Below are 217,190 nucleotides of genomic sequence, written 5' to 3' on the forward strand. Positions count from 1 at the left end.
TGTCAAATTCTAATGTACGATCATTTCTTGTAGTCATTTCAATGAATGAATGAATGAATGAATGAATGAATGAAAAAAGTAATAGTTTAAAGTATACATTGATTAAGTTATTTATTAAAGTAATAATTTTGAAGAGAGAAAGTAATACTTTAAAATACATATATATATATATTGTTAGCACTCATTTATTTATTAAAATGCATTTTTTTTAAAAGGTACTACTTTAAACTATCATTCGACCATTTCAATTTGTTAATAAATATCGAACGGATAACAATGCTATTAAGCTAATATTATTTATTTTCTTAAGAAATAATTTTAAATTAATAAATCAATTAAAAATTTTTTGAAACATAAAATAATGAAAGAAATGAAGAATGAAATTCATTTACTATTACTGAAACATTCCTGAAAACAAACAATGTAAATTGAATGAAATTAATTTAATTTTTTTTTTGCCTTTTAAAAAATTTAAATAAAATAAATAAGTACACCTGTCGTTATATAAAAAAAAATATTAAAATTTCTTTTTAATAACAAAAAAAAAAAAAAAAAAAAAAAGGGAAAAAGTGAATAAAAATAAAAAAGGTAAAAGCATACTAAAAAATTGCTTACAAAAGAAAAATAAAATACTATAATTTAGTGATAAAATATGATAAGAACTGATAATATCACAAAATAAAAAATATTTTGTTGTATGAAATGAATGAAATAAACATGCATGTCAAGATTGCTGTGTAAATAATGAAAAGTTCGCTTTTAGTCAACAAATCATACATATATGTATGTATGTATGTATGTGCATATGTGATTGCATGCATGCATGCATGCATTAATATGTTTGCATTCAATTCAGCAATTCAGCTCATCCTAAACTGCCCAATAAAATGATTTTATCTTACTAATGCTCGTTTAAATTTGAAAATAATAAAAAGAAATGTCTCTTTTTTTTTCTTGAAAAAAAAAAAAATGATTTTGTGATAGTAAACAAAAAATTTGAGTTGAAATAAACAAAAAAAAAAAAAAAAAAAACAAAAACAAAAATATTTGCTATTTTATTAATTTAGCTGAAATTTAAATTTAAATTTAAGTTGATTCTTAGCTAAAAGTATGATTTCAACCATACTTTTCAAATTATTTATTCTACAAATTCTCGTAAATAATTTGATTTGAAATAATTCGAATTGATTTTGAAAAATATTACTATTTAATCATTTAATTTAATTTTCTGATAAAAGAAAATTATTTTAGCTATTCTATTTTAATTATAAAATAAAATAGTATATTTGCTTGTATTAAAATTTGTTAAAATTTTTACTGTCAAGAGAAAGAGAGAGAGAGAGAGAGAGGGAAAGAAGAAAAGAAAACAAAAACAAATAAAACGATGAACAGTTAACAACAATTTTTTATTTCTTTTTTTTTTTTTTTTAAATTCAAAATTATTCTAATCTATGCTAATATATTTGTTTCTATTTATTTTACTGAAAATAACAATTTTTTTGTTCCTTTTTTCTTCAATTTTCTAAATTTTCTATAAACGAAAATACATAATCAATGAATAAAAATGAAAAATTAAAAATAAAAAAAAAAAAAAAAGAAAAGCATTTTTTATTATTAATTTAATTTCTGTTTGACTTTTTAAAATTTTTCTTCATAAATTGACATTTTTTTTTTCTATTTTTTCCTTTCTTTCTTTTAAAAAAAAGCAAATACATTAAGTCATTAAATGACTGTAAACAATTTACACAAATAAATTTTATTATTATTAACAAATTTGCAACCATCATTTGAAACAAATTTAAATCTTTTAAATTTATTTTAAAAACTATTTTCTACTAATTGGTACTAAACGATAATTTCATATATTTACAAAATTTATTAGAAATTACCATTCTATGCATTCCACAGTAAAATTCATTTTTATTTTTCTTTGCTTTTCTTTTTATCAACCAATTAATGCTTATTTTAAATAACTTTATAAACAGCCATCAAATTCAATGGGCGCACTTTTCATCAAATGCAATTTGCGCACTTTTCAAAGTGGTATAAACGGGTTAAAGTAGCTCAGAGACAAGGATGATTTAATATTTACTCCTAATGATTAGCATTAATTATTTAATTAATTCATGGCATTAATTACAGGTGAAAGAGTAATGTAATAAATTATAAGTGAAAAATTTTAAGAATTTAAGAAATATACCTGAGATTACTATTTTTTTTTTTTTTTTGTTTTTTGCAATATTTTCTTTTTCTTTTTTCTTTTTTTTATTTTCTGTTTGCTTTAGAATTAAAAAAATAAGTGTCATTTACATATTACATTAATTAATTTACTTTTTGAATTTTTCTTTAATTTTAGTTTTAGCTTTATTAGTTCATCAAAGTTTAATTTTGCCGAGAATTTTTTTTGTTGTTGTTGTTGCAATTGATACTAAAAGCAAAATTACATTGAAATATTACTGGTACAACAAAAATTATTATATGTATGTCATATCATAAATAATTTATTAATTTAAATTAAACAAGTAAATCAGTATTTAAGTATTGTTTTTTTTTTTTGATCATTTTAGGATCATTGAAGTTGTGATTAAATGTTATTTTTAATTAGTGCAAGAAATATTTTCATATTCATTTGATATTCTTTGATCATTGTCATTCATTTATTTTAATTTCATTTCTCTTATTCATATTTTTAATTTAAATGTGGTAAATGATTATTTGTTGTAATTTTATTACTATAAAGCAATGAAATGAAAAATTAATAAATCATAAATGAATTTTAAATAAAATTAAACAGAAATATATTTTAATTGAATAAAAATATATATATATATGTGATCAGCGTCAATTAATAATATTAATAATTTCCATTTTTTTTTTCTGCATCTTCTATGGTAACATTAAAATTTGAAATTTGCATTAAATCGTAGACGAATTTAAATTAAACAAGTAAAATTTAAATTAATTGACAACAGTTACTCATCATTATTGAAAAGTATTGAAATTGCAATAATTCATAAATAAATTTAAATTAAACAAAGATGTGTTTTTTATTATTTTGAAAATATTAATTAATATTTCTGCTGCTAGTAATCAGTTCAATTTTTTGATTTCTACATTATTCATATAAATACTAAAATTATGCTAAATTATAAATGAATTAAAATTAAGCAAACATTTTTGAAATTTAATGATTTTAATTATAATTATTGACAATTTCAATCAGTTATTTCCATTTTAACATTCACAATTTGAAGTAATAACAATTGCGATGAAATGAAAATAGAACGAACAAAATTTTTGAACAAATAGTAAATGAAGAAATGAAATATTAGACATTGCATTGTCATACGAAATGACCTCGAAATCATTTATTTCTAAAATCATTTTCCACCGCTCATCTTTTCTTATTATTTCTTTGTAATTTCATTTCATTGCAAATTACATTTCAACAAATATAAATCATTCTTCACCATTTTAATTATTATTACTATTATTATTATTATTAAATAATTACTTTTAAATATAATTTAACTGTCATGATTATTAAATTTAATTTAAATTAATTTTAAAAAAATTTTAATTAATTATTATTATGAATTTAATTATGCTTCAATCATTCATTGTAATACACTTTATTTCATTAAATTGCTTCCTTTTTTCTTTTTTTTTTTTTTTTTTTTTAAATTACATTTTGAAAAAGTTTATTAAAAAATGTTTAAATTATTCATTTAATCGATATATTATCATTTTTGTTTAATATTTCTACTTTTTATAATATTAGTTACAATATAAAATTATGCATCGCCTTTTTTCGTTTTGTTTTATTTTGGGATTATTTTACAAATTCAAATTTAAATTAGAATTTAATTTATTCACATATCCTTTTTGTCGAACTCATTTTAGAAAACTAAAACTGACAAACTTTTAAACTGTAAAATTTACTAATCAATATATTAGTTTTTTTCCCATTTTTCTTGTTCAAAAAATATATTATTAAATTGAAGAAAAAGCATTCTAAAAACTGTTTACAACTTTTAAAATTAAATTTACAAATGAAAGAAATACTGAAATTTTTCTATTCTTATTTGAAATTAGATAATTTGATAATTCAAAATAAATGTTTGTAATATTTTATTAATAGTAATACAATGAATTGTTTCAACTATTGTCAATCAATGCTTTTATACGTTCAAAATTTTTAGATGACCTATTTATTAAGTATTGGATTAGGCGTCCTATTTGCGCTTCTTTACTATTGGATGACAAAGCCGCTCAATCGAATTAGACGCTTTGGTGATATTGGCGTATTTGTAGGCAAAATGAAGGTATTGCATTTCTGATCAAATTAAAAATTAATTATTCAATAATATTACAATCATTTTTTGTTTTTTTTTTTTTTTTTTTCATACAGAAATTTTCATACAAAATTTAAAAACTAATAAATTTGATCAAATCTAAAATTGAAAAATATTTAGCTTTTAATCATATAATAGTTTAAATAAAAAAAGAAGAAAAAGAATAATTTGAATGGTCCTCGAATAATTTTCAAAAAAAAATTGAAAAAAAAAAAAAAAAAAAAAAAAATTTGAATTCAGATAAAAAAGCCGTACAGGCAAGCATTTTTGGAACAATTGAAAAAAATGCGCTTTATTGGTAAAATACCGCCCGTATATCCAAATGGATGGTTCTGCATTGCTGAATCGAAGCAAATTAAACTTAAAGAAGTATTACCAATCATTTTTCTAGGTTCTTTTTCCTTCAATTAAACTTATCTTATCATTATCATTTTTACTATATTAAAATCGTTGTTATCGTATTTATAGCCATAATCAATGATAATTTTAAATATGATTATAATTTGTAATATTTATTTATTTAATTATGTAATTTAATTATCCTCATAATAATTTTGTATTCATCATTTCAACGATTAATATTGTTCTACAAGACAATTAAATTAATAATTAACTATTAAAATTAATTTTTTAAAAAAGAAAAATGTTGAAATCATTGAAAATATTTGTGATCAAAATTCTTATAACACAAAATTTAATTATTATTTGAAATATAGCAATTTTAGTCGTTGTTAGCACTGCAAATAATGTCATCAAATAATTGAATGAGATTTAAAATATTATTAAATCTTTATTATATTATAAAAGATTGGTGTTTTTTTTTTATTTATTATTACAATAATAACTGTAGAAATTTATGTGTTACTGAAAAAATAAGCTGTTAAAACAGTAACTTCATATGAATTAATGAAGCAGCAATTTATTGAGTTATTGAAACAGTAAATTGGTATGAATTACTGAAACAATAAGTTAGTAAGCATTGCTAGAATAATAAGGTTATTGGAATGTGTTATTTTTGTTATATATTAAAACTGACTGACACAATAATTTTTTTTTTTTTTTTAATTTTTTGTTCCATTCAGTATAAATAATTTTTCCTTTTCAGGACAACAACTGACATTACTTCGTTCCGAAACCGGAAAAGTATACTTAATTAATTCATACTGTCCACATTTGGGTGCAAATTTCAGTATTGGAGGTCGTGTTGTGAACAATAATTGTATTCAGGTTAATTATTAAAGTAAAGTGATGATGCATACTCATTAATATGAATATAATTAATCTAAAATTATTTTCTTTTTTTTTTTTTTTTGCAAAAAAAGTAGAAATAATAAATAAATAAATAAAATATTTTCATTTAGCAATGAAATTTATACCAAAAATGTTACATACTTAAAATTTTTGAAATATGATAAAATTAATTAATTCATATATCAGATTAATATTTCATTTTAATTGATATTAGTTAGTTAATTTCAACGAAACTGAAATTTATATGTTTTGAATATCTAAATTCGTTTTGTGCAAAATTTATATATTTGCAAACAGTAATGAAGTGAAATATACAGCTAATAAAATTTGCTTTTTTATCAAAAATGTTAATTTTTAAATTTTCATGAAAACAAAAAGATGGGATAATTTCAAATTAATGTTAAAATTAGAAAAAATTTGAAAAAAAAAAAGACTTTTTTTGGGTGCTATCAGATATAAATTAAAAATTCTAATTTGAACCAACAATTTAACATTATATAATATTATTTAAATAATTAGTTTTTGTTATTTTTCATTTCAAATTTCATTTATAAGTGTAAATTTTATATTATTTCATATGGACATACAATTGATATTAATTATAATTAATTAATTAATTAATTTAGTGTCCATTTCACGGATGGATTTTTAATGCTGAAACAGGCAACTGCATGCGTATTCCATACGAAACAAGTAATACAATTCCGGAACAGGCCAAAGTAGTCACTTGGCCAGTGGTAGAGAAGAATATGCATATTTATGCCTGGTAGGCTAATTTATCAATTAATTTATATAATCATTTTTCTTTCTTTTGTATTTAATTTTTTGTTCTTTTCTTTGCTTAGGTATCACTGCGATGGGAAAGATCCGGAATGGCAAATTCCGGATGTAGATGAAATTATCAATGGTGAATGGAAGTATAAAGGACGAACGGAACATGAAATTAATTGTCATATTCAGGAAATACCGGAAAATGGTGCTGATATTGCACATTTGAATTATTTACATTTGGCTGGTATTAATAACGGTTCGTTTATTTTTTTTTATTTTTTACTTTTTAACTATTTACTGCTATTAATATTTTTTCATACTGTTACTAGTTATTATTATTATTATTATCATTATTATTATTATTATTATTATTATTATTATTATTATCATTATTATTATTATTATTATTATTCATTCATTCACATAACTTATAATTAAAAATTATTACTTTTTATTTTATAATGCGGGAAAAAAGGTTTTTTGCAAATGTGTTAATTTATAATATTTTTAAGCTATGATTAACAAAATTGGAGAAATTTTATAAATCGATGTTAGGTAATGATATCACTAAAATTAAAATGGAAAATTTGGAGCCAAGAATACGGCATGTATGGAATGGCCGTTGGGAACAGCAACCGGAACCGGAAAAACATATCGGTGTAATGTATCTGAAGCAAGTTATGACTGTCATGAAAATACCAATACCGTTGACATACAGCGATTTGCAAGCACGACAGGTTATTGCCGAACTAAAGACTTTTCGGTACTTGAGTTCGTGGAGATTTCTTGATATCGTTAGATAATTGCTTGAAAGTAGTATTTCTTGTTTCTTATTGGAAATAAAATGAAATTAATTATTTGAAAGTATGAAAGAAAAAACGAGAAAATAAGTATTATTTTTATTTTCTTGATAAAATTTAAATTTTAAAATATTTGTTTTAAAATTTGTCTTTTAAAAGTAATATTTAACATTATTACCGCATTAAAAGTTTGAAAAATAAAAAAAAGAAGAAATAGTAATTTTCTTATTTTGCAATAAAATTTAAAACTTCAACATTTATTTTAAAACTTAATCTTTATTGAAATTTTTCTAAAAAAAAAAAAAAAGAAATTTTCGATTTTCAAAATCTAATCAAATTATCCATTATTTAAAAAATTTAATAATTTGAATGATTTGTCATTTTTTTTTTTTTAAAGAAAAATATTATTTAAATCAATGCGAAGTGATTTTTTTTTAAGATAAGAAAATAAATTGTTTAATTTTAAGTTACTAAAAAGTACTTTTTTTTTTTAAATTAAATAAGAAGTTTGATTATCAATAAAATATATGAAATTCTTTGGATAATATTAACGTCACAAAATTCAAACGATTTATTTTCTTTCAAAAAATTTGTCATAAATTTTAATAAATTTAAATTTAACAAAAAACTAATATTTAAGACTTAGTCTTGCGAGTAATTACGAATATTTTATAATTATTACTTATTTTTTATAAAGTAAACTTTATAAAAAATATTATAGATAGGTCCAGGTATCGTTTATATGATGTTTGATTTTGGTTTGCTCGGACGTGGAATCGTATTACAACACGTTACGCCTGAAGAACCATTGCTGCAACGTGCACGTTTCGTGATGTATTCAAATCTTCCAAAATTATACGCTAATTTTTTCTTGCTTTGTGAAGCAGTTCACGTAAGTTAGTTTGTTTACTTTACTTTCCTTTTTTTTTTTTTCTTCAAAAAATTAAAATTAGAAGGAATTTTTTTTCATTGAAAAAATGAATAAAATTAATTTAAAGAAAAATAAAAATGATAAATTTAGTAATTAATCAAAATTAATAAATAAGCAAATCATTTTTAAATAACAATTTAATGAAGCTAAAAAATATTTAAACAAAAAAAGGAAAAAAGATATGCAAATAAAGTAACAAAGTGATTAATTAGAAATAACAATTTTCAATTTTTCATTTATTTATTTATTTTTTCTTTTAAATTTTAGTTTGAAAGAGACATTTACATTTGGAATCATAAATGTTACATCAAACGACCACTGCTAACCAAAAGTGATGGCCCAATTTTGAAGCATCGACGTTGGTATAATCAATTTTACGCTGAAAATAGTCCACGTTTGGAGTTAGATGGTACGCTTAGCAATGAAGTTAAATCAATTTTTGATTGGTAATTTGAAATATTTTAATAATAATAAATTTTTTTTTTTGCATTTGAAATGTTACATTAATTTTACACTGTGAAAATTTGTATTTTTAATTAATTAGTAACGATTAACAATGAAGTAAAATGCTTTAAAAATGTTTCACACCTTGAAATTAAAAAGTTTTATTATTACATTCAATTTTTTTTTTTTTTTTGAATAAATATATTAAAATATTATAAAATGTCAACATACTGCCTGAGAAAATTGTCATATCTCACAGGCAAAAAAAAAAAAAAAAAAGGAATTTAAGGGAAAATGAATTACATTTAATATTTTTATGAAATTTTTGCTTTTTTTTTTTTATTTTATAATAATTTAATATGTTCAAATTTCATGTTTTCTTCACTTTCCATGTACTTTCTTTTCAATTCAAATAAATTTGAAAAATTTTTTTGAGTTCAAATCTTATCATTTTACCATTTCGTATTTTAAGTAAATGAGTAACTGATATAAAAATATTTCATAATTTCAAATGTTTAATACATGAAAAATGATTGTAAAAAACTTATGAAAAATAATTTAAAAAAAAAAAAAACATTTTGTTACGGAAAATATTTGCATCATAGTTTAGTTAAATAATTAATATTTGAAAAATGACAATAAAATACTCATACTGTAAGTTAAAAGAGATTCAGAGAAGTGAAAAAAAGTAGAAAAAGTTTTGTGATTCTGAAAAGATTTGTAAAAAAAGAAATAAAAAAGAGGAGAAGATGAAGAGAAAGAATAAAAGAAGTGGAGAAAATGATGTGATTTAATTACTTACATTTGTGTGATAATTATGATAAGGAAAGTAAAAGTGATAATACACTGTGATTTGTGATAAATTCAGAATGAAAGAAGGAATTAAAAGTATATTATAAGTTTAATTAAATCAAAAAAACTTCTATGATTATATGATTGTTAATAAAATATATAAAACTTTGATTACATTTTATGATAATTATGTTTGGTTCAGAGCGATTAAATTATGCAGTTATCAGATTCATCACTGATATCATTCAGCTATCATACTTATCACTGATATCATTCAGCTATCATACTTATCACTGATATCATTCAGCTATCATACTTATCACTGATATCATTCAGCTATCATACTTATCACTGATATCATTCAGCTATCATACTTATCACTGATATCATTCAGCTATCATACTTATCACTGATATCATTCAGCTATCATACTTATCACTGATATCATTCAGCTATCATACTTATCACTGATATCATTCAGCTATCATACTTATCACTGATATCATTCAGCTATCATACTTATCACTGATATCATTCAGCTATCATACTTATCACTGATATCATTCAGCTATCATACTTATCACTGATATCATTCAGCTATCATACTTATCACTGATATCATTCAGCTATCATACTTATCACTGATATCATTCAGCTATCATACTTATCACTGATATCATTCAGCTATCATACTTATCACTGATATCATTCAGCTATCATACTTATCACTGATATCATATCATTCAGCTATCATACTTATCACTGATATCATTCAGCTATCATACTTATCACTGATATCATTCAGCTATCATACTTATCACTGATATCATTCAGCTATCATACTTATCAATACTCATCACTGATATCATTCAGCTATCATACTTATCACTGATATCATTCAGCTATCATTCTATCACTGATATCATTCAGCTATCATACTTATCACTGATATCATTCAGCTATTATCATATACTTATCACTGATATCATTCAGCTATCATACTTATCACTGATATCATTCAGCTATCATACTCATCACTGATATCATTCAGCTATCATACTTATCACTGATATCATTCAGCTATCATACTTATCACTGATATCATTCAGCTATCATACTTATCACTGATATCATTCAGCTATCATACTTATCACTGATATCATTCAGCTATCATACTTATCACTGATATCATTCAGCTATCATACTCATCACTGATATCATTCAGCTATCATACTCATCACTGATATCATTCAGCTATCATACTATCACTGATATCATTCATACTGATATCATTCAGCTATCATACTTATCACTGATATCATTCAGCTATCATACTCATCACTGATATCATTCAGCTATCATACTTATCACTGATATCATTCAGCTATCATACTTATCACTGATATCATTCAGCTATCATACTCATCACTGATATCATTCAGCTATCATACTTATCACTGATATCATTCAGCTATCATACTTATCACTGATATCATTCAGCTATCATACTTATCACTGATATCATTCAGCTATCATACTTATCACTGATATCATTCAGCTATCATACTTATCACTGATATCATTCAGCTATCATACTTATCACTGATATCATTCAGCTATCATACTATGATATCATTCAGCTATCATACTTATCACTGATATCATTCAGCTATCATACTTATCACTGATATCATTCAGCTATCATACTTATCACTGATATCATTCAGCTATCATACTTATCACTGATATCATTCAGCTATCATACTTATCACTGATATCATTCAGCTATCATACTTATCACTGATATCATTCAGCTATCATACTTATCACTGATATCATTCAGCTATCATACTCATCACTGATATCATTCAGCTATCATACTTATCACTGATATCATTCAGCTATCATACTTATCACTGATATCATTCAGCTATCATACTTATCACTGATATCATTCAGCTATCATACTTATCACTGATATCATTCAGCTATCATACTTATCACTGATATCATTCAGCTATCATACTTATCACTGATATCATTCAGCTATCATACTTATCACTGATATCATTCAGCTATCATACTTATCACTGATATCATTCAGCTATCATACTCATCACTGATATCATTCAGCTATCATACTTATCACTGATATCATTCAGCTATCATACTTATCACTGATATCATTCAGCTATCATACTCATCACTGATATCATTCAGCTATCATACTCATCACTGATATCATTCAGCTATCATACTTATCACTGATATCATTCAGCTATCATACTCATCACTGATATCATTCAGCTATCATACTTATCACTGATATCATTCAGCTATCATACTCATCACTGATATCATTCAGCTATCATACTTATCACTGATATCATTCAGCTATCATACTTATCACTGATATCATTCAGCTATCATACTCATCACTGATATCATTCAGCTATCATACTTATCACTGATATCATTCAGCTATCATACTTATCACTGATATCATTCAGCTATCATACTTATCACTGATACTTCTCCCTTTCCTCGTTCCTTACAATTTCTAAATCGAAAGACTTGCGCTATGTGCTGCACCCTTCAGTCCTTCTCGAGCAAACATTCCACGCATACCAGCGGAGGACGACGACTGATTGACACCAACAATTACACTGGCAGATGACGACGGCACTATCAGCTATCACAGCTACTATCTTTTCAATATTTTATCTCTTTTCTTTCCTTCTTTTTCTCTCTCTCTCTCTCTCTCTCTCCCTCTCATTCCTTTAACTTTTTAATTTTCTTTATAGTTGTTTATATTTTCTAATTTGTTCTCTTCCTCCTTCTCAATTTTCTTTCTCTTTCTCTCTCTCTGCTATATACATTCATAGAAAGAGAGAGAGAGAGAGACGGAATTTTAGCAAAATTTGATCTCAATAAAAATGAAAAAAAGAAATTTAAACAAGAAAAATTACGACACACACATACATAACATACATTTTAGCAATAAAAACTTTCATTGTTTGAAACGTAGTATGGTTAACGTAACGTAACGTACCGTAAAATGTTTTGTGAGTAAGTTACGTACGTGAATAACTTGTGCATTAATACTTACTTTATAACAAATTGATAATATTTATATGCATAATTCTTTGTTATTTCTTTATTATTTGTTATATTTTACATTTATATTTCTTATTCGTAACTATAAGTAATAAAATAAAATAAAATGAAATTTTCATATTCAAAAAAAAAAAAAAAAAAATTGGCGTAGCATAGCGTTGTTATAAGTGAAAAATTATTTTGAAGGAATGAATGCATTGAAAGATTTAATTGTAAAATAAGTTGAAAAATTTGATTTGAGCCATTTTGCGAAAAAAAAAAAAAAATTCTTTTTTTCTCCACTTTTTCTCATTCTTTTAAATATTTTCATAAACAAAAATTTACTATTTTTATTGTTTTTGAAAATAAAATATACAGTATATTCAGTGTGAACAAATTAAATTAATTAAAGGTTTTTTTTTTTTTTTAAAAAAAAAAAACTTATTTTAAAGCAAAAAATTAGAAAAAGATATATTATTGATTGATTGAAATTAGTTCGAAAAGAATTTATTTGTGGTAAGCAAAATTTTTGAAAATAAAATTTCCATCAATGTTATTACAAAATATATCATAGTTATGTGAAACGATCAGTAATATTTAATTTATTAGATTGTATGTTGGCAAAGTTTAAAATTACACTGAAAGTAATTATAAAAGATGAAAGTACGGTGCGTTGGATAATAAATTATAATTCAATTTTTCATAAATTAAATAATAAAAATTGAATTTTACATGCGTGAAGCAAAATATTTTAGTCAAAAAACTATTCTTTTTATCACATAAATAAAATCGTAAATATTTTTTATTTTTTTTTTTTTATTTTCATAAAATGCATATTATAATTTCCTTTTTCTTTGCAAAAATTTTGTAAGTAATTATAATTACTTTTATCAATATTTATTTTATTAATCGATTATTATCATTATTATCAATTATTATTATCAAATAATAAATAAAAAATCCTGATATTTTCCATTTTCCTTTTAAAAATAATTTTTTTCTTATATTTCAACTTTTGTAAACACATTAAAAAATAAATAAATTATAATATTTATTAAGAAAACAAGAACTAATCAAATTTTTGATAAAATTTCATTTGCACAGTTTATTATTAACTTTATTATTTCTCTAATTCTTCTAACTTTAATAAATTAAAATTTTGATTAATGAAGAAACTTACTTATTTCATTCTTTCATTTCAAAATAGTTTTGTTCTTAAATTTATTCATCGAACAAGAAATAATTTTAATTTTATTGAAGTTAAGTACACAAATCAAATTACAGTATTATTCTTATAATAAACATTAATTTTCTGTCAAATGTTATTAACTATCCAAGTAAATTCATATCTTTAATCTATCTGTAAATGAATTAATTAGTAGTCGTTGTGATTGAAATTAAATTTTAAATTAATTTGTTGCTTTTTTCTCTCTCTCTCTCTCTCTTGATAACGATCTCTTCCTGTTAATTAATTCGAACTTAAATTCTAACCGTAAATTATTTATTTCAAACATTGGCATCAATTTAACTTAATTTAGCTTTACGTTTTCGTCGTGATCGACACGTAACGTTTTTGATCGACACGTGATAACAATTTTTAGATACCAAATTAAATTAACTAATTCATAAGTGGAAGGGAACAATTTTCAAATGTATATTTCACTTTAATATATTTATTTTACGTTGTTATTATTAACGTGAAACGTGAAACGTGAAATGTTATACGTTCAAAAGTTTGTTTGTTAGTAAATAAATAATGTAAACAAATGATTGAAAGAATATTTCAGGTCATTATCAGTCCATTCATTTACATATTAAATTCTTTCATTTCTTGAATGGTGCAGAAGAGAAATGAAACTTAATTGATAGTAGGAGAGGGAGAGAGAGAGGGAGGGAGAGAGGGAGAGAGGGGAGAGAGAAATTATTGTTGAGAAAAGAACGCTTTAATAAGATCATCTCTTCAGACGAGGAATGGAATGCTTGTAGAGAGAGAGAGAGGGAGAGAGATATAGGATACAGGGAATAGAAGGTACAATATAAATGAGATAAGATGTAAAAGAAAATGGAAAGAATACGAGTAATGGAGAGGTATAGATTTCACTGGTGGAATTGAAGTTCTTTAATGAATTAGTATTATTGCTAGAAGAGAAATGGGAGAAATGAAGGGGAAGAGGGAGAAAGGAAGAAGAAGAGAGTGTGAGTGAGAAAGGAAAGAGATTGCTTTCTTGTCACCTTTACATATTTGCAAAAGTGCCATTAAGATTTGTTTCTATGATAGTTCGAAATTCTCTTCGTTCCTCCATTTCCTCTCGTTGTCTTCCTCTCCTATCTACTCTCCCTCTCTCTCTCTCTCTTCTTAAATATTGTCAATAAAGCGTTGGCGAACTTTTGTCTTCGTTGTGTTCAAAACTTCCACACACGCACAGACACGCTCACACAAATATACACACGTATAGGAGGCATACACACATACATACACGGACATGCACACGTGCACACACGTACGCAGACGCACGCACGAATACAATAGACGTACACGCACACACGTATGCACACATAGACGTACAATATAAATGTACCCTTTCTAAACCTTTTACCATTTCTCTTTTTAACTTGGCGTAACTATCTGTATACACATACATACTTAATGCGTGTACTGTATGTCCTACCGTACGTGCATTAAGTACACCGTGCACGTACACGTGTGCGTACACGTGTGCGGTGTACTTAATGCACGTACGCATGCGCTGTTTTCTGTTGCATAAATTTTGGTGCAAAATTGTTTGTAATAGTGAATGAATTAGAGTTCTTTTGCATTTGTGTTATGTGTAAATGATTGAAATGTTTATTTTGCGTTTGTCTTTTTTGTTTCTTTTAATTTTAAGTTTAAATTAGAGTAATTAGTTAGAAAGAAAGAAAAGAAGAGAAAATAATAATAAAAATGGAAAGAAAATAAAATATAAAAATTTTAATTTTTCTTAAAAAAAAAGAGCGAAATAAATGATAATTAATAATATTTTTTTTTTCTTTCACTGTCTCTTCCTCTTCTCTCTCTCTCTTTCTTTTTTCTTTTATTCTTTGTATAATATTTATTTTATTAATGATAGAATTATTTTATAGCAAAAAGAAGAGGGAAAAAATAAATAAAAAAGTAAAAAATTGTTTATTCTCATTTGGGTTTCTTTTTTCTCTCTTTTTTTTTTTTGGTACCAAAGAAAGAGGACGGTAACAGGGAGAGAGAGAGAGAGAGAGAGAGAGAGAGAGAGAGAGAGAGAGAGAGAGAGAGAAGGAGGAAGCACGAGAACCATTTTTCTCGATTATGTTTGGCATTGGTACATTGATGTGGCGGTAATGGTATGACGATGATACGATGATTGCAAAGACTGCGGGACGAAGAACTGATGATGAAAAGGGGACGATAGTTTAATGGGTTAATGTATCTATGTACATGCATGTCTGTATGTGTGTGTGTGTGTGTGTACGCATGTTTGTATGTGTGTATGTGTGTATGTATATATATATGTATGTGTATGTGTGTGTGTGTGCGTGTGTGTGTGTGTGTGTGTGTGTGTGTGTGTGTGTGTGTGTGTGTGTGTGTGTGTGTGTGTGTGTGTGTGTGTGTGTGTGTGTGTGTGCGCACATTGTTAGCAACTATTTCTGCCCGCCTTTTCAATTGCTTCTTCGTGCATCAATATGATGCCAAACTTTTATTTCGATCGAAATAAATGCAAAATTTTCATTTTAAAATTGGTACAAAAACTTCCAAAAATTCATCATTGTTTTTTCTTTTTTTGTCAGAATTATTGTTTAAATTTATTTGATGGATTGATTGATCAGTTATTGATTTTATTTATTGTAATATATTTGTATGATACATAGTGAAGAAAATAGAATCGAATTCAGTGGTATGGTACCTACCAGTTATTGATATATGATATTTCTCTTTCTTCAGCGCTTATCATCTTCTTCTGATAATAATTTCATTTAATTAATTTGTTATCAAATTAAACTTTTATTTTTTAATTCCATTCTGATTCATTCACCATTATTATTATCATTAAGTTATTGGGATGATTTCAGTTTTTTATCGCTTTTTATCTTTTACTTCACTCATTGATACAATGTAAGACAGAAAAAGGAAGAAAGTTTTGAAATTTAAATTCTGAAATTGGCATACTTTTGCGCTTAACTGGGGACATTTAGGTATTTGTTGAAAGAAAATGATGGAAATAATCAAATACTCAACCAAATATTTACACATTTCTGCGAGACAAAAAAAAAAAAATTAGTATGGTTGTTAAATTTTGTTTTTAATTGAATATTCTGGTTGTAATACTAAAAAAAAAAATAAGACAGAATGTATTGTATGCTTAATTTCAGATGATTTGAAGAAAAAGTTATTTTACTATTATCTTACTAAATTGTTCTTTTTTCTGGTTTATTATCCCATTATTATTCCAATATTAATTTTCATTTCTTTTTTTTTTTTTTGCGCCATATTTTTAACAAATTTCTACGAGTCGGAAAGTTAGAAAAAAAATAGTATAAATTCTTTTTTTTTTTTTCTTCTAAATTAATACAGTATTTCTTTGCTTTGTAATAAATATTTTTTAATATAATTATTTTATCAGGCCAAAAAAAAAAAAAAAAAGATCACATATCATTATCATACAAACATATGTAACAGTTATTTTTGAGTTGTTTATTTTCTTTTCTTTTTTTTTTTTTTTCTCTCTCATAAAATTCTCATTTTTGCTATGTTTAAAATTAATTAATTGATATCATTTTTATCTTTTGCAAAAAAATTTTTTTTTTCTTTTTTCTCTCTTCTCTTTCTTTTTTTCCTTTCCTTTTTTTTTTTTTTTTTTTTTTTGTAAAATTCTCGAGATGAAAGCAAAAATTTTTGAACTGACAGAGCAAATAGTCGTCAAAAATGAATGAAGAGAGAATGCATTTCAAACAATGAAAACAGCACAATTTTTCTTTTCTTTCTTTTTTTTTTTTTTCTCAAAATTCCTTTTCTGCGATTTAAAGAAAAGAACTAACAATGTGATAAAATTGATTGTTAGGTAAATAAACACATACTTTGCTAATTATTATTATTTTTTTTACATTTATATGAATATTAAAAGAGCTCTAAAATATTATTTATCTTTATTTTATTTTTTTTTTTCAAATTATTTTCATCACATACCTCTCTCTCTCTCTCTCTCTCTCTGGCTCTCTCTATCTTTCCTTCATTACACTGATTTCATTTTTTTTTAATCAAAAAATTTTTGATTACATTTTTAGAAAACCGTTGCCAACAAAAAGTTCGAGTAATAATAAAAAAAGGAATAAGTAATCAATAAATGAAATAAGTAATTAATGAATGGAATAAGTATTTGTTGAAAGAAATCAAATTAAAAAATTTGATTCATTTGTAAATTAAATTCGAATGAATATGATAATTTACATTAATAAAATTTCACTTGCAATTAATATCGTTTTGCAAATATCACTGATCTGTGATAAGTTTTTTTTTTTTTTTTTTTTTTTTTTAAATACTATTTAATTCCTAGCCTTTTATTTATCGATTTAATTTTTAATTTGAAACTAAAAAAAAAAAATTTTGTTTCTGAAATTTTTGCAAATAACTTGCTTAATTTGCAATAATCGATGGGTAACTGTGCTGAAATGATTAATTATTTTCTTTTAGAAATGATTTTTGAAATTATTTTTTATTAGTTTAAAATTATTAATGTATGTTATTCCTAAAATAAATAAAATTGTAATTTATTTATGATTTTTTTCTAATATTACCGTTTTATTATTACCATTTTTTTTTTTTTTTTTTTGGGATTATAAACAATTAAAATCATCTGTTTTAATTAGTTTTTGTAGTGATTTTTTGATTAAAATTATTTATTATTATTATTTTATTCTTTGAGCTTATGTAAAATTATGTATTATTACAAATTTTCTATTAATTATAATAAAGTTTTACTATTATTTTTCTTACTGTTAACATCTTTTATATTACTAAATTGCAAAGTTATTTTTTAGAATCGTTTTTTGTGAAAGTTTATTTATGAATGCAATTTAATTTAGTATTTGTAATTCGATAATCTCCGAGGTTTATTCATTTCTGATAATTTATTTAAAAAAAAAAAAAAAAAAAAAACGAAAGAAGATACTCTATCAGTATGAAATTAGAATGGTATTATCAATTCTTTTTTTTTTATTCTCAAATATTTTAAAAACTTTCATTTCTTTTTCTTTTTCTTCTCATTTAAAATGACAATTTTAAAATGAATTCTGCAAAAAGGTTATTTTAGAAACTGTTTTGATAACGTAACAGCAAAAAAAGAAAAGAAGAAGTGAATTTACTAATGAATCATATTATTTTTGATACATAATGATGTATATTTAAAGTTTTTTTTTTGTTATTGTTAATTTGCCATTAACAAATTTCTTTTTTTCACTTTTTTTATTTTTGAAAAAATAGAAAATTTATTCTGGAGTTTTTTTTTTTTTTTTTTCTATCAGTCAAATTATTATTAGTTATTAAAAAATACAATTAAAATAATGACGACACTATTTTTTTCTTTCTTCAAATATTAATTTTTAATTTTTTTTTTTTTTTTTTTTAAAATGAAGATTTGTAGTAAATGAAAAAAGTGAAAAGAAAAGAATAAGGAGAATTCTTGTTGTTAAAATTTGAAATTTTATTTTTTCCTAAATTCTTTGCCGAATTAATTATCAGTTTCATTCATTCTAATTAACTATTGGAATAAAAAGAAAGAAAATGAAATAAATTGAATGACAGTGTCGAATTGTCATCATCATTTTGCATTTATGAAATTGCATAGTTGCTGACAAATCGGTCATTGTATTTCTTCATTTCTTCTTCTTATCATTTGCTATCATTAAACTATTTATACTCCATTTTAATCCTAAATTCTAGTTTTGGAATTTCCGTCATATGATATGGACGATAAATTGAACGATGTTTCATCTTTTGATAATTTTGAAAGTTTATCTTGATAAGAATTTATCTCTTTTATATATTGATTGTTTCAAATAGTTATTTCATCTTGGAGTCCGATAGGTACCAGTGTTTCTGGGAGAAATTTATTACCCGCTGTACATAGCTGATTATCCTGGAGTCCGACAGGTACCAGTGTTTCTGGGAGAAATTTATTACCCGCTGTACATAGCTGATTATCCTGGAGTCCGACAGGTACCAGTGTTTCTGGGAGGAATTTTTAATTTATTAGTTGATCATTCATCGTCGAATTATTTCATTTTATCAATTCATCCGATCTTTTTTTTTTATCAAAAAATTTTTGCATTTTACACATTCTTATGCAAAAAAAAATAAATAAATAAATAAATAAAAAAAAAAAAAAAATGAAAAAACCAAGAAAGTAGGCAAATGATGGAAAGATTTTCATTGATGATATATATTTAATGTGTGTTATTGGATGATTGATGGTATGTTTCGATAAAATAAACCATCCAATCAGCCAACTAACCAATCAAACGGAACCAAATCAACCAAACTAAACCAAAGCAACCAATGAAACCAAAACAATCAACTAATCCAAATGAAAACAAACAATTAATTGCTAATTATTATTTTTGCAAACTTTTTTAATTCTTTCTCATCATTTTTTTCTTCCCATTTTAGTTTAAAAAAAAAAAAAAAAAAAGGTAAACGATTATAAAACTGTGATAAAAATTTTCAAAAATAATTCCAATTCTAAAATAAAAATTTGACTTTTGTACTATTAGTAATGCAAAATGGATAAAAAGTAAGAAAAAGATAAAAATTGATGACCTTCATTTTGTTTTGTTTTTTCTTTTCTTTTCCTTTCTTCTTGTTCTTCCGTTCCTTATTAAATTACATCTCTTATTTTTCATCGTTTTTCGTCTGCTTCATTTCATTTCATTTATTTTATATGACTAATTTTTAATTTCAATTCTGTTACTTTATTTGAAATTTCGATATTTAAAAAAAAAAAAAAAGTTTGATAAGAAATTATTACTTTTTTAACCAAATAATCATTTCATACCATTGTCGGTATTTCAATATAATTTCCAATTTTGTAATTGATACTTATGTTAAAATAGCAAAATCTATTTAATAAGTTTATTTATTTGTTTTTTTTTTTTTTTTTTTACATTTGGAATTCAATTAGCTCTTTGCTTTTCTTCGTTGAATCATTCATTAATTTTCTCCAGTTTTTCATTCTAAATTACCAGAAGAGATATACTCAAATATAGTTTAATTTCATCTATAATTCTTATTATTTTCTCTTTATTTATTTATTTATATATTTATTTTCTGAAATCAATACTCCTTTATTTATTGCTTTTCATTAAGCTTTTTAAAACAAAAAGAAAAAAAAAAAAATTAAAAAATATTTTTACAGTAATTATCTTTGTTGCTTTTTTGGAGTATTTTTCGTATTGATTTATTGAAATGATTCAAGTAAATCATTATTCTTCATTTTAATCCGTACGATAAAACTTTAATTTTTAATTAAAATTTTCTTAACTTTGCCATTTATTTTTGTTAACTTTCTTTTACCAATAAAGAAAGCCATAGTGATAATAATTTGTGATAAGATAAGATAACAGTGATGATTCAAACTTTGATATCTTATATATTTATTTGATATATTGGAAGTAAATTAACCAAAATTACTGGTAAGCAAGTATCGCATATTTGAATATTTCTTCTGCGTCCCTGTTTTTTTCATTTCTTTTTTCCATTTACTGACATATATTAAGAGCTTGTCGTAATTCCGGATAAGTAAATTGCCAAACAGTTTATCCTGGTTCCGGATTAATGATTGTATCCGAACTAATTGATATCAGTGATGATTTGATCGATATTTCTATTTATAAACTCTAAATGCTCATTTGAGCGGAATATATCCATCATAAATTATTTATTTTAAAATTTTTGATAGAAATAACTATTTCGAAATGTTAAGAAAATGATGATGAATCAAAAAAAAAAAAAAAAGTTTTTTTTTGATATTTAATTTTATTTTTAATTTTAGTTTTTTTCTATATTTATTGATTAATTGATAGTAATATTATATGTTTATTTATTTTTTTAAAGAGAACATCAATCTTTGGTTATCAATTTTCTTAATTTTTTGATTAATTTGTTGAATTTTTTGTTCTTTTTCTCTGCCTTCTAAACATTTTATCATTAATTTTATTAATTTCCGATTTCTTTGTTTTTTCTTTCCCATTTGATCATTTATTTATTATATTATTTAAAGGATTGATTATATTGAAACGATTTTGGATACATTGCTATTTGCTTCTTTTATCAATCAACGAATTATGGCGCTGTAAGCAAAGAAGAAAAAAAAGAAAAAATGCAACAATACTATTATTAAATTCAATGAAAGTAAAATAAATATTTACACTTTTCAAATTTGATTTTATAATTTTGGAATTTTTTTCTTTCATAAATTATTGAAAAAGAGAAGAAGAAAATTTTCAAATTGCATTAATTATTAACAAAATCAACAAGAAAGCGATGTTTCCACCACATCGACCTACACTAGCAAGTACTAGTAGTAATCCGGCACAAATTTCAACTACTGCTACTACCAGTAATTCTGGAAATGTTATTGGAATATCGATGAGAACACCGGAACCATCACCACGAATACGTAAAGATGCTACCACGGTATGTATTAAATTGTAATTTATTTCATTATTGTATGATTATACCAATGATTTAAAAAAAAAAAAAAAGCAATTTAAAATATATCATAGATAAATTTAGATAATTATATCACTATGATTGTTAAATTTTAAGTGTTTAAGTTAAAATAATATTGATTAATTGAAATATTCGAACAAGTCATTTTTTTTTTCCTTTCCTGCAAGTAATCCTTCCATAACACTGAAATTAATCGAGAATTAAATTTATTATATAATATTTAAATAATGATTAATTTTTCAGGATGTACGTATTGGCGTTGGTAGACATCGTGATAAATTGGAACAAATCCGGGATTCATTACGTCCGTTTGAACAAACCGGTAATATGGATGCATCAGTAGCAACAACGACAGCACTAGCATCATCATCATCATCATCATTGTCACCAAATAACAATAATAATAATAATTTTACAGTTGAGGATGAGACTCGACGACAAATTTTAATTAATACGTTGACACAAATTGGCTTTGAAGAGGTTACAGTTGTTTTATTTTGTATATCTTACATTATAAATTTAATTTCTTGAATAAAGATGTAAAATTTTTGAACCAAAATTAATTATTTATTTAAAAAATTGATTGAAATTAGAGGATTCAAATCTATTAAAGATTTCAAATGTTTATAAATAAATGAGGAATTTTATGACATATGTTTTTAAACAAAAGAAAGAAAAAAGTTTTCCAATGAAATTAAAAATTCATTAAGGGTTTTGCTATAATAAAAGAAAATAATTTATAGAAATATTTTTCTGTTTTATTTTTAATTCTGTTTTTTAATTTTTTCAGCAAGCAGCTCTTTTAGCTCTTGAACTTGTTCGTTATTCAAGTGTCGCAGCAGCAGCTGAAGTTTTATTAAATCTCAATAAAGAACATGTCTTTCGACAGGTATTGTTTTTCTTTCTTTATAACAGTAACAGTAAAATTTCTGTTTCATCCTAAATTTTAGAATTAAATAATAAGTATTATTCGTGCAATTCATGAATTTGTTAAAAATTTGAATTTTTTGTTTGAGATACAGAAATTCTTTTATTTTATAAATTATTTTCTTATTTAACAAAATTTGTTAATTTCTATTCCTGCAGATTCAAAATTTTACTTTAACTTTCATGTGCTTTTTTTTTTTTTCATCATTTACTTTTGTATTTCTAGGATTTACGTGACTGTGGCGGAACATTTCATGGGTCATTATCATCAGTTGTAACTACAGCTTCATCATCTTCATATAATAATACTACTACTAATACTACTCCTACTACTACTAATAATAATAACAATGGTATGATATCAAGCAACTCCAAAATGATGGTACCATCCGGTATAACCGGTCAGGTAATGGGAGCAGCACCACCGATTTCTGGAATAATGATAAATGCTCAAATACCGACAACATCAATTTTAGCAAATATCGATGATAGTTCATCAAGTCGATCAAATAGTCCTCTGGCAAGAATACCAAGTCCACCAGCATCAGCTGCTTCTTTTCAGTATGCATGTTCTTTTTTAATTACAAATATCGGGCTATTGCCATTGATAAATTAAAAAAAAACTTTTCACCACAAATAATCTTTTATTTATCACATCAGTAGCTGATTAGTTTGATGAATTAAATTAAAATATATTTTAAAATTCACTAATAATGTAATCATTTTCATTTATCAAGTTTTTTCACTAATTTCAGAGTACGTTCGACAAGTCCGTCACTGCAAATTATCACCAATCCTTATCATCAAGCAAATGATTATCATCGAATGCATGTTCATTTGCCAATGTTAATTCTAACTTTATTATCGCTTTGATTTTAATTTTTGAATTTCTACAGCCATACATTATTCAGTTAGATAAAATATATTTTGTTTAATAAGATTAAGCATAATGAAAAGCATATTAATATAATATTGGTAGCAGTTATTATGAATTTAATTATCGTACTCACTACTGTTTCTTTTTTCAAGAAAAAAAAAAAACTAATTTTTAACTCTTAATAAGTATTAGAAAAACTTAGTAAAGTAAATCTTGACTTCCTCAAACTCAAGTGTTTCTTATTCTAAATATATAAAATTTTATTCTGTTCCTTATTTCTTTACTTTATCCTCATTTCTATTTGTATTTTTGAAATTTATTTTCAGTGAATCATCAAAGTATTGCTATAATAATGCTGCCAAAACAGCGGTAAATAATTATGATTACGGATTAGCGGCATCATCATCACAGGTTACATCAACCGCAACATCATTCACGTCAGGTACACCGTTATCCGGAATTACTCGTAGTCGAAAAGTGGATCGACCATCAACGCAACAAGCATCAGCAATTATTAATATCGACGGATTGCAAGGATGCACTGATCGTGTGGCTAAGTAAATAAAATTTTCAATCATAAATAATTATTAAATGATTTAACTATTAAATTTTAGTTCAATTATTAAATATTAATATAAGATGCATGTCTAAATAATTGTTATTATTGCGATCAATGAGGAATATTTTTTTTTTAAGACCAACACGATCGCTAACTTCTCGATCTCATATGAACAATGCTAATGCTTTACGAAGATCTGATGCGGTACCAGTGATAAGAACACGATTAGAAAGACCGATTAATACAAGACATCCATTGAATACTTCTGGTTCGTTGCATAAAGTGGTAAGTTATCAAATTTTTTTTTTAAGCAAAAAGAAAAAAAGAATGAAGTGGGAAAAAACGAAAATGAAAAAAAAAATAATATTGGTAATTTTTAAAAAATTTTAACAACTTTTGAGTTAGAAAAGGGAATTATTTATTAATTAAATTTATTTTATTTGAAAATTTAGCATTCGAATAAACACATATCGTTATGTAGTTCAAAAATTATCACTGATAATTGAATTAAATGACTAGATTAAAATGATTTTATAAATACTTCTTTTGATACAATGAACATAAATTTAAATATTTCTAATTATTTATATTAATTTATTATCCAAAAAAAAAAAAAAAAAAGAAGTTAGTTGGATTAATTTAACAATTCATACTTATTTGCTTCTTTTTTCATTCTATTTTTTTTTCTCGAAATCTGATTCGGATCGATATAATAAATATGCAATGAATGAGGTTGATGAAGAAACAGTTGAAATAGCAACAACACATGGCAATTTATCGACAACAAACGGTATACAACGAATATTAGTTGATCCGGATAGACCATCTACTGCTTATGCTAATTATGCTGAACAGGTGACTTTATTCCATGATGAATAAAATTAAATTATTATAAACAAAAAATTTTTTAATGCTAAGAAATGTTTAAATTTTAAAAATTATATTATTGTAGTATTTTTTTGCGCTATTCAGAGTGATGATAATAAGTCTCATAAACTGCAGTATTATTTGATAAGACGCAGTATCTCTTACTTTGCTTTTTTTTCTTGCAGTTATGTCGGAGAACAAATCTTCTTGCTGTCAGTGAACATGATTCAACTCTATCAAGCGCGTATACTGAATTGAGCAATGGTTATCATCGAACTTCAGGCGTTACAGTGCCACGTCCTGTTTCACCTAATATTTGCGCAAAGACGTAAACCTTTATTTTTATGATAGTAGCTTATATATTTTAAAAGAAAATAGCAAAATTAGTAGCTTATATAATTAAAATTACTAAAATTAATAACTTATTTATTTGAAGAAAATATTGTTTGTTTTTCTCTTATAATTTCTCGTTTAAAATAATGATTTATGTTTGAGAAAGAATGAGAAAATGTTTTAAATGCTGAACAGCAAGCATTTTCAGTAGATTTGTCATGTCTGATTTTTTGCTAATCTTCATCATTTATCAGTAATCTATTTGAAAATTTAAACTTCATTCTAACTTTATTTCAACTAATATAATTTAATTCATCGTAATTTTCAATGCCAATTTTTATCTTGAATTGTTATCATACAATAACATTATTTATTCCTCACTTATACAACTTATTGATTTTTAAATATTCATAGTGATAGATATGTATGTTAATTTAATACTTTAAATTTATATGTAATATAGAAAATTTTCATTCACAATCTAATCTGTCAAAATTTAATGTTCATTTCTTTAGGCATTTTCTTTTACTCATTTTATACACAATTAGAAGAATCGTATCGAAATTTCATTACCACCTGTCTTTCCTCATTTCATGTTTCGAGAGGACAAATGATATCCATCCTATTTGCAAATATTGAAAAATGAAAAAGATTTCTCTCTGAAATGCTTTGCCCATGCAAACAATATTTTAAAAATATACCCCGCAGCATATGAAGGAAAAGTAAAATTAAAAAGTTAAATTTATTGCAAACAGTAGTTAAGCAATAGGTATAAATAATGGGTAACAGAAATGAATAGATAACTTTTATTTTTTATAATAACAATTTATTGTTTTTTGGATTGTTTTATTTAAAATATAAATATAAATTTACACTTTTTTTCTATGAATTCTAAATTTTGAACTCTCGTATTTTTACTATTTTGAGAAGTATTAGTGAAAAGAAAGTAATATTATTATAGGAAAATAATAATAATAATATTATTGCATAAAAGAAGAAAATAATATTATATAAGATGATAACTTGAAATAATTTTGAGGTGATGACTTAGATAATTTTGATATCGAAAATACAACTTCAAAAGTTTTATAATTATAATGATTAAGCACATTAATATGTATTAACCTTGTAAATAATATTATTTTCATATTTTATTTTATTGCTTCTAATATATATTTAAATTTATAGAAGTTGCGATATATAATTATTAAACATTGTATTTAATAATTAATAGTAATTTATTTGTCATAGATGAGAATGTAGAACAGGAAAAAAAAAATCGAATTATTTTATTAATGAAGATGATTTTAATAATTACTTTAAAATTTGAATTTATTACATTCTAAAATGTTTTATGATAGTATAAAAATATCCTTCTAGAGATGATGAATCATGCAATGGTGTAATATTTGTTAAAATGTTTCCGTCCAAAAATATTAAATTAGATGGGTTACATACGATGGTAATTAGGTAACAACTGATACAGTAATGAATTATTAAAGATAACTTCTTTGCATTCCTAAACTTTACACTGCTACTTTGTACTTCTACTTTTACAGTGTTATATCGATTAATCATTCATCGTTACGAAATTATTTCCGGAATTTCCTTTCTTTTTTTTTTTTTTTCTTTTTTCGCAAAAAAATTATACGTAATTAATAGAAGAAATATTGCCATAAAAAAAAAAAAGTCAAACATACTATTTGTATAACTTTTAAATCTGAAATATTTTAGGGATATTATTTTGGAATTTCAGAATATCTTTAGTATTAAGATAATTTAGTTAAGAGTAATTAAGATAGATAAATTTAATTAAGATAATTTAAAAATTTTTAGTAATCAGAATGACTAATACAAGTTAGCTTTGTGATATATAATCAATGCTTAATCAATTAAGCACTAAATTTAGCCTATTTGCAAGGCCAATACATATTAATGTGCTTAATCATTATGATTATTAAGCATTTTAAAGTTGTATTTTCGATATCAAAATTATCTAACTTATCATCTTCTATGACAATATTTTCTTGTTTTATTTTATTACTTCCAATATATATTTAAATTTATAGAAGTGGCGAAACGGATGAAGTTACGCGTTGCATATCTCCCTTACCAGGAAGTATTTTACGTAAATTACGTACAAATACGTATGAATCTGTTATTAAACCATGTAAGCCACGACTATTTTGCTTTTACATGGAACAACACGTGGAACGCTTAATACAGCAATACAAAGAGCGTCAACAACGTGCACGACAGGTTCCTTCATAAATCTTTTTTATTCTAAATAAACTGAATTTGACGTAGTGTGTATGCAACAATGTTCACGTGAAACATCTTCTTTATATTTTACCTTATGATGACATAATTATTAAATGATACTTTTAATTAAACGCTATGCTCACTTTACTTTTTACTACTAACAACTTTATTTTTTTGTCATTATTTTTTATTTTTTGTCATTATTTTTTATTGCTAATAGCAGTAAAGAATATTTATATTTTGGTTTTTTTTCTTTTTTTTTTTCATAAAAGAATTAAACGTAAAGTAATTTCGTCTTTTTTTAGCTTGCTAAAGAAATGGAATGTGCAGATTTACCAGAAAGTATGCGTGAACATATGATGATATTTTTAACGCAAAAAGAATCACGTTATTTACGATTAAAACGACAAAAAATGAATAAAAATATGTTTGAAGTGGTGAAACATATTGGTTTCGGTGCATTTGGTCGTGTATCACTGGTTAAAAAGGTTACAAATTTGAATTTTTTTGCACCCTATTTTTTAAATTAAAACAATTTTTTCTTGCTAAAAAAATCATTCAAGGCGGCTTCTTTATTCATTTATTTTAATAATAATTTTTTTTTTTTTTTCAAAATTTTATCATCAATATTTTTAGAAAGATACTGGTCAAGTGTATGCGATGAAAAAATTATTGAAAAAAGATGTAATCATGAAACAGCAGGCAGCACATGTAAAGGCTGAACGTGATATTCTTGCTGAAGCTGATAGCAACTGGATTGTCAAACTTTATTACTCATTTCAGGTGGCCATTTATTTATTACGTATTATTTTCATATATTAAATCTTTAGTACTGTTATGATTTAAGATCATATTTGTTTGTTTTATTTTAGTTAAATGAACTAAACATTTAATTTATGCTTCCCTGATTATTATGAAATATATATTATTTGATTTTGTTAGTTGATAAAATATTTGAATAAGATATGCGACAGTTTTGATTGGATGATTTACTTCAAAATAGAAATAATTATACGCAGATGCTACAGTATTGCTTTAATTACTATTTAGAATCACTAAATGGTCAATTCTGGTCTGTAAAACAAAATAACGAAACATTGAGAAGACAGAGCCTGGTTTCTTTTTTTCTGTGAATAAGAAATGAACTTAATTTTTAGGATGAACAATCTCTATATCTTATTATGGAATATGTTCCGGGTGGTGATATGATGCAACTTCTTATTAACAAGGGATTATTCGAGGAAAAACTTGCTAGGTAAAGTTAGCTTTATCCGGTAAATGTCTGCTAGGTTTAATAGTAGTGCACTTTATAATATAATATTAATATAACACTTTATAGTATTAATTTTTTTTCCTTCATTCGTAAAAGTACAAATTTCGAATATTTGAAATATTTTTCCTTTTTCTTTTACAAAAATTAATCATAAAAATTTTAGGTTCTACATTGCTGAATTAACATGTGCCATCGAATATGTTCACGGCCTTGGTTTCATTCATCGTGATATTAAACCAGATAATATATTGATTGATCAGAATGGCCATATCAAGTTGACCGATTTTGGTTTATGTACGGGTTTGAGATGGACGCATGATAAACGTTATTATGGACCTGATAATGATGAGGTTTTTTTCTTTTTTTTCTCTTTAATTTCTTATATCACTTACTTTTTGAAATAATTAAGTTATATTTAAAATTGCTAATTAAGTTATATTTAGTGCTGTAATTGCTGAGCAAAAAAATCATTTGTAAACCAAAAAATAGTGATATATTCAAATTTTTATGAGAGTAATTTTCTCAGTTTCAATTTTTACAACTAAATGATTACATAGAGTGAGCAATAATAAATATTCTAACAACAATTCCATAACAACAGACGAAAATCATTCTGTTTGAGTTATTTTTCATTTTCGTCTAACCGTTCATAACGAAATTTTCTTGGAACATTCGGACAAATTTTTTAGCAATTTTTTAGGATTTGTTTTTTCCGTCGGTGATTAATTCTAAGATTTTTATATATCGCATGCAAAATGGACTATTATTTACATTCCCTACAGGTAGAGAACACGGAAACACAGAAAAATTATTTGGCTTCACATCCAAATTTATCAGGAATAAATCGACCAAAAGTATTAGAAATCAGAAATCATTGCAAACGAAATCAATCACATTCATTAGTAGGAACTGACAACTATATGGCACCAGAAGTAATTCGAGGCACTGGTAAATCTTATAACAACTTTGAAAAGAAAAAAGTTTTTCTTTTCAAAATTTTTTATTGTTACCACTTAGTTGAGCATGAATTAATCTTTTAAAAATACATCGATTTCTTTCCAACTCCTTACATTTATTTCTATTATAGGTCATACACAACTTTGTGATTGGTGGTCTGTTGGTGTCATTTTGTATGAAATGGTTTTCGGTAGACCACCATTTCTCTCGGAAGATCGTTATGAGACACAGTATAAGGTATGTACTAAAATTGAAATTTCATGAATTACATAAAGAGAATTAGAGATTTTATTCTCGTGCTTTTTGTTTTTTATCCATATTTTTTTTCTTTTATTTTTTTCTTTTTTCTAATTTCATTTATTTTATTATAAAATGTTACAATGTTAATTATTGTGATTCTAAAAATATAGATTGTAAAATGGCGGCAATATCTTGATTTAAATAATCGTATTGGTGAAAAATTATCACTGGAATGTATTGATGTAATTCGGAAATTATGTTGCGAACAAGAAGATAGACTTGGTTGTAAAAATGGTGCAGAAGATCTTAAAATTCATCCATGGTTTAAGGTTTGTTGTTAAATATTTTCAGTTTCAAATAAAGATTTTCCTTTGAAGATTTCCGAGCTTTTTTTTTCTCTATTGTTCATTAAAACAAAATCTCATTGAGGAATTGTTAGTTTAACATTTTGCAAATTTAATTTAATACATTTTGTAGGGTATCGATTTTTCAACGTTGCGTTCTACACGTGCCGAATACATTCCACGTGTTGAACATGCTGAAGATACATCAAATTTCGACACATTTGAATTTGATTCCTCCGATCAGTCATTCGATACAGTGGCAAAACGTGCAAGCGCTTCTGCAGCATTCAATCCAGCATTCTATGAATTTACATTTCGCCATTTTTTCGACTTTGATGGACAAGTATCCAATTTTTACTTTTACTTTCAAAATCCAAAGTATTCTGAAACTACTCTAAAAGCACAAATAATCATGAAATGCATAGAATTACTGATCATATCATATCAGCAGCACTCTTTTTTGACAGTTTTTATATCACTTAAAACTGTTCGATTTCAATAATTATTTTTTAGTATCTCAAACAAAACTAGTAATAGGACAAAATTAATTGTTGTCATCTTCGCTAATTCGTCTTTTTGCTAATAATTTGTCTTTACTACTAAATATAATTGTTTTAAATTTCATTTTTGTTTTAAATTGCAACAAAATTCGATATGATTCATTCACATTATAATTTATCATTCATTTTTAAATGCAACATTATATTAATTTCCCATCTTAAATTTTAATTTAGCTATTAATTAATCAGTTTAATAAAATAGCAATTATTAGTAAATGAAAATTTACACATTATTATGTATATTTCCCTTTTTTTTTTTCAGGGTTGTCCCAGTTTTCGTAAACGTCGACCATCATTGGCACCTTTATTGGAAGCTACCGGTGCTACTGTTGCTACTACACATTCAGGCATTTCGAGTCATATTAACAAGGCCAAAGATTTTAAAAATAATAATGGCAGGACGAATAGTGGTAATATGAAGTTTCGATCGCCAGCAGTAGCACTGTCACCACAATCATTAGCAATGAAAGCAACAACGACGGTAGGAATTGTGCAAGGTGATGAATATGAAAGTGATGACTCATTAGTTGTATAAATTTTAAATTTTCATTTGAAAATATTGAAAAAAGTTGTGCAGGATTAAGTTTTTTTTTGGCCATTTGTTTTCTCCTTAATTTATCATGAAATTGCAATACTTTTCTTCATTTCTTTTGAATATCTATCTGTCTTTTTTAGATGTACACATGATTTTTTTTTTTTTTTTTTGCCTTGGTAGTCCATGAAATTTGTTTTTCCATTTTTCTTTTTTTTTGTTCTTTTTTGTTTTTGAAATTACATTATTCATTTCTAAACATTTCACTTCTATTTAAAAAAAATGAAAATGAAAAGCGGTTAATATGAACTTTTTTTTTCCAAAATAGGTCAAAAAATTCACAGTGATTTTATTTTCAATTCTTTTATGTTATAAAACTATGAACATTTTAAAAGTTTCTTGAATTAATTATGCATGAAATTTAATGCTACTAATCAACAAAGGATGGAAAATAGAGAACTGAAATAAGAAATGGAAAATATATAAAATGCATCGTACATGAAATGGGTTGGAAAAGATTGGACGGAGTTATATATTGCAAATTTTCTGATAATTCATAGAAAATTAAAAATGTTAAATTAATTCCAATTCAGTTTTTTTGAAATTCATTTCATTTTGTACATGAAAGTTGCTCCATGAGAGTTACATACTTTTACTGTTACATAACTTTTTTTCTCACAGTTATTTGTTACCACTTTTTGATGGGTAATTTAACTTCCAATTTTTTTTTTTTTTTAAAATCACTTGGAAAATAAGAAAAGTTAGAATTTTTTGTTCCTTTCTTTTTTATTTTTAATTAATAAGGCATATACAATTGTAATATGATTATCATTCTTACAGGATGAAAATTTATAATAATTAATTACAACGAGGAAATTTAACCTTTTGATTTTCATTTCATTTTAATTGCGGTTAAATTACTATGCCATATTTGCAAAGTATCTATCAATTAGTGTCAACGTGTATGTGTGTGTGTGTGTGTGTATGTATGTATTTGCATGTGTGTACGGAATTATTGATATTAATGACTGGTGACAATGAGATGTTTGTTTTTAATAATATTTCATTTTAATTTTGTTTATTTTTATGTTGTCTGTAATCTTTCTTATCGCTTTGTTGCGATGTATTATTGTTAATGCAAATGAATGCTCAAATAAATCAAATTTCTCATTATTTTGATTCCTTCTGTATTGTTTTTCTTTTGTAAATAATTTGACATTTAATTGAAAGAATTGATTTGACGAAACATTGAGAAATCTGTAAAACACGAAATAATAAACTTATCTATTCAGCGTGAAAAATGGGAAAACAAATTTAAGAATGAAATTTACAAAATTATAACTCAAAAAAAAGTTTCTCTGTTTTTTCTGTTGTTTCCTCTTTTTTTTTTTTTTTTTTTAGCAAATTTTCTATAAAATGTTAAACTTTCTTCATTTAGCTTACAAAATTTTTTAATAAATAAATTTATACAAAGTTAGAATTTATCTGAATGATATCATTCGAATTAATTTACTCTGAGCTAATTGATTAATTTCATTTCTTAAACAATTTTAGCGAAATTAAATTAGTCAAAAAAAGTATCGCATAAGATATTATTCATTTTAAGCCAAGAAAATGCCAAATATCTTTTTTTTTTTTTTTTTTTGGAATCCTAATAAGAAAATAGTTACCACACGTACTACACGTACGTAATTCTGAAAATATTAAGAAGTAAATGGATAAAGGAGTACAAAAAAAGAAATAACAAATGTCTGTCTAATTTTATTAAACAGATCAATATGACATATATAATTTACAAATGTTAGAAGAGTTAACTTTACGTAAAATTTGCATTTTTTTTTTTTTTTTTGATAACTAATTTTTGTTTTCAAACCATCTTTTTATCAAAATCATCTTTTCAGGTAATTTAAATGATTTATAAAATTTATAATCAAGTGAGCAGTTAAATACAATCAATATTGTTTAAGTAGTTATTAAGATGATTATTAACAATGTGTGCTAATTTCATGAAAAAAAAATGAGTAAAACATTTTTCGATGTTTGATGAAATTAATGAGATAATATATATAATTAGATTTAATTTTTCAAAATTTAACTTTTTTTTTCAGATTTGATTTAGCTTTTTTTTTCGTCTTTCCACCAATAAATTTTATTAAATTCATACATGATAAACTAATTGTTAATATCATCTTTTTCACTCAAATCTTTCTTGGAAAAAAGAATTTAAATAATTTATAACAACGATTTAAATCTTTTACATCTAATAAATAAAGTATTTTGTTTATTGCTATATGCTAATTACTGTGAATAATAATAACTAAACAGCGCTATTATCGCTACTTCAATAATTTTAACAAAAAAGTAAGTAAAATGAAAGAAAAAAAATATCAAACAAAATTTTCGATTCCATTTGTTTTACGATAATAATTTATTATTATATTTGTTGATAAACCAATTTAATATTTAAATTAAAGAGTATTAATTACTAATACTATTAGTCTCGAATAATTTATTTTAGCAAATATCTTTTCATTGAATATTTGATTGTAATTTACAAATGCATTTTAATAATGTGATAATATCTCAATCATTGGAAAGAAAAAGAGAAAAATTTATTAGTATGAATTAAGATAGAAAAATTTGTTAGTAATTTATTTATGCTATTTTGCAGCAATTTAAAATTCAATTTTATATCATAAAAAGAAAAAAAATACGTATACATATATATATATATATATAATATATATATATATATATATATATATATATTCAATTGAATACATTTTCAGGGAAATAAAATACTTTTTTAAAGTTCAAATATGCAATTTAATATAAATAACAATTTCAAAGAATTATTTATAAGCAGTACGAATAGAAAAAATATTAATATTATTTATTCAAACAGATGAATTAGCTAAAAATTCTGCACCATTCCTTTCTTCTTTTCCTTTATTCTTTATTTTATTATTTCTCTTTTAATATATAAAATTTAAATTTAAAAATTAATTAATTAGAAATATCGTTTTTGATGATAACACACTTTTTAACAAAAAGATTTAAAAAAGAAGGAAAAAAAAATTATAATAAAAGGATAAGCAATATAGATCACAAAAAATATTTCATAGTTGTGGGATTTTATAACCGAATTCTTGTTTGGTGACATTAGGATATGGTTTGCCGATTTTTTGCATCTGCAAATTATAATACAATTATTTTAATTGAAATTAAATAAATAAATTCTTGCATTAATTAATTAATAAAACAGTTAATTAATGTAAATTATTAATTATGTTAAAAACTTTAAATAAAATAATTATATTTTCTTCTATTGTTTAAATATTTTTGCTTGTTTGTTTCTTTTTTTATTTAATTAATTAATTTTTTTTTTTTTTTTTTTGTTCCTTTTTTTCTCATGAATTTAATGATTTGACCAATGAATAAGATTAAATTGAGTTGATGAATTGGAAGAATTCAACCGGAGAATGGATTCGACTTGCCAGCTTGCTGCAACTGAAAAATTAGTAGAAAGTAGTAATAATAAATGAATTAGTTTGGTTAATTTGACCTTTCTTCACCCTCTCTCTCTCTCTTTCTCTTTCTTTCTTTCTCTCTCCCTCTCTCTCTCTCTCTTTGACAATGATAAATTAAATAATAGTAATTTGGTGCAGAAAAAAATGAAATATTTAATAGTATTTGTTGATTTAAATTGTGGGAAAACATTAATTAGTTAAATTTTTTTTCTTATTTTCATTGCTACTACAACTATTATTATTGTAAATACAATTATTATTTTTACTTTAATTACTGCGTAAATTGTGAAATATTAGGCGTAGTATTAAGTTGAAGTGAGAAAAGTAATGTCGAACACGTGTCACATTCACGTAATAGTTACGTTTAGATAAATGTATAAATTTGCAGAGAAATATAAAGCATGCAAAAAAGTGCATTATAATATGTCACAAATGCTAAATGCAAATTGTTTAAGTGAATGAATGCTAAAATGAAAGTTAAAAAATTGAAATATATTTAATTTTATGAAGTTAATAATAATTCAATTAAAACAATTCATTCATTAAAAAAAAAAAAAAAAAAATATTGAAAAAATTCATTTTTAGAAAGGTAATCTTTTATATGTGTAAATGCAGTACGGCAAATTTGTAATAGACATTATTTTCAAATTTAAGATATTTTGAAAATTTTGCAAATTTCAATGACTAAAAAAATTTTTATTAGTATAACAAAGTTTTTATATTATTTATACATTATTTTATATATTAGTATAACTAAGTTTGAAAATTTTAATTCACTCAGTATATATTCAGTTCAGCCAGTAAAAAGAATCTGTTGAAAAAAAGTACGAACTTTTCGGCCAAGCGACAATAATGTGACACAAACGGAAAATAGATCGCGACCTTCGAAAAGGTCAACTGATTGAAAAGTTTCCTCAGTTGGAACACCCATCGTTTTAGCCCAAGCAACGAATGCATTAATATTTTCCATGCAAGCAAAATTTGAAATTGGTTTTTGAATCTTTTTTATAGCATTAGGCTCAATACCATTTGCTAATCTGAAATGAAAACACATCATGTTAATTAATGTTTATTATTTATGATTAAATTCGAAAATTTTAATTCAATCAGCGAGATTTATTCACTAAAAATTACCATTGCAACATTTGGAAAAGGTTAATTAAAATTTCATTTTTTTTATTGTCATGAGGAGGATTAACAATAATAATAATAATAATTGGATTACTGTGACTGATTTTTATTTATTAGTGATTTAAATTTTTTGCTTCTCTTTTGCAAAAAAGAAGAAATTTAAACGTAATTAAAATTACTTCTATCATTCAGTAAAAGAAACGAATTGTAAAAAAGTGTTCCGTTAAAATACAAAATGCAAAAAAAAAAAATTCTGAAATAAAATAAAAATTTCCCAATTATTTATAACATTTCAATCAAAATTACTTCAATATATAAATGCTATTAATCTAATAATAATGCAACCATAAACTTAAAAACCAAAAAAAAAAAAATATTTCTTTTCATTTAACTCATGTTGAATTATTATCATCCTGTCAATTGTTCAGATCCGGAATGGCATTTGTTCCGGAATAATATGCCTGTTTAAGTCATCAAAAGTATATCACTTATCACTTTGTTAGCAATAAGCAATATCTAATTTAAAATTATTCCTTTATTGTGGGAAATGCTTTTATGAATAAATTTCATCAAAGAAAGTTTAAAAGCAAAAATTATTTTTTTGAAAACAAATTAAAAAACAAAAAAAGAAACCTATGTAAATCTTTGTTTAATATTAGTTTTTTTTTTTTGCATGTGTCACTGAATAATTGAATTCTGTTATTAACATACAATTAATTAATTAAATAATTAATTAATGGCTGAAGTGATATTATATCAATGAAGAATAATGGCAAACATAAAAGAAATTATTGGAATTTATTAGAGATACGATGAATAATAAATACTAAAAGTTTAAGATAATTCTCAATCTGAAATAAGTCATCGATCATTCAATGAAATCAATAAGTTTGACTTTACAATTTCGAGATTAGCTATCTCACATTCAATCTTGCGGTAACTTTTCGATTTTTATGGCTTGTTGAAGTCATAATTGATAATAATAATTATTATTATCACTGTGATAAAAAGGAAATGACAATAACGAAAAGACAATATGATAACAGTAGAAATAATAGTAATAAAATAGCAGTAATGAAATTGACTGATATCAGAATTCGTATATATCAATGATATCAGAAATTTTATTGTCAGAAAAAGTATTTCATTTTTTTTTTACTGTTATTGCAGTTTAAATATAGAAAAGAAACAAAAAGAATTCTAAAAAATTCGACAAATATCTCTTTAATTTTATTCATTAAGTTAATAAGTTTTCATATTTCATTAAGTTAATAAGTTTTCGTATTTCATTAAGTTAATAAGTTTTCATATTTCATTAAGTTAATAAGTTTTCATATTTCATTAAGCTAATTTTACTAATGGTCAATTAGAAGAAAAAAGGAAATATTACTAATAGAATTTTTAAAAGAATTTTTTGATTTATTAATTTTTAACATTTCCATACACACGCATAAGCCAATTTTTCACTAATTATCAATTAATGTTTGACAGAATCTATGCAATAACTTTTTCTAAATTAAAGCAAATAAAATGAAATATAAATTTTCATCATTTTACAACTGTTAAAATTTAACTGATAAGATTTAAATATAATTGAAAATGAAATATATGAAATTAAATTTACTTGCAAAGAAGTGTTCCATCTTTTAATAATTTAGCAAAATTCTCAGGTGTTCCTTGAGTAGAAATATTTTCGCCGCTTATCTTCTTGATCCATTCCAATAAGCCCTCTGCTTCTTCAGCATTAAATTTTGATGCTTGCTATAAGCTATTCTTTATCATTTTACATACATATAACATCACAGTTAATGAATTATCAGTCTTATCACATTCTTATCACTAATATTTAAGATATACAACGATTGTTCTATTAATATTTTAAATTAATATTTGAGGAATAAATGAATAAAAATAGAAAGTTACCAAAAAATTTTTTTAATGTATAAAATTTTTTAATTTAAATCTCGGAATAGAATTTTTGTTTAATTTCCTTTTTTTTTTTTTTTTTTGCCTTTTTTCCCTTCTTCTACCTTGTTTTTCTTTTTTTTTTCGCCCAAATAGCTAATAATTAATTCTAATTCCAGAAAAAGTAAAAAAAGCAAAATGAAAAAACAAACAAACAATAGTAACAAAAAGGAAAAATACAATGACATATAGATAAACATATAATTTCAAGTTTAAAACTAATGATATTTTCTTGAAATTCCAATTTGATAGAATAAAAATAATTTTTCATTCATTTATTTTTCTTCAGTCTTACCTTTTGCATAACAGCAAAGCCAATACCGCCAGCAGTTGTACGAGTTGACATTTTTGGCGCTATTTGTTTTTAATGGAAAAAATAATTTGAACGAAATTCTTCACTGAGTGAAAAAAAATATATTTGCTTCAATGAATGCAGCTGTTTAGATAGATGGTTGAATGAATGAAGTGGAAATGGTGTAAAGTAAGATTTAAAGTTAAATGTTGCTAGTGAATGCTAGATTAGCTTAGCAGATCAGAATAGTCGGTCGGATAGACTGGGGATGAGTTTGAACACAATTCCGCCGCCAATAGGCGCAATTTAGACGAGTAGCGGTTTTACAATGGATATATACACCACACCCACTCATCCAGAATGATTGAAATATTTTTCTTCTTTTTCTTCTTCTTTCTCTTTATTTTATCGAAAAAAAAAGTAAGTAAAGAAGAAAAAAAGAGAGAAAAGTAACATAAATTTTTTAGTAAGAATGAAAGAAATCTGTAGAACCGGAAGAATAAAAATAGATTATGAAGAAAAGAAATCATAGATTTAATTAAGGAAAAAAAAAAACTTTTCTAAATTAATCATTTTACTTTATCAATCTTCTGATTCCATCATCCATTGTAACTTTTTGTTTAGCTTTCATATCATTTACATTAACTGCTTGAATCATTGTTGAGGTATGACTCATCATCCACTTATCACTAGTGTTAGCTGTCTGCTAGTGTAAGCATTTGCACTAATTGTTTATTATTAAGTATGACTCATCATCTTATCACTATACTTGCATCTATGCATAATCATTAATTTTATCCATCTATCGATTTTGTTATTCAAAAATTTTTATCACATTTCTTTTTCTTTCTTAGATAATCCATTATGCAAAATTCATAATTAGAATTTCTGTGCTTACTTAGCTATAAATCAGTTTGCTAATTTGTTAATAAAAAATTCCCATTTTGTTAACTATTATTAACAAAATTTAAGAATTTTTTGAAAAGAAATATTAACAAAAAAAAAAAAAAAGAAATTTGTTTGCTTCTTTCCAAATATAATGCAACCATTTAACGAATAAGTTTAGAGAGAAAAAAACCGAACAACTGTTTTTAATTTTTTAACGTTTAAAATTCTTTTATTTTTCCTAAAAACTTAATGTTGAATTTTTCACATTTAAAAATTTTCTTTTTAAAGTACATTTTTTTCTATTTTTTTGTCGTTAATTTTTTTTGCTCTGAGCAATACTTCAAGAAAAAAGAAGTAACTATTATTATTGCGAAAATTTTAGCTCTAAATTTTTGAACATAGGATAAAATTCATTTTGAATTATTGAAAAAAAAATAAATGCTTACTTTATTATTTATCAAAGTAATTGATTAATTAACAAAAAGCAGTTAGAATATTAGACTAATTAAGTATTTTTTTTAACATATGAAAGCTTAAATATGACTAATTTCTAATTCAGTTATTATTAAAATCAATAAACTGATTGATTTTTTTGTAAATAATTTTGATTTTTGCAAATAATTCAGTAAAAAAAGTTTCTTAAATTTTGAATAAAATTTCACTACGTCAAATATACTTCGTACCAGAAAACATTTGCAGAAGTATTCAATTTCCAAAATTAGATTTGATATTAGGAGTTGTCCGTTGGTAACTATCATGTCTGTCACAATTAAAGGTACCATGGTACCATGTATAACATATGTGGTGCTTTCTTAATTGATATGTATATAACAATGCAACATTACAATATACTAATTGTGGTACCTCTGGCAACTCATAATTCATGGTTTTTTTGGTAATTCATGGTACTTCTTGTAATAATTTTTAATCTATTAGCTATGATATTTATGAAGCATTTTAAATATTCTCTGCAATAATTATGAGTCTTTTTTTTTTTAAAAAAATACCAATTGATAACAATATTTATTATTGTAAATATATAAATGCTACTTTTTAGTTGATAATAATTATCTTATCATTAGCATTAACATATTAGTGACAAAGCCAGGAGTAAATATATATGCATTCTAACAAAGAATAATATTTAATGATATCAAAAATGAATTATGCTAAAATAAAATTGATTTACATCACAATGATTTTATATAATCCATAATCCAAAATATTTTAGCAGTTTATTTCATTGCAAAAATTCGTTTAAATTTGTAACTTCATTTTTTTTTTTTTTTATTTATGCAACATATTGAGCAAAACCTTTGGTAACAAATTAAAAAACGAATATATGAGTTTTAGTTACATTATTCTTATCACTACATTATCATTGTCTGATAAGAATGTAAAGTGAAGTACATTATATATTATGCAAATTGAACTGTTTTTTTTTTTTTTTTAATTTAATAATTTGCAGCTAAAATCATTCAGAGTTTCAAATGATAGTCATTTTTTTATTTTGTTTATCTAAACTTATCCTAAGTTACAAAAAAGTTATCAAAATAAATTTAAATATGAAATGAAATTTGTTGATTGCTATTATATCATACAAATCATATCGTTGATTATCGATCTAATCGACCTATTAAATCAGACAAATATATCTGTTGGATTAATAGGATAAGGCACTGTAGCAAATGATCATATCAATCAATGGCGATTAATATCACCGGTTGATTGATTGATTGATTGATTAGATTAGACATTATTTTGGAATTGATAAGTTATCACATAAAAAGCTCATATGATAAATTACTTTTTTATCACAAATTAATGAAATAGAATTGCAATTTAGGGAAAATTAAACGATGGCAAAATTTTTCCTTTCCTTTACTTTAATCAATCACTTATATAATTAACTTACATAATTAATTTGATAATATAATTAGTAATTAGTTCTTACCATATCAATGCGTCATTGATTATCATTTTGATAACACCTTTTTTCCAATAATTTAGTCTACAAGATAAGTAATCTGATAATAACTAGTAGCATCAGGCAATTTCTTCATCGAGCATAACATGCCGTCATTATCATTATCACTATCATTCTCGATATCATCATCACCTTTATTATCATCATCGTCATTAGCTTCATTACCATTTTTGATTTCATTGTTTACAATATCCGAATTTAGACAGTTGCAAAGATACGTCAAACTGTTTAATATATCTGTAAAAATTTACAGATAAATTTGAAAATTTGTAAAAGACTTCAAAATATTTTAAAAAGGAAAAATGTAAATAGAAAATTTGATAAAACAGAGGAGGGAAATAAAAATAGAAAAAAAAAATGGTATCAATTATATCAAATATAATATATCATAAAGATTCTCCAATAAAATTATGTTCAAAAGTAATAAAACTGTTTTTTTTCTTTTGAGTAGTCAAATAATTAGTAAACTTTAATTAGTCAAAAAAATTTTATTCCATTGTAGAGATTTAACTGATTAGACAAATCCAATCAAAAAGAAAAAAAAAAACATCATAGTATAAATTAATTAATTACTTAATTGCTTCCGATAATGAACTTAGCAATTAAACAATGAATATCATTTTTTTTTTTTTGCTCTTGCTTTTTTTTCAAAATTTGGCTGAAAAATTCTTTAATGAAATTTGAAATACTTGGACTTTTGTGTTTTGAAAAAAGCACGAGGCGGTAATTGCTTAATTAAATTAATTAAGATTACCATGAAAGAAATCGTCATCATTTGTACTGGCGCATATTGTAAGTGGAAGAAATGGGCGGAAAACAACGTCACATAAGTCAATTAAAATGAGTGATATTCGAGCTGCCCGTAAGAAACGATTAATTTCACGGACCGAATTTGGGAAAAGTGTTGGCGTGAATAATAGCAAAGCATCTGTAATCATTATTCTATGGTCAATTAAAGATTTTAATAAAAAATATTTTGAAAAAAAATATATTCCTTAAAAAAAAAAAAACAATTTATTGATTTTTCTAAAATTCAAAATGTTAGTATTATGAAATAAAACAAATGCCATAAATTCCGTTCAAATGTTATATATTTCATGAAAATAAGCAGAAAAAGGCAAAATAATCTTTAATTGCTATTTGTTTATAAAATAAAATAATTTCAACAAATTTAAAAATTTCATTTTATGACATTTGCAAAAAATTTTTATAACAGTAATATTCTGAGATTTAAAATTAAAAAAGAAAAAGTAATAATAATAGTAATTAAGTGATCAATAAATAAATATTTTAGACTATCAAACATTTTAAGTTGTTAAAATAGCAAAGAGATGGTGAAAAAAATGTTTTTTTGAAAAATAAATTTTTGTTCTGCTATTCTATTATTGTACTACCACTATTATAATTATAGTTATAATTATTATAAATGCAATAATAATAATAACTATTATTGCTATCTGTTATCATTATCATTTATCAAATAATTGGTTATTATTATTATTATTATTATTATTACCAATTATTGTCATTAATAATAATTTTCAATTATTGCCAATTGTTATCACTAACTATCATCAATTGTTGTTATCAGTTATTTTCAACTATAATTGTTGTTCATTATTTTATCACATGGCAAATCCATCTTTGAAGAAATACAAACAAAAGCCATATGATAAAATTATGATTGTAAGGCAAACATAGAAAGATACTGAAAAATTTTTAAAAATGAAAATTTTAAAAATAAAATAATTTCAAGAGAAATTTCAAAGTATATTTTATAACGTTTGTAAAAATTTTCACGTGGTTACACCATATGCTTCCGAATGAAATGATAAAAGAAAGGTTGATAATAATAAAGAAAATATTTGCTTTCTTTTATGAGAATTATTTTCAAAATATTTCAGTACTGTAAACATTTCAGAGAATATGACCTAATTTATGGTACTTTATTGTTGCAGAAAAACTTCATAATGTGATATGTATGAAATTAATGGCTGCTTTGCAATATAAAATTAAATTTTTCAAATCAACCTGAAATAAATTATTGTCTTTATCTCATTTCTTTTTCGATTTTTCAACTTTTATTTGTTTACTTTTATTAAGCCATTAAAATTTCAAGAAACTTTTGTATTTAATCTTACAATAAATTTCAAATATATGTTTTCAATTTTTTATTTTTACCTGTATATGCATCTGTTGTTGAGCCAGCTGATTGTTGGATCAAATTTTTGAGTGATCGGCAAATCAGATAAGTGAATTGACGTAGAAAATATGGCAATTGTAGGATTAAACTGAATATACAAAGCTTTTTTTTCAAAAAAAAAAAAAAAAAAAAAAACAAAATAATGAAAAAGTAAGATTAACTTTTTGACATTTTCAGTAACAATTATTATAAACAATAACAAAAAATAAAAATATCAAAGATATCAAAAAAAAAAAAAAATTAATATTAAGAATTGTGATAAATATGGAAAATGAACAGAACGAAATTAATATATAGTTAAAAGATAATTAAATAATTAGCTAATAAAGTTAATCGATATTTTAATTTATTGAAAAATTTGTGCTTCAATAATAATTTATTTACATACAAATTTTATCTAACTAATTTTTCTACTTGTTCGTTTTTAAATTTTACTTTCTCATATGATAAGACAACAGATTTTAATGCTATTAGCACTAACATTTAATTAATTATTTTTAATATTAAAAATTTTATTTTCTGATGATTTTTTTAATTAAAAATTTCTTTCTAAATCACTTAATTAACTAATCCGAGCATTCATTTAAAGAAATGAAAAGTATTAAACTGTCCAAAAATTTTGAAAAAAGAAAAAGAAAAAATAAAACATAAAATACTGAAGAATTTAAACAAATTTTCACATTAAAATACTAAAAAAAATTTTTTTTTTTTCTAGTATCTAATCGGAAAATTTAAATGATGAACTGGTTGAAAATATCTAATGATATCAATATCTAATGATCGAAAATTTAAAATCGAAAAAAAAATCCAATACCTAATAATCAAAAATTTAAAACGTTATAGTAATTTCAAATAATATAGCATTTTTTCAAAAAAAAAAAAAAAAAGAAACTTTTCTTAAATTTCGAAAAATTTCAATTAATTTATTTGTTTCGTCTTTTTTACATTTATTAATTTTGCATATTTGCTGTTGGAATTTTGCTTATTATTCACAAGCAATTATCAAAAATCCTTAATTGTCTTTTTTATTTTCAATAGTTCAAATTTTTTTTTTTACAATCAACAAAAAAAGCAAAAAAAAAAAAAAAAAAAAAAATTTGAATTTTGTTCGAAATTCAATGACACGTACCCATTTACGTATACAAGTGCTGTCTGAAGTGATGATCCAAGTGAAACAGATAAAAATTCCTCCCATCGATCATCAAATATACCACACGGAAAATTATTTAGTATCTCCTATAAAGACAATGAAATAGTAATAATAATTCAAAAATAATAATAAAAGAATTAAAAAGCAGAACGAAATATTAAAATGAACAATAAAATTTAATCGTAATTTTGAAATAATAAAAACTTGAAATAATTTTCAACAACATAATCGTTTCAATATCATTTTTAAAATAATTAATCTAATTTTATAACCCATTTATAGCAAATCATTATTTGAATAGGGGAAATACTTTATCTTTGTTTGGAAATAAAAAGTTTCGAATTCATTTACAAAATATGCATTTCAATTTCATATATTATATTTAATTATTAAGTAAAGATTTTCTAAGTTTTCTTTTTTTTTTTTTGGCATTTATGACGACAATAATTACAAAACAGCTAAAATAATCAATATATATAGTTGAATTCATTAATTCATTCATTAAATTAAGACATATCAAAACAAAAACTCATTTCCTTTTTTCTCACTCTATGAATATTGCATAATTTTTTAAAAAGAAATTAATATAAATTTAATTTAAAAAAAAAAAAAAAAAAAGAAAATTATTCACAAAAAAAGAAATAATAACCTTCAAAGTAGTAATAATTACGTTAGCATCAATGTATGCTAATTCATTCTTTACATATTGCTTTCGTTTTAATTTCATAAGTAATTTTTGCACTTCTGTAATTAATTAATTAAGTATTATATTGAAAAGAACAAATAGACAAAAATATAATATACAAAATTTTATAGTATATTTAACAAAAAAAAGTAATAATAATAATAATACAAAAACTATTATAGCTATAAAATAATTATAATTTCTAATTTCTTTCATTGAATCATTTCATTTCTAATCTAAAACAAATAATTGCTAATTATTTTGAAATACAAAAAAGAAAAAAAAAGTGGAAAATATTTTCAATGTTTAAAAACTGTAATGAAATTGAAACTAATTATGCCAATGTTTAATTCTAAAAAATTAATTTTTCATTTCTAACTTTCATTTTTTTCTTTTTCTTTTTTTTTTTGAAAGTCTTCATTTCTCGTCTTTTTTTTCAAATTTCAAAAATCAGAGATTATACCAGGTGTGTCGGTATATCGTAGTCCAAGACGTCGTCGCATTTTCGGATCAACTTTCAGGTCACAAATCATGGCCAAAAAATACTGAAATTTAAAACTATTTTTAAGAAAAGTTTTTAAGAGAAATTAAAACAGTACTAATATTATTTTATTCTTGAGCCAAACTAAATTCGGAATGTTTTATGTAACAAAATTTAAAGATATTTATTTTTTTTAATTAGCTTTAAATTTATTGTCATTTCTTATTGGTTTTTTTTAAAGAATTAATATTGCATCTAATACATTCTGCTCAATGTTACAATTTCTTAAATCTTTCAAAGTATGAAAAAAAGTATCTAAGTTTAATTTTTCAAATTTTTCAACAAACAAACAAACAAACAAACATGATAAAGTTAAGATCGGTAAATATCAAAATCAATGCAACATGCAGCCAAATCTCTCAGCAAAAGTTAATGCTATCGTAATAATAATTTTGATTATCATTTATAATTTAAATTGACTGTATCATAATTATCATGATTAATATTATTATCATGAACCAAACCTCGAGAGTTGATTGAGCAATAATTTTATTAGGCGACATTTTGTGACATATTTGTGATTTAGTTGTCGTACAATACTCTTGTTTGTCATATTCATTGTAATTATTATTGATTGTAGAATAATTTAGAAAAGTTGCATTAAGATCAAACATAAGTTGCATTGATGAAGTTAACTTTTCATTCTACAAAAATGAAATTTTATTGATTAATTGGAAAATTAAAATAAGACTTTCTCTGATATTTATCAAGAATTATAAAACTATTTTATGATTTCATTGATTTATTTCAATTTTTAATGAGTATTAAAATATGATTTTGAAAATTTTTATCAAATATTTTCGAAAATTCATCAATTTTAGGTCAAATATTATGATCATATATACATATCCTTCAAATAAAACGATAAAATTGGGTTTGTTTAAATGACATCTCTCTTATTTACAACATTAATCTTATCAATTTCAACTGATACAAAATGGGTTCACAATTTTGGATAATTTCCTAAAATTATATTAAACAAAGTAATTTCATTTTGATTGCATTTACATAATTTTTTATAAAATTTGATGAACATTTACTAAATTATTTCTAACAAAAATTCTACTATCCTAAAATTTGTTCTTTTATTTATTTCTTATTTCAATAGTCATTTAAATGTTTTAATTATATTTCAAAAAAAAAAAAAACCAAACAACAAGCGAACAAAAAAAGAAACATCCTGATAAGTTTTGATAAGTCAATCAAACAAAAAATAGTGTCATATCAGTGCATTTCTTGAATTTTAAAATTTCTAACCATAAATAATTATATATAAAAAAGAAAAAACAATGCGATTTATATTTCAATCTTTCGAAAAAAATTTTTTTTTTGATTAGAAATTTTTAGTATTCATAATAATAAACCAAGCAAATTTCAATATTTTAAAAATTTCATATTCAAATTTCAACATGTAATACAAATTTTACAATCTCAAAGTTTTAAAATATTCTTTAAATACAAAAAAAAAAAAGAATAAACTTTCTAAAGTAATAGTTTGAGTATTGAAAAAAAGAAATTCCTATAAATTTCAAAATTTTTTCCAGTTATTGCTTATAATGAAATATTAGAAATGAACTTAAATAATTTATTAAAGAATATTAGCACATTTGTCTTTCTTTTTGCTTTTTTATTTATTACTAAAATGAAATCATATTTGAAATTGGAATTTTTATTTGAAATGATTTATCAGAGTACAGAAATGAAATAATTTTCTTCGTTTCTTTTTTTTTTTTTTTTTGATTTCATTCCACTTTAATGAATAAAATATTTTGCAAAGGAAAAAATGTGAAAATGTTATTAGCAAGAAAAAAACAAAAAAAAAAAAGACAAATATAAATTTTAATTATTCATTTACTATTAATGTAATCTTTGTAATTGATTTACAGTAATAATAATAATAATAATAATAATAATAATAATAATAATAATAATAATAATAATAATAAACAATAGCTTTCATAATTAGTGATATTTATAATTGCAATACTGTATTTCTTCATGGATTTTCAAATGTTATTTGCAAAGAAAATAAAACGAAAAATTGACACATAATTATGCTAAAGTGGAAATTAAAAAAATAGAGAAAACAAAAGTTGAAATTTTAAGTTGAAAAATGGTGGTTTTACCTGCAAATTGTTGTGATTACAAAAAATTTGACATGAATTATGTTGCAAAAAGAAAAACAATAGTTAGCTACCTGTATTTTAGGTCGCATTCTTATTCTTTTATTACTCTTGAGAAAAATTTATTTCAGAAACAATTATTGATGTTTTTTATAGGTGATAAATTGTTTTTTCTTGCTATGCAATTTTCTAAAATATAAAATTTTTAATACAATTAAATTTTTAGTCAAAAAAAAAAAAAGTTGAAATGATTAAGAAAATGATAACGATAATCTTTTTTTTTTCTATTCAACAAATTTTAGTAAATTAATTCAACAGTAAAATTCATATGATAATGGTCATATGATTAAAATGATAATTATTGTTTGTGTTATTGAAATGGTATTGATAGTAACAATAATAATCATATTCATTTATATTATTGGAGTAGTAATAATGATAATAGCAATGATAACGATCATAATGTGTTATTAGACAGTGATAACAATGGTAATAATAAGTGCCTGTATTATTATTATTATTACTGATAATGATAATGAATGTTTGTATTATTGAAATAGTAAGAATGATAGTAATTATAAGGAATAAATGGAAGAAATATAAGGAGAAGAAATGGAAAATAAATTTTATCATTGGAATGAATGAGATAAGAAGAACAAGTTTTGTAAAATTAAGCTAATTATGAGAGAGAGGGAGAGAGAGGGAGAGGGAGAGAGAGAGAGAATTAACAAAAACTAACAAAATGAATAACCATTGTAGCACACACTTTCTTCCAATAAATATTCAATTAATGACTGATACCTGACCGATTACAATCACACTATCATCCACCGATCGGTGACGATAGTACCTGTAGCAATGATATTTGATACTGTGCGTAATAATGAGAACAATAATTATTACTACTACTACTACTGCTACTGCTGTTGCTGTTACAATTAATATTTCAACAATTATCAATCGTCTTAGCAACAATTATATTAGAATTGTTTATGAAAATCTTTATACGATTATTATCCATCAATAATAATTTCATTATTAATCTATAAAATTAATAAATTCCAGTTTAAGACAATCATATGATTTTCTGATTTGTAACATTAATGAATTCCGGTTTAAGAATAACTTTACAATTTATAATGCTGCTTTATAGAAAAAAAATATGATACCTTTTATTTTATTTTTTAACATTCGCTATTGAAATCCGACTTGAAATAATCATACATTCTCTGATAATAATAATCACTATAATTGAGTAATATGACATTACTATATCTTTATTTCATTTAATTTCAATACTGGAGAGCAAATTAATAAATGTTATATTATAAGCATAGTTGTAAGAATTTTTATAGTATTCATTTATAACAAATACATTCTTTATTATTCATTAAAGAAAAGAAAAAAAAAATGTTTTTTGTTTTCAAAATTTTAAAATATTTTAAATTTAGAATGGAAATAGTTTAGACTGCGAATGAAAAATGATTATTGATCATATTTATAAATGCTTATATGAAATAAATTTAATTTATGTTGCTAAATTGAAAAATTCTAATAACATGCATCAATACTGTAAGTGTAAACAGAAGAAAGGAAGAAAAATCGAAATGGCAGCAAATAGAAGAAAAAAATAAAATAAAATATTGAAACAATAGATCAGAACCATGCCAATCATCTTTTTCATTTTTTTGCTTATTTACTTCATAAAATAAAAGATTTATCCACTTCAGCATTTTTTTTTTTTCTTTTGAATTATTCACTTTATTATTCAAATCATTCATTTGCCATGGTCATAGATGATGCAACTATAAGTAAACATATTGTTTCCTTTACTTCTTGTTGATGCTTTTGTATAATTGATACTTAAGGATGAATATTTAGCTAAAGAAGAAAAGAGATAAAACCATTTATTATTATTTATGATTGACTGATTCTGATTACTTAAATTATTAATAAATGCAAATTAATGGCAATCATTTGGGAAATATGCGATTAATTGACTGTCTCATTCCGCTTCTTATCTTATCACACTATTCGATTACTCAAAATATTTGCACACCATAGGTGTACTACGTACATATCATAAAGCACCACCCGGTCAAATTTATCAAACAATTACGTTAGAAACTAGCTTCAACTTTTAATAAATCATCTTATCTCTTGTTTTCATATTCTTTATCATTTCTGTTAATTGTCCACTTTACTATTTATCGATAGCTTTCCATGTTGAGCAAATGGTAACATTCAGCTGAAAGGTTGAATTTAAATATTTTACAAATAGTCAATCAACACTTTGCCAAAACTATAACCTACAGAGGTGAAAATTTGAAAGATTTGTAATAATATACTATGCAATGAGCAGTATCGTTTATTTCAGTACCAAAAATTCAAATTAGGAGAAATAATAGGCAACATTTGTATCAGTGCATTAAATTTAATAATTCCTATTTCTTCTTTCATTTAACTAGGCTTTTTCCATGACTTGAAAGTTTTACAGATTTAAGGTAAATCATCCGTATGAATCAGTAATATTACGGAAATTAACTTCCAAAACTTCATTAAATATTCCAAGTTTCGGGATATCCAAATCAATAATAATAAAATTTTCTGACGCTTAACTGAAAAATCTGATCCTTGTATTTCAGGAGAAAATTCTGATAGTAAAATCAAAACAGTACCAATGAAAAAAATTACAGTAAAAGGGAAGGATAATGATTACATTCCGTAAACTAATCTCGTTCCCATGTAATCCATTTTCTGAAATGCGTATGCATGTATCTATGACAGTGTTGCAGTTGCAATCAAACTAATACCATTTGAAGTATGTCACAATGAAACAAATCATAATCCAGTACAATTATACCAATTATACATCAGTAAGAAAGTGACGAGTGTTACAATTATATCATTAATGTAAAAAGAAAAACACACATAAAATTAAATTTGCCCATGTGCATACAAATTTAAAAACCATGAATTTTGCAATTTTCCTCCTTGACAATTCCAACTCTGCAAAGAAAATCCTTAATATGTTGCCTTTGATCACCGGTAAGCTGGATTACTTCACCATATTCCGGATGATCAACTGTAGTTCCATTACAGTTATATTCCTGGAAATTCGCTAATTAAATCCTAGAAAATATAACTATGTATGCATATCAAGCTTTTCCATTTACACTGCATATCCATCAGCAGCAATCTGCTTGATCAAATTAGGATCTTTTTTTTTTTCAAATAACTAAAACTCTTAGTTCATCAAATAATTTAAATAATTTTACTAGTCAAAAACAACCATGATATCATCTTTGAATCCAACTTCACATTTATCGCAAAAGTTCCATAAAAAGTAAATTTAGGGAAAATTTTCCGAAGAAATTCATTAAAGAAAGTAATTATTAAATTTTTATTAACACTTATAAGCTGAAACATTAGCTTATACAATGTCTGGATCAATTATTAATCATCCCTCATATTCAGTACCACTCTAATAATTAATATTTACTTGGAAATTTAAAATATTGCCTCTGTGCAAATAAAAGCATAAGTTAAAAAAAGGAAGACAAAAAAAGGGAAAAAAATAACCGAAACTCCTATGTATTTTCTATTTTATAAAGAGCAGCATCTAATGTTCTGTGAAATATGAAATACTGCAAAAAAAGAAAGTAGAGGTGTAGTAAGTTGTGACATTTAGAAAAAAAATAAGGAAAAAAAGAACAAAAAATATTACCACATAGTATCCATAAAATGGTCATAAGTACTAAATTTCAATTTTAATTTAAATATCACATCAATTATTAGCTAACAGTTTGGATCAACAAACTTGCTGTTCGTTTAAAATATCAAATGTAGACTACTTTAGAATGACTTGCATTTAAATTTAAATGATTTTAAGAAGACGGAAATATCCAGAAAAATAATCATTTGAACTGGACATTGAAAATGGTGAAACAGAACAGTACTATCGACAAACAACCACAATGTAATGATCTTGACGAATAGAAGAAAGAAAATGAGCATGGAAAAAATGAGCACAGATTTTAAAACCTAACGAAGTGATTGAATACTGCACCTTCCGATAGATTTTGTCATAGAATATGAGATAATGAGCTTTTTTCACTAAATCAAGATTCGTATCAACCCATAACTTCGGATCATTATGAAAACGATCAGCCTGATCCACATGACCCATACGACGGGTAAAATCAGGTGAACAATCAAGTGCTGTCACTGTTACATTTAAACCATGAAAATAACTATATTGTGGTAAGGAGAAACAAGGCATTAAATGAACCAATTCAAAATGTTGTTCCTTTGGAAAACGTAATTTCGCATCCTCAATAATCCAATATGTTGCAGAAAAAGGACCAACTTGATGAAATAAACCGAAGTATAGTGCCAAAGATATATTAACGACAAGCAATAATGGAATCCAGAAAATATAATATTTTTTCATCCTATACGATACCCTGGTTTGGAAAAAAAAACCAGCGAAAAGACATAATAGCGGTATTATAGGTAACAAAAACCGATGTTCCTTATGAGCAATGAAACTATGAATTGTGATATATAGTGCAGGAACACAGAAGAAAACAAACGGGATGGAATGGTTTCGTATAGCAACAACCATACCCCATAATATAGGAACCAGGTGTACTGCTAGCACAGCAGGTAAGCCTTGCGATAGAAACCAGTGCCAAGGATGTGACCCAAAATGACTACTTCCACCTTCTAAAACATTGAAACGAATGAAATTCCATATTGTAAATGTCAACTTTCCATAAGCAACAGAATCCAAAATAGTGGCAAGAAATAGAACTGGAAGGCATGATGATAAGCAAGTATAAAATAATTCCATTGACGAATTCGTTCGCCAGAAATGCCATAGGCCAAAAGGAATCCAAATTAGGATAGCAGTGGGTCTGATTAAAATGGTTAGGAAACCAACAGAAATATAAGGCCAATAAGATTTCTTTAGATCATCTTCAGATAATGGATACCACTGAAGGGCGAATATTGTTAATATCGTTTCTAATGTATTTGAAAGAGTACGTGGAGCACAATACCATACAAACCAACATGATGAATAACTTAGAAGAGCATATTTTGCTCCATTAGATGATAGAATTCGTTTGGCAAGTTTATAGTAACAATAATCTGAAAGTGCGAATAATAACGCATGTAATACACGAGGACTTTGAATAATAAATAAATTTGAATCAATGACAAATTTATGACCCAAGAAATATAATAGAGAAATCATAAATGGATGCAAAACGGAACGAAGTGAAGCCATCCATTCCCAGGATAAATATCCGGTACCATACACAGCCCAATGAGCTATTTCCACACTTTGAAAAAGTTCATCCGGTACAAAATATGTCCGAACCAAAAAGACATTTATAATGCGAAACGCAATCAAAGCGTATAGGAGAATGGATTTTGCTGGCATGATATTTCGTTTCGGTATATGATTCTCAGTCACTGCAAAATTCCTTCTTTGGTCGATATTTCACGTCTGTTCATAGGAAATAATTTTAGGATTAATCAAATTTCAGAATTAACAATATTTAATCAGCCGATGCTGGCTGCATGTCTCTTGTATATATTTCAGGATAAATGCAAAGTAAAATTATACAGAGCAAAATTCAGGAAGAAACTAAATGATATATAAAAACATATAATGTAAAACAGAATTGAGATAAATATCCTCTGATAATCAAACAGTGATATAAGCCAAGATTCCGGAGCATTGAAAATATAACAATTAGTAACAGAAATGAGAATTATATAGGTCTCATAGTTTTGAAAAGAGTGACAGGATGATAAAATCTACTGGAAATATTAAAAGGATACTAAACCCAAATATATTCAGAATCTGAAACTAACAATCATCCAAATTTACTGGTACTATAGAAAACCCGCAATAGCTTAAATAGATGTCCAGATTGCTACATGACACAAGTGTCATATTCTGTCATATTTTTGTCAAGGAATATTTTTATGAAAGAGAAGAAAAAAAAAAAAAAAAACAAAACTACCTTCTTTAAATAGCGAACAATCTTCTTTAAATCATATTCAGGTGCAATTCCTTGAACAGTTGTGATCGTTTTACGTCCAGTTCGCTGCTGAATACGAATATGACAGAAACCTTGGCGGGTACCTTCTTCGTCTTCTAGCTGCTCAAAAGCATCTATAAAAATGCATTTAACGAAGCTACAGAGATTAGAAAGTAATGCAAGAAAGTGTTAGATTTACTTCTATCAAACGAAACGTCTAAATCATAAATTTGTTACATCAGAACACTTTATCCATTCATTTTTAACATGTTTATTAGCTCTTTATAGGAGGTTCATTAACAAAGTTACAAAAAACTTGATCTTTAATTATTTATTTATTTAATATTCGAACCAAAGAAATTAAATCAGGTCTCTAGAAAAAATCCATACCTTTAGGTTTATTCAGATTTTGAATTGATGAAGAAGCAGCCATTCGCTCTCTCCTAAATTCCTAAAAAGTTAATAATTTTTCACCAAATCTAAAAAAAAAATTTGAAAAAGTCAAAACAAGGTATTACATCCTGGGATCTAATTCCATGCAATTCATTATATCAAATAGGTATAATAGCGCCCTATTATATATACTGCAAAGTGGTTTCACACTCGCATATAATTTTGACGAAAATTTTCTCATGTGTACCTAAACTGATTATAAATTAAAGTTAAACTAACTTATACTGTAAGTGGTACTATTCTTCCGCTTCAAGTTGATACTTCGAGAATCTGGAATTAAATTCAAAACCTGAAAATCAAATCTACTTTATTTTCAATTTTATCAGATAGAGTAAATGATCGTTAATCAGTAGTGATTTTCAGTACAGATGTCTTAACAATCAGATTAAGTATCGTTACAAAACTCAAGAACAGATTATCTGGATTTTGTAGTAATTTATGATGCAGTATGATGATAAATTAACAGTGAAAACTACGAATTTGTAGGAAACATTCCCGAATTACTAAGAATACTAGGAAAGAAAAACCACACTATTCATCTATTTTCACTTGTCTACCACATCATAATCTTTCATCATTCTATCATTTCTCTACCGCTTCTTCAGCTCTCTCAATATTTTTCATCCATTCCTACACCACACCATGCTCTTTCATCAATTCCACCAAACACTATTCCTCCTTCACTATCACTATCTATAAACAATTATCTCATCTCCTTCTCAATCTTCAACCCTCATACTATCTCACTCCCACTCAGCGTTTGCAAACAGCCCATCGATTTACAAACACAAGAAAAAGAGTCGTCCATATTTTACGCCTTTATGTTTTAGTCCCAAATGTAACAAGTTTTGGATCATGAAATAAGGACGCGTGAAAATGAAGATTGTTGTTAAGGGAAAGGAAATTTAAGTAATATGAATGTCAATGAGATTCTAAAGTTAATAATTAATAATTTTAAAATACTAATATATTAGCAATAATAAATTATGCAAATCAAATTCCAATGAAATCAAAAATGCCAATAAATTTATGCGTAATTGTATTCCAAATTTAATTAACTGTTTGTTAAAAGTTTCGGTTTAATAAAAAATTCTCGTTCATTGCCTTTTCTTCCTCAAATTTTTTCTGTATTATAACAAAACAAAGTGCTATCTTTAGCATTTCTTTGTCTCAATTAATCAGCCATTCACAATAAAACTGTAAAATGTCTTGTGGAAATTAAAATTGGTGTGGAATAACTACAAGAAATATGAATAATCATAGTGTAATGCTGTATTGCAGTAGTTCTCGTCTATTTCCTTTTCTTCTAAATTGCAGTAATTTATCGTAATGTTAAGTGGTTTATTGTAATGAAATTTGAAATTTAAGGCTATTGAAAGCAAATTTAAATCTGATATTATTAATTATGAAATTTCAGTTTAATATTACTTTTGTTTCTTCTTAAATTTTAGCCTTCCATTTTCAGCCATTTAAGCTTCAATATGTCAAATAATTGAATAATTTCATTTCCAGTATAATTTTGGGTTTTTTCAAGTATTAGGAATATTTTATCAACACGAGTTATATCAGCCGATAATACATAGGTAATCGTGAAGTATTAGAAAAGTGCAAAATATTATGCTGTAAGTTTTATATTTTCTTAAAAAAGAAACAACAAATAATGTAAACAAAATTTTGAGAATTAAAAGAAAACAAAATGAGGAACAAAGTGAAATACAAGAAGCAAAAAAAAAAATCAGCAATATTGAGGTAAATAAACAACCTTTTCATATTTCAACCAAAAAATTTACAATAAAATATAAGATTTAGTTAAAATTTTGGACCAATAAATTCTCATCAAGTAGTTTGGCTTATTATAAGGATAAAGTAGATAAATAAAAGAATAAAACATTAATAATAATATGATTTTAAAACTTAATCATATATTAGTATTATTAAATAATGTGGAACAGAATTCGATACTTGAAATATTTTCAAAAAATAAAAATTGCTAGAAAAATGAATGATTTAATTTCTTTCTAATTTAAAGTAAAATATATCACTTGAAAATAATACACTGACTATTGCTGTCAACTATTATCCAATAATCAGCATCATTGGAATCATGACCATTATTATTATTATCGTTATCATTATCATTATGATTGTTATTATGATAATAATAATAATAATTATTATTATCATTATTATTATTATTGTTATTACTGTTATTGTGATTATTATTATTATTATTATGATTATTATTATGGACAAACCATCCACCAATATTGTCACTCATGATCATTATCAGTTATCACAGCTTTCATCACTATCACCATTCATTATCGACAGCATTGTTATCATTGATTGCTGATTACTATTAGTATTATTATTATTATTTATTATAAAACATAGAAAATATGATCGGCAGTGTTAATAGAAAGTTTTTTATTGCTGGAAAGTCGAATATAATTGAAACCATCCAATAGCCTACATCCAATAAAACGCATCATATCAATCCATGCTTCCATGCAAGCTGGATCGATGTCAACCTCTAAAAGGTCCGCCACCGCACACACCACTTGGCTACAAAATAATCGCACCGTCCCTTCATTAAAATATTCTGCCTATAAATTTTCTTTTAAGTTTTCTGTTAAAAAATTTTGATAAAATCAAAGAAAATTAAGTAGCAAAATATGGAAAAAAATTTTTTCCCAGCAATCAATTAGAACTGAAAGTTTTATAACTTTTTGTAAAAAATAATTGATTTGGAAAAGATGAAAGTTTTTTTTTTTAATGAACAAGTTGGTTTAATTGCAAAAAAAAAAAAAAAACTTAAAATAAATAATTTATGCAATAAAAGGAGTTAAACAGGTTTACAAGCATATAAAAATGAATTATTAAAATTCCTTAAGAAATTTTAAGTTTAGAAAAAAACTGTACTGCAAATTTATAATGCCGTTGTCCATAGCGAAAAACTGCTGGTGCAATTTCTGTTTCAAGTTCATTATCATGACGTACCTATTTTAATAATATATGAAAAATGTTATCCTAAAATATTCATTTAAAAGTTAATTTTTATTTCAAGTGAATTATTACGTCAATATGTTAAATACAAATTAAATATGTATTTCATTTTACTAATTAATCTTAATTTTTTGAAATCTAAGCTATAAAAATAATCTTGAAGAAAAATTATGCAAAATTTAACTGCAAGTGCTATTAAATTGGTGAACAATCGCATTTGTCGAAAAATGGAATGTTCCCTAGGTATTGAATCGAGCAAGTCGTACTCCTCCACATGAAAAGCACGTTTCAGTAATGGATTATGCTCAAAAACTCGTCGATAAACAAAAAATCCAAAATTTTGCTCATTAACTTCCAATTTTGCACTTATCGTTTGCCAAGATTGTCGAATTAATTCTTGCTGCTAAAAAATTTCTTAAATAAACAAAGATTTAAAAAAAAAAATGGTGATAAAACAAAAGTAATTGAACTATTGAAATGTTCCACTAATTTTTACACCTAAAATTTCTGTTAAAATTTTTAAAAGAAATTTTTTTTTAAAAACTTTACACAAGAAAGAAGTGTTATATAATGCATTTAATTTAATAGTTGTAATTATTGGAAAAAAAAAAGCATTAGTTTTTCTTTTTTTTTTTTTACGATTTATTATATTAAGTTAATTTTAATTAGGGAAAAGGAAGAAAAGCAAATTTTTATTGCAAAATTATATAAAATAATACGCTAAAAAGAAATGAAATCATTTAAAAACAAAAAAAAAGAAAAATGAAACATTTTTCTATTAGAGAATATAAAAAAAAGGAAAGAATTACTAACAATTTCTGAAAGTATACTTTCCTCTGAAGGCATTGAACGGAACGAATATGTTTTCAGTTGTTTTAGGGGTGACATTGATCGTGAAGGATCTTTAAATGGTTTCATTGTCACCTCAACATCCGATACTTGGCCAGTTTCAAAGCTTCGCATCGTTAAGCTGCCATGTGTACTGATAAATTTTAGTCGCTTTTCATTTTGTTCCATTGTTTTTGCTTTATTTCTCGACAAAAATTTAATCTTAAATTTTTAGTGCTATATAATTTTTCAAATTGTAATTTGTAATTGAAGTTATAACAAAGATTACATCTATACATATATTAACTAAGAAAATTTTGTAATAGATAATGCGTAATTAGAAGAGAAATTTGAAGTAATTAACCAAAAAAAAAAAAAAAAAATTCAAAAGAAAAAGAATTAGCTTTTTCGAGAAGTAATTTAAATTAAAAAATTAAAGAAATACTAAAGCAATCGAATAATGAAAAATTTCAATATTTGCTAATATTTGGCGCAGAAAAAAAAAATCGTCAATAATTTAAATTGAACTAAAAAAAAAAAAAACAAACTCTTCGTTCATTACTTGGTCCCGGTAAATCACGATGACGTTGAGCCATGCTTGTATTACTCAATTGTTGATATTTGATACTTCCAATATTATCACTTAATACTGCTGGTGGTGCAGTAGCATTTTCAATTGATATTACACTAAGCTTATCACCAACAAATGCTTTATGATTGTGATAACAATTCTGAAATATATATATAAGTAAGGAGAAAATTAAATGATATCTATGATAACACATTTATATATATATATATTTTAATTTAGAATCATTTAAGAATTAAATCTAAAGCTTTTTTTTTTTTTTAAAAGACATCTATTACATATTTTAAAATTTAATATTAACTAGGATTTTCAAAAAAGAAATTCCTTATTCTTCTTTTTTTCCCATTTTCCTTACTTTTGAAGCTTTTAATCACCAAGGCAACGTGATATATAGCTAAAAAGTATGTTTGAGAAAGATTTTTTAACGTAATGTAAATAAGTGAATCGTAAAAAATGTCATCAAACTTAATAAAATAATATCGATGAAATATTCTTATCAGATAAAATACACTTATTGCATCTTTTTCTGCATTCATCATTCATTAGTTTGATTGATATAATAGAAAAAAAGTAAGTTTAAATGAAGTTATCTCAGAGTTGCATTTTTCTTGATGTAATTCTCTAAAAAAAAGAAAAAAAAAAAACATATCACTACGATTGACCATGGATTGTTTAAATGAAATTATCTTCAAACAATCAATTAACATATATTAAAAAATAAATGTTCAAATTTAAAGTCTTTACATTTGGAATTGATAATTTGTTTTAAAAAAAAAAAGAACCATTATGATATCTCCAATGTTTTAGGCAAATGAAAATTATAATAATTTTAACGCCAGCAGATTCAATTATGATAATCTTGATATTACTGAGATAGTATTATCCTTTAATTAGCTACCGAAATAAATTCTAATTCTCAATTACTCTTACTTTTCATTTTACAAACTATGTATCCTTTATCTTGGCTTATTGACCTAACTAAATTTATTAATAATTGCACTATTAAAGAAAAAAAGAAAAAAAGAAAACGATTGGAATACTTCAAACGATTCATTTTATTGAAATACTTTTGGGAAATATTCCACTGTTATAGAATATTTCTCATCAATCAAATTTAATACTTCTAATTTAATGAAAAAAATAAATTCCACAATCAAATTTTATTAATAGAAAAGTTGTGTACATAATTAAATTGCATTGAATTTATGATAATTTGTGCTTATTATATGAAGTTAAGCATAAAAAAAGAATTTCCAAAACTATTTATTTTATTTTTATTTCAAATTATCCAACTTATCAATTTTTTTTTTCATTTCCTGAAAATGTAAATATTTTTTAACTCTTCAATTTTTTAAGAATTTAGAACATTTTCAATTTTAGGATGAAATTGAATTAAAAAAGAGTAATTCAATTTCCTACACTTTGACTGCAATACAAAGATAAATTTGATGCAAATCGCTTTTGATAATATTTCTGTTCAAACTGAAAACTTTTCATTGTAATAAAAAGATTAATATTCAATAAGTATGTTATATTTGCAGGAATAATTTCATTACTGATAACGAATTTGATAGGAAGAGGATTAGAATGATTACGATTAGTTGACACTTTATCAGAGGTTAGAAAGACTTTTGGTATTGATTGATTAGGATTGACAATTTCTCTTTTTTTTTTTAAAATAATTTTCGGAAATTTATTAGAATTACTTAAGTCTTTTTTTATATTAGCTAATATTCCATGAAAAAAAAAAAAAAAAAAAGAATAAAGGAAAATTAGTATGTGAACACGTGAATGAGTCATCAATTCGTTCTCTAATAAATTTGTTTCAAAAAATAATTTAATAATATTTACAACTGAAAAACATTTATTCAATTTTCTATGCAATCAAATATTTTAAAATTATTAAATTTATTATGATTTAAATAAAAAAAAAAAAAGAAACGGAAGGAATCATTCATCCCAACTGAATGCAAATTTGTTGTGATATTTCAAGAAAATTTTTATATTTAAAGAAAAAAATTAAACTATCAATTAAATAAAATTGAAACAAAAATTTATGCATGCAAATTAATTTCCTTTACATTTTATACTTTTTTCAAATGGAACTGAAATTTTTTGACAAACAAAATATTTGTTTTAAGATATTTCTAATATTTATGCATTTAATTTTTTTTAAAAAAAAAAAAAAAAAAAAATATTTATTTAGTATACGTCGAACATTTTTAAAAATATATCTAATGTCTAAAAAAAAAATATATAAATAATGTTTAAAGTTATGTTGTATTGTCATAAGAATAATGTAAATATTAAAAAATTGTTTCACTTATAAGATTTGATCATTTTTCAAGTAATTTATCTAAATCTTCTGTTTCTTTTTTTATTTTACAACAATTTTATAATTAATAAAAATGCTTGTAAATAATTTTATAAATATAACCAAATGAAATTTGCATATACTACTGCAAAAATTAGTACTTTTTATTAAAAAAAAAAAAATAAAAAATGAAAATTTGGAGCTATAATTTGAAGAAGAAAAACCACCGTGGAAAAAAAAAAAGATTACTAATGGATAAGTTGAATTAAGCGATTGTCCTTGTTGTCATCAGTAATTTGCTTTATTTCATTTCAAACTACACAAATTTAACTTTCGATTTTCACAAAGAAATTATTCCTTCGTTCTTTTATTTCCTTTTTCTTCTTTTCATTTTATCTTTCGTTCACTCTTTTGACTTTAACTCTCAAAACTTTATGTTTTCTTTTTAATTTGAAATTCTTAATAACTATTGAAGGAAGACAAAAAAAGAGATAACAGTAAGATATTTTAAGTTTGAAATTTAAAAATTAATTGAAATTTAAAGCTGGGAAAAAAGAGTTTAATATGAGAAGGATTAAAAGGATTATTTGTTTTAAGGTGTATTAGAAGTAGTATTTATTACATTTTAAAAGTTTGATCGATTGAAATGATAGAATGGAAAAATAAAGGAATAAAGTTATAATACTGATTTTAGATAAGATTAAAAATCAATCATTATTGAATGATTTTTATTTAAAATTTGTTAGTTAAGTTTTTCTCTGTTTTTATGTTCGTTTTTTTTTTTTTTTTTCAAAAATATTATTTATTCATTGCGTTATTGTTAAAACTGCTTGCGCCGATTTAAATGAAAAAAAAATTAATCGAATAATTCAATTACTTATTTAATTTGGGTAATTATTTAATTGTACTGATTTATTTTCAAAAATTTTTGTTGATTTAAAATGAAATTTTATTAGTATTTCTAATATATTTCTAATAATAACCATCTGATATTGAATTTTCCTAAAATTTCATTCGATTAATATTTTCTGACTGCTTTAATTATAGAATTTAGTTGATAAAGAAAAAAAGTACAATGGAAAAAGATTTTAACGGAAGATAAGAAATAAAAAATTAAAAATGCTATTTATTGAAGTATTGGAAAGTTAGAAATGAATGAAATTGAAGAAAAATTTAATGCAACAAATCCTAAAATAATTTCATCTTTTCGCCCATCTAATGGCAACTAAATTATTTATCTTATTTGTAGACTGATTAATTCAATGAATTAAGAAGGAATTAATATTTTTCAAATTAAATTATTAAAATATTTTGCAATCAACCAATACCATTAAATCTCGTTTATAATTAACTATTACTTGTATGTATATTTATAATCGAAGAATAAGTTATCAAATCTTATTTCGGAATGAGAAAAACACGATAGAGAGAGAGAGAGAGAGAGAGAGAGAGAGAGAGGGAGAGAGGGAATGAGAAAGAAAACATTTTTTGTTTTAACAAACAAGCAAATAAACTTACTTGCTGTAATTTTGATGGTGGTAATGATGATGATGATGATAAAGGAATTGATAAACGTTTTGTCTCGTTATCACTTGATTCAGCAATAGCCATATGATGATTATGGAATCCATGAGAATTGCCCATTTATGCGCTATTAACAATTTCAAATTTTAAATTTTTACAAACTTTAATAAACAAAATACAATAGCAATAAAGAATTCAATGAATAAAACAAACAAACAAAAAAGAAAAGAACAGAAATTATAATAAAGAAAAATCATAAATAAATTATCAAATGTAGAAAAAAATCAACAAATTAAGCAAAAATTAGATGCTTTATGAATAAAAAAAAAAAACAAATACTTAGCAAATAAGCATAAAAACTATTTGATAACTGGTTAACTAGCAAATAAGTATGAAAACTATTTGATAACTGGTTAACTAGCAAATAAGCATGAAAACTATTTGATAACTGGTTAACTAGCAAATAAGCATGAAAACTATTTGATAACTGGTTAACTAGCAAATAAGCATGAAAACTATTTGATAACTGGTTAACTAGCAAATAAGCATGAAAACTATTTGATAACTGGTTAACTAGCAAATAAGCATGAAAACTATTTGATAACTGGTTAACTAGCAAATAAGCATGAAAACTATTTGATAACTGGTTAACTAGCAAATAAGCATGAAAACTATTTGATAACTGGTTAACTAGCAAATAAGCATGAAAACTATTTGATAACTGGTTAACTAGCAAATAAGCATGAAAACTACTTGATAACTGGTTAACTAGCAAATAAGCATGAAAACTATTTGATAACTGGTTAACTAGCAAATAAGCATGAAAACTATTTGATAACTGGTTAACTAGCAAATAAGTATGAAAACTACTTGATAACTGGTTAACTAGCAAATAAGTATGAAAACTATTTGATAACTGGTTAACTAGCAAATAAGCATGAAAACTATTTGATAACTGGTTAACTAGCAAATAAGCATGAAAACTACTTGATAACTGGTTAACTAGCAAATAAGCATGAAAACTATTTGATAACTGGTTAACTAGCAAATAAGCATGAAAACTATTTGATAACTGGTTAACTAGCAAATAAGTATGAAAACTATTTGATAACTGGTTAACTAGCAAATAAGCATGAAAACTATTTGATAACTGGTTAACTAGCAAATAAGTATGAAAACTATTTGATAACTGGTTAACTAGCAAATAAGTATGAAAACTACTTGATAACTGGTTAACTAGCAAATAAGTATGAAAACTATTTGATAACTGGTTAACTAGCAAATAAGCATGAAAACTATTTGATAACTGGTTAACTAGCAAATAAGCATGAAAACTATTTGATAACTGGTTAACTAGCAAATAAGTATGAAAACTACTTGATAACTGGTTAACTAGCAAATAAGTATGAAAACTATTTGATAACTGGTTAACTAGCAAATAAGTATGAAAACTATTTGATAACTGGTTAACTAGCAAATAAGCATGAAAACTATTTGATAACTGGTTAACTAGCAAATAAGCATGAAAACTATTTGATAACTGGTTAACTAGCAAATAAGTATGAAAACTACTTGATAACTGGTTAACTAGCAAATAAGCATGAAAACTATTTGATAACTGGTTAACTAGCAAATAAGTATGAAAACTACTTGATAACTGGTTAACTAGCAAATAAGCATGAAAACTATTTGATAACTGGTTAACTAGCAAATAAGCATGAAAACTATTTGATAACTGGTTAACTAGCAAATAAGCATGAAAACTACTTGATAACTGGTTAACTAGCAAATAAGCATGAAAACTATTTGATAACTGGTTAACTAGCAAATAAGCATGAAAACTATTTGATAACTGGTTAACTAGCAAATAAGTATGAAAACTATTTGATAACTGGTTAACTAGCAAATAAGCATGAAAACTATTTGATAACTGGTTAACTAGCAAATAAGTATGAAAACTATTTGATAACTGGTTAACTAGCAAATAAGCATGAAAACTATTTGATAACTGGTTAACTAGCAAATAAGCATGAAAACTACTTGATAACTGGTTAACTAGCAAATAAGCATGAAAACTATTTGATAACTGGTTAACTAGCAAATAAGCATGAAAACTATTTGATAACTGGTTAACTAGCAAATAAGCATGAAAACTATTTGATAACTGGTTAACTAGCAAATAACTTTTTCTTTTTGCATTAAATCTCGAATTAATTTCCATCCAAATTATACTAACAAAATATATTCATTATCAATATCAGAAAAAAAAAAAAAAACGCAGAAATTGTTATTAGTTAATAAATGTTATTATTTTTGTCAACATTTATCATTATCAGTTTCTGATTTATGTCATTTCTTCATTTATATATTCTTTTTTCATCATTTTTCTATAAAACATTCCATTGCTTTCAATAAATTATAACATAAATTATAAATTTAGGATTTTAATTATTCCGGATTTGATTATTTTATAAAATCGTACCTTCACAAGTTCATAAATTTTATTTATGGACTTTTTTTTTACAAAAATTTATATGACTAACTTTACTTTACTTTTCTATAATGAATAGTGTTAAAAGCAAAAACAAAGAAACTTCAAATTTAAAGTTCAATATACCAGTTTATTTTATTTTTTTTTTCCAGCTGCAATTAATTTTCACATTTGGTTTATTTTATTTCTCAATAAATTTTATAAATGCATCAATATTATTTCATTTATTTAAAATTATTCATCCATTATACTCCTAGAGATTTCTGTTTATAGAAAAATTTTTAAAGATTACTAAAAAAATATTAACTTTTCCGATTAATATATAAATCTTCTTTTTTCTTTTTTTGCTTTTGTTTCTTTGCTAAAAATTTTTGCTAATAACATATTTTTTTTTAAAAAAAAAGCGTTAAATTAAATTAAAAAAAGTTTCATTCATAAGTGCAACTAATACTCAAACAAAAAGCAAAAAACGAAAAGTTTTTTCTTCAGATTTTCTCTTCAAGCAGCCCGAATAAAATGTTTAAAGTATTTAATACTTTCTTTATTGAATTACCAAAAAAAAAAAAAAAAAAAAAAAATTGTTTTAATAGGCTTTTAAAAGTATTTTTGATACATAGAAGTAGTAATTATTTGGTTATACTATTAGCTTTCATAGATTAAAAGTATAATTTACCAAATGTTTGTAAATCATTAATGAAAAAATTAATGAATTATAAATGTAATCAAATTGAAAAAGAAATAAATAAATAAATAAATAAATTTGATTTTATAATGAGAAGAGAAATAATATCAAAAATTTCTTTGCTTCTTTTATTTCATTTCATATTTTTTATTGTCAAAACAAAAGAAATTTTTTGAAAGTTTGTCTGTCTATTTTATGAATTTAATAAATCTTGGAATAGCAATGAATGAAGAATACGTATCTGACAGTCTGCGAGAAGAGAAATAAAATTTATTACATTTTCTGTCTCTTTCTTTTTTTCTCTCCCTCTCTCTCTCTCTCCCTCCGTTTTCAAACATTTTTATCCGGCATTGTTAATTTTTATAAGTCGATAAATAATAAAATATATTGATTATGAAATGATATTATGAGCTGATGAAATATAAAATCAATTTGAATTGAATTATTTTATCAAATTTGAAAAGAAAAAAATTGTTTTCTTGATTTATAAAATGTTTTAAATAAAACATTAAAGAAATTATAAACAATGTTAAAAGAAAGAAAAAAGCAATTATTATATTTTAGAGTTACAGTGTTATTATTTAATTATGTAATAATTATTTAATTTTAAAAAAGAAGAAAGAAAAGCAATAATAATAAATGATAATTATGCATGGTAGATGATAACTGATCAATAATTTAATTGATAAAGCTTAGAATTTAATATCAAAAAATTGAATAACTTTTTCTCCGTTATTAAAAATTTTGTTTCATTTATCATTTAGGTTTTTTTTTCTATTGGAAATTGCGCAATCTGATATATATCTGAAATGGTTAAGAAATACAGACAAATAAATTTAATCTGATAAACCACTGATAAATTTAATTTTATTGCATAAAAAAATCTTTCCAATTTTTTTTAAAAAGAAAAGAAAACGGAGGAAAAATATGCAAAATGAAATTTGTGACATCAGAAATGATATAACGCTAAATAGCAAATTGACAGAAAAATATTGAAGAAAGAACAAAAGAATAAAAATAAATATTTCAAAAAAACTTACAGTTAGCGTAATAAAATTTTATTACCATTGCATATAATGAAGAAAAACCATCGATGATTAAATTATTATTATTATTATTTTACTAATAGTGTTCCTAATTATCATTATTATTCCCTATTATCATTATATTGTTATCAATGATGACCGTAATATGAATCAGTCTTATTAAATATCCACGAATATTGTGAAAGAGAGAAAAGAAGATGAGAAAACGAGGAGAAGAGAGAAGAAAAAGGAATTAAACACTAAGTACCACTTCCGGACTGCAATATCTTTTGCCGAATGTACTACGAAGATTGTTTTATTTCTTCAGGAAATGCAATTTTATTTTAAATAATTGAGTGGAAAAATTCATTTCAATGAATTCTTATAAAATGTTAAATTGCAATGCTGGTGTAAGTTATAAAAAATAAATTACTGGTGAAGGTAAGTTAATTTACTCCTTCTGTTTTTCCTATCTTATATAACTTATAAAAGATTATTTCTTGATTTATTAAATAGAAGTCATATATTAATTATTCTTAATATTTATAAAGCTTGTACTAATTAATAATAATTTGTGCATAAATCAATACAAATAAATTTACTTTTTATCCTAGTTGTATAATTTCGATTCAAAAATAGTAGTTATGTCAATTTTGGTTTTCAAGGACTCTGCTACTTTTGCATTTTGTTTTTTTTTTTTTTTCAAAATATTTCAACAAGAAATTTTTCGGAATTATTTAAAACTTTTAGTATATTAAGAGAAGTGCCATAAGCATAGATTTCGTTGTTCCTTATGATATCAAAAAATTAAATAAAGAATTAATGAGCTAAAAATTGGCATCGATAAGCGGAAGTGATTATTTCTTGTCATTGCAACTACTAAGTAACAATTACATTATCAACTGATAGTAAGTCTCTTCAGATTATTTCCACTATGATAGAATGAAAACGAATGAAAAGGATGGATGTAAACATAAATGATCACTTTAAGTATTATATTTCAGTGATATAATTATCATTATCGTGTAGTATCAGTATTGATTATCACTACTATTGTAAACTGTCATCATCATTACTGATAGGAATCATCGTCATAAACACAAAAGTTTATTAATTATAATTATAATAATAATAATCAGAAAGACTGTAATCACTTAAACATCGATGACATTCCATAATAGAGCTATTACATAGTTTCGATTTTTTCTTCTTTCTTTTTTCTCTCTTTGCTAATATATGTAATAGTATATGATTGAAGTGAGAAGCGATTGCAAAGTACTTGTACCAAAATCAATCTTGCAACAGCATTATGGCATGCATCTTGCAACAACACTATGGCATGCATCTATTTAAATTGGCAAATATCTGTCTATCTTCCATTTCTTATCCATTCTAACCTCCTTCCTTCCTTCTTTTTTTTTTTTCTACTACTTTTCTTTTTCTAAAAAAGAAAAAAGAATAACGAAGAAAGAAAAATCTTATTATCTATCTTATTATCTTTAAATAGATACCTTTTTTCTTTTTTTTTTTCATGGCCATATTACATCATTATATGATTACTTTTAAGTAAGTATAATAAATTTCTAATAAAACTTTTCTCATCTTTTTATTACTTAACAAAATAATTTTTAATTATATAAAAATAACTTTTTTTTTTGATAGAATAGAAATACAACAAAAAATGAAATGAAATTGTCTTATTTGAAATTAATTGAAAAATTCTGCAATTGATAAAATAATTCACAGACACACACACATATATATACATACATGCATACACCTACACACAATGAAATAGGAATTGAGGTTTTGTAATTGTTTTCGGCAAAAGAGGGAAAAAGCGCTTTTTTCTTTTCTTAAGTCTTTAAATAATAACATTTTCTTCTTAACAAACTAAACAATCATTTAATCACTTATCATAATCATTGATATGCATTTCAACGAATAATCATTTAATCACTTATCATAATCATTGATATGCATTTCAACGAATAATCATTTAATCACTTATCATAATCATTGATATGCATTTCAACGAATAATCATTTAAACACTTATCATAATCATTGATATGCATTTCAATATTTTTCTTATCATAATCATTGATATGCATTTCAACGAATAATCATTTAATCACTTATCATAATCATTGATATGCATTTCAACGAATAATCATTTAATCACTTATCATAATCATTGATATGCATTTCAACGAATAATCATTTAAACACTTATCATAATCATTGATATGCATTTCAACGAATAATCGTTTCATTTAAATTTCTTATTTGATAAATTACAAGTAAACAAAAAAACAGCAAAAAAGGAAAAAAAGGAACGAACTAAATTGAAATTTTTTGTGCTAAAAACAGAACTCAAGTAAATAATAAAAAAAACTACAAATATTTGAATGGTTGAAATTTGTAAATCTTTCTTTTTTTTTAAAAAAAAAAAGAATAAAAATAACAAAAAAAAAGAAGAGAAAAAGAGAAAGATTCATTTGGATAGATTTTGAAGGAAGTATTCAAATGGAAAAGATAAATGAATGAATGAATGATAATAGAATAAATAGAACAAAATGAAAAGGACAAAAAAAGAAAAAAGAAGCAAAAAAGTTTGAACCAAATAAGAAATGTATAAATTTTGAATCATTGAGTTTACACGATTCAAATTTACAATTTAAATATTCAAATTTAAAATAGTTTATTTAAAAATTATAACAATTCATTTAGCTGCTTTATTTTTGCTGTTGAATAATAAATGAAATCATAGCAATTTCATGGAAAATTGACTAATTCACAAATTTCATTGAATGCAATTCCAAAATTGCTAGAATTGATTAAAAAAAAAAAAAAAAAACAAAAAGAAGAGTACCTTCATTATATAATTGATATAATAAACTTTTAACTGATTACTAATCATTTATTTGATTGATTCATTTTCATTCAGTTATTTAATACCATTTTCATTGTTTTTGATTAAATTCCTATTAGTTAAATTTATGCTAAGTTTAAATATATCCTGCCGACATCTATATTATGCATCGAGCATTATATTCCTCTAATGAAGCATAGATATTTTTAATTAAACGTTAAAATAACATAGCATTAAACGGATCAATGGTCAGCTGTTTATTCAAACGATACTGACTAATTATAGCTGACAGTTAAATTATTCTCGAAATAACACATATAAATTGTATTTACTAAGAAAAATGTTGCAAATGTATGAGGCTGATCTGAATTAAGCTCGAAACGATGAAACAGTAAAATAAATTTAATTAAAATTAAATTAATGACAAACAAATGAAAAGAAAAATGCACTTATTTTGCTTCGCTTTTTCCTATTTTTTTTTTATCTTTAAATATTGCACAATTATAATTTCAATTGTTTACGCATGAAATATTTCGCCATTTTTTGCATCTCTTAAAAATTGTTTCATAAAATAATTGCTAATTTGAAATTAAAAAAAAAAAAAAAAAAAAAAAAAAACACAAAAACACAAAATTATGTCTATCAAATAATTTTACCAATAAGATTACAGGCTTATATGTCTATCAAATAATTTTACCAGCAAGATAAAAGCATATTGCATCTTGACGTCATAACATAAGCATTTATCAGTAAACAGAATTGCTTTATGTTAAGCATAATTCAATTACAAGTAAGTGAATCAATAACTACTATTTGATGTAAAAACTTAATCAAAATGATATGTCGGAAACAATTTGCAAGCAGAAGCAAATAATTATGTAGAAAGCAAAATATTTTGCAATATTAAAATAGTGCCTAAAATTTTCTGTCTATTTCATCTATTGTTTAAAATTCCTTTGCATATGTTTACACGCAGATATGCGTACGTCTTTACACGCTTGCATATATATGTATATGTATGCATCAACACATATTTAGATTTAAATCAGTGCGAAATTATTTATATCTTATAATTTTATATATTACAAAAAATTTTAGTTAAATTCACAAAACGAATTGATAGAATTCAAAATGGTTTCTTTTATATAGTTGATAATCTTGAAAAAATTTTTTGAAATCGTGCAGGTGGTTTTTGAATTTATTAACATCTGCCAAATGATCGCCATATATTAAAGATTAATTTAATGTAAAATAATTTTTGCCGAATTGATACGGTATACCTATCAATTGATTTTTTGATTAACATTTTAGTATTTTTTTTTAAAGCTGGTGGATAATAAGACAACTAGTTTATAAAAATAGTTATAAATAACGAATGAAATATGAATAGTTTATTCTCTTAATGAATATCTGAAATAACAATTGTTAATTGATAATAGTAATAAATGATAATAGCTAATGGTTGAGCTTACATTTGTAACTTTTACTTCTTGTCGTACGACGATCAGTTGTCATCTAAAGCTATGATAATAAGTTCATGGTAAGCCATACTTTTTCATCCATAGCAACCGATGAAGCACTTAGCAAAGTAATTATTAAAAGAGAAAAAAAGGGAAGAAAAAAGAAAATTGAAATCTGTAAAAGTAAAATCAACAATTGTCTAAACTGAAAAAATATTCCTCATTAATTATAAAAATAAATAAAAGCATTATGTACTTTGGGAAAAAAAGAAATTGTTAAATAATATATTGAATAAATAATAATAAAATGTTTTTTATTACTTTTTTCCATCTTTTTCAAGTATAGCTAACGATCTTTGCTATCATTTACAAATTGAATTGAATCGAAATTGTATTTAAATTGAAATTAGTTACAATTTCAGTTATTCCAAAATAATAAGTTAAAATATCATTGAAATGATAAAATGAAGCAAAATAATTGTATTCTAATGAAGTAATATTTAATAAAAAATTAACAAAAAATGATGACAAAAAAATAAATTGATATTTCAAATTGATGGAATCAATTAAAAATGATATAAATAAATAAATATAAAATTTGAATGAATAATTTTAGAAAAAAAATTTATTGTCTTCAATTAAAAGAAAAAATTTCTTTTTCGCTGTTAAAAATAATTTACAAAATTGAGTAATATGCAAAAAATAAGTTGTTTAAATAAATAACTGATATTACCTTAGTTTTTTACTTTAATTTTTACTCAAATAAAGTAATGGGAAAAAAGAACAAAAATTTAATTAATTTTTATATTTTTCGTTTTATTCAAAAATCGTTAAAATTTTTTGAAAAATTTGTTTATTAATAAATACTGATCCAAAAGTAAGAAATATACTTGAAGTTTTTTTTTTTTCTTTTTGAGAAAAAAAGCAAGAATAAGAGTGAAAATTTAGAAATTTAATTTATAAATTAAAATTTTTTCTCTTTAAATAGATGATTAAATCTGTAAAGATAAATTTAACGAATCTGTAAGAATCAATTCAATCTTGTGGACAAATATAAAATGTGTTACTAGTTGCTTTGATAATTGAAAAATTGTAGATGGATTGAGATGATTGATGAAAATTAAAGAAAGAGAAAGGAAGAGGGAGAGAGAGAGAGAGAGGAGGGAAAAGGTTCTAATTAATTAGAAATAATATAATATAGATGTAAAAAAACTGAACTAATGAAGCGTAATAAAATCATTCATGCATGATGCGTCATTTATCTAAATTTTGCTGTATTATTGCAGCTAATTCATTTAATGCAACAGATAACAATGCTAAACATAAGCTAATTAGTAAATAACCGGATTGGAACCGGAATGTTAGCTTATTGCAATGCTAATCACTTTTATCCAGAACTTGTTTCATTTGATTCATCTCATCACGATGGATGGATGGCAGATTACACTATCCAGAAATGTTTTCATGCTATCGTAACAAAATACATACTATCCCTTAATGACTTACCCCTACATTCTTTAACTTTTTATACTTATGCCTTTCAAAATAAAGCATCGTATTACACGATAGTTTCTATTTTCACATATGTATTCAGCATCATTTATGCAAGTTTGATATCACCTTCAAAGATTGGCTTTAAAATCTGAAATTGTTTCAGCACCTTTCTAAAAGCAAAGGTTCGCTTTTTCACTTTTTTATCAACAATTACGAACAAAAATTAGAAATATTAGCAAAAAAAAAAAAAAAAAAAAAAGATTGAAATATAAAAAATAAAAGCAGAAACGAAATGAAAGGATTAAAAAGGATTAACAAATGTTTAAAACAATTCCAAGTCGAGAAAGTTACCAGCAAAATGAAAACATGAACCAAAAGAAAAAAATTAAGTGCTATCTTCTTATGCGATGTATAATTCAATAGTTTGAAAAATTATTATTAACAAAACATAAAGTCAATAAGGAAAATACAGGAAAAATTAAGTAAGGCAACCACCAGGCTTTTTAATCGTCCACCCTAATTCTACGCTGAACCCCAAGTTATAGAATATGGCTATAAGAAATACTGAACTAAACTATGAGCTCTTGCTTTACACGGATATGCTATTCAATTGTTAGCATCCAGTTGTGATGAGTAACTAACTAGCTTCAAGTTTGAGAAATGAATTGTTTCGGAAAAATATTAAATCTTTCAAACCGAATTCCAAATTCTTACGTATTAAGAAGTTACAGTCGCAGGCAGAAATACTTCTGAAGAAAAATCGATTCAGACTATTAGGTGGAGATTTAATTAAGTTTTTAAACTACTAAAAAATATAATTTAATTAGAAAAAAGACATAATTTGAACTTAATTGATTATTTTCTATGCTCTGTATGGGTACTGGTCACATTCGGTGTGGTCATTTTTCAACTTAAATAATAAATTAAACTTTAATAATTAAATCTATTTGTGTCACGAAATTAATAGTCACAGTTTTAAATCATTTTTGCAATTAAAATTAAATTTTATATCAAGTTTAAATATTGATATTAAGAAAATGCTGCAATTTGTACTAGTTTTTATATATAGAACTCAAAAATAAGTTCTGGTTTGATCAGATTTTATCAAAAATCAATTATTACAAATAATGCTTATTCTGGTATCTCAAATAGCTTTGATTACAACAACTTTGAACCATTATTTAGCTCAGAATTTCTGTCCGATCCTTCGCAGTTCATTGATTTCGATCAGTTGAGTGAAATTGAGGATATAAGCAGTAAAGCATCGAAACCGGAGATCACAAATGCTCCTCATCCTGGCTTTTCAGATAGCTATGATTTGTTGGGCCACATTAATTTGGACTCATCACTTGGTTCATATACAGATTCAAATAGGAATGTGTAGAGAGATGCTAATGGAGAATTAGAAACGAATGATGATATACTGCGATATAGAGGTGAGACTTTTGCTTCAAATATGTGAAAAGAAAAGTAAACAGCTTTTGTGATCTAAGTTATTTAGATGCTCAAAGTGAAACTTCTTCGGCACTTAATGTCAACACCGATGACATTATTACATGTATGTACTTACCTGGTTCACAACAAAATGCGGTTCCGATCTATTTTCACCAACTTACTCTTTCCTCAGACGACACATCCGGTCAACATGGAAATGCTGAACAGAACAACATGGACAATAAGCACTTCTCGGATAACTTGAATGTCTACGACTACAAGGGAAATACCAGTGAAGGATCAGTGAAGATGCATAACGATTTTTCGTTCTATCTTTTATAGTTCTTTATTTTCATCAGCAACATGAAATTGATGAAGCGATACTAAAAGTATGATTTTTGCTTTATTTATGTGAGAAGATAAATATTCTACCTAAATTATTCAAAATGGAATGTGATATTTCTTTTGTAATGACATTTTTGTGATTTATCACATTACTTAACTACAAAACGGTCTAATAAATTTACTAATTGCAAAAATACATGTTTTGACATGAATTTTTCAGATAACAGAAAGTATATTTGTTATTATCCCGGGTGTATTGTGATCACGGAAAATTACAAAGAATACGTAACACACAAGGGAACGCACAATCAAATTTTTATTTATGAATGCAGTATGCCTGGTTGTGGGAGGAGATGCTGCCATATATCATCATTTTGTTGTCACATGCAAACTCACCAACCTAAGCATCAATGCAGAGATTGCGGCAAACTCTTCAGTAGGAAGAATATATTTTTTAAATTCGAAAAAAAAAAAAAAAACTTTTTTTTTTGAAAAAACAATATTTAAAAACGTTCAATTTAAAATATAATGTATGCGGAAATATGTTTTAAAACATCGCTGACCATGGTACAGCAATATACAATTCAGAAAATGCTGCGACATTTTTCTAACCTCAGTTTCTTTTGTATATGACAAAAATCCTCTGGCAAGCAGTCAGCATACATTGACAACTGATGTTTTAATATCGCGACAGATTCTTTTTTTTTTTTTTTAAATAAATTACTTGTCCATTACTCGATTACTTGAAGTTGGGAGTACAAACAATGACGAAAACTAAACCTCATTCCGCCACAACAGAAAATTCACAATCATTTGTTGTGCAAGGTCTTTCCATTAGAAATATAGCATCAAAAGTAAAAAGTAATACCAAAAGTTTTGTTTCAAACATATGAGAAGATAAGTAAACAGATTGTTATGATTTAAGTAATTTGAAATGAAATGTGGTAAGATTATTTTATGCACTGATATTTTTATGACTATTTCTCACATGGATTAATAATTGAAAAGACCAATATCATAAGAGTTTTTTAGACGAACGAAGCTACGAATGTGTCTATTGCGGATGTACTATGGTTACAAAAGATTACGATGAATATATAGCACATAGAAAAGCACATGGTCAGCCCTTCATCTGTGAATGTAGAGTGCCCGGTTGTGAGCGATCATTCCATGAACCATCACTTTACAATCACAAGCAAACGCATGAATCTCATCGTCAGTGCGAGCGCTGTGGCAAATTCTTCAGCACCAGGAATGGGCTACAAGAACACAAGGAGCACTGCCCAACAAAATTTCGTTAGTTTGCAAATTTAGCAAATTTTTGAGCGCACATATTAGCCTGAAATAAAATTGAAATGTGTTATGAAACACCTGTGACCGTTGAGTGACAATACAAAATTCATTAGACACATTCATTAAGATGCTATATATATATTTTTTGCACTCAGTAATACCGCCCACGTGACCTAAGAACCAATTGCTTAAAGACAGTGGTGACAATAGCGCTTCAATATACATCAACAAACATTGAAAATATCAACAGAGGAAAAAATATCCTTTCACTCTTAATCAAATTGCTTTATTTTTCTAATTCGTGGAATGTATGCAGAAAAGCATACATTCCACGAATATTATTCTATCTGCGACAAACTGCAATTATTATTATTTTTTTTTTTGGCGTTATAAAACTAAAAATTTTCATTCTAGAAAACGGGACACAATTTGGGCATTCTTCCCAAGCATGAGAAAAGGACGTAACAATCGGACGTTTTCGAAGCATCAGACTGCAGCGACAGATTAATAATTTTGTTTTACCATTGGATTTTTTAAATATTTCTTCCCTATTTATTATTCCATGAATATCACAGAAATGCATAAATGTACTAATTGGCAGTAATATTCGGAGGCAAGCATTTATTTTTTAGTCAACAACTGAATAAGTTTCTGGCTTACCTTTAATTACTCTTATGATCTAAAAAATGGTGCCAATCGTAATTACGAAGTATTAAACAATGCTGAAGTAAGTAATCTTCCGATATCTTTAAGCCATATCTCGCGAAAATTACAATTCTATACATATTGGTGATTAAAGTAAGTAGGTAAAATTCATTTGCAATTAAAAATTAAAAGAAAAACTGAAGTGCATCAAAACTAATTGCGACCCAATTCATTTTTTTTATTATTATTTACAAAGTACTCAAATCACCAGAAGAGAAAAGAAGTGAATAATACAAAATATTAATTAGGTCATTTAAACAAATGCTGAAGTACTGATTGTTATACCCTATTTTAACTTACCTGGTATAATGAACAAATTAACCATTGTCACAACTCATACCCTTATATTTTTAACTGTTTGGTGACATAGTCTGGTGGCAAAAACAGAAAAAATTAGCATTTAATCATCACAATTAAATTGGGCGGTAGATTTGAAAATTCCTTTCGTAACAAATTTATTCGTAATTTTTTAACAAAAAAACAAATGTCACAATAAATAGGAGTTAACTTCATCACTTCAATCAGTAATGTATTATCAGTTAATTTTTTATTAAACAAACAAATATATTTTCAAATATTAATGGAATTACTGTTGCAAAAAAAAAAAAAGCCATATGTATGGAATATTATTAACTTAATTATTAGGTAAAGAAATTAATTTAGAAGAACAGATGAGAAGAAAGATCATGGAATTAGATATGATCAACTGAAATGCCATTAAGCTACCAGGCAGTACCTAAGAATAAATACTGGAAATAAGCCAACATATTTCCAATTGTCATTTAATTTACGTCACCAAAATTTAAAACTGAAACTTTTTTCAAAATGCAAATAATTCATTCAATATTTTACTTACCTTCAATATACTATATTTTATTAAACAAAGCAGACAGGATTATTTAATACTGCACAACTGATTAAATATTTCACCATACGATGACATTTAATCCCAGCTATTCATCAGTTCCCTTTATGCAAATGTTACTCCATTTTGTCAACCAAACTTCTAGAATTTGTTTCAAACATCAAACATTGTTTATGTTGAAATTCTTTCTGATAATAGCAGTGGATGTATGTCAAAAAGCAATAATTAGCAAATTTCAGGTGATGCTTCCATCCGATGAAGTTCCCATCGGTGATACTATCAATAGATGTGAAGATACAACTTTATTAAATGAACCCAATTAAATGCGTCGAAAATGATTAGAATCTTATTCCTCACGTCGTATTATTGAAATGATGGAACAATATCCTTCCTAAGTATCAGATTTACGTACGCGCTATTGTAACACTTCCTTCTGGATACAAAAGAGCATTCATAAACTATCAAACGAGGAGGTTAGAGAAAAAATATGACAAACAGCGGACAGAGCTCAGGTAAATAGCAGAAAACCTAGGACTTCCGAGGAAAATAAAAGAATTAGATTTGTCGCTAATCAATTAACCGTGGTATTCTTGAATCAATTATGAACATTCTCGATTCTATTCAAAAGGAAAGAAGAAATTTATATAGAAATGGTTCACTAAGAACAAGGTATAAAATAAGTCAATGAAGAGAAGTTAAAAAAAAAATTTGGAATTATACAGAAGTTACTATTAGCTTCGTCTATTAATTTGGAATTATACAAAAAATTAGCATTCGTCGCTAAATCCAGACTACAAAACTCGAGATATAATCCATTCACAATGAAGGACTTTTAATTAAGCTGTTGACTTCCCGATTCGTAGCATCAAATTTGTCATGGAAGTTTCTTGATTTGAGTAATTTGGTGTCTCACAAAGAATTATTGTAAAGGTTCGTTCTTTATGGAAGATGGATGGTAATATTATATGATAATTATTAGTCAATAGACGATCATTGATCGTTTGAAGAAACCGTTTCAAGGTTTGAATGGGATTTGCTAAGGAGTTGCTTGAGTTGTAGTTTAGGAGAGTTCTTAAGATGCCAAGGCAAAAGCTCTTCGAGAGTATGAAAAAAGTTATTGTGTAGAACTATAAATGAAGAAAGAACTGGATAACGAACTCTTCCTAATGGGTGATTTACAAAGATGTGCTGTAATACTTTGATTGTGAAGAGAGTTACCTGAACAAAAAAGGAAAACCTTAAATATTAGTTATTAGAGTGAAAATGTGTGAATTGGTTTTTGGTATTTAACCATTGATGATAAGCTGATAGTTAAAAACAAAGATGAAAATTAGATAAGTAGTTCATTACATCATAACACTCATTTGCATTCATTTTGAATCATTTGATGAAAAATATTTCTAGCACACAATTACAAATTATTTCGGTTTTTGTGGCACAATTGAAGTTATGAAATGAGCTGCTCTTAGACTGGATTACAACAGCTCTTTCTGGAGCCCGAAAATCAGGAAAAAAAAAAAAAACATGGAATTCCTGTTTTCTAAAAAATAGTTAAGATCCTAACTGACATTCGCTTCCATCTCCATTTGGCTTTACAAATAAGTGATTTAGTCAGATGTTAGAATGCTGTTTCAGCACTTCTATTGTACACAATTTCGTTCTTTTCAACATAACTTTGTCACTTTGATTTTGCTAATATTATGATTCGGTCGCTCAACTTAAATTTCTAATTGAACCCATTTCGACTGTTGCAATACGAATGTCCCAAGCACTACGGTTCACAGTAACCACCAATCCTATCAATTGTCACAAGCTGTTGCTCCCATAAGTGCTTTAGTCATCGATTGAGTGAGAGGATGGCAAGTCAGCTGCTTTCTGCGCCCATTATTATGCGTGGTATTACGATGTGATAACTATGGTCATATCTCTTTGAAATATAAGAGAAATTTAGAGAGTTCAGACGGTGAGGAAATCATACCCGTACATATTTTTTATGCAAATTATTTAAAATTAAAGTTTACAAAATATTTAGCTAGATGAAAGACAGGCTTAATAGAGTGAGAAGGAAAAATAACTCCATCTTTATTCTCTGTAGGGGCGCTTTGCGGTCGCTGAACTTTTTATTGTCGTGCGCTGAGGTGAGACTGCGCTTGATTTTCAAGTTTTTGCTTAAGTCTGAAAATGTCAAAAAGAAGATATAGGTGGAAGGAGAACATGAGGAGGAGAAATGAGAGGGATCTAAAATGGTGTTACAGCATATGAAATGAAGTGATAGTTGTCACTGTCGAGTATCATTAGCAAATACATCATGGAGCGACTGGCTACACTTGAACTGAAATTACAGCCAAATATTGTTTGGGGAGATAGTGAGATGTATTTTCAGGTTGAGAAATTGCTGATTCCTGTCACTTTTAATATAATGTTGACGCTAATTGTTTGAATTGGTATATATCATACCAAAAAGGATTCGAATTCTGTCTTCTATTATAAGTTCGATCCGGTCCATAATCATACAACCGAAAATGAAATCGTCGACGGGATGGCTAGAGCTCTCAAAGCTTGCAAGTAGTCAGAAAATTGGATTGCACAGCAATGGAACTTTATTGACTTCATTTGACCTTTACTTTCTTCTATTTGATGATTCGAACGAAACACCACAGCGAATGTTCTTCACTGTCATTGCATTAAGTGATAAGTTGGTTATCTTATATTTATGGGTAATGATTTAAAACAGAGAAAAATCTATTTAATAGTGAAAGACTTGTCGAATGCTGCGGAATAATTGCAATTGTAATTGAGATCACTGAGATTCGCCGGTCGAATTCTCTAGGGGGATTGATCTTGGTGAATGTCAAGCAAAAATGGAACTTGAGACTGCTTCTGGAACAATTTCCAATCAATATGCTTCTAGATCACAGTAGCTCGAATCGCTTTACGTAGTATGTTTAAATTCACAGATAAATGGAATCGGATGCGTGTTGATGCTAGCTATAATAAATTTTGCACTAAAAGCCGAATTACAAACATAAATCAGAATAACAACCGGTAAAGATTATCCAACCAAGAGTGACTGCAACTTGTATCTGAATCTGAAATCCGGAAGAGGCAAGCTGAATCAAATAGCATCAATTATTAATTAATTGCATCAGAACGATGTACAAAGTGGTGTCACTTTATAAAAAATACATTCGTGCAACAAACTGCGTTATTACCACAAGTGCTCATTATCATTGCCTTCAGAGAACGCTTTATAAAATATTTCTTGTCAGTGAACTTAACTCTTCAATTTACTGAAAAGCAAGAGATGTCGAAGTTTAGAAGCTAATGAGTTAAAAAGTTAAGGAATTCTTTTCAGTGAATTTCAGATGACATTAGCCCAATTATGTTATTAACTATCATTTATCATATTATCCTTAATCTATCCTTTATCATATTGATCATAAGAATAATAAGGTATTTCAGGGACTTATTCAAAGCAATTGGCTTCCAGACCGCTCCTCCTATACTCACAACACTTACTGTTATTACATATGGTACCATCGGTATCCTCGTATTCTTCACCAAAAAAACTCTTTATTTGCATCAATTCTTCGTCATTTGCAACTGTTCATTGGTTTCTGTATTTTACCTTCGAATGTTCTCTACACATACTGAGTGGTTTGTATTGGTATGCATTATTATTTGGGGTAAGTTGATGAGTTCGCTGTACCATCTAAGTAATATTTCTGTGAAACCCTCTCTGACTGTAAGCAGTGCATATGAGATTGTGGACAGTTGCAGAATCGTATGAATGCGATCATTGCAACAAATTAGATCGCCGATCAAAATGACCAGAAAAGGGGAAAGACTTGAGAAAAGAGATAAATTTTATCTTTTAGAGAAGATAAAACATTCTAATCTTAATTATTCCATAAAGAGATTGAATTGATTCCTAATCGAATACAAGAAAGCATTCAGATGCATTCGCAGTGCTTGCACCCATCGGTCCATTGCGACGTATCAGTGAAAAAGCTCACGAATACAGCGACCAAGTAAGTAAGGCAATTACTTCTCAATTGCTTGATATAATAAGCATTGCGACAACTGCTTTCTCCTTACAGGTATTGCGATCCTTAATGTTCACAGCTGAGGATAGAAATGATGAGCGGAGGGAAGAAATCGTAAGTTCTCTTAGGCAGTGAGCTTTCTGCTGTGGTAGTAAGTTCTATTTCTCTTGTTAGTTGGCTACCATCCGCTTCCCGAAAGAAACAAAAAAAAAGAAAAAAGGTCTTTGTAGATCAATTTTGATAAAATTCTTTATTTTCAAAGCAAATTTTAGCAATTCTGTCCTTGACTCCTACAAATCGTTCACATGAGATTTATAACATAACTGAAACATCAGACATGGAAAAAGGAACAAAAACAGCCTTTTCAAAGCTAATCATTCAGGCAATCAACAGATGTCTCGTCGAGCCAAAACAACAAAAAGTGAGGAGAAGCCATAAAACAAGCTCCAACAAGGCTGGATTCAGTATTTTTCATCGATTTAGCACATCATATTCTATCTTTCGATAGATCCATGTCTTGAGTCCTAAAAATTTTGAAGTGAACTTGTCTAAATTACAGGAAGCAAAGAGCAAACATATCCAACAGCGTAAAGCGTTAGGTCGCAAAAGTAATATATGTGATGAAACGATCCGGAAAATTTGCACAAAGCTTGGAACAACCGAGAATAAAAGAAAGAAACGAAATTTAAAATCTACGATGCTCTGAATGATGGATGTATTTGTGGAAATTTTTTCGTTGAACAGGTATCGGGAGATTGGCACTTACAAGATTAATTTTTGAATAGAAACAAAAAAATAAATTGAAAATCTCATTCTGATTACAAATCCTTCAGAACGCTTCATTCTTTTCACCGCTATCAATGTGATTAACATGTTTCTTTCTTTCAATAAGTATTTTTTTCAAATAAGAGCAATCAAATAAATATTACCTGCTCAGAACTTTATCTAATTAATTCCTTCAATTAATTTTCATAACGCGACAGAAAGATATGGGAAATCTAAGCTGTGAAATATTTATTTCTTTGGGAATTATTTTCTTGCCAAATCATCTTCTTGACCTACCAACTCGGTAACTGACCAGTCATCCCACAATTCATAATGCCTAATAATGCGTACTATATGATGCTAAATTTAAGCTAAAATTAGTAAATATGCAAATTTCAGCATCAGTTCGTCTTGGCATGGGCGACTTCATTTTCCATAGTTTGCTGGTAGATAAAGCCTCCGCGACACGTAGTACAATGTGCGTTGCTGACTCAATGGCTGGCTGGCTGGCATACTCACCCTGGCAGTACTGTCTAGCTACGATGAACCCACTACAGCACTGTCTGTTCCGATCGATTACCATCACTGTACTGCTACATTCCGGCATTTATCTGTTCGTCGAACCATTCCATAATCGCATAGTGATGAGCACAAAATTATTTACCTCTAGACAAAACAGAACTATCTCCACCATATGACTTCTCCAGTTGCAGGCAAGTTCATCAGTTCATAAATTTGATATATGCCAAAGATCATAAGGGATCATCTTAGTGACAGCATATTTTGCATTAAAAAACAATACAATGGAAGCAACGCTACATTATGAAAGAAATAACGAATAAATAAAAGAAAGTGAGAATGCAATCAACAATGCCAAATTTAAGAATAAACTTTAAAATACGAAAATGAAACGAAGGAGTCAAAAAGTAAACAATATAAAGTAATTAAAAATACAATACATTCTAGGTATAAATAAATGAAGCGACGAATACTATTATTATTATTATTACAAAAAATCTAACACTTTAAAAGTCAAAGAGTAAAACAGTTGAATTAAATCCTTGCTGAACACCCCGATGCTGAATTCATCAAAGTTGAAGTGATACAGCCAAACATTACGCCGAAACAATTAAGTTGCAATTCAAAGCAGCATAACAGCCAAAAAAATTCCACTAATCCTAGAAATTCAATCTGTATTAATATTAGATTCAAGACTGAATGTTTCGTAAAATGTGAGCCGAGAAAAGCTAAGCAGTGAATCATTAAATTTCATCTTATAAATGTTTCGTATAATATCAATTGATTCAGATAATGAAACTTAACTATTACATGCTTCTCTCAAAACTTTACTTCGCCGAAATAACTATTTATTACCGATTACCCTTCAACTTGAAATTACTATTTCACATGTTTTTTGAAAAAAGCTTTCAGAAAAAAATTATGCTTCAAAGTGCTAAGGAAAACGAAGATCAAATAATCTAACCTATTGTGAGAAAGTTTTCTAGAAAATTCCAAGAGAAGGAATATCGATTGCCAAAAACCAAATAAAAACAAAAAGAAAAAGAAAAAAAGAAAGAAACAAAAGAATGATTGATGATGATTTCGATAAGAATGAGACGTTGGTCATGATCGTTTAATAGAAATACATGTAGAAATAACATTAACATAGCTCACAGTAATATTTTTGTTTCCGAAACTGTACTTTCCTTTGTGTTATTCAAGTAAATGAGATTAAAGGTTGTCTTTATTTTAGTTCGAAGAAGTTTCGGTAGAATTTATACTTTCTAACTTAACTGCTCACGTCCGCTTACGCCGTCAACTCTGCTTTCCGATCAGTCTAATCATAGAGAGGATAGCAGTTTTCATAAAATTTAAAAGACGGAAATTCGCAAATGGTACATGAACCGTAAAACGTTATGGACGTAGCTAAAAAAATCATATTTGAAATTTTGAACTAGATATGAAGGGATTTTAACCACGGTAATTGCTATTCCTGCAATAGCTGCAACTGTTTTCAAAGTCCGACAGCCAGGGTTAGAGGCATGATAATGCTAGCAACAGAACTAAATCTGCTAACAATTTCGTCTTATCAGTGCCACTTACTCTGTCTGCAAGTACTGCACATGAGAGTGAAAAATCTATATCTAGTAAAAATACCGTAATGACAGCTTAGTCTTAAACATTTTTTACTTCTGATAAAATATAAAAAACCAACCATACTTTTGGATCCTCCCCGACTTCTTTTAATATAACAGTATGACACTCTCTGCACGTCCATAATGTGTTGACTATATCATCTAAACCTTTTAAGTCTATTCTCGCCACCACAGCATTAATCCCTTGTTTGACCAAAAAAAATCTAGTACTTGGATCTGTGTGCTTGATTATTATGTACTCGCGTTCAGTCAACATGAAAACATTCCGTTAGACACTAGTAGCTTTTAGATTTGACAAAAAAATCTGTGTTGATGTTTGCTGTACATTTATATTACTAATAGTACTTTTGCTTGCATCTTCAACGCTCTGAATAGCAAAAACCACAAAGGCATTTAATTTTCTCAGCACTTTCAAGCAGTCCTTTATCTTAGGTACAAAAAGAGGATTATATATTAATGTCCATACCTCATCAAGGACGATAATAGATGGAGTGCCATCAAGAGATATACTAATCCTGTGAAATAATAAGTCAAGATCAGCTCAAGAGCAACGGGTAGCCATTTCAAAGCTAGCCATTTCAAAGTAAGCTAGCCATTTCAAAGCCAAATACTCTTGCTTTTGAAAAATCTATCAAATCTTCTTTGTTATCAAATACTGCAGCATGACAGCTATTACCATGCTACATAGATATCACTCCAGTTAGAGTATCAGAATCTGCAAGTCCTAAAAATGGTACTAGGTTTCTGAAGGATCTATCTTCTTTTCATAATTTAAAATTTCTTTCAATTACTTATCATTATTTAACTATTATATGGTTAAATTTCTATTTTGTGTACTGTTATTGCTGCTAATAATAAATATATTAGAATCTAAAGCATAATGAAAATCTAAAAACCCTTGAGTATTTTCAGAACTTAGCTAAAATTTTTTTGACACCGCAATTTTGACACCTCCTGATTATTTCTTTTATCAGGAAGTGTCAAAATTGCGCCTCCAAAAGTTGTAGTCTCAAACTGCGGATGGCAATCTATTGCAAAACAGCCAAGAGGGACAAGAATTTTAAAAGAATATTCTAAAATTAAGAATGATAGAGAGTCGTTTTCAAAGCTAGAAAGTGATTATAACGATGCTATCAGTTTAATGAAATCCACTATTGATGAAAACGATGAAGAGTTTTTCTCTGAAATTGAAAATGAATTACTAAAATCAGAGAAATTAGTCAAGCGTAAAGAAACAAATTTCTTATTTACTGGTGGAACAGATAATACTGATTGCTTTTAGACATCCACTCAGGAGTTGGTGGAACAGAGAGCGATGATTAGACTGAAATGTTGATGTGCATTTGATAGATATTAATATCTATTCGATATTAACCAGGGTTTCTTTTGCCTTTTTCATTTAATTAAAAATTTAACTAATTTTATCATGATGCTTGTCTCCCATTCATTCATGTAGCGTAACAATTCACCAACGACAGATTTCAATCTTTCCTCTCAAAAAAAGAAAAAAAAAATGAGTTGGCTTTTTTGTCGTAATTCACGATAATTAAAACATTATTTAAAAAGGGATGACAATGGAATATGAACAATGGAAAGAAATATTAAGTGCAATCGATAAGGAAACAATTAAGTAAAGATAACGCAATTGCAAAAATAAAAGAGAATTTTAAAAAAATGGATTTAAGTACATATGGAAGGAAACTAATTTTGATGTAAATCACTTATTTGCAGTGAAAATGGACTATTGCATTTGCTGTTCACAATAATCTAAAAAGTGTGGTGAAAGCTTTATTTGGGTGGAAGGAATTGATATTAATTAATGCAGTGGACAAAGATACATTTGGCTGTTAAGAAGTCATATTGCTATAGTGAAAAATCCGTTAGAAGGAAATGTCAATGTAGATGATGATGAAGATAAATGCACTCCTTCACATTGTATCAAGGGTGCACAGGCAACGGAGACTCTAATAGAAGCAGGCGCAAATGTTAATGCAGACGATAAAGATAAATGCACTCCTCCACATATAGCTACTCAGTTCTGTCGTAAAGAGATTAGAAAAAGTCCTAATAGGAGCAGGAGGAGCAGATGTTCCTGCAGCAGATAAATATGGAATGATCCATTTACATTTTACTGACGATACAGAGACAGTAAAAACTTTAATAGCAGCGGGAGCAAATGCTAATGCAATAGATAAAGACAAACGCACTCCTTGTTTACATTGTATCAAGCAAACAAGGGTGCACAGATATTCGATATAGCTGCAAAGGAGTAATTAAGACTTTAATAGGTAAAAGAGTAAATGTTTTGTTAGAGAATAATGATGATAAAATCCCGAGCGATTTTAACAAAAGTCACTACATAATTAAGAGGTGAAATCTTTGGTCTGAAGAGAGAATGAAGCGATTTGACCAACAGAGTAAAATGTCTTTTGATTTAACAATAGTACTGCACAGCAACAGCACTTTTTGTAACTGAAATAGTCGCAAGTCGCATTCGGGCTATCCTATAATAGCAACAGTAGTTGTAGTTGCAGCAATAGCATGGGCGGTGTCTTGTGTTGCGACTAAAATATTAGAACTTAGTACTAAAATAGATGAAATGAAAGCAGTACAATAGAAAAAAATATGTAGAAAGCACCTTCTTAACTTAAGAATACAGTTATAAAGCTTCACTACTACAAAAATCTTTTAGAGTTATATATACTTTATCTTCGCTGTGTGTCACTGTGTTGCTCTATGGAATTTAGAATTTTGCTTACTAATCTACAAAATAAATTCTAGCAATATCAAAAACTAATCTTAATTAAATGTTAAAATATTGAAAATTATCAATTCATTAAAAAAATAAATATTTTGCACTTAATTGATTGAATTTTATGCGTTGCAAGGTACTGGTCACACACACCGTGGTCATTTGACTAGCAAAAATAATAAAATAAACTTTAGAAATTAATTAAATTTTTAATTTTTCACGATTTTAATTCATTCTTACAATTAAAATTAATTTATATTTCGAATTTAAATAATACATTTATAAAAATCCCATAATTTGTACGGGTATTTGCATACTAAACTAAGTAAGAAGTCCTACTATTATCAAAATTTAATTTCAAATGATGTTAAAAGTATTTAAAAAAAAATCATTTAATAAAAAAAAATTGATTATTGTATACGCATAGTGCGGGAACTGGTCACATACATTGTGGTCATTTGACATCATAAATAATAAAATAATGCTTAGGCTTAGGCTTAAGGTATACTTAGGCTTAGGCTTAAGCATTATTTCAAATGTAAAAATTGATTTTGGTGAAAATTTTATAATTTGCAACAGTTTTTGTATATTGAACGGGAAAATAATTTCTAGTTTTATCAATTTTGATTTTAATTAAACGTTAAAACTATTAAAATTTTCATTTTAATTAAACGTTAAAACTATCAAAAGTTTTGATTTTAATTAAACGTTAAAACTATTAAAAAATATCAATTCATTAAAAAAAAAATTAGTTATTTTGAACTCAATTGATTAATTTGTGTGCATTGCATAGGTACTGGTCGCATACATTGTGGTCATTTGACCAGCAAAAATAATAAAATCAAGTTTAGAAATTGAGTTCTGAATGATATTTTAGAAGCAAAATTAATTAAATTTTTAATTTGCCACTGTTCTAATTCATTCTTACAATTGAAATTACTTTTTATTTCAAATTTAAATATCAAATTTTATGAAAATTCAATAATTTATCAGGGTTTTGTATATTAAACTATAAAATAAATTCTAGCAATATCAAATACTCATTTTCATTAAATGTTAAAATATTTTAAAAAAATCAAATCATTAAAAAAATTAGATAATTTGAACTTGATTGATTAATTTATAAGCGTTGCATAGGTACTGGTCAGTCACGGTGTGGTCAATTGGTCAGCATAAAATATTAAAAAAAAAAAACTTTAAAAAATAACTTTTAATCAATATTTTATTAGCAAAATTAACTAAATTCTTTGTTTGTCACGGTTTTATTTCATTCTTACAATTGTAATTAATTTATTTTCCAAATTTAAATACCATAATTTAAGAAAATTGTGCAATTTGTAAAAGTTTTTGCATATTAAACTATGAAATAAATGCCGGTGTTGTCAAATTTCATTTTAATTAAAATGTTAAAACTATTAAAAAATATCAATTCGTAAAGAAAATTAGATATTTTGAGGTTAATTAATTTATAAGCGTTGAATAGTACTGGTCACATACATCGCGGTCATTTGACATTTTAAATAATAAAAAAATGCTTAGGCTTAGGCTTAGGGTGTACTTAGACTTAGGCTTAAACATTATTTAAAATCTAAAAATTGATTTTGGTGAAAATTTTATAATTTGCAAGAGTTTCTGTATATTGAACGGGAAAATAATCTCTAGTTTTATCAATTTTGATTTTAATTAAACATTAAAACTATTAAAATTTCGATTTTAATTAAACTTTAAAACTATTAAAAAATATCAATTCATTAAAAAAAATAGTTATTTTGAACTCAATTGATTAATTTGTGTGCATTGCATAGGTACTGGTCGCTTACATTGTGGTCATTTGACCAGCAAAAATAATAAAATCAAGTTTAGAAATTGAGTTCTGAATGATATTTTAGAAGCAAAATTAATTAAATTTTTAATTTGCCACTGCTCTAATTCATTCTTACAATTGAAATTAATTTTTATTTCAAATTTAAATATCAAATTTTATGAAAATTCAATAATTTATCAGGGTTTTGTATATTAAACTATAAAATAAATTCTAGCAATATCAAATACTCATTTTAATTAAATGTTAAAATATTTAAAAAAAAATCGAATCATTAAAAAAAATAGATAATTTGAACTTAATCGATTGATTTTTATGCATTGCATAGGAACTGGTCACTTGCGGTTGGTCATTTGATCAGTACAAATAATTAAACAAATTTTAATAATTAAATTCTGAACGACATTTCAGTAGCAAAAATAATTAAATTCTTTATTTGTCACTGTTCCAGTTCGTTCTAACAATTAAAATTAATTTTGATTTCAAATTTAGATATCGATTTTTTTTTGAAAATCCTGCAATTATTAGGAATATAAAATAAATCCCGGATTTGTCAAAATTTAATTTAATTAAATGCTAAAAAATTTAAAAATATCAATTCATAAAGAAAATTAGTTATTTTGAACTCAATTGATTAAATTTATACGTTGCATACGTAGCGGTCACTTACGGTGTGGTCAATCGACAACATAAATAAGAAAATAAACTTTAATAACTAAGTCTTTTTTAATATTCGAGAAGTGATATCAATAAAATTTTTAATTTGTCGTAGATTTAATTCATTTCTGCAGCTAAAAATAATTTTTATTTGAAATCTCAAGATCGAATTTTATGAAAATTTTATGATTTGCAATGAATCAAAACAATTTTTGTATATTAGACTACGAAACAATTTCTAGTAATAACAAATTTTCATTAAATGTTAAAACTGTTAAAAAATATATATTCATTAAAATAGTTAGATATTTTGAGCTTAAATGATTAATTTATATGCATTGCAAGGGTACTGGTCATTTACAGTTGGTCAATTGATCAGCATAAATAATTAAGTAAACTTTAAAAATTAAGTTTTAATCAATATTTGATTAGCAAAATTAATTAAATTTATAATTTATCACGGTTTCAACTCATTCTCACAATTAAAATCAATTTTTTTTTCAAATTTAAATATGAAACTTTATAAAAATCGTATAATTTTTAAAAGTTCTTGTACATTAAACTATGAAAAAAATTAATTTTGCTGACGAATTTTTGCGTAAAACTTAATTACAAAAGCGTATTTTAATATTTAAACTATAAAATGACCACACCATACTAATCCCGCTCTGCTGCAATGCATATAACATAATGAATTAACTTCAAAATATTGCTATTTTTAGCAGTTTTGGCACTTCATTAAATTAAAAAATGATAATTTAGAACCAATTTTCTTGTTAAATGTACGAAAACTATTACAAATTTTAAAATTTTTAAAAAATTCAAAATTTAAATTTGAAATTAAATTTAATTTTGAACCTTAAATTGAATTAAAACATGATTAAATGAAAGTTTTATTAATTTTGCTGACGAATTTTTGCGTAAAACTTAATTACAAAAGCGTATTTTAATATTTAAACTATAAAATGACCACCCCATACTTGTCCCGCTCTGCTGCAATGCATATAACATTATGAATTAACTTCAAAATATTGCTATTTTTAGCAGTTTTGGCACTTAATTAAAATAAAAAATGATAATTTAGAACCAATTTTCTTGTTAAATGTAAGAAAACTATTACAAATTTTAAAACTTTTAAAAAATTCAAAAATTTAATTTGAAATTAAATTTAATTTTGAACCTTAAATTGAATTAAAACCATGATTAAACTTGGGTAATTAAACCGTCGATCATACCTGCATCATTATCATATAGTCGGCAAACAGATCAAACTATGAACCATTTTTTTTATCACATTTAATGCATGGCTAAAAAACACCAAAAGTATGTCTACAACACCTGGGATTCCCAGGCCGTCTCCGATCCAAGTACTAACCAGGCCCAACGTTGCTTAACTTGACAGATCGGACGAGATGTCGTGCTTTCAACGTGGTATGGTCGTAGACTATCGTTACAAATATGTTGAAGCATAAATCACATCCAATCGATAATAGCACACATTTATTGTGGCGCATATTTCGTTAAAACTTTTACTTCAGATATTAATTGTTAACTGACGTTGTTATCAATGATTTGATACAGCATACAATGATCTCTTTTTCTGGTTTTTGGTAAATGTACCATTCAGTGACTTTATTTTAATTTGTTATTTTGTAACGTTTTTGTTAAAAGATATTGTTATCATTTGATGATTTTATTACAGTTTTTTTTTTTTGTAAATTTTCCAAAAAGACTTGTGTTTTTTGAGATTTGGATTTTGTTGATCACAGTTTTGCTCTGTCACTTAATATATCATTTAATTCAAATAATGAAGCAGAATTTTATTTGAGATTTTTTTCAGCTCCTTAATTTTACAACAAAATATGAGGAAACAAGAATGCTCGAAATAACGTGGACCTGCAAACTACCTGTATTTGAATCTTTTTTTTTTGATTTTTTGTCCCTTGCTTTTTCCGTTTCTCTTGGTCTTTTGGGACATTTTTCAAACTTTATTCATTCATTTATGTATTTGATGTATTTGAAAACGAAACAATTATGAGATAAACAAGTACGAATCGATATAATACTTTTCCTAAATAGCAAAACTCGTAGGTGTTAATTTTAGATGTTTTATTTTTACAAATTGCAGGATGAACATTAGGATAGGATAGATAAGAAAACGGTTGGAAGCTTAGAAACCAGAGGGCATTACCGAACAGAAATGTCACACTTCGTTTTCATTTTGATCTTATTGTGGTTATCTTTCCCTAAATTCCTTAATTCACGCCTGATTTTCCTTTATTCCTAAAACATTCTTCAATGTAATTTATTTTTGCGTCATAAAAAGTTAGTTACTATCCTTGGACAGTAGCTTTTTTCTTTATTCACGATATCTGAAAAGACTTACATTCATATTGCCATTTTTTATTTATTCGTTATACATTTTTCAAAATGAAATCTAGTTTCGTTTCACCCTTTTCCTTTATTCTCTTTTTTTTTTTTCAGAAATACTGTTTAAAACAAAATTTGAAGAAATGAACCGAAAATACGCTACATCATTGACGACGTCATTAGTAAAATCTGGCATTAAATTTTGCACATTAAAGTGATCTCATTTAAGTGGACCATCAATTATTTAGAGTTTAGGAACAGAAAGTAGGTGTTATATTTCAGTTCACAATTACAGGATAAAAGTAATACTCCGCCGTCATTTTATCGGCATAATGAATCGACATAAGAAAAATTATCTTAAATCATTGTTTACATATTCTTATATAGTGTACATATTTTTATTATTTTTGCCCCAAATTTTAGTTTTACTTGCTGCTATTTTTGAAAAGTAAAATTTCCTATTACAAATGCTTTAAGCTTGCAAGTTAGAGTCCTTAAAGCTTTGTAGGAATTTTAACTAATGACAAATCTTTTTCAACAATAACACGAAGTTGAAAGTCATAGTCGTTTACTGACTTATCTCCTTATGACTTAAGCCTAAAAATTTTCTGAAGTATCAAAAATTTATTAGTTTGGGATGACAATAAGCAAAAAAAGTCTCAAAAAGTTTTAAAATATTCAAATTTTGTTGAAAAATTTTGATTTTAGCAATGCTGCTAATATAAACATATTATAGGGTTATAGCAACTTCGATGAACAGCAATTAATTAACTTTTTGCATAAGACTATATCAGAGTGTAATCTGATCAAATTTGGCTTCATATTAATTTCTCATTTGTTTATTTTAGGACATTAAGTAATTAAAATTCAACTTTTCCAGTTTCCAAAAGATTAATACCACGAAAAGTAAGTAAATTTTTGCAGTTGAAACGTGCGTTTGCTACTGTGTTATGATTTTTTTATTAGCTTGTTTGTTTTCGAATTTTTATTTGTCATTTGAAAAGTTTTCTTGTATATTCTTTTTATACTCAAATAATTAAATACATCAAATACATCTGTTCACTTCATTAAATGTGTGAAATTGATATGAAAAAGAAAGATGCAGAATTCGAATGCAAATTATAATATTAACCGGCAGTAACAGTATTGATAGTGGTAATAATAACACTAAATGACAGCAAATAATAATAATAATAATAATAATAATAATAATAATAATAATAATAATTTTCCAAACCAATTCAGATATCATTATTAAACATATCCACTGCCAGTCATAACTGTTTTCAGCTAAATTCTCTTCACCTCAAGCGATTTCGTAGACAATAGCTTTCAATTTGTCAAAATCAAATATATTGTATTACTTTCATTCATGCCAGCACTAATAGACCGTGGGAACTACACCTTATGTGTTAGTTTGTTGTAAAATTTATGTAATGTTTTTTCAGGAAGAAAAAAGCTACTCTTTATTTATTTTTTAATTTTAAAAAATATCCCAGTGAAAAAAAAAAAATCCAAACTTTATTTTTATATTTTATAAAATTCTAGCTGCTGTTATCTTAACCACTAATATTTGCTTGAAGTACTTTGATATAATTTAATGAATCGAAGTATTGCTTCTTGTTGGCATAATTTTTGAAATATTATAAATGAATAACTATTATCTTTTACCTCTTAATTAACAATAGAATTTTCAAATACTAGTTTTCGAAAAAAAAAAAAAAAAAAACGATAATAATTGGGTGGATTGGATGTGCGAAATGGAGATGTCAAAATATTTCGCAGTGATTGCATAGAATGACTTCTTTTTTTCTTTTCTTATTTTCTTCTGTTTTTTTTTTTTTGTTAAGGTTTACAATAATTTCTATGCATCTTAACATTCTATTTGTTATACTAAAGTATTATTCAATTTTTTTTTTTTTTTTTTCATTCATGGATGATAATATATTCCAACAAATTTTGGTATTTAACATAGGTTGGCAAAAATACTTACTGATAATTATTATTTGGACAGATATGTTGTCACATTGATCACATTTATTAATTTCCTTTCACTTAAATATTCTTTCTACATCATTCTTTATTATTCTTTTCACATTTTCTTTTTTCCTCATATTTTTTAATTTCAGGTGATTGCACTACTATTTATAATGACCATTCAACCATCACTTGCATGCTTTGGTTGCTGTTGTGGTGGTTGTAGTAAGGCTCCAGTAAGGTAAATTTTTTTTTTTTAAATAGCTTATTTTAATTTATTTGCTTTTTTATTTCCCTATTTTTAACTCAAGAAAAAAATTGTTTTTGCTTTTAAATGAAAAGCAAATATAAAAATAATAATGGATTTTTACAAAAGGAGATTTGGTACGCCTTTTCTACTCATTGTTATTTTTTTTGTAGTTTTTATTTTTTGTTCTGTCATCAAAAATTTTTTTTCCGTTTCATTTTTACTAAGAGTATTTATTTCAGTGGTCCTCCACCTCCTAGTTTTGGTTACGGCATACCACCAGCACCATTGCCAGTATACGCAGCACCACCGCCGCAATATGCTCCGCCACGTCAAGTGATTCGGCCGCAGCAACCTGTATATGGAAAACCACAACCAATATATAAAAAACCACAATCTATTGGATCGGCTGCTTATGGTGTACAGCAGTATGACATGGGGTGGATAGGTGAGCAACCAAATAGAGGTGAAATTATCCAATATGCTGGATAAAATTCATGATGAATTATTATTAGCAGATTACAGCGATAGGCAAATCTTGTAGTGAATGATTTTTTAACTTTCGGAAAATTATGGAAAGAAAGTAAAGTCAATATTTTGTCAAAATATTTTTTTGTTTTATCTTTCATACTAATTAATTAATATTATTTCTTCTTATTTTGATGTTCGGCACAACAAAAATTTTCTATTAAATTAACTAATATGCAGCATTCTTTTACAAAATGGTTTGCGAAGAAAAAAAAAAAAAATTCTAACAAATATTTTAGTTTCAATACAATTTTTGTGAAAGAAAAGAAGAAAATTATGTTTGTTTTGGAATTAGAATTAATAATTAATTTCATTTGTATCAATTAAATTGAACACAATTACTGTGCAATAATATATATATATATATTTTTTTTTCAAATTAAAAACTTGTATTCATCATTAACATGTTTCATTTATTTAAAAAACTGAATAAAGATGTTACAACTAAATGATATGTAAGTGTTACGATAAAGAAATATGTATAAATAACACAGTGGTATTGCTCTTTGGTACATTTGAACAAGTTAAATTTTGTAATAACATCATTTGCTTATCTTTGAAATTGGACAGTTATTGAAATTTATAATACTATCTCTTTATCCCTCAAAAATAATCATATTACTAAAAAGAATATAAATTTATTATTATTCATGATAATAAAGTATCATTTCTTGAGAACAAAACAAAAAAGAAGAAACAATATCCTTAACAGATTGCTAACTGTAGAATCATTTATGCTTAATTAGAATAAAATGACAACATGTTAATTCAAATGTGATTAATTAACTAAAAATATCTAAATTTGGCTTGGTTAACAGCAGCTTCCGATGTGACACATTTTTTGCCTTTTGTTTTAGAAAAGGATATGATTAATTACTTATAATTTTATACTTAGATAATTCTTACCGTATTTGGGAAATTTGATAGAATAGAGCCTTTGCTTAAAAAAAATCCCGATTTAAAAATTTTTCTTTCATAAGTTTTTTTTTTTTTTTAATTTCAGGATATTTCACATTAATTTCATCAGGTTTCTGGTAGCATCAATTTTTTTTTCGTAAAATTTAATCTATCAGCGGAAGGATCAAGAACCATTTTATAGATTGTCTCAAAATGAATTATGGGTGAACTAAAATAACAGATGATTTAATGAATATATCATTTTGATACAAGTGAAGATAAATTTGTTTTCTCCTTTCAAATTCTTTTGTTTTTTTCAGTGTATATTCAATTAATGAAAAAAATGTTTAAAAAAAATAAATGATTCAAATCTTTTTATATTTTTTCCTGACAGAAAAAACTGTCCATTCTTTTGTTCTTTTGTAGCTATTAATTTTATTTACTTGTTTTTTTTACACTATTAAGTCTGATTTTTTGCATGCTGAAGTATTCTTCACATATGTATCATCTTTTTTTGTTGTAGCAAAATGTTTTAGACAGAAATTTGACACCAATTTTTATTTGAGTTTTTATTTTTCAATGATTTTTTGAATGAAACGTAAATTAGTATGAAAATCATATTAATTTACTCTAATTGAAGCAAATTTTTGCAAAAAATTTTACAAGTTCATTCATGCAAACGAATTTTTGTCATTTATTATGCAAGGTATACAAGGTAATGCTTTAAATTTCTCACCATAAAACAAAATTAAAAGAATTCATGATGACAATTTATTAATATAAAAAATGAAGTAATGCGAATTTAATGGAATATTAAATGAAAATGATACAAATGTTGATATCACAAGAATTGATAATTATATATCTATTTTTAGCTCAATTAATATTTCATGCCAAAAGTTCAAGCTTTTTATTGCATACATTATTTAACTAAATCTTGGAGTTAACGCTAATACTGAAAGAAAAAAAAAAAAAAAAAAAAAAAAAACAAACGTAAAGCAAAAAATGTAAATAACAAACGGAACTGAAAGTCCAGGCAACATTTAATCGTTCAAATCCTATAATTTGAAGTTATAACCAATAAATCAATATGCTAATATTCCTCATTTATTTATTTTGCATTTTTTATGCATAATTATAGCAAGTTAAACCAGTTTCAGTTTCGTTTTTTAAATAATTGATCACTGAATGATTGATGATAAGACTTGGTAATATTTCGCGCAGAATTGATGATGACTGTATAATAATTATATTTCAACAATAACTCGATATTTTTGAAATTATTTTAAGTATTGTTTGAGGAGCTTAAATTCAATTAAGTGGATTTTAATTCTTTTTTGAATTTTATGGTTATTTATTATGTGATTTGCTATTTTACTCAAGGCAATATTTTACGTCGACAATTTTCAATAATAATATTGGAATAAATGATTCCCCAACAATTGTAAATGCCAATTTTGAAACATACAAACAATCTTTTTTCTGTTCAAAAATAGAAATTTCGATCAAAATTAAATGACAAACAGTTTATCCACTTTGATGTTATTTTTAATAAAAATTATCACTAGTGATGGCATTGAATATGAATGAAACTTGATTAGTTAATTAAAATTAATAAAGACAGAGTTTTTTATCTTCTTGTTATCCTCATTTTACCCTCTTTGTTAAAAAACCATTAGCAACTTTAAACGTTATTTTTATTGTATGGAATTTTTTGCCTCAACAGTTTGCAAAAATTAAAATTTAATCTTATATTTAAAGTTTATGTCTCAACAATATTTGAAATAAAGAAAAATGATGGGACAATAACCTCATTTTTATTTTTCAAAAATAAAAAACTGAAGAAAAACGAAATGCCGAAAGTGATTACCATTTAATTTTTGTTCCGAAAAAATGATAAAATAGTTTGATTCATTTTTATTTATAGCAATAACGTGATGTTTTTCCAAGTTAAATATTTTTAGAATTAGGTCTTTTATTAACATTTATAAAATAGGTAAAATAAGTAAAAAAGGAAATATTGCCAAGATTAGCTTTAAAGATTTTAAAGTTAAGATTGTTTTAGTTCATTTTAAAAGTTTTAAGCTAAGATGATTTTAATTTTATTATGGATAATTTTAATGATGTTCTTAGAATTTATATGATGAATTTAATTTTTCCACAATTAACATCTCTTTCGGCTAATTATTCTTTGCTACTTTTTATATCTAACACTATTAATTAGCTGATAAATCGAATTCATTCTTTCTCAGTTTTAATATTTAGCTCAAATTTTTGATAAATATTCGTTTAATTTGCAAAATAGATTAAAAAAAATATTTTCTAATCATCAATTTACAAATGGTTTAATACCGATAACAAGTAACATTGTTTTGTTTCGATATAGAATTTCCTGTCTTTGTGTTACAAATACAATCATTATGATTGTAATTATAAATTTACTGATATTACATCAGCAATTAAAACAATACTACATTACTTTACTAAACTTACTTTTTTACACTAAATTTACTGTATTATAGAAGCGCAAGTATTCCTGTTATTATCAAATTTATTTTCATTATTATTATTTCCATTCTTAATAGCTTTGTCATCACAACTCAAAAATTACTATCATATGAACTGATCATTACTTACTACTATTATCAGTAGTAATAATTACTCGCTCATCTTTACAATATCCTAGAAATATTTCAATTTTTAATAATATATTATAAAAAATAAAAGAGAAGAAAAAAAATGGAAGCAAAAAAATTACTTTAAAAATCAGGTTTTGTTAAAATTTACATATCAACAATGTTGAAGTGTGAAAATGACAAATTGTGTGACATAAATAAACCATTTGTTTTTCCTTCGATACAAAATTTGAATGACAATATATATTTGCTATGATTTGATAAGTTCAAATTGCATATTTTCTTTTATTTTTTTTTTTTTTTTTTTTTTTCAAGATGAAGATAGAAAAGAAATTAGTAAAAAATCTTAATTAGTGTATATTTGTAATGGCATTATATTTTTTTTTATATTAAAAATAAATAAATAATTTCCAAGAAGTCATAATGATTGCATATTTTTAATGATTGATAATCATAAATTACACAGTTCCTTTCATTTCCTTTTTGTTACTTTATATATTTTTATATAATATAATAATTAAAAAAAAATGCATTCTCATCTTTATTTTTGCCTCATATTTTCATTGATAGCAAAAAAAGTGATGGAATATATTTACATAGGCAAAATATCTGTTCAAATCCATCTAGATAACGGAAAAAAAATTAGCAATTATTTTTAACAAAAAAAAAAATTAAATTAGAATAAATGAGAGAAAAATTCCAATGAACGAAAAAAAAACGAAATGAACAAACAAGAACGCAAAAAAAAAGGAAAATAATGTCATCATGCCAATATTGTGCGCTAACTAAACATTTTGTTACAATCTATTTAATTTGAAAGAAGGGAAGAAAAACAACTGAAAATCTGATTACCTGTTCTATCCATGAATGTCAATCCTTTCTCCTTTCGTTTTATATCACCAAAATTTGGTAATTGTCTATTACACCTATCAGTGCCTATTAATCCTTTTTACACACTATTATTTACTACTACTATCAATTTCATAATTACACTTCAAATGGCGCAAATAACAATACAATTTTTTTTCTTTCAAATGACAGGCAAAAAAGATAACAAAAGAAAAGAAAATAAACAAAAAGAAAAAGTAAGTGAGAAAACAAAAAAAAAAAAGAAAAAAAAAAAAAAGAAAAAATTAGGATAACATTTTTACAAGAAAGATTTTCATCATTATTGTAAAAAAAGAAAAAAATATTTAGGAGGTGGTGCTATAATTTTTGTGAAAATGGATATAAAAGCGCTCCTCATCTAATCATTTTACAATTCATCATCCATCAATAATAGCTAACCAACCATATATCTCATCTTATCTAAATTATTTTCTTCATTCTATTCATTCAATCAATTCCTATCCCATCAATTCATCTTTCAAACCAATTATTGCATTCGAAAGTTATTGCAAATTGTTTAGAGTGCCGTAATCAGTAATTGATACTATCACACAAAATCATTCAAATATGGTAATTTTCTTCATTTTTTTTATTGATCTGTTTAGTAGTTAGTAGTAATAGATAATAAGAAGTTGTAACATATATGATAATGGCAATGGTAATAATAATATTGGCATAATAATTTTGAGCATTACGTTCAATATTACTAGTTAATGATAAATGCAAATTTATCATTTGTAAATTTATCATTAAATTGTAACTCTGTACATGATGCGCAAAATTATTATATCATTATTACTGTTGCATCATATTTGGCATATTGTGTAAAAACATATTATGTACAATAAAAAATGTACATTAATAATAGTAGTACTACGGTATCTCATTATGATAGTTATGTGAAATAAAGTTATTAAAATAATCTAAAAATAAGGAAATCAAATATCTAAATATAAATCATCGATTAGTAATTTATAAGAAATTGACTATTCATCAGACTAAGATAATTTCGAAGCATTAAATAAGATTCAAATTGCTTTTCAATAAAACGTTTCCAATAATTTATGTGAAGGTTTAGGTCTCATTATCTGAAAAATTAGAAATAATAAATTTTCAGTAATAAAATAGCAATTATGGCAAATTTGATAAAATTATTACAAATTTTCAGTACTGCCTTTGCTGTTAAAATAATGTAATAGCAAATTTGTTTAATTAAGCAATTATTTTAAAAGATTCAGTTTTGATTTACTTCTTCCCACAATGAGTTAAAGCTAAATTTATTCGAAATTAAAACTAGGTGAAAGGTGTAAAATAACAATAAATTTAATTAGGAATTAAATTTAAAAAAATACTCATAAGAAAAACGAAAAAAAAAAAATTTCCATAGATAAATTAAGAAATAATTAATTGCAATACGAAATTCAAAATTTACTGTACCGAAAAAAAGGCACTACACAATGAATTAATAATGTAATTAATTAGAAATTGAATTGCTTCGAAAGAAAAAAGGACATTTCTTGAACAGTTGCAACCATATACAAAATATTACATTTGATGATACTCTATAAAAATATAATTTTAAAAAACAAATAAATTACGGCAAACTTTTTGCAAGTATCTATAAAAATATAAAGTACAATTTATAATTTTTTTTTTTCCTTTTTTGAAATTTAAAAATTTTCATTCATTTTTGATGTACATATTCATCAATCTTTTTCGTAATATAAAAGTTATTTTCATTTTCACTGAAGTAGAATTTATTTTAATTTCGATTAAAATAGAAACGAAATGATAGATTGAATTGAAAAATGAACGTAACGTTTTTTTTCTGCAAAATAGAAAGTATAAAATTGTGGGAAAAAAAAATGAAAAACTTGTTTAATACAATGACCACAAATGTAATTCGTACAACAATGGCATAAATATTATGGTTTGATTGGTCAAAATGATAAAATTTGTTAGATTTCCAACTTAATTTTCTCTTCCATTTTTTTAAAATTAAATTATATTATTCATCATCCTTCTTTTTTTTTTTTTTTTTTTTTTCAAATTACGACGATAAAATTCCAAACTTCCATTTCAAATACGTCGTTGTATCGAATATAAAAAAAGAAAAAAGAAACAAAAAGGAATAAAAAGATAGTTTTCAAAATATTAACTTAAATTTTAAAAATTCATTGAAAAAATATACAAAAAAAAAAATTTATTTTTTCCAATTATCGCATCTTGCATATCTAACTTTTTATAAATTTGATATAAAAAAAAAAAAAAAAAATGCTGCGATAAATATGTAAGTTTTCTTTTATTTATTTATCTTGTTGATCTGTTTTTAATTTCAAACTTATTTCCTACTCCTCTACAATTTTTTAAATGAAATTTATTTTTGTAGAATGAGTATAACATTTTTTATAACATTTTCAATAAATATAACATTTTTGAAATTTTTTTGTGTTTCAAATTTTTCGGAAAATATTGAAAAAAGAATTATTAAAATTTTACAGAAGCTTGCTTTACTCCTCGTCTTCGCTTTAATAGGACATGCAAGCGCTTGTTTTGGTGGTGGATGTGGAGGTCAGACACAATGTTGTTGCTTAAAATTGCCACCAATTTGTTTACCAATACTAAATCTAGGTGGTTGCTGTGGTGGTTGCTGTTGTCAAGGTCAAGGAGGTGGTATTGGTGGCGGGTATGCTCTATTGTTTTTATTTTATTCTAAATTATTTAAATCAAGTATCAGTTAAAAAGCAATGATTCATTACGATTATTTAATTAAACTTGTGATAATGGCTGTATGATGTTATAAGATTCGAATTTTTCAAAAAAGAAGATTTACAGCATAAATAATAAAGTTGAAGCAAACGTTCATCATTTCTGTCTCATTTATATTAGCTAATATCTTTATCAACTGAAATTTAGGAATAAATTTAAATTCTACAAGAACTTTTCTTGCTATAAATTATCTTGGAAACTTGACTTACATTTAATTTTATAACTTTTTTTGACTTGAATTTCATTTTATCTTAAATTGTAATGTCACATCTGACCTGGAAAGTGAAATTTATTAATAACTTGAAAACGACATTCTGTCAATTAGACCAATTAATTCGATTTAAATTTCGAAAGAAAATCAGTCATTCGGAACGTTTGATATATGATTATTTTCGGAATTATTTTAATGAAATAATTTGTTTAACAATTAATTGTTTGCTCATTTGCTATTTATATTGCAATTTGTGTTGCTCATAAAAATGAAAACAAACTCGAAAAGTAACTTGAATTCATTTTTTATTAATTAATTTTCACAAATACTCTTCACCACTCTTTTTTTGGTTATTTTAATTTTCATTTTCAAAATATTTTCATTTTAGGTATGCATTACCTCCAAGTGGAAAGTAAGTCATTTTTTTGTTTGCTTTTTATTGACAAATCAATTTTGAATTTAAATACTTTTACAACTATTAAAGGAAAAATTAATGTATACTTTGATATATGTTATTATGCGAATGACCATTGATAAATATATCCAGTACGGCGATAATTGATATCATATCATGATGCATCATATTTACTGATTAATAATTATTTTATACCATCATGATCATTGTCTAAATTAATCGTACCTTTTTCCTCAAATTTCAGATACGGTATACCAGGTGGTGGCTATTTGGCAGGTGGTGGCTATCCAGTTGGATAAAACTGATTTGTTTCATTTTAGTTCATTAATGTTATTTATTATTTGTTCGGTGTTATTTGTAAATAAGGTTCATATTAACTGCTACAATTTACTTCAATTTTTCATCAAAAATTTTAACTTTTGATGCTAACTATGAATTAACTTCAATTTTGTTATAAAAAGGAAAGTCCAAGTTTTTTTTTTTAAAAAAAAACTTTTTGTTAAAATTTTAAATAGGTGTAAAAAAAAAAATTTCTCTTGTTAAAGTAGAAAAAAAATTTAAGAAAAGAAAAAAAAAAAGCACACAAAAACCAACAAACATTTCGATTCCTCCCAGTGACATTAATGATAATTGTTATCACATGGCACAATTCTTCATTTATGTAATCTTATCTGTACAATTTCTTCATTATCGATCATTTCCGATTTACAATTTCATCTGTCATTAAATGTTAACTTTGCAATAAAAAAACGACAAAATATTTGTTGTTTGATCCAAGCTGATCTAACTATCATTAATATTTATGTATTATTATTAATTGGAAAAAAAAGTTTCAAAAATATGAAAACTTTCAATTTTTATTAAATAAAGCGGTATTATCACGAATTGATGGAGTTTTAAACAAATTGTTATTATATCAAATTTTAAAATTAAAAAGTGAAATTTTCTTTTAAATCTAAAGAAAGAAATAAAAGAAAAACAATTGCAATTATTATTTGTTTTTTTATGGACATTTCAAACAAATGAATGAGTTAATTCAGAAATTGATAGAATAAATAAAATGATCTTAAAATACACTTGGTATTTCAGAATTAACTTCAGAGATCAATTTTGAAAAAAAGGAACACAATTTTGAATTAGAAACTAATTCTATTGACTTAAAAATTATAACCATAGTTCATAATTTTTATGTCATAATTGCTGAAATTATAAAATTTAGAATTGCGAAAAATTTTGACAAGAGCGATTATCAAAGTTATAAAGTATTTGCGTTTACTTATAATTATACTAGTCATTAGCGCCAATTGATATCAATTTTGATAATTGTAAGGAATGTTATAACATTTGGGCCACACATATAAACAATGCTTATTGCATTCAATTATGACAAAAGTTTTGCAATTAAGTTTGATCGATGCAAAATTCAATTAAATATAGATTAGTAATGTACAATGGTTTCTCTTTAATAATAATAACCAATTATTAAACATAACGTTGTGTTAAGCATAAGAAACTGAGTTTTTCGTGAATTAATACTTTTTAATTATTATTATTTTTATTTTAACGTAAACTATAAGAAAATAATATGAAAATACATTGAAATAATTTGCTTTAAACTCTAAATTCAAATAAAATGAAATAATTCATTTCAAAGTTTAAATCCAGGCATTTCTTTTTTATTCCATTATCTTGTTGTGTTTAAATTTTTTCTTATTTTACACTTCAAAATTATGAAGTACTATATTTCATTTTTTAATGTTCACTTAACTTTCACTCTTATCAAAGTAATTAAGGTAAAGTGATAGCGAACAATGTGTAATTGTATGTGTTCAGAAGATAACAAATACTTCGTATTTATTATGCTGGAATTATTACTGAAACATTTTAATGAAATTCAAAGCTCTGCCAATTTTCTTTTCATATTTAACATTTAATTTTTCAAAACAAATCACTCGACAAAGAAGAAATAAATTTTATGGATTATCACTTTAAAATATTCTATATGCCGATTTTCTGTTACTTTATATCCAATTGAGTAAACAAAAAAAAAGATTAAATAATTAAAAAAAAATTTTTAAAAAAATTTTGTTAATTAATTTGTAAATTTTTAAAAAAATGCAATTTTTTGTCTTAAATGAACAAATGCAATCACTGAAAATGTTTAAATTATTACATTGCTTTTTTGCTACAAACAGAAATCCATGAATAGCAAATTTTTTTTAATTTTTGATAACATTAAAAAAATTTAATCAATAATGAAATAATCATTTTAAAATTATTTCGAGCATTGCTCTCTTCTTTCATCGATATGTGATATATTTTTTTTTAATAAGAAAAAATATTAGCAAATAATATTTTCCTTAAAATGCAAAACAAAACTTTTATGAAACATAGGGTTTAATGAAAATTTCTGGAATTAATTTATTGATTTTGCTAATTTCTTTTTAAAATCATTGCATGTGATGAGTGATAAATGTCATGCGTCAAATGATAAATGAATGATAGTAACAAGAGAAACTATTTGTAGAAATTAGTCAATCAACTGATAAGCAATCAATTAACTGATAAAATTTAATGAAAATATTATAGACAGAATTTGAAGAATAAGATTGTTGTTTTGTTAACTTGTTAACTGCCGTAGTGCAATTCACAGAAGTTTTTACTGTGCTCAAAGTTTAACTTTAATCTAACTGTTAATATTTGTTATACTTTTTGGATACTGGGATTAATGGATAAGTGAAAATGAAAGAAATGAAATGCTTTATAAATAAAAAATAATCTGTTTAAGGTTGCTAAATTCGAGTTTAATTGAGTGATGCATAGGAAATTTAAAGTTTAAAGTTTTAAACAAAATTTGCTAAAATTGCATTTTATATTTTCAAAAGCAATTACAGTAATACAGCAATTTTTTGCTTATGAAGTTAACAATTTACCAATCAAATCATTTTTTTTGTTTTTTATATTCTAGCTTTCCAGCTTTCAGCAAATTTTTCGATCCTGAATTTTTAAAAACTCCGATAGATTAACTTGTAGACCAAAATAAGTGTTTACTTTAAAAGAAGAAATTTCATCCTATTAAATTTGTGAATTATTCTTGTTTTAGCACATATAATGAATCTTAAAACGAAAAAATCTTATGATATTAAATCTTATCATTTTATTTAAATTTCATACTTTTTGATAGAATGATTGGTTTTAAAAATTCACAGTTGATGTTAACATACATCTTAAAGAGTTCAATTTAAAGTTAATAAATTTGAAGTTAAACAATTTAGAAAAATCGAATAACATTGAAAGCAAAATTTTGAGGTATAAAATGATAAGTGCTGTTAGGTAGAAAATATTGAACAAAAATTTGCATCAAACTTCAAGAAAATAATTTAACGAAATTTCATCTGATGAATTTTTAAGAATTCACCTCAATGAGCTATATGAAAAAGTGGTCAAAAAGAATTTTATGATTCAATTCTATAAGAAAATTTTATCATTCAATTCATGAAAACCATTATAAACTGACTGATAAATTTTGTGGATAAATTCTTAACTATATAATATAATAGTATAAAATTCGCTTTATTTGATTAACACCATTAACTTGCAATTCGACTATTGTTTTATCTAATATATATCTTAATTTTCCATAGTTTTCGCTGTCAACAACTCACTCTGAGAATATGTAATAGAATAATTGATAATATTCTTTTAATTACGTTAAGAGTTTGTTTTTTTTTTTCTACAAAACAATAATACTAGCAATAATTTCAAAAACTAATATTGGCTGATATCAGTTTTGAAATTTTATTTCTTGAATTATGGTCAAATTGTATAGGAAAATTCATAACGATTTTTTTTTTTTTCTGGCTCCATTCTATCCAATATACTTTCAAATGATTAGCTTGATTTAAATTTAGAAAAGAATTCTTGCACATACATTTTGTCATGATATCTATGTTACACTTTATAATATATATCATAATAATGCAAGGAAGGAATCCAAGATGTTAGTTTTGCTATTTTAGGCTTATTTATGCTATTAAAAATTATCTCTGATGTTTGGTTTAATTTTGTTCTGTTTTTTTTTTTTTTTTTTGTTGCTTTGAAATTTTGGAAACGTAAGTTAACTTAAAGCTCAATTTTTAATATTAGCATAAGGTTGAGGAGAAAGATTGGCTGTCAACAAGAAATTGCTACTGCATTTTCGACAAGATTACAATTCTCTTAAATCTTTCATATTCAAAACATTTCCAAAATTCATTTGCAAATTTTGTTCGGATTATAATGTTTTGTTGTTCTGATTGGTTTTATTTCATTCTTAGAATTTTCTAACAAATATTATCATTCTGAATTGTTATTATAATTCAACAAGTTACTATTATCATTCAACAAATAATCATTGTCATCCATAAGATTATTTAAGTTAAAACTACCAAATTACATCAGCAGTTCTTTTTGTTGTTAATTTCAGTGTAAAAAAAAATGTGTTAATTTTTTCATTGAAAAATAAAATAAATGAATTTAATTTTAGTTAGAAGAACGACGAAAAAAAAAAAAATGTAATTTTGATTAGTCATAGTAAGCTAATTTGTTTGACAAAAAAACATAAGTGAAAATTTTTAATAAAGTAAAAGATTCAAAAAAAAAAAAAAAAAAAAAATAATTTCTTACTATCAAACATTTGAATAAAAGAATCAAAAGAAAATCTTAATTTTTCTTTATTACAATATTTTTTTAAACAATATTACTACGAAGTATTTATCCCTGACTTATTCTAATTAACAAGAATTACTGTGATAATATCTTTCCAATAATAACTATTTATATGACAATGAAATGAAGAATCAAATCATAATCTTGAACTATAAATAAATAAGTGATATTACTACCATAGTAATGTTAGGTGAAATTAGTGTAGCGTTTGGTTTTTCAAAGTTTTATTTTGAAAAAATCAGTTAAATTTTTTAACAGTATTAGAAAGCTACAACAAAGTTGGTAGCCGGATGAAACCTTCTTCTTTTTCCATTCAGGAAATAATTCTGTAGAAATCTAAAATTAACTTCATTAAGTTTAAGATGGTTCATTATGATCTATCTCGTATATCTTCTTGCACACTGTTATTATCAGTATTTATAATGAATTTTTCTTTTATTACAGTTTCTGAATTTGCCATTCTTTCTGTTTAAAGCATCCTTTTATATTCGATTCATAAAAGAAACGGAATGATTTAAAGATTCGAACATTTGATTTGACCATTTTCCTAACAATTTTATTTAATTTGTAAATCTTAATGGTTCGATTGTCGAAGATATTTGAAATTGCTCATTCAATTTGATATAAATTTGTATAATTGTATCATATGTGTTTTACTACCATAATGCACAAGTTAACAGCTCCGAATCTTATCACAATTTTTAAAAATAAAGCAAAAAAAAAGAAACCCTTAGAAGGTGGTGGCGGCAGTTGATAACGACATAAAACAAAGTATTGTTGAAATTGCGCATTACAATCAACATCAAAAGTATAATATTTTCTATCGCCATCTAAAGACAAATACAACTCTGATTTATTTAAATATTTTTATTTTTAGATCAATGAGTTAAAATGGGAATCAGTTTTTTTTTTTAACTTATTTTAAAATCTTTTCAGCTTATCACATCATTTTATTCAGTTCTTTGAAATAATCAGTTAAAATTAAACAAATCAAAGTTCCAAAATATTTAATCACAATAAATCTTTTCTCAGCAATGAATTAATCAATCTATTCAGTGATGAATTCATCGCTGATACCAAGAAACATAACGATTCATGTATTTTAAGAAATATGATTTTTTTTTTTTTTGTTTTAAATATAATTTTATAAATCAGAAAAACGTACGTATTATTCGGCTATGAAGAAAAATTCGTCGACAATCACCTTTTTTGTACAGTGAAAAATGTGACTTATAACCAATACCCAAAAAATCAGTGTAGTTGAACGGTGACCTATCAAACCAATGAAAACGACCATTCTTGTATGTCAATCCGATCAGTAATGGTATAGGTCTCACCAATTGATGAAATGCTTAATGCTACCATAGAGTTTTAGAATAAGCAGTAATATTTGGACTGGAAGTAGGCTAATTTATCTTTTTAGTCAATTGAATATGATAGCTAGCTAATAAGTTTACTTTTAAAATAGCAAAAGATGAAATGAAATTAAATGGAACAATTTGTCAAATATTTTTCACTAGAGTTAATATTGTAGAATTTTGAAAAGGACGAAAAATAAAAAATGAAGTTTAAAAAAAAAAATTAAAATTAGAAATATAATAATACATCGATAAAGCATTTTAACAAATTCATATTCCTCTTTGTTACGAAGCGAAATGCTGGAAATTGTTGAAAAACGTGATGTTTTACGACAATGACTTTCATCAATGATTTTAATTGTATCCTTTAAAAGAAATTTATTAAATTTAAAAGACTATGCAACAGTAGCAGAATTTTTTTATAAAATTAAATTGCATTAGTTATATGTTTAATAGGAACATAGCTAATTGATAAGCTATTTTTAGCATAATTTTAACTAATTTTTAGTGCTAATAAATAATTGAATGCTAATAAATAAATAAATTATATTAATGATATGAACATCTAATTTGAAAAGACAAATGTGACAAATGGATTAATTAACTGATTTATCGATCACATGCATTCTGTAACAGTAAGTATATGCGCCAAATTGTTTCAATTGATAATGACGCTCACAGTCCTGTCCTGAAATTATGTACTGAAATATAGTTTTTTTTCCTGTTATTATTAAATTAAACATATTTTTATGACTTTTATCATCAAAAAAAAAAAAAAAGAAATCATTTAAGGAATGTTCATCAAACGCAACTTTCTTCGAAATTTATCGTTGAATGTGTAAAAAGTTAATGGATGTTTCTGAAATAGCATACTAGATTTGATAAAGGATCGACTGATATCATTGATATGATAAAGTGTTGTTTTCATTCATGCATGATATGTTAGCATAAGCTTTAAGAAAGCCAAAAAAAAAATAAAGAAATAAATATTTCATGAAAAAAAAATGAACTTTCTAAACAATGCGTTGCAGAAAGTACTAATGTAAGACAGGTGATGAAGACAACCGTATGAGTCATTGCTAAATTGTCAAATGATTAGGATTGTTGTAAAATTGGATTAAAATAGTAATTGGATGGTCTAAAGAAACAAGTGGATGAATTAAGCAGAAGCAAATAAGAGTAATGATGAATGAATTTAAATTCAAATTTAAGTAGTCATTAGTAGGAATATTATGAACTGAAAAATCCAACCTAATGATGAATGAATTTAAATTCAAATTTAACTAGTCATTAGTAGGAATGAACTGAAAAATCCAACCTAATGATGAATGAATTTAAATTCAAATTTAAGTAGTCATTAGTAGGAATATCATGAACTGAAAAATCCAACATATGAATATTTGTTTGAAAAATTTCTTGCAATGTTACAATTGAGTATTTTTATTATTTAATTATGATAATGATTAAATGTTACATATCATCAAACAATCACCGCAAATGGTATCAGGTCATCAAGAAATTATAGATTCGGTAAATTAAAATAGTTAAAAGATCAATTATGGAAAAACCAATATGAAAGAGTTCTTGTAAACTTGTGTGAGTGAAAAATTTGACTATCAAAATGGAAGATTTCAAAAAGTTCTGTTATTATTTCCAGTGTTATTTCTCATTTATACGATAATTAATAAGAAGCATTAACAAATATGCAAATGCCAATCCATATATTATGATGTGGTAGATATAAAATTACTTTAAAAAATAGAGCAAATATTGTGACAAAAGATATTTTTGTTAACAAAAACACAATTGCTTTAAACTTTATCCAAGGAAACATTTTAATCATAAGATTCTAATTGATATAAAGTTTTCACTTTGTATAAGTTCACAAATGTAACTAACATCAATAATGATTAATAAAAATATCATTATTAATTGATCAAATTGAACTCTTTTAGCACCATTTTCTAAAAAAAAAAAAAAAAAATAGAAAATAGAAAATTAATTAGAGAAATCTAAAATATTATATTAAAAAAAAAAAATAATCTAAAATATTATATTAAAAAAAAAAAATAATCTAAAATATTATATTAAAAAAAAACCATTAGATAATTTTTTTTTTGTATGTGTTAAATTCAATTTGTAATAAAGCATATCAAAATGTTTATTTTCATTTAAAAAAGAAGTGAGACTTAGTTTTAACTAATATTTTCAAGAAAACATTTATATATTTATTTAAATAATACTCATACACTTTTTTTTTTCGTTAGTTTAATTTTATTTTTTACATTTACAATCTTCCAGAAATTTATCACGAATGCACATACCAATAGCATTATTTTCTGGTTCGTGATCAATCAATATTTTGATTTCTTCTATCAGTTCATTTTTACCTATATGGTCAGGTTGTTTGTCAAGAATCTGTAATTATTATTTATGCGAAAATATCCCTGAAATGTATCCATGAGAAGGTTTCATTTCTGAAAATTGTAGATGGAATTTATGGTCATTAATTAAACTAATTTCATGTTAAATAAAATAAAATATGTTACTTCATGTTTAATTAAATAATTAAACTTTTTTTTCCCTTTTTTTCTTTTTTTTTTTGACATACATTCATATGATTGTAAAATTGTGATTGATTATTAAACGTTTAAAGATTGATTGAATAATTTTGCTAAATATTTAAAAAATACATATCATTGTGTACTTGGAATTTTCAAACAGTTAGGTTTAAAAAGCAAAACAAAACATTTTAACAAAATATATTAAGATTTATCAAAAATATATGTCATTTTATGCATTCATAAATTTAGCAGTGAATGATCAAAAAACTTTCGCCAATTTTTTCTCTAACCAATTAATTAATTAATTAATTAACCCAATTTCGATTTATTTATTTGATCAATTAATTAATTAATTAATCCGAACGCAACTGATCAGTTATTTGTTGACAGAAAAATGTAACGATAAAAAATAAATGGAAGTAATTTGATTTTTAAAGGAAAAACAAGAAATACCAACATATTTACAGAGTATATCATAAGTGATAACGTTATTATTGCATGGTACTGGTACCATATAATCAGGAACAGCTATAAATATGAATATTAAAATACTATTTTGTGCTTTAATAAAATCATTTATTCCTTATTTTCTTTATACATCTCTTATTTTGCTTTAGCATAACAATGTTTTGTTTACCATTATCATTTGATGATATGTGTTAGCAAGTGTATTACTACTCAGTGATAAGATAAATTTTATCTTATTATCCGTTTTATCTCGTTTTATTCTTCCTCTTCAATTTCACTTCACTTTTTTTTTAGATTTTAAAAACTAAAATATGCGAACTAATGAAAAGATTTCTAAACTGAATACTGTAGTAATAACTTATCGTAAATAAACAATAAGCAAAATTATGCAAATAAACCTTTGATGAATATTTATAAAATGAAATTTAAAAATTTTGTTTACATTGAAAAAGCATAAAACGATAACATTCGTTATCAGCAGCAGCTATCCCAGCAATTAAACTTTCCAATGATGGATGTATAATTGAAATACCATCCATCCAATGATATTGGTTGTGCATATAAATTAAGCCAATCATAAGTCCATGATTTCTTTTATCAAATTGACGATGAACTGAAATTTCAAAAATAGTTTATTAACAGAATGATTATACCATTACTTTAAATTTCTTAAGTTTTAATTTTTGTTCTTTATTTTGCTTACTTTCATAAAACAAAATATAAATGAGTACAAAATAGGAAAAATTTTTTTGAGCAATTTCAAAGTTAAAAAAAGATAAATAAAAGTTTTCAATGCATTTGTATGAAATGATCTTTTTAGCTTATCAAACGAAAGATTTTGTTTGCTCGAATAAATTACTGTTTATTTGCATAAAAATTGTAAGATTTGCTTGAGTTATTGACTTTTTATTTACTTTTTTTTATCTTATGTCTTTCAAAATAATCGATATTTCATTTAAATCTCTAACGATTATGAATACTTTGAAAGTATATCAAATATCAAACAATATTTCAATGTATAATCTAACCGGAATTATTGGAATTAATAAAAGATGTGCCTGATTGTTTTCCAATTATCAGAGCTAACAGCAGTAATATGTTTGATTGTATTTCAATTATTAGAACTAATAGGAACAGGAATGATGTATTATAGTTCAAATAAATTTCATTTCGTTTATCCGAAAAAAAATGGATGACAAAATGAAGTTTTTTTTTTCAACTTATCAATAATATCACATTGAAATCACTTTTTTTTTTTTTAAATTATAAAGTTATGATTATAATTGAACAGATTAACCGGATAAAATTTCTTTATGCAACAATCGTAGCAAATTTTTGTTCGGTATAGCAGCTGGTGAAAGAGAATTCCAATGTTCCGTTTCACGTTCATATTCATTTGAATATTCATGACATAAGTTAGTGTCAGCACTTGTTATATTGTTCATCTCAAATTCAAATTTAATAAAACAAAAAAAAAAAAAAAAAGAAAACAAGAAAAAGGAAGTGTGAATTATTAAATAAATTTTGAAGAATTAGAATGGAATGATTCAATCATATGCACGAACTAATCTTTTTAGATTTATTGAATACAAAGTTTAATAATTAAATAATTCATCGCTTAGCTGTTTTTAATTAATTAAAGATTAAACAAATTTCTTCCTTAATTATGAACCAAAATACTTTTTTTGTCTTTAAATTGTATCTGCGAAAAATTTATTTTTTTTTTTCCTGCTTTTTTCTTTTACACATATTAATTTAAATTGGTAAATAATTAATTATATTTATATCAAAATTAATATTACCAAGTAAGTTTTGATGATATGTACATAACACAAATACATATTATTGATTTTAACCGGTATTTCAGTCCTTAGACATTCTTTTTGCTTAGCTATAATTTGAAATGCTGAAAATACATCATTTCACTTTAAAGACTAAAGTTAGCTAATGAATTTCATTATAAATAAAATTGAAATTAAAAATGAAATAAAAAAATCAGAAAAAGAAATATACGTCTTTGAATCATTTTCTGAATTTCATTATCCTGAAATATTATAACAAATGGTCAAAGTTCTTTAATAAAAGAAATAATTACATTATCATGTCGAATAAATTCATCTTCTAAGTTCATAAAGTTTTTTTTATTTACATGCAATTATTAGTTGTAATTTTCTCTTTTACAAGTAATTATTTTTTTTCGAACTTTTAGATTTCTCGTTGCAATGTTTTATCTTATTAGTAATAATCGATTCTGGGCGATTATTTTTCCGGATTTTCAGTTTTCTTGATTCAATATTCTACCTTTTTAGTTATGTCAGAATATACCTGATCGATCTGTTAAATATACAATAATAGCAAATTTCTTACTTTACTATATGAGCAAAGTAAATAAAATAATTTTTTGGTGTAATTAATTGAATTCATTTCATCACATTTATACCATTTTGTTCCATAACCATCTTTCGAATTTTTATCTAAAATTGTTGAATTTTATATCATTTTGTTTTTGTTTAAATTCAATTTCATAGCATTGTCAGCAAAATTTCATCTTCGTTCGATGTCTCTTTTACTGCTGAAATATATTTATAGTGTAATTATAAATGTTTAAAGAAAAATTAGAAATGAAAAAATTTGTTAATCATAAAGGATAAAATGATATTATATTGTTTAATAAATTATTTGTTTTATATCTTATTCACTTACCAACAATAATTGAAAAATGAAAGCAGTAATTTTCAATCAGATTATCATCATCATTTAAATTATCGATTGGATTAAATTTCAAAAAACTCAAATCATATGGTACGGTATCATCCCTCCAACGAAAGCCATCGCCACGGCGATATGTTATACTAATTAGAACTTCCATCGAACCATTTGAGAAGGCAGGTTTTTCTGCAAAAAAACTGTTCTTTTATTGAATTTTTTTTCATTTTAACATAAAAATTATTGTTCGTAGTCTTTTTGATTTTAATTATTGTTCGTAGTCTTTTTGATTTTAACTATTATTAATTACTTTACTAGTAATTATTTAATCGAACTGATCTGAGATAATAAAAACTGTAATTACTTCAACAAATAAAGTACTTTTGAGATATTCTAAGATATACAAAAAGTTTGTGATAATACAGATTAACAAATTTTCCGAAATTAACTAGAAAAGATGATCTGAATAAGATAATATTTAGTTATATCATGTAAGGTAATTTTAAATTATTCGCTAGGAAATGAATTCATAAATTTATAATGTAAAAATACTACGATATTGGATACTATTTATTGTAAAGAAAATTAATTGATGTGAAATATATTAAGTTTAAAAATTGCAGCAATAACTTATACAAAGAGATAGACGGACAGGGAGAGATAAACAGAAAACATAAAACGAAATTAAAATATTTTATTTTCTCTTTTTTTAAATATTAAAATTTGAAAAACATTTCGCAAAATATCTTTGTATATTAGAAACCTTTTTGTAAAGTATCAAAAATACTGTAAAATTGTCTCTGATCAAGAATTTTTGCTTCATGAATGAAATGATTTGTTTTATCCATAGCTAAACATCGATCATTTGTCCAATTTGAAATCTACGATGTGTTATAAATATATTTGACAAGAAGTATGTATTATCTAATTAGATTACTAAATTAATCAATCAATTACAATCTTTTCATCGAATCAAATATTGATTTAATGAATTAAAAAAAAAAAGAACTTTGAAATATTCTAGGATTTTTTGATCATTTATGATTTTTATTTATCTTTTATGAACTACGATATAATCTATTTCATACACAAAGAGGAAGTGGACAGATAAATGACCTATGACATACCTGTGATAATTCTAACACTGTGTAACAAAGTTTGTAACTATTATCGTATAATGTGAAATTGCCTTCGCATCGATTATCTAAAATTTACCAAATGATTTGTTCACAAAGTTTAGTAATTTTTTTTTTTTTGAATTTTAACCCAATCAGTCAAATAAACAAATAAATTGCAAATATGTGTAAATTTCTTGGTTGTATTAAATAAGTATGGAAATTTTTAATTTCGTAAATAAATTCGAATTTAATTAAAAATTTATTTCATTAGATGAGGCAAATATTTCATACCAATAACTGTAAGAAAATTACTAACGATTATGATTAATGAATTTCCATATTTCATGATTGATTCCTTTATGCATTATCAAACAAATTATGCAAAAAATTGAAATGAACCATAACATTTCCAAATAATATATGCATGAAATTAACAATGAAACATTTCCATCAATTTATTTTATTTTATTTTTTAATATTGTAAAAATTTACAACAAAAATAACAAAATAATTCAAGGTAAAAATTTCTGAAAAGTTAAAACTTAAATATATGCAAAAAAAAAAAAAAAAAAATATCTCTTTATATCAATCAATTCATTTTTATTTCCATTCCTTTTTTTTCCCATATTTCTTTTTCATCTGCTTTTGTTTTTATTATTATTTTCTTTTCATTAATATTTCCTTCTTTTATTGTCTATGCTATGGCATTATTTATTGTTATAGCAATATGTGTCGCATAATTTCTTGCAATTTGTCAACATTCATTCATTCATGCACATATAAAATTTCTATTTTTTTATTTTTTTTTAAAATTTATTTAGATATGCAAAGAAATTTTAATGGTACAATAAAATTTATTGTAGTTTCCTCCATATCATTTAGGAATCTAAATTTTTTCTTTCTTTTTTTTTTTTTTTTTCAGTGTTTTTTTTTGTTGAATTTTTGTTTTATTTTGACATAAATGATGGGAAAAAATAGTAAAAATACATTGAATGTAGTGCAATTCACACAAGGCTTTAATAGATTTTTAATTTTTCCTAAATATTTGATTTCCTAAACAATCGTCTCTATCTCTCTTATTGCATTTGCTGCAATCGTTAATTAAGCAAAAATATTAATGATAAGATGATTATGTAATTTTTCTAAGTGGAAAAGAATACTCGATGATTAATTGAAATTTTTGTGCTTTAGGTTTTTTGAATTTTGGTATTATTAACAACAACAAAAAAAAAAAAAACAACAAAAAACTTTATTTATTGATTTATTTATTCACCTACATTTATATTTATATTCATATTTACATTTACATTTAAATATACATTTATGTATTTATATTTGTATTATTTAAGCGACGAAAGTATTAAAAGATATTTAGCTAAAAAAAAAAAAAAAATTCCGAATAATAATAAACAACAGACTCACTGTTATGTTTTTTTCATAGAAATGAGTGTTAATTGAATTAATCGGTAATTGGAGAACTAATAAAAGTACTTTTGCTTTTTGTTCAGTTAGAAAATAAAGCATTTCGTTCTTTAAATTTATGCTGAAAATTTCAAACAATATTTTTTTAACAAATTTATAAAAAAAAAATTTGTAAAAAGTTCAAAAAAAAAAAAAAAAAAAAAAAAAACTTCGAAAACTTATTAGAAAGTAATGTTCTGGTGTTATATCTTATTTAAAAATGATTGACTAATTAGATGATAATCGTTAATGATAATGAAACGACTAATTTCAATATTTAAGTATTTTGATTAGGTCTGCATTTCGTTGATAGTCTGATAACAATTCATTTTTGCATTCATTGTTTAGTGGGCAATGTTTTCTTTACTTACTTATAGTTGCATATTTCAAATGCCAATGAATTTATGTCTGAAATTGCTATTTTGCAAAAATAAATGTCTTTTTTTTTTTTTTTTATTTTATTCTTTTGTATAAAAAAAAAGTCATAACTTTGCAAATTATTTAAGAAGGAGTGTTTAAATAAATGATAAGTCAAAAAATTTTGATACCAATCGTTAATTTATTAACAGTTAATTGTGCAGTTCTTACCTTATCAGTTACTGATAACATGAACATTTTTAATGCAAAAAAAAAAAAAAAAAAAAAAAAGGAATACAAAAGCATAATAATTGATATTTATTCACAGAATATGTTGAATAATTTTTAAACAATGATAAGATATCATTCATTGTCAGTAAACAGTAAAAATTTTTATCCTTTTTTAAAAAAAAAAAAAAAAAAAAAATTGTCAAGCGAATAAATGATTTAATAATAATTTTGATACTTAGCAAATACGAACTGATCATTTTCTCACTTTTAATTTTTTTTTTTTGCATATCTAATTAAGGATAATTATTTTATTATTGCCATTTGAATTGTTCTTTCTTTTAGTAGATTTTAATCAAAATATAGTTTAATTTATCAGGAATAATATAATTGAAATACGAAAAGATTATTAAACATCAATTAAATTTGTAATGAATTTCAATCAATCATTAAAAGTTGATGCTAATGATTCATGAGATATTTGTTGTTCTTCCTCCGATACAAGCGTACGCACTCGCTTACCAATTGGCTTACCCGCACTATCACGAGCTTGTGCAAAGCCTATCTGAGAATTTCCTACATCGAATACCGTATAGTAACGACCGATGAATACATCACCAAGAATCCACAATTCTCCTACTCGTTTCGGCAAATCGATACCCATGAAACCAGAAAGGCAGATTGTTGCACCCTTTGATGTTACCTAAAAATGCTTTTAAATATCCATTTGACGATAAAAATTTAATAAAAGTAGCAAAATTCGGAACTAAATCATAAAATTTAAGCTAATTTCAATTTTAACTGAAAGTTTTGGCATAAAAGTTGAATTTTGTTTCATACATTTTTAATCGTTCATTTTATACAACTATTGATTGAGAAAATGTTAAACTTACATTTAAAACATAATCCGATCCTTTTAAAGTATAACTTTTACCAGCAATAACAAATGTAATTTCAGGTAAAGATGGCACTTTATAGCATGGTATAATATATTCACCAGCATAGACATGCTCTGCGCCAATATATTCCTGAATTTTATCGATCTGACTCTTTGGACCAGCAATTAAGCTTGTTCCTGTATCTGCGATAGCCTGAAATTAGCATTTTTTGATATCCTTTTAAGCTTCCTTTTATGCTATGAGTAAAATAATGTATGCAAATAATTAGTTTATCATAATTTATTACTGTATAGTTTAAGTAATTTGTGGATATATTTATGCCTGAAAACTGTGATACTTTTGCAGAGTATTGTACCAGAAAATAATTGTTATGTTATCTAAATTTAAATGCGTTGATAATTCCAATACAATAACATTAAAATGACTAGTAACTCTATCCTTTTTTTTTTTTTTCCATTTCATGGAACTAATTTTTTGAAATATTGAAAATATAACTAATTTTTCTAATATTCCCTGTAGACTTAACAGCTGGTAATTAATAAATAATTTATAATCCTGTTGACAACAAAAAGCAAATGAAAATTTAAGTATCAAACAAACCTGACATCCATTACCACAACCAATTGCTTTACCTCTGCCCAGCACTCTATCCATTTTAAATTGCCAGTACCCATGTCTTGACACGGGAGTGTATGTGATCGGTGATACAAATCTATTTGCATCAATGCCGCCGAATGTAATTTCACCACCAATTTTATCACTTGGATTTCTGCAACAAATATTTAGTATTAATATTAGCAATAACTATGAATGAAAACAACGATAACAATAAATAATAGTAAACAAAGAATAACAGGAAACAACAACAAAGCAATAGTAAACAATAACAACAATAAAAAGTAGAAATAATAATTAGCAACAACGAAAACAAATAACAATTGTGATTGTAACAAAACAAAGACAACAACAACAACAACAAGTAGGAATAATAATCATAAAGTATAATGCGAAAAATGAACAAAAAGTTTCTTTTTTCAATGCAGTAAAATATGGAAAGAGAGAAAAAAAAAAAACTATCCAAATTTTTCTAAAATCTGAATAATATCTAAATTTTTCCAAAATTTTCATAAAATTTCTAGAAAAATTTGCAAAAAAAAAAAAATCCAAACAACCTATCAAGCCAGAAAGCAAACACTGGTTGATGGACAACTTTCTGGCTAATCATTGTATGAAAAACTGGATTTAATCCAAGAACTGAAATTTCCGGGAATGCCATACCCAAAATACCATCAAACTTAGCCATAACAAATGTTGCACCAGGTTCTGAGGTTGCTTCAGCAAATGGTTGTCCCGTAACACAAATATTAGCAATCTAAAATATCGTTTCTTTTTTTCTTGCTTTAATTAAAATAAATTGAAAAATGTATGATGCAATAAAGGATTAAAAGTGTGTATTTGTGTTTGTAAAAATGTTTCTAAAAACAAGGAAAAAAAAATAAAATATTATAAATTAAATGAATAACAATTAAAATTCGATATTAAAAAATGATTAAAATTTTTGTACAAATTATTTTACATATACGCACACAAACGGTATCCAATGAAATGAATCCTTCCATTGAACCTGTTCCGTATTGAATCTGTATTTTTCTACCATCCGGCTTATAGGTTGTTGATTTTGTTCCTTTGTATTTATTATGGAATACTGTAAAAAAAAAAAAAAAAAAAAAAAAAACGGCTAAGCTGTTTTTGTCCTTCTTTTCTAATCAGTCAGTCTAACATACAAAATTCAAAATATTATAATGTGAATAATCATTTTTAAACTAAGACAAAATTAGGATATTATTAATTAAGTGTTATCTTTAAATATAATTAACCAAAATAATTAATCAAAATGAAATTTTTTGATTTTTTTTGCATTTTTATTAAGTAATTTATATTTTGTATAATAATCAAACTTACAACATGCAATATCTAAAAAGGGACATTTTACGGATGGTACCCAAAGATTTGATGAACCAGTATCAAAAACAACGCTAAAATTCTGAGGTGGTGTACCAATTGAAATTTCACCATAATATTGAGCCTATAAAATTAACTTTATTCTAGTCAAAAATTAATGAAAATCAGTTAATAAGTTTTTTATTAAATTATTACTCATTTGCTAACATTACATTTTAAAGTTCTAATTATACTTTTAAAAGATTTAAATTTGGATTAAAATTTGAGATGCTTTTATAAAAATTGCTAGTGTAATCATACAATATTCACAATATGCATTTTCTTTGCTCAAAAAGAAAAAAAAAAAAGAAAATTCATAAGAAATAAAGTTAAATTATTGTTAGATATAAAACTTTATATTAATAACACCTACATCCATATAATTTTTTAGCACTTCATCAGTCTCACTTATTGCATTTGGCTCTGAAGTGAAATGCAAATTTAATCCCATTTTTTGCTGAATTTTTTTTCGTTGAATTTGGAAATTAATTAATTTGCTGTATGCTTCCCATGAATCTGTTTCTATCAGATGTTTACGAAGTGAATTCTGCTTGCGTAATGGTATCCTGAAATACATCCCGATAACATTTTTTTTTTTTTTTTTTTTTTTAACAGGACATATAATTTAAAGAAGATAAATTCATAATAATGAAAATTTTTAATGTATTTTTAAACAAAGCGGAAAAAATTTAGGAAATTAAAAATTAAATAAAATTTTAGAGGGAAAAGAACATGAACTTGAAAAATGGAATATTGTTTATGATAGAATGAATGAAAGAATATAATTTGAAATTCGTTCAAGTTCCAAAATTTTTGGTCAGTTTTTTTCTTTAAACCTTTTTTTTTTTTTTTTTTTTGTTTATTTCTGACTTCTTTAAGGATACGTTTAACAATTTTTTCAGCAATTCTTGATGAAATCATTTATTATAAGTATTTGACAGACAAGTTATAGTGTAACTTACGATATTGCTGCAAAGTTGTTATTATGATAAGCTAAGATAAACTTATAATTAATGCATAATAAAATGTTTTAAAAATTTCATTAACATAAAAATATAGTTTTTTTTTTTGGAAAAAAAGAGAAAAAACTGATTGAAATTTTTAACAAATTTGGCAAAAAATCTTCTTTAAAGAAATGAAAAAAAATAAAATATTTTATCAAATTAAATAACAAAAAAAAAACGGCAAATTATTATGATAAATAAAAATAAAAATTCTCAATGTTTGTAATTTTTCAAATAATAAAATTATTATAACCTTGTGAAGTGATTCTGTTGAGTAGCAGTAACAGTTGATAAAGTAATAATTAAAAGATGGATGGATAGAAGTGCTGTTGCAAAAGCTGTAAGCATGTCATGACCCCGTCGGATAGTCACCATTTTCAAAAAGTTGAAGATGGAAGAATGATGATAAAATTGAGAACCTACCTCTCTGTCTCTGTCTCTCTGTCTCTCCCTCTCTCTTTCTTTCTAGAGGATCTCTTGAAACTGTTAGAAAAAGCAGGGTAAAAGGATAGAAGAAAAGAAAGAAAGAGAGAAGGAGGGAAAAAAGAAGAGGGAAAAAGGGGAGTGAGAAAACTGAAAAAAATCATTGGTCGATAATTTAATGATATTACAATTTGATAGCATTGATGTTGTTGATAATGCTGTTAATAATGATAATGATAATGATAATGATAAAAAGTACTTCAATTTTGCAACGACACATAATACATACTGAAATATTGAAATTTAAAAAAAGGAAATGGTGAAAAATTGTGTATTTGTTGCAAATAGTTTTGGATAAAAGTTATTAACATACTTATGTAAATGTTATTTATTATTAACTAAATAATTTTCAAAATCATTTTAATTAGTGACTAACAATTTTGAGCTAATTTTTAGAAGTATATAAGCAAAAAATAATTACAATCGATGTACGGGTCATTGCAATCATTAATCGGAATGTATAACAGGATCTTGAACAGCAATTTGCCCTGAACTAAAATTCTGAATTTCCTGATTTGAATTCATTCGGTGCAGCATTTAGATATTTGTCATTTTGAAAAGAGATGACAATACAATTATTTATCCAAAAATTTTCCAGAAGACTAATGAAGAAGTTTTAATATTGCTCATCCATTTATTGTGTCAATTAATTAATTCATAAATTTTAAATTATTTCCATCGGAAAAATTACTACTTAATAAACTATTAATAATTGAAGTAATTATTAGAAAAGAAATAAAATTTATGAAAAAATAATGTCTTTGTAAAGCAAAATTGAACCGATGATTCATGACTATTTGTTATGTGTACATTTCTTTGTATTATCAAATGAAGTGAGCTGAATTCATTCGTCTTAATTGTCTTGGTAAATAATCTGAACAAATTTAAGCCTTCAACTTTTTTTTTTTTTTTTTTGTGAAATAGAAAAAATTGCAAAAATTAATGACGTGAAAAGATTGGTTTCAAAAAAAAAAAGGAACGAAAAGTTTTAAAAAAAAAGTGAAAAAGATGAAGGCATCAAGAAGAAAAATTGTTGAAATTTTAAATTTCCATATTTAATTGACTTGCAAACTTCTTTTTTACTGCAAAAGTTTGAAATATTTTAATGAAGAGAAAATTCTTAACAAATATTCTATAAACATATAATGAATTGTAATAAAAAAATTTGCTCTATCAAATATATGCAACAATTAATTTTTCCCAATTTCATTAATTTGGTATATTATAATCATTAATATATTTAGTAGTTATTGTAGTCGTTAATTTAGCATTTAAATATTTTATAATTCAAATTGTTTGTTTTACTGAATGCTTATATTTTATCGTTTTGATCACTTATCAAATTATTATTGATTTTAGCGCATATTATCATTTAAATCAATTTTGCTATTTTCGTTCCATTGCTAAATGCAAATCCAAAAAACTGAATAATATGATGAGAAGATAACAAATGAAAATACTAATAATAATAATAATAAATTAATATTAAAATGAAATAATAAAAATATTGATAATGATTTCATCATTTATATTTATATTTCTATTACTGATAACAAAATAATGGAAGTGATAATAATAGCTATGTATTATCATAAAATAACTACAGTAGTAATAGGAAAATGGCAAAAGTGCGATCAGCATTAGTCGTAGAAATCTTAAATTATAAATGAGCTATTTATTATTACTAAAAGTCACAAAAACTCCTCGCGCCCTCTGTGGGACTCGAACCCACGACCCTCAGATTAAAAGTCTGATGCTCTACCAACTGAGCTAAGAAGGCCCCGTTTGTTCCAAAATGTTTTTTTATTTAAAAATGTATGCTAAATGCGTCCATCAATTTTATGATAAAATAAATTTAATTAAATAAAAATTTAACTCAAATAATTGAATTTATTAATTAAAAAATCTATGAAATCAAATCTTTTTTGAAAGATTTTTTTTTTAACACTTTTTTAAACATATTACACGTTTTACACGTAACACACGTTCATTTTTTATTTTCACACATATTATTTTCCTTAAAGTATATTTGTTGCATATAATATTTTATCATATATGCTTATATTTCATATTTTAATTATTTATACGTCTTTTTTCTTTTTTTTTTTTTTTTTTTGTTGATGATATTAAATTTAAATTTATGCTTTATTTTATTGAATCATTTTAATTAGTTTGTTTTTGTTTTTTTAACTTTCTTAAATTATTACTGTTAAAGTAAGATTATATGTTTGAACAAAAGATAGGGATGAATTGATAAATGAAAAGAATGGAATGAATAACAACTGTTAAGTATTAAGTTTACATTAATCTATCTATCCCATCTCAATTCATCTCTTTGTCCATCGATTGGTCGTCAGTCGATTAATGATAAGATTAAGCGATGCTTCAAACATTTGTTGCTGTAATATTGTTAGCATTAGCAATGTGAGAAAGGAGGGAACTAAAAACATTTATATACAATGAATTATTTTTTTTTTTTTAACGGATAATTCCATTTTGTTTTATTTTGTATTTTGTGTTTTACTCATAGAAATCACATAAATTGATCTTTTTATTAGCATTCATTTTAATTCATTTAAAATAAAAGATAAAACTAAGAATTTAATTGTTTAATCATAAAAGTTTAATATTATTCAAAAAGTAAACATTCATCTAATAATTTCAATCATTTAAGTAATTTATACAAAAATATAATACAATTTATTTTTAATTATTTGTTTAGTATAGCAATTTATTTTTTCTACCTGTTTGTTTAGCAATGATATGTTCAGCAATGTTAATATATTTTGTATATTTGATAATGTATCTACAGTGTATCAAATATATTTGCAACGTTTTAATGCTTTTTTTTTTTTTCTTCCTTTAAATTTTGCATTTAAAATAAATTAAATTTTGGTTTAAATTTTTTCAGTGTTACATAAATGTTCAATATTTATTTTCAGTTTTTTGTGGATAATTTTAAATTATTCAAAAATGTTAATAATGCAAACCGCTAATTGTTTCATTCTTTTCTGTGTCATCCTTATTGTTTTGCTTGTCAATTCTGGCAATCCGTTATTAGCAAATGACATTTCCGGTTAGTTTTATTTTTATAATGTGAAATTTAAAAAAAAAAAAAAAAGTTTACAATTAAAAAACTGTTGTTACCAAATTTTTGAACAAAATAAATTTAACATTTCAATTTTACATATGTTTCGGTGTATGCAAAATTCTAATCTTTTGAAAAATTAAAATTTTCTCATTAGCTTTTTAATTTTCATATATTTCTAAAATAATATATAAAAGTTCTAATTCTAGTGTTGCTTGAAACTGCACCAATAATTTAAATAATATTAAATAAAATATGAAATTTTGTAATGTTATATTGTATGAATTTTAATTGATACATTCATTTAAAAAAAACAAAAAAAAAATAAATTAGTTGAATATTTTTAAGTTATGAAAGATGATGGAAGTACATTAAATACAGATAGTGCAGTTTGTATGGCATGCAAAATGACGGTGATATTTTTCAGGTATCTCATATTTTTAATATTAATTTCACTTATCGAAAAAAGTTTTTTTTTTTTTTCAGATGAATAATATACGATTAACTTTTAATACTAAAAATTTTGTTTGCATTAAAAAAGAAAAAGAAAAAGACTGATTAAATAAATAAATGATAAGAATTTGAGAAAAAATAAATGTAATGCAAATAATTTTTCAAAAATATAACATTAATCGATTTGTATGGTAAAGTAATTTTAAAACAAAAATGTAGCATTAAGACATTGGATAATAAAATATAAATTATAGAAAAAAAAAAAAAATTTAATTGATTTAATTGAAAATTTCGTTACTCAAATTAATTCTATTAATTTATAGATCAATATATGAACAGAATCGAACTCGAGATTCATTAATTGATGTTGCAGCATTTATTTGTCAGTACTTTACACGTCGTGAATCATTAATATGCTATAGTTTAGCTAAACAATTTCGGGTATTTCTTTCCCTTCAAATTATTCTCATTAAAAATATTTACCCTTCGTAAGCTATTATATATATTTATGAGACTGATATATGATAGCCATTGGTTATCTTTACAATTAATTTGGAATTAATGTGAAAACGTAATCTTTATTTCCGATTTGCTTATATTTTAACTTTAATTACTAAAAAATAATGCTGTAAATTTTATACAGGTAAATTTTTTAACATATATTAAACATTTTTAAAAATATTAAGGAAAAATTTGCAAAAAATCATTAGAAAATTTAACTTTTTTAAAAAAAAATTTAGGAGGAACTTCTATATGTTGTCGAAAAGTTAATTCTACAACCGGATGCATTATGCTCAATGTTCCTGAATGATTGTTCAAATTCAGGAATGGATACATCAATATGGAATATTACATTACCACCAAAATGGCCAGGTTCAAATTAAAAAAAAAAAAACTCGAAAGTTAATAAATTAAATGTATAAATGATATTTTATATATAGCTTATACACATTTAATTAAAAGTAAACAACTTATTTCTATACGGTATATTGCTTGTTCTTTTTAAAGTTTTTCAAAAAATCTAAATTATTGTCAAAAAATTTTCACTTTCATTTTAACTGCTAATATTTTATAAGAAGTCATATTTACTTTTAATTATTTTGAGTAATTTAGATCCGAAATATCCGACTTATCCGGCTATGAGAGAGAATAATTTACGAGTCTTACACATCACCGATTTACATCTTGATCCAGAATATGCTCCAGGTTCAGAGGCTAATTGTAGCAGTGAACTTTGTTGTCATGCGCAATCCGAATCAAATGGTAATTTCTACATTAATTCTGCAGCTAAATAAATAAGTTTAAATTCAAACACTTAAAATGACATTTGATGAAGGGAAATTTAATTAGTTAATTAGTCAAATCATTCCGTCGAGAATGCAAAACAATGGTGCATTATTCGGATGGCAGCAAAAAAAAAGAAGTCAAAATTTTCAGTTAAAATTTTTTTTTAAAGAACTGGGCTATAATCTAGAATTTTTTTTTTTTCTTGTCATTACAAATTATTCGTTATTGCAGTTAAAAAAAAAAAAAAAAATCACTTCAGGATCAACAATAATGCAGAAATCCGGTTACTGGGGTACTCCTGCTGTATGTGATATACCGTATCGGACAGTGGAAAATATGCTGCAAAATATTCAAAAACTTGGAAAGGTTGTTAATTGGAATTTATTTACTATAATCAAGTGGTAATTATTCATTAGTTTACTGTGATTAGTTGAAGTTTATCATAATTTAACTTCTATTCTTTTTTTTTTCTCTCTTTTTTATTCTCAAACTCTTATTGAAATTTGCAAAAAAAAAAAAAAAACAAACAAAGATTTCATTCTTTATTATTTTATCAATTAATCGAATATCACTTCTTTCTTCTTAAATATGTATTTAACAAATATTCAATAATTAATATTTTTCCTTATCAAACATAATTAAACATAGCATTCATAAATATTAAATGCTTAATTGATGTTGTAATATTTAATGATAATGTTAATTTTTCATATTTTATCAACAATATAATACATAATAGAAATGAATCTGATCATTTTGCAACATTAGTTTCTTTCTATTATTGATATTATCATATCTCACATTGTCATATAGATATGCATAGTATATCATGTAATATTATCATATCAGTGATGATATTTTCATTTTATTATCAGTTTATTAAGAATTTTACGTAACAATATGATTGAATTATTTGCAAATTGTAGATTGATTATATATTGGTGGGTGGTGATTATGAATCACATATGGATTGGACATATACCAAAGAGGATCACTTGAAAACAATTCGAAATCTTTCAGCAGTTTTACATAAATATTTTGAGAATACACCGATCTATTGGACACTGGGTAATCATGAAGGTGTTCCCGTTAATAGGTTTCTTTCTTTTTTTTTGAAAAATAATTATCAAATCTCAATAGCTATGAAAATGGCTAATGCAAGTGTAAGTAATAGAAATATTTTTTCTCTAAAAAAAAAAGTCTTTAAATTGAGTTCATATTTCTATTGTATTTTATCAAAATTTTCTTCATTATTAATAACTGCAAATCATATTTGTGTCTAAATGAGGAAAAGAACAATGCTAAAATATTAAAAAATTAAAATTTTTATTAATTTAAAAAATTGTAAAATTATAAAATGCACAGTTTTGCACCACATTATATCCCGGAGAAGTATCGTCCACAATGGTTATATGACGAATTATTGCTGTTACAAAAACCGTTGCTGCCTGATTTAAAATCAATTGAAAGTGTTAAATAGTGAGTTTTTTGAATTTAAAAATTTATAATATATTAATAAAAAATTTTAAATTTTATTTTATTTTGTTTAAAAAAGAATAGGGAAGAAATAAAAAATTAAATTCTATTTCAAATTTTAGCCGCGGCTGTTACACAGCACAGCTTTATCCTGGATTACGGCTTATATCATTGAATAGTGGTTACTGCGAAACATCCAATTTGTAAGTATAATTTCCAATTTGTAAGTATAATTCATAATTCAACATCCAATTTGTAAGTATAATTCAATTCTCACAAATATATTAGGTATGATTAGTAACAATAATAGTGATAATAATAAAGTGATAATGCTAATTATCTTGATGAAAATACAAAAAATGGTTTTAGGTATGATTAATAACAATGATAGTGATAATAATAAAGTGATAATGTTAATTATCTTGATGAAAATACAAAAAATGGTTGTAATGAGATTGTAAAATTACGATAATAATTAATTGTACTTCTTATGACACAATCATTGTTTATATTTAAAGTTCATATGTTTGTAATATATTCAATGTAATCATAAACCAAATGATTTTATTATCTTAGTTGGTTACGTATCAATGAAACAGACCCGGATGGTACTTTAAGCTGGTTAGTTATGGAACTTAAGCAAGCTGAACATGATGGCCAATATGTTCATATTTTATCACATATACCACCTGGTGATAATGAATGTCTTGAAAGTTGGGCACGAAATTATTATAAGATTATAGCAAGGTTTTGTTTATTTCTGGCTAATTATTAATTTATTTACTTAAGATTGGTAAATTAGTCATCGCATACATTCATTTTTTTTCTTTTAAATAAAAAAATTACTTTTAATTACTGCATTTTATTTTATTCATTTTATAATTCGAAATAAAATTTTATTTCAATTCAATTTTTTTTTTTTGTATATTTTTAGATTTTCAAAAACGATTCAAGCGCAATTTTTTGGCCATATTCATGTGGATAGTTTTACAGTATTTTATGAAAATATGAATGATGATTCATCAAAACCAATTAACGTTCTTTATGCAGCACCGAGTGTGACAACATTCAAGCATCTTAATCCAGCTTTTCGAATTTATGAAATTGAACCTGGCATAAATTATGTTCGTTAATAAAGAAATTAAAAAAAAAAAAAAACCCATTTGAATTAAAATTTTTTGTTTTTTTTTTTATTAATCTTTAATTTTTATCATTTAATTCTTTCTATTGCAGCGTGTAGTCAACTTTCACACTTATTTTTTAAATCTTACAAAAATTGGAATGAATACTACTACTTCACCAGTATGGGAACTATTATATTCAGCAAAGGTAAATATTTACTGAGAGAAAAATTATTGTTAAATTATGATCACATAATTTCTTGATTAAAAATTAAAGTATATGAAAATTTTTAATCTTTTAATATTGATTATTTTTAAACATTAATTTCTAGGAAGAATATGGCTTAAATGATTTGAGTCCAGTAAGCTGGGATCTTTTAATCAACAAAATTATTTACGAAAAATCAATTTACAGTAGATTTGTCAGGTATGACTGGTTTCATTTATTAGATAAATTTTATTACAATAATATTATTGGTTTAATAAATAATTATTTCCAATGATTCACATAGTCACTATATGTAAGATAGAAAATTTTTTTTAGTCTTAAATCTATTTAATTTTAGTTTTAGCTTTACATAATTTCTTAAAAATTCATTTGAAAAAAAATTTTTTGAGAAAAAATCATTTCACTTCAAATTTATTTGTTTGACCTATTAAAGTATATTTATAATTAATGGGTTATTTCAAAATAAAATTTAATATTATAATAATTTCAATGTTCATTACACTACACGAATAAAAAAAAAAAGAAAAAAAAAATCACTTAATTTATCTTTCTTAATTTGTTAATTATAATTTCTTCACAATTTGCGATTTGTTATTTTTAATAATTTATTGATTTCAATGTTCGTTTGTTTTTTTTTTTATTTTCACAATTAAAATGATCGTAATGTAGTTAAATTTCAAATTTTTTTTTTGTTTTTTGTTTTAAATTTATATTTCAACTTTAATTTCAATTTATATCTTTTATTTTCAATTATAGGAATAGTATTCGTCGTGATAATTTTATTTGTGAGAGAAAGTGTCGCTATAATTTGTTGTGTAATTTGCGAAAAGGACATCATAATATGACATTGTGTAACCATTTGCCATTCCCGAGAAATTCGAGAAATTTCAAATCGTATCTGTCCTATAAATTACCCGGAACTGTTGACAATGTTGGTAAAACAACACTTACCATAACGAAACAACAACAACAACAACAATATGCTAATATTAATATGCTATTGAAGAAGAAATTACGATCATACATTTTGAAACGATTTTTTCAATTATTTCTACTTTCTCAAAATTAAATTTTATAGATGAAACATGTTGAAATTAATATCATTCGTATATTTAAATTCAAAATATTATTAGCAAATTAATTTCTATGCTTTTTTTGTGTATGTGTTTTAATTTTGCTTGATTTATTTATTTTTACAGTTTATATCTTTTGTTAAAGATGAGAAATTGATAAACTTCAGCGAACTGAAGTTTTAGTATTAATCGAAATTTATCATTATTTTTCTTTTCAAAATTATCATTTGTTTGTAATAGTTAAGATAACTGCTATAATCTAATATTTATTTCTTCATTATTAGTTGCACTTTTTTAAATTATCTGATTAGAATAAAAACTTTTTCTTATTGTTTACTTCAATGAAATAATACAAAAAGCAGGAATTGAACGATGGAAATAACTGCATAGGCAACATTATATTGCTTTTTTTTTTTTTTTTATCTGTAATTAATTAAAAACTTTATTGTAGTTCGATTTTTTTAGTATAAGCATTGCAAGATATTATACACGATATTTTTGAAGTAGTTAAAATTTTTAATTAGTACTTAAGATTTTGTTTTATACTAAAACTACATTCAATAATTAAACTGCAATTGATATTTTTTTTGTCTTCGTTTGCAAAAACTAAAATTTTATTGCTTAGTTTACTTTTCTAATTAGCCTTACATTCTTTTCTTTTATTTCATTATTCTAACTTTGAACATCAAAAAAGTTGTCTTTGAATTACCATCAAACTAATAAAATCATTTTAAAATTATCTTCAAAATAACAAAAACTATGGAAGTTATTGTTAATTGCAAATATCAACAAATTAAAAATAAATGTGAATTTAGTAAAGTGTGAATAAATATTTATTTCCAAATTAAGAAGAATAAATTATCAAGCCTTAAACAACTTAAAAATCATCATTAAATTATTAAAATTATAGTTTTAGAATAAATTAGTGAATAAGGAAATGTTAGTAGTTAACAAAGTGCTTGTTAAATAAAAATGATAAATAATAAATTTCTATGAGAAAAAATCGATAAATTAACAAAATTATGAATTTAAAAAATTATCTTTAAATTAATAAAATTTCCTAAAAATCCATCATAAAATTTAATATATAAAATTCATATTAATAAAATTTCCATCAAAAAACAATAATAAATAAAATTGATGAATTTATGCCATTTTTTACATATTAAGAATTTACTTTACTAAATAATTGTAATCCATCTCTAAATTATGTTTCTTTCCTAATTCCATTTTAAAATCAATGCAAATTAACGCTGTAATAATGAAGAATCAATTGGGAGAGAGAGAGAGAGAGAGAGAGAAAGGGAGAGAAAGAAAGAGACAAAGAAGAGAACGAAAATGAAGAAGAGGGAGAGAAAGAGAGAAAGAAGCCTTTTACATTCGTTTTAAAAATTTTTTAGCAATCATAGTTTTGGTTAAATTATCAACAACATTATGGAATTTTTCTCCTCTGTTCATTGTAAAGTATTACTATTTAATTACTAAGATATCTTATCAGTCTCTAGCATATCATAATTGCAGTGATAATCACAATAATAATGATAATAATGATTAGACGATAATAATTGCTACCTTGCATAATAATTCTTTCAAATCTTATCAGTCTCTAGCATATCATAATTGCAGTGATAATCACAATAATAATGATAATAATGATTAGACGATAATAATTGCTGTTTTACATAATAATTCTTTCCTTTTACTTTTTTTTTTTTCATCTTTTTTTAGTCGATTGTTTATGTGAATAATAAGAAATTCTTATTAATCTAAACAAGACAAATTTCAAAAATGCACAAAATTCTTTGACAAATAAGAAAGTTTTTGTCAAAAAAATTTTTTGACATTGATTGATATTTTTTTTAGCTGAAGTGAAAATTTTGGTTAATGAAAAATCAATTTAGTTCGAAAGAATGAAAAAGAAAGAAAATAAAACGAAAAAACTTTTAATTGATCATTTTTCAAATAAATACTTTTTTTTTTTTTTTAAATTTTAAGAAAAATCTTCCAAAACATTGCTTCCTCTCATTTCCTTTCATCTTTTCTTTACTCTAGCAATTGCCAGTGTATAGTAATTGCTATTGTTGCAGTAGAACGCTAATGCTAGTAGTAATAGTAATAGTAGTAGCAATAACAGTGACAATGGTATTAGTAATTGTTGTTGTAAGCAGTTGTTGTTGTATTAGTAATTGTTGTTATTGTTGCAATTATTATTATTAGTAGTAGTATTTGTTATTGTTATTTTTATTCTTAAACTTTAAATATATCCAAAAAAATTCTGCATAAATGGATCTAATCTAATTCTATTTTCTAACAAGTAAACTGATAAGGAAATAAGAAATTGATGAAAAAGTATGAAAAGAAAAATAAGAAAGAAATTAGAGTTTTTTAAACAGTAGTATTTAATGAAATTTATTTGCAAAGCTTGTGCAAAAACTTTATGCCAAACTTTATGGCTTGAAAATTTTCCAGCTATTGATATTTCGAATTAAAAAAAAAAATTGGTGTCGTAATATAAAAGTTTTACATCTTTATTATAGTTATTTATTATTATTATTATTTATTAGGTCTATTACTATCACTATTATTAATTTATTATTATTATCATTATTAATATCATCATTTTATTTTGAAATATTCTTGCTCTAAAAGTTTTATTCACTTTCAGTTTAGATATATCAATTTCTGATCTAATTAATTGTTGGTTTCACATGATGAAATAATTTTTTTTCACGTGCTAACATGTCCATTTGAAAATGGCAGCAGATGAAAGAAGTGACATCGTCATGCATCAGCACTTTATCACTTAATTAACTTTTGTATTTGACATTTGGGTTAAATACATAAATGTAATAATTTCTGTATCTATAACTCACATTAAAATGAGTTATTTAATCTAAATTATTTGCTTTTTTTTTTTCACTATTTTGGAATAATATTCAGTATGATTTCAATATGAGATATGTAAATGTTATTCCGTTGAAAAAATAATAAGCATTGCGGGAATATGAAATTATCACTAACAAATTCAAATTGAAAATACTGAAGAACATAATTGGTTAATTGATTAATGATATTGTTGTATTATAATTATAGGAGTGGTAATATTTATTTATTAGTTTAATTTTATTTCACAGCAATTTGAAAGTGCAAATTATTACTATTATCTGTTTAGTGGATTATAAATTTTTCAATTTTTTCTTTTTTATTGTCACTTCTTTTTACAAATTTTTATTCTTCAGTAGTATTATTTTTTCTTTCTTTCTTTCTTGTTTTGATCAAATTACATAAACTTCGAAAAATAATTTAAATCAAATTTTGAGTTAAAAACCAGCTTGATAAATTCTAAATTTTAAAATGAAAAAAGGCAGCAAGAATTTTTCTTCCATTTTTTAAATTTGAAATTGTTTTCGATAAAAAAAAAGAAAAAGAAAGTACCCGATATGTTGGTGTATTTTGAACATACTCAAATATATGTTTATATTATATGGATGGAAATAAATAATCCGTCAAAACATTATTTTGATTGCAATCATTCAGATCAAATAAATTAGGATAGAATTACATAACAATAACAGACTTTTTTGAGCAGTATTAATTGCCCAATTATTTTTGATAGTAATTTCAATTTTACAATTCGCAATTTCACACTACAATCATAATATTTTAAGGTTAGGAATGAAATCATAATGATTATTATATGGAATATTAAACATTTAACAAAAATATCAATAAATTTATTTATTTATGCTTTTCTTTTTCTGAATGTATAATAATTTGCAATCTCTAAAAAATATTATAATTCACTTATTCGAGTGTAATCAGAGTCCATTAGTACGTATATTTTTCATTTGCTAACATTAGTGAAACGTCTATTCGTATGGTTGTAATGCAAAACACAATGTTTTCAATCAGTCTATGATGTCAAATAAAAAGGTATCAGTAAACGTTAATTCTTCTATCAATCAATTTGGATCACTTCAAAATGCTGACCAAGTTTTGGCCGAATTTGGTAAATTTTAAAATTAATTTGTTTCTTAGAATATCTCAGAAAAATAGTGGATGAAAGTTAAAATTTTGCCAGATAAACTATTGATTCGTTTTCGTTCATTTCAGCAAATTTAGTGTTCATTAAGCACACACAAAAAAAAAAAAGTAGAAAGTAATGAAATACTTTAAATGACTAAAAAGTTGGTAAATTAAAATTTTATTCTTCGAGTGAAAATGATATTTGGAATGGAAATTTTATGATTTTTTTTTTTTATCTAATTTATAAAGCTTTAAAGAAATTTTAAAAATTCTCTTCTGTTTTTTTTACAATTATAATTTACAGGTAATTGTCAGCGATATATTTTATTCATCACAACTTTATTATCAATTAACTGGGCAATAGTAGCAATACCAGTAATGCATGGTACATTTATTATTGATGATGAATGCCTTCAAAATATTACTAATTCTGATAAGAATACAGATAATATAAGTATCTGTATGGAAAACTCTCGAACAATAACTCCAATTTCTGAGGTATTATTTGGCATTGAATAAGAGAGTAATCACATTACTGACATATAATCATTTGTGTTACTGCAAAAATTTCTTTTTTTTTTTGATATCATTTAATATATTCAGTTTAATTAATTATTTTACATTATATATTTAATCAAATATTGTTATGCAAAAATGAAATCTAATAGCAATTTGCACAAATGTCATTATATTATTCTGTGAAGAAATGATAGTGGATAATTTATAGTTTAATTTACGCGGTAATCAACGTTACCTAATAGAATGGACCAGTTCAGCATTTATGCTAGGAAATATGATCGGTGCTAGTACTCTTACATATTTATCAGATAAGTAGGTTATTTTTTCATTTATAAAAGTTAATTAAATTTAAAACTTAATTGTAGAAGTTAGAAGATTACTGAATATGAGAATATTACTGGAAAATTTTAATTTTAATCTCATCTTAATTATATAATAGTATATTACAAAATGAAAATTTGCATAAAGGGCATTCTTTTCTGTTTTATATGTTTAAAAATTTATTATCATTTTTCTTTTCCTAGAATTGGACGACGTCCAACTTTAATTTCTAGTCTATTATCGCTTGGAATTATTGGTACATTAATATCATTAGCTGAAAATATTCTTGCATTTATTATTGGACGTTTCATACAAGGTTTCTTCTCGCCGGTTTGCTTTTTAAAAATATTTTGGCCTATAATTTTTGCATGTAAAATACTGGAATGAAAATGATAAATTGTGTGATTGGAGTAATTAATTAGTTGAGTAAAATAATGCTTGAAAAGTAATAGGCCAAAGGAAAAACAAAATTACAATGGAAATATCAGAAAACTGAAGTAAATATCAAATTAATATTTATTTCTTTCTCTACCTATTCAAAAGCTTTTATGTTTTTTCTTTTTTTTTTCCAGGGTGTACTATTAGTTAGTTGGGTACTAAGCTATGAAAACGTGCCAATTGGATTACGTGGTTTTGTCACTTTGATCTATGGTGTAATGTGGGTGGTTGGTTTCTGTGCAGTAGCACCACTTGTTTATTTCATTGCTAATTGGCGATGGTTAATGACTGCATATTCGGTACCTTCTATAGTTTTCGCCGCTATATATTTTTTGTTAGTAATTTTTTTTTCTCTTAAACTTTGATTTAAAAATATGAATTTGGATTGTTTTGAAATATCTTGAGGGTGTTGCGAAAATGATTTAGTATTTAATAAAAATTTTTGAATAATATTAATTGTAGTACTATTCCGGAAAGTCTTCATTTCCTGATAGTCAATGGACGAAAGGAAAGAGCCGCAAAATGGATCCGGAATGCGGAAAAGTATGGAAAAGTTTTGCATAAAAGAAATGTTGATATGATGGTGGAACTACTAGAGAATACGTGTTTGGATGTGAAGGAGCATGAACATAAAACAGAAATGACAGAGAATTTAAGGTTCAATAATTGTTTTGCCTATTGACAAAAAACGAAACAAATTATGAGTAACTGAATGACGAGAAATTAAAAAGACATTTCTCTACCATTATTCTTTTTTTTAAAAAAAAAAAGTAAAAAATGTAATGAATTTATTCATGTAATTAGAATTAAATATTTTTAATCAATTTTTTGCTTGTGGATAAAACTATTAAAAGAAGTAAAGTAGTAAAACAATAAAAAAAAAGATGATTCAGAGATGTTTCTTTCCTTTTTTTTTTTTGTTCTCTTTGATATTTATAAGCTATTTGAAAATCAATAACACAACAATTATTAATTATGATAATAATCATAACTTCAGATCAAATAATTTGATAATAATAATAATTTTAGATCATCACTAATAGAACAGCTAATGGAGCATAAAATCTTTTGTGTTTATACATTCATCCTAATTTTTCTGTGGTAAGTATTTTCATTTTAAACATTCAAATGCTACTGGAACATTTATAAATTTTAAGAAACATTCAATATCGTAATAATTAATATAAATAGTGTCGTAATAAATAATAAATTCATAAGTTATGCTTATTTGGATTTTTCTCAATTTTTAGTGCATAAAACATTGTCTTATTTTAATGTTAATTTATACTGTTAAAAATATTTCAAAAATAATTTTCGAAAATAATAAAATCTTTAGGACTAGTGATACATTTCTCTACTATGGCTTATCGAATTATAGTATTCATTTGCCGGGAAATAAATACTGGAACTATGTATTATCAGGTTTAGCTGAATTACCAGCATATATTACTATACCATATGCTCTTGAAAAGTAATTTCTTGCTTTCCTTCTTTTCTTCCATTTTTACCTTTTAATAGTACAGTAAATGTAATTAATCTGTACAGCAAACTAATTGGATATTAGCAAAACAAAATAAAATTCACTTTTTAAAGAGAAATAATGCAAACTATCATTTTTCTTTTTTTTAAGAGACGGAGGTATTTGTTAGTCATATCATAATTTGACTTTGTTAATATTTGAAATTAAAAATATATAAATATTTGATTTAAATTAAAAAAAAATGATTGTGAAAAATATATACTATGATTTATAGTTTTGGACGTAAACGAATTGTAGCATGTATGCATTTTCTTGTTGGAATATCACATATAATTCTTATATTTTTACCTAACAGTGAGTTATTTCCATAATTGTTATAATTATTAATGAATAATTTTCTTTGTGCTGCAAACAATTTTATAAATAAACGAAACAATTCGTTCATTATTTTTGGTTAATCAATCATTTATAACAATAAAATGAATGAAAAAGTTCATTATTTATCAATAATTATTATAATTAATAAATATTGAATCAATGCATTAAATTGTTTTAGTTTAAAATTTTTTATTTCACTTTCATTATAAACGTTTTGACTATTTAAAAAGAAAGTTATGAAATGAAATAAAATCCTATGTTTTTTTCATTTTTCAGATTTTATTTGGTTATCAGCTTTATGTTGGTTAATATCAAAATTTGGAATTTCATCATCATTTATGTGTATTTATGTTTATGGAAGTGAAATATTTCCTACAACAATGCGCAATGTTTGTTTAGGTTTATGTGCTGTAATTGCAAGATTTGGTGGTGTTATTGCACCGTATGTTATCTTATTGGTTTGTATTCTTTTTTTTTCTCTCTCTCTCTCTCTTTTAAATATCATTTTGTTATTTTTAAGGTTTTTTTTTTAATTAAGTGTACTTAATAATTTCCACTCATTTTTTTTTTCTTTTTTAATTGTAATATACATTTCTGCAGAAAAAAAAAAAAAAAAACAAAAGAAATTTTCAATCTGAATCATTCATTAACAGTTTTATTTAGCTTTTATCACATATTGTTTATCAGTATGACCCATTAAATATTATACTTATGTTATATCCCATTTGTATTAACAAATTATTTATTTAAAAATTATTTTTGAAATTTTTATACTAAAATACTTTAATTTCCTGCAAACATATCATATCTTAACTATTACTATCTCTTTTCATTTATGAATCTTCCAGGGTTCAATGCATGCATTATTACCAACTATTCTTTTTGGACTAATAGCAATAATTACCGGAATTTTAACATGTATTCTACCGGAAACAAAAGAATGCATATTACCATCTTCATTGGATGAAACGGCACAAACAAAATATCATTCATCGAAATCTCCAATATGCCAGGAACAATCGAATCTACCAGCAACATCATCATCAATTAATCAATTTGATTGACAAAACTAATTAGTGAAATAATTGATTTCATGAAATCCAATTGGAAATGATTAGTGTATACTAAAAAATATTTTAATAAAATAATTACAAAAACATAAAAAAAGAATGGTAGAAAGAACTAATATAATTTATTCAATTATATTAGCATACGATATAGTGAAAGAAAAAAAAAAAAAAAAAAAAAAAAAACGAATTAAAATTTGAGCGTTTGCATCAAAAAGTATATTAGAATCAAAAATGATAATGAAATTATCTATGATAAAATCAAAAATAATGCATATTCGTAAAGCATTACCATTCCATTTTCTCTTTACATTTTAAAATAACCATGATTATTTTCAACATGATACTTAAAACAATTCATTACTAATTTTAATATTTCAGTTACCTGACGATAATTTATCATACTAGTGAACGAATTAATTAATCATAATGAATTTAAATATGTAAATAATCATATTTTTCATATCGCATTTAATAGTATTTGCCTGTTGTCTAAAATATAATTGTAGTTATCTAACACTGGTATATAATATATGGTAAGTTATATGTGTGAATGTAAACTTAATTATTATTATTTTTTAAAATGAAAAATTTCATTTCTTTTCCTTTTTTTTTTGGTATATAATTTCATGATTAACTGATATCATTAAAATAACAATTTGTAACTTACATACCTCACGTGAATTCTTCTTTCATCAATGCGTAATTATTGTAAAATTAATGAAGAATTATGGAAATTATTGTTAATAAATATCATACAATACAAAGAAATAGACAACGTGAAATAACAAATGTAATTTTAAGAAATGCAAATAATTTAAAGGTTACGTGATATATTGCAGTTACGTGAAAAAGCTATATCCATCGCAACCTGCCTCTCAACCTGTTCACTTGCTTGTTTGCGTGTGTTTGTTGTGACGGTTAGAGGTTAAAGATTAGAGATTAAAGGTTAGAAGTTAGAGGTTGAGGATTGTGTTAAATTCGAGTTCCTTTTTCATGTTAATCTGGTAATTGTGATGTTTTTTTTGCTAATCGTATCAATCTTTAACTCTCTCTATGAAATTTATAAAACTTTATAATTCTTTTTCACTTCTTGCATTACTGTAAAAAGCTTGTTTACTTTACTTATTGCTAAAAGTAATCAATAAAAGTATTATGTATATACGTTCAGATGTGAAATAAAAAACATCGATCTGTTAAATGATATAAATAACATTAACATAGCATTAACAGTAATAAGTGACAAACTAATTAAATGAATGATTAGCGAAACAATTTATAATTTGTTTTTCTTTTAAACTTCATCACTTTTCAACTTTTACAATTATATCATAGTTGTTGGAGGATTACTTTTTTTTTCTCTACTTAAAAACAAATTACTGTAATACATTAATCTATTAGAAATTAGATTTGCAAGAAAAAAAAAATTTTTTTTTACAGTTAAAAAATTGTACTAATTTATATCTCAACAACTTTTCATTCATTTTTAGGTTATTGTTGAAATTCTCCATAACTATATGATTTTGTTACAATTTTAAAAATAATATTTACTTTTTTAAAATGATATAGCATTTATGCTGTAAATTTCATTGCAACCCTGCAAGTAGTGTAGCATTTGGAGTTGTTGATACGATATACATTTGACATTTGCAATAAATCTGTATCGAAAAAATCTGTGCTGATTGTTAGTAAGATAGGATATTTCATAATAATAATGAACTTACTAACTGATTAATTGAGTTATGGCAAATCTCTAAAAATTAATTAATGAAAAATAAATATGTGATATTTTATATGACAAAGTTTACATAACATCATAATTATTCATCATTTCGAGCTCATTGTTTTATTAGAAAATATTTCAGACCGAATGAGTAATGTGGTACGATTTAACGAAGAGATGGGTTTTCTGGAAATATGGGATCGAATTCGTAAACGAATTACAAGTGATCAATGCGAAATACAAGAGTTTACAAATATGCTGGATAATTTGATATACTACTGGGAATTAGCTGTGGAAAATTGCAAGCCTAAGAATCGTGAGATATATAATGCACTTTGTTGTATCCTTCGTGAGGTATGTTAATTACAATTGGAAAAAAAATAGTAATGAATAATTTACATTAAAAGATCACAAAAAAATAGGATTCTAATTTATACTTTATTTTTGTCAGTTTTAAAAGAATATAGATAAATCATAAACTGTATGTTTTTATTAGCTAAGAGATAAATTATTTAAATTAAAATGGAAGAATTAGGCGAAGTGTATTTGATATAGATTTGGCAATGAATAAGTTTCGTTTTTAATAGTTTAATATTTTAATACTGATTTAGTGTAGCAGGAAAGACAGCGTAACTTATAAAGGTATCACATATCATTTTCCTATTTCTGGATTTTAATGAATAAGTTTCGTTTTTAATAGTTTTAATATTTTAATAGTAGCAGCCTGATTTAGTGTAGCAGGAAAGACAGCGTAACTTATAAAGGTATCACATATCATTTTCCTATTTCTGGATTTTATAATCGTTAAACTAACGTTACGTTTTCTTTTTTTCCTTCTTTAGTGAGAAAAGGTGCGACGAAATTTTAATTTTTTCAGGAAGTTATCAAAAAAAAGGAAAATTTTCCTGAAACATCAAAATATTTTGGTGAATCAATTGCAACTATCGATTCAGGGTTTGGCACATTCAATTCAGAATCACCTACAAAGTATAATTCGAAATTGATTACATTAAATGATACAGATGTTAATCAAAAGGTAATGTCTCACCGACCAAAATGTATCAAATCAAGATCACCAAAAATATTACTAAAAAATGTAACATATGATGCTACTGTCATCAGGAATACTTTTGATGGTAAATTAAGAAATGTAAAACAGTCTAGAAATACCTATCCATATATAGTAACAGCAATAATGTGTTGTTTTGCTTGTTTGATTGCTGTAATACCGCATCGTTTCTTTCCGTGGTTTTTCACGTTGATATCTTTTAATTCACCACCACCATTGTAAATGAAAAATATGTTCCGAAAATTATGTGCGTAATCATATGACTGAGTATGAGTGATTTTTTTCCTCTTCCTCCCGGTATCTGAACATAGGTCACTGCATTCATTGTTCTGTAATTTTACATGTAAAAAGCTAATGTGCTGTGCAGTTTCCTATAATCATTAGGACTATTATTATTATTATTAAATAAAAAACAATATTGTGAGAGAAGATTTGTAAAATACTTTAGGTTGATTTATTCACTTAATTGCACAAGTTTGTAGTTTTTTTCCTTGTAAATTATGTACATATAGTACCATTTTTAAGAAATGTTGAAAGATTTTTTCGAGTTTCATTTTTAATCTCAGATTGTTTTATCTTTCACTTTTCTTTTAATTGAATTAGGCTTTATGTGTTACCACTGTTTTGCTTTCTTCTTTGTCTAATTTTATAAATTATTTCAATTTCTAATCTTGTTTGTCACTTATTTGCTAAATGTACATCATTTTAAGTGCTTTAAGGTGTTAGGAATTTGTGTAAAATGTATCTTTATCAGTGCTATCTTTATTTATAAAATAATTTTTTCGCTTTGAAAGAATCTATTCAATAATATTAGTTAAATTTCTTTAATAAGATTTTGATATTTATTTAAACAAATAGCATTTTGAATTAAGCAAATTAAACTATTGAAAATACTACATAGTAAAAACAATTCAGTATAATTAGAATGAGTAAATATTCTCTTTAAATAATTTTGCAGTATATATTGATCACTTTACGACATGTCTATATTATTGTACTCACAGTGCTTTGTACGCGGAGTGCTAATATAATTCTATTTTCTATAATTTTGTATTTTCCTTTTTTTTTTTTTTTTTTTGTCAAGCTAATGAGATAAATGTAACGTAACGTATTTTTATCTAACAATGCAACATATGAGAAATAATATTCAACGTACGTTAATTACGTAATGAAACTTTGCAATATCTCATTGTTTGTTTATTTACATCATTGATGTTTTCCCTTTCTTTTCTCATACTACTACTAATAATAATAATAATAATCAATGGAAACAAGCCAACTTTTCTTCCCTCCAACTGGTGTTGCATAGTGCTGCAACAGAGATGGGATGCATAATTTTCGTATTGGGGTACGTCGTATGCGACGTAACGTTTTCTAGTGAGATTTAATTGGAACCAATGCTTCATTAGGAATGGGATGTGTATTTGTGTTCTACGTGAGTTGTGGTTTCTCGGGTTTCTCTGAGGATTAGGGCAAGTAAGGGTAGTTTGTGTAATCGGTTCATGTTCATTAAGGAATTAGGGTTTCTGGAACTGATTCTTAAAATTTATTTTACTGTTGGAGGAGAAAAGTGTCAATATCATTTTCTTTAATTTAAGAAAGGAAGTGCGTTTTATAATGCAAATTAAATTACTAACATGTCAAATATTTGCTTGTTTGTGTTTGTTATAGGGAATTTGAAGATAAAGAAGTCAAGGTGCTTTTTTGTTGAAGTTGGAGTCGAGCAAATATTACTAGCGAAATATGGTAAATTTTGTTAATTTTTTAAAAACTATAATCTGCATTTAAGGACTCATTTATAGACTCCATGTAGTCAAATGCCATAAGTTCATTTGAGGGTAAGAAATTAGAGCAGGCAGCATTATGTTAATTTATTTGGCAGGCATTTTCATGTAACATTACTGAAGTACTGCCAATTTTGAGCTGAAATGTGACATTTCTGTAACATGATTGAATTATTTAAATCACTGTAAGAATGTCGAGATATTCATCCTTGACCCCTTCTATAATAATAAAAGTTCTAGTGGTTTACACTTCAAATTTTTTATGGGTATCGGTCAAGTTTTTCAGTCTACTGCTTTTAGTATCATTTGTAATACGTTCGGACACTATCGAGAGGTGCTCACTGCTTCTTCGATTCTTCAATTAAGCAAAATTTACTTCTAGTTTGCATTTAAGTAAGTAACTATGGCTGGAACAGAAAACTTGACAGAAGCGATTATCAGCTCATGATAATCCTTGATAATCTCATGATTGATCTTTCTTGAATTTCTACCTATAGATGAATTGTCGCGATGTTAAGCTTTTATCCCTGGAAAAATTTACACAGGTGTTCTATAAAAGTTAACTCTTGAAACAGTACCTGGTGGAAACTTCGAATTTTTCTATGGAATTCAGGAAGTGTAGCATACACTTGAAAACTGAGGGTGACTTCTTGGACCTTTTCTATGTATTTATGACTGTATACAGTTTTTTAACATTTTATGGTTATTGTCGTTTTAGGAATTGATGAAATATAATAATATAGTAAAGTTCAAATATTCATTGTGTTTGAGACACATAATAGTTTTGCAAGACGATCACTTTTAGTCTTTCCGTTATATTTGACATTCCGTAGTTAAAATAAAGTAAGAGAGTGAAGTTATGATTAAACTTTATTCGATCGTTTTAGGGTGATTCTGTAGTAACAATTCGGACGAATAAAGTGATGACTAATCGCTTGTTGGCAAGACGGCAAATGGTGAGAATTTGTTTTGTATTTATCAGTCAGTCAAGTTTGTATTAGTTTAAGCCATTTTGCTGAGTTATTCATGGAGAAAACTGTCATTACTCATTGTAAGAAAAACGATCGTTTCCAATAATCTGACTTCAACCATTTGATGTTATATGCATTCGATGGCGCTCTCAATGTTTTGTACTTGTATTGTTGAGATGGATGACTTCGAAATATGCATCTTCTTATAATTCATTTTCCTATCTGTTAACTTTAGCTTTGGATTCAGGACAGTCTAATTTTGGTAAGCTTCTAATATTTTGATATCGTCCATCTTCAACATCTAGTATATTTAATATATTACAGATCTATTCTTCCTGTTTTGGTAATTCATGTTTTTATGGGAATGTCTTAATTTTTAGGTGGTCGAAATCCTTCATCCTAATCGAGCATCAGTTCCTAAAGTCGAGGTTCGTGAAAAGTTGGCTCAGATGTACAAGACCACTCCTGATTTGGTTTTTACCTATGGTTTCCAGTGTCACTTTGGTGGTGGAAGGAGTACTGGTTTTGCTCTAATCTATGATACAGCAGATTTCGCCAAAAAATTCGAACCAAAATATCGCTTGCTGAGAGTAAGTTTCTCATCCAGCTTTTCCGTCATCAACAATGCTTCAAGTTCAATTGCTATGTGACGTGCATTCCGAATACTTATGTCTCGTAGTGTTTCCATCAGTAAGCATGTGTTTCACGTAATATGAGCAGTTTCCGTTTATTTGATTTGTGCAGGGTAAGTTATTGTGCTACGTTTTGATTTAAAAATAATGAAGGAAATTGTTGGAATTACAGCAAACGGGCACGAAGGCTGAGAAATCAGGTCGTAAACAGCGCAAGGAGCGTAAGAATAGGCAGAAGAAAGTACGTGGAACAAAGAAGACTAAAGTTGCTGCAGGGAAGAAGTAATTTTGTAAGCGAATATTATGGTGTGACAAACCCATTGTTTTTGTTATTAAAATTTTTTATATTTAATCAAAAGCAATGTAACCATAGTAAACACTGATACTCCAGATCTTTTTATTTCTGAAGGCTGGAATTTCGAAGACATTGTCAGGCAATATAATTCAGAATCTGCATTTGTTTTAAAGAAAGCTTAGAAAATGTGGATTGTGGTTTCATTGTTTACGGAATGTCTGTTACTGTTTAGTGTAAGCATCGGAAAATGGCTTGAAAATGAAAATAACAAATTTCTGGTGGGAAAAGGCGCACGTTTAAAATTTTTGCTTTGGAAACCATCAAGCAAAGCCATTTCTTGCATCATCTTTACCTAAACTTTAAATTCCAGTTTCCAAGATGTTTTGGACACTAGTATGACCATGTTTGATTAGGGACTTGTGAGCTACTGAAATATCTCGAGACCTTTTAAATGGAAATGCCGTAATTTGAACATTTAGGTACGTGAATCTTTTTATATCAGGAATCTTTAGATATCAGGAATCCATTCTTATAATACTTGCATCATTTACTATTAACGTATACATGTAAACAAACGAATGAGGAAATAGCTTTACTGATTTGTTTGCATAAAAAGGCAAGAAAAGGTACATGGATAGCCTATTAAAGCAGCTTAAAATGTTTCTCAGAAACAGCAGTTTTGGAGGCAATTCACGGACCAATATATGGCAATCGTTACGACCGGTTACACCGGTAATGGAAAAGCAAGAAGGATATATACACATTATAATTTGGCAATATATATATAGTTGTCAAATTTATATAATTGGCAACTGTCGTAGAAAGTATAGTAGAGCCGGTATTTCTTAGAGAAGGAGTATAATGCAACTTCCGGAAATATGCTCGACTAAACTGATTGGGCTTTTCTTTTGCCAATCCAAAGTACGGATTTGTAATATTTAAGCGCAACCTTGCCCACTAATTTCATTAGTCATAAAAATTATCATGCGGTGAGGAAGTGATAAAGAACATGTTAGCTGAACGGAAATTTGTTTTAATTTACAGCAGTTTGAAAATTTTCTCCAGCAGAGCGGCTTTCGTTGTATCACTCAAATTTTTGTATTCCTCTGTCTGTTTGAGGGCTTTTATATCGGCTGGCTGTTTGAAGGTTCGCACACAAACATCCTAAAATATTAGTGAACCATACATTAGTTATAATTATTATTTGGGTGTTAAACGATATATTACTTTGAACTGCATGAAATCGCTAGAAAATTTTTTTTAAGTCAAATAGTAGAACTTGTGACGTCTTGAAGATGTGAGTTTTCTGCATCGTGTCACTGGGACGGAATAGCCCTAATGAATGAATTTATAAAAGAGGAGAGTAATAATCTGTTCAGTAATTTTTAAAACGCAAGTCGAATATGTAGTGGAAAACTCTTAGAAGAGATCTGGTGCGGTCAGATCTACTATTATGACTAAAAATCACGGGTTGTAGTAGTAATCGTTAGTGAGTCCCCTTATTACCCTTAAAAATTTAAGGGAATTGAGAAAAAAGTTCAAGTTTTAACAAACGCCAGTAGCAGTTGATTTGATAAAAATGACTAGTGACTTACGAATGTGCTAGCTATCCAGGTATTTATCATAAGAAATACTGCAATGAATGCTCAAAGACTTTGAGAATTCCAATTATTTGATTAAACAGATTATGGTTTAGTATGTAAGGAAACACCTGTAACTTGGCAAGACAGTACTGGTCAGCCCAAACAAGCTTCGTAACCACGGCAATATCATCGGATCGCATCAGAAATCTTTCACATTCATCAATCACGAATTGGATTTCGAATTTATCACCAAGTTCCAATAAAAATTCTACATTTTCAGCTGAAAAAAACAGCTTACAAATATCGAATGACAACCCATTCTCATTTTCTCAGTAATTCATGACATTTTGATGATTAAGTTTGACGTCCATCAGGATTTTTTATGCATATCTTTATCTGCTACCTTCACCCACTCCTTTTTTCCTACTTAATTATTCTCTACCCAAATTTAGCAAATATTTACCTGATACTGGTTTATGAGAGGGATATACAACGCTTAGTAATTCAATGAATTCATCCAGAATTACATCCTCAACAGTGATCTCTTTTTTATCTCTTTCACTAAACTTCGAGAAAAACATAGCATGGAAAACGGGTGAATACAATGCCAAATACTGCAATAAGTTTTAAACAGAAATAACAAACAAAACAATCACATATTAAATAATTCCAGGATCAATTTTTGATTTGTTACTATGGTCACTGTTGATGTATAAGAAACTTTATTTTCATTCTTATTGCCTAGTGGCATATATAAATATGGCGAAAATACCTATTTTTTTCTCTCCCTTCCCTCCTGATTTTTCTCACTTTATAACTTTTTAAATAGAAATAAAAACAAAGTAAGCGACAATACCGCTTTGCTAACATGCAAGCGAATACCATCAATGACAAGCACACCATCTGATGTATGTGGCTGTGGTATAGTGAAATCAAATGTCGGATTTTTCCTGAAAGCGTAAAAATTAAGTTGTAGACAGATTTTATTTTATTAGTATAAAGTTATAGAATTCAAGACTTTCAACTCTTAACTTGGTCCTTAAATTAAGATATTGATGATACAAGCTAGATAGCTCCTCACCCTTAAGTAAAGCAAACTAACGAAAAACATCAGACCAAACACAGTATTATTAAGAATTTAAATATAAAACTTCTTGAAAATCCAACCCAATTATTCATTTATTTCAAATTATCCACATACTAACATATTTATAGGGGAAAGACTTAATAAAACAAGAAGCTAATAATGTTAAGGCAATAAAAAAGAACCAAAAAACATAAGTTTTACCTCACACCAACAACTTTTTGTACAGTAATATGCGCTTCAACAACAACACGATCACCACGGATAAAACCTTTATCGACATTTAATATTTCGCTCCACTCCATAAATGATGGAAAGCCCCAGTTATTTGAATTATAATTAAACTTATTTGTGAACTGAAATAAATTATGAAAAGTTAAACTATGAGTCCAAATAACATCTTAAAAGTATATTAGTTATTCGAAATGACAAACCCACCAATAATGTAAGCAAATGACATGTTGCATCAGATATAAATCGTCAGACAACTGGTAACAGGAATTTAAATCACTTTTATAGATTACCTGACGACTAAAATTAGGAGTGTCAGCTTTTTGGGAAATCAATCGGAACTCAACGATGGCATCACAACTCCACAAAGTTGATTCACTTTCCGGGTTGCAATCTATGTATACACTAAAGAATTTTACATTGCTGGTTCGTTTTGTACATTCCGTCTTAGCTGCCAAACGCCTGCAATGCACAACTTATTTCATCTGGTAATGAATTTGATTCGGTAAGTTTATAATAGCAGTGAGGCATGCGAGAAAACTAGCTAATGCTTTACTCGAAAGGCAAATCTATTCTACGAAGGTTTACTTAGAATCATTTCATAGCTAGATAATCATTTGTTTTGAAACTATTCGTTTATCACTGCAAAAATCATTTGTTTCATTCTTTTGAACTGAGTGAAGGATCGCTCTGATTTTTCTTAAATTTTGGAAGGAAAAGCTCTGTCGTGCTTTACCACTGATTAATTCCTTCGATATCTGTACTGAGAACGACAAAGTTATATCCCTAAATTACAACCTTATATTTTGAATCATTTTCTGCAAGGAAACTTACCATGGTAGGTTCGCAATTGTATGGAATGATGTTGTTACTTTTTGTCTCAGTGCTCCCATATTCGATATATTAAGCTTTATTGAACCTTCGGTTTTCGAGTCTGTAATTATTTATGGTAAAATTCATCAAAACGACATCAACTTGAAACAAGCAAACTCCAGAATGTCTACGCTAGAATTTCTGGTTCAATATAACACAGTCATAATTTTTGATGAAAACTTCACCATGCCGTATAGCATCATCCGAAGAACGTGCAAATTCAGAACCACAAGCAGAAAGATCGACTGATGGACGATGAGTAACTCCCGTACAAGCTGAATTATTCGGTGAAAACAAACGTTTCTGAGGAATGATATTTGTACCACTTTGTCCGGGGTTTGCACTTGAAATCGAACTCGAACCAGCAACATTTAAGTTTGAATTCTGCAATCGCAAATGATTCCGTTTTCTCGTAGTTGATAGTTGTGCCTAAAAAACCTATGCTCTCCATCGTCTAACAAAACTCACTCACTTAATTATTTATATTTTCTTTCAAGGTATTCCTATGATTGTGTAAGGTAATGTATAGGTTCAACAAAAAGAAATATCAGTTTTATATTGAAACAAAAAATATTGTTTCATTTGGTCTTGTAATTCCCGAATGCTCGGTAATTCTTTGGAAATGCCACTTTGAAAGATTCAAAATTTTGATTGGAAAAGCAAAAACAGAAAAGAATGTCTTACACGCAAATATGAAGAAATTTTCGGGGTATGAAGTCTTGAAATATATATACCAGGAATGCGTTCATTACCTCGAGCAAAAATACTGAGTGCAGGGCAATCCTGACATTGCAAAACCCAAAGTCTTCGTATGTCAGGGATAGCAAATCGCTGAACTAACTTAGAGCTATATGACTATACGCATAATTATAACTACATATGTATAGTTGTATATACATTGTTAACATATGTATATTACCGAAACCTAATTCCATGGAAAGCCTTTAATCTGTTCCTTTAAACTTCGAATTAAAATCTGGATAGTTCATTTAATCAGAAAAAACTAACATTATTTGTAAGGAAAGCGCCGGATGATGAAGCTTCCGAAGCATTGTTACTAGGAGGATTAGGTAGTACTTCTCCCTGGAAAAAGAAAACCAATAAATTTTATGCCTTGATCATTAAAATTAGATCAGTGCTTCTATGGAGTGTTATGTTCTGTCACTTTAAATTAGATAGAAAACCTATATGTGCTCTTCATAATAAATATTTTCGGATAAGTTAATGGTAATAATGATATTACATAGCGCTTTCATGTAAGCACGGAGATAAAAAGTTTTGATTGATACATTAAATGACCATCATATTATTATCAAAGCATTGAGTACCAGCAGTAAATTCGAAAGTTACCTAACTAGCATGGAAATCACGAAATCGTAAAAATGCATCATATATGTGCAATACATGAAAGAAATTGTAGAGGACTAAAACACATTATGTAAGAGTGCGCTGTAGCCCACAACACATGTCAGGCGCACTTGCATCCAGAGTATGCGGATTTATTTCTGATTACGAAGTAGGTAAAGATTCTCAATATAGGTAATCTTATTCCTACTCGCCATGTTGTATACAAATATTTTAATGCAAACACATGTAAGACATTTCCTTGAAATCTAACCTGCTGCTGCATCGCTGCATCGTGTGGATCTGCTTCATGTGCGGGAGTCTTCGAATTACTATCATTTTCATCACCAACAAATAACTCTTCATCCGACATTGCCATTCACTTCAAATGAAATCGACATAATCAATTTGAAACTAATGTACTGCTTATATAACTGAAATTATTCCAGCTAGCGAAAACTTGCAAATTTTATTGAAAACATCAAAAATTAAATAAAGCTAGAATGATAATGATGTAAGGCAATCAACTCATAAAGTAATCAAAAATGACAACTGAGTAATAGTCAATGGAAAACAAAAGCAAACAAAAGTTATAACAGAGAAATTATTAAAGTAGTGGTAAAGTTGTAAAATAAAAGAAAATAAAGTATAATCAGAATAGATGCTAAGAAAAAAACGACAAATAATATCAATAACGACCCGTAACTAGCACAACTAGCTAAACAATAACAATGGCCGCTTCTCTGTGAGCATTTTATGTCAGTCAATAAATACTTTCGAACCAAACAGATTCGTTGTGTGACCGAGTCATGCAACATTGATTGTTTTTATGAGTGGACTGGATTTTGTTTCATTTTTTTTTTTTAAATTATGTTTTTGGCACTTTTTCTCTTAGAACTTATAGTTTTGTCTTTGTTTTATTCGTTTACTTATTTTGACATCAATTTTTTGATTAGAACAGTAAACAAACAAAAAGTTTTATTTAACATGAAAGCTTTTTTTTTTTTGTGTGAGATATAAGTATTATGCTTTAGATTATGTCTGCAGTGTAGGTTAGATTATCTATACAGATAGAGAAAGAAAAATAAGTTGGTTTCATTGTGCTAACTCTTTTTTTCTTTTTTTTTTTTTTTTAAATACTATATCATAAGGAGTTATTAATTTAGTATTTTGGCATCTATTTCACTCACACATCTATATATACATATATAACTCAACATTTGTAGCATCTTAAAATAAAGTCAAGTGAGGACATTACTAGACATTTTCTCATTTATATGTACATTTTTCACGTTGCATCTATCGTTAGTTACGTCTTAATCTTTCATTTAAATATTCTTGAAGTGTTGTTCCCTGTTACTTTAAATTTTTACTCTATGTACTTTTTGATGAAATTTTTACTATTTACTATTACTTGCTCATTTTTATGATATGTTTTTGTCGTTATACACACATTTTCATACAAATTTTATCTCTTTGATATTTTTTATTGCATTTATTTTTCGTGTGATTTTGCAATATTTGAAGAGATTCATATGATGCATGCGTTTTGTCTTTTTATTTGCATGTTCCTGCATGTTGTCTTTGTTTATTTTCATGTACTGTACTTTTGTGTTGCTATTTATTATTAGTCGACTTAGTTTTTGATTTGCTAAAAGTTTTATCTTTTTTATTTGCCAGTTATCGATTGGAACGATATCAAAATGTGCGCATGAAAATTGTCGAAGTATATGAAATGTAGAAGTGTGCAGTGTCAATATAAGTGAACTCGCAAATGCAAATTTGATACATATCACAAAAATTTTCTTTAACAATGGATAATCAGACAGAATTGTTGGTGGGCTTGGTTTGTAGCGATGAAGAATTGGTGGAGTACTACGTTCAGTTAATCACCGAAATTAAACGATTTACTTTAAAAGGTATCTTTTTAACACTATTTGAATTTTTAGTGGAATATTTCAAAAAGTTTTTCGAATTTGGCTTCTTATAATTGCAGTTGTCGTATTGTAAAATTTGTTTGACAGTTGAATATAGTAAATAAATATTGTTATATTTTATATATCATTTTTTATGCTTATTATATTTTCTTCCTCTTTTTTGCTAATGTTGTATTACTTGCTATTTATTTGATAGGAAGAACTGTCCTTAGTTTGCTTTTTATTTGAATTTGGAAGAAGTTACAAAGCTGTGTGGGCAACTGGAATTATCACGCATAAAACCATAATCCTAATTGATAGGAATTAGTTAAGAAGAATCACCTAGTGTTAGTCTTCAATTTCGTTACTATGGAATTTGCATCAACCATATTTTGGTTGATGCAAATTCGAGAAGAGGAAAAGAATGCGCAATAGGTGGAATATTAATACTCCAAAGCTCTCCAAAGATGGACTTGTATCGAAAAAACTGTGATCGTTATTTAATGCGATGATTATTTTCTGATTTTTTTAAGGTACTTTTCAAATTTTTTTAAGTAATTTTTTTTTAAGTACAAAGTTTTTTGTTGTTTCTGCAGCACAGATCTACGGATTATAGATTTCCAAATTACATGAATTCCTACTTTGTTTAATAATATATACTGTTTATAATGAATTCGTACTCAGTTTTCTTATTCTTTTCTTCACCATTATGCTTTAATAATTTCATTAAGTGTGTCTCTTACTTATTTTCCTGTACATTTTGTCTTTCGTTTTGAGTGTCACTATCCAGTCTCACTATTAATATTTCATTTCATTCCTTCCGAAGAATACGACATAAAGTTCCTTAATTACTCCATGATCTCAACGCATCATTTGCTATATTTTGAAAATATTTCATTTAAATTTGTTGCAAAAGAATTTTATATATTAAATATTTATAATCACATTACAGATTTATGATATTTGCTACAAAAGAATCCCAAAGTTTGCATACATCATTTGAAAATGGCACTAAACAATAGCACGATTAATAAAGAAAGCAAGAAAGTATTAACATAAAAGTTGTTATGTAGCACACAATATTAAACAGGAAAAGAGATTTAATAAAACTGTTCTATTAAAAATTATGGGAAGCTTAAATTATAGAATTTAGAAGAAATATTAATGTTAGTGGGTCACGTTTTATCAAAAATTTGAATTTTTGTTTTGCAAATTGGATGGTTTCTTTTTTTGGTAACAAAATTTTGTTGCAGTTCCTGCCTGCACATTTTCACAACCCACTGAATCACACTTATCAAAATTTTTTTTTCAGCGATTTGGTGTCCCGATACAGAGAGAAGTATAGATATTGCAGCCAATAATGATGTACCATCCGTGTCGCATACGGCATTTCAGCTAATTTCAAGGAATGATATTAACACGGTTGTCATCACTGGCCATGCTGCTCACAGTGCCTTATTTTGTATGCAAGCACAAGGTTTTTATTCTGCAATAACTTATTAATATGATGTGAAATTTTCCAAGAATAAAATTGCTTAATTTTGGTGGGAGTTATTTTTAAAAGTGCTTTATTTTAGCTTTGAAGAAGAAAGCAATATGTATCGGTGCAGCTGCACTTTCTGAGCAAACTGCTGAACTGTTGGTGGAATTTTCGGAGAAGAATAACACATTTCTCCAGATTATCTATCCATTGAAGTATTCAACGCCTGTAGAACTAATTAAGGCAAATATCGCGGAAATAGGTTCAATTCAAAGTATAAGTGTAGAAGCAACATTTGAACAACCTCACGATGCTAAGCATCGTTTGTACAATGAATGCAACACTGTTCTTCATCAAGTAAGCCATGAAATTGTCGATACTCTGAGTGCAATCTGCGGTTGCAATCCAATACCAATTGCAACTACATGTCATCAACGAAGCACTTTGGTGGAACATTTTCGGTTGCAAGAATTGCAATATATGCATATGCAGATTGCATTTAGTAATATAGTTGCAAGCATTCGATTTGCTGTAAACACAACCAAAACATTGGTTTTGCGGATTAATGGCGAGTTGGGATTCTTCCAGTTAGATCCTCGTATGCTTGTACTGGAAGGATGTAAAGATCAAGGAGTACTGTGGCGTGGTGATGGTACAATGGAAAGTATCATTCGAACTGGCACTTTGAAAGCCCTAGAAAACTGTGACTGCAATAAATTGTCAACGGATGTCAATGAACTGAGTCTGGTGCAGTGTGTTTCGATTTGTCGTTTCATATGAATCTATTAAATATCTAAAACCTTCAGTTGCATTATTTGTTGTTTTTTTAAGACTATACTTTCGTTTTGTTTCCAACTGATTTCTAGTCCTAGATTATCCAGAATTAGTCCTGTGAAAGGATGCAGCAAAACATCTGGTTGACAAATATTTCATGGTGACATTTTGTTTGAAATTTATGCACTCTTTGAAATGGTTATTTGTTAGAAAAGACGATTATTATTTCTTGAAGGGATAATTTATTAATTATCCATAAACAACACTTTGTCAGTTATGACTGACTATAACAATACAGTCGAAATTATATTTTTTTCGCAACTTATCAGACGAAATGTATAATATACATGTACACAAATGCTTGAAACTACTAATCAATAATTTTGTATTTTGAATTAAAAAAATATAACAGCTTTTTGAAGATGTGAAAACAAGCCATTTAAAAATTAGGAGTTCAATTTTTTTTTTTTTTTTTTTTTTTTGTTTGAAAAAAGTATTTTTTTAGGAGGAAGACTCTGATGAGGGTTCTTTTTTGTTCTTTTGGTCATAAGTCCAGAATTCAGGCACGAATTCTTTTTTTCGATATTTCATCGCGTCGATCATCAAACTAATTGCCATTGTACGATTGTTATTTAGGAAATTGTACAAATCTTCACTCAATCCACTTGATTTTACTCTTGTTACAGCTAGACTAACTGCTTTTTCCAATGTTTGTTGAGCATCTTTTTCACGTCCTGGAGGAATTTTGCCAGCAAAATACAACCGGATTAACTCATTTTCCGTTTCTGATGCTGCAGCATTTTTAAACAATTGTTTGTTCATTATGATCCCAAGAACTTGACATGCGGGTGTGGACAGAATGACCGGTTCAGCATCAAACATATCGTCCGGACAACTATCAGCTTTATGTGAACCACTGCTACTAATATTGCTTGTACCTGCCACTTCTGCTGCGACCAAGTAGGCAGATTCCTGATTTGAACTTATAAGTGGTACGATGTATTCTTGTGAGCCTTTAATAGTTGGCGTAGATTGCTGTATGAATTGAGAAGGTACTAGTGATGACTCGGAAGGTGTTTTAGAGCCAACTGACATACTACTAGCACCACTAGGTACTGATGTCACTTCTTTCTTCTTCCTATCAATCCTGTAAAGTCCATTTTTTTAAGTTGAGTTCAATAATTCTAATTAATACAAACGTGTTCATCAAATATACTTTACAAAAAATTTAAAGCATTCTGTTCTTTCTTCCTTTATTTACATTCATAGAGATACAATGCTTATTGTATTAGTAACTTGTTTTACCAATTATTTAAAAGTTTACTTCGTTTTTTTCTTATTCATTCATTTTTTTCTAAAGTTAGTTAATGAATTTATCTCCAAAAAAAAAAAAATTTTTTTTAAATATTGGAAGCACAACTGCGCTATATATTACATATATTACCTATCAAATGTTGCTTCGTATTCGGATTCCTCATCTTTAACTTCAGTGACAGTTTGTTCTTCTGTATCCATTTCAGTATCGGTATCCTCCTTTTCCACCGTTTTTGTTTCCTTTTCAGTTGTTTTTTGTTCCTTTTCAATTTCAGTTGGCGAAACAGCAGTAAGCGATTTTGATAATTTCAGCTTCTTTTTTTTTTCTTGTCGTTTCATTTTCTTAGGTCGATGTTTTCTCTGAAAGAATCTGTGAACGCTTTTATTCATTTTTATCTAATTCATTATTATTATTATTATTATTAAGTTGTTATCATTACCTATTATCATTGCTGTTATTGTTATCAATAACATCAATAAAACTAGTATTAATTACTTACTGAAGACCTTGCTATTAGATTACATAAAGCTGTTGATAAGATGATGCATGAAAAATGGAAAAGAAAATGAGAATAAAATAAAATGAAAAGGAAAGGAAAAACAATTGTTACTGATTATTCTTCAAAAATACCAAATTTTATTTTGATTATTACAGGATTATACGATGTCATTTGTTTATTGATAGTCATTAAAACTGAAAATTTAAATTATACTTTCTCTTTGCCTTCCTCAGAAGAGACAGAGTTTGGTTTTGTACCTTCCTTCCATTTCAGGACATTTTGTTTTTTCTTCTTACTTCGTGCTGGTCTCTGCTGTACAGCCACCTGAAAGAAGAATTTTTTTCAGACATTAGTTGTTGAAAATTTTCTGTACAATGCAAATATATACATATATATTTTTTCATGTAAATGGCTTAATTGTGTAATAATTTGTCAATTTATTATAAGAATGCATTGAAGTGTTAAAAAATTTTTAGATCACATGATTTGAAATAAATGAATTATTTAAATTCAAACTGGAATGTTGAGATTTTGGTGCCTTCAAAGTACACAATTTATTTTTTCCAATGATATAATTTAAATAAAATTTATTCTGCTCTTGGTGATAACATTTAATTACTCTAATATTATTTTAGAATGGCATACAAATTATGTGTGAGGAATAATTTTTCAAGTAATAATTTCTGAAAGAAAAAAAAAAAATATTGCTTGTATGTAAAACTTATCCAACTGCAATAGAGGAAATAATTTGAAATTTATTTACAAACATTAAAAATTAAATAACATTTTTAAATATTGGAAAAATCGCCATACTTTGCAACATTGGTGAAATTAATTTCTTCATTTATTTTATTAAGTTAATAATATATGCAACAGATTATTTTTATTTATTTATTTATTTTCAAATCATGAATATTGAATATTACATAATTATGGATAAGTGCTCTTAAGCTACTCTAAATTTAATAGTAAAATTCGCAAAGTATTATTGAAAATATTACCTTTAATTAATGAGTTAATAATATGTGAATTTCAAATTGATAGTTTTTTTTTTTTTTTTGAAATTTTTTCCCTACCTTTATTGCATATTCCATTGAACTTTTTAGGTATTTTTTTTTAATATAGTAAATTATTATATAAATAGAGTAAATTAGATTGCATTTACTAAATTTTTTATAAACATAATTAGCTGTTTATTTATTTATTTTCTTTTTTTTTTTTTGCTCATTTTAATTTTTCTTCATTAAAATAGTTCTAACTTCAATGAGTAAAAGAATAAAGAAATAAGTCAGTCAACAAACAAGAAATAATGTTATAGTACTTTAACATATAGCTAAATAAATAATATGATAATATATCTAAACAAATAACTAACCAACAAACCTTTTCAAATTCTGTATTTTCTTCTTTACTGTCAATCGTTTCTTTTTTATGTCGTAAAAATTTCATTCGCATTTTTCGAAAATTTGATGGTAAGCCAATAGTTTTTAATTTTTCTTTTGTTGCTTTCAACCTAAACAATTCACCTCCAACTGTACTTGCAGGTGGAGTTGCAGATGTACTTGCAGTTGAACTTGCAGTTGAACTTGTAGCAATACTACTACTACTACTACCACTACTATCCTGTATGGATGATGACTGCTGTTGCTCTTGTTGTTGTTGCTGTTGTTGTTGTTGTTGTTGTTGTTGTTGTTGTTGTTGTTGTTGATCAGATGATACTGTATCAGTAAGCAATTTTTTCCATTGATTTTTTAAACGACTAGCCATTACAATTGATAATATTAAAGAAGCAACAATTGTTAAACTTTCAATTAACCAATCCTTTTCCATATTATATAACAGAAATAAACATTTCACATCTGCTTTTATACTATTTATAACATTCATATATTTATGCAAATATTTAATAGAAATTTAAATAGTGCAATTTTAAAATGTTGAAAAAAAAAATTTTAATTTCTTTCTTTTTTTTTATAGTTAACGTTCATTTATCATATAGAAAATGAACCTTTTTTTTTTTAAAAAAAATTAATTCTTAAATATATTCTCGTATATTTTTCTACATTTAGTTAATTTGTGCTAACATAACTAATAATGCTAATTGTTTGCATAATGAAAAAAGAATGTTGCATGTAAGAATTGCTACTATCAGCAATTTTATATCGAATTGAAAATTTTTTGTGGCAACAATCTTTTTTCTAAAAAATTTCTAAAAGAGAAACTTAAATATATAGTTTATTAATTATTAATTGATTATATTAATAGTTGAGAAAATGCCAAATAGTCAGACAAATTTTACTAATTAAGTAATAGGAAAAAAAAAATGAATTGCTATTTTAGTTTATCATTGTTTTTCATTTTTTTCATCAAATTCTTCCCACTCAAATTTTCTATTTTTATTTAGCTTTTTCTTCAATTAATTTACTCATTTCAAATTTCGTTGAAATTTTTCTCTTTTTTTTTTTTTTTCAATTTTCATTACTCTTTTTAATTCAATTTTTTTTTTTTTTTTTGACTTAAAAGCAAAAAGTAAATCAGTTATTCAATTCGTTTTTTTTTTTTCTTTCCGATTTAATATTTAGCAATAAATTAAACTTATTTATATGACAACAAAAAAAAAAAAAAAAACAGAACGAAAGAAAGAAAATGAAATGAAATGAAATGAATAATCATCATCTTACAAAAAATGAAAACTTTGCAAATTCTTACAATTACTCTTTCATATGTGAAAGTAATTTTCGGATGAAAATTGATGACCTGAAATAGAAATTGAGCTTATGCAATTTTTGCCAACAGAAATTGCATTTTTTTTTTTCCATCAAAATTGCATACCTTTAATTGACAGGTAAAAGGATGGAATTGAGTGGATATTGAACAAGAAGAAAGATGAAATACTACTTATGATCGATCTACCTATGTGACAAGAAAAGGTTGGTAAGAATTGAAATCAATGGCAATCAAGGTTATGTAGCAACAAAAAGGAAAGAAAAAATGGAAGAGAGAAAAGTAAAAAAAAAAAAAAAAAAAAAAATGGATGAAGGTCATGAGTAATGATAATTTTCATGCATGCAAATTTATTCATAAAATTTATAACTTTTAATTGAAAATAATTTAATTTACTTAAATTTTTGCTTCCTTTTGCTTCTTCATATTTAATTCATTCGAAATATTTAAGAGGAATTACATGTATCGTTTATATGAATTTTACACAAAATTTTAATTTAATTATCATTTTAAATTTAGCAATTTCTCTTCTTTCTTAGTTTATCATTTATTCAAATTATTTAGTGATAAAATGTATATCTCATTCGTTGTAAGATTGTTTGTTAAATTTTTTTTTTTTTTTTAATTTTATTTAGCTTTGACTTTATTTTCTTTCTATATCATCCTCAAAATATTTTATTAGCTCATAATATGTGCTTCTTTCTTCATAGCCTAAAATATTTTATAATTTCAAATAAATTTTAAGATTAAATTTTTCTTTGCTATAAATTGATATTACTGTTTACTTCATAAACAATTTATATATGTAGTTTACACACTTTTTTTTTTTTTAATTTTACAAAAAATCTGGAATGTTTTATGAATTATAAATATTATTCTCTTAATATATGACTATTTTTTGATTTCATTATTCTATTATATTATTATTAAATTAATGATTACATCAAATTATAATAATAATATACTGCTGTTATTAATATGTTTGAAAATTAAATCTGCAATGCCACATCTGTTCAGGATGAAAGAAAGAAAGAATTACATTAATTATATCATGCAATTATCATATTTATCATCAAATATGAGTACTGACTACGATATTCGTTGTACCATTAAAATAATTGTTTATAAATTTTATCTGAAATTAAATTATTTTATTTGCTGTTTTCGATGTTTTACCTTATCTTATTCATATTTCTTATTGTCATGTATTTTAATATTTCCACAATTTCTCTTTTTTTTTTTAAAAAAAAAAAAATTTAAATTCAGCAATATTTTTGAAAAATGAAATTTTACAATTTTATATAATGTTATCATCATTATCATATCGTTTATCAACAAAAGGTATACTTATTTATCAGATTGACGTTTGAATTTTTTGAAATAAACAATAATATATTACTTCGAGTTGGTCATCTGAATTTTATCTTACGTATCATTGATTGCATTAATTATATTGAATATTATTTATCGATTAAACTAAAGTTTTATTAAGTCAATAAATGATTGCACATTAATAATTTTCTTATGTGATCCAATGTGATTATTAACAAATTCAATTCTTCCTAACAAAGATGAAAATAGGTATAATTTAAGTATGAAATTAATCGTAACACTTATTTACAGTTAATAATGTATATGTGAAAGAGGAAATGTCAGAGATTATATATATATATTATTTATTTATTTATTTAGTAGGTCAAATTCATAGCTGATGACACAATCATCTGTTGTATTGCTTGATGATTATTTGTGATCTTGAAAAGACGAATCATGGATAAGGTACTTGACCTTGAATGAATTGTAAGTGAAAAGTATCACTCTTTCATTTTGGTTTATACCTTTTCATCCGGTGATCCACCTCCTCCTTCTTCTCACTTCTTTCTTCCTTCTTTTATCAATCATACCTAACCAGATCAACCTTGTCCTTCCTTCATTTTCAATTTCTAACTCTTCTTCAATTCATCTCAATCTAAATTTTCATTAAATTTATACCATCCCTTTCAACCCAATCCTTTTCACCATTAATCTCTCTCTCTCTTTTTTTTTTTTTTTTTTGTCCCATCCTTCTTTTCTTCCTTTATCTAAGAAATCATTTGTATTAATTGTTACAATTGTTATTCGTCCTCAAATACCACAACAACAACAATCATCATCATCATCATCATCATCGTCATTGCTATTATCGTCATTTTCTTATAATTGACCATAAAACTGTCACTTTTTGGCACAGCAGTTGAATTTTCAATTCAAAATTTTCAAGACTATGCTCTTCTATTTGGATATTCTGATAATATTACCATTAAACTGTTTCGCTATTACCTACATCGAGAATTCTATCTTAGGTAATTGTTTATTTTCATTTTTTTTTAAATTTATTTTGAAATTACATATGTGATTTTAGTAACGAATCGTTTCACTTTCTTGCAAATGCATGATAATTTGTTACATTTTATCAAGAAATTTTTTCAAATTCTGAATTTTCTGATACACTCATCATTTTTTATTACATTCTTATTCAATTAGCATATAAGTGAATCATAATTTATGATAGTTACATGAGTTAGCAATATGCTTAAATGGTAGCTTCATAAATTGTTTATAAATGATAACATAGTTATGGAAATAAACTAATGATATCTATTACCTAATTTTATTCATTGATTTTATTAATAAACTTTCTTTTTTCGGAATTCAAATATTTATCATGTAGTTGATAAATAAACATATATATATATTTTTTCTTTTTGAAAATATTTATTGAATTGTAGCAGATAAGAATATTAAAGTGAATCAGTTTATTCGATGTAATTCCTAAAACTAAAACTTATTAGTGCAATTTTATACTTAAAATTTTATACTTTTATTGCTTAAAATTAGCAATGAAGTTAATTGACATTTTTCTATTTCATTTATCTTCAAAGCTGATTGAAGTTGAACATTTGAACAAGAAAAATATAAAATGGAAATTTTAAATGACTGAAACAAAGAGAATATAATTTACAAATTTGATGATGCAAAGAAACAAATAAATAGGTATAATAAATGTGATATTTTCAACTTTATAATTTTGATAGTAGCATAGATATAATATAATTTGACAAACAATTATTGCATAACTATTAACTAAGAATTGCTTAGCTATTTGAGATTTTATGATAATATTTTAATAATTCACTAAATTAAAAGTCAATGTGCAAAATTTTCCTCCAACTACAAGGTAACATAATTTTTATTCTTTAACTTCAGATTATTAACAAATTCAAAATTCCGGTTAACCTTAATAAAATTGTCAATTTTCGAAGAATTTGTTTTTAAAATTTATTCTTCAAACATATAATTTATAAGTCCAAACTTATTTCTTTGAAAGGGAAAAAAAAGTTAGGAAAGTCAAAAATCAAACAGTTATCCGACAAATAAATAAATTTTTTTTCTTATTAATGGATCAAATTTATTCGGATAAAAGATTTATGGAAGCCAAAAAAAAAAAAAAGTAGTAATGCGGAAGGACTTCTTTAACCTTGAACTAATTTAAACTTATTTTTTTTTTTTAAAAAAAAAAAAAAGGAAAATGGAAAGAATTGGAAAAAAATTGATTGTCTGCAGCTATTGCTATAAATTTTGGAATGTGCTCTTTGCTACTAAATTTAGATTATAGTTTACAAAAAGAAAAAAAAAAAAAACCTAAAAAAAAACTTTCAACACATATCTGATTGCGACACGAAATTTTTAAAATAATTTCATAAATTTTTGCAAAAAAAAAAGAAAAAAATTCTATACATCAATTATTAATTGTCATTATTATTAATTACATTAGTAAATAATTAATAATGATAATTTGTAAATCACATTGATATAACACAAATATTTAAGTTTGAAGTGAAATATGAAGTGAAAATATAATTAATGCAACTTGAAATTATTGAAATAAAAAATATGTTAGAATGAATGCAACCATATCATTGTTTAACAATTATTTACATGAATAAAAAAAAAAGAAAAAAAAAATATTAATAAATTTTCATCATCATTAATTTATTTACCTTTTTTAATTTTTTTCTTTTTTTTAAAATTTACTTACCTTTTGATTTTCATTTCTTATTTGTAATATATAAAATGTTAGCAAAAAAAAAAAAAAAAAAATGTACACATTGAAATATAAATTGTTCATTGTAATTTGTATATTTTATATTATACAAATAGGAGGAAGTGAATATTATTTGATATGAAATGAAAAGTCTTAAAAGTGGACAATTTATTGTATTACTAATTGTTGTAGCATTAAATGGGTTTCTATTATTAGTGAAAGATTTATTGCCATTCGTTATTGCTTTATTACTAAATGGCAAGGTTATGGGAATTATTGATACAATATGATCGTTATAGTTTTGTTGTAACAAATTTTACCATTTTGGCATTTATAACTTTCAAATTCATTTAAAAATATTTACAAAAGTTAATTGGTGAGAGAAAAAAAAAAAAAAAAACGAAACTAAATGGAAAAAATAAAAGAAAAAAGAAAATAAAATTAATAAATTAAATAACATTTTTGTTATCTGTTGATAAATTCATTTAGCATTTTCTTTTTTAATTAAATTTTATGAATTTATTATTGTTTATAATTAAACTAGTGAGATTATTTTGAGCAAAAAAAAAAAAAAAGAAAGAAAGCATCATTCTTCTTTAGTCAAATTTTAAATTTTAATATGATAGAAATTATAAAACAAATTCCGATTAAAAATTTAAATTCAAAGAATGATTGTAATTTTTTGTTTTTGCTATAAAAATGTTGAACATATTGTTGTAATATCAAAATGATATGCAAAAAAAAAAAAAAAAAGAAAAGAAAAAAAAAACGATGAATTAAAAATTTTTTATGAAGGGTATCCGTTTTTAATTTAATTTAATTTAATCTAAATTAATTTTAATTTCAAATATTTTTTCATTTCATTTAACTTAGGTGTACCAAAGGTATCATGCGAAGAAAGTGATTTATCATTGGATGTGATAACAGCGCAACCATTTCATGGTAATATATTTGTTAAAGGACGAGCAAAAGATTCCTCATGCAAGCAATCATATAATTATAATAGTTCTAATTCATATACATTATCACTTGGTGAATGTGGCATGCAACGTTTGCGCTCAGTTAGTTTTATCAATATCATTGCATCATTTTCATTTTTCATTTTTAATTTTTTTTTTTTTTTTTTTGCTAATATAACTTATTAATGAATATTAATTGAATTATTTGAATAATTTTTTTTTTTTTTGAAATAAAATAAATATATTTATATAAGAAATTTTTCAGTTTCAATTATCATCAGAAAATTTTACTTAGTAATTTAACAAATGTTAATATTTTTTTTTTTTTTTTTTTTTTTTTAAAATAAAACACTTAGAAACTACTTCAAATTTTGTATATGTGATGCTTTTTTAAATTAATAAAATTGAATATATATATATTTTGTAGTTTAAATAAATTTTAATTATCAAGTTATGCTGATAAATTTTTGAACTTGCTATATCTTATCATCATTCTTCATTTTAAAAATAGACCCAATGATTAATCATAATAAAATTGATCCATGTGGGATTAATTTTATTGCAACAATAACTATTATCAATAAGTGTCACAGTTTTAATAATCATTTTATATTGATGGTTTGAGAAGAAAAAAAAAAAAAAAAAACTTAAAAACTTCAATAACAAAATTATAATGATATGATTATTTCAGATTAATCCACGTGGGATTAATTTTATTGTAACAGTAATCGTTTCATTTCATCCAGCTGGTTTCATCACTAAAAATGATCGAGCATTTCATGTAAAATGCTTTTATCTGGAACCGGACACGATTGTTACATCAGCTCTTAACATCAGGTAAATTTTAAATTAAATTTTCACCACTGTTTTTTAATATCAAATTAATTTTGATATTATAAAATAATTGAAATTTTTTCAAACTAAAATTTATTTTAGATCTAAATTTTTCATGAATTATTTCTGTCATTGGCCAAATTTGAGTAAAACATTAAAAAAAAAAAAAAAATTGCAAATTATTGCAAAATTTGAACTATTAACTCTTCGCATTCAAATAAAATTTTGAAAATTTCATCAAGTGCACAAATATTTATGTAAATTTTACTGTAATCGTAATTTTTTGGTTTTGGATTCTCTTTCGATTTAATTTAACTGTATAAAATAATTTTCACATCATATTCTTTCAATTATTCTTGACATTACAAAAATATTTTTGAATCTTTGAATCAAAATAAAATTTTTGAATCAAAATCAAATCTTTGAATCAAAATAAAATTTGAAAAATTCCAAATGAAGTATGTTTATTTCAAGTTTATTCATACTTCATTTATTCCTAACCACAAATTTGATGTCATATAATTTTGTCACCATAGTTGTTGACAATTTGTTTCTGTTATTGATATCTACTGATCAAATATTTTAGTCCATTGGTGACTACAGAATTACGAGATAGTTTGAAGTTACCAACGTGTGAGTACACCGTACGACGTGATGGTATTAATGGGCCACAACTTACATTTGCAAATGTTGGTGAAACGGTACGTTTTATTAAAATTTCGAAAAGGATTGCAAAAAAAAAAAAAAAAAAAAAAGAAAAAGTTAATTTATTAAAGAATTCAATTTTTAAAAATCAAATTATAATTAGCTTAAACTGTAACAGATTTAGAAAAAAAAAATTTAATTTTATTTAATAAGTGAAAATAAATGCTGGTTTACCATCAGATTTTTTTTCTTTGTTTTTATTCAATAATTTATTAGTTCATTTATTAATGAAAATGTGAAACAAAAACTAAAAAAAAAACTAGGAGATATATTAAAAAGTGCACTTTATTTTAATCATAGTCATATTTAATAATCGATTATTTCTTAATTACATCTAACAAAGCAATATTATATTCTTATTTCATTTTAACTTTATTGTTTTTGATAGATTAGTTTATTTATCTATTATGCAAAAATATTCATTCAGGTTTTTGCTTGAAAATAAAGGAACAATGCTAATTATGTTTGCTAGCACAATACCATATCTAATATAATTAATTAGCAAATATCAAATATACTACTAAATAATGAATATTTTTAATATTTTTAAAGGTATTCCATGTTTGGGTATGTGATGGCGTTGGTATGGGAATGCTTGTTAAAAAATGTTTTGTAACGGATGGCGAAAGCACTGATCATTCTGTTTTAGATTCTGATGGGTATAGCTATGCTTAATTGAAAAATTAATAAATTATTCAAAAATAAACAGTTGAAATTTTACAAATCTTTACTGAAAATAAAATATTCATTAAATGGAAAATTGATTAATTTTTTTGTAAAATTAAATGTTGTAATTTTTAGCTGTTCATTAGATAATTTTTTGTTGGGTGAGCTAGTATATGATTCATCGCTAATGAAAGCATATGCTCAAAGTCAAGTATTCAAATATGCTGATAGTAATCGATTATTTTTCACCTGTCAAATTCAATTATGTCAAAAAGCGATGGGTTATTGTGATGGAATTTCGGTAAGTAAGCAATGATTATTAATACTCTATACAATATTAGAAATTATTCATCTTACAAAAAATAAATTATCTACAAGAAAAAAGAAATTATTTTAGATTAATTCATAAAAAACTTCAAAAAAATAAAATAAAATAAATTAATAAAAAGAGACTGTAAATGATACTAACATTTGATTAGTAATATTTGCTGATTAATGGATGTGTTTTATTTTTAGCCACCAAAATGTTCGGACGAAGCAGCTGCTACAGAAAAGCGCAATCGTCGTTCAATTTCTCACCCGAAACCGCCATCTAATACGGTTGGTCAATCAGATAGTGGCATTCTTGAAATGGATGTTACTTCGTCCGAAATGCTTATTGGTGGAATTGATGATATGCTAATTGAAACACCTTCTTCGTGCTATTCACCATTTCTTGTTGCGCTCTCCAATTTTGTTCTTTTCACTTTAGCTACAATTCTTTTGGCTATTGTTATAGCAATGAAAAAAGAATCGCGGAAAACATTCATTTGTACAATATATTTTTATTAGAAATGTCAAACTATTAATGTAAAAGATAGACTTATTCAGTCATTATGTAATTAGCATTAATTAATTACTTTAATGTTTATCTTATAATTTCATAGTAGTAACAGAGACATTTCGAAATATAAATTAATAATAATAATTAAATATATATAAGTAACAATAATAATTAATAATAATAATGGAAGAGCAATAATAATAATGATAATTAATAATGATAACAATGATATCATTAGTAATGAAAATAATAATAGCTGGTAATAATAATAATATTAACAGTAATAAGCAATAATAAATAATAATAATGATAATAATACTAATACTAATGCTAATTACAATAATTAATAATAATTAACAATAACGATAATAATTAACAATAATAATAATAATGATAATAATAATAAATAATGATAATAATAATAATAATTTATCACAAAGTGATGACAAAAAAAAAAAAAAATTAAATGTTATAAATAAGTTTACAATTTTTTTCACTTTTATGATACTTTCACCAAATATCACAATCACAAAATGTTCCTTTTTTCTTTATAATTTCATGAGAAATTGGTAATTTGAAGAAAAATAAAAGTATATCGAAAACATCATCCATATTTGTTTATCAGTGGTTTAATTAATTGATAATATCGGATAATAAGGCATCACTTCATGATAATTTATTAACATTGTAGAATTTCTACTATTTATTTTCAAATCCTTTTTCATACTAAAATATTTGTGACTTATTATTATTATTATTATTATTATTGTATGTTTTTATATGCAAACTTGGTAAAATATTAAAAAAACATTCCATTTGTTGTTTCATATTTTTCTATTTCATTCATTTTGTTACTGTAAAATATTTTTGATATAGAAATTAAATTTTTGTTTCATTCAAATTTTATTTTTCTTTGTCATAAATATTTTAAACAAATTTTTAAAAATATTGTTTGTTGGTATAAAATGTTAAACTGTTTATGAGTATTCATTTTTTTTTTTTTTTTTTTTCACTACAATTACACATAAAGGAGCGGTTGATTTAAAGTTTAATTATTATCCACATCAAGATAAAAAATTATTAAAGGGTGATAAATGTATTTAGTATAGATGGAATAAATTTTTGATTTGGAGGTTTTTTTTTTTTTCTTTTTTCTGGAAATCACTAATTAATATATATGAAAGTTTTTACAGAGCAAAAGTAAAGAATATTCCAACTTAAAACGAATAAATAATTTTTCTTTCCTTTTTTCTTCTTTTTTTTTTTTTTTTTGGTTCTGTTTCTCTCAGTAAATCAGTAGATTTTAAAAATTTGCTCTTAATTTTAAAATGTAGTAATAATTTATTTATTAAATCTAAAAATGGTCAACTGCCTGTTAGTAATTTGAAAAAAATACTAGTGTATTTTAAAATTAATTAGTCATGATAATTCAATAAACCATTATAATAAGAAAATTCCAAGTTAAATAATTTAGGTACAAGAAAGAAAGACTTTACAAAAAAAAAAAAAAAAGTCTTTCTTGAACTATTTCAAATCGAGTGAACTATTTTAATGTTAGACACACAAGATCAAATGTATACAAACAAAGTATGTTTAACAACTAACAGATCAGATTTTTTTTTTTTTTTTAAAATCAAAACATTATCATAACTTTTAAAAACAATATCTTTACACATTTTTATGTGATAAACAAATAACTTCGTAAAATTTTAAATTCAAAAATTCAATATTTTTCGCAAATTATCTGTTACTAGAATTTCAATTAAGTTCCAATTTTTGTTTCACAAACTCATCTTCAAATCGATCGAGACCAATAGAATTTTTGAACTTGTTTGTAAGCATACTTTCTTCTTTTTTTGTAAAGGAAAAGATAAGTGTTCAATTATAATATCTATTTCAGTTCATAAGCAAAAAATTGTTGAAAAAAAAATTGAAATACTTTGATAATGTTTTTAGCTAATTTATGTTTTATTCTCAAGGTTTGCTAAGAAAGAAGATGTTGGCCAAATATGCAAAACGGAAAGGATTGAATTTAGTTGAAAGTATAAATAAAATGAGTGAAATTTTTTGATAATTTAAAAAAATAAAAAAATCAATAAATCTTTTTGTTTCTTTTAATTAATGTTTAATGTCGATTCTACAGCCATCTGAAAATAACTCAATCATATTTGCATCATCATTTGGCGCTGGTGCATTTGCAGGAATGCTTGCTAAATCGTTTGTCGCACCTTTGGAAAGAGCAAAGATTCATTTTCAAGGTAAACAAACAAAAGTAACATTTAATAAACAAACAACAAAACTAAAACTTTTGTCTAACTACAAATATATGTATTAAATAAAATTGATAAAATTCGCATAAATTTATTCGAACTTTGTTATTTAGCCAATCATTATTAGATTTATATTTATGAATTAATTAATGTCTTCAAAAATCAAAAATGGGAAGCAATTTTAAAGTTTTAGACCGACAAACGTTGATTTTTACCTTCGAATAACAAACTTTTCTTTTTCCATTTATACAAATATAATTAAGAAAAGCATATCATCTTATTCATACAACTATCAAATTTTAAAGCAAATAAATTAAATGTATAAAAGAATAAAAATTCATACAACTATCAAATTTTAAAGCAAATAAATTAAATGTATAAAAGAATAAAAATATTCATACAACTATCAAATTTTAAAGCAAATAAATTAAATGTATAAAAATATCAAATTTTAAAGCAAATAAATTAAATGTATAAAAGAATAAAAATCATTTCCAAAAAAAAAAGGAATAAAAAATTTTTCAACGAATTTTTCATTTGGATTAACAGCAATAATTATTATCGTTCTAATGATATTAATTATAATAATCATTAAGTATTATTAGCAAAACTATTATTATGACTGTTGTAATCGTTACTACATTTACTACTACTACTACTACTACTATCACTATTAATAATACTTATTATCATTATAGTATCATCAACAACTCATTATTCATTATTTGAAGCAGCAAAATTCTTGAAATTATCATATCAGGAAAATGGATTATTTTCACTTTGGCGTGGTAATTCAGCAACATTATTCCGAGTGATACCATACGCTGCAATACAATTTGCATCGTATGAACAGTACAAATCAATACTTCGTGTTGATTATAATGGGTAAAATAAATGAATAAAAAAATTTGGAATAATTGAATACGTATTCAATGAGAATAATTTTAATAATTCATTTTAGTTTTTTTTTTTTTTTTTTTCTTAAATACTAAAATTTCATAGTTTTTTGTCGAATTTTTTTTTTTAGGAATTTTTTCTTTCTTCTTTGAAAGAATAGAAAATGATAATATTAATTATTAAATAGCATAAAAATAATTTTTTTTTTTTTTTTTAACAATTAATTTGAATTACTCTATTAACTTATATAGATAGAACATTAATTGAATTTTTGATTTAAAAGAAAAATTGTGCAACAATTCATTTGTTGCTGTCAATTTTAGAAAACGTACACCTGTACGACGATTATTAGCTGGTTCATTAGGTGGTATTACTGCTACCTTAATTGTTTATCCATTGGATACGGCAAGAACTCGACTAGCTTCATCAAAATATTCTGAATATACCAATCTGCGATCAGTTTTTTATAAAATGTATACCAGAGAAGGAATTCGGTATAAAATCGTAAACTTTCAATATAGAAATTTTCGAAGTTTTTTTTTTTTTTTTTTTTTTTGATTCATAATTTTATTTGATTGTTTGATTTATTCATTGCTCAATAAGACAAGCATTACATTAATATACACACATAAAATATATGACTATTTGATATTGTTTGAACCAAAAGTTATTCTTCATAATTTTTTTTTTTTTTTAGCAAACTAAGAATAAATCGTTTCATAACTTTTAAAGTTTATTGAATTAATTTCTAAATTCTAATGGTAGGGATGATTTTTAATTATTTTATTTCTACTAACTAATTGTCAATATAAGCTTAGGGATGCCCATGAAGTGTTAAATTATTGCAAATGGTAAATAATGTTGAAGGTCATTTTATTACGGAATAATACCATCTTTATTTGGTATCATGGTTTATGCTGGTGGTAGTTTCTATACATTTGGTACACTTAAACTTCTTCATCGAGGTATCATTGTTATTGAAACCATTAATGGAATTACAAATGAACCATTTTATTAGTGACAAATAAGTTTATAATAATATTAAGATATTGATCATAATTTCTATCTTTGGGACTTTTCGTATAAAAGAACGTATTTATTATAATATTAAAAGTTTTAATCTCTTTGCTAAAAATGATACAAAATTTGAAAGAAATAAAGAAAGATGAATGTTGTCCATTAATTCATTTGAATTGTTGTCACACTTCAAGAATCTTGAATTTTTACAAATATAACATTTCAATTCATAAGCTAGTTATAGAACGTTGGAATGAACCAGTACCACCTTATCATCGACTTATTTATGGTGCCATTTCGGGTGCAGTTGGTCAATTTATATCGTATCCTATAGATATTGTTCGTCGACGAATGCAAACGGGTCGAGTACCATTAAAACATTATGCATTTCATATACTTTACGATATTTACCGCAATGAGGGAATCTGGAATGGTTTATATAAGGGGATAAGCATGAATTGGATTAAGGTATGGGAGAAACACATGAAAAATCATTGGTACAACTTAACTTATACTTAACTTAACTTATTATCTTGAACTGAACAGCTTATATTATATTCATTTCATTCAATTATTTAAATAATTTTTAAAGATTCAATCTAACTTATATGTAGGATTAAAGACAGTTAGATAACTGATTAAGAATCATTATATAGTTATCGACAGTTCTTAACAACCAATAATCTGAGTAAACAAAAAAAGTATATACAGGTAGTATTATGATTCGCTCATCTTAATCAATGTCAAAAGTTTGATTTACCGAAATTTATATCGAAATAGGAATTGGATAGTAGTAACATATAATTGTAGTCATGTTAAGTTATAAGTAATTGTAACATAACCATAAGTAATTATAACTAGTTGTCTCTTATTAAAGTCAAGTAACAAATACAGCTATGACTTTGGAAGTTCTCAGCGTGAAAACGTTTTCAGGGACCTATAACAGTATCTATCAGTTTCACCGTTTATGACTATACCTTTTTGTATTTGCTGGATAAATTGCGGACGAAACCGTGAATTTTAATTATGACTTTATCAAATAAAAATTAAGTTTTAATAGTATTGTGCGAAAGAAATTGCAGTCCTCGGGTAACGAATAACTTCCAAAGTTAATAGAACAATGGGATATGGCAAAGATAAAAATGGGTAAAGTAGCAATTATTGATAAATGATATGTTCAGCAATTGAATTTCAGATAATCTTTCAGATAATCTAGATTAAACATCGGCGAAGTTATAGTTTTGACACATATGTACTGATAGTTTATAATCAAACAAGCTGCCAAATCTAAAACTAGTCTATGCAGACTGAACTAAATATGCAAACTAATAATCTACGAAAAGCTTGAATTGAATTAACTTGAGAAATATCTCAATTTATTACGAACACAATTTCTCGACAAGATCTTAGATTCTACAATGAAACTCAATTTTCGGTAAAAATAATAAAAAACTTTATATCATGTTATCACTGGGCTTGAGAGGAATACGATAATGATTAATAAAAGTTTTTTTATTTAAAAAAAACGTCCTTAAATTATGATCAAAAGACATATTATGTGGCACATACACCAGTTGTACAAGATAATGAACTGACTATATTATATTAGTATGGAAAGAATGAGCAAAATTTGAAGCAAAAAAAAATTGTTTGTTCAAAGAATCAAGCAAAGTATTAAAATTGAGAGATCGTTATAGATTATCAAAACATCACAGTTTTCTATGGCACACCAAACAGACTGAATTCATTTTTAAGGATAAAGAACTGATGACAAAATTTTCAGCTCCACAAAAAAAAAAAAAAAGAAAATGAGAGAAAAAGACATCATTACGCCTACTAAATGTTTCTGGCTAAGTCTCATTGTTTCAGAATTGAAGTACACGAAGTCTTTGCTTTCGTAACCATTTTCTGCGAGACATTAAACGAGAAATAGAAGTAACATTAGAGCTATATAAAACTACATATGAAAGTTAGTAAATCAAATTAACTACATTAACTACATGAAAAAATGAAATCAACTAGAATTTACATCAAACAGTAAGGAAATGAAAATGCTTTTACATTAACAATGATAACCTCGAAAATATGAAACCTATGCATTTCCATTATCTTTAAATATCACGCTACAAAAGGTGCTTATAGATCGGGTGAATTGGAAGATAACTATGAGCAGATAAAGCATACAAGAAACAAAATGAAATTTTTAATTTTCATTTTCATGACAACTCAAAAATTCTTCCAATGCAACTTCCTCTAAACGTTCTTTTTCTAAATTAGATTGATTTCGCAATGGCAATTCACCTGAAAAAAAAATCGAAAAATAAGAAAAAAAGAAACATAAATCGAACAAATCAGTATGTAGTGAATATTACTTGATGAAAAATCTGTTACAACACAACAATAGGCGGCAAAGGATCTACCACAACTGTGGAATCCACACAGACAAGCAACTCATTTGCCAAATTTTCTGTTTCTTCCTGAACATAACTTTAATGTTCATTGGTAACGGTTATTTAATTGAATTCAAATAAGATATAAAAAACATTCAGGAGATAAAAGTATTCGATTCAATGACCAACAATATTTTTCGAGAGGTTAAAACTTACTCGACGTGTCATGAAATAAACTTCTTTGCAAAATTCACTTCACTAATTATTAATATATGTTGTCAACTATCGTGATCAAAACTTCAATAATATCAATTTTAGACACACTATTAGGAAATAGCTAAGGAAAAGCGGAAAAAGTAAGGCTGAAATAATTGCATCAGCAATCCGAGACATATTAAAAAGTGTGGGAAAATTCACAACAACAAATGAAAATAAATAACGAACTTTGATTCAGTGCCATCGGTGAATGACCAACCTCCAGAATATTATTGGAAAACTTCAGAAAATTACTGATTTTTGCTTTCTCCTTTCTCAAATCATTTTTCATGGAAGCAATATCTGTTTCAGCATCAGCAATGATTTGCAATGCCTCCAAATGTGTCATTGCTATTTCTGTTTGTAAACAGAATCGACTCAGTTTACTAATTTTATTATTTAAATCAACCAGTTCCTGAAAAAATATATCCAATTCTATGTCAAAAAAAGTATTGTACCAAACAAAATTAGCAAAAGAACACATTTCTGAGTTCAAAAAAAGGATATTTATATAAAATATAAATAAATGAAGCGCTTCCGAATCATTCCTAATCATCCTGTCTAACCAGTTAAACCTTTGCTAATTTTTTCCACATTTAAAATAAAATATGTAAAAAATCTATCAAAACTAGTAATCTTTTATTAAGGTTGTTTTATTATACAAACCTTTGTTGTTTCACTTAATGTACGTAAATGGTTATGACAGGCCAAAATAACTTCAGCACGTTCGTTACACATCTGCTGCGCTCGTCCCATACGGGTACTGCACAAATTTGCCAAACGTATATTTTCATCATTTATTTGCTCCATTGTTTCGATGCTTAGTTGATACCTTTAAAAAAAATAGAAATGCTGTTAAATCAATAAAAATCTTGCAGTTTCCATTTTCAGTGATTCCTAAATAGCTTCTGACGTCAACAAAGATAAAGTAAATAAATAAAACTTCCTATTAACTGCAAAAATGTCACAAAACATATAATAGCACTATCGATTTTCTATTGAAAATTATCGTTTTTGGCAATAACAATTACTGTACAAGTTCATTCGTTACAAAAAGTTGCATATATTTTGTTAGACCTCAAGAACTCCATCATAAACCAGTCAAACCCACCTATTTGAAAGTATTGCATGGAAATTCTTCATCAAGAAAAAAGACATACTTCAACAGTAGATTGCTTCCGGCCTGTGTTTTCAAAAGAGATGCAATCGCTTCTGATGAGCTCCTGAAAGGTAACAAAAAGTTACAAAGACCTGACATCATAAAATTGAATTCATGAATTACTTAAGATAAAAAGAGATGGGCAGCTAAAATGACCAGTAACTGATTTTATTAAATCACCTCATTTAAAAATTGAAAATTCAAACTAAAGAACAACAACAACCTTTGTACAGCGGACGATGTGGCGTTTCGCAGCTTTTGCACACTTCAAAAACAAATAAAATGAGAACTTTCATCAAAAAACCTAGTCCCAAAAAATAGATCAATTTTCATCCACTTGCATGCAAATAAAAATTATTGCAAAGAAAACAAAGAATTCAATTTTACTATCTTATCCAAAAAAAATCTGCTCTATTCAGAAACGATTTAGACATCTTTGTTTCGGGCATAGTAATAAAGCCAAAATTTAATAAGATAAAATATGAGCGAATAATATAAACCTGCTTGTGAGCTCATTTTGTACGGTCACCAATGCATCAAAAATACTTCCAAGCATCTGAAAATACTCAAAAATCATACGTACAATAGTTCACGGCTCCGTTCTCACAATATGTACTCCTCCATCATCCCTCTATTTGTTGAATTCCCTTGCCCATGTCATCCTCCCCTTACCCCCACAAACTTCCCTCAATCTCCCCTGAAATCATATCACACTTCTGACACTTTGCATTAGAAGGCTAATATTCACAAAAATAACACGGATCTGAAGTGAAAATCATTATTTCTACGATTAACATTCCTTCAATGACCGATGTCCTTTACTCTTAGTATACATTTTTTCTAATATACATTTTCTCATCTTAGTCTCCGCACAGAAATACCCGCTTTCAACAGTTTCACATTTATCGCTGATTTTTACCATCGCTGATATTTGTATTCTTACGGCGTTGGTAATGCAGAACATTACGAAAATTCTTTCCTTAATGTCAGCTTTATTCTAAAATACTCAGTTACCACAGTTTGGCTAATTACGACGAACTAAACTAATATCAAGTTCATTTTTTATACAAGAAGAACAGTCTCAAAAAAAAAAAATTCTCTCTCTTTTCATAAAAAATATACAACATCGATGTAGCGCAGCACACTAATATAAAAAAACTATTTACATGTCCACAACCCTGTTAACTCCGGAGTAATTTTTAAAAATAAAAATAGTAAAAAAAATTTATTAAATTCCATCCCCAAGAAAATATTAGTAAAAAACAAAAAAAAAATCAAATACTAAAACAAAATTTCCGAAGACTTATCTTTGTAATATTACAATCAATAATTTTTAATAAAAAAAATAATTCAAATAAAATATAAACAAAAAAATTGCTAAAAACTCCATTCATACTTGAAAACAATAAAAAAACAAATCACTTACGCTACTTTGATGCCATCACGCTAAAGTTACCACTTAAAAACCACAGAGCAGAAGACAACTTAAAAAAAAAAAAAAAAAAAAGAAGCCTACATTTTTAATAAACATTTAACAACAAATCTAGTTCAAAAATAAAACTAGAAAACAAAAATAAATTAATTAAAAAAGAAAAATTTTTAAGCAAAACTGATTCCCTCCATTCTCTCATGTGACTGCCACCTATTCAACCATTCATCAGATTACTGGAAGGAAAAAGCATCGCGCGTATATCTTTGAATATAAAATCACTGTATCGATGCTTCAGCATTACCCAAAATTTATTGGATTGTGAGATAACAATGTGATATGATTGATCCATAAAAGCAAAGGAAAAATGGCATATTTTCTCTGTTTGATTTATGCTTTCATTAATTAATGTATGCTATTATAGTGGAAGATGTCTACGACCATACCACGTTGAAAGCACGACATCTCGTCCGATCTGTCAAGTTAAGCAACGTTGGGCCTGGTTAGTACTTGGATCGGAGACGGCCTGGGAATCCCAGGTGTTGTAGACATATTTTTGGTGTTTTTTAGCCATGCATTAAATGCAATAATACAGTGATGAAATAATGGATCATAGTTTGATCTGTTTGCCGAAAAATAATCAGCTGAATGTTGAATGCATAACAACTATATGACAATGATGCAGGTATGGTCGGCGGTTTAATTACCCAAGTTTGAGGTAATTGGATGTTTCGGCCCAGAGTTTAGGCTACTGTGGCTTGAAGTAAAATTTTGGAACGTCCTGCATATTTGTGGGACAATAATAAATGCTTTTAGCAAGAATGAGATTTTGCTCAGGTTTTATCATTTGTATAAAATAAATATATCATCTATCTATATTACTTACTTTGAATGCATGAAGATCGAAATTTTTCTCTGTTTGCAAAATTCAGAAATCAAAAATCGGTTTCAAATCGGTATTTACATTAAATTCCCATCTCTGCATCGTTTGTATAGATCATGATTTGTATAGATCATGATCTCATTTTGCTATCCAAAATTATGCTTCAACCCACAGTACTCGAAATTCTTAACCGAAACATTCGGTTATTTTAAACCTACTATATAATCACTTAGTGTAAATCGCTTTTTTTTTTCGTATGGTTTACATTCATTGCGAAATTTTTGAACTTATCATTAACAGTGCTTAAATGTGAGATACAATTTACCAAAAATCGATTATGGCAGAACAGATTCTGTTTCCGTCATTAATTTTTAAAATTTTTAGGCTTACTGTTCAGAAAAATATGCTGTCAAATTATGCTTCCAACAAGTTGTTCGGATAATTATGATTGTTTACTTCAATGTAGCTAATAACTTACTTTTCAATGATAGAACAGATTCCGTTATTTGTTTAATTTTATTGTTTTAAAATTTCTGTTCCATTTTTATTTTCGCTTGATAATTACAGTATTCAGTATATTCAACGCTTACTTTTTTGAGATATTTATAAATAGAATCAACAGAAAGTATTAACACTAAAGATAACAATACAAAGGCGAATGAGCAATAACACTGCGACATTTTCACTCAGAGTCATAAAAGAATAAGGAAAAACTTTCATCTTTCTGCAAAAATGTCGCAGTTTCCCCAAATTATGTTATTTAGGATCGGTATGCCGTCAATACAACAGTTGTTTCATTCTTTTGTCTAAATAAAGGATGTTCGATACGAATAAAGATTATAATATTCCCCATACGGCACTGTCACCAGCTAGTTACACAAAACATTGGACGGAATATTCTGCTCTCGAATCGAAGAAGCGCTATTGACTACCAGCACGTCTTCAAGTGTTCATTAGTCGTTGTGAGACATTCGATGTTTTATAATGTTCAGCTCTTTGAGATGTCACACGTTTTATCGGAGGATTTGATTTCTTTTCATTGGCTTTTTTGTTTTTCACACTGAAATATTTAGTGGAAATGGGAGGTCATTTGTGTGTGTTGAACTGAAGGCTGTTTAATACCATCGAAATTAAATGCTAATCATTTAGAGTTCAGTCAGTTGATTACCTGTTGTATTGTATGAAAGATTCAGCTCTTTCTTCTGGAGGAATTTTGCCAACTAGTTTCTTGTTTCGTGGTGAACTGTTCCAAGAGTATTTGGAAGAATGAAGTGGTTCCGACCAATTTCCATATTCAGTCTAGAAAAAAAATAACAGAAAAGAAAAATTTTTTTAATTAAGCTTGAGTTACTTTTTTTTTTTTTCGTTTTTGTTCTAATAGCTTTCTGTTTTAATCCCGAACAATGAGACATTTCTTGGAAATTTATAAACAAACTCGGATTATAAAATTTACCGCAATAACATCCAACGCATTGCATGGAACATACATCAAATAACCGAGCAGATCGGTTGCACAAGTTCGATTAATCAACGGATAAATAAACCTCAAATCTTACTAAATGTTAATTTGCACACAAAACTTCTGGAGACAGATTAGTTAGTGGTAGAGTTAAAGAGAAATTTGTAAATACTTGCCTGTACTTGGTTGCACCAGATAGACCTCCAATCCAGGAACTGTTTTGATCATGATATAAAAAGAAAATATCCATTGGAATGCCATTCTCTATGTACACTTTGTATTCCAATAAGTCTTCCGGCTGCAAAAATCCGAAATTTGAATGCTAAATTGGAATAAAATGAATTAATACGCAAACCTTATTTGCTAGCAATATGAAATTTCTGGCTAATCAATTACTTTATTACTTACTTATCTTTTTTTTTTATTTCTATGAACGTAGAGTTTTAACTCACTTTGTTGAACCGCAGACTAAGCTCGATAAACGAACTATTCATAACATCATCAGGAAATTTGTCATAGTGTTCCTCGATGAAAACCGTAAAGTCGATGTCATGTGTATATGTTATAATACCACACTCTCGATACCAACCTAAATTTATATCAGTAAAAATTTTCCATAATAAACAAAACAATACAAAAGAAAATTTTCTTATGATTTTTCAAGTGCGATTTCTGCCATAAATTTCATTCAGTCACATTAGACTTGATGAAGCTGAGTCTTCTTCTATGTTGCTTTTGAGTTAATCACTACATTGAAGTCCTAGGACAACACACCAGAAAAGTTAGTAAAATTCAAGTTACTGACTTCCAGAAAGTTGATTTTAGCAGAATCCATCTTCAAGCCTTAACTACTCCTTTGGAAGGCTTTGGGTAAAATGTAATCGGTCTGCTTGCAGCTATAATTACTTCCTAGATGATTAAAAGAACAAGACTTCGAAGGCAAATTTTAAAGAACTTTCAGGAAGATACTATGGATGCAATGGCTTTATCATAACTTTAAACATCTCACATATCCTTCATAAATTGGTCAACGATAACAACTGCTCTGCTTATCTTTTAGAAGCTCCCTATGAACATTCTATTCATATTTTATCTGCTATTCCAAGCACTAACAACGCCATATGCAAGTAAACTGTGATGAAAAATTAAGCCCTAGTAATATTAATTTCTCTTGAAATTTTCAGAAATTGCTATCGGTCGCAGTTTCGAAAATAAATAAACAAATATGCTTATTAAGTTCTTATGACTTTATAAATTACCAAGCAGTGTGCCGGCATGTAGCATCGGTGTCATACCACGCTCAATCGCCCAGTTGCGGAACCTCTGAAGTGTCAATATGATCCCATTTTGAATTCGAGGTTTTCCACTGAAGAACTGAGGGTAAGTTTGGCGGTACCGTGCTGCGAAATCTTTCTCACAGCTGATAAATCTACTGCGCTGTAAGGTCCACACAAATCTGATCCAGTCAGCCGGACCTACGAAACTTTCATTCTCCATCCTGTATTTCACAACAGCAAATCTGAAATTCAATCTTCTCAATCAAAATCTTCATTCTGCTGATGGATGATGCTGTTACATGTCTAGAAATATTGAAAATTTGAATTGATTTTGAAAAAATAACTTAAAATTATCTGGAAATAGTTAGCAAATTCAATAATGAATTACTTTGGTATGATTCTTTTAACCTTCCTCAAAATAAATTCGATGTAATCTTCGCTTTTCGATAAACTGAACGGTATTAGTCGATGAGAAATTCCATCGATTATTATTTCAAAGCTTTGATCAGTGAATTTTTTCCATGATAAATTATGACTCTTCAACAAATTTAGCTGAAAAGAGGAATGGAATACACATAATGTCATATATTGTGGCATTTATCTATAAGTTATTAACTTAAAAACACACACAGTTAAAGTAATTCAATCAAAAAGATTCGAAGATTTTTAAGTTCTTTGGACTGTTTTACAGTTTGAATACGACAGAGTGTCTCTTACAATACTCTGTAAAATGAAAAAAAAAAAAAAAAATTTAAATTTATTTCTACTGGAACTCTCATGCAAAATTAATTCATATTTTAATATAAATTATTCATTTTAAAAGTGATTCGTTTAAGGAAGGTAGGTCGAGTGATAATATCTTATGTGAAATACTTACGATATCTAACCCGTCTCGATCAAAGAATGCCATCACTACACTATTTGATTCTAAAATATCATTAAGGTTCTCCTCACCAATACGTAGTTGCTTATCACCGATGAAATGTGTTTGAACATCTGAAAAATGCTTGGTGTTTCTCAGGAATTAATGCATTTTGTTTTCAAAATGTGAACTAATATAGTTAAATGTAAACTTTAAACGTAATTATATTTTATTTTATCCCCAAATTTTGGATTAAATACTGCGGCTGTTATCCAATAAAGTATCGAAATATTATTTAAATAAAGGATATTGAGAACATTTTTTCTTCTTTGAAACTTAATTTGAATCTTTTCATCTCGGCGCATGCTCGAATCTAAGACATAAATAATGCAATTTAGTGTCTTTTTTAAATGAATTTTGCAATATTATAGCTAGTTGAAATGTGATTTGCTGAGCGTTTTTAAGATATTTTTTAAGATTGTTTAAATTTAATTTTGTTTTAATAAAATTTATTTTAATAAAACTTTGTAAAAGTGTATCGCACAACAAAAGCTTCACCTTGTATTAGTGATATGAAGCGAGGATCAACGAGTAGTGTTTTATTCTCTAAATACCTGCTCAATTGCAATATCGATGATAGTGCTTGCTTCGATGTATTGAACTGCAAACCAAAAACGTTTGCTTCGTGCATACGTGACGCATGCAAAATGCACAATGCACTTGCAGCGCTATTAATATTGTTATTAGTGCATATACAATCAGATGTAAATCCGAAAATTCATTGTTTAGTCAAATATTGCATGGAGCGGCGATCGTATAACGGATATTTGGATTTGGTAATTGTTCAGTTCAAATTTCTCTGTGCTGAGCAAAAATTTCATCTTCTTGAAATGTCGATGATTGTTCTGATTTGGAGAAAATAGCTAACTAACGTTTGATTGTTCATCATCAAAATATAACTGTGAGCATTCTTTGCAAGTATATCGATCCTGAATTTGCCATAACATACCCGTATATAACATATTAAATGTAGCAAGAAATATTACTGAAATGATTGATAATCATTCCTAATTATATTGATAAGGCAGTTAAATGATATCTATTTAAAATTTGTTGCTAATACAACAAATTGTTTCAAATTTTAGTTTGTGAAAATTATTTTCCATTGCCCATTTCATTTCTAATTGAGGAAAATACGGACGAAACAAAATTGCGAAAGGGTTAGAATATAAATTTAATTTTTGGCAATGCACAAATAAGCTGCAAAAATTCACATTTTTTTTTTCTTATTGATAAACGATAACGATTATAACAAAGCAATGCAAAATGATTTTTGAAAGAAATTTAATTTCAAAAAATAAAATAAAAAGCAATGTTCAACTCACCAAAAATTATTAAGAAAAACCATCGTTTCAATGATAATAAGCGTTTTGCACGACTTTTTGCCATTAAAATGCTGTTAACTAATCGACGAATGGTGACATCAATCGAATAATATAAATTCGATCAAGATAATGATAACGAATTTTGGTACTCGATCGTCAGCATTTATATGTAATTTGAACTAAATTAATCACAACACATATTTTCATTAATCTTATGCTAATGCACATTTTGTAATCATACAAATCCTTAGTTAATTACAATGTTTATATTAAATACATATACAATATGCATGCATATTTAGACTTCTAACCGAATTACTTTTTCATAACAATAATAGGAGGGGGGGGGAACTGAATGCATAATTCAGGTCAAACATTGTATAACAAAAAATGATAATTCTTCCAATCCTTTATGTCGAAAATGAAAAAATTGTAAATTGTTTGTGAAACAATAAACGAATGATACTTTTTATCGTTAGTTAACGCAAACTTAGAGTATGCGAGAAAAACTGTTCGCAAATAATTATGCTAATAATTACAAGCAGATATATTTTTAATTTTAATAAATGGTAAAAAGTTTATCACAGTATTGCAGAGTTATTAACATAAAACTATTATTTTACATTAACAAATTAGTTGAAAATAGAAATGAATTTGAACTTAACAAGTGATTTTTGAAATGATTCACATCGAATTTGCTATTTTGTCACAAAACAAAGCATATTTTTTTTTTAAATGTATGAATTTATCAGATTAGATTCGTCTTTGTTGACAAACTGAATGGAAAATATGAAAAAGAATCTAAAAATGAAATTAAAATAGAAACGAATCATTGAGCTTTTAAATGTATTATTGAAAAGTATTGAATGAATTGGATTATTCAAAAGCTATAACTTCTACAATTCTAATTGCATCTATCGTTTTACTGCAAACATTGTTGAAATTTGAAAGTCAGAAATAAACAAAAATCGTTGTTGATGACATCACATATGGGTTGTTATTTCTTAAATTGAAAACTGTCTTTCATAAACAATCTTTTCATATGGATTCCATCATAATTAACAATATTAATTATTGTATTTTTTTTTTCCTCCATTTCTGCATATCACATTCTATCACAAAATGTCGCTTTTCTGATGTTTATAAACTATTTTTTCTAAATGGGAAGAAAAAATACTTTGAAATCTATGAATAAGATAGTAGTAGGAGAAGGAAAAAAGCTTCAGTGTATACTGATTTTTTGAAAATCTATTCTGTACTTAGCTTATTACCAATCATATTAATATGAAAATTTTGATTCTGTAGCTCATTCCTAAAAAGTCAAATAACATTAATGAGATATTGATATGATTAATTAACCTGAGTGTTATTAAACTTCATAACAAAAAGATTGGCAAAAAACTTACCACGAACTTCAGCTTCATAAAATATTTAAAAATCCATTTAACAAAGTCATCCCGGTTCAATTCTGTTCAAGAATAGTCAAATATTATCCGTTTTTTTTTTTTTTTTTGGTTAACAATGAAGTTAGTCGTCCTTTCATTAATTACCAAAAACGTAAGACCTATTGATTTGTTATCGAAATAGCTAGTATTGGCAAAAGTGAGTTTTTTTCCAAATTTATTTAATTAAATTTACTGGATAATACGAATTATGCATTCGTTATAAATTCCAAAATTTCCTGAATAAAGATAATTTAGCAGCATGTGAAAATTCTATTTCCCTCAAAAATTATCAGTTACAGCAAATTTGTCAATGCTAAATAATGTGAATAAATAAAAACAGAAGAAAAAAGTTGGAAAAAAAAATTTAATATCGGAAATAAATAAAGGGGGAACGATTTAATTAAATTCAAAAAGCAGAGTGAAAACTATAACATTTAATAGAATTTGAACAAAAAGTAAATGAAGATTACAGCAACAACATTTTGAATTCCTTAAATACTTAAATTTAATTCATAAATGAAATAATATAACAAAATAGCAGCGCTAGCTTTTCGTTCACTTTTTTTTTTTTTTTTCTTCTCTTTCTTTACATCAATTTACAGACAATCAATAATCAAAAATTATTTTCTTCAACAGTGTTCACATGGTAGAAATTGGAGCAAAATTCTAAAACCACCAACTATTAAAAAAAAAACTTTAAATTTATAATGCTAAAACAATACATAAAATAAAGTTACACTAAAAAAAAAAAAGGAACAATCAGTATTGCTAAAAAGTAATGGAGATCAAAAATATAAAGCATAAGAAAGCTTTATCATACGAAAGTGTGATATAAAAATTATAAAATCATTCTTTTTACAATTTACCCATCCGTTAGGCTGGCTAAAATGTCCTTTAAGCATATTACAAAGCAATTAATGTGATGAAAAATTTATCATATCTTATCAGATAGTAAACGTAAATCTGTAGACTTTCAGTTGCATTTTTATTTTTCATTTTAATATCAACCAAATACTTCGTTATTCTTCGTTCAAAAGAAAATGAATGGTTTGAGAAGATAAGCGTCCTATGAAGCATAAAGATAATTTTATCAGTTGGAGTATTCCATCATGAATCTGAAATTAAAAGCTCTTATTAAGATTAGATCTCTAATTTTCACATCTTTGCATCTAAATTAAAGATTCATTATCACTGCTATGGATTCCATTTTCTTTTTTTTTTTTTTTTTTTTTTTTCACTTTTTTATTAGTCGTTACGCTAACAATAAAAAAAAAAGATGAGATAGAGCTTAAAATCTTGAAAGTATACTATCATTCCATTTCTTATTTATATAATTTTAAAGACACAAAATGAAAAAGCATTGAAACATAGAATGAAGCATCTTTTAATAACTCTGAGCTTCTTAACTAATTAATTCGTGATAGTTGCATACATATCAGTGATAATTTTAGCACCTCATTAAAAACTATTAGAATGATTTCCAAATTAACCCAATTCACGCTTTTGTGCCTTTCTTTTTGACCAGTATTACTTCCTAGATTTTTTTACACTGCTAAAAATGGCAAATTCATATTAACATTAATATTCAATTTTCTCTTCATCCACAATTAACCTTTCTACAATGTGTTGGAAAAATGAATAATTAAATTTGTTAATTTTAGATAAATAATAAATCTCAAGCTACTGTAATTTATTTCTACCTAATTTTTCAGCACAGAACTTTTGTACAGTTCAAATTTCATTTCTTTTTACAAATAAATAGCAACCATACTTTAATCATGACTGCTAAGAAGTTCGACAATCAGTTATGTTGAAAATATAATAATAAATTACTAATTTATCTGAAATATGATGAGAATCGCGTTACCAAAGGGAAACAGTGTCTCTGAATCATGGCACAATTGACAATGAGATTATCAGTGATTTTAAAAATTTCTGAATGCATTTGATTTTCGTTTAAAGTTAGTTCTGCTTTGTTGGCTACTTCGAAAAGAAAATCAACAATGCTAATCGTTTTTTGGCTAATTTATTTCATACTTAGTAGAATTTCTAAATTCAATGCTAGATTAAATTACTCAAACCTATAACCGATTAACAACTAAAATCTTGTTCTAATCAAATCAAACAAAACGAAAGATTTAATTATCTCAAATTAGGATAATAAAAACAATGAATACAATCTTTTCATTCTCATATGATAGTAAAATATTCAACAATAACCGGATTACTGACATGTGGAAGTTTTGCTGTAAAACAAAAGCTGCTTTCGACAACACGTAGACGTAGGATTCCTAGCCGTTTCTCATTCACGTAGCTAACAAAGCCAAACGTTGAATAACAATGCTATGGCAATATACATCTTTAAATATGAAAGCATACATTAAATTCTCATTTCTCTGCATGACTTGCACAGATCATGACTCATTTGTTGTCTCATAGATGGTTCAAAATTTTACTTCAAGCCAAAAAATCGGAAACTCTAGACGAAAACATTCGATTACTTTAAATTTATGAGAATCGCTTATTTTTCGTATCATTTCTATTCATTCCACAAAATGCTAATTACTACTGCAAAATTTTTCAGTTTTTATTAGAATGCCATAACTGTGGATGCAATTTATTAAAAATTATAATAGAATAGGTCTCATCTCTTGATGCATGACATCTCTGTCATTAATATTTAAGATTTGCAGACTTATTGTTCTGAAAATACAGTGACATTGTAGAATTCTAAGCTGGGTGGTTAGATGTGTAGATGAATGCATGCGACGAGATCCGTTAAAACATGTTCAGTGCTTACTGAGCAATATTCAATTTATCCATTCTAATTATCTTCTACTCTCTGCCACCTTTTAATGCAAAAATGTGCTATCAGATTATGTTCTCAAACGTTATTCAGATTTTCTTTTTTTTTTGTGGCTAAGAATTTCAATGTGGCTAGAAACTTACTTTTTATTTTTGAGACTAATGATAGGATAAATTCCGATGTTTTTATTTTAGAATTCCTGTAATTATCATTTTTGTTTTCGATTGATAATTACAATTACTTTTTTGAGGATTTTTTAATCAAGCAACTAATTGATAAGTATTTATAAATAGAATCAACAGAAAGTATTAACACTAAAGATAACAATACAAAGGCGAATGAGCAATAACACTGCGACATTTTCACTCAAAATCATAAAAGAATAAGGAAAAACTTTCATCTTTCTGCGAAAATGTCGCAATTTCCCCAAATTATGTTATTTAGGATCGGTATGCCGTCAATACAACAGTTGTTTCATTCTTTTGTCTAAATAAAGGATGTTCGATACGAATAAAGATTATAATATTCCCCATACGGCATTGTCACCAGTTATTTACACAAAACTTTGGACGGAATATTCTGCTCTCGAATCGAAGAAGCGCTATTGACTACCAGCACGTCTTCAAGTGTTCATTAGTCGTTGTGAAACATTCGATGTTTTATAATGTTCAGCTCTTTGAGATGTCACACGTTTTATCGGAGGATTTGATTTCTTTTCATTGGCTTTTTTGTTTTTTACACTGAAATATTTAGTGGAAATGGGAGGTCATTTGTGTGTGTTGAACTGAAGGCTGTTTAATACCATCGAAATTAAATGCTAATCATTTAGAGTTCAGTCAGTTGATTACCTGTTGTATTGTATGAAAGATTCAGCTCTCTCTTCTGGAGGAACAGTTCCAGCCCCTAATATATTTGATGGAGATTTATTCCAGAAATATCTGGAAGAATGAAGCGGTTCTGACCAATTCTTGCTATAATCACTCTGAAAATAGGAAAAAATTTTTTAATATTTCTTTGAGTTAGTTTTTCTTGCTTGATATGATGGCGTTCATTGACACTTTCTGTTTTAATTCCGAACAATGAGACATTTCTTGGAGATTCATATATAAATTCGGATTATAAAACTTACCGCAATAACATCCAACGCATTGCATGGAACATACATCAAATAACCGAGCAGATCGGTTGCACAAGTTCGATTAATCAACGGATAAATAAACCTCAAATCTTACTAAATGTTAATTTCTGGCGACAGATTAGTTTAGTGGTAGAGTTAAAGAGAAATTTGTAAATACTTGCCTGTACTTGGTTGCACCAGATAGACCTCCAATCCAGGAACTGTTTTGATCATGATATAAAAAGAAAATATCCATTGGAATGCCATTCTCTATGTACACTTTGTATTCCAATAAGTCTTCCGGCTGTAAAAATCCGAAATTTGAATGCTAAATTGGAATAAAATGAATTAATACGCAAACCTTATTTGCTAGCAATATGAAATTTCTGGCTAATCAATTACTTTATTACTTACTTATCTTTTTTCTATTTCTATGAACGTAGAGTTTTAACTCACTTTGTTGAACCGCAGACTAAGCTCGATAAACGAGCTATTCATAACATCATCAGGAAATTTGTCATAGTGTTCCTCGATGAAAACCGTAAAGTCGATGTCATGTGTATATGTTATAATACCACACTCTCGATACCAACCTAAATTTATATCAGTAAAAAATTTCCATAATAAACAAAACAATACAAAAGAAAATTTTCTTATAATTTGATTTTTGCCAGAAATTTCATTCAGTCACATTGGAATTAGACTTAAACGAAGCTTAATTTCTTAAAAGTAATGCACGAAAAGAACGTCAAAAAGGAAAGTTGACGAAACTACATGGTGAGAACTTAAATAAAAATTTATGCATTTATTGAAACAACAGCTTCAACAGTTTACACAATAAAGCAAATAAGAGATTGGTTGCCGTAAAAGATAATGCATTTTCTCAGACAGCTGTTTGAGTTCCTTTCGATTTTTCCGCTGTTGTTTTTTTTTTTAACTTTAAGCATAAATTTGCATTGCAAACATTAATTACCTAGCAATGTACCGGCACAGAGCATCGGTGTCATACCACGCTCAATCGCCCAATTGCGGAACCTCTGAAGTGTCAATATGATCCCATTTTGAATTCGAGGTTTTCCACTGAAGAACTGAGGGTAAGTTTGGCGGTACCGTGCTGCGAAATCTTTCTCACAGCTGATAAATCTACTGCGCTGTAAGGTCCACACAAATCTGATCCAGTCAGCCGGACCTACGAAACTTTCATTCTCCATCCTGTATTTCACAACAGCAAATCTGAAATTCAATCTTCTCAATCAAAATCTTCATTCTGCTGATGGATGATGCTGTTACATGTCTAGAAATATTGAAAATTTGAATTGATTTTGAAAAAATAACTTAAAATTATCTGGAAATAGTTAGCAAATTCAATAATGAATTACTTTGGTATGATTCTTTTAACCTTCCTCAAAATAAATTCGATGTAATCTTCGCTTTTCGATAAACTGAACGGTATTAGTCGATGAGAAATTCCATCGATTATTATTTCAAAGCTTTGATCAGTGAATTTTTTCCATGATAAATTATGACTCTTCAACAAATTTAGCTGAAAAGAGGAATGGAATACACATAATGTCATATATTGTGGCATTTATCTATAAGTTATTAACTTAAAGCACACACAGTTAAATGTAAATCAATCAAAAAGATTCGAAGATTTTTAAGTTCTTTGGACTGTTTTACAGTTTGAATACGACAGAGTGTCTCTTACAATACTCTGTAAAATGAAAAAAAAAAAAAAATTTAAATTTATTTCTACTGGAACTCTCATGCAAAATTAATTCATATTTTAATATAAATTATTCATTTTAAAAGTGATTCGTTTAAGGAAGGTAGGTCGAGTGATAATATCTTATGTGAAATACTTACGATATCTAACCCGTCTCGATCAAAGAATGCCATCACTACACTATTTGATTCTAAAATATCATTAAGGTTCTCCTCACCAATACGTAGTTGCTTATCACCGATGAAATGTGTTTGAACATCTGAAAAATGCTTGGTGTTTCTCAGGAATTAATGCATTTTGTTTTCAAAATGTGAACTAATATAGTTAAATGTAAACTTTAAACGTAATTATATTTTATTTTATCCCCAAATTTTGGATTAAATACTGCGGCTGTTATCCAATAAAGTATCGAAATATTATTTAAATAAACGATATTGAGAACATTTTTTCTTTCTTTGAAACTTAATTTGAATCTTTTCATCTCGGCGCATGCTCGAATCTAAGACATAAATAATGCAATTTAGTGTCTTTTTTTTAATGAATTTTGCAATATTATAGCTAGTTGAAATGTGATTTACTGAGCGTTTTTAAGATATTTTTTAAGCGACTTTTTAAAAATGTTTAAATTTAATTTTGTTTTAATAAAATTTATTTTAATAAAACTTTGTAAAAGTGTATCGCACAACAAAAGCTTCACCTTGTATTAGTGATATGAAGCGAGGATCAACGAGTAGTGTTTTATTCTCTAAATACCTGCTCAATTGCAATATCGATGATAGTGCTTGCTTCGATGTACTGAACTGCAAACCAAAAACGTTTGCTTCGTGCATACGTGACGCATGCAAAATGCACAATGCACTTGCAGCGCTATTAATATTGTTATTAGTGCATATACAATCAGATGTAAATCCGAAAATTCATTGTTTAGTCAAATATTGCATGGAGCGGCGATCGTATAACGGATATTTGGATTTGGTAATTGTTCAGTTCAAATTTCTCTGTGCTGAGCAAAAATTTCATCTTCTTGAAATGTCGATGATTGTTCTGATTTGGAGAAAATAGCTAACTAACGTTTGATTGTTCATCATCAAAATATAACTGTGAGCATTCTTTGCAAGTATATCGATCCTGAATTTGCCATAACATGACCATATAAAACGCATAAAATATAATAAGAAGTATTACTGAAATAATTTTTTAAAAAATTACTAATTAGAACGAAAATAAATCACTTTAGTGTAAATATTTATGAATAATAATAACACCTAATCTGTCATTTTGATCTATCATTTCTATCACTTATATTACTCCAAATGGATTAGCAAATGAATTGTGCAAATTAATTAAGTTTGCAACGAAATGTTTCCGATTTTCAATTTGTGAAAACTTTTTTTCCATTACTTTTATCATTTTTAATTAGGGAAGGTGCAAAAGTAATGAGATAATGAGCACTAAACGGTAGATATTTTGCTTATTTTTTTACTAATGATAACAATAAAAATGTTTAACCAAAGCTAAGAGACCGACAAACTTCATGAAACATTGCAAAGATGAAAATGTCTTTTAAGAGCAATTTATCAATTTTTATTATTCAAAATGCGCAACTTTCTTTAATTTCGTCAATGTCCTTGTGTTAACTTCAACCTAAAGAATAAACAGGTAGTTTTTAATAAGTAAATTGAATCAGTTTCATTTGTTGACCTTAACCATTGTGCATATGGATTAAATCGTTGATTAAATTGTAAAAGTCATTAGTGTTGTTATATGTTTATTGAAAATTTTAAATCTTTAAATAATTTATTAAAAATTTGAATTACTATGTGAAATTCAGGAGCAAAAATAAATCATTTTATTGCTTGTTCGGAATATCTGAATTATAATGAAAGTAAATCTTACCAAAAATTGAACAAACAAACCATCGTCTTAATGATAATAAGCTAACTCTGCGATTTTTTGCCATTAAAATGCTGCAACTTAACAAGCGAGTGACATTATTATCGGTAACAAATAAATTTGTCACACGATCGAAAGCATTTATGCTTATACATATTTAAATAAAATTAATATTAATTACCCACGAATTACATACATGTAAAAGTGTCAAAATTACTTATTCTAAGGAAATCATTATCTAAATAAACTAGGACTATTCTAGTTTTATTAATTCATTTTGTACTCGGAGAGCTAGACTTGCTAATTGTATGGGAATTTTTTCAACCTTGATTTTTATAATCCATCACTTTTTTTTTTTTAAGAAGAAACCTCCTGCAAAGTCTTATTATACAATGAATTACTATTATTATTATTATTATAATTCTGGTTATTGAATTTTGTTTGAATAATGCTAAATTTTTTTATTGGGTAGATGATTGATTTTCTTTCTATGTGGTTTCTACATGCTAAAGAGCAGAGAGTGTCAACATTTTTAAGGTATGAATTATTCATTTATGCATCGATTAACTGATGATGTCAAACGATCAATTTGAATGCCGTATTGATAACGCCTCAGGTTTTTCCTTCGAATGTATAACACAAGATATCATCATAATAGCTGTTTCTATTGAATTTGAAAAAAAAAAAAAAAAAAAAAAACGGCAGTGAATGTGTGATATTTAAAGTGAAAATAATGAAATAATATTGGTCAAAGAAATATTGCATGCTAATCACTTCATAGCATAATTTAGCACAGAACAAAAAAAAGGGAAAACTAGATTAACTAAGAAAAACTGAAAAAAAAATAAGTACATGCAAGGAACAAATAAAAATTTTGAAAACTGAACAAGAATTATATCAAATTTAAATGATGAAATAAACTGAATGAAATGAAAAAGAAGATTCGTAATTGAAAATTATATATTACATTTCCAAAATGATGCCAGTGGATTCTGTTGAGAAAAGTGATTAATGATTATTATTATTATAATTCCAATTTGGAATAAATTGTGAGAGTAATGCTAAAAATATTTTAATTTTTATTCTTATTATTATTGTTATTACTGCCCACCTCAATCATGATTATTATTGTATTGATTATTGTTATTATACTACTAATAAATATTTAGTCAGTGTTAAAAACTTGATTTACTAAAGAAATTGCAGTATCGAAAATAAAAGCTAGATTGTAGTTACATCATTTTATTTGTAGTTATAATTATCTCTTATTAAAGCCAAGTAACAAATACAGCTATGACTTTGGAAGTTCTCAGCGTGAAAACGTTTTTCAGGGACCTATAACAGTATCTATCAGTTTCACCGTTTATGACTATACCTTTTTGTATTTGCTGGATAAATTGCGAACGAAACCGTGAATTTTAATCATGATTTTATCAAATAAAAATTAAGTTTTAATAGTATTGTGCGAAAGAAATTGCAGTCCTCGGGTAACGAATAACTTCCAAAGTTAATAGAACAATGGGATATGGCAAAGATAAAAATGAGTAAAGTAGCAATTATTGATAAATGATATGTTCAGCAATTGAATTTCAGATAATCTTTCAGATAATCTAGATTAAACATCGGCGAAGTTATAGTTTTGACACATATGTACTGATGGTTTATAATCAAACAAGCTGCCAAATCTAAAACTAGTCTATGCAGACTGAACTAAATATGCAAACTAATAATCTACGAAAAGCTTGAATTGAATTAACTTGAGAAATATCTCAATTTATTACGAACACAATTTCTCGACAAGATCTTAGACTCTACAATGAAACTCAATTTTGGGTAAAAATAATAAAAAACTTTATATCATATTATCACTGGGCTTGAGAGGAATACGATAATGATTAATAAAAGTTTTTTTATTTAAAAAAAACGTCCTTAAATTATGATCAAAAGACATATTATGTGGCACATACACCAGTTGTACAAGATAATGAACTGACTATATTATATTAGTATGGAAAGAATGAGCAAAATTTGAAGCAAAAAAAAATTGTTTGTTCAAAGAATCAAGCAAAGTATTAAAATTGAGAGATCGTTATAGATTATCAAAACATCACAGTTTTCTATGGCACACCAAACAGACTGAATTCATTTTTAAGGATAAAGAACTGATGACAAAATTTTCAGCTCCACAAAAAAAAAAAAAAAAGAAAATGAGAGAAAAAGACATCATTACGCCTACTAAATGTTTCTGGCTAAGTCTCATTGTTTCAGAATTGAAGTACACGAAGTCTTTGCTTTCGTAACCATTTTCTGCGAGACATTAAACGAGAAATAGAAGTAACATTAGAGCTATATAAAACTACATATGAAAGTTAGTAAATCAAATTAACTACATAAAAGATTTTTGAAAAAATGAAATCAATTAGAATTTATATCAAACAGTAAGGAAATAAAAATGCTATCTTTTACAATAACAGTGATAAACTTGAAAATACAATAAACCCATAAAATTCAATTCAAAATCGAAAAACTTAATTCAATTTCGTGACCAAAAATCAGTACTTTTTGAAGGAGATAAAAGTATTCTTTTTGATTAACAATAATTATTTTGAGGTTTAAAACTGATTCGCAGTTGTCATGATTCTACATTTAAACAAATTTTCTGCAACTCATTTCAGTAATTATTAATAAATATATGGTTAGTAAATATATTGTTAGTCATCCAAGTTTCAATAATATTAATTTTGGAGGTACCAAGATATATTTAATCCCAGATGCTGTAGATAAAATTTTTACTGGTTGTTGTAGACACATTTTGATGTTTTGCTTATTATTGATACGCTGATTGCAGTAAATACAACAAACAACACAGTGATGAAAAAATTAATCATATTACTTTGAATGCAAGTTGGTTGTGTGCATTAAATGCAATAATACACAGTGATCAAAAATCGATCATAGCACTTTTTGTTTGATCCGTTTGCCGGAAAATAATCTTATGAATGTTGAATGCGCAACAACTATATGATAATGATGCAGGTATGATCGACGGTTTAATTATCCAAGTTTGAGGTAATTGAATGTTTCGGCCCAGAGTTTAGGCTACTGTGGCTTGAAGTAAAATTTTGGAACGTCCTGCATATTTGTGGGACAATAATGGCTGAAATGATGTATTCTCATGCCTATTACCAATATATAGTAACAAAAACTTTAGTATAATTTTGAAACGTTTTTACGACATAGCACCAATATTTTTTCTTTCTCTATTTACTCAAACTTGTATATACTCTTTACTGCTAGACCTCGGTTCTATTCGATCAAACTTTTGGTAATATCAGCTTTATCAGGGTATTCTCCTAGTTCAAATTTTCCATTGAGTGCTCAATTTGTTAAATATTTACGTGTATTATTAATAAATTCATTTTCTTTATCCATTTAGTTAAGCAGTTTGAGAGATGATGGATAGGAAATTATGGAAAGATTTAGCTCCTTTTGTTTCTATGTTATGTATAATAAAATTATCCGTTCAAAGAATGCATTACACTATCCATTACCTTTTTCACTGCATATATAGCGGCACCAGTCTTTAGTATTTCTATCCTAAATCTATATTTTAGTATTGCTAGTACTATATTATGTACACTTTCATTTGCTTTAAATATATGATCAATGAACATTTTCAAAAGCAGAACCTTAATAAAAAATATTCAGAATAAAAGAAACTAACAAAGATCAAAAAATTTGATAACACATCTGTCACTTTGAATGCATGTTGATCGTGTTTTGTTCTATTTGCAAATCTTTCAGTAATCTGTTAGAACTTTAATATTGAACGGATGACAATGATGAATGCTGAGAATGATGGTATAAATTTAATAATTGGAGTATTTTTGACTTTTGGGTATGATCTTGGGTGCCATCATTGCTTGAAGTGAAATTTTTAAATGAGTTACTCTAAATTTGTATGCAACAACAAATGCGTGGATGTGGAGGGACAAATGTGTTGTTACCGATATTTATCAGATCATTGATGGGCAAAGGTTTTCAGCAAAATTGATCAAACAAAATCATGCATTCAAAGTGCTATTATCCATTTTTGATCGCTGTATTATTGCATTTAATAACCAAAAATATGCCTACAACACCTGGGATTCCCAGGCCGTCTCCGATCCAAGTACTAACCAGGCCCAACGTTGCTTAACTTGACAGATCGGACGAGATGTCGTGCTTTCAACGTGGCATTGTCACAAATATGTTGAAGCATAAATCACATCCAATCGATAATAGCACACATTTATTGTAGCGATGATTTTTACTTCACTTCAAGCAACATTTGCGCCCAAATTTATTATTCAACAAAATTTCAATTGCTAAATTTACATTATCACTGGAACAAAACAGATTGCAAGTAGAGAAAAATTTCGATCTTCATGCATTCAAAGTAAGTAATATAGATTGATGATATATTTTATACAAATGATAAAACCTGAGCAAAATCTCATTCTTGCTAAAAGCATTTATTATTGTCCCACAAATATGCAGGACGTTCCAAAATTTTACTTCAAGCCACAGTAGCCTAAACTCTGGGCCGAAACATTCAATTACCTCAAACTTGGGTAATTAAACCGTCGATCATACCTGCATCATTGTCATATAGTTGTTGTGCATTCAATATTCATCTGATCATTTGAAAAGCGAATGTTTCTTAGCAAACAAACAGAATAAAAATTTATCATGCATTCAAGTTGATATGATTGATTTTTGACCACTATATTGCTGCATTTATTGCATTTACTGCAATCATCGTACCAATGATGCGCAAAACTTCAATTATGTATATAACACCTGGGATTCCAAGCAGCCTTTTTCCCAAGTGAGGCTAACGCTTCTTAACTTAAAGATTGGACAAGAGGTGTCAGTAATAATTAACAGAAATATTGTTATAGTAAATTCAGTCCGATGCTTTGCATTAGCTGAACAAAACAGTAGAAATGCTTAAAAGCGGAAAATGGCAAACAATGATGTGAATTACATTTATTACATAGTTAATTTATTTACAGCCAAGTGAGAAAAAACAGGAAAAAAAGTACGGAACTCATAGGATACAGAGTGTGATAAGCTATGTTTGGTGGAGAAATAACTGGATTTTGTAAAAGATTATTATAGAAAATTATGACAAATAGACACAAATATGGAAAATGTTTTTTTATATCGTTGAAGATTGCAAGTAAAACGAATTTAGATGCTGACTGTTGTTTATATTGGAGGGTAGATACAACAGTTGCTTTATTGTAGGGAAAGAATGAAATAAGCAGGATCATACTTCGTTAAATAAATCGTCCACTAACCGTGAATGATTCAAATAAATTAGAGTTTCAGTTCATCAAATTTAGCTCCTTATATGTGATTTACGAAGGAATCTTACAACACTACCAATTGGTTAGGAGCAGATGTTTTCTCCTTCCTGCCTGATGCATTTGGTTGAATACAAAGATAGCAATGCAGAAAAATGAGTTAGAATGGGCAAGTAAAGGACTGATGAATGTAACTAGCAAATATGAAACTAACAATGATGGGAAGACAGCAAACGTTTAAATGAAAATTTAGCATGAGAACATGAAAATTTCATGCTAAATTTTCATGAGAACATTGTGAACCTTTATTTACTCAATAAGGAATTTTATAGATTTTTTGATAAAATTATTTCGATTTTCTGACAGTGTCAGGTTATGCATCGGACATAGGGAAGAGAAATATGATCATGCGGCTCGCTTTTATCTTTACTGACAATAAACTAACATTAAAACGTAGTCATTTAAAACATTTTTTATTTGTGAATTTTTGATAATAATATGACTTGGTTACGAAGCTCTCATAAAACTTAAGTTTTTTACATAACTTTAACAAGTAATAAACCAATCAGCGAGCCACATAGTGTTGAAATTACTGCCATAAATCCAAACATGCTTCCGGCTAATTCACGTAATTCAGCATGCACTTTGCTGAAAATTAAAGGGACGGTGATTTATGAAAAAAAGTGAGTGTTTCTGCATAATAGCAGTGGTGATAAAATATAATTAATCTCAAGAAATTAAATAGACCGAAGGCAATCATCAAATCACTAAAAAGTAAATGAAATAGCAGATTGCGATAAAATAAAAACGTTTGTACACAAGGAATGAGTGTACTACCACATATATCTGTCGCGTATATTCATATATAGTAGTTCAAACTATTTAATGAAAGATTCTAATAATAATGCAATATCAACGAGTTTTTAATATGCAACAACTAACCTCATACATCGCTATATAGTTTAAAAAAAAAAGGGTTAACGACACTTCGCTTAACTAAATCCTATATCTAAAATAGTGGTTCCAGACTAGTCGCCACCTAATTTTTCCAAGTTGTCTGAAACTTTTGAATGGTCAACTCACCCATATTACAACAAAATGTTTTGTTATGTTCTATAAGAAAAATCGATCATATAAACAAAATTAACCCAGCACTAGTCTCTTAGACGTTAAATTCTATCAATCTTTTTTTTCATGTTTTAAGCTATAATTCTTTGACTACTGATATATACTACTGACATGCATGCATAACTGCACGCTATTTTTATACTTCTCCATATATAAACAGAATAAAATATAAAATGAAACAAGATTGAATTCTATTTAAAAAAAGACCTACCTTGTCGCATTAATAGTAGCTGTTGTAAACAGGAACCCATTTGAAATCGAAAACAGTAACATTGTTGAAATAAAAACTTCATCACTACGAAATAATGTTACAGAATGATAACGTGGATTAATATTGCAGAAAAAAAGCACCGGAATAGCGAGCAGCCGAAGAAACGACAGCATTATCAAGGCTTTTTCCTTCTAAAATTGGCAGTTAAATGACTGCGGAAATTATAACCTTGTTTTAGATCCATGAGATAATCCAGCTTTATGTTATGGAAATTAGGCTTACACAAAAAGGGCAAAGGTCAAAATTATAGCTTAGACCAAAATAGATACGGATATTGCGGTTGTTGTTCAAAAAAGTTAGCCGACTAGTTGAAATTAGTCGGCATCACTTGGCAAACAGTTATAAATGAAATTAACCGACAACAACAAACAACTAGCTTAATTAAAGTTTCAAAAAAAAAAAAAATCAATCTCACCTAATATATTTATGTACTATATTCATTTGAGTTTGCAACTGCAGAACCCTGTATCGACTGATTAATTTTAATCAAGATTTATAGGTAATTTGTCAGCATATCAATCGTTGTAAGAAGCATCCAGAAGTGGTCATCTTTGTATATCATCCCATTTATTTTAATTTAACATTGACTGTTGCTAAATTAACAACTTACCAGCCTACAGAAATTCACAACTAAACGGCCAAATGCATCACCACAGTTGAATAATAAAAAGCATGCGAGAGATGAAAAATAATCTGCAAAAGATTGTTTCAGTTAGAAAAAACTAGCCAATAACTCCATATCCGCAAATTTATCAAGTTCTCAATACAATACCTTTCTACTGATAAATTTTTTAAGTCCATAAAAAATCTAATTTGTTTTCTCTCAATTATTTTGTTCCGTTACCAACATACCGTTGCGAATATTGTAGCAACTAATTCATTAGTGTTATATTACTGTATAATTATTTCACTGTAATAACTTAGCTGCACTGTCCCAAATTATATCTAGTTTTAGCTAAATTAGCTTAATTACATCGTATTCAGTCGCATTTCATCTTATGATTGATATCAGTGTTTTCCGATTTGCTATGCAGCACATAAAACACATAGATAATTCAAGTTCTTTTCCGCACATTTATTTCTTTTTCTTCAGTCGAAATTCTGAAGCCACTAATCCAAATCAACGCAATTTTTTAATCCGAAAAATGATTGCACGGTTACACAGAAAGAAAATTCACATCCTATGAAAGAAAATTCGCACCATCAATTTTGTAGAAGTTAACTGATAAGAAACTAATATACTTACTTTTCCAAACTAAATTTTTCGCACTTGTTTGAACCAATGATGATACAGCTGGAAAAGCTGCCATAGTGCCGAAAAAAATGATAAAACCAGCCCACCACTCCACTTTAGTCTGAAATGAATTTCATTCAACATATGATTTTTGATAAACAATACAATGCATGAAGTCAGTTCTGTTCATGAAGTTCAAAACAATGATACCTAACTAGGGAAACCAAATTTTTTAATGAAATTCGAAATATTTCAAATTAATTGCTGCAGTTCTATACACCGGAATTAAGTAGCACTGAAAGATGAGTCCTTTAGCATTTCCCCATTTGCCTAAGAAAAGAGAAGGAATTATAAAAATTGAGGAGCAAATAATTCTATGACTTTACTTTTTTCCATACTTGTTCTGCGTCGCTCCACAAAGAATGAGTTTCCGTCGATCTCAAATGAAGCGGAGATTCATCTCCTTCGAAAGTGTTGTCAACATTATCTAACCGTATAAATTCAATTTTAAGCTTGAATTAAATATTATCACTTCTCTGATAATAATACCGGATTATAAAAATCTCCTTTTACATCCCAATATAAGTGCTGCTATTCAAAGTTAAGTTCTTTTGCACTAATTAAATGACCAAAAATTTTGGCTTTATCCATATTAGTAAGATATCAGGCAAAGAACCATCAGTAAAAAAGCAAAATCCGTAGTGTTAGATTAGGTAAAAAGATCTGTTTAAATAAAAGAAAACATTCAAGAAATTAAGAAGAAAATACCAAGAAGCCGTTGATCAGACGACTCGTCAATCCTGCTACCCTCATCGATAAGTAACAATTCGGTTTCTTTTGAACGGACCAATAATTCGTAAAGAAAAACACTCAAAATAGTCCAAATGAAAGCAATTACAAAAAATAAACGACCATTCATAAGGGCATTAGCCGCTAAACTTTGGCAAACTATGCTCAACAGTGAACTCAAAATGCCAGCCACTGACTGACCAATCATTACTGCTTGTACCTGCAACGGAAAATAAAACACCCAAAAACACACATATAAAAGTGAACTTAAGCGTCCGGCACTTCAAACCTCTTCCCGTCAACATAATAGTGACTATAAGCCTATCTCCGAAAAGTTTGAGCAAGAAAAAAAAAAGAAACCATGATATAATTGCTAAAAATCTTGAAACTATCAAAATGATAAATTTCGGAAAGTACTTAAATATTTAGATGAAAATATTGCTGAATTTCAGAAAAAGAAAAATTACATTTTCAGGTGGAAATTTCGCTGAAAATCCCAAAAGACCACAAGCAATCAAACCAATGGAACCAAAACTGGCTAAGGAAGCGAGTACCATCGAAATGCAGAAGAAAGCTGACTGAACTATAAATAATACCAACATTATTGTATTATCCGGCAAATAAATTTTACAACAAAAATTACTTGAAAAGAGTGCTGAAATTATATTCACGAAACAAATCAATGAGAAACATACATGCATCAGTATTGATATATGTCAATAAAACCGTAGGAACAAGTGACAATAGTACGACCGTATGACCTGTTCGAATTCGTAAAGAATGTCCCAATATGAAATATGTGTATGGAAAATTTTTTGATGGAAAATCAGCAAAAGCTTTCTTATTGGAAGAGTTTTATAATGAATATTTCATCAGAATAGAAAAGAAGAGTGATATGTATAATTCGATCTGTTTTCGCAATCTTCAAACATAACAAGGCAATCACAAGTTTACAACCTAGGACCAGACAATCTAAATGAGAAAGCTTAATCAGTAATTGCATCTAAGTCTAAAGTTCATGCAAAAATACAAGAAATTAAAAAATCTTACCGTCCTGTTACCAAAAAATTTATTCCCGAGCCAAAAGCACATGAAACACCACCTGTAAGTGTAACCCAGCCTTCGTATGAACGCTGTAGTTCGGTGTCATCTTTTTCATCACTTAAAGTTGCATTCTCAGTTACATTACGGAGCTTGTAGTGATAATACTGAAAAAGACTTTTTGGAGAGAAGAAAAAACGACTTAAGAATTAACTATCAGTAAAGTAATTAATAAAGCAATGCTTAAATCTATGCTTAAAAATACTTCAATCTAGTCCATTCAATAGTTCATACCTAGTCTTTGACAAACAAACGATAACGTTTCGGTCTGCCCACTGATTCCTGACACATGTTCAAATTTCATCAATAATCCTTTAGTTCATACAGTTTGAATCATTTGTAGTGACAACATTGACATACCTCATGCGCATTTATAAATAAATTCCACGGCAGTACACTTGTAGCAGAAATAAACATGAATGCGGCGAATACCAGCACTCGATACCTATTCATTATTTGTGCGTTCCAATCATATACTGTCAACTGCTATGAATTCACCAGAAGTTCTCGAGAGTACTGAGAAAAAGCCGGAGTTCTTCGGTTCGATGTATATAAGCAAGGAGATAAACGTTATTTCCATATACAATCCTGAAAACACTGGACTCTTGGAAATCTGAGTAACTGTCCACTTAGACAAACTTTTACGGTTTGATTAAAAATTAACAAAAAGTTGATTGGTAATCCAAAAACAAATCTGAAAGAAAAATCAAATTTGCACTTAAGAATATGCCAAATATTAGACCAAAAGTTAAAAATAAAGAGTTCAAATTTGAGTGAAGATTATCTGAACTTGAAACAAGAAATATAAGAAGTGTTTAAATTTGTATACCAAATAATGAAAAATTTCGATCCACATATAAATATAAAAACCAAAATAGAAACCATAAATAAATTTTTAGTTACACTTTAAAACGGCAATATAGAGTAAACATCAGTTTAAGTTAGAATTAAAAATTTGAACAAGACAAAAGATTGGAAAAATGGAAAAATGTCAAAATCTGAAAAAAAGATAATGTTGATAAAATTTAATAAAATTTTTCAAATACCATTTAATCGTAACTTTCATGCTCGTTTCCTCCTGAACCACAACACATATTCCTCAACGTCTATTCTGCGTCTGACCTTTAACCTAACCACGTACTTCTCAAACAAAGAAAACTAAACAGTAAAGGAGATGCACTTAACAGCATACTTTCATGCACAAACATTTATGAAAACTCTGATCCCACCATGAAAACACCATGAAAACAAAAATTCTCTTACCTCCCTTTTTCCTCTATAATTCTTCTTACATATAAATAAATTTTCCTTTTTAAAAAGATAATTGAATTCACTCAATGATTATTTGCTATCATAATTCAAACATTAATGCTAAATAAATTTGATTTATTGATTTATTTATGAATAATCTTCAATGATAATTCATTAATTTTGTTCATATCTTTATCCATATCTTCCAGTCATTTTCTATTTCCAAATTTTGTTATATTATTTTAATCAAAATATAATACAATGATAACATGAAATTTGTCCATGTAATTATCATAAATAATTCATCCATTACTGGATTATTCCATATATTATTAATATAATCAGATATATAAATTAGAACTATAATATAGTATTATTAATATTACACTGATATTTCTGCACATTAGTTACAAACATCCATCAAATTATTATTATTTGATTTGAAAAACAAAAGTTGACTTTGAGATGTTATTAGTTTTATTCGAGCAATTGCATCTTGATTTGTCACTTTCACAATGGGAAGAACTTAGCTTAGCTGTGCAAGCATATCAAAAATGTGTTTTGTCTGTTCTCGACTTGACTTGAGGATGGCATAAGACTTTTGAAAGGAGCATGTCAGAATTCAGGAATCAAGCAGATGCAAGAGTTGGGGTTAAGTAGTTACCCTCCAGTGTTTACTAGAAAAACTGATATATGCTACCTTACCTGTGCATGGAAAACTTTTGAGTAAGGCAAGTTACTTTTACCCATGCTTTGTAACTCATAATACTTATACTTTTATTACTATAGTTAGAGCTAACTGATAAAAATCATCCTACATTTGAATTTCAATGCTTACACAGAATAAGTAAGAATTTATATGATTATGCAATGTCAGAACTTGCAATAAGTATAAATTGTCACGATTGGTAAACATAGTAATTTACCTTATTAGATGCCTTTTTGAAAACGAAGCTAATAGCTCATTTGTCAATCAAATAAATGCTTCTGATATGAAAATTGAAGAGTTAATTTCAGATCCATTAGAAAAAGCTAAATGTTAATTTCATAGTTGTGCAAAAATATTTTAGAGATATTCCAATTTTAATTTATGTTATCTTTCGCTTAAATATCTCAATTTAAATATGATTATTTTGCTTAAACAATATACAAACATTATTTTAAATCATTACTTTGTCATATTTTTTTTTAAAAAAAAAGAATAAAAGAAAGAAAACAAGAAACTCTGTAGCTATTCTAAGGTTATTTTAACGTATTTTGGATAATATACTTATCATCTTTATTATCATTTCACTTTATCACAATTGTTGTTTTAATTTTTTTTTTTGATCTGAAAATTATATTTGAAGTGAAGAATACTAGTTGAGAATTAACAATAAGTGGTTGTTTTTGTTTATTAAATTTTTACAGAGAGCATATGTTTCTGTTAAATTTCCAATTTTCATCAAAATTTAAGACTTAATTTTTTTAATTTGAAAAAAACTTTGAGCTAAAATTTAGCCATGAAATTTACAGTGAATAATAAATAAAGCCATATATTCTAAATTCTTAAACAAATTTTTATAATTTTGTTCTGAAGATGTTTCACTAATATTTTATGTTGTCTCAGTAATATTTTGCACAAAAAGTTTTACTTCTTATTTCAACATAAGGTATGTTTATTTAAGCACTGAATCATGTATTTTATAATAAAATTGTAACTTATTTGAAATTTTATCACTTCAGTGATTTTGAAAACATTGTGATAAAAATTAAAGAATTATTGTTATTTTTAGATGCTTTTTAAAATTTATCTAATTGTATCAAAAATTTTTAAAATTTATCTAATTGTATCAAAAAAAATATTGGAGAAAAAGTATCAAAAATTTTTAAACTTTGAAAATTAATAATTTGGAGAAAATTTTTTAATAAAATAATTAATCATTTTCTCTAAATTAAAATCATTTTTTTTTTTTTTTTTTTTTTACGATGCAATCAACAAATTAATTACGAAAATATTTTCTTCTTTTAAAAAAAAGAAATTTTCTGATGATAAAAACAAGTAATGTTAGAAAATAAAATTATTAAAGTATTCATATAATATTTAAAACTTTAATTTTTTTTTATACTTCAAAAATTTTCAATAATAGCATCATTGAATTTGGAATTTTTTTTGGAGATTTGATGGTTTTTTTTTTTTTTTATTTTAAAGAATTAAAAATTTTAAATTTATATTTATTCCATTAAATATTAAATGAATATATAAGAAATTAAATGTAAGAATAGTTGAAAGAGGAAGGGATGAACTTTTCAGAAAGGTTTTCGTTCAATTCTGATGGTGCAATCAGTAGTAGTAATATGATGCATTTAGCCGGAGAATATTATTTGCCTGCCGAGTAGTTCTCAACCTGTTACGTAAGCACCTGATTGGGTCAACCGTAAGCTTTTTTCTTTTTTTTTTTTGATGACACGGAAAGGTCGGTATCGTTCATATCTTTGTTCTTTTTCTTTTTGCAATCATTTTTTTTTTTTTTCATGTTCAGTTAATTCAATTCAAATGATGAATTAGTTTTTCTACTTTCTAAGCAATTATTTGAATAATCGATTTTTTTTTTTTTTTAAATTTTTCAATTTAATTTTTTATCTTTTTAATTATGAATAATTATATTTTTATATTCGATTTTTTTTTTTCAAATTCTATTGGAATTTTTTATTCAAATTAATTTATTGAGTTTCTTTTTCTTTTTTCGAAAACTTATGAGCGATTTAAAAGAAAAAAAAAAAAAAGCTTTTTGCACAATTGAAATGAATTTTTTATCAGAATTTCTAATTGAAATTTCAACTGTATGATGAATAAAAATAATGTATTAAATAGAAATTACAAAATTTTTAAAATTATTATTGAAATTTTATTTCTATCGAAATTTTTTTGTCGTTAAAAAATTCCTATGTCTTACCGTACTGCTACAGTTTCTGAAATATGTAAAACAATCAAACTTTTAAATTAATCAATTTTCGATCTCTCAATTTCTCAATTAAATCGATTAAATCATTAGCTAAAAAATTGAACAATAAGTTGTCATTGGTTTTTTTTTTTTTTGTTGTTTAATTTTTTTATTTTCCCTTTTTTCTTAATCTTAACTGTGTGCTAACTATTATTTTTTTTTTTTCTACATTTTGAAGTTCAATTTTTGATTATTCCTTTTTTTTTTTCGCTGGAAATATTGAAAAGCATTCAATAAACAAATATTTGATTTTTTTTTTTTTTTCATTTGTTGACAATTTATTTCGAATATTTTTTTCAGATAATTTTTTATTTCAATTGCAGAAGATGCAACTTTGCAGTAGTGTACTGATGAATTCATCAAGAGATTTGCATCCATCTTGCAATGTTTCTAATTTCAGGCAACAAAAATATTTGTTCTTAAATTTTTCGATTTAATTTTCCAAGTTAAAGCAAAAAAAAAAAAACTAATTTTTGTTAAAGAAAAATATGAGCAAACATATAAATATTTGCATTGTTTGAAAAAAGAGGAAAGACTAAATTTGAAAAGATGAAAAAATTTTGTTTTGCAAAAGTTTTGAATTTTAATGTTAATATCATCTCTCATTAAATTTCTTTTTTGAATTCATTAATAGTTTAACTTATAGAAATATTTCAAAAAGTGAATAGAAATGAAATTGAGAAAACTCCTTTTTTTTTTTTTTTTTAAATATTAATGCTCTATAATTCTAATTATAAAGTTGGATCAGTTTCATCCATAATAATTCATTTCAGTAATGAAACAATCAATAATAATAAAGACGAAAAAGAAAAAATTAAAAAAATCGATTTTATAGCAGTAAGTTATAAATTCTAGTTGTAAATATTCAAAAAATAAAAATTAACGAAGTTAAAGTTATATGTATAATTTCAAACAAACTCAACAAAATTGATAGTAAACAACTAAACAACTGATAGAATATTTGATTCTAAACAAATCTCAACAAAATAACAGTCGAAAATTGATCTAATTGAAACTGCAAACAAATATTTAAATTGATAGTAAACAATTGCATAGCTTTCTTAACTTTAATTTTTTCCAATTTAAAATTTTCAAGCACTGAATGCATTAAAAATCATCTCTAATCACATTAGATTAGCTGAATAATTTCTCATTTTTTAGCTTCAAAAATTTACTGTTATCTTGAAATTAAATATAAAAACTAACCACTGGGTTCTATTTTTAGATTTGTTATGTAATACTAAAAAAATTAGAATTAAAATAATTGAAGTAATCATTCTTTTAAACTTTGTGTATTTCTAGTATCAAAAAAAATATTGAGTTATTTGTGAAAAAAAAAATATGATATTTAATAGAATTTAGAGTTCAATTGACACACAATTTGAAAATATTAAGTAACAATTTGAAAAGATTCATAATTGTTAATTTTATCCAAAATGTTAAATAATTTTTAATTACTGCTCTCAATTAGCTTACAAATATTAAAAATTATTTGAGTAAATCAAATAAATTAAACTTATATTTGATAATTTTTCATACATTTGAATAAATTTATAATTATAAATTCTAAAATGCATCAAATATTTTAATTTAACTTAACACTTTATTATTTATTACAGTTTGAAGAGAAAGAATTACGACGAATTCGCAACAATGATGCTGCTCGACGATCACGTGAAGCACGTCGTGCTAAAGAAGCAAAAAATCGTTTACGTATGATTACACTTGAGCAAGAGAATGGTGCATTACGAACACAAATTGATTTATTGAAAAAAGAATTGGAACACATACATCTCGTAATTTTGGCAGTGAATGTTACGTGGAAGACATTATTACAAAATCAATTTTAGAAAAAAAGAATTTCAATTATTCATTTTTTTTTTTTTTTTCGTCATAATTTAGAACAAAAAAAAAAAAAAAAAGTTTTGTTAGCAACGTTTAAATTTGCCTATAAATATTTGAAATTAAAATATTAAATGAATCAGTAGAAGAGCAATGTATAATGCAATAAGTTGGATGAGTTAATCTTAATTTTGATGGGTCAAAGTTCACGCATGTCGAGCATAACAAAAAAATGCTATCTTAACAGTAAAAGTGAAGTGAAATTTATTGATTGTATATTTTCATAATCTTGCATAACTTTAAAAAAACTTTTTTTTTTTTTTTCATATTCTCAGTTATATAAAATTGTATGATTAATTTACTGTTGTTAAATTATCAAAATACGAATATAAAAATGTGAAATGTAATTTTAACTTTAATTCTGCTTAATTTAAATAATTTATTTGTGAAATTGTAAGACACAGCAACTGCAATCAAAGCAAGAAACATTTTTTGTTTTTCTTAAGATTTTTGCAAAATTTTATTTGTTAAATGCAATATAAATTATTTTTAATTATGCTTAATACATTCAAAGCGGTGTAATTAGTTCGAAATGTTTTCAAAAAAAAAAAAAATAAATTAAAAATTTTTGAAATTATTTTTTTTACATTTTTTCATTCACTATGATACTTAAAATTAGTTCTATTTATTCTTTACCTAAAGATTCGAAAAGAAAGTTTGGTTGTTTTTGTCGGAAAAAAAGTGGTTTTATTTCAATCTGAAATTGTTACTATAGAGAAAAAAATTTTTAATGCATTTTTAATTAAAATATATTTCATTTCATATTTTGAAAAATCTGTTAATTTTATATGTGAGATTAATTATATTTTGTTGAATATAATTTAGGTATAATTTTTTAATTATACAAAAAAATAAATAATTCATAAAGTTTTTTTTTTAAAAAGAATTCATTGAAAATTTTAAATATATATATGACAATTTGGGAATTTAGTATTTGATAATTTGATTAGATTAGAATTAACTTTACTACTAGTAAACCAATGCTAATAAAGTAATAGTACCATTGCATCGGTCATCGAATGTCATCGTATTTTATCAGCGGTCATTGTTGCACAATGTCACACCAATTGTAAATTCACATACATATATACAACACACACATACATACATACACATACAAACATACATACATACATACACACACACACACACATACACAGACCATACAGACATATTTTATTTTTCGGAAGATGCAGGTAGTTTGAAAGGTGTTGCATAATTTATCTTTATGGATTGACGCAATAAAAAAAGAAAATAAAACGAATCGATCAAAAAAAAAATTCGTATTAAAGAATAAATTATTTGGTAGAAAATAAAGTAAAGTAAATATTAATTTAATTTCCAATTATATTTTCAATCAATAATTCATTCTTTATATTCGGAGAAAGTTTGTTTTTTGTTTTTTTTTGGTTTAAAGAGATGAAAAACTGGATGAAATATGACGAAAATATTTGAAATGTATGAAATATAACAAATATAATTTACTTAAAAAAAGAAAAAAAAAATTAAATCTAAGCAAATTCAGACAAAAATTAGATCCTAAATTTATCCAATTTATTTAAGATTTATAATATTATTGATAAATTTATAGTTATTATCATATAAATATTGAACAGTAAATTATAGTTTATTCAATATCTATCATATCTATGAGATTTATTATTATTATTAATTATTGTCATTATTATTACTATTATTATCAATATTATTATTATTATTATTATTGTTATTAATACTACTACTACTACTACTGCTAGTATTTTGAACTATTATTATTGTGTTGTAATATTTTAAATTATTATCAAAATGTCTTAATTATCACTTCAAATCTTGTTCTTGAAAATATTTTAAATTCGAAAAATTATACATTTACAAAATGGATATTCTTGTCATTCTAGCGATAATTATCTTTAAATAGCTGTATAAAGAATGAAAAAAGATTTAAATGATTAAATTAATTATTTAATTTCAAAAGATTATTTGCAATAAAAAGTTTGTCTATCAACAATATTACTATTCTTCCTGGCAATTATTTGTTCATTTATTCTTAAAATTTATAAGTAATTCATTAACTTTCTTTACAAATATTCATTTGTGCTTTTTTTTTTTTTTTTTTAGTGACTAATTTGACAATTTTTAATTTTTTTTTCTATTTCAATCTATTTATCAAGCAATTCCTTATGAAATATTGGAAATTTTCCTTTGCAGTAATTTAATTTATAACTCAAATTAGCTCAAATTTTAAAATATATAAATTTATAACTCAAATTTTAAAATATTATTTACTGTTCGCTTTACTGAAACTGTCATTTTTGCCTATTTATTATCTTTACAACTTTAAATACATAATTAAAATTACCAAATTAATTGATTGATTCAATGAATGATTTATTAAAGATCAAAAATCTGATAATTAATTAATATTTCATTTGTTCTCGTTCCAATAATTACATTACAAATTCATTGTAATCATAAAATTGTAAACACTAAATCGTTAAATTATTAGCAAATCAAGTTGCAATCATTTAACATTGAATTTTAATTTTTTTTTTTTTTCTATAATATTTTTACATTTTTTATATATAATTAATCAATTAATAAAATATTGAAAAAGATTTTTTCTTTTCAAACAAATTATTCATAGAATATTAAAGAAAGAAAAAGAAAAAAAAAAAAAAAAACAATGATTTTTTGTACATACATACATTTCAAAAATTTCATCGTTTCATTTTTGATACTAAAATTTTAGTTTTACTTTTTTTTGTTCTACAATGGTAAAAATAAATTTATGAAATGTTTAAGAAATTTGAAACTTTTTTTTTTTGTTAAAATAATGATTTTAGCATAAAAAACAAGTGAAGCAATTTGAATATTTTGACAGAAAAATTAAAATTTAGGAAAATTATAAGATGAAAAAGAATTTTGCAAATAACTTAACTGTAAATTGCATTTTTTTTTTTTAAAAAAAAAAAGAGAAAGAAAATATGGAAATTGATAAATAGATGATTGTTACAAATTTAAAAACTTAAAAAAAAAAAAGAAGGAAAAGTTACAAAGTGTAAAGCATAAGCTTTTAAGTAGAAAAAATTTAAATGACATTGAAACTTTTATCGAATGAATTTTTCAACTTCTTTGTCTCTCCTTTGTAAATATTCTCATTCGATTTCTTTCCATCTTCCTTTTTAACTTCTTTAATTTTTACTTTAATTTTTTTTTTACTTTAATTTTTACTTCAATCATTTAATTATTCGTTCACTCATTTTCCCAATTTTTTTTTTATTTCAAAATTATTAAAAAATTTCATTTAAATATAAATGAAATGAATAATTTATATCAATTAGTAAATTTGTCATAAACTTCAACAAAAACAATTGATAAAATTTATAGGAGCAACAATTGATAATGCTATCGTAAATAAAATTTTTCATAAACACACAACAACAACAAAAGAAAACAAATTGAATGAAGTATTTCTACAAAAAAAATGATATATATATATTTTATGTTTATATGTAAACAAATATAATTCTTTAGCAAATCGTTTTTTTTTTTTAAGTTATAAAAAAATGAAAATTTAAGTTATAAAAATAAAGGAAAAAATAAAACTAAAAAAGAAAAAAAAAAACGAAAAAACAAAAACAAATGATCAACATTGTAAATAAAATTAATATTAATAAAAATTATACAAAGTTGTAAGATTGTCATTTTGTTTTTCTGTTTATTTATTTATTTATTTATTTTTGTTCTTTTGTTTTTTAATGAATAAAATGGATGATAACGATAAAATGATAAGATGGATGCTATGCCACAAATTGCATCCTTCTAATTTATATTTTATTCGAATGTTTCATTTACTTTATGAATTTTGACTAGTTTAATTTCTTCAAAGCAAAATGACTAAAATAAAATTTGAACTATTATTTTTGCTTAAATTTACAAATCTTTATATGAAAAAAATTTTTGGAAATATTCACTTCCATGTGCGCTCATATTTACAAATTTTAACTTATTTAATAAGACTAACTTAAACTTATTTAATTTTATATTTTCAAATGTTATCTTTAAAATTAATCAATCAAAAAATCAAACAAAGAAAAAAAAAGAAAGAAAAATAATTCTTTTTAATAGGCTACTAATATCATCAATTAATAATTTTATTATTTATCAATAAACAAAAAAAATTTTAACTAATACATATTTTTTTTTTTTTAATTTGAATAAATAAGAAATGCCATTTCTATATTATATTGAATTTATGGTTTTTTTTTCCTCTAAATGATTATTTATTAATTAATCCAAATCTCTTTCATATTTCAAAACTTTGTTTTTTTAATTTTTTTTTTTTTTTTTTTTACAGATACTTTTTTTTAGTTGCTTTAAAATAGCACTTAATAATTAGAAAAATTTACTAATCAATTTCAAATTAAATTGTACTTCAATTAAACGAATTAATATTGTAACAAAACAATTTTTCTTTTTTTTTTTATTCGAATTTTTTTTTTTTTTTATAAAAATTATGGTTATTTTGAACTTTTTTCTTTCCTTTGAAAAAAAAAAAAATTTCATTTTTAATTATTTCAGCATTCGATATGAAAATTATTATCAATTTTTTTTTTTTTCAACTGAAATTTAACTTTATAAGTAATGATGCAATTTATAAAATAAAAAACTTCAATGACCATAAATGAAATTTAGTTGATCTCATAGAAAAAAAAAAAAACAAATCATTACCTTTTGTTAATTATTGGTTAGTTAATTATCAAAATTGATTAATTGTAGCAAAATTAAATCTTCCTTAGCTTATTATTATTATTATTATTATATTATTATTATTATTATTATTATTATTATTATTATTTATTATTATTATTGTTATTATTATCATTGTTATTATTCTATTATTAATTACATTCTTTTATTATTCTTTTTGAAGAATGGAAGAGCTTGAGCTTAATCGTTTTTCTAAAATTTGAGAATAATAAAAATAATTTTTTAAAAAGTTTTATTTCAAAATTTCCAATTATTATTAATTACCTAAGGAATGGTTTTATTATTAAGATTAAAAAAGTAAAATGTTAGTTGATGATGTGATTAAAGTATATAATTTTAATTATTCTCAAAACTTTAATCATTTACGTTTACTTTTACGTTTACGTTTACTTCCGTTTACTGCTTATGCATTTTGTATTAATTATTTTATTTTAGCAGTATCTCCCAGAATATTTGATAAATTCTGCTAATAATATTAAAATATAATTTCAAAAAGAAAATAGATAGCAATTGAAAATATAATTTCTATAATTTTAAAAAGCATAATTTAAATAGCATAATAATTTTAAATAGCAATTCAAAATTTATTTTCAAAAAAAAGTGCTCTTAATTGATAAAAATGATAACAGATTAAAACATTTCAAATAAATATCAGTTTGTTTTCATCACTAATCATTTGAAATAATTCAAATTCATAAATTATTTATTTTATATTTTTTCACATTGTTAATTATTATTGAATAAATTAAAGCATCATAAGAAATCTAAGTTAATAACATTGAATGTTGAATAAAACATAAATAAAACAATGAACAAACAATATTATTTTAATTTAAATACTATTTAAATTAAAATAGCAGATGTGAAACATTTAAATGTCAATCATAAATTCAACATTTTATTTGGCAACTTTTAACAATTTTAATAGTAATCACTCATCTTTTGAATTTTTATTTCTCTTTTGCAATTTAAATTTTTGCTAATTTTTTTAAAATTTGATTTGAAAATTAAATTTCTTTATGAGCAATATTGCATTAAAATTTTAAACAGTTTTAGCATTCAAATGATCAATTTTGAATGAAAAATTCAATGAAATAATCAAATTTTCTGTTAATTAAAATAAGAATTTTTCATTGTTTTCAATTTTATATATTATCAATTGCAGTTAATATGGAACTTAATCATATCAGTTGTGTTAAATATGGAACTTAATCATATCAGTTGTGTTAAATATGGAACTTAATCATATCAGTTGTGTTAAATATGGAACTTAATCATATCAGTTGTGTTAAATATGGAACTTAATCATATCAGTTGTGTTAAATATGGAACTTAATCATATCAGTTGTGTTAAATATGGAACTTAATCATATCAGTTGTGTTAAATATGGAACTTAATCATATCAGTTGTGTTAAATATGGAACTTAATCATATCAGTTGTGTTAAATAATTTACTTTTTTAAAAAAAAAAAACTTCTAAAAAATTTGTTAAATAATTTATTTCTAAAAAAAAAAACTTCTAAAAAACTAAAATACTTTGTTTCCACTAATTTTTTAGTAGAAAAAATTCATATATTTTTTTTTTTTAAATCAATCCATTTGACTGAAAAATTTCATCTCATTCTTTATCACTATCATTTATCATCATTTGTTCAACTTTTATTCAGATTTTATCATTCCACATAAAATTATTTTCTTTTAATTTGAACTTGATGAAAAGCAGAAAGAAAAAGAGCAATTAAAAATTAATTTTCAATTGAATTCATTTCTATTATTATTAAATTTATTCTAATACTATTAAACGTATTTGTTATAATATTATTGTTTATAAAATTAGAAAATAAATTTTAACTTTTTTATTCATTAAGATACTTTTTCTCATCAAATATTATTCATTTTTTATTTTTGAAAAATTAATTTTCAATTGAATTCATTTCTATTATTATTAAATTTATTCTAATACTATTAAACGTATTTGTTGTAATATTATTGTTTATAAAATTAGAAAATAAATTTTAACTTTTTTATTCATTTTTTATTCATTACTTTTTCTCATCAAATATTATTCATCTTTTATTTTTGAAAAATTAAAAAAACACTGATTAAATTTTAATTTCATTTACTTTTTTCTTTTTTTTTTTTTTTAGAAGTACTAAATTAATTTGCATTTTTCATTTTTTCTTTTGCATTGCTAATTTTTCCAAAGGTTTTTTCGTTTTTTTTTTTTTTTGCTTTTTCTTCAGTTTGATTACAAAAAAAAAAAAAAAAAAGAGCTGAAAAGAATAACTAACTAACATTCAATTAATCATAAATCAAAGAAAAATTTTTGAGGCTTTTTTTTTTTAAAAAAATATTCGAAAAATTTTTTCTTTTTTTCAATAAATAATCTTTTCTTCTCTTCTCTCTCTCTCTCTCTTTCTCTTTCTCTTTCTCTTCTTCTTCTACAGTTTAATTAAAATTCATTGAAGAATGATTGGAAAATTCAAATATATTTCAAAATGTAATAATGTCAGCATTTTTCTTTTTCTTTTCCTTGCACTTTTTTTTTTTTTTTAATTTTTAGTTAATTAAACTTCTAAATTATTTTTATTTTTTTGTCTTAATTTAAAATAAATTAAAAGTCTTAGTTGATAATATTTATTTTTATAATATTTATTAAAAAAAAAGAAAGTATCTTAATTAAAGTTATGAATTTTAATTTCTCATAATTAATCATTCGAAGATAATAAATAGTTGGATTGGTTTTTTTTTTTTTTTTTTTTTTTTTTTGCAAAAGTAATAAGAAAGTATTTATTTGTTATAGGTAAAATTGTTGAAATTAAATACTGCTAGAATTATCTAATAAAGAATAAATTAAAAAAAAAATAAATTTATTATATATATAATAAAAAATAAAATAAGAATAAAAATTTTAATTTCTATTTTATCATTTTTTTTTTTTAAATTATTTATTGTATAAAATCATTTCCATTCCTTTATTTGAAATTTAAAAAAAAAAATTGTTTTTATTATGAAAAAATTTAGTATTAGTTGTTGCAAAATATAATTAATTTTAAAGACCATAATATGAAATAAATTAGATAAAAAATTATAGAAAGTCGAAGTAAGTAATCAAGAAAAATTTCAAGTTTCACCGAATGAAAATTTAAAAAGTAATACATCAAATATCGAATAACTTACTTTAACTTGTTGTCATTTCTCTATTCGTTTGCAGCTATTCACATTATTACTTTAAAATTTTTATACTTTCTGATAAATACAATGTTCACTTCATTAGTGAATAAAAATTGGGAATTTTTAAGTTAAAAAAAGAAAATTTCCTCATCTAGCTTCTTGTATTTATGCATTGACATTTTATGTGAGAAAATATAATGTCAGAAATGAAGGAAACGTTATGGCGGAAATGTCATGTCAGAAATGTCTTGTTGAAAGTGAAGAGAATTTGAGAAGATATGACAGGAGAAAAGCCATGGCGGAAATGTCTTGTTGAAAGTGAGAAAAATGTTGGAAAGATATGACAGGAGAAAAGCCATGGCGGAAATGTCTTGTTGAAAATGAGAAAAATGTTGAAAAGATATGACAGGAGAAAAGCCATGGCGGAAATGTCTTGTTGAAAAGATATGACAGGAGGAAAGTCATGGCGGAAATCTTGTTGAAAGTGAAAGATCAGCGTTAGAAAAATATGATATAAAGAAATATCGTGTCGGAAGTGACAAAACAAATAGAACTAAAAATAAAATTTAAAAAAGTATGATAGAGCTTGTACAATTGCGCCCCACACAAACTTCATAAGGTTAACCTTACACTTAAAAATACAATGGAGTGAGAAATATCTGAAGAATAATTCCTTAATTAATTTCTTTTTTCCATTCAATACTTTCTAGAGTTTTACTTTATTTAAAATATATGGAATATATTATTTAAAATCAAAGTACATAGAAATTTTAAATTTTAAAGTGAAAATTTAAGATGGAAATAAAAGTTCAATAAATTAGAAGCAGATGAAAAATAAATTAAATTTAAAAGTAAATGTATATCAAAAAAAAAAAATAAATGAAAGTATGATTTCATTTATATTTTTTTTTTTTTCAGAAATAAAAGTAATAAAATATCACTTAAGAGTTAAAATTATATAAATATATAAAATGGTTCATTATTTAAGTAACACTTCCATTTCCAATTTACCATAAAAATTTTTATTTTTTAAAAGCAAAGAAAAAAACAATTTGTTGTTTTTATTTTTTGAATCATTTTCATAAATTTGCAATAATTTTACTTTCAATATTTTTTTTATTTTTATTTTCGTTCAATTTTTTTCTGAAGTTTCCATTTTTTACTTGAAAAATAAGCAATTTGTGGTTTAAATAATTATTTTTTTCTCTTTTTTTTTTTTTTTTCAATCTTAATATAAATGTCAATTGTAATACTCAATTTTAAATTTGAAATTTGAGTGTTGCATAAGAGAGAATTATAATTAGGTATAAATG

The 217,190-nt window shown here is 25.4% G+C and overlaps 29 protein-coding genes, 8 non-coding genes and 1 further gene across 40 annotated transcripts; 23 read left to right on the top strand and 15 right to left on the bottom strand.

Moving 5' to 3' along the window:
* Positions 1–4,259: 4,259 nt before the first annotated feature.
* On the top strand, positions 4,260–8,558 carry Bma-daf-36 (Uncharacterized protein; the record flags this gene model as incomplete). Its single annotated transcript, XM_043079718.1, has 8 exons — positions 4,260–4,325; positions 4,596–4,746; positions 5,461–5,582; positions 6,233–6,372; positions 6,452–6,633; positions 6,933–7,114; positions 7,899–8,069; positions 8,376–8,558. The coding sequence occupies 8 exons, from the start codon at positions 4,260–4,262 to the stop codon at positions 8,556–8,558; spliced, it is 1,197 nt and encodes a 398-aa protein (XP_042935652.1).
* Positions 8,559–12,168: 3,610 nt separating this feature from the next.
* Positions 12,169–12,268, top strand: Bm16244. The gene has a single exon (XR_006228057.1). The product of XR_006228057.1 is annotated as a pre-microRNA Bm16244 (primary transcript).
* Positions 12,269–21,984: 9,716 nt separating this feature from the next.
* Positions 21,985–31,907, top strand: Bma-wts-1 (Uncharacterized protein; the record flags this gene model as incomplete). The annotated part of the gene is made up of 19 exons (XM_043079719.1): positions 21,985–22,137; positions 22,417–22,653; positions 22,964–23,062; positions 23,327–23,661; positions 23,856–23,945; positions 24,304–24,534; positions 24,674–24,821; positions 25,269–25,391; positions 25,589–25,731; positions 27,806–27,995; positions 28,304–28,486; positions 28,635–28,781; positions 29,156–29,253; positions 29,435–29,621; positions 30,054–30,219; positions 30,359–30,465; positions 30,639–30,797; positions 30,946–31,155; positions 31,635–31,907. The coding sequence occupies 19 exons, from the start codon at positions 21,985–21,987 to the stop codon at positions 31,905–31,907; spliced, it is 3,279 nt and encodes a 1,092-aa protein (XP_042935653.1).
* A 3,116-nt stretch (positions 31,908–35,023) lies between these two features.
* On the bottom strand, positions 35,024–38,876 carry Bma-cpn-3 (Uncharacterized protein; the record flags this gene model as incomplete). Of its 2 annotated transcripts, none has more annotated exons than XM_043079720.1 (4): positions 35,024–35,095; positions 36,267–36,471; positions 38,190–38,326; positions 38,826–38,876. In XM_043079720.1, the coding sequence occupies 4 exons, from the start codon at positions 38,874–38,876 to the stop codon at positions 35,024–35,026; spliced, it is 465 nt and encodes a 154-aa protein (XP_042935654.1). The 2 variants fall into 2 exon arrangements, with proteins under 2 accessions (XP_042935654.1, XP_042935655.1); XM_043079721.1 differs by lacking the exon at positions 35,024–35,095 and adding an exon at positions 35,376–35,414.
* A 2,840-nt stretch (positions 38,877–41,716) lies between these two features.
* On the bottom strand, positions 41,717–46,899 carry Bm7817 (Uncharacterized protein; the record flags this gene model as incomplete). Its single annotated transcript, XM_043079722.1, has 7 exons — positions 41,717–41,934; positions 42,452–42,625; positions 43,879–43,988; positions 45,030–45,136; positions 45,700–45,794; positions 46,199–46,280; positions 46,741–46,899. 7 exons carry the CDS (start codon positions 46,897–46,899, stop codon positions 41,717–41,719), a joined length of 945 nt encoding a protein of 314 aa, XP_042935656.1.
* Positions 46,900–51,362: 4,463 nt separating this feature from the next.
* Positions 51,363–54,888, bottom strand: Bma-eif-1 (Plasmid Maintenance Protein containing protein; the record flags this gene model as incomplete). Its single annotated transcript, XM_001892371.2, has 5 exons — positions 51,363–51,509; positions 52,469–53,880; positions 54,286–54,370; positions 54,438–54,589; positions 54,846–54,888. 5 exons carry the CDS (start codon positions 54,886–54,888, stop codon positions 51,363–51,365), a joined length of 1,839 nt encoding a protein of 612 aa, XP_001892406.2.
* A 2,401-nt stretch (positions 54,889–57,289) lies between these two features.
* On the bottom strand, positions 57,290–59,338 carry Bma-glb-23 (Uncharacterized protein; the record flags this gene model as incomplete). The annotated part of the gene is made up of 5 exons (XM_001892370.2): positions 57,290–57,514; positions 57,831–57,908; positions 58,099–58,317; positions 58,728–58,964; positions 59,291–59,338. The coding sequence occupies 5 exons, from the start codon at positions 59,336–59,338 to the stop codon at positions 57,290–57,292; spliced, it is 807 nt and encodes a 268-aa protein (XP_001892405.2).
* Positions 59,339–74,068: 14,730 nt separating this feature from the next.
* Positions 74,069–74,971, top strand: Bm17601 (Uncharacterized protein; the record flags this gene model as incomplete). The annotated part of the gene is made up of 3 exons (XM_043079723.1): positions 74,069–74,088; positions 74,381–74,547; positions 74,697–74,971. The coding sequence occupies 3 exons, from the start codon at positions 74,069–74,071 to the stop codon at positions 74,969–74,971; spliced, it is 462 nt and encodes a 153-aa protein (XP_042935657.1).
* A 767-nt stretch (positions 74,972–75,738) lies between these two features.
* Bm17602 (Uncharacterized protein) lies at positions 75,739–76,719 on the top strand (the record flags this gene model as incomplete). The annotated part of the gene is made up of 3 exons (XM_043079724.1): positions 75,739–75,799; positions 76,007–76,270; positions 76,682–76,719. 3 exons carry the CDS (start codon positions 75,739–75,741, stop codon positions 76,717–76,719), a joined length of 363 nt encoding a protein of 120 aa, XP_042935658.1.
* Positions 76,720–79,873: 3,154 nt separating this feature from the next.
* On the top strand, positions 79,874–80,252 carry Bm623 (Uncharacterized protein; the record flags this gene model as incomplete). Its single annotated transcript, XM_043079725.1, has 2 exons — positions 79,874–79,975; positions 80,229–80,252. The coding sequence occupies 2 exons, from the start codon at positions 79,874–79,876 to the stop codon at positions 80,250–80,252; spliced, it is 126 nt and encodes a 41-aa protein (XP_042935659.1).
* A 107-nt stretch (positions 80,253–80,359) lies between these two features.
* Positions 80,360–82,589, top strand: Bma-spe-4.2 (Presenilin spe-4, putative; the record flags this gene model as incomplete). Its single annotated transcript, XM_043079726.1, has 4 exons — positions 80,360–80,532; positions 81,300–81,523; positions 81,795–81,997; positions 82,443–82,589. The coding sequence occupies 4 exons, from the start codon at positions 80,360–80,362 to the stop codon at positions 82,587–82,589; spliced, it is 747 nt and encodes a 248-aa protein (XP_042935660.1).
* An 8,772-nt stretch (positions 82,590–91,361) lies between these two features.
* Positions 91,362–91,480, top strand: Bm15539. The gene has a single exon (XR_006227928.1). It is a non-coding gene; the product is annotated as a 5S ribosomal RNA (ribosomal RNA).
* A 2,297-nt stretch (positions 91,481–93,777) lies between these two features.
* Positions 93,778–95,121, top strand: Bm10717 (Uncharacterized protein; the record flags this gene model as incomplete). The annotated part of the gene is made up of 3 exons (XM_001892594.2): positions 93,778–93,816; positions 94,535–94,623; positions 94,872–95,121. The coding sequence occupies 3 exons, from the start codon at positions 93,778–93,780 to the stop codon at positions 95,119–95,121; spliced, it is 378 nt and encodes a 125-aa protein (XP_001892629.2).
* Positions 95,122–100,145: 5,024 nt separating this feature from the next.
* On the top strand, positions 100,146–103,272 carry Bm10716 (uncharacterized protein; the record flags this gene model as incomplete). Its single annotated transcript, XM_043079727.1, has 4 exons — positions 100,146–100,148; positions 102,080–102,264; positions 102,947–102,970; positions 103,218–103,272. The coding sequence occupies 4 exons, from the start codon at positions 100,146–100,148 to the stop codon at positions 103,270–103,272; spliced, it is 267 nt and encodes an 88-aa protein (XP_042935661.1).
* A 4,721-nt stretch (positions 103,273–107,993) lies between these two features.
* On the bottom strand, positions 107,994–113,515 carry Bm7836 (Uncharacterized protein; the record flags this gene model as incomplete). Its single annotated transcript, XM_043079728.1, has 9 exons — positions 107,994–108,016; positions 108,409–108,510; positions 108,846–109,031; positions 109,286–109,403; positions 109,644–109,726; positions 111,363–111,456; positions 112,060–112,130; positions 112,513–112,683; positions 113,368–113,515. The coding sequence occupies 9 exons, from the start codon at positions 113,513–113,515 to the stop codon at positions 107,994–107,996; spliced, it is 996 nt and encodes a 331-aa protein (XP_042935662.1).
* A 1,077-nt stretch (positions 113,516–114,592) lies between these two features.
* On the bottom strand, positions 114,593–115,624 carry Bm17603 (Uncharacterized protein; the record flags this gene model as incomplete). Its single annotated transcript, XM_043079729.1, has 3 exons — positions 114,593–114,642; positions 114,774–114,965; positions 115,540–115,624. 3 exons carry the CDS (start codon positions 115,622–115,624, stop codon positions 114,593–114,595), a joined length of 327 nt encoding a protein of 108 aa, XP_042935663.1.
* A 2,758-nt stretch (positions 115,625–118,382) lies between these two features.
* On the bottom strand, positions 118,383–122,219 carry Bma-asp-4 (the record flags this gene model as incomplete). Of its 2 annotated transcripts, XM_043079730.1 has the most annotated exons (8): positions 118,383–118,643; positions 118,834–119,031; positions 119,440–119,608; positions 120,012–120,211; positions 120,426–120,544; positions 120,802–120,925; positions 121,214–121,406; positions 122,098–122,219. In XM_043079730.1, 8 exons carry the CDS (start codon positions 122,217–122,219, stop codon positions 118,383–118,385), a joined length of 1,386 nt encoding a protein of 461 aa, XP_042935664.1. The 2 variants fall into 2 exon arrangements, with proteins under 2 accessions (XP_042935664.1, XP_042935665.1); XM_043079731.1 differs by lacking the exon at positions 122,098–122,219 and having other exon boundaries at positions 121,214–121,291.
* Positions 122,220–124,034: 1,815 nt separating this feature from the next.
* Positions 124,035–124,107, bottom strand: Bm14538. The gene has a single exon. It is a non-coding gene; the product is annotated as a tRNA-Lys (tRNA).
* Positions 124,108–125,309: 1,202 nt separating this feature from the next.
* Bm1724 (Uncharacterized protein) lies at positions 125,310–131,050 on the top strand (the record flags this gene model as incomplete). Its single annotated transcript, XM_043079732.1, has 14 exons — positions 125,310–125,403; positions 125,764–125,842; positions 126,192–126,309; positions 126,609–126,741; positions 126,982–127,131; positions 127,415–127,521; positions 128,082–128,251; positions 128,521–128,634; positions 128,754–128,834; positions 129,208–129,378; positions 129,566–129,755; positions 129,865–129,960; positions 130,085–130,179; positions 130,738–131,050. The coding sequence occupies 14 exons, from the start codon at positions 125,310–125,312 to the stop codon at positions 131,048–131,050; spliced, it is 1,911 nt and encodes a 636-aa protein (XP_042935666.1).
* Positions 131,051–134,972: 3,922 nt separating this feature from the next.
* Bm4958 (Uncharacterized protein) lies at positions 134,973–139,280 on the top strand (the record flags this gene model as incomplete). The annotated part of the gene is made up of 11 exons (XM_043079733.1): positions 134,973–135,063; positions 135,385–135,578; positions 135,808–135,911; positions 136,124–136,250; positions 136,493–136,692; positions 136,821–137,015; positions 137,388–137,459; positions 137,695–137,829; positions 138,113–138,192; positions 138,493–138,674; positions 139,065–139,280. The coding sequence occupies 11 exons, from the start codon at positions 134,973–134,975 to the stop codon at positions 139,278–139,280; spliced, it is 1,596 nt and encodes a 531-aa protein (XP_042935667.1).
* A 1,873-nt stretch (positions 139,281–141,153) lies between these two features.
* Positions 141,154–142,297, top strand: Bm10715 (Uncharacterized protein; the record flags this gene model as incomplete). The annotated part of the gene is made up of 2 exons (XM_043079734.1): positions 141,154–141,360; positions 141,884–142,297. The coding sequence occupies 2 exons, from the start codon at positions 141,154–141,156 to the stop codon at positions 142,295–142,297; spliced, it is 621 nt and encodes a 206-aa protein (XP_042935668.1).
* A 1,521-nt stretch (positions 142,298–143,818) lies between these two features.
* On the top strand, positions 143,819–145,748 carry Bma-rps-24 (40S ribosomal protein S24, putative; the record flags this gene model as incomplete). The annotated part of the gene is made up of 4 exons (XM_001892367.2): positions 143,819–143,821; positions 144,747–144,815; positions 145,211–145,420; positions 145,635–145,748. The coding sequence occupies 4 exons, from the start codon at positions 143,819–143,821 to the stop codon at positions 145,746–145,748; spliced, it is 396 nt and encodes a 131-aa protein (XP_001892402.1).
* Positions 145,749–146,795: 1,047 nt separating this feature from the next.
* Positions 146,796–151,251, bottom strand: Bm4276 (BTB/POZ domain containing protein; the record flags this gene model as incomplete). Its single annotated transcript, XM_043079735.1, has 10 exons — positions 146,796–146,921; positions 147,469–147,620; positions 147,804–147,954; positions 148,197–148,290; positions 148,629–148,780; positions 148,949–149,117; positions 149,490–149,589; positions 149,714–149,912; positions 150,537–150,611; positions 151,147–151,251. 10 exons carry the CDS (start codon positions 151,249–151,251, stop codon positions 146,796–146,798), a joined length of 1,323 nt encoding a protein of 440 aa, XP_042935669.1.
* A 1,434-nt stretch (positions 151,252–152,685) lies between these two features.
* Bm10714 (Uncharacterized protein) lies at positions 152,686–155,048 on the top strand (the record flags this gene model as incomplete). Its single annotated transcript, XM_043079736.1, has 3 exons — positions 152,686–152,791; positions 154,101–154,265; positions 154,366–155,048. The coding sequence occupies 3 exons, from the start codon at positions 152,686–152,688 to the stop codon at positions 155,046–155,048; spliced, it is 954 nt and encodes a 317-aa protein (XP_042935670.1).
* A 495-nt stretch (positions 155,049–155,543) lies between these two features.
* Positions 155,544–158,686, bottom strand: Bm10713 (Uncharacterized protein; the record flags this gene model as incomplete). Its single annotated transcript, XM_001891801.2, has 4 exons — positions 155,544–156,189; positions 156,487–156,716; positions 157,070–157,180; positions 158,240–158,686. The coding sequence occupies 4 exons, from the start codon at positions 158,684–158,686 to the stop codon at positions 155,544–155,546; spliced, it is 1,434 nt and encodes a 477-aa protein (XP_001891836.1).
* Positions 158,687–161,843: 3,157 nt separating this feature from the next.
* Bma-cutl-6 (cuticlin 1 precursor, putative) lies at positions 161,844–167,659 on the top strand (the record flags this gene model as incomplete). Its single annotated transcript, XM_043079737.1, has 7 exons — positions 161,844–161,922; positions 164,538–164,725; positions 165,315–165,460; positions 166,044–166,158; positions 166,715–166,821; positions 166,964–167,129; positions 167,345–167,659. 7 exons carry the CDS (start codon positions 161,844–161,846, stop codon positions 167,657–167,659), a joined length of 1,116 nt encoding a protein of 371 aa, XP_042935671.1.
* Positions 167,660–169,779: 2,120 nt separating this feature from the next.
* Bm4066 (Mitochondrial carrier protein) lies at positions 169,780–172,852 on the top strand (the record flags this gene model as incomplete). The annotated part of the gene is made up of 6 exons (XM_043079738.1): positions 169,780–169,909; positions 170,620–170,806; positions 171,142–171,312; positions 171,686–171,783; positions 172,080–172,303; positions 172,769–172,852. The coding sequence occupies 6 exons, from the start codon at positions 169,780–169,782 to the stop codon at positions 172,850–172,852; spliced, it is 894 nt and encodes a 297-aa protein (XP_042935672.1).
* Positions 172,853–174,038: 1,186 nt separating this feature from the next.
* Bma-dsbn-1 (Uncharacterized protein) lies at positions 174,039–176,195 on the bottom strand (the record flags this gene model as incomplete). The annotated part of the gene is made up of 6 exons (XM_043079739.1): positions 174,039–174,136; positions 174,670–174,895; positions 175,147–175,312; positions 175,641–175,703; positions 175,863–175,904; positions 176,140–176,195. 6 exons carry the CDS (start codon positions 176,193–176,195, stop codon positions 174,039–174,041), a joined length of 651 nt encoding a protein of 216 aa, XP_042935673.1.
* Positions 176,196–177,500: 1,305 nt separating this feature from the next.
* Bm15607 lies at positions 177,501–177,619 on the top strand. Its single transcript, XR_006227990.1, has one exon. It is a non-coding gene; the product is annotated as a 5S ribosomal RNA (ribosomal RNA).
* A 145-nt stretch (positions 177,620–177,764) lies between these two features.
* Positions 177,765–177,869, top strand: Bm15608. Its single transcript, XR_006227991.1, has one exon. It is a non-coding gene; the product is annotated as a small nuclear RNA Bm15608 (small nuclear RNA).
* Positions 177,870–178,893: 1,024 nt separating this feature from the next.
* On the bottom strand, positions 178,894–182,571 carry Bm8862 (Fukutin, putative; the record flags this gene model as incomplete). The annotated part of the gene is made up of 10 exons (XM_001893314.2): positions 178,894–179,011; positions 179,120–179,250; positions 179,405–179,495; positions 179,593–179,708; positions 179,863–179,999; positions 180,670–180,929; positions 181,076–181,239; positions 181,565–181,683; positions 182,108–182,210; positions 182,482–182,571. 10 exons carry the CDS (start codon positions 182,569–182,571, stop codon positions 178,894–178,896), a joined length of 1,329 nt encoding a protein of 442 aa, XP_001893349.2.
* Positions 182,572–186,806: 4,235 nt separating this feature from the next.
* On the bottom strand, positions 186,807–186,888 carry Bm16915. Its single transcript, XR_006228135.1, has one exon. It is a non-coding gene; the product is annotated as a small nuclear RNA Bm16915 (small nuclear RNA).
* A 919-nt stretch (positions 186,889–187,807) lies between these two features.
* Positions 187,808–191,180, bottom strand: Bm8861 (Fukutin, putative; the record flags this gene model as incomplete). Its single annotated transcript, XM_043079740.1, has 10 exons — positions 187,808–187,925; positions 188,034–188,167; positions 188,315–188,405; positions 188,491–188,606; positions 188,759–188,895; positions 189,276–189,535; positions 189,682–189,845; positions 190,169–190,287; positions 190,726–190,828; positions 191,100–191,180. The coding sequence occupies 10 exons, from the start codon at positions 191,178–191,180 to the stop codon at positions 187,808–187,810; spliced, it is 1,323 nt and encodes a 440-aa protein (XP_042935674.1).
* Positions 191,181–194,968: 3,788 nt separating this feature from the next.
* On the top strand, positions 194,969–195,073 carry Bm15609. Its single transcript, XR_006227992.1, has one exon. It is a non-coding gene; the product is annotated as a small nuclear RNA Bm15609 (small nuclear RNA).
* Positions 195,074–196,051: 978 nt separating this feature from the next.
* Bm15611 lies at positions 196,052–196,170 on the top strand. The gene has a single exon (XR_006227994.1). It is a non-coding gene; the product is annotated as a 5S ribosomal RNA (ribosomal RNA).
* Positions 196,171–196,440: 270 nt separating this feature from the next.
* On the top strand, positions 196,441–196,545 carry Bm15610. The gene has a single exon (XR_006227993.1). It is a non-coding gene; the product is annotated as a small nuclear RNA Bm15610 (small nuclear RNA).
* Positions 196,546–197,808: 1,263 nt separating this feature from the next.
* Positions 197,809–202,248, bottom strand: Bma-ent-6 (Uncharacterized protein; the record flags this gene model as incomplete). Its single annotated transcript, XM_043079741.1, has 10 exons — positions 197,809–197,920; positions 198,612–198,802; positions 199,282–199,364; positions 199,918–200,026; positions 200,292–200,392; positions 200,674–200,914; positions 201,162–201,277; positions 201,390–201,455; positions 201,785–201,902; positions 202,156–202,248. 10 exons carry the CDS (start codon positions 202,246–202,248, stop codon positions 197,809–197,811), a joined length of 1,230 nt encoding a protein of 409 aa, XP_042935675.1.
* Positions 202,249–206,356: 4,108 nt separating this feature from the next.
* On the top strand, positions 206,357–207,880 carry Bm8860 (Cell death specification protein 2, putative; the record flags this gene model as incomplete). Its single annotated transcript, XM_001893311.2, has 3 exons — positions 206,357–206,430; positions 206,804–206,867; positions 207,650–207,880. The coding sequence occupies 3 exons, from the start codon at positions 206,357–206,359 to the stop codon at positions 207,878–207,880; spliced, it is 369 nt and encodes a 122-aa protein (XP_001893346.2).
* Positions 207,881–217,190: the final 9,310 nt, after the last annotated feature.

Source organism: Brugia malayi (genome assembly GCF_000002995.4).
Source record: "Brugia malayi strain FR3 genome assembly, contig: Bm_v4_Chr3_scaffold_001, whole genome shotgun sequence".
Classification (NCBI taxonomy): domain Eukaryota; kingdom Metazoa; phylum Nematoda; class Chromadorea; order Rhabditida; family Onchocercidae; genus Brugia; species Brugia malayi.